The sequence below is a fragment of the Canis lupus genome, chromosome 23, assembly GCF_048164855.1.
Source record: "Canis lupus baileyi chromosome 23, mCanLup2.hap1, whole genome shotgun sequence".
Lineage (NCBI taxonomy): Eukaryota > Metazoa > Chordata > Mammalia > Carnivora > Canidae > Canis > Canis lupus.
Window position 1 is genome coordinate 35,717,704 of NC_132860.1, and position 254,686 is coordinate 35,972,389.

General features: G+C 39.3%; 3 protein-coding genes, 2 long non-coding RNA genes and 1 pseudogene across 14 annotated transcripts; 4 read left to right on the forward strand and 2 right to left on the reverse strand.

Moving 5' to 3' along the window:
• Positions 1-15,022: 15,022 nt before the first annotated feature.
• On the forward strand, positions 15,023-39,415 carry PCF11 (PCF11 cleavage and polyadenylation factor subunit). 2 transcript variants are annotated; one of them, XM_072794829.1, is made up of 16 exons: positions 15,023-15,522; positions 19,223-19,348; positions 21,248-21,436; positions 21,767-21,961; positions 23,276-24,393; positions 24,790-24,970; positions 25,082-25,565; positions 26,103-27,667; positions 29,328-29,427; positions 33,300-33,419; positions 34,028-34,133; positions 35,744-35,927; positions 36,434-36,589; positions 36,846-36,938; positions 37,461-37,496; positions 38,308-39,415. In XM_072794829.1, the coding sequence occupies exons 1-16, from the start codon at positions 15,331-15,333 to the stop codon at positions 38,521-38,523; spliced, it is 5,061 nt and encodes a 1,686-aa protein (XP_072650930.1). In that variant the 5' UTR covers positions 15,023-15,330; the 3' UTR covers positions 38,524-39,415. The 2 variants fall into 2 exon arrangements, with proteins under 2 accessions (XP_072650930.1, XP_072650931.1); XM_072794830.1 differs by having other exon boundaries at positions 25,082-25,172; positions 38,308-38,835.
• Positions 39,416-44,173: 4,758 nt separating this feature from the next.
• Positions 44,174-46,927, reverse strand: LOC140615088 (uncharacterized). Its single transcript, XR_012015763.1, has 3 exons — positions 46,752-46,927; positions 45,796-45,842; positions 44,174-45,341 (listed from the first exon to the last, which is right to left on the reverse strand). It is a non-coding gene; the product is annotated as an uncharacterized lncRNA (long non-coding RNA).
• A 60-nt stretch (positions 46,928-46,987) lies between these two features.
• On the forward strand, positions 46,988-124,674 carry ANKRD42 (ankyrin repeat domain 42). Of its 5 annotated transcripts, none has more exons than XR_012015762.1 (13): positions 46,989-48,023; positions 51,330-51,496; positions 60,198-60,305; positions 63,715-63,834; positions 65,723-65,858; positions 76,109-76,309; positions 80,664-80,789; positions 84,701-84,806; positions 88,242-88,414; positions 98,095-98,244; positions 101,515-101,656; positions 105,048-105,130; positions 105,911-106,445. XR_012015762.1 is itself a non-coding variant. In XM_072794831.1 (13 exons), exons 1-13 carry the CDS (start codon positions 47,966-47,968, stop codon positions 124,576-124,578), a joined length of 1,602 nt encoding a protein of 533 aa, XP_072650932.1. In that variant the 5' UTR covers positions 46,989-47,965; the 3' UTR covers positions 124,579-124,662. The 5 variants fall into 5 exon arrangements, 4 of the variants coding, with proteins under 4 accessions (XP_072650935.1, XP_072650932.1, XP_072650934.1 ...); XM_072794831.1 differs by lacking the exon at positions 105,911-106,445 and adding an exon at positions 124,524-124,662 and having other exon boundaries at positions 98,095-98,221; XM_072794833.1 differs by having other exon boundaries at positions 46,990-48,023; positions 98,095-98,221.
• On the reverse strand, positions 109,214-159,666 carry CCDC90B (coiled-coil domain containing 90B). Of its 5 annotated transcripts, XM_072794840.1 has the most exons (10): positions 159,143-159,247; positions 152,561-152,680; positions 151,460-151,563; positions 134,470-134,639; positions 131,179-131,280; positions 130,504-130,545; positions 130,344-130,415; positions 129,987-130,040; positions 128,072-128,186; positions 109,214-109,706 (listed from the first exon to the last, which is right to left on the reverse strand). In XM_072794840.1, exons 5-10 carry the CDS (start codon positions 131,257-131,259, stop codon positions 109,651-109,653), a joined length of 420 nt encoding a protein of 139 aa, XP_072650941.1. In that variant the 5' UTR covers positions 131,260-131,280; positions 134,470-134,639; positions 151,460-151,563; positions 152,561-152,680; positions 159,143-159,247; the 3' UTR covers positions 109,214-109,650. The 5 variants fall into 5 exon arrangements, with proteins under 5 accessions (XP_072650941.1, XP_072650937.1, XP_072650938.1 ...); XM_072794836.1 differs by lacking the exon at positions 134,470-134,639 and having other exon boundaries at positions 159,143-159,666; XM_072794837.1 differs by lacking the exon at positions 134,470-134,639 and having other exon boundaries at positions 131,227-131,280; positions 159,143-159,637.
• A 45-nt stretch (positions 159,667-159,711) lies between these two features.
• Positions 159,712-169,957, forward strand: LOC140615090 (uncharacterized). Its single transcript, XR_012015764.1, has 4 exons — positions 159,712-159,851; positions 160,836-160,887; positions 167,421-167,544; positions 169,821-169,957. It is a non-coding gene; the product is annotated as an uncharacterized lncRNA (long non-coding RNA).
• A 45,868-nt stretch (positions 169,958-215,825) lies between these two features.
• On the forward strand, positions 215,826-216,703 carry LOC140615582 (single-pass membrane and coiled-coil domain-containing protein 3-like; annotated as a pseudogene).
• The last annotated feature ends 37,983 nt before the right edge of the window (positions 216,704-254,686 follow it).

Below are 254,686 nucleotides of genomic sequence, written 5' to 3' on the forward strand. Positions count from 1 at the left end.
GGCTTAGTGGAGCGTGATTCAGTATGACTGGCAGTACAAGTCCATACTGAAGCAGTTGCTCTTGACAGATCAGTGAGGCAGCTGGAAGCAGGAGACACAGAAATGGCAGTTTCACACAAAGCAAAGTTGAAAAATGCCTCAAAATACTGATTTTGAGAATATCAGGAAGAGTGACACTCATTTAGCCAACTATTCTCTGAAAAAGAAGTAAGGCTTTTGATCAGCCAAAGGTTAGGTAGGGGACAGGTAGCACCACATTGCTACAGAATTTTCAATTTTTTTTTTTTAAGATTTTATTTATTTATTCATGAGAGACAGAGAGAGGCAGAGACACAGGCAGAGGGAGAAGCAGGCCCCATGCAGGGAGCCTGACATGGGGACTTTTGATCCCGGGACTCCAGGAACACTTTGGCCCTGGGCCAAAGGCAGGTGCCAAACTGTGAGCCACCCAGGGATCCCTCTAGTTTTCAAAACACTTTTATACATATTCCATCTATAACAGCTGTGTAGATTAGGTAATTCAATTCAATAGACATTTGAGCATTTTCTAGGTCCCATGTACGGTGCTTGGTACCATAGGACATAAGTATGAATAAATCATTAGTTTTTCTTTCCAGTAAGAATAATAATTACTCTTTATTGGGCTCTTCAGACACTGTATTATTTTTTAAACTATTTAGTCTTATTAATACTGTGAAACTGGTATTATTATTATTTTTAATTTTACTTGTTTCTGACATAAAGAAAATGATGCTTAGAGACGTGAATAACTTGTCAAGGTCACATCATTAACAAGTAAGATTAACAAGCTAATAACTAGATCCAGAACTTCAACCTGAGTTTACCTGACTCCAAAGCCCCTGTTCTCTCAAGCTACCAAAAGATCCTAGTAAATAATTTGGCAAACAGTGGCGCCCTGCTAGAAATATATCCCAAACTTTATGTGAAAGAAATAGGATATACATTTAAAAAATTTTAAATTTAAATGGCCCTTGTTATTTTTAAAAAATATTTTAATTAATTAATTTATTTATGCTAGACATAGAAACAGAGAGACGGGGGGCAGAGACACAGGCGGAAGGAGAAGCAGGCTCCATGCAGGGAGCCCAATGTGGAACTCGATCCTGGGACTCCAGGATCACGCCCTGGGCCAAAGACAGGCGCTAAACCGCTGAGCCACTCAGGCATCCCAAAATGGCCCTTGTTATATAAGAATTCTGTACACCAGCTTTTTTGGAGAGCCAAAAATAATGCAAATCTGTCATTTAGCATTACAGATTCAACTTTTAAAATGCTTACCCTGGGGGATCCCTGGGTGGCTCAGTGGTTGAGTGCCTGCCTTCAGGCCCAGGGTGTGATCCTGGAGTTCCGGGATCGAGTCCCACATGGGGCTCCCTGCATGGAACCTGCTTCTCCCTCTGCCTATGTCTCTGCCTCTCTCTCTCTGTGTCTCTCATGAATAAATAAATAAAATCTTAAAAAAATAAAATCCTTACCCCTTGAGCCAATTACATTAGTAATTACCAAGTGAATCTAAGTAAGCAAAGATATGATAATATTTTAGGTTGGGTTCTTCCCGTAATAGTTCCTGAACAAGGATTTCAGTGTAGGTGGTTTGTTTGGACAGTGACCCCAGAAACACTGTTGAGGGCACAGGGAAGTGAGAGAGGAAAGGGCTTGAAACTATACAGGATGTGAAATTAATTAACAGATTACTACTGTGGGCAACTGGGTCTCAATCCTACTCAGGAGGAGGAGGACCATACAGAATTTGCTCAGAGGTATGTTACCCAAGAAGTTGAGGTGGTTTTCCATGAATCCCCATCCATCATTGGATGGTGGGCTGCTGGGTTGTTAATGCCCTGCCCATGCTTGAACCAAACTCTCTCCTTCCACTGAGAAAGCCTAAAGTGGAGGAGTCACAGGTGCTTGAAGTAGAAAGTGATCCTCAAGTATAAGGAAACACGGAGCGCCAAAGGAATATCTGTGGGGTGCCAACAGCATCTGGGGTGATATATTAATAATATATAGAGGTGTTGATTGAGTCATTGTGCAAAATCGTTAAACACAATAAGCAACATAAGTATAATTTAGAGGGGATTGGTTAAAGTTGTCTGAACAGCCTTATGATGAAGAGATGGTTTCTGTTGAGCTTTTTCAAAGACTTACAACCAGGAGTCCTTACCTCAGACTTGAAGGATCAGAGAAAGCCTCTTTGGGAAAGGGATAGTAGCCATGCACATCATGGGGCTGGGGAATACTGAGGAAAGCAATCCAAGCAGAGGATGTCGTTGCTAAAGCCCTGAGAAAAGAAGAGCCTTAGAGCTTTGCTTAAGAGGCTGGAATATAGAGAATCAGGGCAGACTGGCTTCCTGAGGTTCAGGTGTAGACAAGCACTGGAGGATTGGGGGCCTGTTCCCTGGGGCAACGTGGGGCTTGGAAGGAGTCAAGTTTCTGCAGCAGATGTTTAGAATGATGGCTCTGGCTGCAGAAGAAAGTAGGAACCTACACCATACTGCTTGGCCTCTAAGATCTTAGGCAAAGTGAAAAAGACCAGGCTGTTAAGAATGTATTCCAAGATTACTAACAGGGTGATTATTGTGGTATTTAAACAAAAAAATGATGGATTCATTTCAAATAATCAGAGATACTTTTAATTTTTATTGCCTAACCTGGTTCAACAAAGGACTTTATTAATGTGAAGTTTTAACTGTCCAAGAGTTTCTTTGTACATAGAAAATACTTTTTATCAGTACTGAACTTTTTAAAAATTAATATTCAGTATATTAAGATGACAAAAAAACTTGGTATTCATTATGTATTTAAGTTAAAATAACAAATTCAATTATTTTATTTATACACCTAAAAAATGTTATAAATTGCATAGCCCTATTTTTAACATATTTAATTGCATTTCTTTAAACTTTTAAACTACATTTGTAAACCCAATATGTTCTGTTTTCTTTTCAGCACTTTAAATGCTTGATCTCATAAGCAAAACCTTTTCAAGTTCTTGAATTCTTTTAAATACTGTAACAATATCTAAGAAGTGTAAAATTGTTTTTTAAGTCTAAAATCAATTACTCAATTACATTTTTTTTTAAGTAGGCTACACACCCAGCATGGAGCTAAATGCAGGGCTTGAACTCACAACCCTGAGATTGAGACCTGAGCTGAGATCAAGAGTCAGATGCTTAACTGACTGAGCCACCCAGTGCCTCTCAATTACATATTTTTGTTTCAAAATTATAGTTATGTGTCAGATTCTCTAATACACAAAATTCTCTAAAGTTACAAACAGTACTTTTTAAAAAAGATTTATTCATTTATTTATTTATTTTAGAGAAACACACGGAGAGAAAGAGAGAGGCAGGAAGGGGCAGAGGGAGAGAAAGGTTCTCCAGCAGACTCTTAGCTCAGCCTGGAGCCCCACATGAGACTTGAACCCACTATCCTGGGACCATGAACTGAGCCAAGATCAAGAGTCAGACACTAAACTCACTGAGCTACCCAGGCTTCCCACAGATAGTACTTTAAAAAGTGACTTACTTAAATTGATGTAATATTCAATTTATTTAAATAATACTATTCATCTCAAAATAATGAGAGTTCTTTCAGCATACCATAAAAAGTATAAAGTATATTATCTGAGGCATAGTGTTATAATTCTGGTTCAGAGGCAGATGTTCTTAGAAAAGGCTTTGGTTGTTGAGGCCTTTGATTTGTTGCACGGAGAGTGAAAACATTTCAAGGATGGTAAATATCAAACCATATAAAATGTCTTACAATCAGAATTTTTCTTTGATTTAAAATGAAGTGAATAAAAAGAAACATATGAAACCCCTAGCTCCTCTGAGATCATAGGGCAGCTGATTTTTCTGGATTAATCTGTGAACACAAAAACAATTTTAAAAATAAACAGTTAGGGATCCCTGGGTGGCGCAGCGGTTTGGCGCCTGTCTTTGGCCCGGGGCGTGATCCTGGAGACCCGGGATCGAATCCCACGTCGGGCTCCCGGTGCATGGAGCCTGCTTCTCCCTCTGCCTGTGTCTCTGCGCCTCTCTCTCTCTCTGTGACTATCATAAATAAATAAAAATTAAAAAAAAAAATAAACAGTTATTTGTTTGTTTGTAATAGAACTCTCTCTGAAATGTTCAGATGATGAAGCTGTGCATAAGGTCATGAGTCCTAAACAGGGTGCATTCACAGACTTTTGGCAAAAAAGTAAAATATTCGTTAACATAAAGAAAATAAAACAAATCCTCTGAGGAAGTGATTTACTTTAGAGCCAGCATGTTAATATATTGCTGATGAGATCAAGGTGTTGATCAGCTATAGCAAACTGTCTCACATATTGTTGGCAAATCAAACTCCAATAAAAAAACAAAAACAAAAACAAAACAAAACAAAAAAGCAAACTGTCTCACATATTGAATCAAGGTGAATAGGAAATAATGGCCAGAAATTTACTAAGCTACACTTGTAACTTCATATTTTTTTCTTTTATTTCTGTAATTTCCAATTTTTGGAGATTAATTTCTCTGTTAAAATCTTTTTTCTTTCATTTTCTTCAAATTCCTCAAATTTCCTTTCTTTCATTTTTTCTTTCATTTCTCCTCAATTTTTTTTTACATATTTATAATAGCTATACAGGTATACCTCAGAGATATTGTAGGGTCAGGTTCAGACACTATAATAAAGCAAATATTGCAATAATGTGAGTAAAATGATTTTTTTGTTTCCAAGTGCATATAAAAGTTGTGTTTACACTGTACTATAGTTTATTATGTATGTGGTAGCATTATGTCTAAAAAAATGTACTTTACTTGAAAAATAACTTTAGTATTAAAAAATGCTAACCATCATCTAACCTTTCAGTGACTCCTAATTACTGGCCCAGATCACCATAACAAACATAATAATAATGAAAATGTTTGAAATATCATGAGAATTACCAAAAGATGACACAGAGACACAAAGTAAACGAATGCTGTTGGGAAAATGGCCCCAATAGACTTGCTCAACATAGAGTTGCCACGAACTTTAAATTTGTACAAAAGTTATTATCTGTAATGCACCCTAAAGTGAAGTGCAATAAAACAGGGTGTACCTGTATTAAAATCCTTTTCTTTTAATTCAATGTCTGGGTCATCTTTGGATCTGTTTCCATTGACTTTTTTCCTCATGTTTTTGGGTCTCATTGCCCTGCTTCTTTTCAAGTCTTTTAGTTTTTGTCTGTTTGTTTTTTTAAAGATTTTATTGATTTATTCATGAGAGACACACAGAGAAATGCAGAGACACAGGCAGAGAGAGAAGCAGGCTCCATGCAGGGAGCCCGACATGGGACTCGATCCTGGGACTCCAGGACCACACCCTGGGCCGAAGGCAGATGCTCAACCGCTGAGCCCCCCAGACGTCCCAGTCATAGGACTTTTCAATGTCTCTCATTAAAGAAGGCAGAAGACATCTCTCCTCACCCCAACTGATGACATGCCTGGCCTTGTAACTTGTTTTGGTCAAGGAGATGTGGGCCAAGGTGATGAGCGTGCCAGTTCCAGGACAAAAACCTCAAGAGGCATCTTATGTTTCTGCTTAGTCTCTTGGACTCCAGTTACCCCATGAGAAGAACATGTCCTAGGTAGCCTCTGGTCCTAGGAGAATGAGGAAATATGTGGAGCAGGCCTGCACCCAGCCAGCAGCCTGGAGTCAAGCCTAACTGATCCTACTCAAGCCTCATAGAGCTACACCCAGCCTACAGAGCTGTGAAGGAGGAAATACAAATTTGTCACTAAAAGCCCCTGAGAGGGGGCACCTTGGTGGCTTAGTCAGTAAAATGTGTATCTCTTGATTTCAGCTCAGGTCATGATCTCAGGGTTGTGAGATCAAGTCCCCGGTCAGGTTCTGCACTCAGCAGGGAGTCTGCTTGAGAGTCTCTTCTCTCTCCCTCTGCCCTTCTCCCCTGCACTCTCTCTAAAATGAATAAATCTTTAAAAATAAAATGAAATAAAATAAAATAAAAGCTCCTGAGAGCTTAAAGTTGATTGATAAGCAGCAAAACTGTTTCAAACAATGGTTAGTATTAGACACTTTTGTTGTTTATTTATTTTTAAAGATTTTATTTATTTATTTGAGAGAGAGAGAGAGAGAGAGGACACAAGCAAGGGGAGCAGCAGAGAGAGAGGGAGAAGCAGGCTCCCACAGAGCAGGAGCCTGATGTGGGGCTTGATCCCAGGACCCTGAGATCATGACCTGAGCTGAAGGCAGATGCCCAACCAGCTGAGCTACCCAGGTGCCTCAGTATTAGACATTTAAAAAAAAGTAATGCTGATTTGGCTCCATGAAATTTTCTAATTTGTCTAGGGTTTCTCTCTTGATCAGGTTGATCATCTATTTGCTGCATGATTAAATTGGACATTATTTTCAGACATCTGTGCTTATCTCTATGGTTGTTATGGTCAATCTAACAACAAATTTAAAGTAACCACAATTAAGGCATCTGGGTGGCTCAGTTGGTTAAGCATCAGACTCTTGGTTTTGGCTCACATCGTGATCTCAGAGTGGTGAAACTAAGCCCCACCTCAGGCTCTGTGCTCAGCATGGAGTCTGCTTAAGATTCCTTCCCCCTCTTTTTCCCTCCCCTGTTCCTCTTCCTGCTCATACATGCTCTGTCTCTCAAATAAATAAAATCTTTTTAAAAATCATAAAAATAAAATAACCACAATTATCAGGATATTTAGATTTTGTGTATTTAATTCTAAGTCAATTTAATAAGAGCACGTATATTCATAATACAAAATTTTCAATTGTTTTACATTTTCCCTATTGTTAAAAAGCTTTTAAAATAATTATTTTAAGGGCACCTGAGGGTCTCAAGGCTGAGCATCTGCCTCTGGCTCAGGTTGTGATCCCGGGTCCTGGCATTGAGTCCTACATCGGGCTCCCATAGGGGAGCCTGCTTCTCCCTCTGCCCATGTCTCTGCCTCTCTCTGTGTCTCTCATAAATAAATAAATAAAATCTTTAAAAAATAATAAGATAATTATTTTACCTCAGAATAAAAAGGCACTATGTATAATTTATTAAGCATCTGCCAGTCACTGTGAAAAGCATATATACATCTCCTCTAAAAACAAATTTAAGGGACACCTTGGTTGCTCAGTGGTTGGGCATCTGCCTTCAGCTCACGTGATCCTGGGGTCCCAGGATCGAGTCCCATATCAGGTTCCCTGCATGGAGCCTGTTTCTCCCTCTGCCTATGTCTCTGCCTCTCTCTCTGGGTCTCTCATGAATAAATAAAATCTTTAAAGAAAATTAATTTTTTGATTAGTTAATACTTTCATAAGGTAGGAAGTTCAAAAGGCAAAAGAGCAAATGAAATAAAAAGCTCCCTTCTCACCCTGTTTCCCAGGATACACACTGAGAGACAACTAGTTTACCAGTTTTTTGTATATTCTTTCAGTGATATTACCTGCACATACAAACATAATATGTATTTATATGGATATGTTCTGTTTCCCTGACTTTAAAATAAATGCACTATACTATTACAGGGTTCTGTACATTTATTTATTTTGCTTTATTTTTTAAATTTATTTTGCTTTTATTTCTTTTTCACTAAACAATGTATCTTAGAGATTGTTCCACAGCAACACATAAAGAGCTTCCTCATTATTTTAAAAAGCCATGTAATATTCCCATGCAGTGGTTAGTAAAATGATAGGAGAGGGTTGAGGCAGAAATTATTTTTATAATAACACTAAAATATTATTTTCCTTATTTACTCTCAGTAAAGTAGCATGGAGTTTTCCAGAGCCTACATGTCCTGTGTTATTGCAACAGAATGAACACAGAAGCAGACATAAAAATCCAGCTGTCTTCTATTAACCCGAGGATTAAAGAGATTTGCAAAAATATAAACCATACCACTTTTCTTATTGATTTTTTTGTGTTGGAAAACATAGTTATTTTAAAAAGTATGTAGTTTATAGTCCATGTAAAGGGTTTATAATTGCTATTTTTAAATGAATAAATATTTTCATAATTTCTAAAATGATAAAAATTGATAGATGTAATCTATATAAACTAAAGCTGACCTCAATCATTTTTAAGAGGGCAACATGGTCCTGAAGCTATAAAAAGTTTGAGAACTGCTGTTCTACTGCACAGATGAGATGTATCGTAATTTAACTTGTTCTCTGCTAATGGTCATTTCATTTTCTTTTTTATTTTCTTTCTTTCTTTTTTGGACATTTCATTTTCAATTAATTGCAATTTCAAACTGTGAAGAAATGAACTCTTCTAGACATTTTATTTCCTACATGTGTGAGTAAAGATGTCTTGTATTCTTAGAAACTGCTGGATCAAATATACCAGGCTAAAGTCATACAAAAGTATATAATCTCATTTCATCCTCGTAATAATCTTCTGAGGTGAGAGTTGTCATTAATTCCTTTCTACATATGAGAAAATGGGGCCTTAAAGGAGTTAAGTGACTGTCTTAGAGTCATCAGGCTAAGAAGCTGCTGCAGACAGGAATGAAACCATTTTATCAGACTTCATGCTTTGGACCACTATTCTGAGTTATGGTTTCTCAAAGCAATACATGTACATATTCAGTTATCTGATAACTGGCTCTATTCTTGCCTTGGCCTAAATTATTTCCTGGCACAGAACAGTCTTGGAATTAGATGAACTGGACCTCTTAAAGCAAAAGTCAGTGCCAGAAAACTCCTTAAATGATAAGAATAATAGAGCTTTTTATTTTGGCTCACAAGATTTTCAACTATGATACAGTCTGGGAGATGAATTTTAGAAAGTGATGCAGTTAATTAAAACTGATTCATGTAATTCTCAGTAAACTTTATTTTATTTATTTATTTATTTTTTAAATTTGTTTTTTTTTTAATTTTTATTTATTTATGATAGTCACAGATAGAGAGAGAGAGGCAGAGACACAGGCAGAGGGAGAAGCAGGCTCCATGCACCAGGAGCCCGACGTGGGATTCGATCCCGGGTCTCCAGGATCGTGCCCTGGGCCAAAGGCAGGCGCCAAACCGCTGCGCCACCCAGGGATCCCCTCAGTAAACTTTATAAACAAACCTATATGTCAAAATAACAAATTATGATGTATATCCACTTTACTCACAATGAAACTTATCCTGTACTGTTACCCTTCCTTAAGCTACATCATTTTCCACTTAAACACACAAAGAAGAGAACCTTAAGTATTTTTGAAGAAATGAAATTTAATCGTTACCAAACCTGGCACTGCCAGAATTATCTTTTTGATACAAAAATCTGGCCCCTCCTCCACAAAAATCCTTCATAGGACTCCCACTTCTTGTACTATAAAGCTCATAAGAGGTCACTAATGATTAGTTCTTATCTCAAAAACTCTCATACACACATTTTGGTCTCTTTTAAAATACAAATCTCAAAGATCTATTTCCTTTGAACAGGTTTTTTCAAATAGGTGGATATACAGTGAAACTAGCGAAACTTCCCTTACATGGGCCATAAAATTTTATATTTATCCTATTGTGTTCTTTTTCTCTCAGAATATCTTCCAAATTGTATATACCTTGAGCTCCACAAAACCCTGATCTACCTCTAGTTTTGATTTGTTTTTGTTTTTGTTTTGATTTTTCTTCTTTAATCTAGATACTCCAATTCACTCCTGTCTGATTTAGATGCTTCTTTCATGCTCCCAGTCTACGCTGCTATCTTTTCACACTGTATGGTATGACTCTTGTCATCTTTTCTATGGTAATCATTGGTTTAATTGTTTATCTCACCCAGCAGACCATGAGCTCCCTGATAGCAGGGGTCATGCTGAATGAACAAATGAGAAAACGAACAGCATTTGGTGACAAAATCTATCTATACTTTGTTATGAAATAATATTTGGGAGATTTTATGTTAGTATTCATTTGCTGCATGTTCTTTTGCTTTTTGATCCACAATTGGAAGGAAATGACAAAAGGTCAAGATAAATATATAGGGGCAAAACTTAAGATCGAGTAATTATTTCCATTCAGTCATATTTTTCTGAGACTATGTAAAAAGATTGCTAAGACTAGTGTTGCTGACAAAATAAACATTTTAAGCCCCTAAACTATGAACTGTCTTTCACATCATTTGAATTGTCACCTCCCTTCCTGATAATCCCTATTCTAAACTCTGTAATGTCAAGTCCAACCTCTATTGTAGGATCTCAGCTAATCCCATTTTGCCTATTTGAACCAGAGGAATACAACAAGGACAAGCAAGGTGAAATTGAAATCAGAAGTTCTGGATCAGTCAACAAATTTTCATTGAATGTCTACTATATGCCAGTTTTAGAGTCTCTTTTTTAGAACTAACACCAGAATGGCTCTATTCTCTTGATAGTTATGTTCCTAAACTACAAAATTGAAAAACAAACGTTTGGAATTATATAGTTTTAGGACTGCTCATGAAAGAATGTCCATGATACCTTGAGTTTAAAAAACAATAAACTATACATAGTGATCCTGTTTTAGTAAAGATCAAAAATAAAAAGTTATATGCATCCTGTTTGTGTGTGTGTTCATTGAAAAAGGCATGGAAGGCTGCACATTAGACTGAGAATAGTAGTTACTCTGTTGTCGAGGGCAGAGAGGGAGAACTGTCATTTTTTAACTTATGTACTTGTAGTTGAATTTTTTAGAATGAGTTACTTTTGTAATCCTAAAATGTGTAAACAATAAAGAATGTTTAAATAGGTGGGCACCTGGGTAGCTCAGTTGGTTAAGTGTCTGCCTTCTGTTCAGGTCCTGATCCTGTGGTCCTGGGATTGAGCCCCGCATGGGGCTCCCTGCTCAGTGTGGAGTAGGCTTCTTCCTCTCCCTCTGCCCCTCCCCCCCTGCTTATGCTCTATCACTCTCTCTCTCTCTCTTTTAAAAGATTTTGTTAATTTATTCATGAAAGAGAGAGAGAGAGAGAGACAGGCAGAGACACAGGCAGAGGGAGAAGCAGGCTCCATGAAGGAAACCTGAAGTGGGACTTGATTCCACGTCCCCAGGATCAGGCCCTGGGCTGAAGGCAATGCTAAACCGCTGAGCTACCCAGGCTGCCCCATCACTCTCTCTCTTAAGTAAATACATATTTTTTTTAATTAAAAATTTTTAGAGTGTTTAAATAGGCAAAAAGCTTGTTCATGTTTTTGTATGAATATATATATGTAATGTGTAAATATTATATATATATATACATATATATATGCACACACATATGTTCAGTTGGCCCTTGAACAACACAGGTTTAAATTGTGTGGATCCACCTACAGACAGATCTTTTTTTTACAGTACTGTAATTATTTTCTCTTATGATTTTCTTAACATTTTCCCTCCTCTAGCTTACTTTATTGTTTTTTTTTAAATTTTATTTATTCATAGAGACACAGAGAGAGAGAGGGGGGCAGAGGAACAGGCAGAGGGAGAAGCAGGCTCCATGCAGGGAGCCGGATGTGGGACTCCATCCAGGGTCCCCAGGATCACACCCCAGGCTGCAGGCGGCGCTAAACCGCTGCGCCACCAGGGCTGCCCTAGCTTACTTTATTTATTTATTTATTTTTCCTAGCTTACTTTATTGTAAGAATACTGTATAGAATACATCTAACATACAAAATTTGTGTTAATTGACTGTTTATGTTATGGGTAAGGCTTCTGGTCAACAGTAGGCTATTAGTAGTTAAGTATATGGAGAGTTAAAGTTATATGTAGATTTTCCTCCATGTAGATAGTGGGTGCCCCAACCCCCGTGCCATTCACAGGTCAATTGTGTGTGTGCGTATGTCCATATATATGTACAAATAAATGTAAATATTATTCATGCATATTATTTATACACACTGGATTCACATATTAAAAGGGGAAATTCCACCTGCTGGCAGTGTCAATTAATTATTTACATTAGAAGGGTACCTGATTGCCTAGAACAGAGGTTGTTTGGGGAGGAATTAACTCCTCTTGTAAACACTCTGTGAGCCAAGGGAGGAGTATAGTTATTTTCCTCAAAAAAATGGAAAGGCTTTCTGGTTTGTGGAAACACAATAATTAGTAGGCTTGATTTTTTTTTTTATAAATTTTTATTTATTTATGATAGTCACAGAGAGAGAGAGAGAGAGGGGCAGAGACACAGGCAGAGGTAGAAGCAGGCTCCATGCACTGGGAGCCCGACGTGGGATTCGATCCCAGGTCTCCAGGATCGTGCCCTGGGCCAAAGGCAGGCGCCAAACCGCTGCGCCACCCAGAGATCCAGTGGGCTTGATTTTTGAAATAGCTCTGGAATACCCACCATTTCCTGTCAGATGCAGTACTTTTTCATATTATTCCATAAGATTATAAACTTCATTAAGGTCAAGCCAAGGGCCTACCATGTTCACCATTGCACCTAGCCTAGAGAGGGCAGATAACTGGGCTTCAGGTTGGTGCAAAGAGTGCATTAATTGCATATTCTGATAAAAGAATTGGCACTGAAACTATCATGGGAGAAGTTTGTATTCATTCATTCGTATATTTAAAAATACTAATTATCTAATTTGTGGTCTGTCCTGAGGATAGGAAAAAAAAAAATCTTGGGGCATCTGACTGGCTCAGTTGGTGGAGCATGCAACTCTTGAACTCTGGTTGTGTCTTCAAGCCCCCACACTGGGCATAGAGCTTACTTAAAAATAAAATAAACAGAAAAGATTCTTCTTGCAGTTTAGCACATGATTTGAAAAAGATTGCTACAGCACTTGAGTTTTCCACATTTTTTGAGGGTATACAGATCTGATTTAAATGTCAAGCATATATTATTCTGTGCACTGTGTGAGGGATACAATAGAAGCCAAATTAGAACTTTGAAAACGTATTTTATCTTTTTAAGGATCTTTTAAAGTTGGGGTACTTGGGTGGCTCAGTTAGTTAAGCTTCCAACTCTTGGTTTCTGCTCAGGTCCTGATCTCATGGGTTATGAGCTCCAACCCCAAGCTGGGCTCAGAGCTCAGTGGTAGTCTGCTTGGATATTGTCCTTCTGCCCCTTCCCACAGTTGTGTGCATGAGAGAGGGAGAGTGCAGGCTCACACAACCAGAAGGAAGAGCAGAGGGAGAAGGAAAGAGCGAGAAGAAGCAGACTCCCTGCTGAGTGCAGAGCTAGAGGAAGGGCTAGATCTAGGGACCTTGAGATCAAGACCTGAGCTGAAGAGTTGGGGTGCTTGAGGGGCTGAGCCACCCAGGCACCCCTAAAAACCTTTTTTAAAGTGTACTTCGCTGCTAACAGATTATAAAAAGATAACGAAGGGCAGATAGATAGCTTTTATAACTCAAAGTTTAGTAACTAAATTCACCTTTAAAATTACAAGGAAAACGACTGGAGGATTATTTTACCCCCACATTTTCCTCCAGAAAACAGGAAGTTTGAAAGTTCCTTTATTTTAGCTGTGTTTGTTATATCTAAATACCGCCACGAATGCTCAGTTAGGGGGCTGACCCTTGACCTCAGCTCAGATCTTGATTATCAGGGTGTCAAGTTCAGGCCCCTAGGCTCCACGCTGGGCTAGAGCCTACTTAAATAAACACCACCCGGAGCAAATGTATGAAATTACTGAAATCAAGAAAATCTATTTAACAATATTTCTTAGCTTCTAATGAGAAGAGATAAGCTGTCTCCCCCAGGCTTTACTTCTCATTCATAGGAGATACCACGTCGGAACACGGCACCAGGTCAAACAGCCTTGTACATTTTAAGTGTGTGCAGTTTACAGTGTATCATACCATAAGCTGCTTTAAAAAGCCAAACAAAAATAAGACATGAAAATATTACTTTATATGGGACAAATAAGGGATTTGATTTATTTCTTAGGAGCAGTTTCTACTGGGGATCAAAGTATCTGTGCAGGGCCTAGCTGTCAAAGGAGGGCGGTTTTGAAGCAAATTTTATGTAATTAATACCTATTTTTTTTTAGACTCCTTTCAGGTTACCATCTATTCAATGAAAACAAAACAACCCAAAGTACCCTTTTAGTTTATCGTGCCGGGATGACAGTTCCGCTGCGCGGCAGAGCTATCTAGTGCTTTCGCCTCGAGAGCATCATTCTCAACCTCCACATAGGACTTCAGAAGTCTGGGAAAGGCTCTTGCAAGTAAAATGTGTATTTTTTTTTCTTGCGTGCCCCAAATCGCGTATGCTAAGGCTGTTTCGAAGTGAAGACTGAGAAAGAGGGGCTCAGGCTTGGGGCTGGGCGTGGCTGTCGAGAGACACCCTTCCTACAGATCCCAGTCGGCTCCCCACGATCTCCCAGTCCCCAGGGAAAAGCCTTTCGCACGCAACCTCCGGAAAAAAAGCGTTTTCCTGGGGATTCGACTCGAGGAAGCCGGCCGAGGTGTTTTTGTCTGTAGCTCGGGAGGCACCGCGCGGGCGGCCGCTCTCCAGACTCCTCCCGAGGTTCCGGGCTAATTCGGCGTCTCGCTCCGGGCCCCGGTGCAGGGACGGACCCGCCCGCGCTCCCGGGAGCGCCTGAGCCGCGAGGCGAGGCGAGGCGAGGCGCGACGCGGGGCGGGCCCGGCCCGGCCGAAAGCCTCGGCTCGGCCTCCACCCCCCGCCGCCTCGGCCGCCGGGGCGGGCGGGAGGGAGGGCGATTGACGGAACCGCCCGGGGGCCGGGGCTGCAGAGGGAGGGACCAAGCGGGGAACGGCTGAGCTTTCCGCTTAAACTGGCTGGGTTGGGCCTCGGGCACAGCCTCCCCCAAGCCTATTGGCCTCCCCGAATGGGTTGTTATGGTAACAAATGACCGCACAGTCCCTTACGAACCGGCCAATGAGAGGGGCCGTCTTTTTTGCCGCACCTCGGAGCAGGAGGTGTTGCGAAAGCCCGGGCCGGGCCCGTAGCAGAAGGCGGGGCCAGGACGTCCTGCGGAAGGGCCGAAGGCGGGGCTTGTGACGTTGCGGGCCGGGCCAATCACGCCCGGCTGAATCAACGGCCCCGCCCTTTTACCGCACATTTCCCCTCCCCTTGCTCATTTCGCACGACGCAGCGGTTGGGAACACAGACATTTTCGGAGCTGGAGCCGCCACTGCCGCCGCCATTTTGTGTCTGTGGAGAAAGAAGCTTCTGTGGCGGCTGGAAGTGGACGGAGATCACCCCTGAGACGGCGGCGTTTCACACCCGAGGTTCCCCCCGTGTCGTCCCCCAACCCCCCTCCGCGGTCAGCATGTGGTGAAGCCGGAGCCGCGAGAGACCCGGGGAGAGGAAGAGGAGTCGGAAGGGAGGCGGGGTGTCGAGAGCGGCTTCAGCTTCAGCTGCGGCGGACCTCGGAGGGGGGCCGCGGCGCAATGTCAGAGCAGACGCCGGCCGAGGCCGGTACTGCGGGGGCCCGGGAGGACGCCTGTCGGGATTATCAATCATCACTCGAAGACCTGACCTTCAATAGCAAACCGCACATCAATATGCTGACCATTCTAGCCGAGGAGAACCTGCCCTTCGCCAAGGAGATCGTCTCTCTCATCGAGGCCCAAACCGCCAAGGTTTTTATACACCCCGCAGCCTCCTATTCTTCTAATACTCCCTGATTTTAGTGTCAGCCTCATCCCAGGTCTCGCTTCCATCCAAAGGGGGACAGTGTTCCTCCTCTCCAACCCTCCACCTCCAACTCAGGCTCGGTCTTTGGCCCAGGCTTCGAGCGTGGGCCTCTCTTGGGGGGGAGGGAGTGGGGAGGGCGAAGGGTGGAGTCCTACTTCCGCTTACCAACTCCCTATTTAGGCCACCGCATTGTATATCCCGACACACACGCTTTGAATAGACCCCTTCGGGGAGGGGGAGACTTAAAGGCAGTTTGTGGTGTGGGGAAGTAAGAGTTAAAACCATTTTAACCCCCGGGAAGGTGGGGAGTGGTGGTTCTCCCATTCCCCGCCCTCCCCTCCCCCCCCCGCACCCTTTTGGGTAATTGTGCTCTGTGGGTTGGAAGGAGGTGAAGGGGGACCTGGGAGCGAGCTGTTGGTGGGTGGGAATAGGGAATTGGCCCCGAGTGGAGCAGCCGCCTGTTAGGAGCCCAACATGGCGCCTGAAAAGCACATGATGCGAAAGGGAAGAGAGGAGAATCCATTCCCTGCCAGCCAGGCAGCTGCTCACACCCGTCAGCCCCGTTTTGGGGTGGGGGCGGCTAGCTATAACTTTTATTCTCCTATCGGAGGGTCTAATTTGCCCCCAAATACGGGAAATTGGGGGTGAGGGTGGGGTTTGGGTGGGGGGGAGGAGATCTTATCCAACCTGTAGGTGGAGAACTGGCCCAGTGGGTAACACGTACTTGTAGTTTTTTTTTGAAAAGTTCAGTCCCTCCTCCTCTTCCTTTTCTCTTTTTTTCCTCCCTTCCCTGATAGTGAAGACGTGCTTTTCTTCACCCCTTGACAGAAGTGGTCCTCTGCCACCCTTTATTTCCCTGTAGTCCTCCTCTTCTGTGGATTCATGTGGGAGCGATATGTCATTTAAGTTACTGTTAAACTTAGTTATCATAATGAGTTCTAATAGCTTCCCAGTATTACGTTTTTAAGTTATTTTTCAAGCTTGTACTTACGGTTTAGTTTTTTCTAGTTGTTAGTGATTGAAATTAACAGGATGAGCCTCCTTTTAGCAGAGTGAACCCCTTTTAAAAGGCCACTTTAACAACAACCACCAATATATTGTTTAGAGGCGGTTTCTGTCTAGTGTACAACTGAGTGGTCTGACTCTAATAAATGGTTTTGAAATGTGTGACTGGTATTATAAAATTTGTGAATAAAACATATAAAATATGTATTTGTCTTTTTTATTTACCTTTGTAAGGTGTAGAATCTGTTTCCAAGACTTATTTTTATCTACGTGGTTGTGTGTTTTAAACAAAAGTCTTTAAGTGACTTGGGTTCATTCTTTAGGTTCCATCCACTCTTTTGGGTAAATGTGTTCACAAGATACACGGTTTCAGGTGGTCCTTTCATACCTTAATTTAAAGAGGACAAAAAGTAAAGGTTTTTTTTGTTTTGTTTTGTTTTGTTTTTAAGGGCCCAACAACTTTGTCATGCTCAGTCTGACAGCTAAAATGCAAGTCTTCATTCACCTTTTCCTGTGAATGTGAAACAGCTATTGTTTTTTTTTAAAGTATGAGACTTAAGGAAGCATTTCTTGTACTCAACATCCTCTTTATTGATACCACAAACATGTTGGACGTGAAAAATTAGTTTTTGCCTTATTGAAGGCTTAACTTGACATTGAATGCCTTTTTTAAAAAACAAAACTGCACTTGGCGTTTTTTTAAAAAAACAAACAAACATTGATTTAAAAAATCTAATTACCTAGTATTTTTGGAATTACTAATACTCCACAGAGCCTAATATTTAGCAGTTCAGGTTGTCACTCAACAGTTTCCTTGCTGGTTTTTAATGGATCCAGAAGACCTTCGAGAAGTGAAAACTGACTATAGTGACCACATTAAAATTTGTATTTGTGTATGGCTACACAGAGTGGTGAAAATAGATGGACTATTTGCTGATTAAAGCTGAATTTTTTTTTTTTTTGGAACACGTTTCCTGGTTATTTTTGGAAAGCCAGGTTTTGAGGAAAAGATGTAAAAGTCACTGGGGAAATAATCAGGGTTGGGGTTGAGGGTGAGGGGAGGGATTTTCTGTCATTTGGTAGCAAACTGGCTTGGTTTTGTGTTTTCTGGAGGTGAATGTTTTGTGTCCTTATTCTCTAGCGTCTCAGCATTACTAAACTTAAAGATTCACACTTGATTTGACTCCTCCCATGAGGCAGTAGTAGTGAAAAACTATTACATACGGGATTCACTTGTACAATAAAAAATTAGCCTACTGAACAGATTTTGGTTTTAAAGAGCCCGTCTTCATTAAGTACAACAAAGACTAAAAATGGTGTAAAACATGACATGGTAAGATAAAGACACAGCAATAAAGCATTTGACATGTTGGTACTTACTAGTTTACCCACATGCAGTGGCCTTGTGAACCCTTTTATTAGGACCTTAAAAGAAATTTTTCATACAAAGCTGTTCAAAGGTTTCCTTGGCCAACTTTGGTTGTAAAGGTGTTATCAGAAGCAAGAGCACTTCCACACACTTGTATGGGCAATTGGTTTTGTGAAATATGGCATTGTGTACTGCAGAACTGTGAGCCTACCCTAGCTACAGGTAGCTATGGGTAAGTGTCGTTCAGGGTTAAGATTCCGATACACATGGGATGGGTAAATGGGGATAATTTTTTTGTTTTTGTTTTAAAATCATGGGTGCTCCTGTGGAGTCGGAGTTAACAGTTTATATGGCGTGTCTTAATGCTCCTCAAGTCTGTGAACCTGCTGATGCTTTCTGGAAACTTGCTGTACATTCTAAAAGCCAGTGGTGGGTAGGCATTGCAGTTGAACTGGGGCAACATTTCTTTGCTTTGGAAAGGGCCACCTGTATCAGCATCACCACACTGGCTTTGCACAAATTAAGAAACTCTGGTTTGTGCATGTCAGAGGAGAAATATTTCGACGGAGAGTCCATGCTGTGAAGAAAATCGTCAGGACAAATCCTGGTTTCCAGAGTCAAGTTCGACCTGATTTACATGACTCAGCAGCTGCTCCATCCAGTTTTTCTTGTATCAGTAACAACTTGCACCTTCCTGCATGTTCTTGTGCAAGTTTAAGAGTCTTTTTTTTTTTTGCCATTAACTTCATATGTGAAGTGTACTTAATTTCTTTGTTCATTGGATTATAGAGAAGTAATCCTAATGATTTTACAGGTAACAAAAGTGTCATAGACTTTAACATATAAAATATGCCTGTGGAAATTAGGGTTTCTGCCAGAAGTCTGGAAACTCCTTGAATCTAGGCACACTATTATAAATTAATGTGAGTCACAAAGCTTACACTTGGGTTACAGAAAATAACTCCCCTGTGGTCACTTAAAACACTTTTTTTTTTTTTTTAACCATATGAACCTGAAATTCCATTGAGTGTAAAATGAATGTACTAAAGACTGGTTTTTCTTGTAGTTTTGAGCTTATTTATATGCTCAACTAAAGATCATTGTAAGAGGTGAGAGATTGCTTGAACATTTAACTTTCATAAAGGTTATTTCAAAAGTAGTGTCAACAAAGATAGAAGCCTGTATTGTAGGTTTGAAAACTCACTTTTGAAAGTAATTCTGTGGTGACAATTCATTATACTAAACTTCTCAGTTTCTTTTTATCACTTCAGGCTCCTTCCTCAGAGAAGCTTCCTGTTATGTACCTTATGGATTCTATCGTGAAAAACGTTGGAAGAGAGTATCTCACTGCCTTTACTAAAAATCTAGTTGCAACATTTATTTGTGTGTTTGAAAAGGTATATATGCATTTAGAAACATTTGAATTTTTAAAAAAATGTGTTCCTGATTAAATAAATACTTGTCTTTGTGTTGGGTTTTCTTGGGTGGTGAAATGTTTTATTCTCTTGGATGTTTGCCAAGTACCATGCTAAAGTTAGTGTTTAATATTAGACTTTTTTTTTTAGCAGATTCTAGGGGTTTTACATTATCCATTCAAGAATAGATGGGTTTGCTTTTAGAATTTTTTTTAATTGCTCATTTATTGAACATCTGTTCCGTCTCTAAGACATGGGCAAAAAGATCTGAAGCTGTCAAGAGTACTTCAAATTTCATTGTTAGGCTTCTGGTGTTAGGATGTTGACTGTTCCTATCTAAAAAAGAAAAGCGTGGTCTTCCAGTGTGTCTCAACCTGTGATTGGTGCCTGAAACTTTTGTGATTTTTTTTTTTTTTCCTCAAAATGTTTCCTCTTGTTACTTTGTTCACGTATATTTAATGTGAATGTTCTAGGTATGTGTGAATGGTGGACCAGTTAATTGCATTAGGTTATTTTGGAAATACTTTTTAAGGTCCCTTAGTGTTGAGAAGAAAGGTTTGTTAGTTTCTATACCTAGGGATTGCAAATTCCTTCCATAACATTGTATCTGGTAGTTTGGTTAATATAGTAGTATACTGAGGAAGACAAGGGATTTGATTTGCTGGAGTAATCAATTCTCTTCCTGTCAAGCTTTATATCTTTCACATTGAGCAAAAGGACATTCATAAGCAATTTAGTTTTAAATATTGTTTCCTAACACAAAATTGGTAGTTCTTATATTTTATTAGCCGCACCTGTTGTGTTTTGAGAACTTATATTTGTAGACTTGGAGAATTGGGATAATTCTGAAAGGACTATTATCAGATTTTACTTGTTTGTTAGAGCAGAAAATGTGTAGTTGCTACTTGAGTAATATTTTTTTATTCTAAGTTCTTCAGAAAAAATACTGCTAGTAAGTATATGCAGAAGAAATTTGGAAATCTGTATTTCAAATTGTATTAAAGAGCCTGTTAATTAACAGTGTATTGTAGACCTTGGCTAAATACTGCTTTCCTGAAGCTGTAGTCTAAGGAGAAGCCAACTTTGTGTTACAGAGGTTGAGGAGCTAAACCAGCCTCCCTGTTTGAATTTCATGATGTTCAAATTTAGTTGGGTGTTTGGTAGAATACCTTTTATTGAATCTGATACGGCCTTGACACTGCATTTGATGAAAATGACTTTATAGTTAAGTATAATTCTCTAAAGACTTGAATATGGTCAAGGCTTTATTATCCAAAAGTAAAATTTTAATTTAGTTTCCCAAGTAAGAGGTTTCTCTGATGGCTAGTTTTTGAATATCATTTATTATTCCCATCACAAGTGTGAGCAGATTAAGTTATATAAAACTGAAGCTCATCAGTGGGTAAGATTTTTGTGACTTTCAATTTTTAAGGTACCTTCCACATCACAAATAACTCATTCATAGTTGCCAACCAAATTGTATTGCAGAAGACTGCTTAGTGAGATAGTTTTAATAAAAATTAAGCCATCAGGTGAACTAGTTCAGAGTAAAAATAACAAGGAATGCTATATCAAGCCCTAGAATTTGGAAGCATTTTGTATTAATAAAAATATGAAGAATTGCTTAGTTGTTTGCTTTCATGAAGACTAGGAGACAGGGACTAATTTGTCTTTTTATTTTTTTTTGAGGGATAAATTTCTTTATTAGCTTTACATTTACAAACCAAATACACCTTTAATAACTTATTACTGCTGTATGTATTTGTGCATAAGTAATATGTTTGCTATATTGAGTAGAACAGATTTATGTACCTTTAATACTTAATATTTAAAACATTCTATAGTAACTTAACAAGCCATAGAATTGTTCTGTTGTTCTAGGTGGATGAAAATACTAGAAAAAGTTTATTTAAATTACGTTCCACATGGGATGAAATATTCCCTTTGAAGAAACTTTATGCCCTGGATGTCAGAGTCAATTCGTTAGATCCTGCTTGGCCTATTAAGCCTCTGCCCCCCAATGTGAATACATCTAGCATCCATGTGAATCCTAAGTTTTTAAATAAATCGGTAAGTTTTAATGTGAATTTTGATTTATCTAAAATTTCGTGCCAGAAAGAAATCTCAAGAATACCTGTGCTGAAATAGTTTAGCTAAGAAAATTCTTTTTTCCACTCAGGTTCATAGTGCATTTAAAAATATATTCTCCTTGTTTAGGTATTACAATAATCTATTTCAGTTTTTAAATTTTTGAAAAATTTTCTGTGTTCTTTTAAACATGACTGGCCATTTATGATTACGAATAGTATTTATTAAGAGAGAAGCTGATAATTTGTAGTTTCCCTTAGCTTCATTTTTAGCTGTGAAATTTTTTTTTTAACACATTATTTTTTCTTATAGCCTGAAGAGCCTACAACACCTGGCACAGTGGTCAGTTCCCCTAGCATCTCTACGCCTCCAATTGTTCCTGATATACAAAAGAATCTTACCCAAGAACAACTAATAAGGCAACAGTTACTGGCAAAACAAAAACAGTTATTAGAACTTCAGCAGAAGAAGCTGGAGCTTGAGCTAGAGCAAGCTAAGGCACAACTGGTAAGTAGAGGATGTTTGGCATTTTAAATATTTTAAGCCTGTCTTCTGATAAGTAATTATTAGTTTGTATTAGTATGTTATTAGTATGTATATTTTTTCTATTTGTTTTGCAAATTATAGTATATTTATTAGGCCAAATTTTTAATTATTTATTATAAAAGCCACTTGAATGGCTATACGCTATTTTTTTTCGAATATCTTTCTGTTAAATTGCTATCTCAAGACTTTATTAGCATGTGAATTTAATATCTGTCCCAGATAGAAGATGTGCTGTGAATGTTTTTGTTTTTGTTTTTGTTTTTTTAAGATTTTATTTATTTATTCATCATAGTCACAGAGAGAGAGAGAGAGAGGCAGAGACACAGGCAGAGGGAGAAGCAGGCTCCATGCAGGGAGCCTGACGTGGGACTCGATCCTGGGTCTCCAGGATCGCGCCCTGGGCCAAAGGCAGGCGCCAAACCGCTGCGCCACCCAGGGATCCCCTGTGAATGTTTTTGTATAGTCTTTAATGTTTTATGAGCTTAGGTCTCATGAGTAGAAATCTGGTTGTTAGAAACCTACAAAAGAAAAGCCATCACATGGGATCCCTGGGTGGCGCAGCGGTTTGGCGCCTGCCTTTGGCCCAGGGCGCGATCCTGGAGACCTGGGATCGAATCCCACGTCAGGCTCCCGGTGCATGGAGCCTGCTTCTCCCTCTGCCTGTCTCTGCCTCTCTCTCTCTCTCTGTGTGACTATCATAAATAAATAAAAATAAAAAAAAATAAAAAAGAAAAGCCATCACAAAACTGAGGAGGACAAGAAGGTTACATATTTCCATGCATAAATGACCTTTTACTAAGTTATTTTACTTAGCACTTGAATTTGAGAGTAAGGAAGGTACAGGAAGGCAAAATTTTGTAAGTCCATTATCAGTGATCTTAGGAGGGACTATTTTATGACATAAAATTTAGCTGGAATGACTCTTTGCTCTTTGACACTTGTGCACCTGTGGTGCAGTGATTTATTTAGCAGTTTCTTAGAAGTCTGGCTCAGAATCCTGAATAATTAGGAAGATGGAGGATATTTTTTCATTCTACTTAAAGATTATATTATAAAAACTCCAAAGCAGAGGACTAATAAATTATAAGCCCCATAGGTACATGAACTTTCTCTTCGTTTTAATCTCTACTTTTAAACACTAGAAGTATACAGTGTAAATGTTATATTGAATGGATTTATTGAATAAACATTACATTCTTTAGTTTTTGATTTTGGTTGTCTCCTGACAGTCTGGACATTTTATGTATTAACATGAACATTTATTTTCTATTTCAGGCAGTTTCTCTTAGTGTTCAGCAGGAGACATCTAACTTAGGTCCTGGATCTGCACCATCCAAATTACATGTTCCACAGATTCCCCCTATGGCAGTTAAACCTCCACACCAGGTTCCTGTGCAACCTGAGAAAAGCCGTCCAGGTCCATCGTTACAAATTCAGGATTTGAAAGGAACTAACCGGGATCCCCGTCTTAATAGGATGAGTCAACATTCTTCGCATGGAAAAGATCAGAGTCATAGGAAAGAATTCCTAATGAACACATTGAACCAATCTGATATTAAGACAAGTAAAACTGTACCCTCTGAAAAACTAAATTCATCCAAGCAAGAGAAAAGTAAATCAGGTGAAAAAATAACAAAAAAAGAACTTGACCAATTCGATTCTAAATCTAAATCTAAATCTAAATCACCATCACCTTTGAAAAACAAATTATCCCACACAAAAGACTTGAAAAATCAAGAATCTGAAAGTACAAGGGTGTCTGATATGAGCAAGAGAGATCCAAGGTTAAAAAAACATCTTCAGGATAAGACTGATAGCAAAGATGATGATGTAAAAGAGAAGAGAAAAGCCGCAGAAAAAAAGGATAAAGATGAACACATGAAGTCATCTGAACACAGACTGGTTGGAAGTAGAAATAAAATCATCAATGGCATTGTACAAAAGCAGGATACAATAACAGAAGAGTCAGAAAAACAAGGGACAAAACCAGGGAGATCAAGTACTAGAAAGCGATCAAGATCGAGATCACCCAAGTCTCGGTCACCAATTATACATTCTCCGAAGAGAAGAGACCGGCGGTCACCCAAACGAAGGCAAAGGAGTATGTCTCCAACTTCGACACCCAAAGCTGGAAAGATCCGGCAATCAGGAGTTAAGCAGTCACATATGGAAGAGTTTACACTACCTTCCAGGGAAGAGCGAAATGCTAAGAGAAGTAATAAACAAGATATTCGAGATCCAAGGCGAATAAAAAAGACGGAAGAGGAACGACCACAAGAAGCTGCAAACCAGCATTCTACAAAGTCCGGCACTGAACCAAAGGAGAATATAGAGAATTGGCAAAGTTCCAAGTCTACCAAAAGATGGAAATCTGGTTGGGAAGAAAATAAAAGGTAGGATGTTAACATTTTTAATCGAGTAAAATAAATTGTACTAATTTTAAAATACAATGTTAATTTAAAAATTGAGTACTTATTGGATGCTATAGCTAGTACTTTATTTTTCCATTTATTTCTTAATAACTCTGGATGAAATACCATCATTAGTCCTATTTTACAGATAAGGAAACTGAAGTTTAGAAAGGTCAACTAATCTACGTAAAGCTGCACATCTAGGACATGCAAGAATTAGAATTCATGTGTGATTTTCCTGACTTCAGATACTATGCTCTTAATCATTTAATTAACTTTTATAGTTACATATATTTGTTTTAACCAGATCCTTTGGAATTTGGTCCTGAGAAATTTAAACACTTTTTATGAAGTAACATACTGCTTTTATGGTTTCAGCTTACAACAGGGTGATGAACATAGTAAATCTCCTCATCTAAGGCATAGGGAGAGCTGGTCAAGCACTAAAGGAATCTTGTCACCTCGAGCCCCAAAGCAGCAGCATCGATTAAGTGTAGATGCCAATCTTCAGATTCCTAAAGAGTTAACTCTTGCAAGCAAAAGAGAATTACTTCAAAAGGTAGTTACTATGATCACTTGTAGTTATTATTCTCTTTTGTCTTAAGTTTTTTTTTTTTTAAATACTTTTTATATTTAAAATATTTGATTTCCTTTTATCACCCCTATGCAGACGAGTGAACGTTTAGCATCTGGTGAAATTACACAGGATGAGTTCCTTGTTGTTGTGCATCAAATTCGACAGCTATTTCAGTATCAAGAAGGTAAACATAGATGCAATGTACGGGATAGTCCTACAGAAGAAAATAAAGGTGGATTAAAAAAGAAACCTCTCTTATCTGATGCTGAATTAACCTACTATGAACATAAAGCAAAACTGAAAAGGACACAGGTTCAGCATTCATTTCCAAGACTTGATCTCTTAGATCCTGATATTTTTGACTACCCTTTGACTGATGCCTTGTTGTCTGGAATAGAATGTGAGCCATCCAAAAGTAAACATGCAAGTAGGAATAGTGGAGCACAGTTTGACAGAAAAGAACAATTTAGTGAAAGAGCAAGACGTCTTTCTCCTATATCTGGGAGTCGTACTTATGCTGAGAATCTTTCACCCCATGAGGGCCGGAGAAGACATGACGAGCAAGTCTCTGCTAAAGGTAGAAAAAGTTAAATCAGATTATGCCTATTGAATCACACAGCAGTGAAGGGAAAATGAACAAGCTAAGTGGGGATGGATTTTTGTGACTGTTCAGACTACCTTTTGTTTCATTTTTTTCCCTCAAAGGGAAGGGAAGGGAGCTAATATTTACAAGGCCACCCTCTGTTAGGTGCTTTTCTTAGGTTCTTCATTTATGTAATCTGATTTAATCCTCACAATAACCCAATTAAATCTGTATTCTCTCATTTTACAGATAGGAAGCAAGACCAGAGAGGTTTAAATAACTTGCTCTCAAAGTCTAATTAGTTGACAGAATGGGGATTTTTTTTTTTTTTTTTTTAAACCCAGGTGTGTCTGACTGTAGAGGGCATCTTCTTACCTGCTGCTTGATGATGCTATCTTTTCCTTCCCCCCTAATAAAATGAGATAGTTTTGGATATTTTTGGCTAAACATTTACATGAACAGAGAAGATTGAAGATATTTTGATATAAATTAAGATTCAGGGAAAATAACTTTTTTTTTTCTTTTTAAAAGGTGTACGAGAAGAACAGAGATCACCATTCAATGATCGTTTTCCACTTAAGCGACCTAGATATGAAGATTCAGATAAACCATTTGTAGATAGCCCAGCATCAAGATTTGCCGGCCTTGATACAAATCAGCGACTTACAGCTTTAGCTGAAGATAGACCATTATTTGATGGACCTAGTAGGCCATCAGTAACAAGAGATGGCCCAACCAAGATGATTTTTGAAGGACCTAATAAATTAAGCCCTAGAATTGATGGACCTCCTACACCAGGTTCTCTTCGGTTTGATGGGTCACCAGGACAAATGGGGGGTGGTGGCCCTTTGAGATTTGAAGGACCACAAGGTCAGCTAGGAGGTGGGTGTCCTTTGAGATTTGAAGGTCCTCCAGGACCTGTGGGGACACCTCTGCGGTTTGAGGGGCCGATTGGTCAAGCAGGAGGAGGTGGTTTTCGGTTCGAAGGTTCCCCTGGTCTGAGGTTTGAGGGATCTGCAGGTGGTTTGCGATTTGAAGGACCAGGGGGCCAGCCTGTGGGTGGTCTCAGGTTTGAGGGACATCGGGGTCAACCTGTGGGTGGTCTAAGGTTTGAGGGACCGCATGGTCAGCCGGTGGGTGGACTTAGATTTGATAATCCCCGAGGTCAGCCTGTAGGCGGACTTAGGTTTGAAGGAGGTCATGGTCCATCAGGGGCTGCAATTAGGTTTGATGGACCTCATGGTCAGCCAGCAGGTGGGATCAGATTTGAGGGGCCTTTGCTACAGCAGGGAGTTGGAATGAGGTTTGAGGGCCCCCATGGTCAGTCAGTAGCTGGTTTGAGGTTTGAAGGACAACATAATCAACTTGGTGGGAACCTTAGGTTTGAGGGTCCACATGGTCAACCCGGGGTTGGGATCAGGTTTGAAGGACCGTTAGTCCAACAAGGAGGTGGAATGAGGTTTGAGGGTCCTTCTGTGCCAGGAGGTGGCCTCAGAATTGAAGGGCCTCTGGGTCAAGGTGGTCCAAGATTTGAAGGCTGTCATGCTTTAAGGTTTGATGGGCAGCCAGGTCAGCCATCACTCTTGCCAAGATTTGATGGATTACATGGGCAGCCAGGTCCTAGATTTGAAAGAACTGGTCAGCCAGGACCACAGAGATTTGATGGACCACCTGGACAGCAAGTTCAACCAAGATTTGATGGTGTACCTCAGAGATTTGATGGTCCACAACACCAGCAAGCATCAAGATTTGATATTCCTCTTGGTCTTCAAAGCACACGATTTGACAATCATCCTTCACAGAGGCTTGAATCGGTGTCTTTCAATCAGACTGGTCCATATAATGATCCACCTGGTAATGCTTTTAATGCCCCATCCCAAGGACTGCAGTTCCAAAGACATGAACAAATGTTTGATTCACCTCAAGGACCAAATTTTAATGGACCACATGGCCCTGGAAACCAGAGTTTCTCCAATCCACTTAACAGAGCTTCTGGACACTATTTTGATGAAAAGAATCTTCAGAGTTCCCAGTTTGGAAACTTTGGCAATTTACCTGCTCCAATAACAGTAGGAAATATTCAGGCATCTCAACAGGTAAGTCCGCTGTAGTTACTCTAAAATGTTATACGCAGATAACTGTTTTTAACATTTCTAGGGTTTGAAGATTTTCAGGAAATAATTTATTCTGTAGATTGGGAAGTTTTTAAGGTACTTCAAAGTCCACATGTTGGGCAAGTGGGAGGAGAGTCTCTGGGGCTTAAACTTGCAATTTAAATCCAAAACTGATTTTAGCTTTTCCAAGGTCTGGAGAAATCTCGTCTCTATCACAGACACACATGCGCGTGTGTCCATTTTTTTTTTTTTTTTTAAGAGAGTGAAAGCCTGCAAGTAGGGGTGGAGGGTGGGTTTTTAGGGGATAGGGGCCGAAGGGGAGAGAGAATCCCAAATGGCCTCTAAGGGGCTGGATCTCACAACCCTGAGATCATGATAGTTCTGGTTCATAACAAAGTCGAGCTGTGAAGTACAGAGATTTCCCAATATATCCCTTGCCTTCACACATGCTTTGCTTCCTCATCATGTGTTTTCTTTTTTGATTTCAAAGCTAGTAAAGTATTATATAATTGTGAGTTTGTTTCATGGACTTGTACTACATTGTAGAATTGTTGAGCCCTTTAACATAACAGAGAGCTGATTTTTTGGACTAAAAACTTTCTTGGTCTAAATTAAAACCCAGCTGCCCATGTTTTTGCAGCATTTCTTTTTCTTTTTCTACTTCATCACACTTTCAGTCATTCCAGTTGAAACAGTTGTGTCATATTAATGTAAACACAGGAAGCTTGTGACTTGTCACCCAACTATATTCATTACATCACGGTATTGTTTTGTATTTTTGCATATATTTTAAACTGCGTATTGAAATGGTTTGAAGAAAAAAGGCCTGCCTAGTTAGATATACTCTATTGTATGTTCTTAAAAGAAATGCTCTTCTTGACAGATACTCTACAATGGGACTTGACTTAATCTTGTTCCTACATTATACAGAATTAGTGTTTTGGTTTTTTTTTTATTGTCTATACATACTATTAAGGGTTAGGAATGCTGAACAGGGCTTGTAAGTGGATATTTGTTTACATAGCAGCAACATATAGAAGTCCTACCTCACTCTGGACAACAAATACAGTATTTGTATGCCTGTATAGTAGTTGTTTGTCTTATACAATCTACTTTGCAACCAAGTATGATGTCCACGCAGGATGATCAACACAGAGTTTATAGATTGATAATTAAATCAGGCTTTTGATATCTGTAGGAAGGAATCAGGTCAGGAGTTCTGGCCTCAGCTTTGCTGTTAACTAGCCATTATGATTGTGTACAGGTCACATCTCTGGATATTAGTTCTATTTGTAAAATAAGGGAAAGCACCAGCAAGGTAAAGTGATTTGTGTAAGGTCACACAGCTTGTTGGCTACCTTACATTTGCATAGTATCTTAAACTTCTCTAAGAAGCTTCACATTTATTCTCAGTTCCTTATAATTCTGTGAAACAGGTAAGGGAAGGTATTTCTTTTTTTTTTTTTTTTTTTTTTTTGTATAAAGTCTAGAAATGAAATGACCCATTCAAGTTACACTTGTAAATTTTTATTATAGAGACCAAGCCTTAGGATATTGTCAGTATTTTTATATGATTAGAATGTTCTAAAGTTTTAGTTAAAATACAGAAAGGATATTCTTAAAACCAAGGTTTCTCTTCAAGGTTCTTAGTGGTGTTGCTCAGCCAGTAGCATTTGGCCAAGGACAACAGTTTTTGCCGGTTCATCCACAAAATCCTGGAGCATTTGTTCAGAATCCTTCGGGTATGTACTTTTTGAATTTTGTGTTTTTTCAAAAGATAGATACTGTTTTGTTGAGTACTTTGTCAGTTTTACAAAATGACCATTTTGAGGAGGTCTACGCAATTTAGAGAAATTTAATCTGGCTGGAATTTTTTGTTCTTTTGTTTACATTGTTGATGTGTATTCAGCATCATACTGTGCATAGTAACTGATCCTGTTTACAACTGGAGATGGTTAGCCAGGATTTTGTAGAGCATAAAAAAAGAGAGAAGGGAAGCTGGGAGGAGTGGGAGTAGAAAGGTGATATTTGATAAAGTGAAGTAAATGAACCTCAGAAATCTCAGTTATTTGATATTTTAGTTTTGGTTTTGTGTATATGTGATAATCCAGTAAACATTAAGTGAATACTGGGGACATTGCCTTATAAATTTGATTCATTCATATGTTTTTATGGGCTCTCAAATAAAAATTGTGCATGATATGTTAAAAAAGTAGAAATGGGGCACCTGGTTGGCTCAGTTGGTAGAGTATGTATGTGACTCGATTTGAGGTTGTGAGTTCAAGCTCCACATTAGGACTAGAGCTTACTTAAAAAAATCAAAACAAAAAAGAAAGAAGTAGAAAAAAACTGTGACTCCCTAGCCAAGTACCCTGATAAGCTCTTTTACTGTAAAATGAAGCATAGTAACAATATTGCTATGGATACAATAACAATTTTGGATGTGGGAGTTTTAAAAGTGAAATTTAGCTTTAATAGAAAAATGGAAAGTATATAAATTGTGATTTATAAAATAACTGCAGAGTTTTAGTGTACTGAGAACTAGCTCTACCACCAAATTGTAGTGGTACTTTTATTTCTGAATCATTAAAACAGACATTTTCAGAAACGTGGCTCTAGTGTGGCACAATTTGCTTACAAATTTAGGGGAGTTGTCCAGAACTTCTGAGGTAGGAAAGTCCTAGCCAAGCTCTAGTTTATGCTTTAGTTCTTAAACTGTGGCATCACAGGAATTCATTCAATTGATTTGAAAGCTTTTCTTAAAAAATATTTCTGGATTGACAATTAGTATTAAATAATAGTTTTCATGTTTTTTTTTTTTGTCACTATAATGAAAAGGGAAATAAAGAATTGGGATCTAAAGTCAGAAGACCAGAGTATTAGAAACTATACTACTATAAACAAATATTCTCTCTGATTCAGTTGCTTCCCCAAAGACAGGAGACAATAAAGTCAGTATTTGCCTGGGAATTTCTTTTAAGAGAATCAAATAAGGTAGTATATGCAAAAGTACTTTGTAACTTTTGCTGTATTAATGTATTTTCCTTTAGAACTAAATTTTTTTGTTGAGTAGAGGATTTGTTGTATTGGGGTTGGTGGCATGAAATAGTGTGCAAAAACTGCAAATTTTTTTCCTTTTTGTATGAGATTAAAAACTGCAAATTTTCTTTTTGCTTTTACAGCCTTGGGGTGCATGTGTATACATACAGGGCATAGCAGTGTGTCACAGAGATTACTATGTTTTTCCTCTAGGTAGGAGGTATTGAGAGAGATGTTACATATTGTCTGCCTTCTTCAAGTTCTGCTTACTATTAAAGAGTTGTGAAAAGTATTCAGTGTTCTGTATTCAGCTTCTCTTAAAGTTTCTTTTCTAAAATGAAAGTAAAAATACCCCTTTCTTAGTAGTAAATATATGTTCATTTATTCATCCATTTTTAAAAAGATTTATTTATTAGAGTGAGAGCAGGGGGAGGGGCAGAAGGAAAGAATCTCTAGTGGACTACTGGCTGAACTCAACCCTGAGATCACCACTCAAGCCAAAATCAGAGTTGGAAGCCCAAGCCACCAAGCCAGCCAGGCGCCCCATGTCCTTTTGTTCATTTAAACATATTGATCATTTGCTGTATGCTAGGCATTGTGTTAGGATGATTCTTATTTATTTATAGTGTGTAACAGGATTTATTGACTTTTTAAAAGATGTTATTTTAGAGAGTGGGAAGAGAGGCACAGGGACAAGCAGACTCCCCACTGAGCGTGAAGCCTGATGTGGGGCTTGATCCCAGGATCCTGAGATCATGACCTGAGCCAAAGTCAGATGCTTAACTAAGCCACCCAGGTGCCCTGCTAGTGACTTTTTTTTAAAACAACCCTACATCTTATTGCCTTCCAAATATTTATTTAATGCTAGTAATTAGCAAGAAGTTTTACTACCCTTTTTATACAGGTACCTGTAAAACTGAGGCACAGATAAGTAACTTGGTCATGTCATACAACTAGAAAGTGGAATTTCTAGTTAAAATCCCAGGAGAGGAGTCTGGTTCTATAGTTCATAGCCTTGATCACTAAAGTTGGCTGCCCACAAACTTGTGAAGAGCTAGTTAAAAATCTGAAACATAAATAGCTAATTCTAATGAAATACAAATGTTAAACTAGTATGTGAAATGCTACGTAACTATTGAGGTTAATGTTTTAATTCATAAGTTCAGATATTTCAACAGATTAATTAGCCTACCTCTGTACAAGGGTATGTAGTGGTTAAGGGCAGGGATTATGTGTATTGTGGATGCAAACTGAGTTTTCTGCCATTAAGAGCAATTTTTAGTAGTTTATTTATTTTTAAAAGATTTTATTTATTTATTCATGAGAGAGAGAATGAGAGAGAGGCAGAGACACGGGCAGAGGGAGAAGCAGGCTCCATGCAGGGAGCCCAATGTGGGACTCGATTCCGGGTCTCCAGGATCACGCCCTGGGCTGAAGGCAGCACTAAGCTGCTGAGCCACCCGGGCTGCCCTCAATTTTTAGTAGTTTAGAACTTTTTTCTACAGGTATAGTGAGATGTATAATAGTGACATACAAATACATTAAAATACTGTGTTTATAGTTTAAAGAATAATAATTATTAGATTACTTAGTGCTGGGCAGCCCTGGTGGCGCAGTGGTTTAGTGCCGCCTGCAGCCCGGAGTGTGATCCTGGAGACCCGGGATCGAGTCCCTTGTTGGGCTCCCTGCATGGAGCCTGCTTCTCCCTCTGCCTGTGTCTCTGCCTCTCTTGCGCTGAGTCTCTCATGAATAAATAAATAAAATCTTAAAAAAAAAAAAAAGATTACTTAGTGCTTAGCAAAATATGTAAGATTGATGCCTCACCAATGAGCTTAGAGACTGTTACCCTTGTCTCATTTAGTCAAATTATTGAAGCTTTAATAACCCTCACACCTGTTCAGCAGTAGCTTGAGGTACTTTGCAAGGGCAGTACTTCAGCAAAGGTCAGAGGGGCAGGTATCTTTGAGCCACATGGCTCATCTTCCTGCCTTAGTTCCCCTGGGTAGTCATGGAGGTGGGGGCAGGAATACTTTCACTTAGGCTTTGGGTATTCCCCGCCCCACCTGCCCCCGGAAATTTATGCTGACAGATAGCAATCTGTTCATCTATATAAAACTATCTTTCCCAGTATGGTTAGAAAATGAGAACTAGAAAATGAGAAAAGTGGGAAGTTGGATCTAGAGGTGGTGCTACATTAAATAGAAGGGAGCATGAGGCTTTCTGTTCTGTGTATTCTGCTTTTCTTTGGCATGAATTTAATTAAGCAAAAGTACATAATACTGTCATTTTTTGTTTTTAGATAATACATATAAAGTACTTATAAACATTTGCGAAGTATCAATGTTTTCAGTGTTAGCTTTTAGTATTATCCTAGAATGTATTTTTAAGAGATGATGACTTGCTAATGACCAAAATGAAAAATTCATTTTAGGAGCTTCTGAGATAATTACACTCATCTTTAACATGAGTTTGTCAAATATCCTGTTGATAGGCGTCTTGAAGAAAACTTAAAAAATGCTTAGTATAATATGCATCTTTAAGTTCAACTTTCATTTAAGTGTTATTTTTTTTAAAGGAGCTCTTCCTAAGGCATATCCTGATAATCATCTCAGTCAGGTGGATGTAAATGAATTATTTTCAAAACTATTAAAAACAGGAATTCTCAAATTGTCTCAGCCTGATTCAGCTACAACACGTAAGTATGGTTCTATACTTCATCTCTATGAAAGTTCATTAACTTATAAAGCTGTATTATGATATAATAAGTTATGATAAAAGTTCTTAAAATAATTTTTTTCCAAATATCAAATATAATTGGTTTATAATGAAATTATTTAAAAATTTTCTATTATGGCACTAATACCTTTACAGTGGACATTGTTTCAATTAACATTCCTGCAAATGTCATGTGCAGACTCATTATTATTATTCATTATTTTAGCTTTTTAAAATAGTTTGAATATTGAGGAAATAAAATTCATGTGAAAATTGACTTTTAAGAAATCAAACCTAGTATCATTTATCAAAATAATTGTATTAGTTTCCTTGGCCAGTAAATACAATGAATAGACAAGATGGGATTCTCTATTTTTTTTTTTATAAATTTATTTTTCATTGGTGTTCAATTTGCCAACATATAGAATAACACCCAGTGCTCATCCCATCAAGTGCCCCCCTCAGTGCCTGTCACCCAGTCACTCCCACCCCCCACCCGGATTCTCTATTTTTATAACACTATAATGTTCCTCTATAAAGAATGCTTAGAGGATGGTATTGAGAAGTTTATTTTTTTTCCAATTGAAGAAGTAAGTGAAGTTGCTGCTCAGCCTCCCCCAGAAGAGGAGGAAGATCAAAATGAAGATCAAGATGTTCCAGATCTTACCAATTTTACAATTGAAGAATTGAAACAGTATGTAATCTAATTTTCCAATTTTCCAAACATAAAAAGGACAGTGACTTTAATTAAACAGTGGATGTCATTGTTAGTGCTATTTGTTTTACCCTTCTTAATGTTTATGAAATTTAGGTAGCATTTTTTTTTTTTAAGTAGTAAAATATATGTAGCATAAGCTTCAGGAAGCTTTTAAATTTCCTTTTTAAAATATATCTGCTGCCTAAGTATTTAGGTCAAAAGGTCTTTTCCAAATTACTATTTTTTAATATCTGTGTTTGATACAGTAAATATAGGGAATTGAAATACTAGCTGTTGATAATCATGTCTTTTATATCTTCAGTTCTCTTAATCATTTTTTCTGTATTTGCTATTTTTCTTTTGTTTGAAGATATGAAAATGAGATTTTTATAGTTGAGTATTAAGAAATTTTTTAAAAATATTTTCATTTCATAAGTAATGCATGTTCACTGTAGAATATTAGAAAATTCTGGAGCACCTCTCTAGCTCAGTTTGTAGAGCATGTGACTCTTGATCTTCAGGTCATGAGTTCAAGCTTACTTTGGGCATAGAACCTACTTTAAAAAAAAAAAGGAAAATAAAATTAGAAAATTCAAATAAATAAAATCAATAAAATTAACCTACATCATTTCTCACATTTATAACCACTCTTAATATTTAGTGCATATTTTTTTTCTAATATTCTGTTGCCTTTATCGCACATATAAAACTTAAAGGTGCTTTATGGACTCATTATATCCTTATGGTACTTTATAAAAATATAGACACTTAAATGGGCTATTCCTATTAAAATCAATTTTTTTTTCCAAAGTAATTCACTTAATTCAAGTTTTATAATGAAAGGCTTACAACAAAGGCTTATAATAAAAGATGGCATCCCTTTCTTCTGGTACTGTTCCTTGAATTTACTTCTCTATTTCTTAAAAGATAGACATTTTTCTGATTTGTCATATTTCTTGATTTCTCACATTTGGGCAATCTCTTGACTTCTTGAAAATGAAGATTGAGCCAGCTCTTTTAACTGTCCTACCAACTCTTCCCCATAGTTATAAAACCAATTTTTATTAAATCATTATTCAGTATTAGCAGTTAATAACTGCCCTGTTTGTTCAGTTTGTTGGCTTTTCCAAATAGGGAGCCCAGAATTGTCAGAACTGAAGCTGACCTCAGTTTCCAGTTAGTATAATTTTTCTTGTAGTAATCTATACTACTATTATCGCTTCTGTACCACTTTCACCAGATGAGGGTGGGGCAGTTAGCAGATGATGATCATTCCAATTTTATCTAGAAAGGAAGTAACTGGGCCAAGTCTGTCAGAGGATGGACTCCATGTTCTAAAATTGACCAAAGTTAAAAAAATAATAATATTAAAATAAATAAATAACATTGACCAAGGTTAAAGAGGGTCAGTGATAAACTATTAGGATAATACTGATCTTTGGGTATTGTTTCAGCTCAAGTCTGGCTGAAACATTATTTGTTGTCACATAATAATGGCTTCACCATTATTAAAATATAGAAAACCGAGATATTTGTAACTGCCTTTTTAAAAGGCCATTTAGCCGTGTTATCAAAACTAAAGATGATTTCTGTATTTTTCAAAATAGACGTTATGATAGTGTTATAAATCGACTATACACTGGTATACAGTGTTACTCTTGTGGAATGAGGTTTACAACATCACAGACAGATGTATACGCAGATCACTTGGACTGGCATTATCGGCAAAATAGAACTGAAAAAGATGTTAGCAGAAAAGTCACTCATAGACGTTGGTACTACAGTTTAACAGTAAGTAGTCAATATACCTCCAAACCCTCTTTTAACCTTTAAATCCTATCATTCTATAAGCATATTAGTTTAAATAATTGCTAGGAGCTATCTTGTGAGTTTTCTGAATAAGATTTGACCCCTAGAATGTAAAAGTATTTTTAAATAAATTTAAAGAGTATGTATTTGCTTTTTGTTGAGGTAAGAGTAGGACATAAGTTTATTCTAACTCTAAAATTCCAGTTTTTCTGTGACCTTTTTTTTTTTTGTAAAAAAATTCTATGTGAACTTTATCTTGTTTAAAATCAGTAGTTGTAATTTTAGAGGTAATGGAAAATGAACATTAAGATCTCCAGTTGTTTAATAGTTGCTTTCTGTTTGTTATGGAGTTCATGAAGAAGGTATATTTAAAAAATCCATATAAAGTATATTGTAGACAAATGTAATCCTTCATTGGCTTTATGTTAAAGAGAAGCAGTAAAAGTTTAGAAACAAAATATTTTTTATAAATCAACTCATTTTTTAAGGACTGGATAGAATTTGAGGAAATAGCTGATTTGGAAGAACGTGCAAAGAGCCAGTTTTTTGAAAAGGTGCATGAAGAAGTTGTGCTCAAGACTCAGGAGGCTGCTAAAGAAAAGGAGTTCCAAAGTGTACCTGCTGGACCAGCTGGAGCAGTTGAGGTAAGAGAAGAATATTAAATATTCTACCTCCGGTCATGCCCCTGACTTCCTTATCAGTGACCAACAACAGTGAAATGTTAAGTATTTTTGCATGGAGGAATGCAAAATCCTTAGAAGTTATTTTGTATCTGTACTATATATTGAACTTCCAGATGACTCTTATTTCTTTCACTTAGTAAAATGTTTATATTTTTTTATGTCATGTGATTGAATGTGTTCTGTTTCATAAATTTCATTTTTTGTGATTCTATTTTAGAGTTGTGAAATCTGTCAAGAACAGTTTGAACAATACTGGGATGAAGAGGAGGAGGAATGGCATTTGAAAAATGCTATTAGAGTAGATGGAAAGGTAATTTTCAGTTCTTTATAAGTGTTAACTATTTTTTTTTTTTTTTGTAGGGGATGCTTGCCATTTTGAAGGAAAAATGTTTTTGTTTTTTGATTTTTATAACAAAGGTGTTTTGATCTTCAGTTATAGAGTGTTTGAGTTGGAAGGTATCTTAGCAATCAACTGGTTCTATACTTGTTTTATATAAGAGGTTGCATAACTAGTTAATGATAAACCCAGACTGGGTCTTCTGATTCTGGTTAGTCTTTCTGTCTAACCACACTTATTTTAATTCTGAATTTATATTTCATCATAAAGAACTGTTACTATCTTGAAAGTATACCTTGTTACCTACTTAAATGTGTAAAAAAGCAAGTTTAAGAAGACTTTGGGAAGAAACTCCCTTTATTCACATTTGTGATTTTTGTCACCTTTTCAAAGAGCTATTTTTTTGGTGTAAATTTCCAAAAAAAGAATCATTAGAATAGTCCATTAGAAATGAATATACATGTGAATACCTACTTTTTTTCTTTTTTGCTTCAGATTTATCATCCATCATGTTATGAAGATTATCAAAATGTAAGTTCTTTTTGGTTAATGTTCTCATTTACATTAATAAATTTTATTTTTGTATCAGCAATATTGTTATTTTAACCTCATTGATGTGTATTGAGCTGTTTTGTGTTTTGATGAATCATTTAGGTTTCATCCAAATATTGGTGCTAGGATTGATAGGATCTAAGTTTTGAAATTTCTGTATTTTTTGCATTCTATTCATTTGAATCTTGAGGTCTTTCACTAGAGCAGTAGGCCTAGAGAATGTGAGGGAAACTGAACATAAGGATCCATGATGGGAACAGATTTCTAGAGTTAAGAGTAGCATTTACTTTTTTTTTTTTCCTCCTACTTTGCTATATATCAGGAATAATTTTTAAATGATCACATGCAAAATTTGAAAGACCTATCTGTTGATCTTAGAAGTTCAAATTTCATATTTGAGAGTAACCATTTTTTTAATGCCAAACAATTTGGAAGATGTATTTAAGGATGTTCTAGGATGGTTTGTGAGGTCAGAGTATTTGAAATTTGGATAGTCACAAAAGATTCAGGGTACATGTAGGGGTTAAGTATAGAGGTATGTCTCATCAGCTTCTTTTGGCCTTAAATTGGTTACTGCTTTTCTTAGCTTAGATCATTGCTGAGTACATATTATTAAATGCTCAGTCTGCCTTTTATTTGGCTGCTTTTACAGTGTTTCATGGGGAAGCAGTTATTTCAGTTGCATTTGGTATGTTTCTTTGCCCATACAAGGGTCTTCTAAAACTAAATGTCATTAAATGTGATACTTTTGAGCTTTAATCAGAACTTAACAGGGCTTTTCATTTTGTAGACATCTTCATTTGATTGTACACCATCTCCCAGCAAGACACCAGTTGAAAACCCTTTGAACATTATGTTGAACATTGTCAAAAACGAATTGCAGGAACCCTGTGAAAGTCCCAAAGTTAAGGAAGAACGAATTGATACCCCACCAGCTTGTACAGAGGAAAGCATAGCAACACCCACTGAAATTAAAACAGAAAATGATACAGTCGAGTCAGTTTAAATAAAATGAGAAAGGTATGTTTTTCTTTTTAAAAAAAAGCTGCTGTTGGATCTAGAAGGTGAAGAATTTTTTATGTATATATAGACCTATATCTATATAAATTGTCTAGCTGAGGCAGGGCCTTCAGCTATCATTTGGTTAATAAATACATTTTAGTATTTGCATTTCCTACTGCCTGCACAGTTTCAGGTGCTTGTTGTGTGAAAGTTCTGTAGATGTGTGCAAATTTAACAAAATGAAATTGTATGTGTAAAAATGTACGATTTTCACTTGTGAAACTGTAAATTATAAATAAAAAATATTTTTGCTATCCATGGAGTGTAATATTTATGCACACCATCAAATAAAGACAGTGTTTCTGTACTTTTTATTGGGTGAAATGGAATTAAACAGCAACCTCAACGTAAGATTTTTTTTTCTACTAGCTTCCCACAGCTAAAGAAGCAAATTCTGGTTAGTTTTATCCTTGAAAAGAGGGGTGTGAGAGAGCACTGCAGGACTTTTCTCAAATAGAAAAGCCAGATTTGAGAAAATTTTAAAAACGAAATAGGACTTTGCATATATATATCTCTAGCTATAGAGAACCATCCAGATGTCCATTTTTGAAAAGTATCTAATGAAGCAACTTTTATTGAACTTGGACACTGATGCCATCAAACGATTAACAAATATATTTAAGTACTAAAGGTGATTTTTTTTTTAATGACATTTTTCAAATATGTCAAACGATTTAATGCAGATGAACATATTTCTATTTTAAGTTACAGGGGAATCTGTAAGAATGTTCATTTGAAACATGGTTAACCTTTTTCCTTTGTTGGTTTTGACTGAATTAGATGGATACCATGAGATGTTAATATTCATACATGTAATAAATAGAATGATGAAGAAACTTCCAGCTTGTATCTCTTTATTTCTTGAATGGCTTTAGAATGTGACTTTTTTATGTCTTTGTTCATTTACTGTCCTTTAAAATGTGAACATGGCACCTGCTATAAGCCAGGAACTCCGAGATGCAAGATTATTATTTTCTGCTATCTTTTGGAGGAGATGGGCATATAAAAAAATAAAAGTCAGTGAAGTATTTACTATGTTATAGGCATTGGCAAATTTTTAATATGTATTTTCTTTGGTATTTATTAGATAATCCTACATAGTAGATGGTATCCCCAGTGTAGACTGAACAACTCAAAGTTGCAGACCTGGCTTTGCTTTATTTTATTCTGTACTATTTCTGCAATTAAAAAAAAAAAAAAAAGAACCCTAAGTAGGTAAACCTAACTACCTGGAAGTGGGTTATAGAAGACTATAGAGGGGGTGGTATTTCGGTCTTGGAGGATAACTAGAAGTGGAGTCCACATTGGTGGGAAGGCTGGCTATGGAGAATGGACAACAAACATAAAGATCTGAAAACACATGTGTTTTCAAAAATGCAAAAAATTTTTATATAGCTAAAACCCAACAACCTTGCATAGAAGATTATAGTCTTCTTGGTCACACTTAAAAGTCCATATTGCACTGGTGAGCATGGGAGCCACCAGAGATTTGAAACAAATGCTATCTGTATCTTTTTTTATTGAAGAATCAAGTGAATAAAAATTATAAAAGATTGTCAAATGCTATTTGACAGTAAGAAAAACTGGTAGTTGCCCACTGGATTTGAGAGGTAAAAATAGAAGATGCCTGGGTGGCTCAGTGGTTAAGCCTCTGCCTTCGGCTCAGGGCATGATCCTGGGGTCCCGGGATCAAGTCCGACATCGGGCTCCCTGCATGGAGCCTGCTTCTCCCTCTGTGTCTCGAATGAATGAATGAATAATTAAATAAATAAATAACTCCTCCCTCCCCCGAAGGTAAAAACACAATTATGTGATAGCTGAACTTACGAATATACATGAACACTCATGAAGAAATGCTGGGATCTGAATCCAAAAATGTAAGCAAAATTTTCTGTTGTGTCTTTTGGGAGAACTTTTATCAAATGCTTAAAAGTATGTAACAAAAGAAAGGTGACATTCAAACCTAGCAGTGTACCAAGAGTGTCCATATCACGGAAGAGGGTCAAGGACAGGTCACTGAGGGGCAAACATTTAGACTCCTAGGTAGGAAGGTGAGAAAGAAGCACTATTGGTGGTAAAAAACAGTAATGGTTAAAAAAAAAAAAGAATGGGCAGTATAAACCAAGTAAAAAATATGGAACTATTGAGAAATATCCCCTAACAATCGACTGAAGAACAGGTGAATATGGGTGCTAACACCAATTGCAATGGGTTGTGTGGGTGAGGTGACAAAGCTGTAAGAGCTATTCTTCATGAAATTTAACTGGAGATTTAATTGTAGTTAGAATGAGACAAAGACGTTTAACATGTATATTAAAAAATGAGAAAGACAGATGATGGATAGGCCAGTTTCAGAGCTGGAAAGAGATAACAGCACAAAAGGAATTAGCTTTGGAGTGGCAGAGGGACAATACTTTCTCTGAGATGATCACAGGTACTTACGGCTGGAATTGAAAAATCCGATTCCTAGTTTTATTGAGTAGAAAGCTGGATATTGGGTAGTGATTCAGATGTGTGGCCCCCAAATTTTACTTCATTAGGATCCCTGAGTATGAAGAACAGACTTTATCTTTGGAGGGTCTCATTTAGTAGATTCTCATTCAGACGCCTCCACTATTTAAGAAGCTCCATAGTTCTACATCTAAATAATGTCAATTATATCGGAATTAAACCAGTTGATTTTAATAAATAGATCTGATAACTGATCTAGGAAGCAGCAACACTGAATTGTAATCCCAAAAGATGTTAAATTAATAGTCAATACATATTACTGGGAACTAGAACTTGTAAGTAATCTACAATGGAAAGTATAGCAAGGAAAGCCAAAGGAAGCCTCATGTAAGATGGAATATCGTCTTTTGAAGTAATAGATGAAGTTTGTGAGAATAAAAGCATTTTGTTTCTTAAAACCTACAAAATTCATTGTTCATAATCCTCCATGATGTTGATTCTAATATAACTTGCTTATTTCAAACCTAGTTTTAACTTTTCTGTTCTGGAAAATACTACAAAGTAATCTTATTTAGCTAAAAATAAAATAAGCTTTGGCCCAAAAACCTATTTATATAATATTAGAAGTTTTTCAATTAACAACCTAAAATAGGTAATTCTAGATTATAGTTTTGTTTTCCCTATCAACTTTCTTTACAACCTATTTAGCAACTATTAAATGCTCCAAGTGGTTTACAAATACAAGGCATCTAACCATACCTGCAAATGGAGAGTTTTAGCAGACTAAAGAGGTTACCTGGAGGTAGAAATTGAAAGTCAGGCTATAAGGCCTGAACTTCTGTAGAAGTAGGGTTTTCTCCCAATCCTATGTGGGGTCACTTTGCCATGCAGGTGGGAAAGAGCAAGAAAAAAGCCAAAAAGCACCTATGGGGTGAAAGTTTGGTGGTGCACACCAAAGAGAGAGCAAGAATGCTTGCAACAGAGTATTTAGGCAGAAGGAAAATGGTTACCAAAATGCATTTAACTTTTGGCCTTGGGTTGGCCCTGCTCCCTCCTTTGGAACTGAAGGCAAAAAGCTGATTTATGGAGGATTTAAGCAGAACCCTCTTTGGAAAAACGGAGAGGTGGAAACATATGCTTCCTACTTAAAAAGAATTCCACTTCTTCTGTAATGCTGAGATGCCCACTTCAGTGTGTTCTGGAATGCTTCACTTAAGACATTTCCTTCAATCAGTCCCTCACTTACCTCGAAATCCTGTGCATTCTGGGTTTTTACATCTTGACTCCTGAGTGTTACCAGTGACTCCTTGCCAAAACCAGCTTCTTAATCTTTCCTGACCCATACATCCCCTTAAAAGTACTTTCTTTTTCTTATATAACAGTATGTTTTCTTATGCTTTTGTATTTTTACCTATGAAGAATTTTTGTAAAACTTAAAAAATAAGTTTCCTTTCACATCTTTCTTGTTCTATAACCACTGAGTTAATCTTCTATAGATCCTTTGAAAAAATTTTCACAAATTTTAAAATACTAAATGAGATCGCATGTTTCGCCTTTTTCATTTACTCTTTTTTCCATGTTGATTAATGATGTTGATCTTCATTTTTACAACTGGGTAATATTTCATAGGAATGTAGCATAATTTAGCAATTCTTTCACTGATGGGTTGTCTATGTACAACCATAATGTGTTGCAAGGACTATCATACTCCAAGAGAACAAGTTATTTGTAAGATTTTACAGCTGGATAGTTCCCAACTCAAGGGTAATGTATATTTAGAATTTTGACAGATACTGCCAAATTGTCCTTTATGGATCACAGCAATTTAATCTCTCACCACCTGGAGCTTCAGACTTCTCCCAACACTCTTTATCCACTTTTAGTTTTTATCATAGTGATGTGCAGAGCATTTGTTTTCAATGTTTGAGTAAATTTTGTTAATTTCCTTTTTTTCTCTTCAACTTGTAGTTGACATGGAACATTCATTAGTTTCCGGTGTTCTTGCTTTTGGTATTTTTAATCACTCTTCTTGCTAATTAGCTTTTCTAGAGTTACTCTTTTTCCGACTTGATAATAAACATTGTCTACTGCTGGTCTCAATTTCATGGTACTATTATCTTGTAGCCTTTTATTTTTTTATTTTTATTTTTTAAAGATTTTATTTATTTATTCATAGAGACAGAGAGGCAGAGACACAGGCAGAGGGAGAAGCAGGCTCCATGCAGAGAGCCTGACGTGGGACTCGATCCAGGGTCTCCAGGATCACGCCCTGGGCTGCAGGAGGCGCTAAACCGCTGCGCCACCCGGGCTACCCCCTTGTAGCCTTTTAAATATTTGTTTCTCTCTAGTCTTTGGGGTTTGTATTGCTTAGGAAGGCCTTACTAAGATGTATAAAAACAAATTTCTGTATTTTCTTTTAGCACTTTAATTCTTCTGAAATTTTTGCATATGAAAATGAAGAGCCTATATTTCTCTATTTGAAATGCCATCTCTGTAATAAATGTATACATGGGGTTATTTCTGAACTTCAGTTTGCTCCACTATTTGTCCAGTTCTATTTCAGCACTACTTTGTAGTTCTGATGTGTATTTGGGTAAATTCTCATTCTTTTAAAAAAAACATTTTGGTTAATCTTGCACTTACATTTTTCCAGATAAAAAGAAAATCTTGATTTCCACTAAAAATTGTTAGAATTTGTACTTAAAAGGCAACACATTTATAATCTGAGTAGAATCTTTACAATGCTTAGCCTACTCATGTAGGGACACAGTGTATCTTTTCACTTAGTTCTGATCTTCTGTAACATCCATAAATGATGTTTTATGATTTTTTAATATAGGCTTTATTTCTTGATAGATTTCTAGAAGATTTCACCATTGTTGCTAATGTGAATGAGTTTACATTTAATAGTTGATTATATCTAGTTTATTTATTTTTGTTTATATCGTTTATAAAAAATCTTCTATATGTTGCTGAGCTTACCATCTTCCTGACAATATTGTCTTACTGATATTCCGGGTAGATAATATCATTTATCTTAATTTCTTCCTAATTTCATACCTTAGTTATTTTGATTATTATTACACTGGACTCAAAATTCTCAGAACAATGTTGAATTGTATGAATGAAGGAAATAGCCTGGATCATGACATTAAGTGTTTTATTTCTGGTTGATACCCTTCATCCAGTTAAACTTTTGTTCCTTGCTTAATATAAGTTGTATTTCTTTTTTAAAGATTTTATTTATTTATTCATGAGAAAGAGACAGAGAGGCAGAAACACAGGTGGAGGGAGAAGCAGGCTCCATGCAGGGAGCCTGACATGGGACTCGATCCCGGGTCTCCAGGATCAGGCCCTGGGCTGAAGGCAGCGTTAAACCGCCGAGCCACCCGGCCTGCCCTATGAATTGTATTTCTTAAATAAATCAGTAATAAATCCTAATTTTTCAAGTGCTTTTTCAGTAACAATTAAAATCATAGTTTTTCTCTACTAATGTAGAAAATTTTCACTAAGGTTGAGTATTCTTGTATTGGTGGGATTAACCCGATTTGGTTATGACATTATTTTCTAAATGCACTGCTGGCTTCATAATTTCCTTAGGTTTTTCACCGGAGTATTCATAAGTGAGACTGAGATTTTTTTTTTATTTTCATTATCCTTGTTTAGATTCTGTTATGGTTATGCTCCCTTCATAGTTGGGACATACTCAATTCTTCTCTATGCTTTGTTCCTGGTGACTTTGGTCAAGGATATACAGGATATTCTTTCATGATTATCAGTTTATTAAGGTTTTCTAACTACAGCCAATTTTTGAAAATCTGTATTTTCCTAGAAAATTATCCAAATAAATTTTCAAGATTATTAGTATAAAGCTACTTGAGACTCACTTCTAATTTTGGGAGTCCCTCATATCTGAAATATGTTCCTTTGTTTCCATTATTGTTTTCTTTCCTTCTTTAAATTTGCTAAGTGTCTATTTATTGTTCTTTTCAAACAGCAGTTATCAATTTTATATTTTATTTAATTAATATCTGCTTTTATTTTTAATCCCTCTCAAGTTTATTTTGGGAGATTTTATTTTTTCTGCTTCTCTGCTGTTTCAGTTTTCTTTTTTATCCTTCCTGCCATGTGTGTATCCTTTAAGGGTGTACTAACCCTCAGTGAGTTTATCCATATAACACAGCAACAAATGAAGCCTTTTACCATTATTATGTAACTGGCTACAAACTGTATTAATTTGGAGTCAGAGTGTGTTCCAATTCCCCACCTCCTACTTATGTGATCTTGGCCAAATGTGAGCAGTTTCTTCATCTGTAAAAACAGAAATAATAATACAGATTAAGTTTGAAACTCTTTGCAAATCATTTAGCATAGAAACTGGCCCCTATAATAACTCAATAGATGTCTGGCAAGACAAAACACCTTAGCTGCCCTATTTCTAAAAATAAGGGGATTGAGATGACTAATGATTTTATTAGTTCATCCACCAATCAACTGCTCATCAAGCCACCTGCTAACCCACAACCACAGTTACTAAGCCCTCCCCTTGAACTAAGTATTCAGAATGTCAGGAGCACCAAGATGAATAATGATACAATCCCTACCTTCCAGAAGCTCAGAGTTGGGGAGGTGGCATGACTGCTAAATAGCTAATTATAATATAATGTGATAAGTAGTCTAATAAGGGCTGTGTATATTCAAAGGCTTTGAGAAGTATGGCAAAATCAAAGATCTAGATTGGACACCTAATTCAGTTAATACTTACTAGCTGTGAATCTTCAGGCAATTAACTTTGGTACTTTGTTTCTCTATCTGCAAAAAGGAAGAGTCATACTGTTCTGGTAGGTTAAGGATTAAGTAAGAAAATTAATACAAAGTGCTTATTACAGTGTCAGACTCATGAACTCACCACATGACGATTATTAATACTAATATGACAAGAGGCTATGGAAGTTAAAGAAAGCCAATTTACTGTACTTCAGGGGAATTTCCCAAATGTGTTTAAAAACAAGACGTGCGGCAAGGTAATAAGGATGGGAAAAAAACAGGGTAAAAGGGGAATCGAGGTAGGTGATATCCCTGGAGGGCAGATAATTCTAATTTCTCTGCTAAATTAAATCCGAACCATGTAGTTTCTTTTTCTTTTATTTATTAAGTAGGCTCCATGCCCAACGTGGGGCTGGAACTCACCACCCTGAGATCACCGGTCGCATTCTCTACCAACTGAGTCAGCCAAGCGCCCCGCAATGTATTTTCAATGGAGTGACTGGAAGAATGAATACATATTAAGCAATACGGTTGCAGAAAAGGATTTGGGCCAAACTATTGAAAGTGAACACTTTACACTAAAAGGAACCTTGGAGCAGTCTTTGGACTACTGACCTGTGTTTATACTGGCTCCCACAACTTACCTGTTTGGTCTTAGCAAATTACGAACCCCTTGAATGGCCTCACCTACAAACCAGGGACAACACCTACCTTATAAAATTATTGTGAGAATTAAGTACCAAGCAATTACCCAAGAGCCTGGCACTAATAAGCATTCAATACTGAGAGCGGGTGCAGCTGCTAACTTCCTCTCTGGGTCTTTCTCCATACCTGTGCGTAACAGGGTCAGAACACACACTTCCTCCAATGTTCCAACAAACACTGAAAAATTGCACTAGGCCTGCCAAGGACGAAGAAAGGCCCCGCCCGGCCCGCGCCACACAGGTCACCTACGCAAACCGCAGTCCTGGAGCCTCCACCTGCGTCGCTGAGGCATGGAAGGCGCGACGGATGCCAGGCCATTAGAGAGACAGGGCCTCGGTACGCCGGGACTGAGACCGAGCCGAACTTCAGGAGCACCGGCCCGTACCACCATCCGATCTCTCCAGAGGCGAAGCCCTGGAAAAGGTGGAGGAGAAGCCGGAAGTGACGCAAGGCCGTGAGGAACTGGAAATGACCGCAGCACGCCGGAAGTTTACCCGTTTCCAAGGCCGCGGCTCCCTCGCCGCTGGCACCAGTCGGCTGGACTCGGGACGCTGGAAAGCGACTCGGAGGAGCGGGTACCAGCCGCCGGCGGCCGCCGCCTGAGCGACTCGCGGGGAGTAGCAATCGAGGACGGCGGCCGCCCCTCTAGCTGTCGCGTGTGGAGGATAAACGGCCGACACGGCCAGCGTGGCGGCCAGCTAAGGGAGGGAGTTAGCGAAGACCAGGACTTGAGTCCCGGCGAAGACACGGAAAGAACCTGTGACGACGGCGGCCACCGCTGTGGGGGCTCTACGGGAAGGTTAAGTGAAGACGCCGGCTTCTCCCGCACTGACTCGAGAAGGGTCAGTGAAGACCTGGGCCATGTCTCTCGGGAGAGAGTTAGGGGAGATGGTGGCCGCCGTCACGTCAGTGCCTGGGAGAGCGTAAGGGGAGACCGAGGCTTCAGCAGCAGCGACCCGAATTTAAGCGAAGTGGGCAGCCGTCAGGCTAGTGATTGTGAGGGACCGGTCCGAGGAGACCGCGGCCGCTGCTTCAGGGATCCTTGGGAGGGTGTCCGAGAAGTCCGGGGCTCGCAGCCCAGCGACCCCGGGGAGAGAGGCAGTGGCTACTGCAGCCGCCGCCTCAGTGGCTCTTGGGAGGAAGGGAGCGTCGATGGCGGCCACAGCCTCAGCACCTCCTGGGAGGGAGTAAGCGAAGACCGCGGCTACGCGGCCAGCGACTCCTCCGGGGTGAGCGGCAGCGTAGACGCCAGCCGCTGCCTCCGGGGCTTCTGGGATAGAGAAAGTGAAGACGAGGGTTTCCGCTGCGGGGGCTCTTGGGACAGAAGCCGGGAAGACCGCGGCCCGGGTCCTAGCGACGACGAAGGCAGCCGCTGCAGCGGTTCGTGGGTGACAGCGAGTGAAGACCGCCGAAGCAGCAGGGGCCTGGACTCGACTCCTCCGCGGAGCCCGAGGGATCGCACCATGCCAGGGGTGTCTGATTCAGGCCCCTCCACCTTCTCTAGGGAGACTGCAACCCCTTGTGAGTCCGACTCTACGTTCGCCCTGGCCTCTGACCCTCGGGCGTTCACCCACCCACATCACCCACATCAGCGTTGGCCCTTTATGGCAGTTTCCTTTCTCAGCTGTTACTCCTAATTTTCCTTAGTTGACCTTTTTTTTTTTTTTTTTTTTTTTTTTTTTTAGTTGACCAATTTTAAGTGGGTCCCAAAGCTGTTCATCTGTTTCTCATCCTCCCTCACTTCAGCTTACCCCTCTTTCTACCTGCACTATTCCTGAGAGTTCTTGCCCAGATTGACATAAATGTTTGTTAAATCTTAGGGACCCTTGGCTTCTCTGCAGCATTTGGCTCTGTAGAGATGACTTTAGACTTACCTAGTTTTCTTCCTTACTCTCTATTGACTCTCCCTTAGATGAGTTTTCTTCCATCCTCTTTTCTTACATTCTCCTTAAATGCTGTCTTTACCCGCCCCCCCCCCCCCCCCCCCCCCGCAATAATGCCATCCCTGATGCTTTTTTCTGGTATGAAAAACTATGTCTTAAATCCTACTGAAATCTACGGTGCTCAACCATCCAGTAAATATTTGAGTGCCTACTCTTTGCTATATCTTGAGGATATATCACTGAAGAAGACAGGCACATTCCTTACCTTCTCGGAGGAAAGAGAAATGCTGAGCAAATAATAACTAGTGGGATAATTACTATAAAGAGTAGAGTGCTGTTGGCTTCAGTATGGGTTGAGGATGGGTATCAGAAAAAACAGAGACACCGAACACTGAGATCTGCTGTGGACTCATATATACAGCTCCCTTCTGAAACTCTTCCTTTGGCACCTCAGTCATCACATGCAAAGTTTGTATCCATGTGTCCACTCTGTCCTTTGATGTCTGCTATCTTAATGGCACCACACCACTCAGGTAACTAAGCTGGACACCTTTTTACATCCCCTTCAGCAATAGGATGGTTGGTTTTTGTTGTTGTTGTTGTTGTTTGTTTTGTGGTTTCTTGACTACATCCTACTGTTCATGCTGTCGAGGATGCCTTTCCCTGTTCCCATTTTACCTGGCAAACTACTGCTAATCCTTGAGAATCCATTCTTTAACAAAATTACAGGACTTTTATATATACTTTTTTAATTCTTTTTTTTTAAAGATTTATTTATTCATAAGAGACAGAGAGAAAGACACACAGGCAGAGGGAGAAGCAGGGTCCATGCAGGAGCCCGATGTGGGACTTGATCCCGGGTCTCCAGCATCATGCCCTGGGCTGAAGGCAGATGCTCAACCGCTCAGCCACCCAAGGTTTTATTTATTGGAGAGAGCTAGAGCGTGCACAAACTCAGGGAGGGAAAAAGGAAGACGACTCCCCGCTGAGCAGGGAGGCTATGGTGAGGCTGGATCCTGGGGCTCCAGGATCACAACCTGAGCCCAAGGCAGATGTTTGACAGACTTTGCCACCCAGTCATCCCCTTGAAGATTAACTTTTAGATACTACCTTCCCCAGAAATCCTTTCTTCCTCCCTTTTCTTCCTGGCTATGTTAGAAGTCTTCTGTGCTTTCATAAATTTTTAAGAATATTTCTGTCATTGCTCCTACCACATTATTTTATAATTTGTTTGTATCTTTCTGTGAGTTTGGATAAAGACCATGTTATCTTCATCTTTTTATCTTTATGGTAGACACCAAATTAACGTTGAGTGGGTGAGTGAATGAATTGGGATGGGATGTGGTGAAAAAGAAAAGGCTATAAAATTAGATGGAGTCAAATTATGGGAGGGTATATCTTGTCATTTTGAGAGTTTGGACTTTGTTCTCTAGACCACCAGTGGATAATCAGAAACAGTTAGTGGAGTAGAGGTATGAAGGGATCAGGATAGTGTCCCTGTATAAAATGGATTAAAGTGGGTAGAACATCATTTGTAGATCTTATAGTACTAGGTTAAAGGAGAAGAATGAAGGTCTGGCCTAGGATATTAAAATCATTAAACTTATTAAGTGGCCTGGTTATTTTTGCTACCTTCCTTGCACCCTTCCCAATGTGTATATATCTTTATTGTTCTTAAAGGTCTTACTCAAATGTTTACTCCTCCACTATCTTAATTTTACCTATACTTAGAGCATTACTGTTGGTTTTATTACCTTATCGGCTTTATCCAAATAGATTTTAAAGTGCTGGTAGAAAGAAAATGTATTAAGTCCATGTCCATTTTCCATCATATTGTCATAGTGCCTGGCACATGATAGATGCTCAGAAAGGATTTTTGAGTAACATGTGTAGCATTTTATTAAGGGGTGGTATAAGCTATGATTCTACCCTCAAATTAACATTTGAGTTGTGGAAAAAGGATATATATATAGAGTAGTAGTACAAGATTGAGTAGATTATCTACCAGAAATGTTTGTGAGTTCTTTTGAAAACAATTTGAAGTGAGGAATTGTGCCTTTTTGTTTAGGAAACGTCTTGATTAAACTTTATGCTCCTTTCTCCTCTAATAACTGTTTCTTCATGCTTTACTTCTGGCTTACAGTGCACATTAAAATATTTCACAATCACAAGGTTGTGATTTTGAACGTTATAAAATATAAGACCACTGGAGTGTATGGAGTGTATGAAGTAAACATTGTGACCCTTTCTTAGTGTAGTAAATATGAGAAGGATAAGAAAATCATATTGATAGAACATATCAGCCTATGTGAGATAAGGCTTTGGTAAAACAACTGGAGAGTAGGCCTTTGTTATGGAGAATGCCCTGGGTTGTAGTTCAGAACTATAACTTACCCCTTTTCCTGCCAAAGACGTGAAATGATTCTTGACTTTTCACAGTGATAACCTGGTGGGTTTTACCTGGTGGGGTGAAATCTATGGAAATGTAGGGGCCTTCTAAGACTTTGGCCCTGAAGAGTTTCTCCCTCATAGGCTAATTCTTGCCCAGAATTCTTTGTCAAAATAATCATTTCAGTGCTTCAAAATTTATGGTTCCAGTGGCTTTTGCTCAGGTAAGCTGAACTTGTTTGTGTTTCTCTGTATTTATATGTCTCTCCAGACTCAAGGAGGCAGTTGGCCCTGAGACCTCAGTTCTTTGATAAGTCCAAGAAAAGTTGTTGATTTTCAGTTTGTTCAGCTTTTCTTGCGCCTATGGGAGTGATAACTTCTATGTTCTTTGTGTGTTAGAGCTAAATGGGATTAAGATGTTAATCACAAACATCCGTGTAGTAAATTGTTTGGAAAGCCAAAGTGATTTTGTGCTTTTTTTTGAATCATTGCTTTAGTCTTTTTTTTTTTTTTTTTTTTAAGATTTATAATATATATTAAGCAATTTGATTTTCAGTAGGTGCCCGGAAGAAGGTGCATTTTGGTAGCATTCATGATGCAGTACGAGCTGGAGATGTAAAGCAGCTTTCGGATATAATAGAACGAGGAGTCAGCATTAATGAAGTTGACATTCTCCATAAGTTTAGCCCTTTACATTGGGCAGCACATTCTGGAAGTTTGGAGGTAAGAAGCTGTATACATTATTAAGCTGAAGTAAGGGTAGTAGTTTTGAAGATTTAGCAACTAGGACTGAGATTTTATGCTAGGCACTGGGAATATTTTTCTTTTCAATTCTAATATTTGCTGTTCTGGTTACTATGCCTTTGTAACAAGTTATCCCAAAGGGTAGTGGCATGAAATAACCTTTTGTGCTCAGAGGTAAATTAGGAATTTGGATCTCAAGGAAAGCACATCTCCGTTTCATGATGTGTGGGGCTTCAGCTAGAAGGTTTAAATGCTGGAGCTGGAATCTTCAGAAGGCTCACTCATACAGATGTCTGATGGGTGATACTGGCTATACGTTGGCCACCTTAATTCCTCTTCGTGTGTGTGTGTGTGTGTTTTTAAGGTTATTTATTCATGAGAGACACAGAGACACAGGCAGAGGAGAAATGGCCGCCCCCGCAAGAAGTCCCATGTGGGACTCCGTCCCGATCCTGGAATTCTATGCCCTGAGCCAAAGGCCCACCCTCAACCGCTGAGCCACCCAGGCGTACTTCCATGTGGGTTTTTATGTGAGGTCCCTCCACCTGGGGCTTGTTTGTGATTCCTCACAATGTGGTGGCTAAGTTTCAAAGGCGAACATTGATGGTAACTTACAGAGGGTAATATATGAATATCTAGTTCTATTAATCCTAGCATTTTTCCTATAGTTATTTTAGATTTTTAGAAAATAAGTGGGATATTACAGTTGCATTTGAAGTCTCTTAGCACCCCTCTCAGGTGCCATTTCTCTCCTTCCAACTCCAGAGATAAACTATTACTCTGAATTTGGTGTTTAATGTTCCCATCTATATTTTGTTATTACATATGATTATATTATTGCTTTTAATGACATTTTATGTAAATGACATCATACGTATATATCATCTTGTAGCTTGCATTTTGTGTTCAACAATGTATTTTTGAGTCTTAACTATGTGGTTACATTTATGTACTCCATTTCTTTCTTTCTTTCTTTCTTTCTTTCTTTCTTTCTTTCTTTCTTTCTTTCTTTTCTTTTCTTTCTTTCTTTCTTTCTTTCTTTCTTTCTTTCTTTCTTTCTTTCTTTCTTTCTTTCTTTCTTTCTTTCTTTCTTTCTCTTTTCTTTCTTTTCTTTCTTCCCTCCCTCCCTCCCTCCCTCCCTTCCTTCCTTCCTTCCTGATTTTATTTATTCACGAGAGACCGAGAGAGAGAGAGAGAGAGAGAGAGAGAGAGAGGAAGAGGCAGAGACACGGGCAGAAGGAGAAGCAGGCTCCATGCAGGGAGCCTGACATGGGACCAGGTCTCCAGGATCAGCCCCTGGGCTGAAGGTGGTGCTAAACCCCTGAGCCACCTGGGCTGCCCACTCCATTTCTTTCAGACATGTTATGATAATGCGTTCTTAAGACTAATATTAGAATTTATCCACTTTTTGATTGATGGATATTTAGTTAGTCTCAATTTTTAGCTAGTACAAGCAGTGCTTATTGAGTATTTTTATGCAAAACTTAATTCTTGGGTTGTGTGCAAAGCCTATTGGACTTTTTCCTCCTGATTTGGGGTTGTGTGTGTAGCTTATTTTCATTACTACATTTCCCCAGCCTGTAGGCTGCCGTAGTTCTGTTCACTATAAAGTCCGTTTTTTTCCCCTGCCACACAAAGACTGCTTTCTGACACAGAGAAACTGTGTGATTTTTGTTTGTTTGGGCTTCTCTGCTTCTTGGAACCAAATCTGGCCCAGAGAATTATATTAAATAGCTTGAACTTATCCTGCAGGGGATACAGTCACTAACATTGACTTAAGAAAGGTTTCAAGTAACATCAGATGTTAGTTTTAGAGTGATAACTTTATACTGATAACTTTATACTCTCCACCAGTTTGTGTGCCTTGCTTGAATTGTTGTAAACATGGATTTTTGCTTTGGCCTTTTAGTGTCTTCCTTTCACCTAGGAGAAATGTGTCTTGATGAGTTTGTAATGCTGGGGAGTATTTTTTTCTGTTTATTTCTGAATCCCTGTTGGATCTACATTTTGGCAGCTTTCCCATCTGTTCTCTGGTTTCAGATGTCTCCCCCATCAAAGATGGGGTTTTCTTCCTGTTTATCTTGCTCTTTTATTATTATTATTTTTAAAGATTTTGAAGAGGGAGGAAGTAATGATCTTATTTTTCCATATTCAAATAGGATGGGGTTTCCTCTCCTTCCTGGTATCCTTTCAGCCTTTCTGATTACTCTCAGTCGTCTTTGGTTAACCTCCTCTGCTTCCTCTATAAATACAGGTACTTCTTATTCTTCTGCTAATGACCTTTTCTCTCCTATTTTATATCCTCTCTCTAGGTAGTCTTTTAGAGTTCCTTGGCTTTATCACTACTACATAGTAAGTCACGGATTTGCTTTCTCTTGAGCTCTGGCTTCTATATCAGATGTTTGATCAATAATAGCTCATGCATCGCTCATAGGATCTCAAATTGGTCTAAAACTAAACCAGTATTCTTTTCCTTCCCTTTCCTAGTTTTCCAGGCTAATGACTTTGCATCATTATTGCATTGTCTCCATTTTTTCCAGAAGCACACAATATCAACATTTGTAGGAAGGTGCACTTCATAATGCACATTGATGCAGTGAGAACTGATTACTACTAGATCGTTGATTTTGTTCCATCTTTGTCTCCTGAGTTAGTCTTCTCCATCTCCTAGCAGCTACTGCTTTAGAGCTAATTGATTTCTTTCTTTTCTGTCTCATCTATCTTTAGTTCATATTCAATATAAAGTTACTGCTCTAAAACTAATATCTGGTGTTACTTGAAACCTTTAAATCCATGTAGTATCTATGAATAAATAAATAAAATCTTAAAAAAAAATAAATCCATGTAGTGACTCTATCCACTATAGGATAAAGTTTAAGGTATTTAGGGATCCCTGGGTGGCGCAGCGGTTTGGCGCCTGCCTTTGGCCCAGGGCGCGATCCTGGAGACCCGGGATCGAATCCCACGTCGGGCTCCCGGTGCATGGAGCCTGCTTCTGCCTCTCTCTCTCTCTCTCTCTCTCTCTGTGACTATCATAAATAAATAAAAATTTATAAAAAAAAAAGTTTAAGGTATTTAATAGAAGGGACTTCTCTCTCCAACCTCATTTCCCATTGTTTTATTCTGTAGTATGGGTGACTACTGTCATTTCCCCCACTAGTCTGCTGTTTCATGTTCCCATAGACTTGACACATGCTGTTTTATCTGCTTGGTTTCATCTCTTCCTATTGGTTACTTGGTTGAAAACCAGGTCAGACAGCACCCACTTGGCATATGGCCTTCTGTTTTTCTCCCCTCAACATCCTCTTTACCCAGGAGCTACCCTTAAATCTTACATATATTTTTAAAATTATATTTGTTTCTATTTATTACTTTGAGCCTCTTTTACATTTTGAGCTCTTTGAAGGTATCATTTGGGTTTTATTTCTCTATTTTTCCATCTGGCATAGTGTCTGGCACATTGAATTCTTAATGTTTGCTGTATTGCTGAATTTGTTGAATTAAATTGTGTGTCTAGAACAGATATGCCAGAAATGTTTGTTGAATTTTAACAAAAATAAATCTAAACCAAAAGGTTTTGGTGCCTTTCTGCCTTCCCATTTAAAGATTATCTCCTAATTTTATATTTGAGTACTACATTAATGCTTTTACATTTTGTTATTCTTTTGAAATATCTTAAGACTGTGGTACTTATGTTGATAATATGAAATATCACTAAATAAACAACTGGTAAACACGGTGCTTTATTAGACTTCATTTTTTTTTTTTTTTTCTGTCAGATGAAATCAGTTCTTGAGCCCCTATGGTAAACTTTTTATTTCAAATATATTTTTCACTGCCAGAATTTCTTTTCCTTCCTTCTTTTTTAAAAATGATTTGTCTCTTTCTTTGTATTTTGTATATTTTCTTTTTTCATTTTCTCCAATTGTATTACATCTTTTACATTTTGAAGTTAACTTGAAATATAATAATATTTCATTTATGTGGGTGAGAATCAATATTTGAATATTCATGAACCTTAAATAGTTAAATTTATTCAAAATTGAAATGAATCTTATAAATAAAAATGCTATATTTATACTAATTAAACTATATCTTCAAAACATAGATATTTATAGTTTTAGTTAAATTTCATATACTTCATTTTTATCTGCAACTTTGAGATTGAATTGTTTCTCATATATATCATGAATTAGGCAAAACTTTAATTCAAACAATACATTTTTATGAGTGTGTGTGTATTAATTTTTATTGAAGATGTTATTTTTTAAAAGATTTTATTTATTTGAGAGAGAGAGAGAGAGAGAGCACAAGTGGGGAGGGGCAGAAGAAGAGGGAGAAGCAAACTTGCCAGGACCCTGGGATAATGACCTGAGCCAGAGGCAGACACTCAACCAACTGAGCCACCCAGGCATCCCAAATATAATTTTTTTTTTTTTTTTTTTAATTTTATTTATTTATGATAGTCACAGAGAGAGAGAGAGAGGCAGAGACACAGGCAGAGGGAGAAGCAGGCTCCATGCACCGGGAGCCCGACGTGGGACTCGATCCCGGGTCTCCAGGATCGCGCCCTGGGCCAAAGGCAGGCGCCAAACCGCTGCGCCACCCAGGGATCCCCCAAATATAATTTTTTAAAAAATAATTTCTTTTAGTTTTCTGAATCTGTTTATAATACTTGCTTTGAAGTCATGCTACATCCAACATCTGGGCCCTCCAGACATAGTGTCTATTGATTGTTTTTTTTTCCCCCCCTGTGTATGGGTCACATATTCTTTGAATAATTATAATCTCATAGTTTTTTAGTTTGCCTGGGCATTTTGAAAACTGTACAGTTTAGATTATGTATTGTAGCAGCTTTGAAGTCTGATCCTATTCACCCCATCCCTACCAGCTGTGCTTGTTGCTATGTATTTTCTTGTTGATTTGCTATGTGTTTTCTTGTTGGTTTGCTTGGACTAATTGTGTGAGGTCTGTTCCTGCACAATATGTAGTCACTACTCAGTTTTTTGTTTTAGTTTTTAAAAATTCCTGTTAGTATTTTTTTTTAAAGATTTTATTTATTCCTGACACACACACACACACACACACACACACACACACACACACAGAGGTAGAGACACAGGCAGAGGGGGAAGCAGGCTCCATGCAGGGAACCTGATATGGGACTCTATCTCAGGACTCCAGGATCGTGCCCTGGGCTGAAGGCAGGCGCCAAACTGCTGAGCCACCCAGGGATCCCCTTGTTAGTATTTTTAAGTCTGTTTTCCTAAGAGTCACTTTTGAGTCATTGATCAGAGGTTGTGCTTAAGTGCCTTGAGACAGTAAGGATTCCATCTTTTGTTGAGTCTATGTGGTTTGGGGAATGTTTTCCAAGTCCAAGTAATTTACTAGTCACCTTGACTTTTTTCTTTTTCTTTTTCTTTTTCTCTTTTCTTTTTCTTTTTCTTTTTCTCCTTCCTTCCTTCCTTCCTTCCTTCCTTCCTTCCTTCCTTCCTTCCTTCCTTCCTTCCTTCCTTCCTTCAGTGTTTGCAAGGTTTTATGTTTCCTTCCTTCCTTCCTTCCTTCCTTCCTTCCTTCCTTCCTTCCTTCCTTCCTTCCTTCCTTCCTTCCTTTTTTTAGTGTTTGCAAGGTTTTATGTTTCCTTCCTTCCTTCCTTCCTTCCTTCCTTCCTTCCTTTAGTGTTTGCAAGGTTTTATGTTTAGCCAGGGATGTCTAGCCTTTTTAATCTTTCCTGAATATAAGCAGCTTTGTGCATGTACATGGTCTTGTAGATTACAAAGGATAAGTGGAATCTTAGTAAGGCCTACTTGATGTCTCATTTCTTGGATTTTTCTTTTAATTCTCTGGGTGGTCTTTAGTTTTGCTGTTTGCCATCACCAGTATTGTGACTTCAGACAAGCTTTGATGTTGGCTTTACCAGGTTTTTGGCCCCTGAGATTTGGAATTGTTTTTAACTATGTCACTGGGCATGGAATTTTCAGTCCCTCCAGCAAGGCAGTGGAGCTGGTCAGCTGGGTAAAACTTCTGCACGTGTAGCTCAGGGTAGGAATAATTTATAGTCTCAGGGTTTTTGCTTAGACTTCTCCTGTTCTTACTGAGATTCAGAACATTTTCTTGAGTAAATGCTTTTTATTTTGTTATTTACCTCTGATGAATTCCCAGAGTCTTTAAATGGTTGTTTTTGACATCTTTGCCAAGTTTTTTTTTTTTTTTTTTTTGAAGATTTTATTTATTTGAGAGAGAGAGAGAATGAGTACATGTGAGTGGGGGAAGGAGCAGAGGGAGAGAAACCAGGAGAATCCTTGCTGGGGGGGCAGAGCCTGACTCAGGGCTAGATCCCAGGACCCTGAGATCATGTATGACCTGAGCTGAAGTCAGATGCTTAACTGACTGAGCTTAACTGACTGTGCCCCCTGCTTTGTCTGGTTTTATTACTGTTTCTTGGGGAAGATTTGCCAGGTTCTTCACTTAGCCATTTCTGAAGTCTTACTGATTGATCAGTTGATTTTTGACAAAGATGCCAATGAAATCCAATGGAGAACAGATAATGTTTTCATTAAATGATAATGGCACAGTGGAATAGTGTGAGAAAATGATATATTTGGCACCTTCTGTAAAAATATACTCAAAACAGATCATAAACAAGTTAAAATTTAACCTTCTGAAACTTCTAGGAGAAAACATAAGAGAAAAATCTTTGCAAATCATTTCTTCATATGGAACTCTCATAGTTGAGTAGTAAGAAAACAAAAACCCCAATTAAATGGGGACATGACTTTGACACTTCAGGAGGACATATGGATGGCAATTGAACACTTGATAAGATGTTCCACATCATTAGCCATTAAGGAAATGCAAATTAAAACACAATCAGGGATCCCTGGGTGGCGCAGCGGTTTGGCGCCTGCCTTTGGCCCAGGGCGCGATCCTGGAGACCCGGGATCGAATCCCACGTCGGGCTCCCGGTGCATGGAGCCTGCTTCTCCCTCTGCCTGTGTCTCTGCCTCTCTCTCTCTCTCTCTCTCTCTCTGTGACTATCATAAATAAATAAAGAAAAAAATTAAAAAAAAAAAAACACAATCAGATGCCACTACATACCTATTAGAATGGCAAAACAAAAACAAAATATGATACTACCAAGTATTGGCAAGAATATGGAGCAACTGCAACTCTTATATCGTGCTAGTGGAAGTGGAAAATGGTATAGCCACTTTGGAAAACAGAATGGCAGTTTCTTTAAAGTTGACCATACACTTATCTATGTTCCAGTAATCTTACATACACATATTTACTCAAGAGAAATAAAGAACTTGTTTTGTTTTTTTTTTTAAAGATTTTATCTATTCATGAGATACACACACACAGAGAGAGAGAGACAGAGAGAGAGAGAGAGACAGAGACACAGGCAGAGGGAGAAGCAGGCTCCATGCAGGGAGCCCGATGTGGGACTCGATCCCAGGTCTCCAGGATCATGCCCTGGGCTGAAGGCAGTGCTAAACCGCTGAGCTACCCGGGCTGCCCGAGAAATAAAGAACTTGTTATATGAATGTTTGCAGTGGTTTTATTCTCTTGTAACCGAACAGTGTTAGCATGTAGTAGTCTCTCCATAAATATTTGCTGATAAATGGATGACTTACTCTGATTAGTAGTGATGTTGGGCTTTTTTTATCTTTATATTTTATTTGCCATTTATCTCTGTGACAGGCCAATGATACTTAAATGGTAAGCCTTTCAACAAATGATATGGCTATGACTGATGTGATAGTATATCCTAAACATACAATCAATTCTTTAAGAAGAAAATTCTTGAAGATAAACTCTCCAAACCTGAACATATAAAGACCGTAACATCATATGTGGCACAGACCTCTAGTACTGTATTCTATTGAGACTATAAGTAAAAAAGATATTAAATGAAGATGCATTTGACTCTCTCCCCCCCATTTTTTTTTTAGCCACTTAAAATTTTTTTTTTTTTTTTAGAGAGTATCATCAGAATAACAATGTTTGCTTTGATACAGGAGAATCTGGGCCCATTTAAAGATCTGTGGCAGGGCAGCCCGGGTGGCTCAGTGGTTTAGCGCCGCGTCAGCCCAGGGTGTGATCCTGGAGACCCGGGATCGAGTCCCATTTCGGGCTCCCTGCATGGAGCCTGCTTCTCCCTCTGCCTGTGTCTCTGCCTCTCTCTGTCTCTCTCTCTCTGTCTCTCATGAATAAATAGATGAAATCTTAAAAAAAAAGAGGTTTGGGGAAAAATAAAAAAAAAAAAGATCTGTGGCAGAGGTTGCAAATTGGCAGCCATTGAGTGAATTTGACTCACAGATGTGTTTTTATTTGGCTTACAGAGTATTGGTGAAGTATAAGATTTGGATCAGCATTGCACTTACAGTAACAACTGGCTGCGATTAAGTAGCATTTACACCTTATGGACAAGGAATTTGATCTCCAATTTGCCAGAGCTCCCACTGTTTCCTATTGTTGACCCAAAAATAAGACCCAAGTGGGGGTTACCATTTCATTGTTCTTGTGCTTTTGTTTTTCTTAAACCTAGCCCCTTCATTTACTTGTGGGGCTTCCCAGGCTGTGGTATTTCATGATGATAGACTAAATTTCAAAGATCTAAAGATGATAAAAAACATCTGCCTTATCACTTGTTAACATGGTTATTTTCTTAATTTAGTGTCTTCACTGGCTTCTCTGGCATGGAGCTGATACCACACAAGTAACCATGAGAGGTTGGACAGCAGCTCACATAGCTGCAATCAGAGGTCAGGATGCCTGTATGCAGGTAATGATAACTTTGGTTACTTTAAAAAAAAAAATCAATAGGCTTAATTACTTTAGCTTAGTTTTGTTGGGCTATTGCTTTTATTCTAGTAATTTGATCCGTAAATAAGAACTTACTGAATTCCATGACTCAGATATTTGATATCAGATACAGCTTAAACAAATGGTGTAAGACTGGGGATCCTTTTATCTCTGAAATAGTTGGCTAATGAGTTGTTTTAAGGGATGTCATAGACATGCCCAGATTATCTCAATAGCTTGTCATGCCTAACATTTCTTATTTAATATATTTCCTGGCCAGAGTTAAATATTAATATGTGCAGGATCTAGCTTATTAGACTGGTATAATCAATGTAGTGAAATAGACTGGAATTTGGAGAAATACATAATTGTCTAAGTTCCTGCCTATAAGAAGCCTAAGATTCTATTTGGAATGACAGGTTCTTTACTCAGTGTATTATAAAACAATACAAAGTATCGTCTATGATTAAGATTCTAATGATAAGGAGATAGAGACATCATTAATGGAGGCAATAAAACTTCAACTAGCTGAAAAGAACAGGTTGATTTCAGAAAGGTAAGAAGTGATGAAAAATAATGATTTTCATTTTTAATGTGTGAATTACAGTTTCCCATACATCATTTAATACAACAATCATATGAGTTCCCCTTTTTATAAACAGATTCAGAGAGTTAAGTACCTTGCCTAAGTAAGTGACAAAACCAGGATTTGAACCTAAATTTTATTCAGATAACTTGTGTGCTATAATTCTACGTAAAGTGCTCAAATTGAAGATTACGTGTGTTTAGGGATAGACTATTATATGAGTTTGACTAAGTTGTAGACGTTTTGTTGTATACTGTTACGAATTTAGTTTGGATAGCCAGGTATGTAAAATGTCTTAGAAGTAGAAAAAAAGACTCATTTATGAAGAAAGAGAGTTTTTATATAGTCTTATACATAGAACACACATACATACTTATATATACACAAGCACATGAACATTAACAGAAGAATGAAGTAATGAAAACAGTATTTTAGGAAATTATTCTAACAAGGTCTGTATCTGGAATTACCTAGGATGAGGAGACAGTTTGGAGGCAAGAAGACTAGTTAGAAACTTTTGGTGTCATCACTACCCACAGAGGGCAAAATTAGGGAGTGGCAGTGGGAAAGAAAGAAAATGAAGACATCTTGCAAAGCAGGCATGGACAGAGTATTGGGAAAATTTTAAAGTTTTGAGGCAGAATGGCAGATAATGATGGCGCTACAGATCAGGAAATCCGTTTTTTTTGTGTGTGTGTGTGTGTGTTTTTCAGATAGAGAAATCTGAAAGGCAAGGAGATAGGGGGGCAAAAATGTTGAGTTCAATTTGGCACATGTTTAGGGCGCCTGTAGGTCATTCAGGTGCAGAAGGTCCAGGCAGTTGAAAAGGGTGCTAGAGACAAAGATTTTAGGAGTAATAAAGTATAGGGAAGAGAATAGAGTATTGAGGATTGGATGTTAAAGAATGTTACTAGTAGTGATCGTAGGAAGAGAAATGAGTAAAGAATTCAAAGGAGGAAGTCAGAGGTCCATTGGGCTGTACATATGAAGGAAGAAGTGTTAGGTTGAGTGTCAGAGTTACAGGATAAAACTGAGGAAATGCCACTGGACTTGGCAGCTCACTATAGGGCGAGGTTTGCTCTATTTCCATGCAGTGGTAGGGATGGCACCCCATTTGCAGGTGGATTTGAAGTTGAGGCATTGAGGTATTAATTTGAGAAGTGGGCAATGAAAAAGAAAATGCAATAGTAATTTCGGGGGACATCAGGGTCAAATGATGCTTTTCTTCCTCTAAGCATTAGATCAAACCATTCCCATCACTCTCATTGTCCTTGTCTCCCTGAAAGTTATCTTTTTATTCTCAGAGATTTTGTGGTTCTTTTTTGGTACTATACTGTGTAGTTGTTGCTTATCAAGGATTGCTTTGTATAACTGATTATCTTTGTCTCTACATGTGTCCTAATTCCCTAAATTGAAATGTCTTCATATTCTTTATAGTGACTTTTAATACACAGTAAACATTTAGTATAGTTTGTGATGATTGTTGAGTAGTTAATTATGGAAACTATTCTTAAAACTTTTGATAGGAATTATGATTGAGTCTTTTGCTAAGTTACTGGTAAATACAGGTTAGTTAAAAAAAAGCAAGTCTATGGGAGTAAAACTAACAAATATTAACTAATAATTCTTATAAACAGATTACTTGGTATATATTTTTTGATTACTTGGTATATTAGAGGGGTGTGCTGTGTATATGATATAATTCGTAGACAGAAACTAGGCCAATTATAATTTCAGATGGAATTTCCTCAGATGCAGTTAGAAATTTGATTTGGAGCTAGAACTAGTTACTCTAATAATGAAATCCTTTTACAAAGTATATTAAAAATCCAGTTAATAAAAGATTCCCCTTTTGAAATAGTGGAAGTTGGGGATCCCTGGGTGGCGCAGCGGTTTGGCGCCTGCCTTTGGCCCAGGGCGCGATCCTGAAGACCCGGGATCGAATCCCACGTCGGGCTCCCGGTGCATGGAGCCTGCTTCTCCCTCTGCCTGTGTCTCTGCCTCTCTCTCTCTAACTATCATAAATAAATAAAAATTAAAAAAAAAAAATAGTGGAAGTTGGGCAGCCCAGGTGGCTCAGCGGTTTAGCACCGCCTTCAGCCCAGGGTGTGATCGTGGAGACCCGGGACTGAGTCCCACGTCAGACTCCCTGCATGGAGCCTGCTTCCCCCTCTGTGTCTCTGCCTCTCTCTCTCTCTCTCTCTGTGTGTGTGTGTGTCTCTCATGAGTAAATTAATAAAGTCTTAAAAAGAAATAGTGAAAAAAAAAAAAAAGAGTGGAAGTTTACTTTTCAGCTTATTAGCTTAGCATTGAAGTATTTAACTTAGTGGTTATTAATCTTTCTGAAAAGTGTGCCTTATAAATTATATGCTCTAATTAGAATGTGAAATCAGGGATCCCTGAGTGGCGCAGCGGTTTGGCGCCTGCCTTTGGCCCAGGGCACGATCCTGGAGACCCGGGATCGAATCCCACGTCGGGCTCCCGGTGCATGGAGCCTGCTTCTCCCTCTGCCTGTGTCTCTGCCTCTCTTTCTCTCTGTAACTATCATAAATAAATAAAAATTAAAAAAAAAAATAAAAAAAAAATAGAATGTGAAATCAGGTATTATAAATACCTTCTAGGCATGGTTAAAAAGGATCTCAAACATTTTCTTAGGATTAACTAGGAATTTCTCATACTTTGTGGCACATCTGTAAGAACTTATATAATAATGTTACATTATTACTTATATAAAAATGCCTATTACATCACACTTATGATTTAACATATATATTTATGCAAACTTCTATTTTTCTATTTTTAGGCACTCATAATCAATGGGGCAAATTTGGCAGCTCAAGATGATCGTGGATGCACTCCTTTACACCTTGCTGCAACACATGGACATTCTTTCACTTTACAAATAATACTCCGAAGTGGAGTGGTAAGAGATTCCTGTTAACATGTGAGAATGTGTAATCCTATAAATGGAGTAGCATTTGGTAGCCTAGTTACTTCTTTCTGACTTTTTAAAGCCCTTATATGACTTTGGAGAAGTAATATGATCTCTCTCTTTTGCTCTTCTGTCTTTAAACATGGGAGCAATAATTTAGTTAAAGCTTCAAAAAGACCCAGTTTAGCAGCACAAAGTATTTCAGATAGGTTCTTCAGTTCAGAGTTTGGGAAGAATTTGAAGCTTCTAAACTCATCTTAACCAGTCATTGTAAATCTTTCTGAATTTCTGTGTGTTTACCTGTTTGTTCATAAACTAATTTAGAAAGTGATTTTTATCTCCAGAAATTTCATTTATTGTGATACTTATTTTCAGTATTACCCAGTCATTGTAAAAAAAATAACTTATAAGAAAATAACTACTTATATCGAAGACATTATGGTAAGAGCTGGTATTTCTATAGTTAGAGAAAAAGTGAAGGGCCTGTTAAGTTTTTTTTCATTTACTCTTTGTTTATACGTTCAAGGATGTAATTGCATCATTTGAATCCATCTCTTTCATTTTATTGATCAGGAACCTATGACCGGTACAATGGCCAGTTATGTTCTATTTTTTAAAAAGTTTTATTTATTTTAAAAGATTTATTTATTTTAGAGAGAACGTGAGTGAGAGGGGCAGAGGGAGAGGGAATATCAAGCAGATTCTATGCTGAGCATGGAGCCCAACATGGGGCTTTTTCCCCACAACCATGAGATCATGCCCTGAGCCAAAACCAAGCCTGACACTCAGTGGACTGCGTGACCCAGATGCCCTGTGATTTATATATTTATTTGAGAGAGAGAGAGAGAAAAACACAGTGGGGGGGGGGGGGCGGGCAGAAGGAGAGGGAGAGATCCCAGGTAGGCCCCGTGCTAAGCATGGAGTCTGACTCAGCTGGATCCCATGACCCCAACACCATGACCCCAGCTGAAACCAAGAGTTGGGCGCTTAACTAACTGTACCACCCAGGTACCTCTAGTTAAGTTCCTTTTTATTTTTTATTTATTTTTAGAAAGATTTTATTTATTTATTCATGAGAGACACAGAGAGAGAGGCAGGGACATAGGCGGAGGGAGAAGCTGGCTCTATACAGGGAGCCTGAAAGGGGACTTGATCCTGGGATTGAGGGAACTCTGGGATCACAGCCTGAGCCGAAGGCACATGCTCAACCACTGAGCCATCCAAGGCATCCCAAGTTCCTTTTTAAAAACTATTTTTAGTGATGCCTTGATGGTTTAGTGGATTAAGCATCTGCCTTTCGTTCAGGTTGTTATCCCAGGGTCTTGGGATGGAGCCCTATGTCAGGCTCTCCACTCAGCAGGGAGTCTGCTGCTCCTTCTGCCCCTGCCTCGGCTCATGCTTATGTTCTCTCTTTCTCTGAAAAAAATAAAATCTGTGAAGAAAAGCTATTTTTATGGATCTAGTAAAGTTCTTTTTAAAAAGACTATTTAGGGGATCCCTGGGTGGCTCAGCGGTTCAGTGCCTGCCTTTGGCTCAGGGCGCGGTCCTGGAGTCCCAGGATCGAGTCCTGCATCAGGCTCCCGGCATGGAGCCTGCTTCTCCCTCCTCCTGTGTCTCTGCCTCTCTCTCTCTATCTATCATAAATAAATAAATAAATCTTTAAAAAATAAATAAAAAGACAATTTAATAAAATTTCATTAGTATCTTATTAGTTCATATGTTTAAATCAGTGATTATAGTAATTTTTTCTATTACATTTATTTTTTGCTTTATATTTTTAAGAACACCTCCAATTTTCAACTGCAGAATTAAACTGCTAGACTTAGTATTTCTCCTACAAATGGAAAGAAAACTGAGTTCTTGTGAATGTTACCTCTAGGATCCCAGTGTGACTGATAAGAGAGAATGGAAACCTGTGCACTATGCAGCTTTTCACGGGCGGCTTGGCTGTTTGCAACTTCTAGTTAAATGGGGATGTGGCATAGAAGATGTGGACTACAATGGAAACCTTCCAGGTATTCACAAAAGTGAATGTTTTGGTTTTTCATTAATGTAAACTTAATGATTGCATTTAAGAAATTTAAACTGTCATCATTCTAACAATCCTTCAGAAAACTAAATTTGTTGACCTGAGCATTTTTTACTCTTATACCTATGTTATGTACTTCTCATGTGATTAATTTCTTTCTGAAACCATATCAGCAAAAGAGAAATTGGCAAAATTGAACTTGGATTTACTCTTCCACCAGCTATTTCCTTCATCTGCTGTCTAATGTTATTATTTTTTAACTTCATACAGCTCTACCTCCCAGACTGCTGTTTATAAATAATATTATAAACAGTAGACACTAGTGTATTTGGGTTAATTTGCCAACTGCAGTTGGCTAGGCTGTGATTAGCTGGCCAATTGAGACCTATACTCTAAACACCCTGTCTTCTTCCAAGAAGTGCTGTAGAAATTTGGAAGAGGGATAGATCATAGTGAGGATGGAGTGATGATTATTAAAAATAATTCTTGAATTATGTCTTAAAAGAATCTTAAGTAGCAAACAAATGAAGGGACCATCCAGACAGAATGATATGAACAGGTTTGATCAAATCATTTTGTCACCTAAAAACTCCCTACGTTGCTATGGAGCTCTGATTTCTTAGCTTGGCATGCTATATATTCCTAATTTGGCTCTTACCTACCTCCTTGGCCTCATCTTCCATCCCTTTACACTACTGTCTGGGATTGTTTTGCTTCTTTCTGGAATACACCCTTTACTGTTCATAAAGTAAAGATGTGTTGGTAAGAACTCTTAATTTTTGTATATTTGGAAATTAATGTTTTGCTTTTAAATTTGTTTTAGTCATTCTTTTGGGTGTAATACTTCATTGTGGTTTTATTTCTTTTTATTAAAAAAATTTTTTTAAAAGATTTTATTTTATTTACTCATGAGAGATACAGAGCGTGAGAGAGAGAGAGAGGCAGAGACACAGGCAGAGGGAGAGCAGACCCCATGCAGGGAGCCCGACATGGGACCTTATCCCAGGTCTCCAGGATCACGCTGCGGGCTAAACAGCTGCGCCACCGGGGCTGCCCTTCATTGTGGTTTTAATTAACATTTTCTTTGATTAATTATTTAGAACACCATTTTTTTTCTGGAAGTTTGTACCTGTCTCTCCCCACCCTTTTTTTAATTGAGGTATGATTGATATGTATTTTATTAGTTTCAGGTGTATAGCATATTGATTTGACAATTCCATATATTACCAGTATTTACCATGATAAGTATCATCTGTCACCATACATTATTATAATATTATTGACTATATTTCCTATGCTATAGTTTTAATTTCCATGACTTATTTTGTAACTGGAAGTTTGTATCTCTTAATCTCCTTTACCTCTTTCTCCCATCCCTTCAACCCTTCTCCCTAGCACCATATTATTCTCTGTAGTTATGAGTCTTTTTTTTCTTTCCTGTTTTGTCTTTCAGATTTCACACATAAGGGACATCATGTGTTATCTTTCTCTGACTGATATTACTTAGCAAAATACTCTAGTTCCAAAAAACAAAACAAAACAAAAAAACAAAATACTCTAGTTCCATCCATTTTGTTGAAGATGGCAAGATATCATTCTTTTTATGGCTGAATAATATCCCATTGTGCGTATATATCTATATATATTTATATACCACTTCTATATCCATTCATTTGTCTATGGACACTTAGATTATTTCCATATCTTGGCTATTGAAAATAAGGCTGCAATAAACCTAGCGGTGCATATATTTTTTAGAATTAGTGTTTTCATTTTCTTTGGATAAATACCTAGTAGTGGAATTACTGGATCATATGGCATTTTTATTTTTCATTTTTTTGGTTTCCAAAAAAAAAAAAAAAACCAAACCCCCAAACCTCTGTTTTCCATAGTAGTTGTGCCAATTTAGATTTGTACCAACAGTACATGAGAGGTCTCTTTTCTTCACATTCTCTCCAAAACTTATTTCTTTTTACTTTTGACACTAGCCATTTTGACTGGTATGAGGTGATATCTCATTGTGGTTTTGATTTGCATTTCCCTGATGATGAGTAATGTTGAGCATCTTTTCATGTGTCTGTTGGCCATCTGTACGTCTTCTTTGGAAAATGTCTATTCAGATCTGCCCATTTTTAATTGATTTATTTGTGTTTTTAGTGTTGAGTTGTATAAATTCTTTATATATTTTGGTTAATTAAACCCTTACTGGATATCATTTGTAGATATCTTCATCCATTCAGTAGGTTGCTTTTTGTTTTGTTGATGGTTTCCTTTGCTGCGCAAAAGCTTTTTATTTTGGTATAGTCCCACTATTTTATTTTATTTTATTTTATTTTATTTTATTTTATTTTATTTTATTTTATTTTATTTTATTATTTTATTTATTTTATTTTATTTATTTTATTATTTTATTTTATTTTATTTATTTTATTTTATTTTTTATTTTATTTTATTTTATTTTACTTTATTTTATTTTATTTTATTTTATTTTATTTTATTTTATTTTATTTTATTTTTTATATTTTATTTTTGCCCATGAGATATATCCATAAATATGTTGCTAAGACCCGAGTTGAAGAGATTACTGCCTGTGTTTTCTTTTAGGAGTTTTTTTTTTTTAATTTTAAAGATTTTTTTAAAAAAGATTTGTTTATTTATTTGTGAGAGACACACAGAGAGAGAGAATGAGACAGAGCGAGAGAGAGGGGCAGAGGTAGAGAGAGACACAGGCAGAGGGAAGAAGCAGGTTCCATGCAGGGAGTCCGACGTGGGACTCGATCCCAGGACTCCAGGACCACGCCCTGGGCTGAAGGCAGCACTAACTCGCTGAGCCACCCAGGCTGCCCTCTTTTAGGAATTTTATGATTTCAGGTCTCACATTTAGTTCTTTAATCCATTTTGAGTTTATTTTTGTATATGGTGTAAAAAAGTGATCTAGTTATATCTTTTTGCCTGTGGCTGTCCAATTTTCTTAGTGCAATTTTTGAAGAGATTGTCTTTTCCCCGTTGTGTATTCTTGCCTCCTTTGTCATAGATTAGTTGTGTAATTGTGGATTTCTTTCTGGGCTCTCTCTTCTGTTCCATTGATCTGTGTGTCTGTTTTGTGCTGTTACCATATTGTTTTTATTGCTGTAGCTTTGTAGTTGTTCTTGAACTTTGGGATTGTGATATCTCTAGCTTTGTTCTTCTTTTGCAAGATTACTTCAGCTACTTTTTTTTTTTGTGGTTCTATTCAAATTTTAGGATTATTTTTTCTGTTGGTTATTTTGATAGAGATTGCATTGAGTCTGTAGTTTGCTTTGGGTAGTATGAACATTTTACCAATATTAATTTTTCCAGTCCATGAGCCTATTTTTCCATTTGTTTGTGTCATCTTCAGTTTCTTTCACTGACATCTTACGGTTTCGGAGTAAAAGTCTTTCATTTCGTTGGTTAAATTTATTCCTAGGTATCCTTTTTGGTGCAATTGTAGATGAAATTGTTTTCTATTATTTCTGCTGCTTCATTATTGGTGTATAGAAATGCAACTGATTGCTGTATATTTTGTATCCTGCAGTTTTACTAACTTTATTCTAATAGTGTTTTGGTGGAGTCTTTAGGGTTTTCTTTATGTGTAGTATCATGTCATCTGCAAATAATGACAGTTTTACTTCCGTACTGAGTTAGATGCCTTTTATTTTTCTTGTCTGATTGCTGTAGTTAGGACTTCAAGTAGTATGTTGAATTAAAGTGGTGAAAGTGGACATTCTTGGTTTTCTTCCTGATCTAGAGGAAAAGCTCTTAGTTTTTCAGCATTGAGTATGATTTTCGATGTGGATATGTCATATATGGCTTTTATTAGGTTGAGATGTTTCTATTCCACCTATGTGATGAGAGTTTTTATCATGAATGGATGTTGTATTTTGTCAAATGCTTTTTCTATATCTAGTGAAATGATCTTATCATTTTTATCCTCCCTCCTATTAATGTTATGTTTCACATTGATGGATTTGCAAATTTTGAACCATCCTTCCTCCCTAGAATAAATCCCATTTTATTGTGGTGAATGAGCTTTTCAATGAATTATTGATTTCAATTTCCTAATATTTTGTTGAGAATTTTTTGTCTATGTTTATCAGAGATACAGGCCTGTAGTTCTTTTTATAGTGTCTTTGGTTTTGGTATCAGGATAATGCTGGCCTCGAAGAATGAATTTGGAAGTTTTTCTTCCTCTACTATATTTTGGAATATTATGAGGAGAATAGATGTTAACTCTTCCTTCTTGTAAATCCATCTAATCCTGGACATTTTTTTGTTGGGAGTTTTTTTTTTTTTTTAAGATTTTATTTATTGACTCATGAGAGAGAGAGAGAGAGAGAGAGAGAGGCAGAGACACAGGCAGAGGGAGAAGCAGGCTCCATGCAGGGAGCCCGATGTAGGACTCAATCCCGGGACTCCAGGACCACACCCCAGGCCAAAGGCAGGTGCTAAACCACTGAGCCACCCAGGGATCCCCATGTTGGGAGTTTTTTTTTTGATTACCAGTTCAATTTTTTACTAGTAAATAGTGTGTTCAAATTTTTTATTTCTTCCTGATTTAGTTCTGGAATGTTTTATATTTCTAGGAATTTATCCTTTTTTTCTAGGTTCTTCAATTATTTGACATATAATTTTTCATAGTCATTCATACAATTTTTATATCTGTGCTGTCAGTTGTTATTTCTCTCATTTCATTTCATCTTTAAAAATATATTTTTAAAATATATTTTTTAAGATTTTATTTATTTATTCATGAGAGACACGCAGAGAAAGAGAGAGAGAGAGAGAGAGAGAGGCAGAGACATAGGCAGAGGGAGAAGCAGGCCCCATGCAGGAGCCCAACATGGGACTCGATCTCAGGACTCCAGTATCACGCCCGGGGCCGAAGGCAGGTGCTAAACCGCTGAGCCACCCAGGGATCCCCTATTTTTTAAAGATTTTATTTATTTATTCATGAGAGACACAGAGAGGGAGACAGAGACATAGGTAGAGGGAGAAGCAGGCTCCCTACAGGGAGCCTGTTGTAGGACTTGATCCCAGGACCCTGAGCCAAAGGCAGACTCTCAACCACTGATCCATCCATTTTAAAAATGCCCCTCATTTTTAAAAAGCTTTTAAAATTTTTTAAGTAATCTCTACACTGAACATGGGGCTTGAACTCATAACCCTGAGATCAAGAGTCATGTGCTCTAATGACTAAGCCAGTCAGGTGCCCCTTTACCATGTGGTTTCTGATTTTGAGTTCTCTCTTTCTTGATGAGTGTGGTTAAAGGTTTATCAGTTTTATTCAGAGAACTAGCTGTTAGGTTTCATTAATCTTTTCTTATTATTACAATTGTTACTTTTTAGTCTCTCTTTCATTCATTTCTTCTTTCATCTTTATTATTTCCTTCTGCAGACTTTGGGCTTTGTTATTCTTTTTCTAGTTCCTTTAGGTGTAGCTTTAGATTGAGATTTTTCTTGTTTCTTGAGGAAGGCCTATATCCCTATAAACACTCCTCTTAGAACTGCTTTTGGAGCATCCCAAAGATTTTGCTTTCAATTTTCTGTTGTCTTCATGTGTATTTTAATTTCCTTTTTGATTTATTTGTTGATCCATTGGTTGTTTAGGAGCATACTGTTTAGCCTCCACATATTTGTGGTGTTTTCCATTTTTTTCTTGTGCTTGATTTCTAGTTTTATACTATTGTAGTTGGAAGAGATAATTAATATGATTTCTATCTTCTTAAATTTATATTGAGATTTGTGGCCAAACCTGATCTGTCCTGGGGAATGTTCATGTGCACTTGAAGTAAATGAGTATTCTGCTGTTTTGGGGTGGAATATTCTATATGTATCTGTTAAGTCCATCTCGTCTAATCTGTTGTTCAAAGCCACTATTCCATTATTGGTTGATCTATCCATTGATGTGAGGTTTTAAAGTCCCATTCTATTACTGTATTACTATCAATTTCTCCCTTTAAGTCTGTTCTATTTGCTTTATGTATTTAGGTGCTCCAGTGTTGGGTGCGTAGATATTTACAGTTGTTAAATTCTCTTATTGCATGAGTATTTATCATTATGTAGTGTCGTTTGTTTATTGTATAGTCTTTGTTTTTTTTTTAATTTTTATTTATTTTTTTAAATTGGAGTTCAATTTGCCAACATATAGCATAACACCCAGTGCTCATCCTGCCAAGTGCCCCCCTCAGTGCCCATCACCCAGTCACCCCAACCCCCTGCCCACCTCCCTTTCCACTACCCCTTGTTTGTTTCCCAGAGTTAGGTGTCTTTCATGTTTTGTCACTCTCACTGATATTTTCACTCCTTTCCCCTTTATTCCCTTTCACTATTTTTTATATTCCCCAAATGAATGAGACCATATAATGTTTGTCTTTCTCCAGTTGACTTATTTCACTCAGCATAATACCCTCCAGTTCCATCCACGTCGAAGCAAATGGTGGGTATTTATCGTTTCTAATGGCTGAGTAATATTAGTCTTTGTTTTAAAGTCTGTTTTGTCTGGTGAAAGTATTTCTACTCCAGCTCTTTTGTCCCCCTACCTCCAATAGTGTGTGAAGTATCTTTTTCCATCTTTTCCTTTCAGTCTGTATGTGTCTTTAGGTCTGAAATGAGTTTCTTATAGGCAGCATATAGGTGGTCTTGTTTTTTTATCCATTCACTCACCCTGTGTTTTTTGGAGTATTTAATAGTTTATCTACATTTAAAATAATTATTGATCAGTATTATAAAAAATTATTTCATATGCTTAATGGCCATCTTATTTCTTCTTTTTAAAAAATGTTTACTGTTTTTCTTATTTAACAATATATTTATTTTTTAAGTAACACTTATACCCAGTGTGAGGCTTGAACTCATAACCTGAATTCAAGAGTTGCATGATCTTTTGACAGCCAACCAGGTACTCCTGGCTATTTTCTTTTGTGCAAAACTAGTTCACATATTTTGCCTATTTTTTATTGTTTTCTTGCTTTTTAAAAAATTAATTGTAGGAGTCTTTAACCTAGATACAAGCTTTCTGTCACTTAGATGTTGCACATATCTCTTTTATTTAAATATCTTTTCCATTCTATGGCTTGCCTTTTTATTCTTTTCAGATATCTTTTGATGATAAAAGTTTTAACTGTAGTGTAGTCAAGTTTAATAAACTCTTCCTTTATGGTTAGTCCTTTCTGAATCCTGTTAAAAAAGTCTTTCCATACTCTTTGATCATGAAGACATTATTTTATAGTCAAGAAATTTTATTATTTTATCTTCTCATTTGGATTTCCAGTCCACTTGGAGTTGACTTTTCTGTAACACATGGTAGGGGGCAATTTCATTCTTATTTGATTCTTTATTAAATATGTCTAATCATTTTTAAGTCTTTCTGCCTGCTCATTAAAAAAAATCCAACTTTTATTTCTTAAAACATGTATAATTTTTGGGCAGCCCTGGTGGCTTAGCAGTTAGGGCCGCAGGGTGTGATCCTGGAGACCCAGGATTGAGTCCCACGTCGGGCTCCCTGTATGGAGTCTGCTTCTCCCTCTGCCTGTGTCTCTGCCTCTCTTTCTCTCTGTCTCTCATGAATGAATAAATAAATAAAATCTTAAAAAAAAGTATAATTTTTTATGACCATATAGAGTATAATTTTTATTTTTTATTATTTATTTTTAGTGTTTTTTTTTTTTTTTTTTTTTTTACTTATTCATGAGAGACACAAAGAGAGGCAGAGACCTAGGCAGAGGGAGAAGCAGGCTTGCCACGGGGAGCCCATTGCGGGACTCTATCCCTAGACCCGGGATCATGCCTTGAGCTGAAAGCAGATGTTCAACCGCTGAGCCACCCAGGTGTCCCTAATTTTTAATAGTATAATATAGAGGTGAAGAATGTGGCTTCAGTACTAGACTGCTTGTATTCAAATCTCTATCTTAAATTACTAATTCAGCATTTATTTACTGAGTATTTATTATGTGTCATTCCCTCTTCTTGGTGCTAGGGATGTCACACCAAATAAAACAGACAAAGTCCCTGCCTTCATACGGTGGTGGTGTTGGTGGGGACAGAGACAATAATCAGAAGAATATAAATTATGATTAAGTAGGGATATGTGTATGAATAAAATCAGAGAAGGGAGTAGAATGTTAAAGAGGAAGAAATTTAAAATAGGATGGTCAGGTAAGACTTCCCTGGGGAAGTGATAATTGGATAAAGACTGAAGCAGTTGAGGGAACAGGTCTTGTGACCATCACAGGGAAAGAGTATTTCAGGAAGAGATAACAGCAAGTTAAAGTTTGTGAGGCAGGAGTGTATTTGAGTAACAGTGAGTCAGTATGGTTAGAACAGAAGTGAGAGAGTAAGTAATAGATCATGAGGTCAGGGTAACATGAGCCATAGAAAGATTTTGAGCATAGCAGTGACATGATCTGACTACATTTAAGAACATTTTCTCTGTTTTGTTTGTAATAGATTGCAGTGTGGGTATAGGGATAGCAAGGGTAGAAATATAGCAGTTGGGAGCCTGATGCAATAATTTAATGCTGCTATTTGGTTGGAGCAGAGCAGAGGCAACAAAGATAGTGAGAAGTAATTGGGGTCAGTATATTCTTTAAAGATAGAGCCAATAAAATTTGCTGATTCATGAAGGTGTTGAGAGTGACAGAAAGGAGTCAAGGATGGCTCCAGGGTTTTGGGCATGAGCTACATGGAGAAGAGTGAGTTCCTATTAAGTAAGATGGGGGAAACTATGTAAGGAAAAGGTATGCAAGAGCGATGAGGAGTTGTTTTTATTATGTTAAGTTCACAATGTCTGTAAGACTTAAGTGGATATATGATGAATGAGCTGTTGGAAGAATCTCAAGTTTTATGGGGAGTTTTAATTTTTTTTTTTAGGTTCATCTGAGAAAGTGTAGAGTGGTGTGTGCCTGCAGCTTTTCTTTTAGGTATTATTACATCTTGTTTCTCCTGCATTATACTGGTCACTTAGGCACTGCCCTACTCCTCCAGAGGCAAGGTTTGTATGTTGATTGGGTTGTTGTTTCCCAAATAGTCACTTCTCCAGAGGTGTGAAGGCTCCTTTTTTCTTTGTAATCACTGCCTCTAAACTTGTGATACCCCAGAAGCATTCCATTTTTTTTGCAGATTTTGGGTTGTGGCTCTCCTTTAGTCTGATTCAGTTATGTTTTCTTTCAGGGCTTCCTTAAAATTTGTTGTGTGTTCTTGATGTTCTTGTTTGTTTTTCTAGTCTTTTTTGGCTTCAAAAATATCTTTTCTGGGATCCCTGGGTGGCACAGCGGTTTGGCGCCTGCCTTTGGCCCAAGGTGCGATCCTGGAGACCCGGGATCGAATCCCACGTCGGGCTCCCGGTGCATGGAGCCTGCTTCTTCCTCTGCCTGTGTCTCTGCCTCTCTCTCTCTCTCTGTGACTATCATAAATAAAAAATAAATAAATGAAATAAATATATCTTTTCTATTTTCAAGGATTGAGAATAGAAATGGTGAGGTAGTGTGTGTGCTTTGTCTGCAGTTTTGATCCAGTCTTCTGTTTTAAATAAAAAGAATCAATGTATATGGAAAAGTGACAAAATCCATAGTGATAAAAATAACACTCATATTTTCATGGTGACCTGGTTTGTTTTTTGCACTTTTTTCCAAAACGTTAAAAAAAAAATTACCTATCATTTATCTTACATAACAAGTATTTTCTCATGTAATTATAAGATGCATAGTTGAGATTTCACTTTTCAAGAAAATTTCTGGGGCCTTCTATTTGGTGTCTCTCCTCTGGTGTCTGTACATTCACAGTATGTGTAACTCTTTAATCATTTGGTATGTTGCTTTGGCATGACCTGAAGGTCGAGTAAAGACTTGTAGGCTCGGAAAAAAGGTATTACCTTTCTCAGATTATTTTCCTGTTTTTTTTTTTTTTTAATATTTTTTATTTATTTATGATAGTCACACACAGAGAGAGAGAGAGAGAAGCAGAGACATAGGCAGAGGGTGAAGCAGGCTCCATGCACCGGGAGCCCGACGTGGGATTCGATCCCGGGTCTCCAGGATCACGCCCCGGGCCAAAGGCAGGCGCCAAACCGCTGCGCCACCCAGGGATCCCGTATTTTCCTGTTATATAGGAAAGGGACAGTCATCTTCCTGTGAGAACGAGAGCCAGTGTTGTTATTTCTTTCTTCAAGTTACTTTATCATCAATTAAAAAATTTTTTTTTTTTCTCTCTCACCTATAGTTCACTTAGCAGCCATGGAAGGTCACCTTCACTGCTTTAAATTCCTACTCAGTAGAATGAACAGTATAACACAAGCTTTAAAAGCCTTCAATGATAATGGAGAAAATGTATTGGATCTGGCCCAGAGGTTCTTTAAGCAGAACATTTTGCAGTTTATCCAAGGGGCTGAGTATGAACAAAGTGATCCGAGAGATCAGGAAAGTAAGTAATAAGCCCTGAAATGTTTTAGCATTTAATGAGTAAGTGGAATAAAAAGAAATTATAGGGCAAATGTTACATTTAAATATGTTACTTATAATTGTCCATTTAATTAAATATAGTACTATAATTGTCCATTGTAGTTATATAAATATGTTGCTTATAATTCATTCAGTTTTTCTTTATTATAAAGTATTTTAGGCAGAAATATATAGAGATTAATGTAATGAACATTCTCTATGCCACTGATTTAAGGATAAAATATTATAGATTTAAAGCTTCTTGGTTCTATTATTATTATTTTTGGTTCTGTCTCTTTAATATCACTCATTTCTTTGTCTTCCTTCTCAGAGGTAACTATTGTTTTGGATTTATAATTCCATTCTACAGGTTTTATATTTAGTGTATATGTACCACAAAAATATACACTATTGTGTGTTTTTGAAGTAATAGACTAAAATGACCTAAAATTCAGTGGCTTAGTGATTTATATGACAGCCCAGGTTGAAGAGTGAATCTGTGCTGTGCAGTCATTCAGTAACTGGCTTTTTTTTCCCCACTAGCTTTCTTTGGTTGTAGAGAATATAACAGGAGGTGGGGGGAGGGAGCAAGACTATAAGATTTTCAAGGCCTAATAAGTACTCATCACTTTTGCTAACATTGCATTGGCAAAAGTTAAGTCACATGGGCATATTAGCTGTGAGGAAGCCTGGAGGATTCAGTACCTTGCTGAGAAGACTCACCTCAGCTACCACTCCCTTACTATTGAAGGAAGACCGTTTTTGTGGACAACTAGCAGTCTTTGAAACTTCTTTTAAAATCTTATGAAAATGGTGTAAAACAATATGCATTCTTTTATTCCTTACTTTTTCCACAAAATACTATGTTTTTGAGATTTAGGTTGATGGAAGTATCCTAGTTTATTCTTTTTAAATGTTGGTATAGTTTTGCATATTATGAAAATCATTATTCATTTTCCAATTTGATATTTAGATTGTTTTTCACTATTACAGTCAGTGTTGTCATGGATATTCTTGTATGTGTCTCCATACATACAAGAGATTCTACAGAGAAGTGCTTCAGTACCTTTTTAACACATAGCCCATGTAGACAATATTTGTATGGCACACTGGGATTGATGGATGTGGCTTCTTGAGGTACTGCCTATCTTCTCTGAAGACTGAGAGCTGAGAGCTCTGCTTGGGTAAATAGGTGTGCAGTTTGCTTGGTGGGATCTGCCCATCTTCAGTATAAATAGGGATTGCTATATTCTTCATCAGAGTAGTTGTAGGAGATTACACTCTTTATGTTTGGTGGGAATTTATTTATTTATTTTAGAGAGAGAGACAGAGAGCAAGTGAGCATGAGCAGGGGGAGGGGCTAAGGGAGAGGGAGACATTCCTGAAGCAGACTCCTTACTGAGCATGGAGCCAGACCTGGGGCTCAATCTCAGGACTGTGAGATCATGACCTGAGCCGCAGTCAAGAGTCTGACAGTGAAACAACTGAGCCTCTCAGACACCCCTAGAATCAATTTTATTAAAGTATGGTTTATATATAATAAACTGTATTCATTTAGTGTGCAGTTCGGTGAGTTTTGATGTATTTTGAAAATATCACAATCAAGATACAAAACATTTCCATCACCTCTGAAATATATATATATATATTTTTTGAAATATTTTTAATATCCCCTTGTAGTTACCCTTACTTTTAGCCTGGCTGCACACAACCACTTACTTGCTTTCTGTCACTGTAGATTAATTTGAATTTTCTAATAGAACCATTTTGAGATTCTATTAATATACATATGTATATTGTATATATTCATTTTTATTGCTAAATAAAATTCCATTATATGGATATACTTTGTTTTATTTTGTTTTAAACCAGCTCACCTGCTGATGAACATTGGATTATTACCAGTTTTGGGCTATTATTAATAAAGCTGCTCTGAACATTTACATATATGTTTGCAGTTCTCTTGGTAAATACAGAGGAGTGGAGTGTATGGTGGGTTTATGTTTAACTTTAAGAAGTTGTGTAACTGGAGCACTCAGGTGGCTCAGTCAGTTAAGTATCTGGCTCTTGATCTCAGCCTAGGTATTAATATCAGGTCATGAGTTCAAGCCCCAAACTGGGCTCCATGCTAGGCATGAAGCCTACTTAAAAAAAAAAAAAAAAAAAAAAAAAAAAAGTTGTGTAATTATTTTCTAAAGTAGTTGTATGGCTTTACATCACCACTTATGTGTATGAGAATTCCATTTGCTCCATGGAATTGCTAACACTTGATATAGTCTGTTTTATTAACTGTTCTATGGGTGAGTAGTGTTATCTTACTGTGTGGTTTTAATCTATATTTCCCTGAAAACGAACGATATTGAGCATCTTTTCAAAAGAGCATTTGTGTATCTTTTATGAGGTGTCTGTTTAATTCTTTTGCCCATTTTTTAATTGAGTTGTATGTCTACTCATTACTGACTTTTGACAGTTCTTTAGGTTTTGTTAGTTATATGTTACGGCATATATTTTCTCCCTTTCTGAAGCTTGCCTGGTTTCTTGGCAGTATCTTTCTTTTTATAGTTTATATATAAAATATATAAAATTTTGAATTTTATTTATTTTAGAGAGATTGAGCTCAGGAGTAGCAAGAGAGGGGCAGAGAAAGAAGGGAGAGAGAATCTTAAGCGGGTTCCGTGCTCAATGTGAAGCTGTCTGACACACAGGGCTTGATCACATGACCCTGAGATAATAACCTGAGCTGAAATTAGGAGTTGGTTGCTTAACTCCCTGAGCCATCCAGGTGCCCCTTGGCAGTATCTTTCAAAGAACAAAAGTCTTAAATTTTGATAAAGTACAATTTATCAATCTTTTCTACAGGTCATTTTTTTGTGTGTCCTATCTGTGAAATACTTGTCCAAGATGTTCTTCTGTAGTTTCCCAGAAGTTTTTCAGTTTTGGCTTTTTAATTCAGATCTTTGATCTATATCAAGTTAAATTTTATCTGGAATTTTGAGTGAAATAAAGTGTTTATTTAAAAACATTGTTTTTTTTTTTCCCCTACATATATCTACTTGTCTTAGCACCAGTTTTTTGGAAAAGCTTCCCTTTCTTCATTGATATATTTTGTCAACGTTGTAAAAAATCAATTGCCTGTATATGTATGGGTGTATTTCTGGCCTCTGTGTACTGTCTTACTGATATATATGTTTATTTGCCAATACTGCAACTGCCTTGATTACTGTAGCTTTATAGTAAGACTTAAAAACAAGTAGTGTAAGTCTCCAACTTTGTTCTTTTAAAAATACTCCTTGGAGGGTTGCCTCAGTGGCGCAGTTAAGTGCCCAACTCTTGGCTTCAGCTCAGTTCATGATCTTGGGGTCGTGAGATTGAGCTTTTGAGCTCTGCACACAGCACAGAGTCTGCCTCAGACTTTTCCTCTCCCTCTGCCTCTTCCCACTGTGCCGTCTCTCTAAAATAAATAAATCTTTAAAAATACTGTTTGGCTATTCTCTTTCCTTTCCACATTTAAAAATGAGAATAACTATATCTCAGAGTTGTTAAGAGGGTTATGATGAGGCATTCCTTATAAGTGCTTACTACCACGTCTGGATTCAGGAAGGGGTTAATATATGAAGTCATCTTTAAAAACATTTTATTAAGTATTTATAGTTAGGCACTTAGGTCAGGTACATTTACATAGGCATGTGTTTATGTATATGTATTTGTTTACATATACTTTATCTGCTTCCTGTTAATTTTGCTTTCTTCGTTTCCATGCAAACAGAGGAGAGTGGTCTGTGCAAATGTAGGAATTTAAACCAATTATGTCTTTATATAAGGGATTGAAAATGGGATCCCTGGGTGGTGCAGTGGTTTAGCGCCTGCCTTTGGCCCAGGGCACGATCCTGGAGACCTGGGATCGAATCCCACGTCGGGCTCCCGGTGCATGGAGCCTGCTTCTCCCTCTGCCTGTGTCTCTGCCTCTCTCTTTCTTTCTCTCTCTCTCTCTCTCTCTCTCTGTGACTATCATAAATAAATAAAAAAAAAAAAAAAAAAGAAAATGACCATCTTCTTGTGTTTTGTGGTGGTCTGAGGGAGAGTGGAATATTGCTAAGAATAGTTCTGGTACAGTACTACTCTTGGCATGTTTGAGGTCTTGCAGGGAGAAAGGGCCATGCAATTAATAATAATCTTATTTTATGATTCTCATTTTATTACTTGTCATTGCATCAATCGAACTAATTCCAATATCACATCATAATTGAGTTAATATTGAAATCTGAAATGTGACTGCTTAAGGTAGGGAAAACAAATGAACTCATGTGTTTACTGAAATGCTGAATTTTTATTCCTAGCCTTAGCGTTTCCAGGTCATGTAGCTGCCTTTAAGGGTGATTTGGAAATGCTTAAGAAATTAATAGAAGATGGAGTAATTAACATTAATGAACGTGATAATAATGGATCAACTCTTATGCATAAAGGTGAGTTATGATTCCTGTTTCATTTTCAGTTCTGACACAATTACTGTTATTTACCTTTAATAAAATTATCCCTCAGAAACATGTGAAAATGTGAAAGTTTTCCTAATACCCTAAGGGATATCAGTCTACCTTATATGGTACACAGAATACTTAATTTTCAGTTTAATGTGTTGCTCCTTTTATGATGCTAGAAATTCACTATCATATTTAGAGTAATTCGAATGGAAATTCTCTTATGGCATTGACATATTAAGATATCCAAATTCACTGCTGGAGAAGTTTCTTAGGACTACTATTTCTTCGGACTATAAATGATCTATTCTTGCTAAAGCATGAAAAAGGTATAGCAGTATTTGAAAAAAAGGTATAGCAGAATTTGAAAAAAAGGTATAGCAGAGTTTGGAAAAAAAGGTAAAGCAGAATTTTCTTTTTTCTTGTACCCTGCAAAAATGTTTTTACTTCCATAGAAATATCAATGAACATTAGATTTAAACACATTTTCAAGGGATACCTGGGTGGCTCATCTGCCTTTGGCTCAGGGCCTGATCCTGGAGTCCCAGGATTGAGTCCCGCGTTGGGCTCCTTGCATGGAGCCTCCTTCTCCCTCTGCCTGTGTCTCTGTCTCTCTCTGTGTGTGTCTCTCATGAATAAATAAATAAAATCTTAAAAAAAAAAAAAACCCACACACATTTTCAAGATGTCCACCACTATTCTCTGCATTCTCTCCTTCCTTCTGTGTGGAATTCTAAAATATTAATTACCTTTTTTACTTTTTTAATCAGACTTTGTCAAATTGTCACCTCCTTGTTGGGAGAAAAAACAAACAAAAAAACCCCCCAAAAAACCAAATACGGTTTAGAGTAAAAAGACAGTAGGGTAGTTAATGCATTATGTGTTTGATTTAGATTTTATTTTATCAATAACTTCTGATGGGCCCAATCACAGATTATGTTCCCGTTGGTTAGGTTCTTAGTTTAATGATTAAAGCTGGTTTAATTCATAAACTTCAGTATAGAATCTAAACATCATGTATACCAGTAGTTTTATAAGAGAGAGGTTATGTGGAATAAGAAGAAGGGGAATGCAGAGGGGATTCCTCTTATACTCAGAGAAATTCCCATTTTGGCAAACACTGTCCTAGACTTGGATAATCTTACTCCTCTATCTGAGCTGGCTGTCTGTGGGTTTGGCTCTTCACCATGGGATTTGTGAATGGGCAGGGAACTTAAAATGTACACTGTATATATATTTTTTAAAACGTGGTGTCCTGAAGCAAAGCCCCCATTTCATATCCTAGGTATGACCACTTTTTGTTACTAATGTGTATGTGGAGCATTATTAGACACTGTAGCAAAGATAAGTGTGACATGGTACTTATAATGCATCTTCACAGGAAGGATGAAGTTTTCATTGATGGCTAGTTTTCAGCCTTTCTCAGTCATTTCTTCACTACTGGACAAAAGATTGAAATGAGGAATCTGGAAGAATGTTCTAAAGGGCTTGATGCAGGTGTCCCAGCGTTTCACTGCATCTGTATCTTTGGGGTGAATCCCCAGCAGTGCAATTGCTGGGTCGTAGGGCAGATCTATTTTTAACTCTTTGAGGAACCTCTACACAGTTTTCCAGAGTGGCTGCACCCCGATGTTTATAGCAGCAATGTCCACAATAGCCAAACTGTGGAAGGAGCCTCGGTATCCATCGAAAGATGAATGGATAAAGATGTGGTCAATGTATACAATGGAATATTACTCAGCCATTAGAAATGACAAATACCATTTGCTTCGACGTGGATGGAACTAGAGGGTATTATGCTGAGTGAAATAAGTCAATTGGAGAAGGACAAACATTATGTGGTCTCATTCATTTGGGGAATATAAAAAATAGTGAAAGGGAATAAAGGGGAAAGGAGAAAAAATGAGTGGGAAATATCAGAAAGGGAGACAGAACATGAAAGACTCCTAACTCTGGTAAATGAACTAGGGGTGGTGGAAGGGGAGGTGGGCGGGGGGTGACTGGGTGACAGGCATTGAGGGGGGCACTTGATGGGATGAGCACTGGGTGCCATGCTATATGTTGGCAAATTGAACTCCAATAAAAAAAAAAAAAGGCTTGATGTGTAACAATAGGGTGTTGGGGATGCAGCCACTGTGAGATGGGAGGGTGAAACTGAGTAACCAGAAGTGTTTGTCCTTCACCCCTTGTCTTGTCAGTCGGTCTGTTGAGGACTCCTAGGGCCAGGGGTGAATCAGGGAGTGTGGTGGGGGTTGGGAGGCTGTGATAAGTGGCTACAAGTGGGGGGAGGAGCGTTTGGTGTACATTTGCCATTCCTGACAAACATCTTTATGTTTAGATTATATCCAAATTGGGTAAATAAAAGTTAATGTCTCCTTATAACTTAATTCACATTTCCCACATTGATTAATCTGTTTATTTTTCTTTAATTTTGAATTTGATTCCGTAAATAAGCTGTGGTGTCTATCATTGAGGCATTCTTATTAGTCATTTGAGGATTGTTAAATTTCTTAAAAATTTCTAGTCACTGCATGATTTTATCTGTTTTCTAAAAAACATAGATCAAATTAACATAGCCTAATGAATGTACAATAAGGATCTTGAGTAAAATTCCTTTTATTGTATTTCATTTTAGAGAAGTTACTTAGCTTCTGCTCCCCCCTTTGTAAAGATTACTTGTGTAATAAAATGGAAGTGTTTAGTTAAGCTCATTCTATCTTATAAAACAATTATCTGTGATTCATAAACACCATTTTGTAACTCTTAAAGATGGAATATGTTGCTGTTTCTGTCTAAAGCGAGGTTATTTCTAGGGGTCTGGGAAATCTTATAATCGTGTACTGTTTTTTGGTTAACTGGTTTTGGATTTGCTGTAGGAGAGAGCAAGAAAGCCCAGGATTTTCAGGGGCCAACTGAGTTTGACAGATGGCTCTGTGTGAACTAGAGAAGGGTAGAAGAACCCTTATAGTAACAGACATGAGGGGGTTATTTTGTCACTGTATCAGACTTTGTGTCTTCTTTTCTCTGTTGCCAGTTTTGGAGGTGGATTCACTTTTTGAGAAACTAGGGACATACCAAATATTTCTTGTCTTTGATTCATTTTACAGAGGCACTTATATTTAGCAGCAATCAGATGTCAGCACCATATAGACAGTGTGAGACAGTCCTCCAGGCTCACTATCTACTGCATCTAAAGTCAAATATTTTAAGTCTGTTAAGGTTCCCCCCCCCCCCCAGTTCCCCTGAATCTTCAAATGGATCTACAAGGATGGATAGAAGGTAGATGAACATGTAGTTGAGCCCTGGGAACTAGGCGAGAAGACACATAAACAAAGTTGTGGAGGTGAAAATTAATCCTGGGTACATGTGTTAAGGACAAGATCTAGAAAAAGGTGGTAAACAGTTCAGATGATAATAAGTGGGGGGCCTATAATTTTGAGATGTGAGAATCAGAAGGATAACCTGTTTACATAAGATGACACAAGATTTTCAAAGTCAATGTGGGCCCCGGGCTTGGATTGCACTCACATTCTGGTCAGCTGCAAGATTAGTCAACAGCTATAGGTAGCAGCAGATGAACACTGGATAAGGATTGAGAAAGCCTAGATTATATTTTCAAGCCATTATTTGCGTGCTGTGTGATATTAAATAACCTCTTCAAGCTTCAACTTTTATATCTGTGTGTAAGGTCCTCTGTGTAGGAGTTGAGCACAGTAGATTTTTGCTTAAATGTTTGTCTAATGAATACACAAATTAACAGCTGATAATATCTGCCCAAATTTGTTGGTTATTACAAGGATCACTATTTATGAAACTACTCTCTAATGGGACTGTGAGATTTTAGACAGTTGTTACTAATAATAACTTTTTGTATTTTCTGTTTTTTTTTTTTTTAACAGCTGCTGGACAAGGCCACATAGAGTGTTTGCAGTGGATGATTAAAATGGGAGCAGACAGTAATATTACCAACAAAGCAGGGGAGAAACCCAGTGATGTGGCTAAGAGGTATCCCTATCTGCTTTACTACTTTCTTTTGTTTTTAAAATTTTGTATATACTCTCTTACACTCAGAAAACTCTGAGGATTTAATGGAATTATACGATTCCATCAAATGCTGATGGGATGACACTTTTCAAGCTGAATTGACCTTTGATGACATATCAAATTTACTTCTCACTAAAGTAATGGTTTTCAACTGGGAAATATTAATTTCCCCTTGAGAGGCTGGGGAGGGAATTTGGAAATGTGTGGAGGAGTGTCACAATGAGTGGAGACCATCACTGATACATAGTAACTTCAGGTCCAGGAATGCTAAACATTCTACAGTGCTTAGAACAGGGGTGCAGGGGCACTTGGGTGGCTCAGTGGTTAAATTTCTGCCTTCAGCTCAGGGCATGATCCCTGGGTCTCAGGATTGAGTCCTGCATTGGGCTCCCCATAGGGAGCCTGTTTCTCCCTCTGCCTATGTCTCTGCCTCTCTCCCTGTGTCTCTCATGAATAAATAAATAAAACCTCTTTTTAAAAAAAAGAACAGGGATACAGAATGAAGAATTGTTTCACCTAAATGCTTGTACCTGTTGAGAAATACTATGTGATTAAAAGGAGTAATCAAAAGGAGTCATACAGGTTTTGAAACAAATTTTGGTATTTACGTTTAAATTACATATAACACTTATTTTTGAGCATATCCTGCTCAAGGAAAATTTAGTTCATCCATTTGTTCATTTGGTGGTTGTTGTTATTGTTTTAATAAAGATTTTATTTAACATGGGTTTGGGGTGAAGCTGAGCAGGGAGCCTGATGTAGGGCTCAATCCCAGGACCCTGAGATCATGACCTGAGCCGAAGGCAGATGCTTAACCTACTGAGCCACCCAGGTTCCTCTTATTTGGCTATTTTTCATTTAGCTTCCTATATACTTAGTGTATCCCTACTGGTATGCTTAATGTTAAGATTACAAAGATGAAAAAAACAGTTTTTGCCCCCAGGTTTACAATCTTGTAAAGAGACACTGTACATATATAATTATTATCATTGAACGTGTTACAAAAGATATAGTAAGAACATGGAGAAAAAGTGGTCTTCCTATTTGAAAGTTTTGGGGGAGAAATGTTAATACAGATGATAGTGAAAGATATGAGGAAAACTGAAGGGAGACAATTTATACAGAGGTCAGGAAAATTTTTTTTTTGGAGGGAGCAACATTTATGCTGATGATTGAAGGAGGAAGAGTTGTAAGATAATACTTTGTATGTTTGAAGAACTGTATGGGGTTCAGAACTGCTTGAATCTAAAGTAGGAATGTGGGCTAAAAGTTGCAAATGAGGCCTGACAGGATGCTAATCATTCAATGCTAATCATTCATTGAATTGCTCTGCAATTTTTATGAGTTCACATTCCTTAAAATTTTTGAGGGATTTCTTTGAAGCCTTGGAGCATGGTACTACATACCTAGGATCATTATCAACTCAGGCCCAGTGTCTTTTTATTTTGGAAAACAGCTTTATCAAGGTTTAATTGCTGTATGACAAAGTACACATATTTGTATAGTACAAATTGATGAATTCTGACCTATGTATATGCCTGTGAAACCATTACCACCATCAAGATGGTGAACATATCCATCATTCTCCAAAGTCTCCTTGAGCCTCCTTTGTAATCTCTTCCACTGCTTTCCACTTCCCTTTCCCAAGCAAATGCTGATCTGCTTTCTGTCACTGTACATTAGTTTGCATTTCTTAGAGTTTTATATAAATAGAATCATATAGTACATACTCATATATCTGGCTTCTTTCACTCAGCATAATGACACATGAGATTCTTCCATGTGTATTGGTAGCTCATTCCTTCTTATTACAGAGTACTATTCCATTGGATGTAGAATTCCATAGTATTCGATAGTTTGATAATTCAGTAACCTGTTGAAGGACATCTTGATTATATCTATTTTATGGTGATTCTGCACAAAGCTGTTATAAACATTCACATACAGTTTTTTGTGTGAACATGTTCTCAGTTCACTTGGATAAATACTTAGGAGTAGGATCACTGGGTCATATGCTAAGAATATGTGTAACTTTATAAGAAATTGCCAAAGTGTCTTTGAAAGTGACCATACCAATTTGCATTCTCACCAGCAGTGGATGAGAGTTTCTTTTGTTTCTTATCTTGCCAGCATTTGATTTTGTTTATTCACCACAGGAAAACGTACAGATGGCAAATGTGTATATGAAAAAATGCTCACAGTCATTTTCATTAGGAAAATGCAAATTAGAACCACAATGAGATTCTACTATATACCTATTAGAATTTTTGTAATTCATGCACCAAAATGCATGTAGTGATATAGAAACACTATGAATCTGGCATAAAGGAAGTAATCATAAATGACAGCTGTTAAATTATACTCTAGTAGTAGAGATAATTAATTCTATTAACCTTAAAACTACCTAAAATGTTTGTTACTGTGTCTTTAAAAAATTATAATACCTGGTGAAAAACAAGGATATATGTGTGCATGTAGTTATATAAGTATGTGAAAAAAATAGGATTTGAGATTTTGTGTTTAATGAGTATTTCTCTGTATCATAAGAAAAAACATTAAACATTTCACAGCCTGTGAGGAAACTGCAGATTACATGCAATCATAACATCAGCTCCAAAACCAAGCATATATTATTGGAAGCTTCATAGGGTTGTGGGAAAGATCAAAGAAAATAGAAAACGTGGATGGAAAAGTCACTACTTTTTCAATAAATTTCAAAGCCATGCCAAGTATTTTGAGTTAAGGAAAGATGAAAATTATGGTGCCTAGAGTTATAGCTAACCTTAAAACTGGAGCAAGAACTATTTCTGCTATCTAAAACAGGCCATCATAAAAGGTAGTAAATATAGGTAACAAGTAGGGTGGTTCTGGCTTTCTTTTCAGTTGAGCAGCTCTGTCTAGGGGCCCCTCACATAATCTTTTGACTTCAGGTCTCCTCTCACAGTTGGATTTTTGCCAATAAAAATTATGGAACAGATTTTATTTTTAGATTTTAGCATGACTATTTGCCCTTAGTGTCCAGTAACTCTTTGAGCTGGATGTAGCTCAAAGAATTACAGGTATAATTGACTTCAGGTACAATTTTGCTTCTTTATGGGTAGATGGGTTGGTGGCATACTTACAGAATGTAATTCACTAAATTAAGTGCAGAGTGCACTTTGAATTTTTTTTTAAAGGTTTAATTTATTCAGGAAAGGCACAGAGAGAGAGGCAGAGATATCGGCTGAGGGAGAAGCAGGCTCCCTCCGGGGAGCCCAATGTGGGACTCTATCCTGGGACCCCAGGATCATGCCCTGAGCTGAGGGCAGAAGCTCAATCACTGAGCCACCCAGGTACCCTGAAGTTTGAATTTGAAGAAGATTGTGGATCTTGTTAATTACTTGTTCTTTTCTACAGGTTTGCCCATTTAGCGGCCGTGAAGCTATTAGAGGGGCTACAGAAGTATGACATTGATGATAATGAAATTGATGAAAATGATATAAAGTTTTTTTTAAGACATGGTGTTGAGGGAAGCACTGATGCCAAGGATGATTTATGTCTCAGTGAGTCGGATAAGACAGATGCTAGAAGTAAGTGTGCCAACTCTGTTGTGATTTACTGTTTAAGAAATACCATAGCCAGTTTTTACCACAAATCTGGAAATTATTCTAAAGACATTTACCATCTGCAGACTAAAATATTTTGATATGTTTTCAGGGAACCAGACTAGTACAAATGTTTGTACTAGGGGTTTTTACACATAAGGAATATAAGACATGATCTCTGTCTTGCAAGGAGGAAAAAGTTACATAGAAGGAAAAATTACTTAAGTGCGTCATAGGGAACAGGGAATTAAACATCTCAAGGATTTCCATGGTTAGTTGGCAAATTATTTTTGCAGCGAATAATAGCAAATATCTATTGAGTGTCTACTGTGTGCCAGACATTGTTGTTCATATGATCTCAGGGTTGTGGGATTGAGCCCCATGGAATGTGCTTGAGATTCTGTCTCTTTCTCTCCCTCTGCCTCTCCTCACCCCATGTGTACCCACTTGAGTGTTCTTTCTCTCTCTCTCTCTCAAAAAAAAAAAAAAAATCTTAAGAAAAAAAAGAACGGAGGATTTGCTCATAGATTTGAATCTGAGGTGTTGGAAAATGAGAATAATCAAGATTGACTCTTAGATTCTTGGCCTGGGCTAATAGGTCAGAGTTTAAAAAAGACTGTTCACTCAGGGTTAGAGTTGCAGGGAAGGCTTTTCACAAGTGGAATTTGGACTATTTTTGAAGGATGGCCTGATTAATTAAGTAAGTAATTATTTAATGGGGTTAGGAGAGATAGAGGGAGAGGAAGAGACAGAACCTCAAGCACATTAAGTAATTAATTAATTTCTAAGATTTATTTATTTGAGAGAGAGCATGCGTAGAGGGGAGAGGCAGAGGGAGAGGACAGATGAACGAGGAAGTAAAAAAAATTCGTAAGAGTTCCCAGAACATTGTCAGGTAGATCATTACTCTCCAGGGAATGGTGAAAGCCTCTTTGCCAGCGAATGCAAGCAAGGAAAGACCCGAAGATGCTGATACCAGAGGCTTCCCACAAATAGCCCACTGAGATCACCCTATAGTGATGCTCAGAGTTAATGATCCCTTCCGAATTTCCAGATAGCTTTATTTTAAAGAGACTTATTTACTTAGTTTTAGAATGGGGGGAGGGGCAAAAGGAGAGGGAGTGAATCTTAAGCAGGCTCTGCGCCCACCAAAGGAATGAGCCACATTGCATCTTAATCCCACAACCCTGAGATTATGGCCTGAACCAAAATCAGAAGTTGGACACTTAACCAGTTGAGCCACTCAGACACCCTTAAGAGCTTTGCTGAGATACATAATTCACATGCCATTCAATTTACCCATTTAAGGTACATAGTTTGATGTTTTTTAGTATATTCACAGAATGTACAACCATTGCTATAATACTTTTAAAATATTGCCATCACTTAAAAGAAACCCCACATTCATTAGTAACCATTCCCTATTACCTACTTTCTTCTTTCCCCTCAAACCCTATTACTAAGCAACTGCTAATCCATTTTCTGTTTGTATAGATTATATACAGATTGTATAATTTGGCTATTGTAAATAATGTTGCTGTGAACATTCATATACATGTTTTTGTGTGAATGTATATTTTCATTTCTCTTGGGTATATACCTAGGCATTAGTTGGAATTGCTGAGTCATTTGGTAACTCTATGTTTAACCTTCTGAGGAACTTCTAAGTTGTTTTCCAAAGTGGTTGCATCATTTAACATTCCTACCAACGATGGGATGCTTGAGGGTTCCAGTTTTTCCACATCCTTGCCAATACTTGTTATTGTTTTTCTGATTGATTAAAGTTATTCTAGTGAGTATGAAGTGATATCTCATTGTGGATTCTGTTTTTACATTTTGCAATTGAAGTATAATTTAATATATAGTGTCTTTTTTTTAATTTCAGAGGTACAATATATTGACTCAACAATTCTATACATTACTCAGTGCTTACCGCAGTAACTATAGTCACCATATGCCACAAACATTCTTACAACATTATTGCTTCTATTCTCTACTCTGTAGTTTTCATCTCTGTGACTTATTTATTTAAAGCTGGAAGTTTGTACCTCTTGATCCCCTTTATTTATTTCACCCATCCACCCACCCACTCCCATCTGGCAACCACCAGTTCTCTGTATTTAAGAATCTGTTTTTGTTTGTATGTTCATTTGTTTTGGTTTTTAGATTTCAAAAATAAGTGAAATCACATGGCATTTGACTTTGTCTGACTTGTTTCACTTAGCCTAATACCCTCTAGATTCATCTGTGTTGTTACAAATGGCAAGACCTTATTCCTTTTTATGACTTAGTGATACCTCATTGTAAATATCTATATATACTATACCTTCTTTATCCATTCATCAGTGGACCCTTGGTTTGCCTCCATATCTTGGCTATGGTAAATAAGGCTGCAGTAAACATAGGGGTGCACATATCTTTTAATTAGTGTTTTTGTTTTCTTTGGGTAAATACCCAGTAGTGGAATTACTGGATTCTATTTTTAATTATTAAATTTATATTTTTAGTGTTTTTGAGAAACCTCCATGGTGGCTATACCAGTTTATATTTGCACCAAAAATGCACAAGTGTTCCCTTTTCTCCACATCCTTGTCAATACTTGCTATTTCTTGTCTGATACTAGCCCTTTGACTTGTATGAGGTGATATCTCATTGTGTTGTTGATTTGCATTTCTCTGATGATTATTTATTTATTTTTTTTTTTAAAGATTTTATTTATGAGACACACACACACACACACACACACACAGAGAGACAGAGAGAGATAGAGAGACACAGGCAGAGGGAGAAGCAGGCTCCATGCAGGGAGACCGACGTGGGACTCGATCCCGGGACTCCAGGATCACGCCCTGGGCTGAAGGCGGCACTAAACCGCTGAGCCACCCGGGCTGCCCTCTCTGATGATTATTGATGTTGAGCATCTTTTCATATACCTGTTGCCCAACTATTTGTCTTCTTTGGAAAAATGTCTATTCAGATCCTCTGCCCATTTTTAAATCAGAAATCAGATTTTAATCAGAATTTTATAAGTTCTTTATATATTTTAGATATTAACCCTTTATCAGATACTATTATTTACAGGTATCTTTTCCTTTTCACTAGGTTGTCTTTTTGTTTTGTTAATGGTTTATTTCATTGTGCAAAGGTTTTTATTTTGATATAGTCACAATAGTTTATTTTTACTTTTGTTTCCTTGTCTTAGGGAACCTGTCTATATTTTGCTAAGGTTGATGTCAAAGAATTATGCTATGTTTTTTTTTCTAGGCATTTTATGGTTTTATTTAGATCTTTAATATACTTTGAATTTACTTTTGTGTATGGTGTAAGAAAATGGTCCAATTTCATTCTTTTGTATGTGATTGTCCAGTTTTCCTGGCACCATTTATTGAAGAGACTTTCTTTTTCCTTATTGTATATTCTTGCCTCCTTTGTTGTAGATTGATTAATTTAGCTAAAAACATAGATTTATTTCTGGCCTTTCTATTCTGTTCTATTGTCTATTTTCATGCCAGTTTTGATTTCTACAGCTTAGTGGTAGATCTTGAAATCTGGGATTCTGATACCTCCAGTTTTGTTGTTTTTTCTCAAGATTGCTTTAGCTATTCAGGATCTTACATACTTACATAGAAGTTTTAGGGTTATTTGTTCTAGTTCTGTGAAAGACAATATTGGCATTTTGATAGGGATTGCATTGAATCTGTGGATTGCTTTGGGTAGTATGGGCATTATGACCTTATTAGTTCTTCCAGTTCATGAACATGGTTTGTCTTAACAATTGTTTGTGGGATCCCTGGGTGGCGCAGCGGTTTAGCGCCTGCCTTTGGCCCAGGGCGCGATCCTGGAGACCCGGAATCAAATCCCACATCGGGTTCCTGGTGCATGGAGCCTGCTTCTCCCTCTGCCTATGTCTCCGCCTCTCTCTCTCTCTCAATGTGTGACTATCATAAATAAATAAAAAATTAAAAAAACAAAAACAATTGTTTGTGTCATCTCAATTTCTTTCATCAGTGTTTTATAGTTTTCAGAGTATCAGTCTTTCACCTCCTTGGTTAAGTTTATTCCTAGATATTTTATTCTTTCTGTGCAATTGTAGATGAAATTGTTTCCTTAATTTCTCTTTCTGCTACTTTATTGTTAGTGTATAGAAATGCAACTGATTTCTGGGGATTAATTTTTTATTGTGCAACTTTACTGACTTCATTTGTTACTTTAGGTTTTTTTTTTTTTAAGATTTATTTATTTATTCATGAGAGACACACACAGAGAGAGAGAGAGAGAGAGAGAGAGAGATTGGCAGAGGGAAAAGCAGGCTCCCGCAGGGAACCTGATGGTGAGACTCAATCCTGTATTCTGGCTCCCAGGATCGTGCCCTGAGCAGAAGGCAGACACTCAACCGCTGACCAACCAAGGAATCCTGTCTTTAGGGTTTCTATGTATAGTATCATGTCATCTGTAAATAGTGACAATTTAATTTCTTCCTTCCCAGTTTGGATGTCTTTAAAGTTTTTTGTTATTGTTTGATTGCTGTGGCTAGGACTTCCATTAGTATGTTGAATTAAAGTGGTGAGAGTAGACATTCTCATCTGTTCCTGATCTTAGAGGGAAAGCTCTCAGGTTTTCACCATTGAATATTTTGTGAGCTACAGATTTGTCATATATGGCTTTTAATATATTCAGATATATTGTATTTTATTGAGTTTTAAAAAAATCATGAACAGATGTTGAATTTTGTCAAACGTTTTTCTGCATTTATTGAGATGATCATATAGTTTTTATCCTTTGTTTTGTTGATCTGGTGTATCATGTTGATTGATTTGCAAATATTTAACTACTCTTTCATCCCAGAATAAATCCCGCTTGATCATAATGAATGATCCTTTTAATATATTGTTCAGTAAGGCTTGCTAATATTCTCTTGAGAATTTTTGCATCTATGTTTATCAGAGATATGGGCATGTAGTTCTTGTTTTTGTTTTTTGTAGTGTCTCTGGTTTTAGTATCTGGGTAATGCTAGCTTTGTTGAATGTGTTTGGCAGTTTTCCTTCTATTTTGGGGAACATTTGGGGAAAATAGGTATTAACTTTTGTTTAATTGTTTAGTAGAATTCACCTGTGAATACATCTGGTTCTGGACTCTTGTTTGTTTGGGAGTTTTTTGATTATTGATTCGGTTTCATTACTAGTTATGGTCTGTTCAGATTTTCTATTTCTTCCTGATTCAGTTTTGGAAGTTTATATGTTTCTGCGAATTTCTTCTAGGCACTTTGTTGGTATATAATTTTTTGTAGTATTGTGTTATAATTCTTTGTGTTTCTCTGGTGTTGGTTGTTACTTCTGTTTCATTTTGGATTTTACTTGTGTCTCCTCCCCCTCTCTCACTCTCTCTTTTTAAATGAATCTGGCTAAAGGTTTATCAGTTTTACCTTTTCACAGAACTGGCTCTTGGTTTCACTGATATTTCCTATTGGCTTTTTTAGTCTCTATTTCTGCACTAATCTTTATTATGTCCTTTCTTCTAATAGCTTGGGCTTTGTTCTTTTTTTAGTTCCTTTAGGTAGATGGCTAGATTACTTGACTTTTTTTCTTGTTTCTTAAGGTAGGCTTTGCAGGTCTACTGGGAACAGGGACTGAGGCAAAAAGTGACTTAAGAAGGGCAGATCTGCTAATACACAGGTGGGTGGGGCTTGGTGTGAGCAAGTTAGGTACTACTGACTGCTGGCCCTGTGCTGACTGCTGCAGGCTCCCACAGGTGGCCTTGTGTTTATGCTGGGGGTGGGGGAGGGAGAGGTGCCTGCCAGCTCCTTTGTTCCTGATGAGGTTTTCCTGTGATCCCTACCCCTCCAGGACTTCTCTGAGATGAGTAAATAATTGTCCCTCTCATTTGTCCCTGGAGTTTTTCAAATTGCTGCTTCTGAGCTATATATCCACAGGCTGTTTGTCAGGCTGTCTCTTTAAGGCAAGGACTCAGCTTTCTATCACTCTCCAGGCTCTTCTAGAACTAAACCCACATATTTTAAAAATTACATCCTTTAAGTCTCTCTGGTTTTTAGAACACAAAAAATTTGGCCCCTCTGGCTTTCAGTGCCAAATGCTGCGGGAGTTTGTTTTTCCTGTGTAGGCTCCCCAGTGTGATAGTCATTCTTGCTTTTCTCTGGGCTGGTGTCTCCCTCCTTACTGTTGATGGTTGTGGTCCATTTTGCTCTCCACTGTGTCTCCTCCTCTCCTGCCCTCTTTGATGTGGCTTCCTCTTTACCTTTAGTTGTGGAGTTTGTTCTGCCATTCTTTGGGTCTTTTTCTGGGTTATTTATACTGATGTGAGTGTTACCTAGTTGTATCCATGGGATGAAGTGAGCTTAGAGTCCTCTTACTCTACCATCTTCCCATCTTTCTCTCTAATCTTTGACATTTTAATTATTATGTGTCATGGTATGGACCTCTTTGATTTCATCTATTTAAGAACTCTCTGGGCTTCCTAGCCTGGATGTTTGTTTCCATTGTTAGGCTATGGATGTTTTTAGCTACTACACCTTCAAATAAGTTTTCTGCCTCCCCCCCCCCCCCCTTCTCCTTCCAGGACCTCTATAATGCAAATATTTGTTCACTTGATGTTGTCCAAGAGATCCCTTAAGTTATCCTCATTTTTAAAAATATTTTCTTGTTGCTCTTCACCTTGGGTGTTCTCCATTACCCTGTCTCCCAGATTGTTGATCTGTTCTGTATTCTCTAATCACTGTTGATTCTAATTTTTTTAAATCTCATTTAGTACATTCTTCAACTCATTCTTTTTTATATTTTCTCTTTGTTGAAGGTGTCAGTGCATTAATCTACTTTTCAGTCTGATGAGCATCTTTATGTTAGTATTTTAAACAATTTATCAAGTGGATTATCTTCATTTCATTTAGGTTTTTCCCATGGTTTTATCTTGTTCTTTCATTTGAAGCATATTCCTCCCTCTCATGTTACTTGGCTTTCTGTGTTTGTTTCTATGAAATAGGCAGAACAGCTGTTTCTCTTATTAAACTCGAAGGTGTGGCCTTATGTAGGGATACCCCCTGTGTTGTCTGTGTGTACCTGTTGACTTTGGCAGGCTGACTGGAGCTTTGGTTAAATGGAAGTCCCAGAGCACTCCATGCTGGGGCTGTCCTGGTGGCATGGCCAGAGCATTAGTTTGTATAGACCAGGGTATTACTGGGGCTCTGGTTGCAGATGGCACCCTGACTGGAAAGTTGAAGCTGAAGTGAGTGAGGCTCAGGGCTCTTTGGACTGAGGGTACCTTGGCAGGACAGCTAGAGCTGAAGTGGGTGCAAGGCAGGATGTCTCACTGATCTCTGCAGAGTGTACCCTGGCAGGAGAGCTGAAACTGAAGTAGATGCAAGTCAGGGTGTCGCAAGGTACTCCCTTCAGGGAGTTCCCTGGTTGAACAGCTGGAGCTGAGGTGGATGCAGGCCTGGGGGTCCTTGCACTGTGCTTGGAATGCCCTGGCAAGTCATCTTGAATCATGGTATGGGTCTCAATGTCCCAGGGCCCTTTAAGCCTGTGTCATGCTGGCGAGGTGGCTGGAGTTGTAGTGAGTACGGGCCAGAGTGTCCTGGTGTGCACCAACATTGGGGCCTGCTGTGGTGGGACTGGTGGGGCTGGTGTGGGCTAGGGGCCCCAGGCTTACTATGGCATTCAGACCCTGCTTCTATCTCTGCTATCAAGGCAGAGTGGGAATGTGAACTGTGCAGCTTGTCAGCCCTTCTGATTCAGAGAGAATTCCAACAGGTGCCCTGCTGTTTGGGGATTCTCATGGTGGTTCCTTTATATTCTAGTTGCCCCTTTAAACTTTGGCTTTTTTTCTATGCCTAGGGCAGATGAATCTGCTCATGCTCCCTCAGTAGTTAGTTCCTTCCCACTGAGGTTCATAACATCAGGAATGGGGATTCCCTTTGTTACCATGTCTCTGTGCTCTTGCTGTTCTCTATGTGGTCTCTCCATCTTTTCTCGTGCAGAAGCTGTTCAGTCAGCCCTCAGTTCTTATTCAGGAACGACTGCTATATAAATAGGTGTAGATTTGGTAAGTCTGTGGAGGAGGTGAGTTTAGGGTCTTATGTTGTCATCTTGGGCTGAAGTCTTGGAAAATTTACAATTTCAATGAAGTTCGATTTACCTACTTTTTATTTTTTTGTTTGTGCTTAAATTTTTTGCTGATTCTTTTGAGAACTAGCAAGGATTTAGAGCCTCAGAAAATGAGTAGTTGATTTATAGACTTTAAGTTTACTTCTGAAATTATTTGAGTAAGAGATCATTGCCAGTGAACCTCAAAATTTTGAAAAGATGTTTTAGAAAAGACCAAGAATGTCACTAGAACAGTTTCCTACTCTGGTGTGTTTGATACAAATGAACTCTCAGCCCCTTGGCATACCATGAAGTTCACTGATACCTAACTCAGGTGCTTGCATGTGGTGACAGTATGAAATCATGTATTGTTTTCTTGTCCCTATTTAATTTTATTCCAGAGAAAAACCCAAAGGACAAGATGGCCTCTTCTTGGGCCACTAGACTTTGGCAGAGTACCTATAGAGGACTGATTGGATTTCTTGTCATCCCAGAATTCCTGGATATGAGCCTCAACTCAAAGCATTCTTTAGTAAAATATATTTAGGGCTATGACATCACAGAGCCCTATGCCCATTTGAAGTTTGACTCTTAACTCAACATTCCTGCCACATGTCATCCAGCATCTACTCAGTCACCTTCAGTGACAAGATACTCATTATCTTTCAGAGGTCCCATTTTCATCTGACAGTGTTCTTGTGAGGATTAAAATGTATAAGGAACTTAGTATAGTGTCTAAAAATACATGATGGTTCTTAATGTTTCTTTTCTTTCCTTTTTTCATTCATGAGAAACACAGAGAGAGAATCAGAGACATAGGCAGAGAGAGAAGCAGGCTTCATGCAGGGAGCCCAATGTGGGACTCGATTCCAGGACTCCAGGATTACGCCCTGGGCCGAAGGCAGGTGCTTAACCGCTGAGCCACCCAGGCGTCCTGGTTCTTACTGTTTGTTGAAAAGTTTCTCCTTTGTTGAGTTAAAAATCTCTCTTTCTGGAGCTAATCTCATTTAATCCTACCTCTTATGACCTCATAGAACAGTTCTTTCAAAACATAGCCTTCAAATATTAAAGAATTATTATATAAGCTAAATAGCCTTAGTTCTTTGGATCTTTCTTCTGTAACTTTTTTGTTTTTAAGTTCTTCTACTTGCTTGTTAGTGGCTGCAGTGGTTCCCAACCCTTTCTGCCCATCAAAATTGTCTGAGGGACTTTTACTAAGTACCAATACCTGATTTTGTAGGTCTAGTATGGGACACAAATATACATTTTTAAAGAGCACCCGAGTTGATTCCGACATATGCAGTTTGGAACCTGCAGCTCTCTAACCTATTGAGAGAGAAATCAGAGTGTTAAGTGTTAAGGAGAGGATGCTGTGACTGGCTAACCTGGTCCTGTTACTGTGACATTCTGTTACTGATATTTACCCTCCTATGTATATGCCACCTTCCTTCCAGTCCCTCCCAGAGCACTCTGGCACTGGCTCTAGAAGCAGCATATATTTCAGGCTCAGCATCCTGTGAGCACATGAGCTCTGTCTAAACTAAATTCCTATTCAACTTTGTCTTGCAGTGAGAGCTTATAAGAAAATTGTTGAATTGAGACACCTGCTGGATATTGCTGAGAGCAACTATAAACACTTGGGAGGGATAACAGAAGAAGATCTAAAGCAGAAGAAAGAACAGCTCGAGTCTGAAAAGTAATGTCTTCAAAACTCTAATGGTTTGTTTTAGTTACCTTTCTAAATGCCATGTGAAGGTTTGTTGATGAACAACTTGTTTTTCCATCCTTAACAAAGAATATAAGGTTCTATCCAGTTTTCCTCTTAAGCCCCTAGATGGAGAAGGTGTTAATATTAGTTTTAGTTGTGGTAAAATACACATTAACACAAAACGTATCATCATAACCATTTTTAAGTGTATAATTCAGTAGTGTTAAGTACTTGCATACTTTTGTACAACCAATCTCCTGAACTTTTTTAAAAAAATATTTTATTAATTTATTTGAGAGAGAGAGAGAGAGCGAGAGCAAGAATGAGAGAGCACAAGCAGGGGGAGCAGCAGAGGGAGAGGGAAAGCAGACTCCCCACTGAGCAGGGAGCCTGACGAGGGACTCGATCCCAGAACCCTGAGATCATGACCTGAGCTGCAGGCAGATGCTATAACTAACTGAGCACCCAAGCACCCCTCCTGAACTCTTTTCATCTTGTAAAATTGAAGCTCTATAGAGTTAAGACTTTCAAAAAGAAATTATTTTTAATAGCGAGCAAGAGGGATCCCTGGGTGGCGCAGCGGTTTGGCGCCTGCCTTTGGCCCAGGGCGCTATCCTGGAGACCCGGGATCGAATCCCACGTCGGGCTCCCGGTGCATGGAGCCTGCTTCTCCCTCTGCTTGTGTCTCTGCCTCTCTCTCTCTCTCTGTGTGACTATCATAAATAAATAAAAATTAAAAAAAAAAATAGCGAGCAAGAGATAGCATGAGCAGAGGCAGAGGGAGAGGGAGGATATCAAGCAGACTTACTGCTAAGCATGGAGCCCGACATGGGGCTCCATTCCAGAACCCCAGGGTCATGATCTGAGCCAAAATCAAGAGTTGGATGCTCAACTGATTGAAGCACCCAGGTGCCCCAAGCCTTTTTTTTTTTTTTTTTTAAATCACTTTGAGCTTTTCAACCAATAGTCTATAACCATTCCTATCAAATTGAGCTTACTCACAAATCTGAGACCCAGTCCTGTGCTCCTTGATCGTCATGCCCAGAGAATGCTGTCGTGTCTAAATGCAGTGAGTAGTTGCACAGCTGCCCTCACCTGTCACTTTCTGCACCCCGAATTGCCTCCCTGCATATTTGGTACTATTCCAATTAATGGCTATTGGAATAGAGGGTGCCTCATGTTTATTTCCTCCTACCACCTCTCTGCTTTCCAGAGTGGACAGGGAACAAAGGGAGACAGGACAGGAGACTTCTGGTTTAATCAGAACATGGATCTGTAAAGAGCAACACACATGGACTTTCTGCTTTGCTTGAGTCTCTTTCCCTCATACCCTCAGAAGCTCCTCCACCCTTTTCTGAATGTAGCTTTAGAGGTCTGGTAAATATATTCACCTTAGTAATGTTTAAATCTTTGATAAGGATTAATGTGTTACTCTTCCCTATGGTACCCTTCCCTATGGTACTTTAAATTTTGGTTTCCTTTGCTTCTCTTCTCAGGTAGATTAGTACTTCTATGGCTCTTGTATTACTTCTGAGCACTAATTGTGTACTAGGCATTAGATAAGCTGCAAAGGATAATATGTTATCTTTTGCAGTCTTCACAGTGCCATGAACTATGTTAACTAAATGAATGGGAAACCAAGACTTACTACAGAGGTGAAGTGAGTTGCATGAAGTCACAAGGGGAGGAGGAAGGGTAGGAGGTGAAGCCAGAATTTGAGCTTGAGTTTGATTTCAAACCTGTTATCTAAGATGATTATGATATTTGCATTTCACTGTGAAATGGTTATACTATAGATGTGATTTTGAACCAAATCAATTTTGATTTAATTTTTTTTCCAAGATTGCTTTAGTCTTTGTGCCAGGTTGTCCTTTCATGTCAGCTGAGATTACAGTGTGTCTTCTGAGTGAGTTTAATGCATCTCTAGCATTGATTCTCCACGTTGTGTTGAGTACATCTTAAGACATTTATTCTTAAGGTATAAACTCCTGCTTTTAGGTCTAATTGTCAAGAAAAACTGAATAAATATTTCATATAGTGTTGACTGAAAGAAGCCATGAACACAAAAGTACATAATACTCAATTTCATTTGTAAGCATAGGTAAAACTAATCTAACATGATATATATTCAGAATGTGGTTCCTATGGGAAATGAAAGTTACCTAGGAGGGGCATGGGAGAACTTTCTGAGGCAATGGAAATATTCTCTATCTTGGTAGTGGTGGTGATTACAGGGTTTACACGTTAGTCAAAACTCATTGAATTGATAGTTGATGTTTGTGTATTTTACTCCTGGTAACTGGTAGATTATTAAATAAATACAAAAACAGGGGATCCTGGGGTGGCTCAGCAGTTTAGCGCCTGCTTTCAGCCTGGGGCGTGATCCTGGGGACCTGGGATCAAGTCCCATGTCAGGCTCCCGGCATGGAGCCTGCTTTTCCCTCTGCCTGTGTCTCTGCCTGCCTCTCTCTCTCTCTCTCTGTCTTAAATGAATGAACAAACAAAAGATCAGTTGTCGCAGGGGTGTTGGGGAGAGAGATAAGTAGGCAGGACACAGGAAAAAAAAAAAAAACAAAAGCAAAAGAAAACACATCTAAGTCAGATCATACCATTTCTCTGCTCAGACTCTCCAATGGCTTCCCACTTCACTCAGAGTGAAAGCCTAGATCCTTGCCATCACTTATTAAGGCCCTGCTTGTTCTGGCTCCCTTTTGCCCCTCTGACCTCCTACTCTTCCTTTTATTCTTTATTCAGTCACATTGGCTTCTGGTTTTCTTTCAGTTCGTCAAGCATACTTCTGCCTTAGGGTTTTTACAGTTGCTCCTTCCTCTGTCTGGAATGCTCTTCCCCCAGATGTCTGCTTGTTTAACTCTCTTATTTCCTTTAGGTCTTTGTTCAGAAGACCCCTTCTCAGAAAGGCCTTCCCTGGCCACTGTGTACGAAGTGTTAATCCTCTCCTTGACAACATTTTATGATACTCCTTCTTGCTGTATGCTTTCCTCCCTTAGCATTTTTCCACCTCCCCCATGCCATATATTTGTTTCTTTGTTGTCTTTCTCCCTCCACTGCTCTTTTGGAGGACACATTTGGCCTGTTTTGTTCACTGCTGTATCCCTGGTGTCTAGATCAGTGCTGGCCCATGGCAGACTCTCCATTCATATTTGTCAAGGAAATTATTTGTTTTATTTGCCTTCAGTGCAGTGCATGGATGCTTCTCACTGTTGCCACAGATAATTGTTAGTTGATACTGGAGATTGATTGAGAATAATTTTTTTTGACAGGACTATCAAGGAGCTGCAGGGCCAGCTGGAGTACGAACGGCTCCGGAGAGAAAAATTAGAAGGTCAGGTGGATGAATATCGTGCAGAGGTGGATCAACTCAGGGAGACACTGGAAAAGATTCAGGTTCCCAACTTTGCTGTGGTTGGTGTCCTTCTTAACACATTTATCTCTCTCAAGTAGTATATATGAGTAGCTAAGAGTATATATAAGCTTGGACTGGGACTATTTGGGTTTGGTTCTTGGCCACAACCGTTTGTAGTTTGGACAAGTGATTTAGCCTGACTTATTTTTAAACTGGAGATAATAATTTATACTTTGTAAAGTACATTTTTTAAAAAAGATTTTATTCATGAGAGACACAGAGCGGCAGAGACATAGGCAGAATGAGAAGCGGGCACTCTGCAGGGAACCCTGAGTGGGATTCAATCCCAGGATCCCAGGATTACGACCTGAGCCAAAGGCAGATAGATGCTCAACCGCTGAGCCACCCAGTTGTCTCTGTAAAGTACTTAAAAGATTAAAGGAATATATCTCTCTACATAGCTATATCTTTATATCTATAACTATATAAACTTTATATGTACACACACATACATACATATGTACTGGTTAGAACAGCATCCTCATTCATAAGTGTACAGTAGGTGTTATTAAGACATAAAAAGAAAAAATATTTTTTTTACAAGCAGAGTGATAAGAATTCTCAGAGTGTATATTTTAACGTTCTGAATAGCCAAAATAAAGTGGAATGGAGTCCATATAAGAAAGCTTTGGCTCATCAAAAGAAGTTTGTAGTATATGTGCTGCCAAAGTGAGCATATCCTCAAAAGAACTTTGGTGAGTAGAAAGGAGCCAGAGCGGAGGTGTCACAGCATCCCTTTGTTCAGATTACAGAGTAATGGAAGCTGACACTTGTAACACTCCACCTTTGCAAAGTTTCTTCTGCCCTAATTTAACATGTGAGGAACCTGAGGCTCAGAGAGGTTAAGTGACTTGTCTAAATTCACGCAGCTAGTAATGGTGGGACCAGTATTTAATCTCTAGCTTTTGACCCTATACCCCTAGCTCTTTTCATAATTTCTAGCTAGAATTATGAATTTGGAATTCAGAACACGGCTCTGACATACAGAAAAATGCTTTTGAGTGACAAAAAGGATAACTGTAGAAGGAAGCTGAAAAGAAATGAATATGAGAAACAGATACAAAGAATAAATACAGAAAAGCAGGTAGAGTATAGGGAATAGAGTGAAAGTGACAGCAAGAAATCCCCAGTGGTGCTTGTATTCAGGCCACCTAGTCTCAGAGTAGATGGGCAGAAAGTACCCCAGGGGACACTGTATGACTTTCACTCTCTTCTGTGAGTGAAGATAGCCATGGTGTGGCCCTTGTGGAATCTCGTGTGACACAGTATAGGGATTCAGGTACGCTTCATATTTTCCTTCCATATGGAAATGTTTTCTTCAGTCATCATGGGTGAATTAATTCGTTTCAGACTTGTATCACCTCAAATCTGATTAATTAAAAAAAAACAACTCCTGGCTCCTTTTATTTTGTATAAACTTATCCCTAGTCTCTTTAATAACCACTTTTAAAATATTAAAATAGTCTATGTGCTTGTTGTAAAATGTTAAAAACAGCAGTTGTTGCTTCCCACATCAAGTCCCACTCTCCAGAGGAAGCTATTGTTTGGTCGGCTTAGTGTTTGACAAACATTCTATCCATTTACAAACATTTATGTGTATTTCTCTGCATATACAAATTCAAACACTTTCTCTGTTTTGGTATCTCACCAGTCCTTAATTTTCCAAGAGTTGCAGTTAGTTATAATAATTAACGTAGTCTCTTCATTTTTTGCAGTGCTCACCTTGTACCACCCTCAGCCCTAGGGAAACTTTGGTATAGAGAGGCCAGCCCACACAGTCACAGGGTGTTGGCTAGAGGACTGGTGGACACATACCTTTCATCAGCTGCCATTTACAGTCCGAACCAGTTGTTCCCTCTCACCCTGGGGCAGGAACTCTGCTGACCCCACCTCTGTGACAGGAACATGTGTTTTGTCCAGCTCCTAGATCTTTCAGAGATTACCCAAGCCTCACCTTCTTTTGAGTCATTCCAAATTGATTTGTCTACCTAAAAAACTTTTATTTTTTAGTAGCTGTTTAAAATATTTTCTTACTCCAAAGTGTCTCTTTTCAGGGTTGGATGTGATTCCATACTCTCCAGCACATCCTCCTCAAACCTTTGCTCTTTACCAACAGTGTGTAGGTTTTCAGGAGAGCTGACAGAGGTCCCTGTCCTCTGTGCCCATCATTTTTTGCAGCACTGCTTTTAGGTTAATTGAATTTTTGTAAATGAGCAATGTTCTCAACCTCTAATGGCAGCTGTAGTCTTGGTACAAAAGCTTCTGAGTCTCAATTTCATCTTTAAAATGGGGATAACACCTCTCTCTCGAGACTGAACTGATGTGAAACGAAATACTATGTGGAAATACTGAGGTATTTTCTATCTACCAGTATTCATAGTAGTATATTCCCCCTTCTGCATATCCTTTTCTCCTTTTTCCTTCCTTTCATTTTCTATATTCAAGTTGAATAAACAATGTCAGTAGATAAATGTGTAGAGACCAGTGCTTCTGAGAGTAGGAGGAGTTTATTTGGGAGTCTAAATATATAAAGTATAAATAAAAAGAACTTAAGAGTCAGCGCTCATTTATATATTCTTCAAAAAATTCTGCCTAAATCTCCTGCCACCATCTGGTCAGGACCTATACTTGCATTCAGCTGTACCTTTAAGACTTCTTCCCCTGTAAAACAATCTGTTATAATTTTTATTCAGGAAAAAAATTTCCCAGGGTAGTTTCTTAGGATAGTTTGACATATATAATGCACTTAACTAGTTTTTGATAATAACTATTACTGTTTTGATAACAGCAACTATGTTTATAGCGTAAAGGTTTGGGCTGCAACAGCTCAGGGAAAACCAGTTCTAGCCTTGGGCTCTTCCCACGTCAGTTAGCAGTAAATTGAGAAGTGTTAGGCTAAGATAAAAGCAGAAATAACGGGGCAGCCCAGGGGGCTCAATGGTTTAGCGCCGCCTTCAGTCCAGGGAGTGATCCCGGAGACCCAGGATCGAGTCCCATGTTGGGCTCTCTGCATGGAGCCTGCTTCTCCCTCTGCCTGTCTCTGCCTCTCTCTCTCTCTCTCTCTCTCTCTCTCTGTGTCTCTATGAATAAATAAATAAAATCTTAAAAAAAAAAAACAAAACAAATAACGAGGTGTTCTTTTTTGGGGATGTATTCAGTAGAGACAGGTCTGGTTGATTTCTCTAGGTGTCTAGGTCCTAGTCTGTGAGTCAGCACATAATATGATGTACTGGTCTTGAGATTTAAGAATTTATTTACGTAAAAATCCTAAGAGAAATTTAATCTGGAATTGAATGTATTGAATTTTTTCTTTTGGAACAGATAATGTAGAAAGATGAAATTGTGTCTAGTGTATGTATCTTACTTGGCCTTCTTTTCCTTTGTTTGTAGGAAGATGACTCTTCTTGTGAGTCAAGCAAAGAGAAGAGGCAAATAAAGAAAAAGGTGTCTTCTGGGGGAGTTTTTGTGAGAAGGTACTAATCAGTGAAATAACTTTAAATAAACTTGCTTGATTTTTCTTTTATTTTTAAATTGATATGTTAATCTATACAAATTCTCCTCAGTTACTCTTATCTGTCCCAATTCTGGAGGCAGAAATACATCATATTATCAAAGGGATTGGTAAAATTATATACACTCAGCTGTACTCCCCCTCCCAGTATACTTTTTATATAGTTATGTAGGCAAGACTTTACATTTATGAGTAATTAATTTTGCAAATATTCACACAAACTTTAAAATATAAGGTAGTACAGTCTAGTAATCAAGAGAAATGTAGGCATTAAAAATTCTACTTTCTAGAGCATACCATTTTTTAACTTTTCAAATGACTTTTTTTTTTTTCAAATGACTTTTACAAAGTATCTGGACTTGGGAAAAAATGCAATATGAGTAAATTTTAGAAAAGGGTATCTTTATAGTAACTACCAAATATCTCAGGAAAGTTTTATATAAAATAACAATTCACTCTTGTAGAAGAAAAATGCCCCCAAAATATGTGTTTGCTAAGAATACCTATATAATCTGGTTTAGAATTCAACCATTAGGGGCACCTGGGTGGCTCAGTTGATTAAGTGTCTGCCTTTAGCTCAGGTCCTACTCTGGGGGTCCTGGGATTGAGCCCCGTATTGGGCTCCCTGCTCAGTGGAGGGCCTGCTTCCCCCTCTGCCTCTGCTGCTACCTCACTCCTCTTGCTCTGTCTCTCAAATTAAAAAACAAAAACAAAACAACCATTGTTCTGTTCTGTCTTGCAGCTTTATAAGAAAGCAGTATAAAAACGAGGCTGACTGGACAGGATAAAAAACACATGGCTTTCTTATTCTTTCTTCTCTTTTCCCCACCTGATGTTGCTGACCAAAAAACCACCACCGCATTTCATTTCATTTCTGATTTCATACCTTCCGTTCTTACCCACTTCCTCCTCGATGTTGTCAACATGCAACTGTCTGGGGCAGCTGTCTAGATCCTGCCTCTCCCTGAAGATCTGATTGTTGGCTTTGGGCTTCACTGGCAGCAGCCTTCTCATTACGCACCAGACTGCCCACCCTCTGGGCCCTGGCATGTACTTCCTGTGGACGTTTAAAGGCCGTTCTGACAGTGTCATCAGGACCAGTCTGCCCTGACATGAATCAATTTGAGTGCTAGACCAGTTCAGGCTGGTCAGCGGTCTGTGAGCAAGTTTTTAAAAAATGCCTTATTTATTATCTTTTTGATAATCTTTATATGATTATTAGTTTCTCTGTCATTTTCCATTAAGCCTTCGATCTGTAATAAAACGTTTATTTGGTACATACTATGTGTGAGATCTGTGCCAAGTCCCTTCTATGTATTCTCTCTTAATTCTCACCACAGCAGGAGGAGATAGGCAGGTAATACTGTATACAGTTGGAAATTAAGTAATTTGCCCAGAATCACACAGCACGTGGAGCCAGGATTCTAACCTTGGCAGGGAAAGTTCTGCTTTCTTAACCACTACAGGAACTCCCGAATCCAGTTTCTCACCTTCTGGGACTACACACAGCCTACCTTCTTCCTTCCAGCCTGGTGACCCTAAAATTAATCCCAACTCTGTAGTTTGTTATACTTGCTCCAGTTTTCTCATGGCTAGACCTCCAGTCTCTCTACCAGTGAGGTAGGAAATCACTAGAAGAGTGTTGTCAGAGAAGCATGCACCCTTGAGGAAGAGGTTCCCTGGTCACCCCCAGTACGTGCTCTCCGTTTTTCCAGTGTTAGGATTTACTTGGGTTTGGCACTGTTCCGGATAAGGGCTAACTCCTAATCTCTTTGCAGCTAAGACACCAAGTTGTGGCCAGCAGAGTCTGAGCAGAAGTGATGTGTATGTAACTCTAGGGTCATGACCTTAAAGAGAAAGGCTTACCCACTTCTTGTTCCTTTCTGCTTCTGGAGTGTGGGTGTGGTGGTGAGTCACTGGACCTCGTGAATGAAGGCAACACCCGGGATGGCAGAACAGTAAGATAAGAGGGGTCCTGTGCCCTGATACCATGTTGCTAACGTATTAGCCTGAGCATGCTTACACCTGGACTGTAGGGAAGAGAGAATTTAAACCTCTTTATTGAAACCAGAATATTTTTTTGGGTCTTAATATAGCAGCTGAATCAAAATTGTAATACAATCCTGAAATTACCTGTACTTAATCATAACTCACATATATGTTATTGTCAGGTTATATAAATCTAATTCTTGGATTTTCTGGACATCATCAGTGTTCAACAATTCACTTCTGACACTACCCAGAATTAGTGTCAGACTTCAGAGGTTAAGAGCTCAGTCCCACAAGAATGTCCCCTCTTCAGACACTCTCTTACAAGTTCCAGGTTGTCATTAGTACTTCTAAGAAGTGGTACATTTGGGGGTTTCCATAACCCCCTCCTCATCATGTTCAATAATTGGCTGGAATGACTAATAGAACTCGGAGCACTTCACTGTTACCAGTTTATTAAAAAGGATACATCTCAGGAACAGCCAAATGGAGATGCATAGGGCAAGGTGTGGAGTGAGAGGTGCATGGAGCTTCCGTGACCTCTTGGTGTGCTACCCTCCTAGCACCTTGATATGTTCATTGGTTTGGCCAGTGGTAACTGAACTCAACCTCCAGCTCCTCTCCTGTTCTCTCCCTTTCCCTGAGATTGAGTTGGGAGGTCAGGGAGGCTGAAAATTTCCAATGTGGAATCATTCCTTGGTCTATTTGGCAACCAGTCCACAATCAGAAGTTCTATATGGGCTCCCAGCCTCCTGTCATCTTAGCATACAAACAAAACATACTCTTATCATTGAGATTGAAGGATTTTAGGAGCTGTGTGCCAAGAAAACAGAAGTTGGTAATTACCCCTATCAAGAAAGTATACGGGTTTTAGGAGATCTGTGCCAGGAACTGGGGACAAAGACCAAATACATATATATAAAATACATATATGTATATATATACATACATACATAATACAAATCTAAGGCATGGGGGAAAAAAAGATTTCTACTTGTATCTCTTTAACATCTTTTTCACTTCTATTTTTGTTTCCTTAACATAATGTGGCATATATCATTCGAGGTAGAGGCCTCAACTTGTAGATGACTAGAATAATGAGTAAGAAAGAGCACGGCATTTAAAGACTGTGTGGCTTGGGGTGCCTGGCTGGCTCAGTTGGTTAGATGTCTGCCTCTGGCTCAGGTCATGATCCCGGAGTTTTGGGATTGGGCTTTGTCTCGGGTTCCCCTTTTGGCAGGGAGCCTGCTTCTCCCTCTCCTGCCTGCTACACCCTCTGCTTGTGCTTGCTCTGTCAAATAAATAAAAGAAAAAAAAAAAATAAAAGAGTGTGGCTTATCTGCTGTATAGCCCTGACAACTTCAGTTGTGTGAAGTTACAACTGTGTGACCTTAACTTCTTGTAGCTTGTTTTTTCAGCTGTCAAATAGGGGATAATACCAACCACTTAAGGGGACTGCTGTGGAAAAACAAACAGAAAAACAGTGCGTTTATATTTATATTTAGCATATTCCCTCTTGTATAGTCACTGGCTATTATTATTCAACAAAATGACAATCACTAAGTTCAGTGTTGGTGACCACTGCTTTTTCCATTGCCTCATTTTTTTCTTTTAATTAAAAAAAAACTGCATACTTTTAAATATACATACATCTAAATTCTTACAGATTGACAAAATGGGAATTATAAAATTTGATTTGTTTTTCAAACACGGTGAAGTTCATACCGACTCCTGACTAGTTCTTATATAACTAGTCTAGTTTGTCACCAAATACAAGTTTACTGAATTTAAGTGAATCATAAAAAAATAAAACATAACATCTCTTCACTTTATGTAATATAAGATGGGTTTCTAAAAAGCAGGGATAAACTGGCTTTTGTCAATCAAAAAAATAAGAAGTATACGTAATATTCAAAGCTCAAGACATAGCAACTTGAAGATTTCATACTGAGTGTCATACAGTTGCACTAGGGCACACATTAAAGTTTATTGTTTTAAGTCACTACCAAAAAACCCAATCTCTATATATGGTAAGTTGCCTTTAAAATCCAAACAATTTTGTTTTAACAAGATTTTATTTCTATGAAAAGGTAATTGTGCAGTAGTTACCAGGAAAGCTGAATACAATAACATGTAGGCTTGGGAACAGTTTTTAAATTTGCAGCAGACATCAAAGAAATTCTATATGACATACATTTGTTCAAGCAAACACAAGAAAACTGGATCAGTTTCTATGAACTATTAAAAGGATAAAGATAAAAGGCTTTTTTTTTTCCTCAAATCAGGTTTTGAAAGACAGCTTTTCAACATAATAAAGACCCACAAATACAAACCTAAAACACCTCTTCCCATTCTAAAATACTTATTTTTAGTCCATATGTACTTTGAATAATCTTGTATTAAGTATCTGCTGCAACATTCACAGTCAGAGTGTATCCTGGAGTAGTGTTCTAAGAAGCCCACAGCAGCAGTAACAGGAGCATTGCAGTTTCTCTACTTCCATATTCTGTAAAATCCCAGTGCGATTGCCAGGCAAGTAAACACGGAGGCTGTGAAAAGAAACCATATTATGGGCAACACATTTGAGATTATTTTGCGGAGACAAACACAATATTGTCATCTTCAAATTGAACAAAGAGCAAAAAACAAAGGAAATCCAACCAATTCTCTACCTTAGGTGTTTAATCCCCAGGAAATTATGCTAAGGATGAAGTATATCCTTTAGAGCAGGATTAATACCAATTCTTAAAAGCTTCCTGTATCTTTTTTTTTTTTTTTAAATTTTTATTTATTTATGATAGTCACACACACACACACACACACACACACACACACACACAGAGAGAGAGAGAGGCGGAGACATAGGCAGAGGGAGAAGCAGGCTCCATGCACCAGGAGCCCGATATGGGATTCGATCCCGGGTCTCCAGGATCACGCCCTGGGCCAAAGGCAGGCGCTAAACCGCTGCGCCACCCAGGGATCCCAAGCTTCCTGTATCTTAAACCAGAATAAGGATGACCATTTACAAGTTAAGTTAGAATCCATAAACAATGCTTAAAGTCATTAACATTAGCAATGACTAAATAATTATGAAATCCAATTTTAGATCTGATAAGTGGAAAAACCTTATTTGTATTAAAAAAATGTAGTCAAGCTAGTAAAATAGACATGCATATCATCCATGAGAAGAAAGCTTTAATTGCCTTTTCAGCACATTTAAAATTTTCATGATTATAAAAAATTTATAAATGAAATTTTAATCAAAATCCTCTAAAAAATAATAGGTAGAAGAAAAGGCAGAACAAGTACCAGGCTTTTAATGTAGTTAATATGCCACCTACTCTGTTAGATTCTGGATAAAAAACCTTTTTGTTCTCTTTTTAAGAAGCTGAATCTGGGTGAGGCTTTTAGGGACTCTTTAGTTTCTAGTTTAAATAGCCTCAACTTTTAAACTAGAGACTCAGAGATGAATGGCAAACCTTTATGACGAAAGATGCAAGAAACAGCCTACTCTAATTCAAAGACATAAATCTAGTTACACATTATCCCATTTGATCCTAATAACTAATTGAAATCTGGTTAATGACAAGGTCATTTCCTTAATTTTTTTTCACTTACTTAATTTTAACAAGTGAGATTAGGTCTAAGACACAGACAGGGAGGTTGGACATTTGAGGAAAAATAACACAAGTGTTTTGTCAATCATACATTCATCCATTTGATCCTGATAGTATTAACCATGTTCCAGGGCAGTGTCCTGAGCAACTATACATTACCTTATTTAACCACAATTAAAACCACGTAAGATTGGTGATATTATCCCACTGTATAGATAAGGCAACAAGCCCAAAGTTATAAATTGCTGGCAAGTGGTGGAAGAAGGACTCGACATATGTACTTGAGTCCAGTTATTGTTTAAAAACCATCTTGTTAATCTTATTTAATCCTCACCATCTGAAGGCTTCAATCTGATTTGTCATTTCTTGAGCCACAGAGGGCTGTGTAGGTGATTCTTGTTAACCCAAACAGCTGATGAAGTGAGTCTTAGATCACTAAATGAACACTTATTTCTTGTGAGGAAGGATGCATTTCATTCCTTTATAGAATTTACAACACAATGATTATTTAAGTGTCTCATTTCTGCACTTGATCTTAGCCAAAAGGCAGAGAAGCGGTAAGTTTCTCATTTCTGTTGTTCACTGTTACTATGTCTTGGTGTTGTTTTGCTATTCAAACTGCTTTCACATTTGCTGTTTATCGTCTATGACCTGTTGAGGACAATCCCTACAATAAGATGCTCAGGTGAGCAGGTACCTGGTACCCCTTAAGTACTCTGTAATGTTAGCTTATTACTTGTCTGTTTAGAACAGAATGTGCCACACTGACTATAGAGATCAAGCGGACCTGCCATTATCTTACAGCTCTTATCTCCTTGGCAACAATGATCTGGGTCAAAGGGTGGTTGGTGTCTGACTCAAAATGGGCCTTCCCTGGGATGTTCTGAATTGGAAAAAAGGTAAGCGGTAATTTTTCTTGGTGAAATTGGAATGACAGGAGTCTGGAAGCTACTAGTAGCCATGTTTCCAATGTAGGGAGAAAGCTGGCGTAAGAGAGTGACAATATACAGAGTAAATTGGGATTCCAAGTATACCTGAGGTCAAGCTATACCTCTACCCTTCCTTAATTCAATATGTAAACTAATTTTTTTATACCTTAGCTGCTTCAAGTTGGATGTATGATCATTGAAAGTAAGAGTCCTGATTGATACATGCTAGAAAACCAAATAACCAAACTGCTTACAATTTCTAAATTGTAAATCTAAACCCTTTTATAAGGGTCTCTTCTCTAAGGGAAAAATCTTGAATGCTACGGGTTTATTAGTATCTTTTTTTCATTTTCTCTACTTCTGCTCGATTGAATTCAGTTATGTGAAAAAGTGGAGTATTACTGTTTTATTGACATCACAGGTATCCTACACCCAGTGGATCCACTTATGATGTTACCTTTCCACTGAGATTATGGGATTTTAATTTCCTAAAAGGCTTAACAGTAAAAGTGGCAATAACATGTATTTGAAGGATAAAGTAGAAGAAAGAAAATGCTTTAGAATGGCTGGTTCCAAATCCTGAGTGAAAAAAGTAAAGGAAGGTACTCAGAAAAAGTATTTTTGTAAACAATGACTTGTTAATTTCTTTTGTCACAGCCACTAAGTCTTTTCAAGTCTGCCTAGTTCACCAACTACTGAAAGAAGGCTTTCTGGAGACCACTGCCACCTTCAAACTGAGGGCAAAAGGGACTTTATTTTTTGTTTTTAAAGATTATTTATTTATTTATTTGAGAGAGAGAGAGAGAGAGAGAGAGAGAGGCAGAGACACAGGCAGAGACAGAAGCAGGCTCCATGCAGGGAGCCTGACGTGGGAATCGATCCGGGGACTCCAGGATCAGGCCCTGGGCTGAGGGCGGCGCTAAACCGCTGAGCCAGCCACCTGGGCTGCCCCAAGGGACTTTAACTGAGATACTGATCTACATAAACATTCTAGAGGAAGCTGAGTGGAATCTGAAGCTCCTCCTAACCTCAGTTGCTCTGAGATATATTTTGAGAGTGAGAATGAACACTGCAAACTGGGCTATTTTGTAATTTCCCCTGAGTGTCAGCAGTGAACTGAAGATTTCTGGTTCCATAGACTTTGCTAGAATAGTGGTTTTCAAAACTTACTTTAGCCTTAGAATTCTTTTTCAAATGAATCTTCAACAGAAGTTCAGTATTTTAAAAAGAAAATTTTTAGGGATGCCTGGGTGGCTCAGTGGTTAAGCATCTGTCTTCTGCTCAGGGCTTGATCCCTCAAGTCCCACGTTGAGTTCCCCACAGGGAGCCTGCTTCTCCCTCTGCCTGAGTCTCTGCCTCTCTCTCTCTCATGAATAAATAAATAAAATCTTTAATCAAAAATATTTTAGAAGATTCAAGTTGAAGAGAGGAAGGGAGGTACGTACCAGCTGAGGCTGGGGGCTCCCTTCATTCTTCCTGTCGTCGCCTCAACAGAATTAGAGGCTGCCCAGAGAACTAGTTATGGTGTATAGATCAGCAGTTTTATTTTGGATGACAATTCAGTAATATAAACAATTTTAAATGTGTGTATCTCTTGGATTCCCGAATTCAGATGATCATAAACAATGATATAGTACTACTTAGCATTAGGGCACAAAGATCTTTGTGTTTTGGGTACAACACTATTTATTTATTTATTTTTAAAAGATTTTATTTATTTATTCATGAGAGAGAGAGAGAAAAGCAGGCTCCATGCAGGGAGCCTAATGCGGGGCTTGATTCCAGGAATCCAGGATAACGCGCTGGGCCAAAGGCAGGCGCTAAACCACTAAGCCACCCAGGCATCCCTACAACACTCTTTCTTTTTTTTTTTTTAATATTTTTTAAAATTTATTTATGATAGTCATATAGAGGGAGAGAGAGAGGCAGAGACATAGGCAGAGGGAGAAGCAGGCTCCATGCACCTGGAGCCCAACGTGGGGATTCGATCCCAGGTCTCCAGGATCACGCCCTGGGCCAAAGGCAGGCGCCAAACTGCTGCGCCACCCAGGGATCCCTACAACACTGTTTCTAATGAGAAACTGGGCAGCACAATGTTTGTTAATAGAGATCTGGAAAAATAAATTATGGCGTTTTCATACAGTGGGATACTTACTCTACTTTCTAGCAAAAAAATACTTATGAATTGATATGCAAAGATAAAACATTAGGTTAAATCTGGAAAAAGTTGTAGCCTGTACAATACAATCTAGTTATTATTTTTAATAATCTGCAATATTTATATACAGAAGAAAAAGCCTAGAAAGACATATACTCTAATAGTAAAACACATTATTTTTTATACAAAGGAAGAGAAAAGTTACTATGAAAGTAGGGCATTCTTCTCACTCCTTTGGGCCCTGTAACTGGGTCACATTACATGGCACTTGAGCTCAGTATGTGACAATCTAATTTTTGGGTGTCTAATATTTGTGCTCAGCTGGATTCAAGGTAGAAGGTGGTTTTCCCCCTATGCTTGCTATCACTTTTGCCTTTATTTAAAGTCTACTCAAATCCTTATGGAAGAACATAGGAATAAAAGTAAAATTTTCATTTTTTTTTTCCATTGTGGAACAACCAATTTATCTTTGCATCATTCTGTACTTTTTTTTTTTTTTAAGATTTTATTTGAGAGAGAGAAGGAGCAGAAGGAGAGGGAGAAACAGACTCCCTGCTGAGCAGCGAGCCTGATGTGATGCGGACTGGACCCTAAGATCACAACTGTAGCCCAAGGCAGATGCTCAACCACTGAGCCACCCAGACGCCCCTGTACTTGTTTTTCTATATTTGATATCCATACGCTTTTTCCTACGAGTAGGTTGCAGTTTCCTGTTAAACTTCTATCCTACACTGCCTATAAAACTCCATTCTTCTAGCGCTGTGATAATGGAAACATGTCCTAGCTCTTTTTTTTTTCTTTTGTGCTCCATGGTTACCCTGGGAGATAGGAGCCAACAGATCTGAATATAAACGACAGCAATTACTTTCTCTGACAAACACTGTGTTGAAAAGGAAAACCACAGGCCCCAAAGGTGTCATTTAGGCCGAGTCCCCAAACTGGGGCCTAATACCTAATCTGATTGTAGTTTAAACCTTAGTGTGGTCATACCTAGACATGGAGTCGGCCACATGGGTCCTCTCTATCCCCCAAAAGAAGATGAAGTAATCTGCATAAGACTCCCTGCTCTTCCACTAAGGGAAAGTGACTTTGCCTGGAACAGTCCTTTTCTTTTGCTAATAACTTACTTGCCCCATCCTCCTTTTCACCTTCCATTTTGGTTTACTCAGTTTTGTTTTTTAAAAAGAAAGATTTGGTGGCGGCAATGAGATCTGAAGTCTCTTGGCATCTGGGGACAATGAGCAACAGAGGTATGGCACCCTGTAAACGCTGAGAGTTCAAGGTCTGTCTTCCCATTTGAGGGCCTTTGGTAAGTCTCCCTCAGTTTCAGCTCTGCTTTTTGTGTTCAAGCTATCCATCTAACTGGCTTTCCAGCCCAGGGTTAATGAGTCAGTCTAACAAAGGAGGCTCTAATGGAGCCCCAGTCCTTAGCCTTTGGTTCCGTCTACAGTTCGACATTGGAATCGTTCCCCCAGTTCCTGTTTACATGCCCCAGTTACTGGGGCTTACTGGTTTAGTTCTTTCCTCATTTCTAGTCCATAGTCCCTGAGTGAAGTCTGCTTGAGTCCAGTTTGGGAACTGCTGGTAGTATGCATGGCTTTCTGTTGGATAGTCTACAGTGATATATTTTGGTTATTGCTGGTGTGTTGAGGTGTTTGTCTTGTTTTGTGTAAATAAAGGCTACTACTTAGTGGGGATCTTGGAGACTGAAAAGGTGCCAAAATTGGTGGCTGAGGTTGACAGGAGCTATCAGCGTGCTTGACACCTAACCCAAAGATTGCTGTGTTTGGATGAGATGGAATGGGGTAGGTTGATAGGTCATTGCCAACTTCAAGAAAACTTCTATTTAACGAGGCACACTGTAAAACACGTACAACCCCCAACGCAGAGGCAAGTCCCTCTTAGGTATTAGTTTGGCTCTGAGAAATCCAAAGGCCTAGCTAATGCAGTGAGATTCTTTATGTTCACAGAGTTGAGCATGCCACCTTCTGGCACACTTGCTTATTTTATGTCTAAAAACTATAGTCCTAGAAGTTGCCAATAACTCACAAGATAGAAAAATTTTGCTGAAATCAATGTGGGATTACAATGGCGATTATGGGGAACATTCCAATTAGACAACATTCATTTAAGAAGTGTACCTGAAAGCAAGGGTTCCCGAATTAGACAGAACCGGATACATGTTTTAATTGGCAAGCAGAAGCCTCCAAAAGGTTCCCAAATTCGTTAAGTTTCATTAAGATTTACTACAAAAAGCTAATGAAAAAGAGAAAAGAATCTAAAACAAGACTAATTAAAAAATATGCCTTAACTCCTGCTGTTCCTCTCTATCCTTTGAGTATTTATCCCAGTGATCCTCTGTCTAAATTGCCTTTCCACTCTAAAGACAGTGTTAGGGGAGTTACCTTTAAAAGTAAGACCACCCGAGGTTACAGAGGATCCCCTTCAGGTATCTTTCCCCCTCCTTGATATAAGGGCCACAGGAGAGAACTTCTTAAACTGAGGGAAGATCTTAAGAGTTTTTGTAAATTACCTCCTTTTTTTGATATATTCCAAAGGATTTGTTAAACCAATTTTGATATATTCCAAAGGATTTGTTAAACCAATCAGGCTTATCTGACATGCAAATTACATGGAAAGCTTTGTCAAATAATACTAAGCTGCCTTTACATTTGTGAGATGAAGCAAATGTGGAGGAAGGCTATTCTGCTTCTGCAAAAATGGCCCCTCACTGCCAGACTTCTGTCATCATTTTGAGAGAGGGAAATACAATTTCACATTGCCACTTCCTTTCTCAATCTAGACTCATTGATTACTGATCCTTTCTCTTCTGGGAAAAGCTGTTTCCTTCTTGCTTTGTATTTTTACATTCTAAATATGGCTTGGCTTCCTGCCCTGGGACTTGCAGGTTGTTGGTTCTTCCTTTTACCATATGTGGGAGTGACTCTCCACCTTGTGAAGATATCGTTTTACACCCTCCTTGAGGATGCCTCCCTCCTCTTGGGCCCATGAAGTGCTTTAATACTGCCAGAAATATTTACTGTTTGTCCGAGCTGAAAGCTAACAGGATTTAATGACTCAATAATCAACAACTTAACTAAACTGAAAGCTGATATTGATAGCTTGATAGGAATATTTTTAGGCCTTCTCCCCTTGGCTATATGTCCAGAGAGAAAGAAAACATTCTCACAGATGGATGGAGGAGTTTGTCAGTTCTTTGCTATCATTGTGGTGGCAGCCCAATTCTTCGAGGAATTAAAAATAGCTGTCCTGTTTTGCCCATCTAGTCTTTATAGGACCAGAACTGTGGTTCCAATATCGATTCAAAGATCATCAATCTTTTTTACCATCTCCTCCCCCCAACCATCCCTTTTAATTTCTGCATCTGTATTTAATTATGTCTACATGTGTATTGTAATGATGTTATTTCTTACATCTGGATAGTATTACTAAAAGTAACTTATAAAAGATCTCTATTTAGTTGGTTTCAGGGCAAGCACTTATAAAAAATGTGGATTCTGAAATTCTCAGAAAGATAAAAACTGGGGCACCTAGGTGGCTCAGTAAAGTGTCTGCCTTCGGCTCAGGTCATGACCTCAGGGTCTTGGGACTGAGCCCCACATTGGGCTCCTGGCTCAGCAGGGAGTCTCCTTCTCCCTCTCCCTCTGCCCCCTGCTCCTGCTCTTTCTCTTGCTCTGTCTCAAATAAATAAAACTTAAAGAAAAAAAAAAAACTAACCCAAATATTTTTCAAGTTCATGTGATTTGGAAAAATATTTGATATGAAAGCTAGTTTAAGACTGATGGTTTACAAGACATGTTTATGTCTTTAGAGTTATCAGCATTATATATAAAACTTTTATTCTTCCTGAGTTTACTAGCCAAATAAGTTTACATTTCTTCTATGATCTATGAATAAAAATAATAGTTTAGGATAATGGCTGACTTTGCCTAAACTTTTAATGAAGTTTTCATAAATAACTTAAATATAATTTTAAAGAACAAGTAGAGTAAAATTTTAAAAAGTTTCTCCAAATCTTTCTTTTTTTTAAGTTTCTCCAAATCTTTTTGGTAATTTGAAACCTTAAAATTTAGGTTTAATAAGTTAAATCCATTAAATTTCTAGATTATTTTTAAATAAGACAAAATACTAAAACATTAATTACTAAAACATAGGTTTACTATGGTTTACATAGGACTACTTTTGGTTTACTACTACAGGGAAACTAAAAAAAACATTTGGATATTATTAAAGCTAAATTAGAAAATTTTAAAAGGTATATAATTCAAAAAATTTTGAAATGTATTCATGAATTTTCAAATTTAAAACTGGTATATTTACAATTGCTTACTTAGTTTTCACTGGAAATTAAGGTTTCTAAGGGTTAAGAATTCTAATTAATATATGTAATTAATGTTACTAAAAATAATAAGGGAAACATTTCCCTATGCCAGGTAAGTAGGATGTGTTTTCGTAAAAACAAAAACATGAAGAATGGAGATTATCTTTTGTTGAGGGGAAAGAGTAATTTTGTCCTAAAGTGAGGCTGGTTTTCTAAAGAGGAAAAAACAGACAAAATCAGAATGTAGGCAAAACAAACTGTAAAAAGTTTGCGGATAAGGAACCTTAAATTTAATTAAAGTTTTAGTATCAAAAGTCACCTAGTACAAAATTAGAAATTGGTATTCCCTCTAAAAAGGACAAAGTTTTCTTAGACTGTTAATTTGCTTTTGATAAGACACTAAATTTCTTTACCTTTCATATTTGAATTTCATAATTTGTGATCCTGTCCAGCAAGTGCTTTAAAAACCTTTTTCTGGTATTTTGACATTTCTCCAAATCAAATTCTAAATGAAGGCTTTTTGATATATTCCAAAGGATTTGTTAAACCAATCAGGCTTATTTGACATGCAAATTACATGGAAAGCTTTGTCAAATAATACTAAGCTGCCTTTACATTTGTGAGATGAAGCAAATGTGGAGGAAGGCTATTCTGCTTCTGCCCCTCACTGCCAGACTTTTGTCATCTGAAGGTCCTTTTAACATGGCAACAGTGTGCTCCCGAATCAGAAAAATTAAGATGCGATCTGTAAGCAGTGGCTGTAAATAAGAGTCACACTATCGGAAAACCTAAGACAGCAGCTTGGTTCTTACTGGCTCTCTGACAAACCCCATTTTCTGTTTTTCTTTTTTTTTTTTTTTAATACCTTCACCCACCATTGTACATTTAAGGTGATTCAAATTATGAATAGACTTCAGTGTGAAGACTTGTGTAAAACTACAAAAACAGACTACCAGCAAGGCCTGACCTGTTTGGTCCATAATCCTGGAAAAATTGTTCTCAGAGGCTTCAGACCTCCTTCTGGACCCTCTCAATACCTGCTGCCAGACTTCAGCTATCATTTTTGTACGGGTTATCAGTGTTCTCTGCATTTTCTGGAGCCTTTTCCAGCTGCGAGGCTTATGCCTCACAGTGAAAAAAAAAATGTAGAAAATATTTCTCATTGGAGTATACCTTCCATGGTCTCTTCTGTAGTGATCAATGCTCTAGGTTAAACCCACTTCATTGTGCATATCTTAAGAGCTTATGAAAATCTTGCAAATTCTTAGAATTCTATTAGTATACAACCTTCCATTGATTCACTGTTGTCTCATGCTGGTATGACAAGCTATAGGAAGTTTCTAATGTCTTAAGGTCAAGCCTGTTGTCAACAGGTTCAAGAAGACCTCCTAGATCCTAATTCAAAGGAAACTGTCAGTCACAATCTGTAGTCTGGTGACTAGGTATTCTACAGACATCACCAGGGGAAGACAGCCTTGCGCCCTGGTGGAAGAGACCTTCCTTATTACCAAGTACTCCTGGCCACGGACACTGCTGCAAAACTAGAAGATGCTGGAGACCCCAAAATCAAATTGACGGTAAAGAGAAGTAGCTGACATCCAGGTAGAAGGCTTCTGCCCAGGATGACATATCAAGACTTCACATTCCAAGTAAACATAAAGCTTTTTCCTCTTTTCCTTTACTCTGTATTGGCCTGGGAAGAAATACACACTCACCTGTATCTCTCAGGCCACTGCTAATGTGGGGTAACCTCTGGAATTGAGACAACCTTTTACTTCAGGGCAGGAGAAAATCTAACTGTGCCTTTAACTTTTCATAAGCAAAATAAGGTATTTCATTGTTTCGACTCCGCTAAATTTAAAGGATTTATGCCAGGATGCTTTTCTGATTCAGGATTCACTCCTTTGGGCAGATCTCTATTTCCTGGTTTACGGATAAATGTAAATGAGGCTATGATCAATGACTTCTCCTTAATTCTTACAAAATCTACTGCTAAAGAAATAGCAGCCCAACAAAGATCTTTAGATTCTGTAACCAAACTTGTCCTTGATAATAGAATAGCTTTTGATTATCTTTTAGCTGAGCAAAGCTGTGTCTGTGATGTGGTGAACATTTGCTGTGCCTAGAGTAACACTTCTGGGTAAATTGAAACTCAGTTACAGAAGATCAAAGAACAGGTTGCTTGGCTTAAAAAGGTGATTCCTTCTAGAGTCTCTGACTTAACATGATTTTGACTAGTGCTTAGTGATTCTTGGTAAATTTGGTAGAGTACTCCTTGGTTACCAATCTATTTCATCCTTTGTTTTCCTATGTCTCTTATGTCATTTGTCATACATGAAGTAAAAACTGTTGCTAAGGAACACATCTTGGAAGCCAAACCCACAAAATTGGTGGGCATGAGTTTGGCACTTGAAAGCTGTTAAGCACTTGCCACACCTAGCTCAAAGACTGCCATGTTAAGATAAGTTGGTCACGAATAGGCTAGATTCACACAGGTCACTTGTCAACTTCAAGAAAATTTCTGGGCAGTAAGTACACTGTAAAACACACAATCCTCACAATCCACACCATAACCTCCCAGGTATTACGGTAGCTCCAAGAGACCCAAGGCTTAGCTACAAGAAAAAAACTGGATGATTGTTTTCCTTTTGTCTTATTTTATGTCCTAAGAACTTGGCTTTATGACCACTGAGAATATTCTTTTTATTCTAATACCCAGAGGGTGCACTTACCAGGGTACACTTTGATGACCAGTAGAATAGATGGGTTCTGAGTCTCTCTGTCCAGCCAAGCTCTCAGCAGACTTTTTTATGAGAGGTCCCAGGCCATAGGGACCTTTATTGCTTGTTAGTGCTGGAAAGTCCCATTCCTAAGTGGCACTTGGCTCGTGTCACAGATTAGTGGGTTTGTGACAGGAGGAGTCTCACATTTGTCTCACATTTTTGTGGGAGATTAGAGACACTGTTTTCATTGCATTATCCTTACAACCTGTGCAAGGAAGACTTTGCTTCCTTAGATTAATTTTGGGAGTAAACTTTTGGATCACGAGGGCTACATTATCTACACTCTTCTCTGGATGCCTCTTGTAGCTTTGGTTAAACCATTTAAAAGGCTTTGATTTGAGTTACTACTGATAGATCTTATTTGTCAATGCCTAGACAATGGATCCTTTAAATTGATTATATTTTAAAAATATCTATTTTATAGAGAGCTCTCAATTGTATTACTATAATAGCTATCACCTTAGGGACTCTCCTGATAAGATGAAGAGAAATCAGACTTCAGACAAAAAATCAATATCCACGTCCAACATTAAATGCCCCTTCTTAACTGCTTGTTTTAACTTCCATTTCCCTACAGGATTCACAGAGAACTCTGGCCTAATGTCTAGGTTAAAAGTTGCTAATAAATGCTGAAACCAGACAATGAATGTTAACAAAAGGACCCAAGACTGGCAGTCAGGCTCTCTTTGCTTCTATCTTCCAGGGCTCTGTAATCAGGGTCTGTTAGCTTCAGGCATTCCTATGTAATGTCCTTTACAAGCAGATCTTAAACCATCTGCCGCAACAGGAATCATGTTCCCTGGACAGCAGAAAATATTTTATAAAGCCCTTTTACCCCTACTTTTAGAAGACTACCAAATTTAGAGAAGAATTAAAAAGATTAGTGACTATTCACAGCCCCTGCTTCAGAGAAGAACAATGACCAAACCTTCTCCTGGACCTTCCTACAAATGGTTTGCAAAAGGCCAATAGTCAGGGACTAACAGAAAAACCAAGGTTGAACTGTACACCCCCCAAAAAAGGCTTTTGTTAAAGTTCTTTCTTCCTTTCTTTCCTTTCTTTCTTTCAAGATTTTATTTATGCATGAGAATACACAGAGAGAGGAGCGAGAGAGGCAGAGACACAGGCAGAGGGAGAAGCAGGCTCCATGTAGGGAGCCTGACGTGGGACTCAATCCCGATCCCGGGTCTCCAGGATCATGCCCTGGGCTGAAGGTGGCACTAAACCGCTGAGCCACCCGGGCTGCCCGGTTATAGTGCTTTAGAAAGATTTTACAAAGGCATAAAACTTTTGATCCCAGTTTTAATTAAAAATCTGATATAGGGGATCCCTGGGTGGCTCAGCGGTTTAGCACCTGCCTTCAGCCCAGGGCATGATCCTGGAGTCCCAGGATTGAGTCCCACATCGGGCTCTCTTCATGAAACCTGCTTCTCCTCCCCGTGCCTGTGTCTCTGCCTCTCTCTTATTGTCTCTCATGAATAAATAAAATCTTTAAAAATAAATAAATAAATAAATCGATATAAAGCAAATTTAGTTAGCAAAAAAAGGCCAAGCCCTTGATATTCAGGCCATAATCCAATTCTGTGGGAATTAGTAACAACTGTCTTTATCTTACAAATCTCTCTAAAACTAGAAATCCAACTCTAGAAAAAAATCAAAGCCCACCTATGCCTCTCACAATGTCTGTAGATATTATAAAAGATCAGAATATTGGGACAAAATTGTCCTGCACTTAAGAAAATTTGTTTTGCATTCTTTCACTGTCCCTTGAAATTATCATGTCTTCAAAATGTAAATACAGCCCACAATTGCCTGTGACTGAAAATTAAAAATGCATATTTCTAAAATGGCTATGTGCCCAGATTCTGGCACCTTCTATAACAAGCAGATAGGTCTATCTCCACCTTAGAGAAAACTTGGATAATCTCTCCATATCTTTGGGATGTAAATTTTCTACCCCCATCATCTCTAGGACATAAGAGCTATTCTTTGACATATAAATATTAGGGAGAAGTATCTGAACAAGTATGAGTAAAAACAAAAGTTATAAGAGTTTTATTTGCATCTTGTCTGTATATTTGTCTATATACTAGACGGTAATACTAAAATTTTAAAAGCTCTATTTTACTTGGTTTGAAGGCAAGTGCTTGTAAGGAGTGGGTATTCTAAAACTCAGAAAGCTAGAAACTAACCCAAATATTTTTCAAGTTCATTTGATTATTTAGTATTAAAGCTAATTTAAAGATGTTGGTTAAAGACATGTCTGTTATGCAAGAGTTAAATAAGCTCATGTTATCTCCTTTGCAAAACTTATCAGAAAATAAATTTAGCACAGTGGTTGACTTTACTGCCTCATGAAGTTTTGTGGGTAGTCTAAACATGATTGTTAAAAAGTAAATAACAGGGCAGCCCGGGTGGCTCAGCGGTTTAGCGCCGCCTTCAGCCCAGGGCGTGATCCTGGAGACCCTGGATCGAGTCCCACGTTGGGCTCCCTGCATGGAGCCTGCTTCTCTCTGTCTCTCATGAATAAAAAAAAAAAAAAAAAAAAAAAAAAAAAAGTAAATAACATAAAAAAAGGTTTGTATATAAAGTTTTTTTTTTCTTTAAAGATTTTATTTATTCATGAGAGAGAGAGAGAGAGAGAGAGAGGGGAAGAGACACAGGCAGAGGGAGAAGCAGGCTCCACGCAGAGAGCCTGATGTGGGACCCAATCCCGGGACTCCAGGATCACGCCCTGCGCCGAAGGCAGGTGCTAAACTGCTGAGCCACCGAGGGATCCCCATAGTATGTAAAGTTTTAATTGCTTCCAAAATCCTTGGTAACCTGAGACTTCAGAAACTTCACTGTTTTGCTAAATTAAATAATGAATTAAGTGTATCTAGATTACTTAATGAATTTATTTTATGTCTAGTGCCTAATTTGGAAATTCTCTACTGTTATTACAGAGAAACCGTTTTGTGCTTTACTATGAAGCATGTTTCTAGAAATTATGAAATATATTCACAAAACACTTCACAATTGCTTACTACTTAGTTTTCACTAGAAATTAAAGTTTCTAAGACTTAAGGAATCTAATAAATGTAATTAAGACAAATGGAAATAAGGGAAACAACTCTGTATGTAGGGAAGAGTAAGACAGGTATTATGGGTTAAGAGATCGTACACTAAAACTGCAGCCAATGTTGGCCATCTCTGACCTGAGGTCTCAAGTGACCTCAGGGAGAAATCAAACAGGTAGAAGCAGAAGACTAAGGAGAAATCAAACAGGTAGAAGCAGAAGACTAGTTAAGCAATATTTCCAAATCAGATATGATAGAAACATATTAAGATGACCTAAGGGTCTTTATGTCTTTATGGAAATCAATAAACCTTAATTTTAAGGACCGTAACAGGTTATACAGAACTGCTTACAAGCACATAGACACCCTCCCTTTTGTTTCTACAATGTGGAAGGACTCTCCCAGGCTATAGCCCTCAGTAAGACCAAAAAAAAAAAAAAAAAAAGCATTTACTAACCTACTTTGTTTTTTTTTTCAGATTGACAAAATACAGGTGTGCTGAGGGAAAAGAAAATAATTTTGTCCTAAAGTGAGGGTGATTATTTAAAAGAGGGAAAATTTAGGACAAAATCTGAATGTAAAGAAGTTGTAGGTTTATGGAACAATAATTTTCGACAAGAATTTTATGTGTGGTCAGTACTGGCGAAGATGTGGATGAATGTAAGTAAGTAAATAAGTTTGTTTTCTCTTTGTCAAAAGGACAGAATTTTCTTAAACTATTGGTCTGCTCTAATAAGAAATTATAAACAAAGCCTTTCTTTACATTTAAAGCACAGATGACAGATTCTTTGTTTGGCTGAGTCATAATATAAAAAGGTACATTTTGCTCACAATGATGGAACCATTTTTATTTGCCTTTGAAATATTTTATTGTCATTTTGGTTAAATAATTAAATGCTATTTCATACTAATTTGTGATCCTATTTAATCAAATGTTCAAACTTTTAAAATATATTTTGATATACTTCAAAAAATCAAATTCTGAAGTTTTTGGACCATAATCTAAAATTTAAAAGATTTTGTGAGAATTTGGTCTAAGTCTTATCATGTTACTATTTCACTCTGATGCTAATGCAAATGTCTTCAGTAAGACTCAAGATCATAAAACTGAACCAGGTAAGAATTTCTGAACTAGTTAAAAAAGCAGATTCAAGCAGAACAAGAATTAAAAAATCGTACTGAATGAAGAATTATTTTTATAATTTTGAAACACTGTTTTAAAATGTTTTTTTTTTTTTTCGGGATCCCTGGGTGGTGCAGCGGTTTAGTGCCTGCCTTTGGCCCAGGGCACGATCCTGGAGACCCGGGATCGAATCCCACATCGGGCTCCCGGTGCATGGAGCCTGCTTCTCCCTCTGCCTATGTCTCTGCCTCTCTCTCTCTCTATCATAAATAAATTAAAAAAAAATAAAGTAAATAAAAATTTAAAAAAAAAATGTTTTTTTTTTTTCCCAGATTCTTAAGCTGATTCACAGCAATCAAACATTTTTCTTTTTCTCTTTATCCTATCCCTCCAGCATTCAGAAACCCAGTAAGTGTTCTATTTTCAAGGAAGTATGTTTGCATAATTTAAATAACAGTATATTCTCCTTGTAACAGGACACAATGGGAAAATTGGTAGTAGTATTAAGGTTTTTTAGACAGATTTACATAGACTCAGATGGGACCAGACAGTGGTAAGGACTTCATTGAAGCCTATAAAGCCCCCTTGGAAATATTAGCCTAACATTGCCTACAGAGTTCCCAGCAGCTTTACCAGGTAAGTAATGAAGATCATTTCTTGAGAAGAATTCACCCAAATCTATAGGTACTTCAGGTGAAGTCTGATGGCAAGTAGTTGGCTTGGCCTCTAGCTTTGTTAACCTGGAAATTCCTTATGAATAGCTCCAGCACAGCACGTTTAAAGAGCCTATATGGTCAACTGCTATTCCTGCTGCACTTATGTAACTTAATCAAACCAAGTTCTTTTAAAACTAAACTTATTTTGCAAACCAAGTAGTGTCAATTTGGCTATCTTTGGTAGAAACGGAGATCATAGAAAGAAAAACACACTTGTGTTGGGCTGGCTGAGAGGGGCACCCAAAATGGCGGACATCTCAAATTGGGTCAAAATGGCTGATCTTCCCACCAAAGCAGCCATGACCACCACATCATCTCCAGTAAATCGAAGCCTAGACCAGAAACCGAAACTTTCCATCCAGGACTTTCCATCCAGGGACCACCCCCATCATCTGTACTATCCCCACCCCCAGCCAATCACCTAGGGACACGGTGTTCCCTTGCCTAATTTGGCAAGGGACCCACCCGGATCCGACCCGGAACCAATAAGGAAGGCTTAAACACCCCTACACTCCCCAACCCTGATGCGACTTCTGTAACTCGGGCCACCTCTCCGAGTCACGGAACCTTGCCCGGGAGCGCTCCCCATTAAAGCACTCTCGAACCTACTGCCTGGCTCTGCCGTTTTTTTTTGTTTTTTTTTTTTTTATTTCTCTGCCATTCATTTTGGAAAAAACCTAACAACTTGTGTATTAGATTTTAATACTGTTCATCAAAAACTGGACTAGATCTGAATTATCTCTAGTTTCCTCCAGTGCCTGGCTACAACTCTCTAATCTAGCATTTTTTATTTTTTCTCCTACCTTTCTCCCTTGGAATCATTTGAGACCTAAAACTGCCCCTTTCCTTGAAGGCTTGCCAACCAAATAAAAACTTGATGTAACCTTCAGAAGAATCACACTACCTCACATCTAGACAACCTTCATGTCTGTTTTAGGGGCCTCTCAAAAGATCAGACACATTTGAATTATAAACCAGTAAAATCTGTGAGACTGTCACTGCTTGCTCCCACTCTAGCTGAAGATGATTTCAGCTTGACACCGACAAGTGACAACTGGCTACCCTCAGAACTCAAAAAATATCGATCCAGTCATTAACCATTGTTTTGTTTCTATCAGAACGAAACATCTGATTACTCATTTAATTAAATCATAGGCTAACTTTGAGAATATACCCGCATGCATCATGACCTCCTAAAGAGTTTAACTGAGCTGATCTATTGCCAGTACTAACAGACTGGTTCAACAAGATGGAAAAATCTATCAACACTCAACTTTAAATGTGTGAAACTTCAGGGAAGTGCCAAGGGCAGGCTGCCCTAAGATGGGCCACTTAGCCCATGAACATTTCTTTGAGTTAAAAGCAATTAAAACCCAGCAGATTGAGGAAAAGCTCATTACATCCCCCATTAACTGCCTAAGTTTACATTTACAGAAAGGAAAGCCTATATCATGACAGAGCTATTAATTGAGATTCCTCTTTACCTAAGACTTACTTGCGTAACCGCAACTTTTATTTTCCAAATGGCTGTCCTTCCTTTTGTATCCACAGACCCCCTACCCTCCTTTCCTTAGCTAAGGATGTCATATAAGCCTCATGTTGCCTGAATATCTTTGAAATTTCATATTTGTTTTCTCTTGTTAATCTTTCTCATGTCAATTTCCTAGTCCAGCCAGAAAGGCAGAGGACATTCTTTCTCCCCGATAATACCAGAGAAAAGAACAAAATAGTTAACTGAGAGTAGCACTAAAGCCTTAAATTTTGATCACATTTTTCAGGTAAGCTGAGATTGATCGGGGAGGTGTGGGAGAGGGAATGTTAAACCAAAGGCCCAAAATAGTGTCACTCAGGCTTAAACTTTCCCAGAAATGTAGTCTTAACTGATTAGTCGGGCACTGTCCCAATAGGGATAATGGATCTGCCACATGGCCCTCTCCCTTCCCCCAGAGGGTAATCTGTACAAGACTCCCTGTTTTTATTCCTTATAGGAAAGTGACCTTGTTTAGAACAATCCTTTTCTTCTGCTAGTAACTTTCTTGCCCACCCTCCTTCCTATAAAAACCTTCCTGCATCAAGCTTCCATTCCCTCTACTTGCTAGATAAAAGGCTGCCCAAATCATTTTAAAAAGCCAATTAGATCTTCAGATTAACTTAACCGAATTTTAACAAGATACCGAATTACCTTACCTGCAAGGTAACGAATTGTCTCAAGCTTGTTAGACTCCATCAGTGTTTTCAAAGAAGCAATTTCAGTGTCAATTTTATTACTGGTCTCAGAAATAATACTTCTGGTTTGGGTATCCTGCAGTAAATAAGAATGAGACCAATTTGGTTCCTGTGTATTATGGACACAAACATTTACATTAGAAACCTTTATTTATGGGCTAACTTTGTAATGCCGAAGTCTTAACTGGGGAAAGAGTAATGCACAGTGATAGAAAAAGCATATGAACATTACACACTGACAAAATATTCCTTCTACTTTTGATATGTGGAGATCCTTTCTTAGTATTCGTTTCTTTGGATTATCATATTTTGGGTACAGTCTACTAAAAGCCTCATAGTAAGAAATTTGAGACCTAAAATATAATAGACTAACTAGGAAAGGAACTAGAACTATGAACACTTTTTTTTTATTTTTTTTAAGATTTTATTTATTCATGACAGAGAGAGAGAAAGGCAGAGACACAGGCAGAGGGAGAAGCAGGCTCCATGCAAGGAGCCTGACGCAGGACTCGATCCCAGGACTCCAGGATCACTCCCTGGGCCAAAGGCAGGCGCCAAACTGCTGAGTCACCCAGGGATCCCCTATGAACATTTTTGTGTATAAAATCCTTAGGACATCACAGTTAAAACTTCTGCACAATTAAAAAAAAAAAACATTTATAATGTCAACTGCCACCAATATGAAAGGGAATGGCAGAAATGCTTTTGTTGGGTAACACCAAATGCTATGTGTATAGGGAATAAGGGGTAGGAAGAGAGCTAAGATGGTACATGGAGCTCAGAAATTAGCTCTGAGAGAATTTGATTTTTATCTGGCCAAGAGGAGAAGAGAACAGAATACTTGGAAAGACAAATGAGATATTCCCTTCTATTTAATTATAATTAACAAAGAATGATGTCTCACGGCACCTGGGTGGTACAGTCAATTAAGCTACTGACCCTTGGTTTTGGCTCAGGTCCTGATCTAAGGGTCGTGAAATTGAGCCCTGCCTCTGGCTCTCAGCTCAGCATACAGTCTGCTTAAGACTCCCTTCCTGGGATGCCTGGGTGGCTCAGTGGTTGAGCGCCTGCCTTTGGCCCAGGGCATGATCCTGGAGACCCGGGATCGGTCCCGTGTCAGGCTCCCTACATGGAGCCTGCTTCTCCCTCTGCCTGTGTCTCTGCCTCTCTTTCTCTGTGTCTCTCATGAATAAATAAATAAAATCTTAAAAAAAAAAAAAAAAAAGAGCCTCCCTCCCTTTCCTTCTATCCCTCCCTGGCTTGTGTTCTCTCACTCTAAAATAAATAAATCTTAAAAAAAAAAAAAAAAAAGGTGATGTCTCTTCTGTTAGAACATACACCAAATCACTTTTAAGGAAAGTAGGCGGAGTCAAAAGCTGGGTTTTACTCAAGGCACAGAGATTAAACAATTATTACAATTCAGGATTAGGAGGAGATAAAACAGTTGTGGAGTACGAAGTTTAGAATCCAGGTTCACATTCCAGCTTCACCACTTAGTAGTTCTGTGACTCCAACCTCCCTGGGCTTTATTTCCAAATTGGTAAATGGGAATAAAGAGGGCCTACTTTAGAGGCTAATAAGTAGAATTAATAGAAGTAAAGCAAATAAAACAGTATATATAATAAGCACTTAATAATTATTTACTGTTAGTTTAAAAAACTTTAACGTATGTAACTGAACCTCTGCCCTCATTTAAACACTAATGGTGAATCCTTTTCTTTCAAAAAATAGTTATTTTGTATATAAAAATAATTAAGTTATAAAATATAACTGGAAAGCTTGTTTATGACAGAGATGACAATTCAGGTACCACACATAAGAGCAGTTACACAGGGCATGAGAGTGGTATAAAAGAAATTTTTACATACTAGTTTACCTTTCTGGTAAATTCTGTGGTTGCTTCCATAAGTTTCTTTTCTTGATCTGTAAACTAAAGGATATAATGAAGCAGGTTAAAAAAAAATTTTAAAAAGGCGGGGCACCTGGGTGGCTAGGTCAGTTAAGTCTCTGACTCTTGGTTTTATCTCAAGGTCATGATCTTGGACCTGTGGGATCAAGCCCCATGTTGGGCTCCGGGTTCCGTACTTCATGGAGTTGGCTTAGGATTCTCCCTCTCCCTCTGATCCTCCCCCTGCTCACACTTTTTCTCCCCCAAAATAAATAAATCTTAAAAAAAAAGAAAATAAAAAAGACTAGAAGGAATGAAAAAGAAGTTACCAAGAAAGCACATTACCATATCAGTTACTCTGCTCCTTTCTAGGTTGATGTCCAGTTTATTGTCTGCTCTAATTTGACTGGTTTCATTCTTTAAAGAAAATAAAAATATTAAAAAAGCAATCTCATGTTTAGAAATTAATAAACTATTTGAAAGTGAGAAAAATACTTAAACTTACTATCAGTTGCTGCTTAACTTGTTCCAATTCAGTTTTCATTTTCTAGGTATAAGAAAAATCACATTCAATTGCCATTTATACTAAATACCTACAGCATGATTTATTCAATAAATCTGAAACCTTGCAGTAGTAAAAGCCAGACAACCTCTACAGATTTCTAATCAAACATTAACTAAAACTAGACAAAAAAGGAAATAATATTTCATCATATTCAGAAAATACTTCATCATATTCAGAAATTATGGACAGTAAAAAAAGTATTTGTTCTAGTTTTATTTTATCTATTTATTTTACTTTTAAACCATGACTGATATTCTAAATTTAAAAATATTTAAGCTAGCGAACAAAATTCCAACGAAATACAGAAAGTTTTCTTTTAACTGACAAAAAATTAGTACAGAATCATTTAAAATGGAAAATGTCACATTGCTTTAAATTCTGAGAACATATAAAATGTACAAGAAATTTTATATAACATTTAGACAGCTCAAAGATTTTCCCTTCCACATGATTTTTACATGTGTAAGGCACAACTCTTAACTCTGGTCAAGAAACTATGATTTATACATAGAAACATTAGTATGGTTAAGCATGTGTATACTTTGACCTAAAAACTTGATAACTGACCACATAAAATCATTTATTTTATTAGTAATAAATTAAAACTTGTATCACCTGATTCTCTGCTCTTAGATTTGCAAATTCACTTTTCTCTAGGATTACCATGTCTTTCCTGATGGAGTCCAAATGAGACATTAGTTGTTGTACTGTTATTTCCTGGAAAACAAAATAACCTAGTGATCTGGAATGGCATTACCTCACACAGAATTGTTTTCATGTAATGTAAAAGAATCTGTTGTTATGCTACAAAATATAATCTTGCTTAGCTAACTAAACAAAACCAAACCATATGAAACCTGTATATCAAAATAAAGAGGTTCCAATCCAAGGTTGCCACATACGAGGACCCTGAACTCACCTCTTTCATGGACACACCAAATCTACACCTATTTTTTTTTTTAAAGATTTTATTTATTTATTCATGATAGTCACAGAGAGAGAGAGAGAGAGAGAGAGAGAGAGAGAGGCAGAGACACAGGCAGAGGGAGAAGCAGGCTCCACGCAGGGAGCCCGAAAATTATAAAATGAAAAACTTTCATGAATAAAAGCAAACATTAAGGTAGTTCAGCAAACACTTATAAAGTAAGTTTGAAGACTTAAAAGACAGAAGTAGTAGTCAATTATATCTAAAAATCAGCTAAAGGGACTCACAGATTAAAAAGATATAAAATAGGCAGCCCCGGTGGCTCAGCGGTTTAGCGCCGCCTTCAGCCTGGGGCGAGGTCCTGGAGACCCGGGATCAAGTCCCATGTCAGGCTCCCTACATGGAGCCTGCTTTTCCCTCTGCCTCTCTTTCTCTCTCGAATAAATAAAATCTTTTAAAAAAAGATATAAAATATAACAACATACACAGAAAATGTGCAGGGGGGAAATAAAAATGAATTTCTTTAAGCATGTGTTGGAACTTAAGTGACAATATATGACTGCTAAGTTCTTAGGATGTCATATGGGAACCATATGGCAACCACAAACCTAAAATCTGTAATAGATACACACAAAAAACAAAGCTAAGCAGAATACTAAAGTGATGGATCACAAGGAATGAGAGCAAGAGACCAAGAGAGACATGGAGAAGAACTATAAGAGTGACAAAATGGCAAAAAGAACATATATGTCAATAATTACTTTAAATGAAATGGTCTAAGTGTTCTAATCAAAAGATATAGGATGACAGACTAGATTTAAAAAAAAAAGACCCGGGATCCCTGGGTGGCGCAGCGGTTTGGCGCCTGCCTTTGGCCCAGGACGCGATCCTGGAGACCCGGGATCGAATCCCACATCAGGCTCCCGGTGCATGGAGCCTGCTTCTCCCTCTGCCTGTGTCTCTGCCTCTCTCTCTCTCTCTCTGTGACTATCATAAATAAATAAAAAAAAAAATTTAAAAAAAAAAAAAGACCCATCACAGGGCACCTGGGTGGCTCAGTGGTTGAACATCTGCCTTCGGCTCAGGTGGCAATCCTGGGGCCTGGGATTGAGTTCCAGCATCAGGCTCCATACAGGAAGCCTCCTTCTCCCTCTGCCTATGTTTCTGCCTCTGTGTAGCTCTCATGAATAAAGTCTTTAAAAAAAAAAAAAAAAAAAAAAAAGGACTCATCTATGTGCAGTTTACCAGAGTCTTATCTCAGTACTAAAGAAACATACAGACTGAAAGTGAAGGGATGGAAAAGGATACACTATGCAAACTGACATGGTGGGGGTAAGAAAAAGCAAGCCTGGGTAGCAATAATTAAGTCAATAAAAACTGACTTTAAAACAAAGACTGTAACAAGAGACAAAAAGGGGCATTAAATGATAATAAAGGGATCAATCCAACATGAGGATATAACAATTATAAATATCTGTGCACCTGACACTGCAACACTAATAATAAAGCAAATGTTAATAGATAAAGGAAGAGACTGACAGTAATACAATCCTGGGAGACTTTAATACCCCTCTTACAGCAATGGGTAGATTATACAGTATAAAAATAAGAGAACAGTGGTCTTTCAAACAACATATTAAACCAAATAGACTTAAAAGATATGTATAGAACATTCCACCTCCAAAAAATAGATTATACATTGTTTTCAAGGGAGCACATAACATTCTCTAGAACAGATCACATGTTAGGCCACAAAACAACTCTTACTAAATTTAGTAAGACTGAAATCATACCAAGTAATCTTTTCCAACCACAACAGTATAAAACTAGAAATAAAATGCAAGAATAAAAGTGGAAGAAACAAACACATGGAGGTTAACAACATGCTATGAAACAACCAATGGGTCAATGAAATCAAAGAGGAAATAAAAAAATTCATGGAGACAAATGAAAATGAAACACAATGGTTCAAAATCTTTGGGACACAGTGAAGGCAGTTATAAGGAGGAGTTGCATAGTGAAACAAGCCTACCTCAAGAAACAAGAAAAATTTCAAATAACCTAACTCTATATCTCAAGGAACGAAAAAAAGGGCAGAATAAACCCAAAGGGGTAGAAGGAAGAAACTAATAAAGATGAAAGTACAAATAAATGACACTAAAAAACCAAAAGAAAAAGAATAATAAAACCAAGCCCTGGTTCTTTGAAAAGATAACAAAAGTGATATATTTTTAGCCAGACTCATTAAGAAAAAAAAGAGGAAGGACACAAAATCAAAAACAAAAGTGGGGAAATAACAATCGACATCACAGAAATACAAAAGATTAGAACAGAATACTATAAAATTATATGCCAGCAAAGGGGACAACCTAGAATAAAGATATATATTCCTAGAAATATACAAACTTTCAAAACTGAGTAAGAAATAGAAAATCTGAACAGACTTAATTACTAGGAATGAAATCGAACTGATAATCAAAAAACTCCCAGCAAAGTCCAGGGCCAGTTAGATTCACAGGTGAATTCTAAGAGTCAATACTTGTTCTCCTCAAAATATTCCAAAAAGTAAGAGGACAGAAAACTTCCAAATCCATTCTATGTGGCCAGCATTACCCTGTTATCAAAACCAAAGACATTACAAAGAAAAGAAAACAACAATTTTCTTGTTGTTTTCTTGTTGTTTTTCTCAACAATTTCTTGTATTTCTGATAAGCGCAGATGCAGAATTCTTAAAAAATACTGACAAGCTGAATTCAACAATCCATTAAGAGTATCATTTACCATGATCATGTCTGATTTACTCCTGGGATGCAGGGATGGTTCAGTATTCACAAACCAATCAATGTGGTATATCACATTAACAAGAGGAAAGATAAAAACCATATGATCATCTTAACAGATGTAAAGAAAAGCATTTGACAAAAAAACAGCATCTGTTCATGATAAAAACTCTCAACAAAGTGGGTGCAGGGGGAACATACCTCAACATAAAAAAGCCATGTACGACAACCCCACAGCTAATGTCAGACTTAATGGTGAATAATAGAAAGCTTTTCCTCTAAGATCAGGAACAAGATGAAAAGGTCCGCTCTCACCAGTTTCATTCAATACAGTACTGGAAGTCCTAGTCCACAGTACTGGAAGTCCTAGCCTATCAGACAACAAAAAGAAATACAAGTCAGAAATTGGTGAGGAAGAAGTATAAATGTCACTATCTGCAGATTACTTGAAACTATACATACAAAATCCTAAAACTATACATAGAAAACCCTAAGCTCTAAAACTCCACCAAAAAAAAAAAAAAAAAACCCATTCTACAGCAAATAAGGGCAAGAATATAAAATGGAAGAAAAGATAATCTTTTCAATAAATGGTGCTAGGAAAACTAGACAACTGAGTGCAAAAGAATGAAACTGGACCACTTTCTTATCATACACAAAAATAAATTTAAAATGGATTAAAGACCTAAATAAAACCATAAAACTAGATGAAAACATGGGCAGTTATTTCTTTGTCATCAGCCTTAGCAACATACTTATGGATATGTCTCCTAAGGCAAAGGAAACAAACAATATTGGAACTACTGCAAAATAATCTTCTGCACACAAAGGAAACCATCAACAAAACAAAAAGGCAACACAGTATGAGAAAACACATGCCACAAATGATATATATATAATAAGGATTTAATATCCTAAATACACAAAGAACAAAATTCAACACCAAAAAAATCCAATCAAAAATGGGCAGAAGATCAGAATAGGTATTTTTCCAAAGATATACAGATCGCCAAGAAACCCATGAAAAGATGTTCAACATCACTAATCACCAGGGAAATGCAAATCAAAACCACAATGAGATCACCTGACACCAATCAGAATGGCTAGTATCTAAAAGACAAGAAAGAACAAGTGTTGGCAAGGATATGGAGAAAAGGGAACCCTCATGCACTGCTGGTGCCAATTTAAAGTGGTGCAGCCACTGTGCAATATAGTATAGAGGTTCCTCAAAAAAATGAAAAATAGAAATACCATATGATCCAGTAATTCCACTACTGGGTATTTATCTGAAGAAACAATAAACAATAAAAACTATAAATCAGTAAGACTGTTAAAATCAAAGGCCCCAAATGGTGTCAGTTAAATTTTTCTGGGGCTTAATATCTAATCTCACAGCAGTTTCAACCTGCTCCAGAAATACAGTCTTAACTGGTCAGTAGGGAATTTTTGGATCAGTGCCAAAGAGTCTGCCACATGGGCCCACTCTATCAAAGAAAAAATGAGATTATCTGCATAAGATCCTTTGCTTTTACCCTAAGGGACAATCTTTTTTTTTTTTTTTTTTTGCTAATAACTTTCTTGCCCCACCCTCTTATAAAAACCTATTTTGTACAACTCCTCAGAGCCACACTGTATTTGCCAAATGAGATATCCAATTTATGAATCATTTAATAAGACCAAGTAGATCTTTAAAATTTACTTCGTTAAGGGATGCCCGGCTGGCTCAGGTAGTAGAACATGCGACTCCAGATCTCGGGGTCATGAGTTCAAGCCTCACACCAGGCACAGAGACTACTTAAAAAAAAAAAAAAAAAAAAAATTAGTGGGTTGAATTTTTGTTATTTAGCCATTTGGCGGCAGTGTGGGAAACTGAAGCAAACTTTTGGCAGCATTTAAAGAGAAGAAGAAACACAGACGTGGTACCCACAAACCCTCTGAGTTCAGTCTTTCTTGCTGTTTCTGAGGGCTGTGGGTAATTTCCTCATTTCTGAGCTCTACTCTCTCTTTGGTTTTTGTTGTTTTTCAGTTGAGCTCCTGACCTAATTGGCTTTCCTTTACATGGCAGGTGAGCTTGAAATGGCAGATGGTTATGCCTGGAGCCCAGTTAAGCCGGCAGAAGGGTCTTCTAGGAGCCAAGGCTTTCAGACCACAATTCTCCATGCAGAAAACTCCAGCAAGGTTCTAAGGAATTGCTGATGATGCACACAGGGCCTTGTGGTCAGCTCACAGTACTTGCAATATGTTCAGGTGCACATTTGTCTTGTTTTACATAGATAAAGGCTACAGCTAATAGGTATCTTGGAGGCCAATAAGCCACAAAAATTGGTGGACAGTCGAGTGTTTAAAGGCTGTGTTTGCCACCTCTAAGAAAATGTCACACCAAAAAACAATACCTTGGATAATGGCTGACTTTTTCTAACATTTAACAAAGTTTCTGTAAGTAATTTAAATATAATTGTTAAGAACAAGTAAATAAAAGGTTTAAATACATAGATAATTTCCAAATAAGAGGCGGGGCAAGATGGCAGAAGAGTAGGCTCCCCAAGTCACCTGTCCCCACCAACTTACCTAGATAACTTTCAAATCATCCTGAAAACCTACGAACTCCGCCTGAGATTTAAAGAGAAAAAGCTGGAAAGCTACAGTGAGAAGAGTTAGCGCTTCTATCAAGGTAGGAAGACAGAAAAAAATAAATAATCCAAGGGGGAGGGGCCCCCGCAAGGAGCCAGGCTAAGGCCAGGCGGTGAGAGCCTCCAGGACAGGAAAGCCCAGTCCTGGAGAAGCAGGGACTTTACCAATCTTCCCGAATGGAAAGGCGCTGACAGGGAACTCGGGCAGGATCCCAGGAGGGGCAATGATGCCCTCAGGCTCCCAGGGTCACTAACAGAGGAAGTGCGCCCCGGGGGAGAGCGTGCCACACACCGTGGGCCGAGCTCCCTAAAGGGGTGGAGCACATGCCTGGCGGGGCCCCAGGAGCAGATGGGGGGCGGCATAGGTGGCAGCTCCACCCAGAGGGGGCTGCGCAGTCCCGGCAGCAGCTCAGGGGCGGCTCAGGTGGCGGCTCTGCACGGAGGCGACTGCGTGCCCCAAGAGCGCAATTCCAGCAGTGAAGGCCCCCGGAGCCCAAGGCGCCGGGGGACACAGCCCAAGATCTGGTGCTCCACTTGGGACAGGCGCCGGGGGACACAGCCCAAGATCTGGTGCTCCCACTGGTTCAGGCGGAGGCCGGGAGGACACAGGGCAGCAAGGACACTCCTGTCGCTAGGCAGCCCTGAGCTGTGCAGGTCCGCGCCTCCTGCCCCAGGAGCATCCAGGCCCCTGCAAACTGGGAGCTGCCGTAGTTACTGCTGGAGCTGACTCCAGGGCTGGAGACCTGGCCGCTACCACTGTTGTTGTTCCTCCTGATATCACCTTGTGTCTGGGACTGAGCAAGGCCACCAGGGAGCAGGGGCCTCACAGGATAAACAGCTCCCACTGAGCCGTGCACCTGGCAGGGGGCGGGGCAACTCCCCAAGTGCACACACCTAAGAATCAGCCCAGCAGGCCCCTCCCCCAGAAGACCAGCTGGAAGGACGAGGGAAGAGCAAGTTCTTGACCAAGCAGCGTTGGAAAGTTCCAGGGGAAGTCTAGGGACTTACAGTATATAGAATCAGAGGATACCCCTCCTTGTTTTTTATTTGTTCCCCCCCTTTTTCCTCTTTTTCTACTTTTTCCGTTACAACTTGTTTTTAGCCACTCTGCACTGAGCAAAATGACGAGAAGGAAAACTTACCACAAAAGAATGAATCAGAAACAGTACTCTCTTCCAGAGTTACAGAATTTGGATTACAATTCACTGTCAGAAAGCCAATTCAGAAGCACAGTTATAAAGCTACTGGTGGCTCCAGAAAAAAGCATAAAGGAGTCAAGAGACTTCATGACTGTAGAATTTAGATCTAATCAGGCCGAAATTAAAAATCAATTAAATGAGATGCAATCCAAACTGGAGGTCCTAACGACGAGGGTTAATGAGGTATAAAAATGGGTGACACAGACACAAGTTGGTGGCAAGGAAGGAAGCTGAGGAAAAAAGAGACAATGAGGAAAGGTTAAGGGAAATAAATGACAGCCTCAGAAGGAAAAATCTACGTTTAATTGGGGCTCCAGAGGGCACCGAAAGGGACAGAGGACCAGAAAGTGTATTTGAACAAATCATAGCTGAGAACTTCCCTAACATGGGAAGGGAAACAGGCATTCAGATCCAGGAGATAGAGAGATTCCCCCCCTAAAATCAATAAAAATCGTTCAACACCCCGACATTTAATAGTGAAACTTGCAAATTCCAAAGATAAAGAGAAGATCCTAAAGCAGCAAGAGACAAGAGATCCCTAACCTTTATGGGGAGAAGTATTAGGTTAACAGCAGACCTCTCCACAGAGACCTGGCAGGCCAGAAAGGGCTGGCAGGATATAGTCAGGGTCCTAAAGGAGAAGAACCTGCAGCCAAGAATACTTTATCCAGCAAGGCTCTCATTCAGAATAGAAGGAGAGATAAAGAGCTTCCAAGATAGGCAGGAACTGAAAGAATATGTGACCATCAAACCAGCTCTGCAAGAACTATTAAAGGGGACTCTGTAAAAGAAAGAAGTCGTCCAAGGAAGCAATCCACTAAAACAGGGACTGCATAGGTACTATGATGACACTAAATTCATATCTTTCAATAGTAACTCTGAATGTGAATGGGCTTAATGATCCCATCAAAAGACGCAGGATTTCAGACTGCGTAAAAAAGCAAGACTGGTCTATTTGCTGTCTCTAAGAGACTCATTTTATTTTTTTTTTATTTTGTTTTTATTTATTTATTTATTTATTTATTTATTTATTTATTTATTTATTTATGATAGACATAGAGTGAGAGAGAGAGGCAGAGACACAGGAGGAGGGAGAAGCAGGCTCCATGCTGACGTGAGACTCGATCCCGGGACTCCAGGATCGCGCCCTGGGCCAAAGATAGGTGCTAAACCGCTGAGCCACCCAGGGATCCCCTATAAAAGACTCATATTAGATGTAAGGACACCTACTGCCTGAAAATGAAAGGCTGGAGAACCATTTACCATTCAAATGGTCCTCAAAAGAAAGCAGGGGTAGCCATCCTCATATCAGATAAATTAAAGTTAATCCCAAAGACTGCAGTGAGAGATGAAGAGGGACACTATATCATACTTAAAGGATCTATCCAACAAGAGGACCTAACAATTATGAATATTTATGCCCTGAATGCGGGAGCTGCCAAGTATAGCAATCAATTAATAACCAAAGTTAAGACATACTTAGATAATAATATACTTATACTTGGAGACCTGAACACGACACTTTCTACAATTGATAGATTTTCTAAGCACAGCATCTCCAAAGAAACAAGAGCTTTAAATGATACACTGGACCAGATGGATTTCACAGATATTTACAGAACTTTCCATCCAAACGCAACTGAATACACATTCTTCTCAAGTGCACATGGAACTTTCTCCAGAAGAGACCACATACTGGGTCACAAATCAGGTCTTAACCGGTATCAAAAGATTCGAATCGTCCCCTGCTTATTTTCAGACCATAATGCTTTGAAACTAGAACTAAACCACAAGAAGTTTGGAAGGATTTCAAACACGTGGAGGTTAAAGACCATCCTGCTAAATGATGAAAGGGTCAACCAGAAAATTAGAGAAGAATTAAAAAGATTCATGGAGGGATCCCTGGGTGGCGCAGCGGTTTGGCGCCTGCCTTTGGCCCAGGGCGCGATCCTGGAGACCCGGGATCGAATCCCACATCGGGCTCCCGGTGCATGGAGCCTGCTTCTCCCTCTGCCTGTGTCTCTGCCTCTCTCTCTCTCTCTCTGTGACTATCATGAATAAATAAATAAAATCTTTAAAAAAAAAAAAAGATTCATGGAAACTAATGAAAATGAAGATACAACAGTTCAAAATCTTTGGGATACAGCAAAAGTAGTCCTGAGGGGGAAATACATCCCAATACAAGCATCCATCCAAAAACTGGAAACTCAAATACAAAAGCTATCCTTGCACCTAAAGGAGCTGGAGAAGGAACAGCAAATAAAACCTTCACCCAGCAGAAGAAGAGAGTTAATAAAGATTCAAGCATAACTCAATGAAATAGAGACCAGAAGAACTGTGGAACAGATCAACAAAACCAGGAGCTGGTTCTTTGAAAGAATTAGTAAGATAGATGAACCATTAGCCAGCCTTATTAAAAAGAAGAGAGAAAAGACTCAAATTAATAAAATCACAAATGAGAAAGGAGAGATCACCACCAATACTAAGGAAATACAAACGATTTAAAAACATATTACGAGCAGCTATATGCCAATAAATTAGGCAATCTAGAAGAAACGGACCCATTTCTAGAAAACCACAAACTACCAAAACTGGAACAGGAAGAAAATAGAAAACCTGGACAGGCTGATAACCAGGGAGGAAATTGAAGCAGTCATCAAAAACCTCCCAAGACACAAAAGTCCAGGGCCAGATGGCTTCTCAGGGGAATTTTATCAAACGTTTAAAGAAGAAATCATACCTATTCTACTAAAGCTGTTCTGAAAGATAGAAAGGGATGGAGTACTTCCAAACTCGTTCTATGAGGCCAGCATCACCTTAATTCCAAAACCAGACAAAGACTCCACCAAAAAGGAGAATTATAGACCAATATCTCTGATGAACACAGATGCAAAAATTCTCAACAAGATACTAGCCAAGAGGATCCAACAGTACATTAAGAAGATTATTCACCATGACCAAGTGGGATTTATTCCCGGGATGCAAGGCTGGTTCAACACTCGTAAACAATCAATGTGATTGATCATATCAACAAGAGAAAAAACAAGAGCCATAGGATCCTCTCAATAGATGCAGAGAAAGCATTTGACAAAATACAGCATCCATTCCTGATCAAAACTCTGAAGAGTGTAGGGATAGAGGGAACATTCCTCAGCATCTTAAAAGCCATCTACGAAAAGCCCACAGCAAATATCATTCTCAATGGGGAAACACTGGGAGCCTTTCCCCTAAGATCAGGAACACAAAAGGGATGTCCACTCTCACCACTGCTATTCAACATAGTATTAGAAGTCCTAGCCTCGGCATTCAGGCAACCTAAAGAAATCAAAGGCATTCAAATTAGCAAAGAAGTAGTCAAACTCTCCTTCTTCACAGATGACATGATACTGTACATAGAAAACCCAAAAGCCTCCACCCCAAGATTGCTAGAACTCATACAGCAATTCGGCAGTGTGGCAGGATACAAAATCAATGCCCAGAAATCAGTGGCATTTCTATACACTAACAATGAGACTGAAGAAAGAGAAACTGAGGAGTCAATCCCATTTACAATTGCACCCAAAAGCATAAGATACCTAGGAATAAACCTAACCAAAGAGGTAAAGGATCTATACCCTAAAAACTACAGAATACTTCTGAAAGAAATTAAGGACGACTCAAAGAAATGGAAAACTATTCCATGCTCATGGATTGGAAGAATTAATATTGTGAAAATGTCAATGTTACCCAAGGCAATTTACACATTTAATGCAACCCCTATCAAAATACCATGGATTTTCTTCAGAGAGTTGGAACAAATCATCTTAAGATTTGTGTGGAATCAGAAAAGACCCCGAATAGCCAGGGGAATATTAAAAAAGACCCATAGCTGGGGGCATCACAATGCCAGATTTCAGGTTGTACTACAAAGCTGTGGTCATCAAGACAGTGTGGTACTGGCACAAAAACAGACACATAGATCAATGGAACAAAATAGAGAATCCAGAAGCGGACTGTCAACTTTATGGTCAACTAATATTCGACAAAGCAGGAAAGACTATCCACTGGAAAAAAGAGTCTCTTCAATAAATGGTGCTGGGAAAGTTGGACAGCCACATGCAGAAGAATGAAACTAGATCATTCTCTTACATCATACACAAAGATAAACTCAAAATGGATGAAAGATCTAAATGTGAGACAAGAATCCATCAAAATCCTAGGGGAGAACACAGGCAACACCCTTTTTGAACTTGGCCACAGTAACTTCTTGCAAGATACATCCATGAAGGCAAGAGAAACAAAAGCAAAAAATGAATTATTGGGACTTAATTAAGATAAAAAGCTTCTGCACAGCAAAAGAAACAGTCAACAAAACTAAAAGACAACCTACAGAATGGGAGAAGATATTTGCAAATGACATATCAAATAAAGGGCTAGTATCCAAGATCTATAAAGAACTTATTAAACTCAATAGCAAAGAAACAAACCAATCATGAAATGGGCAAAAGACATGAACAGAAATTTCACCAAAGAAGACACAGACATGGGAAACAAGCACATGAGAAAAAGCTCCGCATCACTGGCCATCAGGGAAAAATACAAATCAAAACCACAGTGAGATACCACCTCACACCAGTGAGAATGGGGAAAATTAACAAGACAGGAAACAACAAATGTTGGAGAGGATGTGGAGAAAGGAGAACCCTCTTACACTGTTGGTGGGAATGTGAACTGGTGCAGCCACTCTGGAAAACTGTGTGGAGGTTCCTCAAAGAGTTAAAAATAGATCTGCCCTACGACCCAGCAATTGCACTGCTGGGGATTTACCCCAAAGATACAGAGGCAGTGAAACGCCGGAACACCTGTACCCCAATGTTTATAGCAACAATGTCCACAAAGGACAAACTGTGGAAGGAGCCTCGGTGTCCATCGACAGATGAATGGATAAAGAAGCTGTGGTCTATGTATACAATGGAATATTACTCAGCCATTAGAAACAACAAATACCCCCCATTTGCTTCAACGTGGATAGAACTGGAGGGTATTATGCTGAGTGAAATAAGTCAATCAGAGAAGGACAAACATCATATGGTCTCATTCATTTGGGGAATATAAAAATTAATGAAAGGGAATAAAGGGAAAGGAGAGAAAATGAGTGAAAATATCAGTGAGGGTGACAAAACATGAGAGACACCTAACTCTGGGAAACGAACAAGGGGTAGTGGAAAGGGAGGTGGGCCAGAGGTTGGGGTGACTGGGTGATGGGCACTGAGGGGGGCACTTGGCGGGATGAGCACTGGGTGTTATGCTAGATGTTGGCAAATTGAACTCCAATAAAACGAAAAAAAAAAAAAAGGAATTTACATGGTATGTTGCCAATGATAAAATCCAAAGTTTCAAATAAAAATTAACCTTTTGGAAAAAAAAATTCCAAATAAGACAATACTAAATCGTTTATTACTAAATATACGACAGAATTGGAATGCAGAAAAAATAATTATAGAAGGTTTGTGAAGAAGACATTTTTTTTTTTTTTGTGAAAAGGGAATTTTAATCTGTGGTCAAACTGTTTAAGATTAAAATAAGTATATTTAAAAAATTAGTCTTACTATGAAAAGTAAGCCAGTGCAAAATTAGAATTTAGTTTTCCATTAAAAGGACAAAGTTTTCTTGGACTTTTGGTCTGCTTTTGATAAGACTGTAAAAGTTCCTTTCCCTTTTAAATATTAAGCTTCATAATAATATGTTATTTTATTTAGGCAAGGGCTTTAAAATCTTATTTGATATTTTTGGGGTGCCTAACTGGCTTAGTCAGTTAAGCATTCCACTCCTGATTTTGGCTCAGGCCACGATCTTAGGGTTATGGAATTGAGCACCAAGTCCAGCTCTGTGCTCAGCAGAGTCTGCTTGAAGATTCTCTCCCTCTCCCTCAGCCCTTCCCTCCATGCTTGCACTGCATATTCCCTAAAATAAATAATGTTTAAAAATCGTTCTTGGTATTTTCGAAACTTTTCCAAATCAGACTTTAAATGAAGTCTTTTTGGGGATCCCTGGGTGGCTCAGCGGTTTGGCGCCTGCCTTTGGTCCAGGGCGCGATCCTGGAGTCCCGGGATCGAGTCCTGCGTCGGGCTCCCAGCATGGAGCCTGCTTCTCCCTCTGCCTGTGTCTCTGCCTCTCTCTCTATTATGAATAAATAAAATCTTTAAAAATAAAATATAAAATGAATGAATAAATGAAGTCTTTTTGACCTGGCACATTCCAAAAGATTTGTTAAACCAATTAGGTTTGATATGCAAATTACATGGAAAGCATTGTCAAATACTTAATACTAAGCTTTCATTATATTTGTAAAATTGTGGCACACGTGGACAAAGTCCATTCTGCTTCTGCAAAAATAGCACCTAACTGCCAGACTTTTGCCATCCTAACATCCTTATAACATGGTAACGGTGTATTCCTGAATTAAGAAAAATTAAGATGGGCAAATAATGGTTGTAAACTGATTAAACAGATGGGTGTATGGGAAGCCCAAGACAGCAGCTTGGTTCCTCCTGGCTCCCTGACAAAACCCCATTTTCCGTTTTTTTGTGTACTTTCACTCACCACAGTACGTTTAAGATGACTCAAATTATCAGTAAGCATTGGTGTGAAGACTTATGTAAAACTATATAAACAGACTACCAGCAAGGTCTGACCTGTTTTGTCCATAAGCCTGGAAAAATTGCTTTTGTTTGCTCTCAGAGGCTTCAGACTGCCTTCTGCACCCTCTGAATACCAGCAGCCAGATTTCATTCACCTACCACTTAGTATGGGTTATCAGTGTCCTTGTTATTGTGTGTTTTCTGGATGGGTAAAAGCCTTTCCCTGCTGCAAGGCTGATGCCCTCACAGTAAAAAACAAAACAAAACTCTTAAAAAAAAAATGTGTCTCTCACTTGGGGTGTACTTTCCACTACCTCCAATGATCAAAGCACTCATATTGTTGGGACAGATCATAGGAGCTATAGCACAAAACTTACAAGCTTCTTGGAATTTTATTAGTATACAACCTTCTGCAGATTCCTATTGTCTCATGCTGGTATGACCAGCTATAGTAAATCTCCCTCTAATGTTTTATGGTCAAGCCTGTTATCAACAGATTAGAGAAGTCTTCTGGATCCTAATTCAAAGGAATATGTCAGTTACGGTCTAGAGCCTACTGACAGGTTATCCTAGAATATCATCAGAAGACAGCCTTTGAGGCCTGTGGAAAGGAACTTTACCAAGTACTCCCAACCACTACAATGCTGCAAAATTAAAAGATGCTAGAGACCTCAAAATGTAATTTCTAAGGAGGAGAAGTAGCTGACATTTTTTCCTTTTCTTTGGTATTGGCCAGCAAAAATAATGTACCTCCTAATACAGTTGCTAAGGGGTGGTAACCTCTTTTGTTTTGGGCTAAGAAAAACATGCGTGCCCCTAACTTTTCACAAGCAAAATGACATTTCATTGGTCAACTCCTTTGAATTTACGTTATTGAGTTAAAAAGGATCTACCACTGGGGAACCTGGGTGGCTGGTTTAGTTGAGCATCTGACTTGATTTCAGCTTGGGTCATGATCTTGGGGTTGTGGGATTGGGCCTTGTGTCAGGCTCCATGCTCATTGCAGGGTGTGCTTGTTTCTTTCCCTCTGCTTGTCTCCTCCCTCATTCTCTAATAAATAAAATCTTAAAAAAAAAAAAAAAAGGATGCCTTGTGATTCAGGATTTACCCCTTTAGGCAGATCCCTAGTCCCGGTTTATGGATAAATGTAAATGAGCCTATGATCAAGAACAACTCCTTAATTCAGAAATTATTATACAATCTGCTAAAGCAATAGAGCCCAACAAAGATCCTTAACTCTGTAGCCAAACTTGTCCTTGATAATAGAATAGCTATTGATTATCTTCTAGCTGAGTAAGGAGGTGTCTATGCTGTGGCCAACACCATCTTCAGTGCCTGGATATAACACTTCTGGGGAAGTTAAAACTCAATTACATAAGAACAAGCTACTTAGCTTAAAAAGGTGACTCATTAAAAAAAAAAAAAAAAAAAAAAAGGCGACTCATTCCACTGGTTCTTTCTTTGACCTACTTGATTTTTATTGGTTTGGGTCTAGGGACCATGGCTCTAAAGTACACTCCAAATATTGGAAATTATCCTTTTATAGTATACATAATAATTTCCCTGGGGTATTATATTCTCTCAAAAACTTTAAAATGTATGTTTGCAGTTGCTAACCACTTGGCAAATGATCTGAGACTGGAAAATGTATGATACAAGCAAACAAAAAATAACCACCTTAAAGAATGTGAACTAGAAGACATGACCTGTGAATATCACAGAGGTTAGATAAAAATGTCATGAACTATGGATTCACAAAGAAGAGCAACAAAAACTGTGGGAACTTGAGAGCAGTGGCTGAGAGTGGTGCCAATGCCCTAAAATCTGATCACTTCTCTAAATTGAGTTCAGAGTCTGATCAACATGGAGGAATTGTTAAAGAAGCAAACAACAACAAAGAACACCCCAGGCCCCAAATGGTGTCAATTGGACTGAGTTCCCAAAATGGGACTTAATACCTAATTCAAATGCAGTTTCTACCTCTCCCAGAAATAGTGGTGAGGAATTTTTGGATCAGTGCCAATGAATGAGTCAGGCCTGTGGGCTCACTTCAATCCCTAAGAAAAGATGAGGTAATCCGTATAAGACACCTTGCTTTTCCTTTAAAGGAAAGCAGCCTCGGCCTGAAATAATCCTTTTCTTTTGCTAGTAATTTTCTTGCCCTACTCTCCTTCTATATAAAAACCTTTCATTTTATACAGCTCTTTGGAGCTCTCCCTCTACTTGTTTGATTGGATGCTGCTCAATTCATAAACTTTAATAAAGTCAATTAGATCTTTAAAATTTACTTACTTGAATTTTTATTATTTAACTAGATCTATGCCCCTATGTTTACTGCACTATTTTACAAAAGCCAAGACGTGAAAGCAAATCAAATGTCCATTGACATTTGGGATATGTGAATGGGATAAAGATGTAGTGTGTATATATACATATATACATACATATATATATATATGTATCTGTGTGTGTATACATATATATATATGAAATATGTAAGTGGTAAGAAAAACGGTATCTTACCATTTGTGACAACATGGATGGACATAGAGGATATTGTGCTTAGTGGAATAAGTCAGAGAAACAAAACACCATATGGGGAATCTAGAAAATTTAGAAAGGAACAAAGTAAACAGAAATAGACTCATAAATATATAGATGACTGGTTGTTACCAGAGGGCAGGGGATGGGAGGTGATGAGGAATAGAAGAAGAAAAATGTTCATCTTTGGCCCTGAAGGCTGATCTATAACCTGCAGTTTTGATAAAGATCAACTATGTGCTGGTTGATACATCCTTAAAGGTCTCATGACTGCCTGTATAACTCACTGATAGTTAATATTAAACCAAATGAATGATAAACACTAGAGAAGTCTTACAAAGGTAGTTTTAAGAGTAGAAATTCAAAGACATTTATGATCTAATACTCCCTCTCTGTCCCTTCTCCCTTAAGTACTAAGCATATAACCACCAGCTTTGTACAGTAAAAAGTGCAGCCCTTTGTGCCCACAGGTCCTGCTCCTTTGTTACTTAAATAAGTTTACTAAGTTGCACCATACAACATCTCAGGAATTTTCTCTTGGTCCTTGTGCTCAACAACCCTGGAAGGGGGAGGGGATGGGATGGGCAAAATGGATGAAGGGGAATGTGTATTAATTAGCATTGTGTGGTGACAGATGGTAGGTACTAGCTACACTTGTGGGGAGCATAGCATAGAGAAGTTGAATCACTATCATGTACACCTAATATAACATTATATTTCAACTATACTCAAATAAAAAAATCCCATAATAATATAAAAAAGTATTTTTACTGGTACAAGAGACATCCCTGACTCTACTGCCTTCCCTAACAACCCACATCTATGTTCTGGGGAGGTGGTTCATTTTCTTTTACGCAGTTTTGCTTGGAATACTCATGAGAACTAGTTCAGAAATCATACAGAAGTAGTTTCTAGGGGATATCAGTACAACTCCTCCAAAATGTCATTATAAAGGAGCTCTAAGACATTAACTATAACGTTATTCAAATCTTTAATAAAAATGTTATTTTATTACCAAGACTACATAGAAAGAAGTTGAATATGTAATTATAGATTTCTCATGAAATCTGAACTTGAGAATAAGGAATTGTACTGTGGCCCCAACTGCCTCTTTTTATTTCCCTTTCTTCCTTTAAATATAGTCTGTAACTCAAAAAGCTTAGCAGCCCAGGTGGCTCAGCAGTTTAGTGCCTACCTTCAGCCCAAGGCATGATCCTGGAGACCTGGGACTGAGTCCCACATCGGGCTTCCTGCATGGAGCCTGCTTCTCCCTCTGCCTGTGTCTCTGCTTCTCTCTGTGTGTGTGTGTCTCTCATGAATAAATACAATCTTTAAAAAAAAAGGCCTACAGAACAGCACAGGTGTCCATCTTCAAGTACTATTTGAAAAATATAATCCACTATCAACTAGTCAAATCTATTGTGTTATCTTTTTAACTATTGTGAAGAAAATGAATATAATTCAGTTTTTACATGAAATGAGAACATAACTGAGTTCTTGGATTGAGCAGACTTGACATAAAATAGTGTTTCTGAAGTGATCAAGTACAAATTTTGTATGTCTAATGGCCCTAAGCCTCAAAGCCATCTTTCATGACATCTTTGTGCCTTAGTCTATGCTAGAGGTGGGGTCAGCAATTGGATTAGGCTCCATGATCTTAATTTCATATACTAGTAATAAAAACACCAAAATTTAACATTTTGAGTGTAGGATTAAATAGTCCTGCCAGTATAACAATTCCACAAACCAGTTTTAATTCACTGATTTTAAGTAAACTTAAAAATCTGATTTAAGAATAGATAACTTTAGGGACGCCTGGGGCTCAGAGGTTGAGCGTCTGACTTCAGCTCAGGGCGTGATCCCAGTCTAGGATCGAGTCCCACATCGGGCTCCCTGCAAGGAGCTTGCTTCTCCCTCTGCCTATATCTCTGCCTCTCTCTGTGTGTCTCTCATGAATAAATAAACAAAATATTAAACAAAAATAGATTACTTTATTAAAAATGTCAGTAGCTAAGACTTTCAGGGAATATGTCAGAGTAGGAGGACCCTAAATTCTCCTTGTCCCACGAATATAAAACACTCACATCAGTGCAAATAACCCAGAAAATGACCCAAAGATTGGCAGAACAAACTCCACAAGTAAATGTAGAGAAGAGGCCCCATAGAAGAGGGGAGAAAAGGCAGAGGTTGTAGGGAACTGAATCCCATGGGTCCCCTGCCATAGGAAGGGAGCTGCGGGCGGAGAGAGAGAGGTAAAAAAAAAAACAGACTAGAAGGTCCACAACAAAACACACAGTAATTAAAATGACAAAAAGTAGTGATAAAGAAGGAATTTTAAAAACAGCAAGAGAAGACAGTTACAAGGGAAACTCCATAAGGCTATCTGTGGGTTTTACAGGAGAAACTGAAGCCAGAAGAGAGTGGCATGACTGATATTCAAAGTGCTGAAAGAAAAAAAATATGCATCTACGAATACTCTATCTAGCAAGGGTATCATTCAGAATAGGAGAGATACAGAGTTTCTTGGACAAACAAAAACTAAAGGAGTTCATGACCACTTAACTAGCCCTACAAGAATTAATAAAGGAAACTATATGGGAAAAAAAAAAAGGGAACTATATGAGTGGACCGAAAAGACTATACGTGAGAGTATGAAAAAACCAAGAAACACAAAAGCAGTAAAAATAAGTAAAAGTCAGTCAAAGGAATCACAAAATAAAAGGATGTAAAATATAACATCATGTACCTAATATGTGTGGGGGTAGGTAGTAAAAATTGGGTCCAAACTTAAGTAACCACAAACTTCATATAGACTGGTGTATGGACAAGGTGTTATATACCAACCTAATGGTAAACTCAAATCAAAAACCAGTAATAGATGTGCAGAGAATAAAGAAGAGAAAGGAATCCAAATTTATCACTAAAGAAAGCCAGCGAACTGTGAAATAGAAGGGTGAGAGAAAAACTACAAAAACAACCATGAAACAAGTAACAAAATGGCAATAAAAATATCTATCAATAATCACTTAAAAGTAAATGTAGTAGGGGGCATCTGGGTGGTAAGATCGGTTGAGTGCCTGAGTACTGGTTTTGGCTCAGGTTGTGATCTCAGGGTTGTAAGATTGAGCCCTGCATCAGGCTCCATGCTCAGTGTGAAGTATGCTTGAGTAATTTTCTCCCTCCACCCCTCCTGCTCCTGCTCTAAAATAAATAAATCTTAAAATAAATACAAAAGGGCAACCCGGGTGGCTCAGGGGTTTAGCACCGCCTTCAGCCCAGGGCGTGATCCTGGAGACCCCGGATGGAGTCCCACATCAGGCTCCCCGTATGGAGCCTGCTTCTCCCTCTGCCTGTGTCTCTGCCTCTCTCTCTGTGTCTCTCTCATGAATAAATAAATAAAATCTTAAAAATAAATAAATAAATACATAAATACATAAAATAAATAAAATAAATTTTAATAAACTGATCGCCCCAATCAAAAGACACAAGGTGACAGAGTGGATAAAAAAAACTTATTTTTTTAACTTATTTATATGCTGCCCATAAGAGACTCCTTTCAGACCTAAAAACACCTAGACTCAAAGTGAGGGGACAGAGAAACATTTACCATGCAAATGGATGTCAAAAGAAAGCTGCAGTAGTAACATTTATGTTAGACCAAATAGACTTTCAAAGATGGTAAGAGACAAAGAAGGACACTGTATCATAATAAAGGGGACAATCCAAGAAGAAGATAAAATAATCATAAATACTTACTCACCCAAATAGATAAAACAGTTAAAACAAACATGTAGGACCTAATCAATAGTAATTAAACAAAGTAGGGGACTTTAACACCCCACTCTTTAGATACTGACTTTACTAAAGGGTTTTGCTTTTTTTCTTTGGACCCTCTGTAGAGAATAAGACAAAGCTGTGTTTAGGAGGTTGAGTGGGTAGTTGGAGATGCAGTATAAAAAAGATCATCAGGGCAGCCCAGGTGGCGCAGCGGTTTAGCGCCGCCTACAGCCCAGGGTGTGATCCTGGAGACCCAGGATCGAGTCCCATGTCGGGCTCCCTGCATTGAGCCCGCTTCTCCCTCTGCCTGTGTCTCTGCCTGTCTCTCTCTCTCTCTCTCTCTCTGAATGAATAAATAAATAAATCTTTAAAAAAAAAAATCATCTGATGAAACTGCCAGAACTGGTAATAATGAAAATATTACCTGTTGAGCTCGAGTGACCATCTCCTTGTAGATACTATCCAGGCTGACATTTGATAACGTGGTTAATGCTGATACAATTGTTTCTGCTTGTGCTTTGTCAAATCCTGTATATAGAAGATATGTATTTATGCTTTTTTAAAAATGCATATCCACAGCAATATAAACAGCTAGAATAACTTTCCTCATCAAAATGGCAATGCATCTTTATATTTAAAATTTCACTTTTTCAGTCAAGAAACTTTATTATTGCCTAAAATTTGCCCATTTTCCTATAAGATTACTGAATTTTTTAATTCTATGAACTCTTCGTATATTAAAGCAATAGATTGTCATGTATGTTCCCAATATTTTTAACTTTATGAATGATACCCTTTGATATACAAATTGAAGTATTTCATTAGTCACTTCTGTCAGTCTCCTCTGCTTTTGAGTTTTATGTTTTGCTTCCTCATTCTAAAAGTCTTAAAATAGTCTGTAGTCTAGTGTTTTTAGTAGCTTTTCGTTTTTTTTTTTTTTTTTTACATTTGACTTTTAATCAATCTGGAACTTATTTTTCAGTACGGGTATCTTATCTATTTTTTCAAATGGCTAGTCATGTATCCTAGCAATTTGTTAAACAGCCCTTCCTTTCCCTAACCTATAGTGCCTTCTTTATTGTTTGCTAAAACTATCTGTATCTATCTATCTGAATGCCATTCTATTCATCAACTTTTCTATTCCTGTACTATCACATAATTTAAATTACTGTTTTGATATCTGGTAATCTTTTGTGTTCTTTTTCTTTTTTGCTATTCTTAAACAGTCCTTGAACTTCCATGTGAACTTTAGTATCAGCCTAGAAACTAGTTTTTCTTTTCTACATGATTGAAATCATACATGTAATTTTATATAAAGTTTTTTTTTTCACTTAATCTTGAGTATTTCTACATTAGTTAAGTATTCTTCAAGCAACACCAAATTTATGACTGTAGAATATTCCCCTGTATGGATGGCGCTTGTATTTAAAGGGACTCTTAATTGTTCATAATAATATTATCTTCACTAGGTAATTTACTATGACTGTTGTTAATATTCCTCTTTCAAGAGGTATTTGTTTCTCACCATGAGTTTCCAAATCCTGAACCAGTGCATGGGTATCAAAAGTTAATTTCCTTTGTTCTAAAGGAGTTATGTCCACTCGCCTCATATCATATCCTTCCTTGGTTGTGGTGGTGACGAAGTCTAAAAAAGGAAAACAGATTTTTTCCTTTTAGTAACCAACACAAGTATTACCCTTTACCTTCTAAAGCATTTCTTCTATTTACCATACAGTTCCAGCTCTTAGCAATTCTGTAATTTCAAGGAAGAAAACAGATTCCTCTGAGCAGCCCACCATTTTATCTGAAAAGTTCTAACATTATTCTGTACATGGCAAACATTCAGTAAATGTTCTCTTTTAGTATTCAGATATGCTAAGAGTCAGTAAAAGTTGTAATATACATCAAAAGTTTTGGGTATCACTGCCAGATCTCTCATTACTAGAAAAGTAGAAACCACTCAACTCTCCTAGGGGCTCAGAAGTCTTTCATAGAGCTACGGTAATTATTTATACCTACATCCCTATATAAAGTAGCTTTTTTTTTTTTTAAGATTTTGTTTATTTGAAAGAGAAAACAAGAGACAGCATGAGCAGGGGGAGGGGGAGGGTCAGAGGGAGAGGGAGAGGGAGAAACAGATTCTCCACTGAGCAGGGAGCCCAACATGGGGCTCTGACATGGGGCTTGATCCCAGGACCCTAGGATCATGACCTGAGCCAAAGGCATACACTTAACCAACTAAGCCACCCAGGTGCCCCTGAAGTAGCGTTTTGAATGCCCACTCTCTTACATATCCATTTTATTTCCATCATAGTTCTCAGCTCTAATCTGACATTGGTTTGTCTCTCTGAACCAGAATGTAAGCTCCATTTTTCATCACTGTGCCTTCAGTACCTAGAATGGTGCTTGGCAAATAACTGGGCTACGATATTTTATTGTTGAAACAATCAATGAACGTGATTTTAAATCCTGGAATAAAGGGGCACCTGGGTGGCTCAGTGGTTGAGCATCTGCCTTTGGCTCGAGTCATGATCCTAGGGTCCTGGGATCGAGTCCCACGTTGGGCTCCCCAGAGGGAAACTGTTTCTCCCTCTGCATATATCTCTGCCTCTCTGTATCTCTTACGAATAAATAAATACAACCTTTAAAAAAAATCCTGGAGTATTTACTACTATCAACTTAAAAGACCTAGCAAATTGGCTCATTTTTGCAACGAATGTCCCATTTCAATAAATTTCCAATTTTTAACATAAACAACAGTATGGTTCTTTTCCATATATTGTGATGAATTTCATTAAAACATATTCGCTTTCAGAAAGAACTTTGTCTACATATAACTTCATTACTATTATGTATTAAATAAAATAACAGCTAATTAGTATAACTATTAAACACTAGGTACTATACTATTTTTTTTTTTAAGATTTTATTTGAGAAAGAGAGAGAGCACACAAACAGTTGGAGGAGCAGAGGAAGAAGCAGACTCCCTAATGAGCAGGGAACCTGACCCGGGCTTGATCCCAGGACCCCGGAATCATGACCTGAACTGAAGGCAAATGTTTAACAGACTGAGGCACCTAGGGTGCCCCATATACTAGATATTTTATATACTATGAAGGCAAGGTGGTATCATCCACCTTTTTAAGAAAAAACAAAACTCTAATCTAGAAAAGGTAAAGCATTTTACCTAAAGTCACAGAGTCATTGGCAGAAGCAGAATTCAGATTCAGATTTTCTGACTCCAGTGTTCATGCTCTTTCTTATCTTAAACCACTTACGATATCTAGACACTTAAAAGACACAGCTGCAACCTCAGATATTACTTTTCTGCTACGTAGTGGAGGGAAACTGATTCTTTCCTGTGTATTTTTTTCAGCCAACAAATACTTGAGTGCCAGGCACAGGGGATGACGAGCAAAACCAGATATAACTGATACCTTCACTGACTTTGTGGACTAGTAGGCAGGAAAGAGATGTTTAAAAACAGTATCTAAATATAAACTCTAAAATGATGAAAAAGTAATGACCAGTCCTTTACATCAATTCAAATACTCAGATAAATTCTATTTAGAGATAATAGGAATAAGATGTAAAGGTGGATCAATTTTGCGCGCGCGAGCACACACACACATTAGCACAGTGGTCAGCAATCTTTTTGGCTTTGAGTGCCATCTAGAAGAGTTAAGTGATTAAGTGATGTGCCTTTGTGTGTCAATATTAGACCTGAGGAAGAGAAAAAAAAATCAGAGGGAAAAAAAGGGGCAGCTTTCAGTACTATTTCCAATAACAATTGCATTCAGAATGATTTGTATCCATAGTTACTCATCCTTGAATAGAAGTTTAGTATTTTATTTGGGGTTTACTGCAGGGGAGGGGAGTAATATTTATATAACATGGTACCGCATTCACACCTATTATTTATTTATTTATTTATTTATTTATTTATTTATTTATTTTTAATTTTTATTTATTTATGATAGTCACAGAGAGAGAGAGAGAGGCAGAGACACAGGCAGAGGGAGAAGCAGGCTCCACGCACTGGGAGCCCGATGTGGGATTCAATCCCGGGTCTCCAGGATCGCGCCCTGGGCCAAAGGCAGGCGCCAAACTGCTGCGCCACCCAGGGATCCCACACACCTATTATTTATTCTTAAAATTCTCATGTTATAGATGAGGAAAACAGGTTCAGAAATGCTAAATAACTGCCTGAAATCTCATGGTCTCTGAGCTATGCAGATGAGTGCTCAATTCCTCTTCCTTCCACAAAGGGAAGCTTCCTGCTGATAATGGGAGATCATATAAATACCCAACACTGGCTGCAAATCTCTGCAGGGTGCCCCTGTGGTCTCATGTCTCATGTCCCACCGTGCTCATTTTTGGCCCTCCACTCTCAAGGACTCTTAATTCTTTAATTCCTTTAATAACTTGAGAAAGCTCTCTTTTTTCTTGCTTGCTCATATTTATCCTTCAAAGTTCAGTTTCAATGTTTCCTCCACCAGAAAGCCTGCCTAAAAGTGTGTGTGCTCTTTTAGGACAGGCGTTTCTTGTTAGGGTTTCTCACAGTATCCTAGAACATTATTTTGCCACACCTCACAACTTACACATTTATAGGATAGTTAACTCTTCACCTTTCCTACTAGGTCAGGGATCAGATCAGCAAACCACAGTGTGGTTTGCAACACAGCCATGTTCATTTACTTATGAATGAAAACCATGAGAATTTTAAAAACAGTATCTACATATAAAGTCAAGTTCAAATTATGAAAAAGTAATGGCCAGTCCTTTATACTTATGGTGCTTTCAAGCTACCATGACGAGAGTAGTTGCAAGTGACCATATGGCCCACAATGCCTAAAATACAACCTGGATTGTTACAGGAAAACTTTGCCAACCAGTATATTAGATTATAAAGTCCCTGCGAGCAGGAACTACACCTGTTCTTGCTCATCATGGAATCCCCAATGCCTAATACAATTCCAGGTGCTCAGTAGGTACTTGCTGATTGGTAAGAACTGTGTTAGGTGTTGTGGGTACAATGAAAAGCAAAGCTGTTGTTTTACATCATGTGCCATCAAGGTATATCAATAAGGGAATACAGAGGAGAGACATTTGGCCCTCAATGAGAATAAAGGGGTAAAAATAGCTATTTGGATGAAATCTTACCATTTGCAACGACGCGGATGGAACTAGAGGTTATTGCGCCAAGCAAAATAAGTCAATCAGAGAAAGACATGTGACTTCACTCATATGTGGAATTTAAGAAACAAAAGAGAGGGTCATAGGAGAAAGGAGGGAAAAAGTAAAATAAGATGAAATCAGAGAGGGAAACAAACCATAAGAGACTCTTAACTCTAGGAAACAAACTGAGGGTTGCCGGAGGGGAGGTGGGTGGGGGGATGGGGAACTGGGTGATGGGCATTAAGGAAGGCACCTGATGTAATGAGTACTGGGTGTTATATGCAACTGATGAATTCCTGAACTCTACCTGTGAACTAATAATACACTACATATTATTTGAATTTAAATAAAATATTTTTTAAAATGGCTATTGGAAAAGATACCAATTATAGTAAATTTTAAAGAGGAGTTAATAAGGCACGAGGAACAGGATGAGCAAAATTCACAAAGGCATGAGCTGCCTTTGCTACTTCTACTTTGGGCTCTATTTACTCTGGGGATGAGAAGGGTGTGGAGAATACAGAACGATCTGTGAACATTCATTCCTTAGGTGTATTCGTATAGTTACGTAATCCTTGGCTAAATCCTCACAATCCTAAGAGGTAGGTGTCAACACCCTCCCCTACAGTAGGACTTTCAGAGTACTCTTCTTTGGAGGGAATAAGGAAATGGAATTTGATATCCACAGTAGGGCTTCATAAATAACTCATAAGCACTTTTAAGAATAAGTCTTTGCAAGCATATTAATAGGTAGAGGAAAGTAAGTAACCAGAATCATTGTTTTTAGCTCAGGGTGGGATAACAGGTCCTTAAAAGTTCCCAGAACTTCCACAACTGTACAAAACCCCAAACCCTCCTTTTCATACATACCTATGTTGTGGTTTTCTTAAAGTGAGAAACAAACTCATGGTTGAAAGGCTTAACCAGCATCACAAAGCTGTTAAATTGTATATCCTGAATTAGCACTCTAGTCTACCTTGCACCAAGCTGCCTCTTTGCCAGAAAAGGCCAGATTTTACTTTTGATTAACACATGTAAAATGCTGTCTCATTAAATCTAAGCCACAAGTTGTTTTTTTTTTTTAAGCCACAAGTTTTATATTAATTTAGTGTTAACTTTAGAATTGTAACACTTCAGTGACATAGCTGGTTATTAATATAAATTTCTATATGCTGTTCTGTTGACATATGCTTTGCTAGGTACATCACAATTACCAAACTTAATAAATAACACAGAAATCCCTGGGCTCCACCCTTGAATGCTGACTCAGTAGTTCTGGAGTAGGGCTTAAAACTATGTATTTTTAAAAAGTACCCCCAGGGTTTCTATTTTGCTAAGTTTGGGAAACAGTAATGAAATAGGAAACCAACACTATTAAAACTTAGACAAACTGCCTCACCTTCCCATGCCCTCTCTTATTGATCTTTAAAAAAGAAATTGGACTAAATAACAGATCCTTCTGTGGGTACAGTTCAGGGTTTTCAAATTCCTTGATCACTGACATTATTAGGCAAGTTTAAAATACACAGCAAGCATTCAATTAACATTTGTTCAGTGATGATGGACACAAATCATATTAGGTGTAAAGAGGCACTTAAGATTTTTTCCAGGGTGCCCGGGTGGCTCAGCGGTTGAGCGTCTGTCTGCCTTCAGCTCGGGGTGGAATGCTGGAGTCCCAGGATCGAGTCCCCCATTGGGCTCCCTGCATGGAGCCTGCTTCTCCCTCTGCCTTTCTCTCTCTCATAAATAAATAAATAAAATCTTAAAAAAAAAAAATTTCTCCAAGAAAGTGAGATTCAAGCAGGGTAACTCAGCAAATATGTAAGACATCACTGTTTACTTATGAAGTGCTTTCTAGTACTTCAAAGTTCATTCTCCAAAACTGTTTAATATACTTTGCTTACATACTCAAATGAAAACACATTATCTCTCAACATTTACAAAGATAAGTTTGAGAATGGGGTGATTTCCCAGGGTTCAAAAAAAAATGCTATCTCCTTTTTGTAAAGTCCATCATAAGGTGTATGTGGAGTAAACACCTAAAATCTGTAACGAAGTCTCTTGTGACAGACACTGGAAGCTCAACAGCACGGTCTAATAGGCGGCAGATCAGGGGCAACCTTCCTGAGTAAAATGAAGCAGCTAGAATGGCACCACGTACAGTGGGCACTGGGTGGCTCACCTCACACAGCAATGAAGATTTAAGAAAGTGAACAGAGAACGCCAGGGTTAGTACGAAGTGCCTATTCTGTGGACAGCCTTAGTTTTTATAAAGGGGTGTGTGTGTGTGTGTGTGTGTGTGTGTCGGGGGGGGATCTTGGAATTGTCCCTCAGCATAAAGTCAGACGTCCTTCAGGACACAATGCCAAGAGTTGCCAACAAGTTCGACGCTTGCAGATTCCAGCAATTCACGTTTTGTTTTGAATGGCTGCTACAGGATCGCAGACTACTAGAAATTACAACGAAAATAAAGCCAGCCTGACCTGAGATGTATGCTGTTGTCTACGAAAAACGTGGACTCGAGACAGCGCCCACATACCACGACCCAAGTTCGAACAGGCCACGAGAGACACCGCAACTCAGCACACGGATCGCCCCCGAGAGAGCTCCGAGGGCGCGGGGCCTCGTTAGACAGGCGGGAGCAAACGAGAGCTGAGAAAGCAGCGTGGGGGGCTCGAACTGTGGAGGCCTGGTCGGTACCCCAGGCTCTCGGAGCCCCGGTATCGGAAGGGGAAGGCGGTCCTCTACTCGGTCCTCCCCCTTCCCGCCCCAAAGCCACCGGGCCAGACCCAGTGGCGGGGTCGCCAGTCACGGCGGGGCCGGGAGGGGCGTGACCCTCTCGCCGAACCGCGCGGCCGAGCAAGCAGAAACCATTGGCGGTCTCCTCAGAGAGCACTCGGGCATTGGTGACAAGTTGCCCTCGTCTCACCTCTTCGCAAGGCCAGCGAGAAAGGCCCGCCGGGGCTCCAAACCCGGCGGTCCCCACGACCCTCAGAGCGCACGAGCCACCAAACACAGCGACTCCACATCTCCTGCTTTCGGGCCGGCGGGAGGAGGCGAAAGGCTGGCTGAATCACGCTCAGGATTTCGGGCAAGGTAGTTCTGGCACCGCGAGGATGCTGGGAAGTGTAGTTTTCCGCCTGCCGCACAGGGGACCGCCGGCGCGGACTCCAACCGCCGTCCTGCAAAGATGGGCCTCTGCACAGACGGACCCACAATCCAGGAGCATGGTTCACAGCGGCTCCGCTCCTCCCACCGCCCCTTCCCGACCGCCGCACGACGTTACCGCCCTAAGAAAGCGGGACCGCGTCTGAGAACCTTCTAGCAACCGTTTCCTAGCAACGAGGAACAGCTCAACAGCAAGAGTTCCCTGAGAAAGCCGGCGGCCATCAGGCGCGCCTGGCCGAGAGACGGAGTCACATCCTACCGCGGGGAAACCTGGGACCTAAATCCTCGTCCGCGGAGCATTCCGGGAGATCGCGCAGAAACCTGGGAAATGTAGTCCAGAGAGGGCCTCATTCATGCTGGTTCACGACCTACTGCTTCGCCCTCTGGTGTACAGGAGGACGAACGTCAGTCCTTGTCTCGGCGGAAACCGTTTGTTGCCACAGTGGACCTGATTTTCACCACTTATCCCTGTGAGGCCTTTTACTACAGACTTTGTTCCACACAGTAAAAACGCTGAAAACAGCAACACACAGTAGTTGTGGGGTCCAGATATGCTAATATGTTCTTCGTAAATTCTAAAGTGGTCACAATCGTTAGGTTTTAGTGGCTTAATTATTCTCACAAGGATGTAAACAGTTAGCCCTGGATTTTTTTTTTTTTTTTTTTTTTTTGCCTAAATACAGATTTATTGCAAACCAACACTGGACAGGGGACAGCCCTGGATTTTTCTACCTGTTTGTTTTCAAAGCTTTGTGGGCAAGCTGCATAAAGTACCCTTCTAAGCACTGAGGCACATTAAAGGAACAACACTTGGTTCCTGCCAGCAAGGGCTTTAACAGGCAATTTATGGAAAGGAAATATAAATGGCTATTAAAGATTGAAGGAAAAAAAAAAGAACAACTTAATCTCACCAGATAAATGAAAGCAAACATAAAGAGCTACCAGCTTTACTTATTAAACTTAAAAAAAAAAAAAAAGAATTACTGATCCCAGCAAATATGTAATTAGATAGGGTCATTCACACTGCTGGCAGGAGTATAAGCGCAATACGTTTGAAAATTAATTTAATAATATATATGAAATTTAAAAAGGTGAATAGCCAGAGGTTCCCTTCTAAAGATTTTATCCTAAGGAAAAAAAAATCATATCTGTAGCTAAGATTTTTAAAAACTACAACCCATGATATGCTATTTGTAACAGTAAAACATTAGAAATAATCTAAATATTCAATGTGATTTAACAACTTGCACTAATGTCCCAAATTGGAATACTATACAATCATGTAGTTGCAATTATTATACAAATGAGAACATTATACAATCATGGAATACTATATAATCATTAATATGACATAATCATTTAAAAAATTATTTATATAGACACACGTATATTAAAGTAATGATATATACATATGTGTATGTATACCCAATATGATTGTAATTCTGTCAATTAAGGGATGATCACTGTTCTGGAGGAGTTCACAGACTACTTGGAAGATAGAGACCAGTAAGTGGGACCACGATATTTTTAATTACCTTAAGTAATGATTATGGAAAAAGTATATCTTTGAATATATAAACTATTCACACTTCCTGGTTATTATTTACATTACTGTAAACCTCCAGGACAGAAATAGTTGATTAGTCACGTGACCAGAGAAGGGCCAATCCTATTTTCTTTCATGGATCACCTGCAGCAAGCAGCCCATGTCCCTGCTGGTGCACTTGTTCTTCTTTGTATCCTCCGTGATGGCAGACTCATATCTGTCACCGTTTTCTCCAACATCTGGCATAACTCCTGGCCCAGAATGAGCCTTCGGTAAATATGTGTTGAATGAATCAGTAAATGTTCGAAGTATAGTCACAGTTTGGTGAGGAGCCCTAATAGACCGGCACATTGAAGTCATTTGGAAGATGGAGCAATGTTGGGGGAGACAACACCGAAAACAAGAATAAAAAAGACTAAGGAATTGGGTTTATACAATAGACTCTCAGGAGATTTTGAATGTTTTTAAGCCCAGACTGGTAATAGCTAGATTGAGTACCTTTCCAGGAAATACTACTTGCCAGTCACTAGTACAGGCTTATGAATCAGTGCTCCTCCCAATGCCTGATGACGTGGCCTGGCCATGAGAAGTGTTCTCTCCCTGAAAGCAGCCTGATTTATTCACACCTCACAGGCCAATAGCTTAGCGGGGAAGTGGGTCCTAGCTTTTTCATTGTGAAGGGCCACTTTTATTCCTATGAGCCCCACGTTTAAACATATCTTACACTCTTTATCAATCACATATATGAATCATTGCTTATTTTCCTATTTTTGATTATTTTAAGACATGGATAATTACCATTTGGTGAGTAGAAGATAGACAATACTGATCCACCACCACACTGATAACATTCAGCTGAAGGTAAAAGTACTTGCCAGTTTCTCTGGTGGTTTTCAGTTTCATCTCCAGTGATGGTACAATTTCTTCAGGCATGTGAAATTCCAGGTCCCTCATGAGGACTTCAATACTTTTTCTTCTGAAGTGCAGAGGTCTGGGAACCTAGGTTGGACATAATTGCAAGAGATGGTCAGTGGCCTTCTATCTCTGAGTTTGTAGCTCTGGTGACTTCAAGGAGAGAAGATACAGCCCGGACCGCTCCTCACATTGGTCCTTTTTGGTCGGAATAGGTAATATGAAGAAATCCTAATGTATTTTTCAAATCAGGTGAATGAGGCCTTGAGAGACAGATGGGACCCAATGGGCTCCTTTTCCTTCCTTTTTAAAAAAATCTTATATTTATTTATTCATGAGAGACAGAGAGAGAGAGAGAGGCAGAGACACAGGCAGAGGGAGAAGCAGGCCCCACGAAGGGAGCCCGACATGGGACTCGATCCAGGGTCCCCAAGATCACACCCCGGGCTGCAGGCGATGCTAAACCGCTGAGCCACCGAGGCTGCCCTCCTTTTCCTTCCTTAGTTTACTTTGAGTTTTTGACACTAGGGGGAGTATGTGGACAGAACAGAAGACAATCATTTGTCCTTAATTCTGCAACTAATTTTATAGTTTTTGTATAATCCTTGAATCAGAGGAGCCCATTGTCACAAAAGTTTTGGCTTGTTTTTTTTTTTTTTTTTTTTGATATTTATTTATTTGAGAGAGAGAGTGAGCACAGGGAGGGGTAGAAGGAGAGAGAAACTTCAGCAGACTCCTTGCTGAGCTTGGAGCTTGATGTGGGTTTGATCATTAGGCTTAACCAATTGTGCCACCCAGGGGCCCTTGTACTATTTTATGTTAATATCACATTTTTCGTATCTTGAAAGGGACCACAAACCCCTCATCCCTCACAGGTCTGGGGCCTTTTTGTCCTGATTGTACTAGGAAGCTGGCAATGACAACCAATTATAAGTTTGCTGATTATAGTGAATCAGGAAAAAGATTAAAAGGAAAGAAAAAGAAAACAAAAGAATTGTTAAAACATCATTATATTTTGCAATGTTACATCACACCTGATAGTGTCTCTCACTGATGATTCATTTAATTTATTCCTTCAATTCATCCTTATTGAGTACTATTTATGATATTAGGCACTTTGCTAAGCCGTGAGGATCCAGACATAAGACATAATCTGTTGCCCTCAGATTGCTATCAATACTATAATACTATTACTAGTTGTAAACAATACTATGGTGAAGGAGAAGGGTGCCGAGAGAATGTGTAAGAGAGGCTTGTACTACCCAAAGCAGGGAGCTTTGGGAAGTCTTTTATTTGCAAGGATGAGTAATTTGGTTAAGTGGATTTGGTGGATGGTGGTATGGGCGTGCAAAAATCAACACTGCTTGCAAAAGCCGGGAATTTTGTGTGAGAGAGTTTGGTTCGTTTGAGAGAATGGCTGGAGCAATGGGTTGAGGATAGAGAGATTCTGAAGGGGAGGGTAGGAAAGGTGGGGCTGGCCTTCAAATTCTCTTTGACTCCATCTGTGCATAAAGAGGAATTGCTGAAGGGTGTTAGGCTGGGGACTGGATTAAAGAGAAAGGGTCTCTGCCTGTTATTTGCTTAGTCCTCTTGTCTAGAGTTGATGAGTCAGGGCCATATACTTCACGGAGGTCTCCTGTCCCAGATACTGACCTGGAGGATCTTCGAGAACCTCTCTTTCCTGGCAAGAAATAATCCCTTACCTGGAAGAACCTGATCAGAGAAACCTTCCTCATGGGACAGTAGGCTGCCTTGGATCTCAAAGACACCTGCTGGGAAATAGGATTTCAGGGCCTCCTCATCTTCAGGGCCCAGTTTCTACACTGGGGTAGAGGAGAGCTGGCAAATTTCACCAAAGCCTCCTGTGGTCCAAGTGCTCCCCTCCCTAACCATAGAGTGAGACATTCTTTTCAAAGAACTCCTGATACATGGGAGTTGCTTTATCTATTCATGTGAGCTCATTCCTATACATAAGTACATTCGAGCTCCTTAGCAACTCCATAAGTTGGGTATTATTGCTCCTATTTTACAGATGGGGAAACTGAGGTTCAGAAGGGTGAGGTGACCTATGTCCCAGGCCACAGAGCAAGTAAGAGGTGGCGATCAGAACTGAACATACAGTGCTTGGGACAGAGAAGTCACACTGTCACCCCTCCACCGTTTGTGTCCATTGAGCATGGGGCATGGGTTGTGAGATCATGGCTACTATGAGGGACACATGACCTCTCATCCTCCAAGAAGCTATTCCACATCTTTTTTTCATTTGTTCAAGAAAACAGAGTTTCTCAGAGGAGTGGTAAATAGGTTTCATCTTCATGACAAGTCTCTCTGACCGATTGCTTGGAACAAAGCATTGAGTTGTATGAGGCCACATGGGAAAGAATACCCATTGTTGACTGGCAATGTCTGCTATGGATGCAGAAGAGGGAAGGGGCAGCACATACGCCATTTCTCATGCATCAAGATCCTGCACCAGTCATGACGTTTCCAATGACACCCACCTCCACCCCCAACACCCATTTTGCTCACTTTCTCTTACTCCTTCCCTACCCTGCAGGGAACTGTTCTGAATGCCCATTTAATGGGCATTGATGAGCTTTGATGTCCTGAGCAGGTAATGGGTGCAAGAGCTGAGGGAGGCGGAGACCCAGAGGTGGAGAGGAGCCAGTGCGGGGTGGCAGAGCTCCGGCTCCAGACTCACGATTCAGGCCTTCACCTGCTGCCCTGCCCGGCTCTTCACAGGAGCCCTGGACTTTGTGCAGAGCTGACCTGCACCACCATGGGGAGTTTTGGCGGGCTCTTCGTTATTTTTATACTGTCGTTCTTACCCTGTTTTCAGCTCCCACTGTCAAGATGGTCTTTCTTTTACTGGTAGCTCTTTCTTCTGTAACTTAGCCTCTTTCCTTAAAAAAAAATTTTTTTTGAGGTGAGATTCATATAACACAAAACTAAACATTTTGAAGTGAACAATTCAATAACATTGAATACATTCACGATGTTTTACAACCACCACCTCTATCTAGTCCCAAAATGTTTCCATCGCTAAAATGGAAAACCCTTTACCCAGTAAACAGGCTCTCCCCACTCCCTGCTCCCCGCAGCCCTTAGCTCCCTCCAACCTGCAGTCTGTCTCCGTGGGTTTATCTATTTTGGGTATTTTATATAAAAGCAATTGGATGTACAACCTTTTGTGTTTGCTTCTTTCATTTAGCATAATGTTTCAGAGGTTTGTCCACACTGTAAAAGATCAGTACTTCATTTGTTCTATGGCTGGATAATATTTTTTTGGATATATATAACATAATTATCTATTGATCCACTGATAGACATTTGGGTTGTTTCTACCTACATTTGACTGTTATGAACAGTGCTGCTATGAACATGTGTGTACATGTACTTGAGTATCTATTTTCAATCTTTCGATATATATCTAGGAGTGGAATTGCAGGGTCATATGGTAATTCTGTTCAATTTTTTTGAGGGAAGACCTGTTTCTTTTTGAAGTGGATGGGGAATTCCTTGTGAAAGGGGTAGACATTTGCTTTTGGAAGACCCAGAGATGAAAAGGAGTATCCTCTACAGATGAACAGAACAGGTGTGGCTAGATATAAGAGAATTTGAAGTGGAGAAACTTTAATACTCCAAAGTGCTATTGGCAGGAGTGAAATGTGGCCTGGGGTAGAAAGCCTCTGGGTGGTAAGAGTCTCCTGAAGATGGCACTTGACCTGGAGGTGGTGCTCCTTCCTCTAATGCCCAAGGGACACTTGTGACACTGCTTAGCTCCAAGAAGCTGCAGAAAGCTCAGCAGGATTGTGAACCTCATTAAATTTGAGCTTTTTGTGAGTATTTGTCATATTAGGAATTATGGCCATAAATGAACCATAGAAATACTGTTATAGTGATTCTATCAGCACTTAAGGGATGAGCTTGGAAATACTACAGAAAAAGAGACTGAGAATTCTTAAAACCTCAACACTAACAGGTGGCCATTAAAGGCAGGTATGTGTGGAACATGGGCTGTGTGGGCCTAGGAAAGGACCATAATGCAGAATCAGGATGACAAATGAAGACCTTCTAGACAGGAAGAGGGCAGAAATATTTCTTTAGATATGCCTGGCTAAGGATCAAATGGTTTCACCATTCTTGAAGATCCCATCCCAGTATGGTGGTTATAATTGGTTTTATGTATACTTATGCTTTAAAAATTTACATAATAATTTTCATATGTTTTATTTGTTGGGTCAGGTTTGTTTATTCTCAGCTTTTTTGTGGCCATGATTAAGGTTCTAAACCTTGAATCATGCAGATAAAATTCTGATGTCCAGAATGGGCAGACCAGTTATGCAGCTTATAGATACAATATGTGCTCTGAATACAGGTTTTTTTTTTCTACATTTAAAGCCTTGATCAAACCACTATGTTGCCACCTTGGTCAAGTGGATACCAAGATGTCAGTATAATTTCTGACAAGATGGCCAGCTCTTAAGTTGATGGGCACATGCAAAGGCCTAGCTCTTTTGGTTTAAATTACCCGGACAATTGCCTTGCCTCACTCCTCAATACAGCAGCACAGTACAAAAGATAAATATCAGAAGTTATGTCCTTTTAGAGAGGCAGGCACCTTCACATTTGGATCTGAAATCTGAAGCCTGTGGCCCTGGAACATAAGCAGTTTCTTTACAGAAAGTTCCAACAAGGAGGAAAAAAATCTTGGAACCAATCTCGCCTTTGCCTACAAAATGATCAAACTGTAATTATCACATTTAAGGGGTAATTGTTCCAATTGTACCAGAATGGGATGCTCCAGCCCTCTTTTTTCAGCTGACACAAATAGAATTGCTATGAAGATGGAATGGTACTTCCAGAACAGCCTGCTTTGAGCTTGTTCTTTTTATAGTGACTCTAGGGTCAGGGAAAGGTGCTGTGTGGGCTGGCCCAATCAAGTCTGCTGGGGTGTCAGCCTCTGAAGCTCTGAAGCTCTTCCCTCTTCACAGCTATGTTCTCTGATACCCACCTGCAGCCACACAGACCCAGACCCCAGACTAGCACCCACATTGACCTAAAACGTTAGGATTTGAACCATTCTTGTCAGATACTAGCACTTGTACAGGAGGCCTGATAGTTCTCAGATATACCACAGGGAAGATGAAGTAGGGGTGTTGTGAGTTGCCTTCATAAGGGCAGGATGAGGACAATAGCATTTCAATAATAGGAACCCCAGGAGATGAAGAGAGGGAAAAAGGAAAGATAGTATCACATGCTGAGCAACTACTATGTTTTAGGCACTATCCAGGGCACTTTCTCATATGTCATTTTAATTAGCAAATCTCTGGTAGTTGAAGCACAGAAATGTTGGCGGTACAGTGTTTGGAAGTCAGCCAGGTGAGCAGTCCTTTTTTGGGAGTGCTAACGCCTTGAACTTCTGCCTTTGGCATTCAGTCTCTGGAGAAGATAGTAGCAGGACCGAAGCAGACACCAATCATTGCACACTACTTGTGAGCAATTGGGGTGAGCTTAGATAAAATGGTGGTGGGGTTGGAAGAGCACACAAGAGCACAGAAATTCATTTTTCTCTTTCTAGTTGTAGATCACATGGGAAAGGGGCAGGGAAATGGTGAGAAATGAAGCAGGAGCAAGACCCTGAAGGACCCTGTATGCTACGTAGAGAAGTTTTGACTTTCTCCTGGGGCACTGGAAGGATACTGGTAGGTTTTAATAATATGATTTCATTTGGACTTGGAATCGCATGTGGGTTGTCCAGTCGAGTATCTTACTGAGTTTTCTAGGAAGATTTAGAGCAAGATGGTGGTGGACACCATGCTACATGTTGGGGAGACACTATGTTTGTCAGGAATTTTCTGGTTGCTAGTGGCAGAAACTCACCCTGAGAGCCAACCATGAGTTGGTTGCACATGTCCTCCTCTACCCACACAGGGAAGAATGGTTCCGTATGCAGCCTGGAACAGCTGGAATAGGGTCTTGAAAATGACCAGGTCTCTTGTCATCTCTTATTTTTATTCCCTGATGCCTTCTAGCTCTACAAGGTAGAGTCATGGTTATGATGATGGGCTCTGGAGCCAGTTGACCTTAGGCTTTGTTACTTGCTAGCTATGTGATATTGAGCAAGTTACTTAATTTTGCTTTGCCTCAGTTTCCTCATTCACAAAGATAATCATATTATTTACCTCTGGGGGTGTTATGAATTAATGCACATAAAGGGCTTGGCATGGTGCCCAGTACATAGAAGTTGTTTTAAAAGTGTTAGTATTTATTACTATTCTTCAACTACAGTCTGGCTTCTCCCATATGGCAGAAAAACAGCCTCTGACAGCTCTGAAGTTTACATCTGACTTTGGCTGCCAGAGAGAGAGAGTGACTGAGTTTTCTGTGGTCTCATGTCCAAACATCCAGAGGGAAAAGTTTCATAGGCCAGCTTTAATTTGAGTTTGCTCCTGGACCAATCAATGTGGTCAACTGGACAAGTGCCATGACTGCCCCACTTTGATCTGTGGTTCCATAGAGAGCAGGAAAGACCATCAAAACAAAGTCACTGGCCTGTCTATTGGAGAAGGTAGGATCCCCAGCTCCCCCAAGTAATGGGCACCATGATGGAGGCACTCACCAAGTCCAGCAGACCTTCACATTTCATAGGGTACTTACCAAGGTCTTTGAGACGTCTGTACTTGAGGAATCCTCCTCTATAGCTTCACACTATCCCACAGAATTCAGAAAACATATAACAGAAATATTGTTATCCTATCAGGCTCTATTCAAAGATGTGACAAAGGACTATGGAAATACAATTGATGTTAGGCTCTTGGGTTCCTGGTCAGCTCTCTGGCCCTAAGGATTTGAACTTCTCCCTGACAACTGTGCCTGACTCCTGATTTCCAATCAGCAATGCTTTGGTCCTGCTCCCATGGTCCTTTGGTCCTTGGCCATCTGCCCCACACAGCCTTCCTTTTTTCCCTTCTTTGAGAGACTAACTTGCATCTCCTGATGCCCCTAGACCCTTTTACTGGGATGCAGGGACTAGATTCCAGTCTCTTGTCAATTCTCTTACAAATTCTTTTCTAACAGAGTAGTATAACGGTGATGGTGGAGATAGGAAGAGCCACCATTCTCTATCCTCTTTTGTTCTCCAGGGTCTTGTCTATACAAAATCATCTCACCATCCTTTTGGCTCAGTAACACTTTCCTGAATACCAGCCCCAAAGCAACGGTGATTTAAACTCTCTCCTTAACAAAATTCCAAATTAGCCCAGGTCTTCAACCTTTAGGGTGATTTGAAAATGCTCAAAATGGGGCAGCCTGTTCAGTGGTTTAGCACTGCCTTCAGCCCAGGGTACGATCCTGGAGACGTAGGATCAAGTTCCACGTTGGACTCGCTGCGTGGAGCCTGCTTCTCCCTCTGCCTGTCTCTGCCTCTCTCTGTGTCTCTCATAAATAAATAAATAAAATCTTTAATTAAAAAAGAAAATGCTCAAAATGGAGAATGTTAACATCTGCATATGTCAAGGATCTCCGTACTCAGTTGAGCCAGGTATAATTTTGACAAGGCAAGAGAGCCCTATGAAGGGTTAAAGAGGGGGAAAGGCACAGGAAATAGGGCAGGTCATGTTTCCAGGATGGTGAAAGCTGGATGTTCCCAAGCCTCAAGGTAATTAATAGGAAAGATTACATAGGAAAGATTCATAGGAAATAGGATTGAAATGGTACAATGTGGCCACCAGAATCTCCAAGACAAGGAGCATTCTTTTTTCAAGCAGCCACATGTGGGTAAGATCTTGATCTCTTACTGTTGTAAGCAATGAACGGAAGCTTATATTATGAAGAAACAGGGTAGAGTTGGTGGGGCATGTGTGTGTTTTGTTGTCCTTCTGGAAGTCAGCCTCATTATAGTGAGCAAATGTTTTCTCATAGTAGATTTAAAAATTCCTCACCTCATAAAACATTTACTCATCTTTATTTCACTTTCCAGAAGATGCTCAGAGTAGTTGCAGTGAACACTTGTGGATTGGTGAAAGGCTGCCTTCTAAGTGAGCTTTCCGGAACATAAGTATCTCTCATATAAAACCTTCTGGGGGATCCCTGGGTGGCACAGCGGTTTGGCGCCTGCCTTTGGCCCAGGGTGCTATCCTGGAGACCCGGGATCGAATCCCATGTCGGGCTCCTGGTGCATGGAGCCTGCTTCTCCCTCTGCCTGTGTCTCTGCCTCTCTCTCTCTGTGTGACTATCATAAATAAATAAAAATTTTTAAAAAATTGTGTTTTTAAAAAATAAAAAAATAAAACCTTCTGGGAGTCCCTCTTTTTGATGGATACATATGTGGTTACATAATTAGTTGCCTCACTAGACTATAAACCCCTGGAGGACAGTGACTAGGTCCAATCCATGCCCATGACTCCAGCATCTAGCCCAGGATCCTGAGCAGAGCAAGTTCTTAGTATGTCTTGGGTAAACTGATCCATGATGAAGAGTGTGAGTCTGAGTCTGAGGAATAATTTTGGAAGGTGAAAGGCCAGGAGCAGTCTGAAAGGGTATGAGGGATCATAGTTAGAAATAGCAAAATCTGTTCACCTGTTTGGCACAAAGGGGCTTGGAGAAAAGCACTTATGGCTCTCAGAATTGCTGGGAGGACCAAAGAAACAATATCATTCAAGCTTCCAGGAATGACTCCCTCAAATCACGCTGTAGAGTTGCCGCCTTTGCCCAAATCAGGAAGCTGCTGCCACAGTTGTTGCCTCTGAATCCAAGGCAGGTCTGACTCTGTTCTACCCTAAGAACTCATGCTGTGTGTCTCTCCCCATGCAACTCTGTTCTGAATTTAAGTTTCAGACCAGGGCATCTGATGAGAGAAACTAAATCACATTTGGAACTTCAGGGAAAAGGAGTTTGGGCAGTTCTGTTTTTAGTTTTGCAGCCTCTGTCCAGAGCATTCTACAGAGCCCCACATAAACCAGTTCACCACCATGTCTGCCACAGTGGGGCTGCTGGGAAGGCTGCTGGGATGGGGATGAGACAGAGGGAACTACACTGCCTCATTCATTCAGCAAACAATAAATGAGAACAAGCTCTGAGATCTTGCTGTGTTTAGGGCCTGAGCTGGGAGAGGTGCAGAGGCATGGGTCCTGCTCCTGGGGTCACTGCAGGTCCTAAAGAATAGCGCAGAGATGCTGAGGTTGAAACTCTCAGGCCTGCCTCTGGACGGAACTAGCTCTAGGTGCCAAGTGAGCACGGTGTTGCAGGCAGGAGTAAAGTAGCAGCCCCAGCACCCAACCACTGGAAGACAAGAGAGTATAGATCCTGGCAATGAATCAGGCTAGGCCTACCAGCACGAGATTATCCTTCCAGGCAAAAGCCACTCTCACAAAAATTCTCAGAGCTGAGGGCCTTGGAAGTTAGCTGGTCTGATGGTGGTGATTGCACAGGCTTCCTCTTCTCTCACCTCCCTGAAGAGTGATTAAAATCATTCTTAGCTTTATCTAGACTCTTGGTTTTATCTTTTAGTTTTTATGTTCTCATTTTGTAGGTCAATATGTGGCAGGTTGCCTCCTAGATGTAATATGTGAGCTGGTGTAAGAACAGAAAATTAAGTAACAGCAAGTGTAAAACTGTTAATAAAATCAGGACAGGAAGGAATAATAAGAACTTGGTTTTCACTGTACCTTAGTTACTGTGGCAGATACTTGAGGCTGGAAATGCATATGTGAGGCTGCACTGTAGGTCCTTTCTAAAGGGTAGAGGATGGGAAAATCATCATCACAGAAAGAGCTGGAGAGGATACTACTTAAATCAGAAGGACATATATGTGAATGAGCTTCCAGGGCCTAAATTGCTCAGATTCCATTTATTTTGTCTCCTCAATAACAGTGTGGGGTCTGCTGGCCCAAATCTGAGTCTATGTCTGAGCAGTGATTTGTCCTACCCCCATCTGAAGGACCAAGCACTAAGTAAATAGTAACCATAGCAAAGTGTCATGCCAGCTCCATGGGCTGTCAGGAGTGTGTGAAGGCCTGCTCTCCAGCCTCTTGGGCATTGAAGTTGGTGTGAGAACAAGAAAATGGAACATTTCCTTTTTTTTAAAAATAGATTTATTTACTTTAGAAAGAGAGAGAGAGGGAGCACATGAGAGGGAGGGGCAGAGGGAAAGGAAGAGAATCTCAAGCCGACTCCAAACTGAGCACACAGCCCAATGCAGGGCTCAATCCCACAACCCTGAGATCATGACCTGAGCCAAGACTGAGAGTCTGTCACTTAACTGAATGTGCCACCCAGGTGCCCCAAGAATGGGGCATTTATTGAAGAGATATGTAGTAGTAAGGAAAATGGATGTGTGAATCCACCCTTGGAGAGATGAAAGACAGGCCTTACCTTGGGGGAAGGGAGATATCCTGAACACAGGCATAAAGGAGCCCAAGAGGTGCAGGGGATGCATTATGAGCAGGAGGTGCGTTAAGGATCCAGAGCCTCAGAAGCAGGGTTGTGCATATATATTGAGCATATATACTCCTGTAGTCTAAGTATTCATCCTTTCCTCTTGTCTTCCTCACAGTTTCTCACATAGTGTTGGATGCATGATACTTTTAGGGTCATTTCCATCCAAAAAAAAAAAAATCAATGGTATAATTTATGCACTGCTAGGCCTGGCAGTTCAAAGACAACTACAGCACAGTCCCCATCCTTGAGGAGCTCAGGGTGCCGAGGGAGGCAGATCATAGACAAGTACAGTGTGCTGAGTGTCATGATAGAGCTGAGCCGTGGGAACCGTGCTGAGCCTAGGGATTCAGAGAAGTCGGGTTAGGGTAGGCAATGTTGGGTTGGATCTTGAGGGATGAGTAGGAGCTGGCTGGTATACGAGGTCAGGCGGGTCATTGTAGGCAAAGGGAAAACATGAACATAGGTTTGGAATAATAGTGCTGATGGTACTGCTGATGGTAATAAAAGCTAAATATCTGGAGTGTTTCTCATATACCATGCTCTAAGAAAAACACGTGCATTATGCCATTTAATCCTTCCAAAATCCCTGTGAGATAGGGACTCTATTATTCTTGGTTTACAAATTAGAAAGCATAAACATAGAGTAATTAATGAACCCAGTGAAGGTCATAGAGCTAGCGAGTGGCAGAGCATGACAGGATGGCCTTGAATTCCATGCCAGGAAACTTTTTTTTGTGTGTGTATATTTTTTTTATTGAAGTTCAATTTGCCAACATATAGTATAACACCCAGTGCTCATCCCATCAAGTGCCCCCCTCAGTGCCCATCACCCAATCGCCCCAACCCCCACCCACCTCCCCTTCCACTACCCCTTGTTCGTTTCCCAGAGTTAGGAGGCTCTCACATCCTGTCATCCTCACTGATATTTCCCACTCGTTTTCTCTCCTTTCCCCTTTATTCCCTTTTACTATTTTTTATATTCCCCAAATGAATGAGACCATATAATGTTTGTCCTCCAACTGACTTACTTCACTCAGCATAATACCCTCCAGTTCTATCCACGTTAAGCAAATGGTGGGTATTTGTTATTTCTAATGGCTGAGTAATATTCCATTGTATATAGAGACCACAGCTTCTTTATCCATTTATCTTTCGATGGACACCGAGGCTCCTTCCACAGTTTCATGCCAGGAAACTTGAACTTTATTCTGTACTCAGTAAGAACCAAAGCGCTTTCAGTAGAGCTGTGGTGTGATTAGATGAACAATTTGGAGATCTCTGTGGCTGCAGTGTAGACAGTGAATATGAGGGGAACAAGACTCGTGGGAGAGATTAGCTATAGGCCTGTTATCCTTTCTAGAGCTGGTTCCAGAGTGAGAGCTGGGGGGAACTTGCTTCAGATTCCCTCATTACTCCCAATTAGCTGAAACCCAGTCCCCTGCCCTGAATAGATAAGCTCAACTCTCCCCTTCATATCAATAATGCCAAGAGCCCAGAAGGGGAAGGGAAGCAGAATTCATGTGACTGACTCTATATCAGTTCTTCGTGTTACTTGGGTTGTGTGTGGGGGTGGTATTCTCGTCAGACCCTGCTGCTGCCTTATCCTGTCTTTATGCAGGAAGAGCATCGCTACACATCGCAAAACATGTTTGCACGTGTTTTGTGGGATGAGGGAGGGGAGCATCCACTGGGCTGAACCATTTAAAAATTTTATTTTTAAAGGGTGGCTGGTGGCTCATTCGGTTAGGTTTCTGCCTTCAGCTCAGGTCATGATCTCAGGGTCTTGGGATTGAGCCCTGAATTGGGCTCCCTGCTCGCTGGAGGGCCTGCTTCTCTCTCTTCCTCTGCCCCTCTTCCCTATACTGTTCTATCTCAAATAAATAAATAAAATCTTTTCAAAAAAAAGATTTTATTTTTAAGTAATCTCTACACCCAACATGGGGCTCAAACTTAACAACCCTGAGATCAAGAGTTGCATGCTCTGGACTGAGCCAGCCAGGCAGGCACCCCTGTGTTGAACCATGTAAAGATCTTACATAGAGCTGCTTTCCTAGGATCTTCTTCTCCAGTGTTTCCTGCTAAGGGAACACAGCAGCCCCCTGCCTCTTGCTCTCTCGTGTTCCTGGAACACCGTGTTCCGTGCTGGATAAAGGTGAGACAGGCCAGCAGCTGTTTTTCCTACCATAGCCTGTGAAGCCCAGAGCCCTACTACCTAGGCAGGCCTGCAAGATGCCCTCTTGCTCTGGCTCCTGTGTGCTCAGGCTCTTTTGTTGTCCAGGGCCCTTTCTGCACTGGTCCTAGCTCTCCATGTGAAATATAAGAGCTGGGATTCTCCAGTGGGCCAACAGGGAAGGAGCAAGGGAGGCACTCAGTCAGCTCTGAACTGGCCATCCAGGCTGTGTAGACAAAGGAGCCCTCCATGTAGCTTAATCTGCATTGGCTCTCATGGCCTCCTAGTAGTAAGGGGTGTTCTTTTGCTGGACTTTGTTTCTCACTTACATATCCCTCAAGAACCCTGTGGGTTGTTAGGAGGATGGGATACTGTACTGGGTCCAACCATCTGCTTTGCAAGGTTCTTGTAATCACACCTTTTCTCACTTACTCCTTCCAATACAACACCTCTGTAACTCAGTATTTTCATTCCCACTTCACAGATGAAAGAACTAAGGCTTAGAGAAGTTAAATTAACTTCCTTAAGGTCTTATTTACTGTCAGAATTGGGTCAGAGTCCCAAGTGAGATTGGAGGGTCTCTCAGACCCTTTCCACCATAGGGAGCACGTGGAGTAAGAAAAGCAAAGAAGCTGTTTGGGAAGTTATTCCTAACGAGATATCACCCTGGCTGTCCTTTTAATATTTTTATCTTCTTCTGGTAAAAATGGCACAGATTTATAATTTCAACTGCAAGATCTGTTCCCAAATGAAAATAGCCATGACATTTTTTTTATACAAGTATATATGCATTCCTCACGAACTGGTATGTTTTTACCAGCCTCCAGAAACTGGAGTAAAGTGGTTTTAGGAAAATTGTTTTTGGCAACACTTGCTTTTGCAATAAATGCATTATTGTGATTTAAAAAATGCTTTTGATAAAATTTCTTAGTCAAAGCAGAGATTCACTTAACTGAATTTTCCTGCAGAGGTGTTAGGTATTTCTGCAACTGTAGCCTCCCAGAGTACAGCAGAGCACCGTCACCATGTACTCTTCTAGATAGAGTGAAAAAAAAAAAAAAAAGAGTAAAAGTAATTCCACTATCTCAACAAAACATTATTTACATTTTGGTGTATTTATTTAGTTCTTTTTATTATGAGTTCTTTCCTTTAAAACATAGTACAAAAAATTAACAGTATACATACAACTTTATAGCTTACTTTTTTTTTTAAAGATTTTTAAAATATTTATTTATTTATGATAGTCACACAGAGAGAGAGAGGCAGAGACACAGGGAGAGGGAGAAGCAGGCTCCATGCACTGGGAGCCTGATGTGGGATTCGATCCCGGGTCTCCAGGATCGCGCCCTGGGCCAAAGGCAGGTGCTAAACCGCTGTGACACCCAGGGATCCCTATAGCTTACTTTTTAAAAAAACTTAATAGTAACTTTATTGCCTGTTTAATAGGAGTTGTACATTATTGCTATTTTCTCATGTGCATACAGAGGCTTTTAAACCATTATATTAGACCATTTAGATTGAATTTTTAAAACCAATCTCTTATTGTTGGAGATTTGAGTCTTTAAATTTTAAAAAATATTTTTTTTATTTATTTGAAAGAGAGAGCAAGTGAATGGAGGGGGGAGGGGGGCAACAGGTAAGGGAAAGAGGGAATCTCAAGCAGACTTTGCTGAGTGAAGAGCCCGATGGGGCTCAATCTCAAAACTCTGAGATCGTGATTATAGCTGAAACCAAGAGTTGGATGCTTAACCAACTGAGCCACCCACATGCCCCTTTAGGCTTCTTTTATAAACAATATAAAATATTTTCCATTTTTAAGACTGACTTCAATTTTTAAAACTGACTTTGTTGGATAAAAACATAAATATTATAGCTTATTTTATATATTGTCAAGTTGTTTTATAAATAAGTTGCATAAATTTATCCTGGTATTTGAATTCTCTGTGCCCTTACCAGCACTGAATGTTATTGTGACAAAAACCTCCTTTTCTTTACTAATTTCATATAGAGGATGGCACCTCATAATCACTTTTAGTCTTTATTGTTTTGATTATTAATGAGGTTATTTCTCTAGATGTTTCCTTACTAGTTGTAAATCCTCTTGTATGAATTTTGGCCTCATATCTTCTGTCCAGTTATGAATTGGGATCATACATTTTAAAAAAATTATATATTGTAGTGTATGGTATATAATTTTGTTGCATTTATATACTGGAGAAATAGTAATCCTTCCTCTAGTTTCTGCTGTGAATGTTTTTTTCATAATCTTTTTTTTCTATGTTGACTCTTTGGTAATACATATCATTTTAAAAGAAACATACCCAAGTAAGTAAGAAAGAAAGAAACCAAGAAACAGACTCTTAACTGTAGAGACCAAACTGATAGTTACCAGAGTGGGGGGATGGGTGAAATAGATGATGGGGATTAAGGACCGCACTTGTGGTGAGCACTGGGTGGTGTATGGAAGTGTTGAATCACTATATTATACACTTGAAATAATATTACTCTGTTAACTAACTGGAATTAAAATAAAAACTAAAAAAATAAAATAAAAATAAAAAAGAAAAGAACCAGTTACAAATGGCATTTTTGACAGAATAGCTCAGCCCATGACATTGCAAAAAATCATGTCAGAAAAAATAGGATTGAAGGGACAGTGTAGTTTAATTTGGATGAGACTTGGGGAATAGGATTGCATTCACATATGTACAGGGCTGGTGCATAGAGAAATCAAACTTACTTTAAAAAAAAAAAAGGAATTCTGCTTCTCCTTTCAAGTATTCCCATTCAGTCTTCCCCCAAACATGAGAGGTTTGCCATAAAAGGGAAACTCTATTTAGTACCTGAAATAGTCTGAGGGAGGGGTCCTGTCGTTAGGTCGTATGAAATATTAGAATTGTCTTTGAACACAGAGAATCTGGTCCCTGAGACGGTATGGCCTTTTTGGAGTTGAATAAATTGGATGCTTCTACTAGGAAGAGTGTGGTGTAGTTTTTATGCACATGCTTAATTAAAAATGAATGAACAAGTAAGAACCAGCTCTAACTGTGGGAAGGGGATGGAAGGGGAAACACAATTCACCAAGTTGTTTCCAAGCCAGAGCATGGAGGAAACCAGCAGAGAAGTTGCTTAAATCTGAACAAGCTTTTTAAAATTTTTTTATGGATATTGTCGGATCATAGCATCCTTCACTGATTCTAAAAAAATTTTTCCTTTTCAATTTAATCAGTTTTGATATTGGGATGTTCAGATTCAATGGTGGAGATTTTTCTGGTATGTAAAGAAATGGTACTTTTCATGACTGAAGGTATCTCATACAGGAATGGACAGAATGAATGAGTTAATATCTACCATATGCATTCATACAGAGGGTGAGGTATGTAACAAGTGTCAAACATACCATTCTTTATCAGTATAATGAATTTTGTTTCTTTTTTAACGAAATAGTTCAACAAGAGAAAGCTAATTACTTATAGAAATAAAGAGAAAATAAGGAAGTGGTGCTTCTTAGCTAGAAAACACAAGTTTTATAAAGAAAATGATAAGTAAAGGTGATATTTGGATTGAAATGATTTAAAACTTAAAAATATTTTTCAGTGTATTCCCCATTCTTTTCAAATTCTCTTAAAAAATCCAACTGATGGGTAGCCCCGGCAGGCTCAGCGGTTTACTGTCGCTTTTAGCCTAGGTAGGGCCTGATCCTGGAGACCTAGGATCGAGTCCCACGTCAGGCTCCCTGCATGGAGCCTGCCTCTCCCTCTGCCTGTGTCTCTGCCTCTCTCTCTCTCTGTGTCTCTCATTAATAAATAAATAAAATCTTAAAAAAAAAATCCAACTGAAATTATTCTTGGAAATGAGTTCTATTTATAGATCAGTTTAAGGAGAATCAATATTTTCATAATATCAAGCCTTTTAATTCAGAATATGGTGTATCAAAGCCTACTGTGTCAGTAGGTTTTATTGTTTTTTTCATATTATTAAGCTTATTTTGGGGTATTTTATAGCTCTCTGTTGCTGTTGCCTTTGATTTATTCTCTAAAGATTTAATTGAACTCTCTAGCAAAACTGTCTAGACTTGCAGTCTTTTAAAAGGGGATATTTTGAGATTCTTCTAAAAAAAATCTTCCCTGTTTATTGATAGTTAATTCAGAAATTCTCCTTTTTTCTTGAGTATTGTTGGCAACGTGTATTTTCTAATAGAGTGGTATTTTTCATCTAGACTTTAAATTTATTAGAAAAAGCATTATTTTCATATTTTTTCTCATAATTTTAATAATCTTCTCTGCATCTATAATATCTCCTTACATTTAGCTTAACACTCGTTTTGAGGGTCTGCTTTTTTCTTTGACTAAACTTGTTAGACATGTACCCTTTTCCACCATTTAAAGCAGAAACAAAGGACACATCCAAAGAGGAAGATTAGATAAGGCGGTTTACCAATTCATAGAATTCACTCAGTGGTTTTCTCCTTTTCCTTTCCAAGGAGATATGTCCCTGTCTGCCTTCTGCAGGCAGTGACTTGGTAGGCCAGCTTCTGTGTCTACAGAATTCTCTGTCGTGGTTGACCCTGCCCAGGACCTGAATAGGGGGATGAGGGGGATGCCACTCTAAGTGAGGGTGGAGGATTGTTTCTGCAGTTAATAGATGTCCCTGCAGTTCATTTCTTTTCTTATTCCAGTCTGGATGATGCAGACTTGAGGGGACAAAGAAGCAGAGGCAGCTTTTGATGTCAGAATTCTCCACCTACCTGCCTCTTGCTCAACTCCATCTGCCCCCTCTTCTTCCTCCTTACCTTCCCCCACAGCTACCAAGTTTAAGCAGAAGGGACTTGATTGGTAACCGGGAAGGATCATCAGTTAGAGCTGTGCCTCCTTCATGGAGCACCTGTAGTAAAACAGGTTCTAGCTTTTCTAGCCTGTGATAGTCCCAGGCTTTATCTTTCAAACCACCTAGTCAGAAAGCTGGAGAGGTGGTGGGGAGGCTTCTGCTAAAAATTTTTTTTTAATTTAAAAAAGGTGTATTTTATTATAAATGTATTGCTTGCTTGGAAATAAAAAAGTATGGAAATCTAAAAAGTTCAGAATAAAATTGTTCTCTAATACCATTTCCTAAAGATAACCACTATTAACAGTTTGGGGTATTTCTTTTCCAGCATGCCACAACTTGCTTTTCTCACTGTCATGTCTCAGACATCTCTGAATCGGTACCTACAGGTCTATTTTATTCTTATTAATTGCATAGTATTACATGGTATAGGTTACACATTATCCTTTTAGCTGATGTTCCTATTAATGGAACTTAAATTGTACCCACTTTTTTTTCTGTTATGAGTAAAGCTGCACTGAATATTCTTGTAGGTATTGCTTAGTGAGCGAATGTGAGAATATCTATAGGAAGAATTTCTAGAATGGCCAAGTCAGAGTTTGCACATTTAAAATGTTGAAATATTTTCCTATATTGTATTCTAAAAGGCTTCACTAGTTTGTATACTCTTAGGACAGTCCTTAACTGTCAGTAGTTCTTACCAGCATGAAACATGTGCATTGCCTCAATCAATAGCTCCCGAGTCCTCCAGAGATTTGGGCAATCCTCAGTAACTCTCTCAGTGCAGGTCAACACACGATTGTGCGCCTGGTATGGATCCTAAGGTAGGCATGGGGAATTCAAGGATGTCTAGAGGTTGATTGACACTCCATCTTAGAGGGATTGACAAGCGGGGAAATAGACAGGTAAATGAAAATTAAAAGGTAATGTGCCAGATATCAGGATATAAATAGAATACTGAGAGCACATGGAGGAGACAGTAACCATCTTGTTCTGGGAGCTTTTGGGGAAGGCTTCCCAGAAGAATTGAGCCTTGAAAGATGAGTAGGAATTCTTCTGCTAAAGAAGCAGAGAAGGGCCTTCCAGGCAGAGGGACTAGAATGAGCAAAGCCCAGAGGTGGAGATGTTCATGTGCTATCTGGGGAATGGCTCCATTGATCTGTAGGTGATCAAGCAAGGAAGGATGGGTGAGAAATCAATCGGGGGGGGTGTGTGTGGGTGTACATTGTGAAGGACATTGAATGCCACAGATGGGGGAAATGTTGAGACCAGGTGCAGAAAGGGCAGAGGGCAGAGAGCGGAGACTGGGACAGTGATTAAGAGACTGTGCAGAAGTTCAGGTGGAGGTGATAAAGGATGGGATCAGAGTGACTATGCTCAGGACAGAGAGGAGAGGGCTGGAGGTATGGACAATATTTAGACACATTCCTTTGGGATCTCAGACTCAGCCTAGACTCAGCCTAGAGGCTGTCATCTGGGTCAAATTTATTACACTGGATGGCTAATAAAACTGTATTGATTTCATTTTGTTTTGCAACAAGAAATCTCTCTGCTGGGAGAAGTGTCAAATCTGATGTGTCTGAGAGGAATGAACAATAGAACTGCTGGCTGGTTCAGCTGAAAACTGCTGTCTCAGGACCAGGGCTGCTTGCACTATTTGATAAGCTAAAAGTGATAAGTAAAAGTGATAGCTTGCACTATTTGACATTGACCTGGGCTAGAGGTTGAGGACAATAGAGGGGAAAAAACAAAAGGTGAAAGCAATGACCTTATGAAGAAAACCAGTAATTAGTATGGACACATATTAATCAATCAATTAACTCATGAAACCTGTATAAGAATTTACTCTGTGCCCAGCAGAGTGCTGGCCAGTGGAGACACAAAAGTTCCTGTTCCCCAGGGACCTGGTCTAGGACCAGAGCCCAAAATACTTGCAAATGGGTTGGTTTGGCATGGTCTGATCTTTTCTTAATAAAATGATGGAGTTTGAGATATTTGTCCTGGTAACTCCTCTCTACTCCTCCTTTCTACATCTAGTCCCACCCCAGGCTTCCTTGTCATGGTAGGCTCATGTTCTATTCCTGTTCTCAGCTGATTGCCAGTTTATCTCCATTAAAGCAGCAAGTGATGATCAGAGCATTTCTAATAGTAGCTTAAGGCATGATCTATCCTGAGCTTTCTTTTCCATTGTGTGAGAGAGATAGCCTGGTTCCAGCTGGTCCCAACCTGACTGCTCACTAGCTTTGTGACTTTGGAAAAACCATTTAGCTTTTCTTTCTTTTCTTCTTCTTCTTCTTTTTTTTTTTTGTATATTTTTTTTTATTGGAGTCAATTCACCAACATATAGCATAACACCCAGTGCACATCCTGTCAAGTGTCCCCCTCAGTGCCTGTCACCCAGTCACCCCATCCCCCGCCCACCTCCCTTTCCACCACCCCTTGTTCGTTTCCCAGAGTTAGGTGTCTCTCATGTTCTGTCACCCTCACTGATATTTCACTCATTTTCTCTCCTTTCCCCTTTATTCCCTTTCACTATTCTTTTATATTTGCCAAATGAATGAGACCATATGATGACTGTCCTTCTCCGACTGACTTACTTCACTCAGCATAATACCCTCCAGTTCCATCCACGTTGAAATAAATGGTGGGTATTTGTTGTTTCTAATGGCTGAGTAATATTCCATTGTATACATAGACCACATCTTCTTTATCCATTCATCTTTCGATGGACACCGAGGCTCCTTCCACAGTTTGGCTATTGTGGACATTGCTGCCATAAACATTGGGGTGCAGGTGTCTCGATTTTTCACTGCACCTGTATCTTTGGGGTAAATCCCCAGCAGTGCAATTGCTGGGTCATAGGGCAGGTCTATTTTTGACTCTTTGAGGAACCTCCACAGTTTTCCAGAGTGGCTGCACCAGTTCACATTCCTACCAACAGTACAAGAGGGTTCCCCTTTCTCCACATCCTCTCCAACATTTGTTGTTTCCTGCCTTGTTAATTTTCCCCATTTTCACTGGTGTGAGGTGGTATCTCATCGTGGTTTTGTTTGTGTTTTAAATATTTTATTTTTATTTATTCATGAGAGACACAGAGAGAGAGAGAGAGAGATGCAGAGACAGGCAGAGAAGCAGGCTCCATGCAGGGAGCCTGATGTGGGACTCAATCCTGGGACTCCAGGATCATGCCCTGGGCAGAAGGCAGGTACTAAACCGCTGAGCCACCCAGGGATCCCTCATTGTGGTTTTGATTTGTGTTTCCCTGATGGCAAGTGATGCGGAGCATTTTCTCATGTGTTTGTTGGCCATGTCTGTGTCTTCTTTGGTGAAATTTCTGTTCATGTCTTTTGCCCATTTCATGATTGGATTGTTTGTTTCCTTGCTGCTGAGCTAAATAAGTTCTTTATAGATCTTGGATACTAGCCCTTTATCTGATAGGTCATTTGCAAATATCTTCTCCCATTCTGTAGGTTGTCTTTTAGTTTTGTTGACTGTTTCTTTTGCTGTGCAGAAGCTTTTTATCTTGATTAAGTCCCAATAATATATTTTTGCTTTTGTTTCCCTTGCCTTCATAGATGTATCTTGCAAGAAGCTGCTGTGGCCAAGTTCAAAAAGGGTATCGCCTGTGTTTTTTTCTAGGATTTTGATGGATTCTTGTCTCACATTTAGATCTTTCACCCATTCTGAGTTTATCTCTGTGTATGATGTAAAAGAATGGTCCAGTTTGATTCTTCTGCGCGTGGCTGTCCAATTTTCCCAGCACCATTTATTGAAGAGAGTGTCCTTTTCCAGTGGATAGTCTTTCCTGCTTTGTCACCATTTAGCTTTTCTGAGCCTCATTTTACTCACTTGAAAGGATGAGGCATGATAATTCCTGCTTTGCCCTCTTCATGGGATGGTTGGGAGGCTCAAAAGATGTGAATGTGCTTTGAAAATTGTTGGGTGTAATACAAAAGCTAGAGTCTGTAATTACTCCCTTTTGCTCAGAGATGGAAAAACCTAGATTGTTATTGTAGGGTATTCACAATTTATAGGCCCCCCTTTCTGTACCCTAACCCTCAAGGGAATGAACAGATCACACTTTGGTCCACCTCCTCCCATTTAAAGATGGCAGGTTCTAAGCTTAGTAGGGTTGGACTAATTTTTCCCAAAAAGATATCTGTGAGAAGGGGAAGGTGAGTGAGACTTAAAAAGGAATTACTGAAGATTTGTGTGCAGGTGCCAGGATAAGAGTGATTAGGCTTGGACTACAGCAGAAGAGTTAGTTCAAACACTGGGAAGAATAACATCATTTTATGGGTGGGGAGACACTGGACTCTGTGACTTTGGAACTTTCTAAGACCTGAATGTTGCCCTTTCTGACCAATTATGCAACTTTGGGCCAGTTACCAAGGTCACTGAGTTACCATTTACTAAGCTATCGAAATCTCTGGGACTCAGTCACTTCCTAAAGGTGGTATTGAGGTAATATAGTATGTGTGCCCAAATGTGAGCTGATTAAATCTCCTTTTCTGGAACTTGTTCTGATATGAAAGATGGAGGTGGCTCTTTCTATATAATTTGTGGGGCAGGAGAATAAATTAAGTAACTAGAATCCTAGTATTCTGCAAAGCCCCTGTGGAGAATTCACATTGCAGATAGTATAAAAACTTTGTGAAAATTTAGTTAGTAATTCTGAACTGAATGTAGCTGTTTAGCAGCTGAAATGCTACAATTAGTGCTCCATTGGAGGAGATAAAAAACATATTTAGCAGCCTGCATGTAACCATCTTGAGCTTTCCTCTATAAGACATTTTGCAAAAAAATTTATTTTATTTTATTTTATTTTTATTTTTATTTTTTATTTAATTTTATTTTTTTACTTAATTAGCCAGGACAAAGAGAACTAGTAAGGAGTTAAAGAAGTTTAAATATGAGAAATCTGAGTTTACTTGCCACTGATAAGTATATCTTTATGGAAGGAAAATGAAGGTTTCAATTGACTATTCATGTTAAGGAGAGGCTCCTGTCCTGTCTCTCAACAGGAGTGTCTGTGCTGAGATCTTCTCAGGTCACAGTCATTGGGTAACATAATTGAGGACATGATTGTGAATGATGGTGACAAAGATAATGATGGTGGTGTTGGCAGCTGATGTTCTTTGGAAATGTGCCATGGGCCTGGCCCTGTGCCAAGTGCTTCACATGGATTATTTTACAGAATTCTCATCACTACCTGATGCATCATTATCCTCACTTTATAGATGCAGAAACTGAAGTTAGTGAGGGTGAATTCCTTGCTCCACATTGCCTCTCTAGGGAATGAGCAAAGCCAGGCAGTCTCTCCCAAGAGCCAACAACTAAATATATTATTTCTTAATTTGAATTATTTCTAGCTCCTGCTGTAATCATTACCATAAGTTATAAGATATTTGAATTAAATTGAAACCATATATGGAGATTTCCTTTATTTTAATGCTGCCAGATGGCTGAGTTTTAAACCTTTTTGAAGAAAATCTCTGAACTTTTAAGACAAGGCATCTTATTGTTTCCAAGATACCTTACTGATAATTTTTGGAACAATCTCACAAGGTAGGTACTATTATCTCATTTAACAGATGAAGAAATTGAGGCTCAGATAATTTAAGTCAATAGTCTTCAAACTTTAATGTATATATAAATTATCTGAAGATCTCATTAAAATTGGATTCTGGTTCAGTAGGTCTGGTGTGACGCTTGAGATTCTGCATTTCCAACAACCTCACAGGTCTTGCTGCGGCTGCTGGTCTGAGGGCACACTTTGAGGAGCAAGTAAGTCACTTACTCAGGATCTCAAAGCATGAAAGAAAAAGATCCTTAAAGTCTAGTGTCTTAACACTATCAGTGCTTCTAAGGGGTGGTATTGGTGGCATTGAAAATGCATGATTGCCCTTTTTCTGGTGGGACAGGTGGTGGCTGGATAGGAATCTAGAATTGATCTGGCTCTAAGAGCTCTACTTCTGGTCATGGCCTACCCTTTCTCTGAGCCTCAGTTTCTCTCAGTATACAAAATTGGAGGTGAATTACTTGGCTTCTAAGATCTCTGAATACCAGGATAAATCATAAGGAGGCCTCTATATTAAGGTCCTTCTGTTGAAATGCTTAGAGTGTTTTCTCTTTTTCTGACCAGACCCAGACAGATACACAGATGGATGGATCTGTAGACATGATCTGATTTTCTTGTTGGCTGAGAAATGTTTTAGATCCTTTTGTACAAAACTTATCACCCTTCCTGTTATATATCCTCTTGATATATAATACATGATTCAGTAAATCTTAGACTGTACAGTTTTTCAGAAAGGCCAGATGGTATGTGATCTGAGAAAAGACAGCAGTAAGTAGGGACTTTTACTCTTTTCCCTTAATGTTCACCTTTGGAATCTGGCCACTGAAATATGAGGAGATGCACTTTTTCTATATAGCTGTATACTCTGTTGCCTATGATGAAAATCCAATGCAAATTAGAGTAAGGAAAAGAGAGATAATATATTGTCCATGTACTGGAAAATCTAAGAGCCTAGCTAGCTTTAGGTACTGCTGGATTCTGAAGTTCAGACATATTAAGACATAGTCCTGTATATCTGTTAGATTTTGTCTGTTGGCTTAGTTCTCAGCCAGGGATTTCCTATGTGTTGGTAAGAATGGTTATAGACTTTGTTCTTTGAATATTATGTCATTATGATTCCAAAGAAAAGTGAGACTCAATCTCCCATCATCCGTTTTCAAATCTCATAAACATTGAGCTCATTATGCCTGGGCCACATGCCCATTTGTCAACTAATTACTGTGGCTAGAAGGAAAGCATGGGACAACTGGCTGGGTCTGGTTATACGCCCATCTACCCCTAGGTTGGAGGACCAGGAGATACAGATGGAGAAAGAGGGGAATGATGATAATAATAGCCACTCTTATTTATCTCATTTAATACACAAAATTACCCTGCGATGGTCTGAATGTTTGTGTTCCCCTAAAATTCATAGTGTTGAAACCTAACAAAAGGCCAATGGAATATTTAGAGGTGGGGCCTTTGGGAGGTGCTGAAATTATATAGAGGTGGAGCCCTCATGAATGGGATTAATGTCCTTATAAAAGAGACCCCAGAAAGCTCCCTAGCTCTTCTATCATGTGAAGACACAGTAAGAAAATGCCATCTATGAGCCAGGAAATGGATTTTCACCAGACACTGAATCTGCCAGTACCTTGATCTTAGATTCCCCAGTTTTCAGAACTGCAGAAAGAAATGTTAGTTGTGGGCAGCCCTGGTGGCTCAGCGGTTTAGCGCCGCCTTGGGCCTGCGCGTGATCCTGGAATCCCAGAATCGAGTCCCACATCGGGCTCCCTGCATGGAGCCTGCTTCTCCTTCTGCCTGTGTCTCTGCCCCCTCTCTGTGTTTCTCATGAATAAATAAATAAAATATTTTTTAAAAAAGAAATGTTCGTTGTTTATAAGGCACTCGGTTTATGGCATTTTGTTATAAGAGCTTTAATGGACTAAAACACTGTCTGTGGAGTAGTTATTATTAAATTTGTTTTAACCCAAAGTCCCTGCTCTTCTCATTCTGATAAACTGCTTATTCTATAAAACCACATTCAAGAGGGTCACATTGGAGAAGTCATATTTGTTTTTAGGTCCTGCAGGTTTGACCTTGAACCTAGAAACAGGAGACAAACTCAAAAAGAATAGAGAAGAAGTGAGGAGTCAAAGTGGGAATGAGATGTGGGAGTCCAGAGCTTTAGCTATGCGTGTGGCTAGGATGCCCAGAAGTCTGAACAAAGACTCTTGATGTAAAAGGCACTTTCCAGATGATGTGTGCCCAAGAGGTACCAGCGAGTTGCTTAGTTTGGAGTGAGCTATTGCTTTTTGGTTCTAGACGAAGTCACAACTTCATGAAGCTCTGGCTTTATTTTCACCCCAAGATACCTACATGGAACTCTCTTCTTCCACAGAGGCTTTCCTCCCTCTGACTCTCTCTGCCCTCATCATTCATCTGAGCATCAGGATGAAATGTAATCCTCTTGGAGAGTATGCATGTGTGGTTTCCTGAGATGTGTACAGGTTAAACACAAGAGATATGAACTCCATCTCTCCTGGACAGAGTGGACTTTGTTGGATAGACTCACTCAGCCTGATTTTCGACAGTTCACTATAATAGGTTCAGGGTTAAGTTTTGATGCAAGGAAGCTCTGCTTCAGAGAAAAGAATACACAAGAATAGGTGTAAAACCTAATCATCATTTAATCAGAAAGTATCAGTTGAGTCCCTAGCATGTATCCAATATTCTACTAGCCCTAGGATGGCTGAGGGTAAAGAGGAGAAAGAACAACAAAAAAGTAGAAGGCCAAAATGAGCCTTTCTACCTAGCTGACGACTTCAGTACAAGAAAAATTGAGAGAATGCATGAGATTGAGATGATTAAATTTAATGGCAAAGGTGCCCATTCACTGGACCAATCTTTATTAGCGGTCTCCTACACACCAGGCACTATGCCAAGCATCAGGTAAACCAAATACACAATTATTTTTCTCATTTTTAAAAGAGCTTAAGTCTAGAAGGAGATGTTTACAAACCAGTAAAAAGGTCATTACAAACATTTGTTGGGTGTTTGCTTAGTGATGGGCACTATAATGGGCTTTGTCTTTTGAACTGAGAATACAAAAATAAATAAAGACAAAAATATAATCTTTTAATAATATTGCATATTAATGGTGATGACAAGCATATAAATAGACACGTTATGTATGTATGAAATGTGATTGATAGAAGTATTAACCCAGTACCATGGGAACTTAGCAAAAGGAGAATGTAACTATGTACGGTACATGGTGTGGGTGGCAAAATGGGCATCATCAGGGAAGAAGGGAAATCTGGGATGTGATAGTGGGGGAGCAGACATTTGCCAGAGGAACAAGACATTACCAGCATAGGGAGCAGCATGTGAACTGTCACCACAATGTGAAAAATTCATGGAGTGTTTGGCACCTGCAAGTAGCTATCCAGGTTTGGAGTGTGTAAGATTAAGAGGAAGGAGATGAAGGAGAAGTAGATAGGGGCCAGATCTTGAGGGGCCTGTAGGTCATGATTCAGGGAGTTTGGATTTTATCTAGAAAACAATGAAGGATCACTGAAGTATTTTAAGATGGGAAAAGAGTTCCAAAATGTAAGAGGAGGAGGCAAGAAGACCTGTTAGGTGGCCATTTTAATATATCAGGTAGGAGACATTTGTTTGGTGGTAGGCATGGGGATGAGGAGGAAGGAACTAAGTCTAGAAATATTTAGAAGTTAGTGTTGGGTATGTGGGATGAGGGAAGAGAAGGGATCTAGAATATTTCATATTTTTTACTTGGGCAGTTGTGTGCATGCCATTTACTGAGATTTGGGATATGGGAGATGTGATAGTTAATTTTATGTATTGACTTGGCTAGTCAGTGGTACACAGTTACTTGGTCAAACACCAGTCTGGATGTTGCTGTGAGGGTATTTTTTAGATATGATTAACAGTTAAGTCAGTAGACTGAAGATTACCCTCTAAAATGTGGATGAGCCTCATTCAATCCGTTTGAAGCCGTCAGAGAAGAGACAGGTCCTGTGAGAAAGGAGAAATTCTGCCTCCAGATGGCCTTCAGACTCAAGACTGCAACATTAACTCTTCCCTCAGTCTCCAGCCTGCCAGCTTGTCCTGCAGATTTGGGAGTGCCAGCCCCCACAATCGTGTGAGCCAATTCCTTAAAATAAATTTCTCTTTCTCTATATATACAGCTTATTGATTCTGTTTCTCTAGAGAACCTTGACTGTTACAGGAGAATGTCTTTTTACTCAAGCTTCTGATTCAGAAATGTTTTGAGGAAGCAATGGTTCAGAATTTTTAAAAGAGAAAGTGAAGGCTTATTTTTGTTGTTTACGCCAGGGGATATTGTGGTCCAATAACAATGTTGTTTATTTATTCCCTTGAGCTATTGGACAATGTCCTTTCTAGGCTCTGTTGTTATACAATGGAGAAAGTGGGATATATTTGTGTAACTCTCACCAGTAATAAAATCCACTACACACAATAACTTCTAGTTATTTTATTGAAGCCAGAGTTATTGTCTGGTGGTTTCTTTGGAAGTTATACAGATGATTTGTACCTATAAAGACATGTTGGAAATGCTTCTCAAAATGTGCTTCACTTGAGATAAGGTTCTAAAAGGAAACAATTTAAAAACTATTATTTTACTCTGATTACATTTACGGGAGGAGAGGTGGGTCCTTCAGTGGGTCATGGGAGGCAATAGAGTGGATTAGATTCTCCTACACAACTATAAATAGAGAGATCCTGAATAGGGAGAATTTTGTATGACTTCTTAGAGCTTTATTATTTCTTTTTTTTTTTTAAGGTTTTATTTATTCATTCATAAGACACACAAAGAGAAAGGCAAAGACACAGGCAGAGGGAGAAGCAAGCCCCATGTAGGGAGCCCGATGTGGGACTCAATCCCAGGATTCCAGGATCATGCCCTGGGCCGTAGGCAGACCCTCAACCACCGAGCCACCCAGGCATCCCGAGCTATACTATTTCTTAATTCATTTCATTTCCACTGAAGCAAAGCTTTGAAATCAAACAAAACTAGTCCTTCATTTACTATCTCTGTGATTTAGGACAGATAAATTATTGCTTTGAGCCTCAGGCACAACATCTATAAAGCACACCACTTACATTTTTTGCAAGGACTCACTGAGAGGTTATTTATAAAGTGTCCTATTTAGGGGCTGGTGCAGAGTGGGCACTCAAGCAATAGAAGTTATATTTATTATTCTTCACATTTATTTGTTCCCACATAGGCTCTCAAATTCCAGATTACCCAGGATAGTTACATAGAGTGGGTCTGTTGGACCCTGTGAATTTTCTCTTGTCCAAATGGAAATTACAGACTCTTAATACCTAAAAAATTCTCAAGAATGAAGGGAACTGCCAGGGAATAGAAACAATATCTTCATTGTCAAAAAAATTCAAGCAGAATAACAAACCTTATTTCATATGGAACAAAATTGTTCCTTCATGCTTCTCTCCTCCTTTCCTTCTTTCATGTGATAAGTTGCTACTCATTGTTCAAAACTCAGGTCAATACCACCTTCTAGTGGAGCCTTTCTGTCCTTGCCCAGCACTTCCTTGTATTTTAGCAGCACTCTTGGTCCTCTTAATGCACATCTCCAAGGAACACAGTCAATTTTATTCTATCAATAAATAGCAGTCTATTTATTCTATAGAATTGTCCAGTGGGTGGCCCTTGTGTTTATAACAGCACTAATTATATTGCTTATAATCATCTATTCTTTTGTTTATATTAAATTCTAATAGGGAGCACTTTTAAGGGCATGGACCATATTCAACCTTCCAACCTACAGTGTCTGGCACAGTGCCTAAGGCATTGTCTAAGGAAAGAATGAGTGGATAAATGGATGAATGAAAATCTGCAGTGAGTTACAATGAGGATAATGTGATAGATAATATTTTCCATTACCACTGTTCCCAATCACAACTTTGTTTTCCCCAAGTACTACTGAGGGCACTGCCATCTGACTGTAAAGTTTATGACATTTAAGAATTCTGCAATTCCATCCTCAGGCTCTGCTCATCACAGTCAGATCCAATGAGGCAGCTTCTGTGTGCAAAAGTAGAATGAGGTAGAGGGACTGTGAGTAGAGAGTGTGATGAGTTTTTAATGAGGCTAACTGTTCTGAATATCAAATTGGTTTGCATTCTCATTAGCAATTCTCATAAATTGAAATGCTCATAACATCTGGAATGCAAACTTAGAGATGAATCAATTATACCTTGGCTTCCTGTTGAGTGGAGATTATTAATTGCATCCTTTCTCATCAGAGCTCCCCATACCACTGCAGCCTTTATTTTTAGACCATCCCCTGTTGCCAGCTCCTATCTGAAGCAACTCCACTGTAGTCTAATCAGGGCATGTGAGGCTAAAACTAGGGTAAAGAGAAAGAAAAACCTAGAAAACGGAGTTACCAGTCCTGTTATACATGGGTTCAATACAACAATTTTGCAAAGAAGTCATTGTAGGGGGGCTACAGCAGCCTCCCAATTAGCAGAGCCTATAACTCCATCTCTCTTCCCAACTGGCTCATTTCCTATGCTCTCTCACAAGTCCCAAGTGGGGATCCTGCCTGCAGTGACTTCAGTAAGCTTTTGTGCCAGAATTCTGCTAGTGCACCAACTACTCTATCACTTTCATACTGTGGGTCCCTCCTCCTCACAGAGGAGCCACCCTTCAGAATCTGTGTGTATGACTCCTTTGCTTTTAGTTACAATTTTAGTTACTGGTAAAAAATGTGTATTAGTAAGCAATATAGTGTTAAGTTTGTTAGGATTTGAACTTTAGGAAACGTATCAAAATGAATGTTTTGTTCTGTGACTCATTTCCTTTCATTCAGCATGCTTTTGGGATTCAACCATGTTGATATGCAGCTCTTTCATTTTCATTGCTAGTAGAATCCCACTATATGAATATGCAGGTCCTCAGACTTTAGTAAAAATCCCTGGGGCCAGATATGTTTCCAAATACAGCCTGCCTGCCTCCCATTCTCTCTCTTTCATTCCCTTCCTATCTTTCTTAAGCTCTGTGTTCAATGTGGGGCTTGAACTCAAACCCCAAGATCAAGTGTCTCATGCTCTACGGACTGAGCCAGCCAGGTGTCCCCCAAATAAAGTCTTTTTTGCTTGTTTTTTAAAAGGTAGTAAGACATATATTTAATCAATTACATAACATTCCCAGTAAGGTCTTGATTGACATTTGGTAATCAAACACGTGAATATTTCTAGTTAAAATGTAGAAAATGTTCACTCTAAGTGGAATAATACAGATACTAAGCAGCTTCATGTTAGTTCATGTCAGGCTCTGCTGCCAAATAAGTTATGAAGTCACTTTTAGTTTCCGAAGTTTAGGGGTTATGGGCCTACTTCTCAATTATTTTTCCATTTTATCTTTAATGGAGACATTTGGTTGGTTTCCAGTTTTTTGTTAACACAATGCTACCAAACCATCTGTATATGGCTGCCTCCACCTCCCCCTACCCCCCACCCCCGGGATCTTTGAAGACAGAAGCTAGTTCTTACTCATCTTCATGGCTTAACCCAGGGCATCAATAAATGTGTGGTTTTTTTTAAAAAAAGATTTTATTTATTTATTCATGACAGAGAGAGAGAGAAAGAGAGGCCGAGGGAGAAGCAGGCTCCATGCAGGGAGCCTGACATGGGACTCGACCCCGGGTCTCCAGGATCACATCCCAGGCTGAAGGTGGCGCTAAACCGCTGGGCCACCAGGGCTGCCCAATAAATGTGTTTTGAATGAATGAGTAAGTGTTCACTTTGCTCTTCTTGAAAACTTTACAGCTACATTAAAACCACAAATATGAATCCCAAAGTAAGAGCTCAGTTCACTAATGCCATTTAACAAGGTGCTGGAATAAATAAATAAAATCTTCAAGCAACTTTAGGAATATCTTCTTCTATTGCTGGTTAGATAGAATGCTCACACTTGGTCTCTGTATTATGATATCATTATGGGCCTTTTAAAAACATTCTATTACTTTTAAGTATAATCTTAGTACAATTTACGATGGCGCCTCGAATCCACTTCTCCCCCTGAGTCCAGGGGACATACATAGGGTTTAAAGAGTCAAACACAGACCAAAGGATGAGGAAATGGGAAAGTGGCCTCTCTGCATTTATCAGACAGAACCTCGCACTCCATCAATGACTATCTCTACCTCTGGTTCATGTGGCTTAAGTGTGACAGGAATGGGAAAGGAGGTGCAGGCTGTGCCCCGGGATTAGTTTGAAAGTCCTTGCTGGATATATTTCCATTTCCACTCAAAGGTCTTGAGGAAGGGCCATAAGAGGATATATCACATGTCTCAGCTTTAGGGATGGCCATGACACACCCTTTCTCATTCCTGGACAGAGACTTATTTTTCTCTTAACAGGATTCATTCCTAACATTTTTGCCTACAGGTCCAGATTTTCCATCAATTCCTAAATAGAATACTACTACTTTATAAAGAGTATTTGAGGGTGCCTGAGTGGCTCAGTCAGTTAAGTGTCTGTCTTTGGCTCAGGTCATTGATCTCAGGGTCCTGGGACTGAGCCCCCAGGTTGGGATCCCTAGTCAGCAAGAAGTGTGTTTCTCCCTCTGCCCCTCCCGCTGCTCATGCTGATGCTGTCTCTCTCAAATAAATAAATAAAATCTTTAAAATAGGGTTATTTTGTAATCTACAAATAAGTCAAAAAGAAATGTGTGGGTCATACTACACTGGATGTTTCAAGTCTCTGAGACAACAGAAATCCTGTCTATTAATTCTTTGCTTGCATGCTGAGGACATCAAAGACAAATGTGAGGCAAAGTCCCTGTGATAGTTAATTTTATGTGTCAACCTGTTTGGGCCATGCGGATCAGATATTTGATTAAACATTATCCTGGATATTTCAGTGATAATGCTTTTGGATGAGATTTACATTTAAAGCAATGGACTTCAAAAAAAATAAAATAAAGCAATGGACTTTGAGTAAAACAGATTGCCATCCCTGATATGGGTGGGCCTCATCCAATCAGTTGAAGGCCTGAATAGAACGAAAGGCTGACCTCCTCCCCTGATCAAAGGGAATTCTCCAGCAAACTGCCATCAGACTTCATATGCAGCATCGCCTTTTTCTGGTCTATGGCAGCCTACCTTTGGACTTGAACAGCAACTCTTTCCTGAGTCTCTAGCCTGTCATCTCCCACCCCACACCCCATCAGATTTTCAGCTTGCTAAGTGTTGACAATAACATAAGCCAATTTCTTCAAATAAATTACTTTCTTTCTCCATATACACACATCCTGTTGGTTCTGCTTCTCTGGAGACCCTGATTAATGCAGTTCCTATTCACCAGCACCTCATCCTCTCTGGAAACAGACATGCAAAGAAGCAATTCTATTCCAGTATGAAGATTACCCTAAAAGTTGGTTGCATGTATGAAATATGATGAAAGCACAAAGAAGCATCTGTACGCTTGTGAGAAGACTTAAGGACGACTTTCCAGGGGTTGTTTTCTAGGAGGGCTGTGTCTTAGGCAGAGAGATCAAAGTGTAAATGTCCAAAGATGTGGGAAAACAATGTATTCTGAGGACCACTGTGTAGGGGGAAGTGGTGCAAAATTGAATTTGAGATGTAGCAATTGAATAATATGCTCAAAAGTTAAGAAAAAGCAATAATATGCCCGTGCACCCCTCTGGATGGACAGATGGTCCTTGGGGGCAGAGACCAGAAAGGATCTCATTTTGTGCTACAGTCCAGTGCAGAAAACAAGGCAGACAAATGCTAAGACAGCACTCATGTCAAACCCAGTGAAGCTGGCCTGCCTTATAGAATCTGAGAGCTGGAGGGAGCTCTGAGTTCATGTAGTGGCCTGCCCGTAAACACCTATGACTAGAATGGCCTTCTCTGGCCTTGGCACCCAAGGGCAGACTCTCACAACGAATATTTGCTAAAAAGCCCTGACATTTAATATACTTTGCTCCTGTCTCAAATGCATTGGTGCAGGGTTTAGAGAAGAAAGGGCTTGTTCTTGCAGCTATGATTACATGATATAAGTAAATAGGCTTAAAAACAAGAAAAAAGCAAGAGAAACAGGAGTCCATTAAGACACAGAGTCAGCTGAGAATTCCGCCCCATTTTCTGAAAGAAGTTGAAGAGAAAGAGCTAAAAATAGGAAATGAGAAGGAAAGGAGAAAAGTGAATCACACAATCCGTACCTCTGTGCTAGAAATTGATGAGGATCGGGAGTAGATACGCTTAACCTAATTGTGATGAGGTGTCTGTAATTAGGCTAAGGGAAACTTAGAATGTAAACATTTCAAGCATACCCAGACCTTCATTAATTTCCCAAGTGGAGATGTTGAACAGAGAGGGAATACTGCTTTCAGAGTCTTAGTCATCATAACGCTAGGAGGGAGCCTGGAGCGGAGGCTGGGAGGGGCATTCTGACTTAGTCTGGTCCCTTCTGAGCTCCTACCCACCATCCCTGGGTCTGTTAGCTTCCCTACAGCCTTACATTCATCCCCTGTCCACAGACTGTCCCCAAGCTGAGCCCTCTGCCTTGCCTGGTCTCCATCCATGGCCTAAAGCAATGACAGGTTGTTGAGCCACAACCCAACAGACTTTTCTCATTTCCAAGACCTGTACTCTGACAGAAGCAATTTTTAATGGCATTTCAAAGTAAATTGAATGGGGCTTGTAACAGCAACACTACATGATTGTACCTTGTGTAGTCATGTTTCCAGAGCCTGTGGCATATGGAAGAGGGATTTGCTTGGTAAACTACATCTGTAGAAATGTCGAGGAGAAAATTCAGTATGCCTTCAGCTGTGAGCACCAACAGTATCTGTCATGCCTACAACACACAATGAAAGTTCAAGCTGCATAAAGAATCCATGCTCATCTTAGACTAACTCTGTGTGTGCATGTGTGTGTGTGTTGGTGAGGCTGAAAATGACTCTGGGTATATGGGTACCAACTTCTCATCAAGACATCATAGGGGAAGATGGAAGTGCTGGCCATTAAATATAACTTCATTTTGTCTGTATGAAGATTGAGACTTGGTGACAAAAAGTTTGGCAACTAACTGGCTATTTGGTCTTAAGCCACTGAATGTCTTGGAGCCTCTGTGTCTTCATTTGTAAAATGGGGATACAGGAATTGCCTACATAATAGGGTTCCTCTGAGAACAGAAAAGGCAACATTTGACAGAAGGTTCAGACAGAACCTAGTCTGGCTTTCAAAGTTCATCATGAGCTGGCCATTAGGACCATCTCTTGTCTTGCGTTGTTCCCCTAAACAACCCTTTGCTCCTTCCAAACTGGTGTGCACAGGAAACCTTAGACACACCATGCCGTTGCTCACTTGGTTTTCTCCTCCTGTGGTGCCAGCTTCAGGTTTTTCTATTTGTCCAAGGAATATAAATTTTTTAAAACTCAGCCTGAATCTCACTGGTTTCAGGAAGCCTTCCTGGATTACCTTAACTTTGACGACTGGTCCTTTCTTGAACTCCTTTGAACGTTAAGCACCTTATCAAGCGTGCTTAACCCGCTGTGGCAGCTTACTGCTTTGTCTATGTAACAGATGTAATATTTTCAAAATAAATCCTGCTGTATTTTCACCTCTTTTCAATTGTTTATTTTCCCATAATTTTTTTCTCTCATAAGACTAGACCAAAAGGCTGGAATGAGGAGTCTATGACATAAGGCATGTCCCTTCCTGGAGGGAAGAGGAAATCAGAAGACCCTTCAGAAGGTTCTGGGTATAGGAGGGGAGTCAGGAAGGGAGACAAAGTGCAGATAAAAATGACCTTCTTCTCTTTCTCTGGGATCAGATATTGAGGATGGTGGTAGACCAGTGGACAGGATGATAGAAGCATAAAGATAGAAAACATATGATTTGGTGCCCTGCTTTCCTCACACTGGACCCAAAGACATTATAAACCCCAAAGAGAAGTCCAGAATTTGGCATAGCATCCCTGGCTACAAAGCACTCAGATGGTAGAATAGGAATTGTCAAAAGGAGTGGCCAAGAGTTTGGCTTTAGGTTTCTGTGGTCCTAGGGATCCACCCACACTGGTGACCTCAAAGCACTTGCAGATGCCTTGGAGGACCAGTGGTTCCAGTGAAATCCAGGGTAGAGTCAAGCTAGTGAGCAAGACCTCAGTCTTTAACTTTGGTGAGAAAAAGGAAGGCCCATAGGATGCTAGTCATGGAACAATGAACAGCAGAGGCAGCGGGAACTAGAAGGAAACAGAGAGAAGCAGCACATCTTCCCCTAGGTTTTAAGTTTTCCAACTTCCCCTCACATCCTCCCCCATCACATGAGTGGGATGAGTGCTTGAGAGCAAGGTGAAAGAAATTATAGGAAATGAGAGCTACAGGATCCTTTTCTCTCTCTCTCCTTCCTTCCTCCTCATTTTCCTTTGCACATCTGATAAGTAGCGAGCAAATTCTGGCCTACTTCTGCGTATCTTATCTCCTCAAATAGATTAGAAGTTGCTGAAGGGAGAGACAAAGTTCTAGAACTGTGCTTGACATTGTGTTCTGAATACAGTGGGTGCTTAGTCAATGTCTGTTTTGCAGTTTGAACAAGTACCTTACATCTTTATCTGCAGAAGTGGTGGTGGTGGTAATTATAATTGCTCTTCTGTGTTGTAAGGGAGACATATAGGATGGTAGATAAAAAGAAGGCTCTGGATCCAGACTGTCTGGGTTTGAATCCTGGGCCTGCAATGGCCTAGCTATGGGACCCTGGGGGGGAAATCACTCAACTTCTTTGTACTTAGTTTCTTTAGCTGTAAAATAATGACAGTTCCTAGGATTGATTTTCCTGAGGATCAAACACATTCATACATATAAATTTAGATGGTGCTTGGATCACATGAAACCATCGGAAACATTTTAATCTCATGTGCCAGGTAATTTCAGTGCTGCTTGGTCTCTGTTTTGGAGATGAGGTGCAGAAATATTAAGGGAGGGGCACCTGGGTGGCTCAGTCGGTTAAGCATCTGCCTTCGGCAGGACCCTGGGATCATGACCCACATCGGGCTCCCTGCTCAGTGGGGAGCCTGCTTCTTCCTCTCCTCCCCACTTGTGCTCTCTTGTTATCTTTGTCTTGCTCTCAAATAAATAAGTAAAATATTAAAAAAAAAGAAATATTAAGTGACTTGCACAAGAACATGCAGCTAGGAAGAGCCCAGATTCCAAGGCAGGCAGTCTGAGTTCACAGGCTGCACACATGCATTACCCTCTCTGGTAGAGAAAAGGTAGGATGGAAACCACTCACTTTCCTAGTAGTCCTCAAGGGCTCCACTTTGTGCACACTTACTCCCCTACCAGGGACATTCTGTTAGTGATTCCTTCTCTTCCATGCCACTTAGATAGTGACAACCTACAGCCTTTAAGAACTATCCATTGTACTCGGTGTATTATGGTGGAGAAAAAGAGAAATATGAGGTTTCTTTTACTGCGCTTATTCTCCTTTATTTAAAGATTTTTAAAATTAAAAATTTAAGTTCCTATTATTCTCCCAAGACATTCATAGTTTTATTAGAGTGAAAATTTTATTTGGGGCCATTTAGGAAATTTAGATATAATAGGTTAAGCTGAGAATATCAAAAGGTTAGATTTATTAAGCATATACTGGTGACATTTATTAAGCATTTATTAAGCCATTTATTAAGCATATACTGGTGACAAACAATATATTGTGTCTAGTCTTCACAATGACCCTGAAAGTTTAGGATTACTATTTAAAGGTGAGGAAGCCAAGAGTCTTTAACATAGGGGGACACCTGGGTAGTTCATTCAGTTAAGCATCTCACTCTTCATTTTGGCTCAGGTCATGATGCCAAGGTGGTGAGATCTGGCCCTGTGTCCGGCTCTGCACTCAGTGTGGAATCTCCCTCTCCCTCTGCTTCTGCCTCTTGCCCTGCTCATGCTCATTCTGTCTCTGTCCCTATAAATAAATAAATAAATAAAATCTTAAAAAAATGTTCATGATTGTGAATATATGATGACACACTACTAATTTCATCTTCTGGAGGCCAGCCACATCAATATGCTACCTAATTCAACTTTGAAATCGGCATGGAGTTAACCTGGTTATTTCCTGGAAGGACCCTTGCAGAACATGCTGTAAGGCAAGACAATAAAATTAGGAAGAAAAATTAAATTACAGACCTTGAGCTTAGAAGGTCAGGGTTCACAAACACACTGAAGAAAAGGGTAGATATCTTAGGTAAGGGTTTGCTGGGGAAGCTCTATTTTATTTTTTTTCCCTAAAGTTTCAGATGTGGGTTTCAGTGTCAGACTTAAGCATCATTTTCACACTATTCTGCTAGAAATAGAAGCAGTTGACTTCAAGGATGCTGGGTCTTACTCAGCTGGGCTAGAAAAGGGGCATAGTCTTGGGAAGACAATGATTTAAGACGGTATTTCTCAAACTCTGCCTTGTATCAGAAAAACCTGGAGGGCTTGTAAAAACAGACTGCCAGGCCTACACCCAGGGTTTCTGATATACGTCCATTGTGGGGCCTAAGAATTTCCATTTCTAGTAAGTTCCCAGGTAATGCTGATGCTAATAATCCAGAGACCAATCTTTGAGATACAATGATTTTGGAGAAGCTTGATGCATTTATCCATTTTTGGTAAATTTCCTTTCTTCTTCTTACTCTCTGCCTCTTACTCTTTTCAAGGTCTCCTCCTTATCAGGAATGGAACAGCGTTCGCTGCCCTCTCTGAAATTACCTGGGCTCTGGTTTTAGAGACATCATCAAAGTATACTGGAGAGATTACAGATGGTGGAGAAGGGGAGGCCTGCATATGAGTCTAAGACCTGTCATTTACTACCTGCATGACCCAGGACAAGTCACTGAACTTCTTTAAACTTTAATTTCCTGGGATCCCTGGGTGGCGCAGCGGTTTGGCGCCTGCCTTTGGCTCAGGGCGCGGTCCTGGAGACCGGGGATCGGGTCCCACGTCGGGCTCCCGGTGCATGGAGCCTGCTTCTCTCTCTGCCTGTTTCTCTGCCTCTCTCTCTCACTGTGTGCCTATCATAAATAAAAATTAAAAAAAAATAATAAACTTTAATTTCCTTATTCATGGAATAGGGAAAATGATGAGTGCTCCTTCTCTATCTAATGAGATTGTTGTGAGAGTGAATCAAGGCACAGTTATGACAACACTTTGTAATTTTTTAAAAATTTTTATTTATTTATTTGAGAGAGGGAGAGAGAGGGAGGGAGGGGCAGAAAATAAGGGAGAGGCAGATTCCCTGCTGAGCAGGGAGCCCACACAGGGCTTGATTCCAGGATCCCAAGATCATGACCTGAGCCAAAGTCAGGCACTTAAATGACTGGGCCATGCAGGTGCCCTGAAAACACTTTGTAAATCATAAGGCTGTTTGGAGTGGTATGGCCTTGAACAGACCTGTGTTTGAATATTGACTTAGTTCATTGCAATGTCTTGGACTAATTTATCCTCTCTGTGTATAAAATAGTGGGATAAAATATGTATCTCATAAATTTATTGTGAGGATTAAATAATATTAATAAAGCACCTACCATATATATTTTAATAGGGCTCAGTTAGGGCTAATTGCTGCCCCCAACTCAATGAAACTGACCACTCTCTATCCAACTGCTGAAACTTCAAATGTAGGAATCAATCTTAATTACTCTCTTTCCCTCATACTCTACTTGTTTTATTTACTGCTATATCTCTAGCAAACAGAATGTGGACATATAATAGGCACTCATTAATCTTTATTAGACAAAGGAATAAAATTCTGTTAGTTTTGAACTCCAAAATATATCCTGAATGAGTTAATTTCTCAACAATGCCCTTGGGTCCAGTCCTATCCAACCATCTCTTAACCTGGACTACGTCACTGTCTCTTAGCTGCTCCTACTCTTCACTCCCGCCAATCAATTCTCATTTTCTTGTAGGCTTGAATACTTTTACTTGATCTTTAATCTTCACAAATTTTACTGAGCTATAGTAGTATGTTTTTAAAAAATCTTGCTTGGTCCTTGAACTTTTGAAGTATGAGAACAAACTGGATTTGACAAAAATTCAATCATAATTTTTTTGAAGATTTTTCTCTCTCCATTTATTTTAATTTCTCCTTTTGAACATTCTATTAGATCTGTGTTGGACTTTCTTTTGGTATGTATTCTCCATGTTTTTTTAATGTTTCTTTTATATTACTCATCCCTTTTCTTCTCAGTGCCACATTTTGGTTAATTTAAAAAGTTCTGTCTTCTAATTCACAAAGTCTTTCATCTGTGCCTAGACTACTATTTTTTGGCTTTGCTTTCTGTTTTTGGTCTAATTTTTTTTTTAATTTAAAAAATTTCCATTGTATTTTTTTCAAAGACTTTTTGTTCCCAAGATATATGAGATTTGCCATTCTTTTCTCCTTTTGAAGGATACACTGCATCTTTGTTACTAGGTTGTCTAAATATACTGTTATTACATTTCTATTTCCTTAGGAATGGGTTAATTATTCACCTGGATAAATCTATTGATTTTCTTTATAGTCTGCTTTAACATTTTTGTTCCAAAGTTCAACTTCTTGGGATTTTTTTCTCCTCATGCCCGTCTGTCAGATAGTTGTGTGGCACTCCAAGATGCATAGCTTTCAACCAAGGTTACATCTGGGGTCAGAAGTTATCGTTATGCACAATTTACGACAAGTTCTTATTTTCTCCAGAACAGTATAGTGGAGGAAAAGGTCATGGTCACTGGAACCAAACCAATCTGGGTTTGAATCTTGGCTCTGCCCCTTCCTGATTGTGTGGGCTTGGCCTCAAAGTTCCTCATCTGAAAAAAGGGAAAAATAATAGTACTTGCTTTCTATCATTCCTTTTGGAATCAAGTGGGAGGAAACATTGAATGTACTTAGGTATGCAGTAATAGACAAATATTCTTGGTGGAGTTGGTAACAGTGGTCAACATAAAACAAATCTCCAATGGTTAGAATTTCACCTACCATATTTGCCCTATCCTCCAAGTTCTGTATTTCTGATAGGCTCTCAGTTTATTCTGATGGTGGATTGAATTCAGCTATGTGAAGATGAAATGTTAGGTTTATGTCTTCAAGGGCTATGCATTTAAGCTTCCTGCATTGCATTTCCACCAAGCAAAATAGTTCCCTGCTTTGCATTTACTCTTTCTTTATGTCCTTGCTGGGCTCCCTTCTGATCCTTCTTGCTTCCCTCCTGATACAATGCAATTGTCTTAAGCAGCCCAGCATTAGAGCTTTTGGTCACCGGACAACAACCCTAGGGCTTGTCAATCTCACACCCTTACTGAGGACTGTTTCATGGCTGGAGTTTCTTAATTAACAGATTATCAGACTGGTCCAAGGACTTAAATTTATGGGCCTACTTTGTGTTTTACTAATATAGATGCAGTTGTCTGATCTAGGAATGAATTCTGGCCATTTTTGACATTTTCCCAAGGCCAAAGTAAAAATTCTAATTTAGAATGACCAGCTTCAAGACACTGTAGACACAAACAGTGGCTCATGGCATTATTTACATTTCAATACAACCATTGATGTAGCATGTTCAGCACAATTAGGCCTCTGGGGACACATCTAGCCAGTGCATCCTTTAATTCAAGTAAATTGAATCAATATACAGTGAGTTCCTGTATTAACATGCAGCTTAGGAGGCATTTATGCTCAGCTAAAAAATCTAATTAGTGGTTTCCTGTTTGGGGTATAGTGACTGTTTATTTCATTTCCAGTTCACCTGGGCCTGTAATACGTTCTCATGCTTGATTTCCATTCAGATGGTGACACTTCGCCTTTCATTCCCAGCCTTTTCACAAAAGACCCAGGAACCCGATGTACCAGAAACAAAAGGCAGAGAGGATTAAAAACAAGGACTTTTGATTGAACTGGTTAGGTCCCCACATCATTAATACAAAGGAACTAATAAAATTCATTGTATCAGTCAGAAGAGGACAATTGCAATGGACTTTTCTAGGATTTTTTCTCTTGAAATGCCTGATTTTATTTCTCGTCAAGGCCTGGCTACTTTCTTTCTATGGCTCTAAGCATCCTCTAAGACTATGAGTAATAAACTGCTATTGTTAAATTATGCTTGGGTTCACAGAAAATGCCATAATTCTGCCATTGGCTCAACTAAGTCCTGCTAATGTCTGTGGGTGTTAAAATTTCTTTCTCAATATATTTATCTCTATGAGATTATTTAAAGCTGGGTTTATATGCCTAGGGGCAGGATTGATGGGTATAGGAAGTTGCTGTACAAATGGCTGTAAACACCATGTGGTCACCCAGTGGGTAGGCATGGGTTGTTACCTGTGAAGCATATTAAAAAAAAAAAAAAAAAAAAAACACACATTGAGATTTCTGATGCACCCAAATAACCGGGCTTCCAGAATACAAGATATTATATTTGAATTGTATAGCTACATACTATAGGAAAATTATCAATCTCAGGGACTTGCCTTTTAAAAAACAATGTTGATAACTCAGTACAAAGCAAGCTTAATGGCCTATCCACATGGTAAGTGCTTAAAATCATATTCTCCTATTTAAGACCTAAAACTTCATGGTCCTTGTTTGTGATGAAAGTTTCAATGGTGACAACGGGGTTATGTATTTCTATCTAAAAGCATGTTTGACCATGCATACTTCTCTGTGACATTAGCAGTCACTGATGATCATTGACAACTATTACATCAACTGAGATTACAAAATAGTGATTTCTCATAGTATTATTGCTTCTTCTTCTATTAGTTGGAATTCTTCTATAAAGAAACACTTCTTATCAACTCTTCAGTTACTTTTACACAGTGTGTACACTTCCAAAGGTGCCTAATAAAATTTTTAATGTGTCATAACTCGACTTTAAATATATATGACACATCCCAATCAATTATAGATATTATTATTTTAAAATATTTTATTTATGTATTTGACAGAGAGAGAGAGAGCACACACATGTGCACAAGCAGGCGGAGCAGCCAAGGGAGAGGGAGAAGCAGGCTTTCTGCTAAGCAGGCAGCCTGCTGTGGGGCATGACCTGAGTTGAAGGCAGACACTTGACTGACTGAGCCACCCAGGCACCCCTAGATATTATTTTTATTTATGCTAAAGTGGTTCCATATGTGTCCAGTGGGAGCTGCTTCAAGTTGGCTCCTGATGCCTTTTGCCACAATCTCATTTCAGAGGAACACTCCCTCACCCTGAGCCCTACAGGATTCTAATAGCAAAACCTGACTGGAGATGAGCTTAAGATCACAAACTTTAAAATCCATAATAAAGCAATGAACAAAAATCCCAAAATGAACAAAAATGAGAGCATTCCAAGAATTTTATAACATAGAATGGTATGAGAGACTGTAAGTATTTTTAAAAGATAGCTGAAGAAGTACAAAAATGAAATTGAAATTCCAAGAAAAGAAAGGCACTGTGCAAAAAAGAGCAGGTGGATTTAAAAAAAAAAAGATTTGTGCCTCTAATAAAAGAGAGCTGTGATAATTTTTTAAAAGTCAGTAAATGGGTAAAACAGATTCTTTAAACTGCTTTTATTTAATTTTTTAAAAGATTGTATTTATTTATTTGAGACAAAGATAACAACAGAGATAGTGAGGGAGCCTAAGCAGGGAGGAGAGGGAGAAGCAGGTTCCCCACTGAGCAAGGAACCTGATGTGGGGCTCAATCCGAGGCCCCTGGGATTATGACTTGAGCCGAAGGCAAATGCTTACCTGACTGAGCCACCCAGGCGCCCCTTTAAACTGTTAGAACCACTGAATCTAATTTATGAGCAAAGAGAAAATGAGCACTTAGAGATAAATATATTGAAAATATAGTGAAATATTAATAAATGGGGAGGATAGAAGTTTAATAGGAGTTCAAGGGACACCTGGGTGGCTCACTTGATTAGGTACCTGACCCTTGAGCTCAGCTCAGGTCTTAATCTCAGGGTGTTGATCTCAGGGTCATGAGTTTAAGCCCTACATTGGGCTCCCATTGGGCATGGAGCCTACTTAAAAAAATAGGAGCTTAAATATAAAAAAGAGAAGAGATAGGGGTACCTGGGGGTCTCAGTCAGTTAAGTATCTGGCTCTTGGTTCTGGCTCAGGCTGTGTTCTCAGGGTTGTGGGATTGAGCCTCATCAGAGTCCTACATGAAATCCTGTGTGGAGCCCTATTGGGCTCCTCACTTAGTGGGGAGTTTGCTTCTCTCCCTCTCCCTCAATCCCTCTCCCTTCCTCTAAAATAAATCAATAGATCTTAAAAAAGAGAGAGAGAGAGAGAGAGAGAGAGAGAATAGGTAACATTAAAAAATAATGGCTGAGGATTTTTTGGAAGTTATGCAAGACATCTTCAGATTTAAGAACCCCAAGAATCCCAAGCAATATTAAAAATAATAACAATAATTTAAAATATATACTATAGCTACTTTATAGTAAAAATGCAAAATACCAAAGATAAAATTTTTAAATAAGAAATCTTAAATATGGTCAGAAGGAAAAACAGAGAATCCACAGACTTCTCCATGTCAACAATAAAGGCCAGGAGATGGTGGAATAAGTATCTTCTCAATCCTGAGAGAAAAAGTAACTGCCTACTTCAAATTCTATACATAGTTAACCTTTCATTGGACAGGGAGGGAGAAATGAAAACAATTTCACATAAAGGATGAGAAAATGTATCACTCATAGACCCTTTCTGAAGGAACCTCTAAAGGGAGTACTGAAATTGAAATTAGGGGGAAGGAGTGGGGTGCAAGGAGTCATAACTAAAAAAGAAACTGGTAAGGAATTGTAAAAAACACATTATTAAATAATTTATGGATTAAGTGAGAAACCATAATGGAGATGAATATTTATAACAAAATGACTATAACATTTTTTTTGAGGTTCAGGTAAATCAGTAATTAGAGAGACATTTATAGTATTAAGTTTTATAATAAAGGAGAACTTAATGAACTAAATGGCCGATTTTAGACTAAAAAAAAAGGCACATACACAAAAAGGAAATAATTGATGTGAAAGTAGTTTGTAAAGGGCATGAAAGAGCACATACTAGTAACTGCCAGAACTTAAAATACTGTCAAGAAAGTGATGTTCTGGGGTGCCTGGGTGGCTCAGTGGTTAAGTATCTGCCTTTGGCTCAGGTCATGATCCCAGGGTCCTGAGATCAAGTTCCACACTGGATCCCTGCAGGGAGCCTACTTCTTTTTCTGCCTATGTCTCTGCCTCTCTCTCTGTGTGTCACTCATGAATTTTATTTACTTTTTCATGAGTGACACACAGAGAGGGGCAGAAACACAGGCAGAGGGAGAAGCAGGATCCTCTCTGGGAGCCTGACATGGGACTCAATCCCAGGACCCTGGGATCATGTCCTGAGCCGAAGGCTGACACTCAATTATTGAGCTGCCCAGGTGTCTCTAAATTATAAAATCTTAAAAAAGAAAAAAAAAAAAGAAAGAAAAAGAAAGTGATGTTCTGTCTCTGTGAGTAGGAGATAATGGAAATTCAGGGATATGGAATAAATGATGTTTCAAGACTCCTACAATCCTTACAGAGAGGCTGAGTCTTGTTTTCTTGACCAGTGTCCTTGTCAATATACATGTTTGAGAGCAGAGAACTGGGCAATCTGAAGATTTCTCCAAACTTATCAGGACTTGAGGGAGCAGAGCATTGATATAGAAGACCTACTGCAGCTACTTTTGTTGCGCGAAGTCACAGCTCGTGGGCCTTGAAGAAAACTTCCACTCAAAAGCCATTCTGTGAATAGGAAAAGGACTCCCAGAAAGCCAAGGAGCTGAGAAATGACAAAGTGGTTCTTATATATTTAGCTTCTGCTACACTCATCCAAGAAGTGTGAGTGAAGCAAATGTGTGGCCTAGGTGTTAGCAGAGGTGACATGCAAAAGAGCTACTCTAGCCATCAGGAGTCACCTGGAGGTCCAGCTTTCAGAATTCTGTTCACAGGTCATTGCTGGAGCTAAATAACTTGTGGCACTAGCTGGTAGCTGTTAAACTGTCTTTGTCATTCCTGTCTCCTGAAGTAACCTACAGAATCTTGCATCTGGCGGATGATGAGGAGATGGGAAAACAAGAAGAGTTGGGTTGATGGTGGGAGGGATGTAAGGATATACCACATTCTGTTTATCCTTTCATTAGTTGATGGGCTGTTTCCACTTGTAAGCTAATTATGAATAATGTTATCGTGAACATTCATGTATAATTTTTTACATGAACATGTGTTTTCGTTTCTCTTGAGTGTATAACTAGGAACAAAGGTATATACTGGGTTGTATGGTAATGCTATATTCAAGTTTTTGAGGAAATGCCAGACTGTTTTCCAAAACAGTCACACCATTTTATATTCTTGCCAGCAGTGTATGAAAATTCCAGTTTCTCCACACTCTCCCTAGCACTTGTCACTTATTTATTTTTGTAGTAAAGCCATCGTAGTATATGTGAAGTGGTACCTCCTGATTTTGGTTTGCATTTCCCTAATGACTAATGATGTTGAGTATCTTTTCATGTGCTTATTGGCCATTTGTATATCTTTTTCTGGAGAAGAGTTTATTCATGTCCTTTGCCCACTTTTTTTCTCTAAAGTTTTTATTCTTTGCAAACACTTTATAGCAACAAACATATGGGAGAAAGTCACCCACAGCCTACCCCAATGTAGCAAATGTTTTTGTGTTTCCAAGTTTCTTGTCTATACACATACTTTCCTTAACCACATTTTAAAAATTGTGACCAAAATATACATAACATAAAACATACTATTTTAACCATTTTTAAGTGTACAGGTCAGTGTCATTAAGTACATTCACTTATCGAACAACCATCACCACCATCCATCTATAGTTCTTCCCAAACTGAAACTTTATATCTATTAAAGATGAACTCTCCTTTGTTTATTTGTCTCTAGCAACAAAGTCAGAAGGTTGAGAAGTTAGGCCCTAAGGGCCAAATCTAACCTGCAGCCTGTTTTTGTAATGTTTAATTTGAACACAGTCATGTTCTTTCATTTCATTTCAATGGCCACTTTTATGCTACAAAGTTGAATAGTTGCGAGGTACCCATATGTAATCCACCAAGCTTAAAATATTTACTATTTATTGGAACCCTACAGAAAAAATGTGCCACTTCTGCATTAGATAAAGCTTTTAATCATCCAGTTACCTCTTCCAGGAAGTTCATAATGGTTGCACATTTTGGCTCTTCTTTAAATTAGAGATGGGGTACAGAGAGGTGAGGAGAGGTGAAGAGAAACAAATAATCATAGGCCATTGCAAACTGAGAATCAGAGAATTTTTTGAGGTTTAATAGCAAATTATTTGTATAGAGGATTTTATGATTGCAAGCACAAATATGGTAATGTTATCTCTTTGTCTTTGAGCCATAGAATTGGAAGGATCCTTAGACACTGTGGATCAGACTCTTTCCTTGAAGCTGGACTCTCAGTTCCTATCTCAACCTACCTTTTTCTCTGGAATGCAGTGTGGGAAAGAATACAATCTAAGCTCTAGAAGACACCATGAGATAGTTGGAGAGAACTCACAGGCTTCCTTCAAAGCTAAACAGATTCAAGTTTGCATTCTGGCTCTACTGCTGACCAGCTGTGAGACCTTAAGCAAGTTAATTTTAAATTAATTTAATTTCTCCACATTTTAGCTTTCACGTCCATAACATGGAGGAATGATAATATTGTTGTGATGGGGCTATTATAAGACTTAGAGATGAGAAATGCAGAACACCTGGCATGTAATGGGAACCATCATTATGATTACAGCGTCCTGCAAAATAGTCATCTGGCTCTGTTGGACCTTCAGAGATGAGAAACCACTTAAAAATGCCTCCTATAGCTCCCAGCATCAGGAAGTTATATGTGTTCGGCTAAAAGATGCCTGGGTAATTATTTAGATAAGTTGCCACCTGGGTAATTATTTAAATTGTCTCATCTGGAGGTGGGGAAGCTGGAGTATTTTTCTGGGCTCTCGTCTCTCATTGGTGGAAGACTGTCCTTGGATGATACTTCTGGGCTACCTTGTAGGCTGAACAAATTTTACGTCCTAGAGAAAGCCCACAGATGGATGCAGGGTCAAAGCTGTAGTGTCTTGGAAACTCTGTATTGTTGATGGACTTAGATTTGGACAAAGGGTGTGTGGGTGGGGTCTCAATGGTGCTGATCCTAGGGCATGACCTGTATCAGAGCTGCTTTGCTGGGCTGTCTTGCTTTCACCTCTTTTAAACTTTGCAAGTTACTCCTGGCTACAGCACTAATCATGGGCATGGTTTTCCTGTTATTGGGACAAATATTTGCTAATGTGATATGTGGGAGAAGGTAGGAGGATAAACTGAATTCTCATTTTTAAGTGAAGGAAAAGCTGCTGAGACTCCAGAGAAGAAAACTCAACAGAAGAATCCGGTTTCTTTGGATTCAGTTTGTTTCTCAGCTGCCAGGACCAAAACAGTGTCTGGCACAGCTGGGCTGGTGACTGCCCCACTCTTGGCATGGTTGACAGCAACATAGGCACCATGCTGTCTGTTCTGGCCTTTTATCATCGTTTTCCTGCCTGTCACTCTGTCAGTACCAGCATCCAGATCAACTGGACCAATACTCAGGCAGAGGGAGGCTCTGTGTGCTGAAAATGACAGTGCGTTGGGCTAGGAGTTGGGGGATCTGGGTTCAAGCCTCCATTCTGCCACTAGCTCTCAAGGCGTTACTGTCCTTGTCCACAAAGCCAGAGAGTCACACCAGAGATCTCTGTCTCCTCTTCCCCATCAGGAGGGTATACTTTCTCATTTGATTCTTCCCAGGGAAGGAGATCTGAGATTGAATTTCTGCTCTGAGAAAAGGCTTTGTCACTGACTCCAGATCCTACTTGGGCCTCACCGAGGTTGCTTGCTGATCTATAAAATGGGGTCTCTAAAGCCTGCTTTTCCTTTTTTTTTTCCTCAAGATTTTATTATTTGAAAGAGAGTGAGAAAGAGCAAGCATGAGCAGGCAGAGGGGCAAAGGAAGAGGGAGAAGCAGATTCACTGCTGAGCAAGGAGCCTGATGTGGGGCTCGGTCCCAGGACCCTGGGATCACGACCTGAGCCAAAGGCAGATGCTGAATCAAATAAGCGCCCCAAGCCTGTTTTCCTAACTCACAGAGTTTTAGATAGAAGATCAAGTGTGATAGTGATTATAAAAATGTTCTAGGGATGTGCGGGTGGCCCAGTCAGTTAAGCATCCAACTCTTGATTTTGGCTCAGGTCATGATCTCAGGGTCCTGAGATCGAGCCCTGCATCAGGATCTGTACTTAGCAGGGAGTCTGCTTGAGATTCCCTTTCTCTCTCCCTCTGCCCCTCTCACTCATGCTCTCTTGCTCTCTAAAATAAATAAATAAATCTTTAAAAAATGTTCTATAAACTGTCATTCATTTTTTTCATTCATTTGTCAAATGATTATGAGCATTTATGTCTGTTAGTTCCTGAAAATCTAAGGATAAGATACATGGTTCCTGCCTCCTCTGGGATTTTCATTTTGATGCAGATATCAACAAATAAGCACACAATTAAGTTATTGTGACTCATCCTAACATTAACAATTATAGGTTACCATGCTTTGCAAACAGGGAAGGCTTGGTGGCTCCCAAGGGCAGGATGACACACATCTAACAAAGGAGGGATATATTATCTAGTCACCACACATTTATAGAATTCCAGCTCACTCCATGTGTATCTCTCTTCTGGTTGAGGCCTGAGCCTCCTTGATTTTTATGTTATTGTTTGTTCTCTCTGTCCCTAGTCACTTGACATGTCTGCTTTTGGCATGCCTTTCTTACCAGGCCACAGGGGCAGACCAGGTCTGTTGTCTTCTTGGGCAAGCATCCCATAGACGGAGTGGGGCCAGCTTCCCAGAAGTACAGGCTGTTCTTGCATGCACATGGCTTCAGGGACCAGGGGTCTGCCAAGCCTAACATGCTTCTTTGTGTATATATTATTTCTGAAGGCATGGCATGCCATGAACAATGAGCACAGGGATCCCAAGTCTCCCCCTTCCACCATAAAATGCAAAACTCCCTTCTATCTGCCAGGTATATACAGAGCTGTGACCTGGCAAAACTCCATGGCCACCACCACCTCCTACCAGATGGCAGGAAGCGAGCCTGCAGGAGATCAGAGGAACTGTCTCTTTAAGAACTGCTGAGTTTATGGGAAAGGCCAGATTGGTGGTGACAGGCAGGTGGACTGCCCACTGCCCACTAGTCCAAGGAGTGCCCAGAAGAGAGGAGCTCCTCAAGAAGCATTTCTGTATCTAGCCTTGGTCACCTGTGGCAGTGCTGCTGTATCTAGTCTACATCTTTCTTCCCAAAGACCCCAAATGCATCCCTGGACCCTCTTACCTAATCTTCAAATTACCACCTTCCCAAGTCAGTGGGGGCTCTGGATTTCCTCTGCAAATGTTCTCAGTGACACCTGTGGAAAGTGGGGGTTCTTGCAGTTCAGAGGTTACTGTGCGTGTGGACGTTTACTCCCACTAATTGAGTTACTAGTTATCGGTTACTATTTAATGAGAGTTAGTTCTACATGATCCTCACCTGTTCATTCCCACTGTGGTGGTGGTTACTATATAATTCGATAATATGGGATATAAATTGATGAAATATGAAACAGACTTATTTGCAGAAAAGTTGAGTTGCATTTTTTTGAAAGCTTCAGTGGAAGTGAGAAGTTTATAAAAAGTGCTGTCAAAGGTGTAGGAGAGATGAGTGGACAATCGTGTGAGGGAAGGTGCACAGGCTACCGCTGCTCACATCTCCCTGCATCTGCCCACCCTTTGCCGTCTGCCTAGAATGCTTTCCCCGTCTCGTCCCCCTACAACCTTCTACTTATCCCTCCAGGCTCAGCTCAAATGAGCCTTGCTCTGGGTATGCTCTCCCAACTCTGCCCCAGGGCTAACCTACCTTTCTTGCCTTGTGGGACCCAGGAAATCTAACAAAAATCCCCTACCCCTGGACAAGCAGAGCAGGACTAACTCCATTTTGTGCTACACCCTCCATCTCACATAAAACCCCCCACATGACCTGCCTATTGTTTAAGGCACTCCCTCACCCTAGTTTAACTATTAAGCACAACCTTATCAGAAACCAGCACACATAGGAATGTGGGACCTCTGACCTTTAACCACCAAGGAATGAAAACCCCTCTTTTGCCCGCCAAACCTGCATGCCAATTCTAACCAGAATAATAGGCTAGTTCAAATGGTCACTATAGGGTGAATCGTAATTCAATTGGCCACCTGCGTGTGGACCAACGTGACTGTGCAACTTTCTGCGTATGTTACAATCTCATTGGCCACGGACCCCTATAACACTACTATGCTTCTTAGTCTCGGGGTCCAAGTCCCTGCTCTGCTGTATGGAGTATACTTGGACCGAAGCTCGAGCTTGTAAATAAACCCTCATGTACTTGCATCAGTGTCGGCTCCTTGGTGGTTTCTCGGATTCGCAATCTTGGGCACAACAGCCTTTGGGTTTCCAAGCACTTTATAGATTCCTCTAGAACACCACTTATTGCTATGATTGTTACAAAACCATAATTCAAAACATTCACCACATCTACGGACACATTCCTGGGACAGTGGTTGCTGGGCTTTGGATTATGACTTTGCAACTGTGGTCATCATAACTGAGAACTGTTCATGAGGGAGGCCAAACACTTCTGGGGGACTTAGGAAAAGGGAGCCATGAGGGAAAGGTCCTTTCTGTTGAGGAATTTGAATGCAGGGTGTGGTTGTTGAAGAGACTCAAGGACAGGCACAAAGTCAGTGACAGAAGGCAGGTGGCTGAGGGAGGAGAAAGTGGGGAGTAAGAAGTTGCCAGAAGGAATAGAGATGGATTCAGAGGTGTGGGGTGCTGTTGGATCATAGGATAGTTGTGCAGTGAGTGTGCCTCAGATGGTTCCCTCTGCTTCCTTAGCTCCCACATGGCAGTTTAGATAATGTATGAGCTCACTGCAATTTATTTAACAGACACTGTTCTAAGCATGTTATAGCCCTTATGATAAAGGCACTGCCATTATCTCCACCCTACAGGACAGGAGGAGAGAAGATAAAATGACTCTGTCAAGTACACACCAGTAAATGGCAGAGCCGGCACTTAATGCAGCCTGGATCAGCGTCAAAGGACTAAACCCTTAATGCCATCATGCTTCTTAGAGGCAATAAGCAGTTTTTGAGCTTGTACCATATGTCACCCCCCCCACCAGGTACTCTAGTATTAATTTCAGCTAATCCTATACACATTCTCTCATATAATTCTTGCGAACAACTCTATGAAGTACATATCAAGATACCTATTTTACAGATAAGAAAAAAGAAGGCTCAAAAGTGTTATAGGCATTGTCCAAGGTCAAACACTGGCTGGAGGTAGAGCCAACCATGCCTACCTGGAATGGCAAAGAAATAGCTTTCAGCAATTGCCCTCTGAATGATGGAGTCAGTTAAGCCCCCAGCCTTTGGATCTGCCATTCACAGTGACAACCTGTACACTATCTGTCATTTCAGGAACTGTGAAATGTGAGATGGAGCCTCAATATGTTAAGAACTCACAGGCATTTCTAGAGGCTGCAGCTAAAGTGGGGTTTGGGGGAAGGGAAGAGACCACGCAAAGAATACAGCTTGCTTTAAGTTTAAAATGAGCTATTTTTTCCTCTCTCTTCTTTTGTGCTTTCTGCTTAATTGCTTTATGGAGATAAATAAAGCTGGGGAAAATTACTTTTGGCAGCCTTCAATAGGGCTTGAATCCATGGCTCTTTTCTTTTGCTAATGGTAGATTTAACTGAGTTCTATACTTGTATTCTTTTTTTGGATTTTTTTTTTTAAGAAAATGATATGCAAGTGATACCATAGGCCTAGGCAAACAAACAGATGCATAAAAACATTTGCATAAAAATATGCAAATAGAAAATAAACCCCTGGGCGAACTTAGCCTGCTTGTTGGAAACCATTTACTTAACCTGTCTGGGTTTTTGTTGTATCATTCATAAATTGAGAGATAAGAAATCTAGCCAAAAACAATGCAGTTGCTGGAAAGATCCAGTAAGATAATAATACTTCTTTGATTTTCTTTAGGCTGTTGTGTTTTCAGGTTTGTATTTTAAGTTCTCTCACTGGGTCCGGGAGGTTGGACAGTTTTATCCCCATTTTACACATAAAGAAATAAGGTTTGAGATATTAGGTAGCTGAGCTGTCCCCACCAGCTAGTACATGGCAACATCAGGACTACAAGCAAGTCCCTGTCCAGGAACGAGAGGTTGTTAAATTTTTTTCCAAAAACAATACTACACTTAGAGGAGGTCACATTATTTATCTTTTTCTCTCAGCTGGTTTTTCTGGTATAAAATTTATATGAATTCATTGTTTTGTATTCAAACATGATAGAAACACATATCTAAGAAAGTATCTTTTAATCTCATGTTTTACATATAAATACTGCTAACAGTTTGCTGTATATTTTTCCAGATTTTTTCCATAGACCACCACTATTAATAGTAATATAGTAAGTCATATTCTGATGGCACAGTATAGTTGCAAAATGCTTTTACATAAATGATCTCAAGGCACGCATCTCTATCATAATTTCCTTTTCCAGTGATTAGCAGGGATGTTGAGCCAGTGCCTTTGAGGACACTAAAAAGCCAGTGAGTGAGATTTGTATCTGCCTGAGGTCATAAGAGTAAGCATTTTAACTAAACTGACTGTTCCCTTCAGACTGGGGAATTGGCTGCCCTCTCTTCAATCAGCACTGATGAGCTGTTTGACAGAGCTCAATGGTTATTTTGACATCTCATAGACATAGCCTCAGCTGCTCTAGTCAGAAAGAAATCAGCCATCTACCAAATTCTCAACAGCTGGGATCCACAGGTTTATAATAAATTAATTTGCAAATATTTGACTTTAACTGAACCAAGATACTGAATATTCTAAGAAAGTATGCAAAGTGAAGTCATAGACTGTTGACACTAGCAGGGACCTCAGAAATTACCAGGTCTAGTCTATATCTTTTATTTTATAGTGAAGTAAACTGAAGTCTAATACTGAGAAGAGCTTTAACTTGTATGTATATAGTTTCATCTGGTTGGAAAAATGCTTTCTGAGTGACAATTATGTGTTAGATTCGCCAAGGTGCTTGGGTTAGGTCTGTTTTCAGCCTTCAAAAAACTTCAAAGAATCATGACAATCCATGATTCACTGTCCAAATTACATAAAAACACGAAGAGAAGTATTCTAAACATTTCCATGAAAAGATGTGAATCCAATCTCTTCCTGTAGTTTTGAAGTATAACCAGAATGAATGAACCAATTCAATAACTGCCTTCCAGATACTATCTTCTGTAACCTCCACCCCTTGAAAGTCCTCTCTCACTGGTGATCTCCCCAAGCCTTTCACTGAGACCTTGTCTGTAACTTATGAATTCATAAGTACCTTCACATCGTAGTACCTTCTCTCATCAGACTGTGGCTAATTCCAGAGCAAAGGCTGTGTCATGCTGATATTTTTATTCCTAGTGCCTATCCTGCCTGTTGAATAAATGCTTGCTAATTAATAAATAAATTTCTGCCCCTTTAAGATTGTACTTTTCATGGTGTTACACCTGTCTTCCTATATATAATTATAGGAAGAATATATGTATCTGGAGTGTTAGGTTGGATAAGTATAGAAACTTGAGAATAGATATTTCACACTTTCTCAGGCTAAGAAAGACTCCTCTCACCTAAATATCGAATTGGAATGTAGTTGATGGTCTTCCAAACTCAAAGTCAGAAACTGGAGTTTTCACTTCATGATAATATCTGAGAACTAGGATCAAAAAAAGAGAAAAAGTTGAATGGAAAATTTCTAGGAGAAAAAAAAGAAATCAAAGTTCAGATCTGTGTAGTTTACAACCCAAATATATTATATCTGAAATATGGCTCAGAGTGACTTCCTCTATCCAGAGAACCCATGGAGAAGCCAAGAAGTAAACTGTCTTCATCAGCAGCTTTTTTTTTTTTTTAAAGATTTTATTTATTTATTCATGATAGACATAGAAAGAGACAGAGGCAGAGACACAGGCAGAGGGAGAAGCAGGCTCCATACTGCGAGCCCGACACGGGACTCGATCCAAGGACTCCAGGATAGCACCCTGGGCCAAAGGCAGGCGCTAAACTGCTGAGCCACCTAGGGATCCCCACCAGCAGCTTCTTGATTGCCTATCTGATAGCTTCCATGCCACCAATAAGCTGATTGGGGTTTTAAACATGCACTTGGGGGTACAAACTGGCCTCTGTTGAGATGAAAAGAGATGGGACCATCAAAGAAAACTCTGACATCATCATCCAAGCCATGATGAAAATCCAAAAGGAATTGCAAAAGGTTGATGAAGCCCTAAAAGATAAACTAGAGCCAACACTTTACAGAAAACTTCAAGATATTAAAGGAAGGGAAACAGAGAAAATTGCAATAATACAAAAGGTCATTTCAGTCATCCTGGGAGAAGCTACTTCTGCAGCCAGTGCAGTCGCTGTTAAACTTGTAGGCTCAACTGTCACAACTGGCATAATTAACAAGTTGATCACTGTGTTAGCTCAAATTGGTGCTTCTCTCCTTGGTAGTATAGGAGTTGCTGTTCTTCGTCTTGGCATAGATATGATATTCTGTGCCATCCTGGGAGCAGTGGAGAAAACACAGCTTCAAGCAGCCATTAAAAGTTATGAGATACATCTGGTGGAATTCAAGTCAGCTTCAGAAAAATATCATCATGCCATTACTGAGGTCACCAACACAGTGAAACAGCAAATGAAATGAACAACCACTGTGCCTCTGGAATATTTTTCTACATCTCAATATAGTGTTTTGCTCCTTTGATTAGGTTCATATTCGGTACGTTTCCAACATGGATAGAAATACAGTTAACAATTTGGAAAGATGGTTTAAGAGATGCTAAAATTAGATAACTCCAGAGTTTTGTATCAACAACAAATGCCTACATCGGTTGGTGCTAGAGGTAAAAGATTATATCCCAGGATCCCTTCTTACTCTGCCCTACCAGATCAACTTTAGGTTAAATGCTATGGGTGTGGGGGTTACCTTTTCCTTTTCTAACTCCCCAAATCATTAAAATTTATTTGAATGAGGAGACTTTTATTTCTGCCACTAGCTTCAGACATCATTTAGTTCTAAGGGGATGTACTTAGTAACTTCCGTCTAGACACTAACTGTGGACTTTGAGTGAAATAGAAATACTACCATAATTTTGACCCTCAGTTTTTAAGGCTAATTTTCTTTTTTTTTTTAAGATTTTATTTATTTATTTATGAGAGACAGAGAGAGAGAGAGAGGCAGAGACACAGGCAGAGGGAGAAGAAGGCTCCATGCAAGGAGCCTGACGTGGGACTTGATCCCGGGTCTCCAGGATCATGCCCTGGGCCGAAGGCAGCACTAAACCACTGAGCCACCCGGGCTGCCCACTAATTTTCAATAAACTGGAAGACCTGAAAAAAAAAAAGAAAAGAAACTTGGGAATATAAATATATAAATACAATATACAGGCATACTGACCCCACATCACATTCTGCCTTCAGAGTGCAGCCCATACATTCATGCTCTGATTTTTGGCAATGTGCTTAGTGTCACCTACCAAGAGCACATCTGGCACTCTTCTTTACTTTTTAGAGTGACTATAAAAGCAATGTGTGGTCTATGGTCTGTTGACCACTGCTAAAGTGTGTAGGTTAAGTCCCTGTAGTGCATATTTATAACATTCATGCTGCCTCACATCTAAACACCTTGAAGGAAGTCCATGTGAAGAGATAGGGAAAAACAACCACCTATAAGCCAAGAAGAGAGACTTCAGGAGAAACCAACTCTGCCAACATCTTGATCTCAGACTTCTTCCATTCTTGTGCGATTCTGAGACAATACACTTCTGTTGCTTAAGTCACCTGGTCTGTGGTACCTTGCTATGGCAGCCCCAGCAAATGAATGTAGGGATAACAAGATTCATCTCGTGGGGATCTTGTGAATATTCAGAGATAATGACATAAAGCATTTGTCAAATAATAGGTGCTCCCTAAGATGTTAGCTATCTTCCTTTTCTTTTCCTTGATTTTTCATATTTTTTCTTGTTAACTTCTGTTTCATCCAACCCTATCATATATTTTAAGTGGGAGAGATTTCAAATTAAACAAATCTAAGAAATGTTTTTGCTTTCAGAAATCTGGGTCTTTTTCCTGAGGAAAAGATAAGGAATATACGATGAAAACCTGATCCATTTAAAAACATTAAAAAAAAAATGATATCTTAGAGGAATATCACTAATCTTCTGAATTTTTTGCTTTGTATCTAATGGCCTACTAGTGACTTTCCTCTGTGTTTGTTGTCTATTTCTGAATGTGGAATGTCTTCCCCTGATACTGAGTTTCACTGCAATGAGTATCACCCACTGAAACTGACTATTTGATATCTCACACTTACTCTAAGAGGGAGTTTACTCACAGTAAAATGGGTTAAAATCATGCTCTTAACATTTTTTTGTTGTTGTTGTTAAAAGTATCACTGTGCCATGGACTATGTGTTGACTCAGACAAGAAAATCACAGGATCATCAGAAAAATCTAAAGGTAAAATCCCTTGAAATATGTATTGACTAATAGTCCTCAGAAAAAAAACATTGAAAATAAAAGCATCTGGTCAGAAGCCAACCAAAGCTCTTAGAGTTATTTCTAGAAACATTTTTTTGTGATTTTCATTCATGGGATGGGCAAAAATTTAAGTTTGTTAACACCCAGTGTTGGTGAGGGTGGATAAAACACACACACACACACACACACACACGCACACACACACACAAAACCCCCTAGGCACTTTCATATACTGATAATGGAATTGTAAATTGTCGCATTAATTTAAAGAGGAATTTATTAATATTCATAAAAACTTCAAATATACATACTTTAAACCACAATTTCACTGCTAAGAATCTTTCTATAGACTTAACTGTCTTGTGTAAGTCATTAAAGCACTATGTTTAATAGTTTTAAAAAAGAAGGAAAACAATTTAAAGGTCCAAAAGCAAGGAACTAGTTAAATTATGATACAATCACACCACTGACTACAAAATAACCATGAAGGTAGGTATACATGGACTAATAAAGGAAGATCTCCAGGGTGAATTAGGGGGAAAAAATTAACAGTATGAGACTGAAGTGCTTCCTACTGTGCTAACAAGGCATCTAATAGTATGAATAATTTATTTCCATTTGTATACATGGAAAAGGACCTATGTGGTATATGTGTAAGAAACTGACTCCCTAGAAAGATTAAAAATGTGTTAGGGGTGCCTGGCTGGCTCAGTTGGGTGAGTGGCCCGCTTGATTTTGGCCCAGGTTATGTTCTTGGGGTCCTGGATTTGAGCCTTATGTTGGGCTCCATGTTCAGTGGGGAGTCTGCTTGAATATTCTCTCTCCCTCTACCCTTCTCCCTGCTTGCAGCTCTCATTCTCTTTCTCTCTCTAAAATGAATAAATAAATATTTATAAAAATTTATTAATAGTCATTATTTCTGAGGCACCTGGGTGACTCAGTAGTTGAATGTCTGAATCTTGGTTTCAGCTCAGGTCATAATCCCCTGGATCGTGAGATTGAGCCCCCAGTTAGGCTCTGTCCTCAGTAGGGAGTCTGCTTGAGATTCTTTCCTTCTGTCCCTCCTTATGCTCTCTCCTTCTCCCTCAAATAAATAAATAAATAAATCTTTAAAAAATAGTCATAGTTTCTAGAAAGTGATACTGGGATTAGGAAAATTATCTTTTGTCTTTAATTCTGTATACTCTCTCTATTTTTTTAAAGATTTTATTTATTCATGAGAGACACAGAGAGAGACAGAGAGAGGCAGAGACACAGGCAGAGGGAGAGGCAGACTCCATGCAGGGAGCCGGATGTGGCACTTGATCCCTTATCTCCAGGATCAATGATCCCTTATCTCCAGGATCACGCCCTGGGCCAAGGTGGCACTAAACCACTGAGCCACCCAGGCTGCCCTACTCTCTATATTTTTAAACACAAGTGTTACTTTTATTTAAAAAAATATATGCCCTATTTATATGAAAGCTTCTTAAACTCAAGAGCTCTTTCACATGAGAATCCATCAACATCTCTTTGAGTCATACAGATCTCTATTTGGAGGATGAAAAAAGGTAAAAAAGTTGAAATCAACATTTCAGATATCTGTTCTAAAAAATTCAAAATTAGGATGAAACATTTGTTTGGCTTTTTTATGTCCAAAATGTGAATAAAATATGATTAAGGAAGAGAGGTTTATTGATTATCTGTGGCTGTATAACAAATCGCCCCAAAACAAATCGCCTCAAAACAACACTTATTTATTACTTCACAACTTCTGTGGGTCCCTGACTCCAGTGGGTGGAGTATTCCTAACCACTTTCATTTTGGTGCTGCCAAATAGAACTGATTTTTGCTCAAATAAACTATTAAAAATTTCAATATGTGATTTGGTTTAGGATAGGCAGCCCCCAAATATGCCACTTTGGCATACTGATTATTTTGAGTTAAAGCTACTTAAGAAATAGCCAGTGCAAGAAAATTTTCTGTCCTCTGAGAGCAGGAAATAAATTTCCTATGTGAAAGGTAACCTCCCTACACCTGAGTGTAGAGGTAACCTATTGCCGGAGAGAGAACTCAGGGATGAGAAGACTGTATAAATAAATCTTCTTACTTCTTCATTAACTTGCTGCAGCAAGCCCAAACTTCTTTGTCTTGTTTGTTAACTCTTCACAAATTTATTGTTTCTTTGTCTAAAAGGGTTAAAAGCTGCGTGCTTTGGTGACTTTAGTCTCATTTTTATGAGATCACTTACACATGAAATTAAGTTTGTTTTCCTCCTATTTATCTGTCTTGTGTCATTTTACTTGTTAGGGTCAGCCAAAGAACCTAGAAGGGCAAAAGGGAAAAGTTTTCCTCCCAACATATGCCTCAGCTTATCTTTGAACGGTGTTAATGGGGAGATGGGAAGTATACTAATGCTTACTGAGAGACTTTGTGCACAAAGTACTACCTTCATTACTGAGTCTCCTAATAACCTTGTGAGGCAAAATGGATGAAGACACACAGGCTCACGTGGGGTAATTAAAATAACTCCTCAAAACTCAAGGCTGCTAAGTGGTGGAGGCTGGATTTCCCTCCACATCAGCTCCAAAGTTCTTTCTTATGGAGGCCTATATCATCCAAATTTGGCCTCCCAGCACCCCACAATCCTTTTCCTGCTTTATTTTTCTCAACAGCACTTATCACCATCTTATATATTTGCTTTTTTTTTGTTTTCTGTTCATCTCCCCCTCTAGCGTGTGAGCTCCGCAAGAGTGAAAGTTTTGTCTATTCTGTTCATTGTCATATTCTCAATACATACAATGGTGTCAGGTGCCCGCAGGGCACTCAATAAACATGTGTTAAATGAAAACCTTTTTTTTTAAGCCTTTAAAACATTTTGCAGTTGTTAAGCAAACAGAGACACATTTCCAAACTGTGCTTACCTATTGTGGTAACTCAGTAAGTCTACTTACATTTTCTCTAGAGGAGATGTAGCTGCATTGGTTGCAAAAGGTCTTTAAATAAACCTAGGATAATTTGCCTTTTCATTGAAGTTTCTCAGGCTCAGGTTTTCAGGCCACTGTGTTTTAGCAGAGCTGAACCTCAAGTCAGAGAGACCTGGGATGAAGCACCAATTCTGCCTCTTGCAAAATCTGTATCTTCTGAGTAAGTCATAAACCTTCACTGAGCAAAGTTCCTCATCTGCAAAATGCTGATTGTAATACATACCAGAGTTCCTGCAAGGACTAAAAACTATAGTGCCTTAAAAACTGCAAAGTGACTTGTAGACTAAGGTGGTTTTAAACTGTAAGGTATACAAAGCCCTGTGGAGGCTTTGCAAAGCGCCCAGACTGTTAATTCTGCATCTGAATGATATGCCTTTTTCTCCTTTTTATGTTATCCACTGAGAATAGAAATCACCTAATAAAGGCTGCCTGAGTGACTGACATTGAGAAATCACAGGAGTTGATAAAGGAACAATTGAGTATTCTCTGAGAAGATGGCGTCTCATTTGAAATTCTAAGTGAGGCTGAGCTGGGAACACATAATCCTTCAAGGGTTTATGAAGTTTAATTGGTTTGTCTGAGGTGACTAGAGCTATAAAGAGAAAAATCAAAGGAAAACTGAGAAAGGTTAGGTGTCGTCATATGATTCAAACGATTCAGATGAAACGTATAATTGAATGATTTAACAGTTTCCTGCCTATTTTCCCTCTTCTCCAATTCCCACCCGACATTTTAAGAATTTGACCTTCAGGGACAGATAAGAGAGTTACAGAGAAGACTCTAGCACATCTCCCTTTAAAGGGTAAACGTGTTCCTGGATTGCCACAAATAGATTGAATTTTTATAGATTGAACACCCTAAATTAAGTCATATTTAAATGAACTTGGAGCACTGACTCTAGAATAATATAGATATCATTTATCAAGTTAACTTTTGAACATGAGCCCTTTATATACATTATCTTAGTCTCACAATAACCCCTCAAGATAGGAAAATCGTCATTATACAGATGATGGAATTGAGGCAGGCAGTTTAAGAAATCTGTCCATTACTACACAGATAATAAGTGAGAAAGACAACATTTAAACTCATTTCAAGTCCTGCCTGCTAAAACAGCTGCCTGGAAATAAAGAAATTTTTGAGAAGTGATTAATTTCCCTCTAATTTTTAAAGAAAAATAACCAAGAAATTAAATTTGCCCATTCAGGTGACTAGGAAATTTCCGTGAGTTTGCATCTGATTAGCCTTCATTTTCTTTCCCTCCCACGGAGGTCCAGAATCTAGCAGGATCTCTCCAAGAGCAAGTGGATGGATTACTTCCTCACTTCCTCACTTCCTCACACTGGATTCTCACTGCCTATAGCATTCTGTCCTTTCTGATTTCATTCAAAGCCTTTAGGATCTCCTCCTCCTGACCACCTATCTCTCTGGTCCTGCCCCTTCTACTCCTCCATAAATCCCTAACTATCTGTGGTTTCTTATGTGCTCTAGGCTCCATCTCACCTCTGCCTGGAGAGATTTCTTCCCCTCATCAATCTGGTCAACTCTTCATAAGCCTTACCTTGAAGATTAAGCTCTATCACCTTCCCTGGGAAGCATATGTGACCTTCCCACACAGAAGCACCTTCTCTTCAGTGACACCTCTGTTTGAGTCCTCGTATCTCTCCCGGGTCACTTCTGTGTTCCCTCCAGACCATCTGAAACTTCAAGAGGATAAGAGGGCTAGTCCAATTGACTAGTACCCAGGGTAGTGCTAGAGTGAACCAGTGACTCAGAAACCCTCCCAGAGCCTATCACCAGCTCTGTGAACTCCATCACTTCCATGAGGTACAGAGAAAAGAAATCCTTGCCTTTAGGGCTTCATCCTAACTCCCAAATTTCATTTTTTTTCTTCCCCTCTAGAGGCCTGGCAAGTCTTTTTGTTAATAGTAAATACTCGATATTCCTTGGATACAAGGATGAATGATTGGGCTGCCTAGATGTTCCAGAATTCCTGAGCTGGCCAGTGTAGACTGACATTTTCCTCAGTCCCTCTCCACTTACTATATGTATACATTCCTTATCTTTCAAACAAATGAGAAAAATCAAAGTACATTTTTTCCAAATGTCTCAAATGTGATCAGTCTTCACCTCCCTCTTGTTTGAGGTTGCCCTGGGTAGCTCTTAACCTTATAAGAGTCTCCTATTCTCTAGCCTTCTTCTGCCTCCCAAGATAAAGGAGAAAACCAGCTATTAGGCTGCTAGGTGCTTCATACAAAAAAAAACTCATTTTAATGTTACCATCTTTTCCTTTTTGTAGATAAGGAAACTGGAAGGTTCAGAAAAGTTAAGAAACTTTCCTAGGGGGGATCCCTGGGTGGCTCAGCACTTTAGCGCCTGCCTTCGACCCAGGGCATGATCGTGGAGTCCTGGGACCGAGTCCCACATCGGGCTCCCTGCATAGAGCCTGCTTCTCCCTCTGCCTCTCTCTCTCTCTCTCTCAATCTGTCTCTCATGAATTAATAATAAAATAAAATATTAAAAAAAAACTTTCCTAAGATCTCTGGACTTCTAAAGGGTTGAACTAGAATTTGTCCTCAGGCTCCTTGATTTTAAAATTCATGCCTTTCCCCACTGCATCAATAATATTGTTCTGATCTCAGGGGCTAATGGTGAAAACCAGGGGGATAATGAGAGTGGAATTGCTGTGGAGAGTGTAAAATGCTACAGAGATGTAAAAAATATTCATCCACATATCGACAACATGCAATACTCTATACAGAGTGTTAAATCCTAAGTAAAATCACCCCCTTAAAGATGAAAAAACGTCAATGAAAAATGATGTCTTATAAAAAACAAATTCAGCAGACAAAACAAACCAGCAAGTGACCTATGACATTTAATGTGCCTTACTTAATCCTCTGTAAGCATCCAAAATGAATTCCAGGTTTATAAAATATAGTTTCAGCTGGAAGAGACTCAAATGGTCAGAGAGCCCAAATCCCTTATTTTATTGAAATGCAAAGAGAGAAGGTGGCTTGCACAGAAAGACACCTATCATACAGCAAGGTCTGAAACTAAAGCCCAGGAATTTTGACAGGGAATCTGTGCCTATTCACGTGAAGGACTCCACTTAGAGGACTGTGAAGTGAATCTGGTCACCTCCCCAGCCAAGCATGGCTCAGCATGAACTGTAGGAGTGCCCTCCACTTTGGTTTTCAAAGCTGACTGAGCCCATGTCTTAGGTTTCAGAAATGTGAATATGAGTGTACTGCATCTTCCCTTCCCAAGGGCAATTGTCTCCAAATTGAGTTATTGCTTATGAAAGTATCTTGATTCATAGTGAGAAAGATACTCAGATGGTTTTGTACCTGGAGCAAATGAAGTATGGCAGCTTGGAATGCTAAATTTCATCTCCAAGAGAGAGTGGCTTGATGTTTTACTTAGTTGCATCTGCTTTTCCCCATTATTCCTCCGCTAGTCAAAAAGCCTGCCTTGAGCTAATTTCTTTCTAAATAAAATCTTTCTAATCAGATTTTCCACCCTATATGGATTTAATATGAAAATGACCTGTATCCTGAAAATTAAAAATATTTTCCCCTGTATTGCAATATGCTATGGAGCTAACAGCCTAGAAGGCCTTCAAGCAAAAGACAGAATGACAGCTGATTTATTTGAATTTGTCACAGCAAACAATACCAGAAAGTTCTGTTGTGTATTAGACATGCTGGGGGGCAGGGGGAGGGGGGAGGCAGGAAACAAGGGTCTTGAACTAAGAGCTCAGGATTTGAGATCAGGTTTGAGGCCATGTTTCAGAAGTACTACCACCAGCACTGTTACCTTAGGCAAGTTCTTTAACTTCTCTGAGTCTCAGTTTCCTCTTTTTAAAAGATTGAGGATGCTCAATCTCATAGGGCCATTGTGAGGAATGCAGGGAATAAAAGTGGCTAACATTTAATAAGCACTTACTATGTACCTGGCATAGTATTAAGTCCTTTACATGCATTGTCTTTTAAGCCATCACAATTTTCTTAGGTAGGTCCAATTATGTTCTTAGTTTTACAGATTAGGAAATTGAGGCTTAATTAATGTGCAAGTTTGTACTGAAACTATGAGTAAAGATAGAATTTGAACTTGGATCTATTTTTTTCCAAAAAACAGTGTGCCACCCATTTGCAAGTTTGTACTTATATCTTTATTTACATTTACTAGATCTATTCGTATCCTTACCTATGTCCATTTTCATGACCCAGATATATCTGTCTCACTATCATCCCTCTACCTTTCATATCTGGAATAGCAAGTGCATAAGTAATGTAGAAGCTAATATGGTGCTTGCTAAAAACCACATTGGTAAGCGTGATAAGTGTTCAGAGAAGGGTGAGATCGCATTGGGCTTTGGTAGTCAGAAGGGCTTCAAGAAGGAGATGAAAATAATGATGAGTTTTGCAGGCTGGTGTGACCAGCACTGTTAGTCCATGTTTCCCTTTCTCTTCAGGAACAGAGTGCCCTGCGGAATGACAGAGTTGCCAGCCTCCCTGGCAGCTAGTCGTGGCACCTTGGCATGACTAAGTTTGGTCAGGGATGTATAAAAGGGTATGTAATCTAGTAATTCTAGAAAGTTTCTTTTTTTTTTTTTTTTAAAGATTTTATTTATTTATGCATGAGAGATACAGAGAGAGGCCGAGACACATGCATGGAGCCTGACGTGGAACTCGATCCCAGACCTCCAGGACCACGCCCTGGGCGGAAGGCAGGTGCCAAACCGCTGAGCCACCCAGGCTTCCCCTAGAAAGTTTCTTAATGAAGGGGAATACACTGTTCTCCATCGTTTTGTTTAGAACTCGGGCACAGTGGCTGGAATTCCAAGAACTGCTTCAGCTCTGCGGATAAGGGACACACCATAAGAATGGCAGAGGAGAGAGTTGGTTGGGGCATGGGTCCCTGATCACTCTGAAATTGCCATGCTAGCCCTGGGCTGCTGCATCTCTGGGACCTTTCTCTCTCTCTCTCTCTTTTTTAAAAAAATATTTTGTTTATTTGAGAGACAGAGAGAGCAAGGGCAGGTGGCAGGGTGGAGGGGAGAGGCAGAAAGAGAGGGAGAGGGAGAAGCAGGCTCCCCTCTGAGCAGAGAGCCCAATAGGGGCTCAATTCCCTGAGATCAGGACCTGAGCCAAAGGCAGACGCTTAACCAACTCTGCTATGCAGGCACGCCTCTGGGATTTTCTTAGGTGGAAAAAAACTAAGGTCCAGTCATTAAGCTATTAATATTTTAGGTCACATGCAAACAAAATGCTAATATAGATGGGAGGGTTTGCTAAACTGAGGAATCAGTGTGAACAAGGTGGAGACAAAGTACATTTTGGTCAGTTCTTTACAGACCTGGGTTTCGTGTAGAGGAGATTATAACTGGATATACCTGAGTTGAAATTCAGCTGCTACTTGTTACTTTCTATGTGATCTCAGATAAGTCCTTTCATAAAAGATTCTGAGCACCCATTTGTGTTTCTCACACCAACAAGCAATTCTCCAACACGCTAAATTTTCTATAATTCCACTCAATTCTGATCCTATTTTCCTAGAGATAGCATCAGATTCCACAGGCTAGGGGCTCAGTCCCATAAACCATCCTCCAGATGCCAGTCACAAATCCAGGTTTTTACCTGTACTTCTGACCAACTGGCTATAAATCACAAGTTTCACAACCCCCTCTTTGGGTTAGATTAATTTGCTAGAGTAGCTCATGGAACTCAGGGAATCTGTTTACTCACTGGTGATTTTATTACAAAAGATATTAAAGGATACAAATCAACAGCTAAATGGAAGAGATGCATAGGGCAATGTATGGAGGAAGGATGCAGAACTTCGATGCCCTCTTCAGGTGCATCACGCTCCTGCAAATCACCACATGTTCACTAACTTGGAAGCTCTCTGGACTCTGTCATTTTGGGGTTTTTTTTGGAGTTTTTATTATATAAGCATGATTGGTTAAACCAGTTGCCATTGGTGACCGAACTCAATCTCAAACCCCTCTTCCCTCCCCAGAGGTCCCAGCGGTAAAAGTTCAAAAGTTCGGACTCCCTAATCACGTGGTTAGTCCTGGCAACCAGCCCCTTCCTTAAGTCCAAACCCACCTCATTAACATAACAAAAGGCATCTTTATTGTTTTCATCATTCAGGAAATTCCAAGCGTTTTAGGAGCTTTGTGCCAGAAACAAAGACTGAATGTATATTTCTTATTATAAATCACAATATTACACTTCATCTGTCCTCAGTTTCCCAATCTGTAAAGTAGGACAGTCATATCCACTCTATGGGATTTTTGTGAGAATGGGAGAGAATGTTTAACTTTAGGAGAGCCTTTACCTTTCCAGCTTCTTGGACACAAAGTTCCAATAAATGGTGGCTGTTGTCATTATCCTCTATGCTGACCATATCTTCTGTGACTAGGGATGTATAGAAGTGCTGACAATGCTGACTGCATCTCTGGCCCTTGAACTTATTTGTCTGAGCAATGTCCTCCTTCAGGGCCACATGTTCTGAGACCCTTGGGTGTTAACGTATGCCCCAACCAGAATGCAGGAAGGCTTATTCTGAACTTCCCTCTGGCATACAGAAGGCACCTGTTTAGAGGACTACTCTTTGACTTCACTGCAATGCCCCTTGCCCTAAAGAAGCTGTAGATTAAGGTGTGGACTTTGTGGAGAAGAGCCCCATAGCACCTGGGTCAGATTGTCACCCGCCCCAGCCCCCACTGTCAGTAAGTAACCCTGAATAAAACTGTGTGTGTGGAATGGAGTCGCTTCATTTTTCAGTCTCAAACTGCCTTCTCAGTTTGGAGGATACTTTACTGCCCCTCCTCCACCTTGTAACAGAATGAGTAAAATTTTAGTACTTGGGACATCGAAATTGTAATCAGAAGATCTAGAATAATCTCTCTCAACTATTTCCTTGCTACTTAGCTTCAGACAAGTCACCTCTTTGAGTTCAGTGTCTATCTGCAAAATGGGCACAGTAACCTGCCTCTCATAGGTCTTTGTGAGAATTAAATGAAGTAAAGGTGAGAAGTCGGAAGGGCTTTGAGAGGCAGTGGTTGTCCTTACAATCCTGGCACCTTGCATTCTGCTAGGGCCTGGCATATCCTGAGGTTCTGCTGTATGCAATCAGTTGGATGTCGACACCAGCTCCAGACAGCCCTAAATTCTCTTTTAGAGTTGAGAGCTTGGACTGCCCATGAGGCCCTGATACCTGGCTGGTTCCAGGAATCCCATTTTCTGTAGGCATATAGTGCTAAGTAAGATCTCACTGGTACTAATTTGACTTTGGACTTAACCACTAGTGGTTAAGAGCACAGACTTTCAAATCAGACATGGCTTTAAATCAGTCTTGTCTTTCTAACTTCATGACCTCAGGAAATCCTAATTCTCTGAGTTGAGATTCGGTTTCCTCATCTGTGAAATAGGGATGACAGCAATCGCTTTCCCTGGTTGACGTGAGAATCAGCTGAGCTGGTCTAAGTGGAAAGCGCCCTACAAATGAATATTATTTATGAATGAATAATTTAAATATGAATAATTTCATTATTTATGAATTTATTTATTATGAATATTATTTCCTGGTGTCCCCCTTTGAGTCAGCTTTTATTAGGACTCTCTCTCAAATTTACCAGGAGTTGACCTGCCTATTCCAGAGCCGTGGGCACAGAGAGGGAAAAGCCTTCTAGCCCCCTGCTGTTTCTATGGTAACTATCTGTTAAATCTCCAGAGACCTCAGAAACAGACCCAGGATGGAAGAGTCTGCTAATAGGGGAAGACAGATCATATCATCTGCCTCTGGGAGAAGGGAGGGCCTTGGGAATCTCCTAAAGCCTCATGCATTCAGGGTGAAATTCTGCAGATTTGGACTAACAGAATCTGTGGTTGCCATAGGAACTGCTTGGCATTTGGTGTCTGTAGAAGCCACTCCTTTCTACACTGTGGAATAATGGTGTTTGAAGTCTGGAAGGAACATTAAAGATCATGGAGCACAAATGGGGAAGCTAAGGTCAAAAGAGGGGATATATTGCCAATGACATTCAGTTGCTCAAGTTCTATGACGCCTAGTCTACTGCTTCTTCATCAATTTATTCTTAGAGCACTATGTGGAAAGCCCCATCTGGATATGGAAGATGCAGAGATCAATGACATACAGTCCTTATTATCTAACTGGGGTCTAATGGAGAAAGACATAGGCCATGTGAAGGGAAAAAACTCCCCTACACCTTTTACTCACCAATTAATGGAAAACTCCTTTTTTTTCCTTCAAAAGTTTTCTTTCAAAAACTTTGACATCAAAGTTTCTTTCAAAACTTTTGACATCAGATGTTTGGATTTTCCAGATCAATCTATTTTCCCATTCTCAGTGTACACTGATTGAGTATCCTACAATTTAACTCAATTCTGGTGCGATCCATCTGCAGTTAGAGTCATATCCCAAAGGTTAAGGGCTCAGTCTCACAAGGCTACCCCACTCCCCTTCAATACCAGTTACAAATTCCAATTTGTCACCTGTACTTCTGACTGACTGGTTATATTATTGGAGGTTCCCACAGCCCCTCCTTAGGTTTGATAATTTGCTAGAACAGCTCAGAGAACTCGTGAAACAGTTTATTTATTAGATTGCCAGTTTTTTTTTTTTAAATAAAAGTATACAATTTAGGAATAGCCAGATGAAAAAAATGCATAAGGTAAGGCAAGTGGGCAGGCCTGAGAAACTTCCCAGCCTCCTCCAAGCACAGCACCCTTCTAGTATCTCCACCCATTTACCAATCCCAGATACATTCTGAACACTCTCAGTTGGGGTTTTGTATGGAGTCTTCATTATGTAAACATGATTAAATCACTGACCATTAGTGACTGATTCAACCTCTAGCCTCTTTCCCCACCACAGAGGTCAGGGATGGAACCAAATCTCCGACCCTCTAAACACCTGGTTTCCTCACCTGGCAACAAGGTCCTATTCAGAAGCTTTCTGGGAGCCCCCAGCCATCTCATTAGCAGACAGATAATTAACCCTTTGGAGACTCCAAGGATTTTAGGAGCTGCATGCCAGGAAAAGGAGGGGTAGGGGGGTGGGTGCAGAGACTAAATTTTTTTATTATGGCACACTGTGTTTTAAGAGCTCTGATAGAAGTACCAGGGGAACCATGGTGGAAGCTCCAAGGCAGCCTGAAGGTGTCAGCAATACCTGAAAGAAGCAGAAGATATTTAAGTTCAGAAGCAAAGTACGCACAAGCGAAATGAAAGTGGATGGAGATAAAATGTACCAAGTAAAGTGAACAGCGTGTACAAAGACCCAGAGGAAGGAGAGAGAAACCTGAATGTTGGTTCTAGAATTTAAAGCAGTTCAGCATGGCTAGAGAACAGTATATAAGTGGAGGGGCAGCAATAGATAAGTCCAAAAAGGAAAGTTAGTAAGATTCAGATCACAAAAGACCTTGAAAACCTCTATCAGGGATCCGGTTTTCACTACAGGTAGGCAATAGAATGACTTTTTTTTTTTTTTTAAAGACTTTTATTTGAGAGATTTAAGATTTTCTTTTATTTGAGAGAGAGAGCGTGCGAGAGCATGATGGGGTGGGTAGAGAGGGAGAGAGTCCTCGCTGTGATCAGAGCCGAGACGGCTCTATCCAATAACCCCAATATCAGGCCCCGAGACCACAACCTGAGCCGAAATCAAGAGTCCAACTGACGGAGGTGCCCAAGTGCCTCCAGAATGATTTTTTAATAGCTTTGCTTTAGCTGTTTTTTCTCTAAAGACTGTCTTTTTATTTAATATGATAGCTATCTTAAAACATCTAGAATCTTTATAGATATAAAGCAAATATGGCTAGAAATCAACAACCCAACATTTTTCTACTTAGCTTGTATATATAAAAAATGTTCATTATATTACTATTTGTGTAACTTTTCTTTATGTATGAATTTTTTATAATAAAAAAGTTTAGGGAAAAATGGTTGCTCCACTATGCCATTGACTGACTTGGGCCAGTTAGCTAGTCAATGCACAAGTAATTTGTGCCTAATATCTTCTGCAAACAATGTGACCAGTTATTTTTAACTTGAGTTGTGTCTGACCTTGGAACCCATGACTTTTAAATCCAGTAATTTCTCTGTTCCATGCAATAATTATTTCTTAAGCACCATCTGTATTCTAGGCATAAAAACTAAAACAAAAAAATAAAGTATTGCTGCTGCTGGTCTCCTGCTATTTCAGTCTAGGAGGAGAGGTAATCAAATAAACAGATCATTAGAATTCAGTGGAGTAAAACATAGAAAAATGTTCTAGCTGCTGCCAGAACATATGGAAAGAGGACCAGGTGTGGAAAATTGACATGACTGGAGCCACTTGAAAATGGAGTCTGAGTGGCCATAGTAGAGAAAGCACCCTACTCACCTTTGTTTGAAGTGGCCCTAAACTTTTGGACTGTGTAAAATAGTGACTATTTTAAGCAGAGGTTTGAGAAGTCAGCAGAGGGACATCCTGATCCTGCCCACAAGACTGATAGTGTGGGGAGCCTGGGTGGCTCAGTGGTTTAGCACCACCTTCAGCCCAGGGCCTGATCCTGGAGACCCAGGATCGAGTCCCGCATGGGGCTCCCTGCATGGAGTCTGCTTCTCCCTCTGCCTGTGTCTCTGCCTCTCTCTCTGTCTCTCTCTCTGTGTCTGTCATGAATAAATAAATAAAATATTAAAAAAAACAAGACTGATAATGACTTTCTGAAGATAATATCAGCAGTTTGCTACCGAGGGTAGCTTAGCTCATTTATACCCACTGAAATCGTACTAATACCCATAGAAAAACTTTTTCTTCCCTTCAACTCAGGTATTTGCCCCCTTTCTTTTCCTCACAAAAACTCATTTTCACCCAGTAAGTAGGAACACTATTTGAGCATTTACCTGAATCTGTGCTCCCTGAATAGCAATTCTTTGATCCCAAACTTTCTTTTGTATCTCATGGTGGCTCATTATTTGCAGGTTGACATTCCCAAGACTACACTGATTAAAATTTTTTTAAAAAGTAAAAAAATAAAAAACCCTTTACTCCTTCCATGATCTTTGATGCAGAGACTCTGGGTGATCGAATGGGGAGGGACATACGTCGAGTGCTGTCAGTGACTAAAATCGAAGTGGGTAAATAGCTCTGAAATTTGTGAAATTTGTGAGCATGGAGGTCATGAAATGAGATGGTCTGCATTGAATTGATAACCCACTCCTCCCACCCAGAAAAAAAATCCCCCCAAATAGTAAACTAGCTACTTCCGCTGTCATTCATCTAATGATTTCTAATCTTATGGGATGTAAGTTGTTATGGTGATGTAAGCTGGGTCTGAATTGAGAAGGGATTGTAGAAGATACTTACACATAGACAGGGATTTGATTATAAGATATATATGATGTTTTAAATCTCTGTATCTGGCCTACAATGACACCCTGACTACTCCAATGTCCCTAAATGCTTATTTAGGACAAAACCGTTTCCTAACTTGCCACTAGTTAACAGAGATGGGAACAGAGGTGTAGAAGTGGGTAGAAGAGATGACACATTAAAACACTTCTTAATCCCTACCTGTGACTGCCTCTGGTGGCAATGTTAAGTTTTTTAGAAAGTTTTCATTGTTATTTAAAGGGAAGGATAAAAATATATTTTTCTTATAGTTTAAGAAATTTCCTTAATTGATAAGAAAAAAGTGGGATGCCTGTGTGGCTCAGCGGTTGAGCATCAGCCTTTGGCTCAGGGCATGATCCAGGAGTCCGGGGATCGAGTCCCATATCATGATTCCTGCATGGAACCTGCTTCTCCCTCTGCCTGTGTCTCTGACTCTCTGTCTCATGAATAAGTAAATAAAATCTTTCAAAAAAAAAAAAAAAAAAGAAAAAAAGGAAAACTTTAAAAAAATCCTTAAAAGACCATGCAGAGGTAGTTAATTCTGTAGAAATCCTTTTTTTTTCTGCTATGAATTTTATTTATTTATTTACTTACTTACTTATTGATTTATTTTGTATTTTTTTATTGGAGTTCGATTTGCCAACATATAGTATAACACCCTGGGCTCATCCTGTCAAGTGCCCCCCTCAGTGCCCATCACCCAGTCACCCCAACCCCCCACCCACTTCCCTTTCCAACACCCCTTGTTCTTTTCCCAGAGTTAGGAGGCTCTCATGTTCTGTCTCCCTCACTCATATTTCCCACTCATTTTCTCTCCTTTACCCTTTATTCCCTTTCACTATTTTTTTATATTCCCCATGAATGAGACCATACAATGTTTGTCCTTCTCTGATTGACTTACTTCATCAGCATAATATCCTCCAGTTCCATCCACGTCAAAGCAAAAGGGGGGTATTTGTTGCTTCTAATGGCTGAGTAATATTCCATGTATACATAGACCACATCTTATTTATCCATTCATCTTTCAATGGACACCGAGGCTCCTTCCACAGTTTGGCTATTGTGGACATTGCTGCTAGAAACATCGGGGTGCAGATGTCCCGGTGTTTCACTGCATCTGTATCTTTAGGGTAAATCCCCAGCAGAGCAATTGCTGGGTCCTAGGGCAGATCTATTTTTAACTCTTTGAGGAACCTCCACACAGTTTTCCAGAGTGGCTGCACCAGTTCACATTCCCACCAACAGTGCAGGAGGGTTCCCCTTTCTCTGCAACCTCTCCAACATTTGTTGTTACCTGTCTTGTTAATTTTCACCATTCTCGCTGGTGTGAGGTGGTATCTCATTGGGGTTTTGATTTGTATTTCCCTGATGGCCAGTGATGCGGAGCATTTTCTCATGTGCTTGTTGGCCATGTCTATGTCTTCCTCTGTGAGATTTCTTTTCATGTCTTTTGCCCATTTCATGATTGGATTGTTTGTTTCTTGGGTGTTGAGTTTAATCAGTTCTTTTTTTTTTTTTTTTAATCAGTTCTTTATAGATCTTGGATACTAGCCCTTTATCTGATAAGTCATTTGTAAATATCTTCTCCCATTCTGTAGGTTGTCTTTTAGTTTTGTTGACTGTTTCTTTTGCTGTGCAGAAGATTTTTATCTTGATGAAGTCCCAATAATTTATTTTTGCTTTTGTTTCCCTTGCCTTCATAGATGTATCTTGTAAGGAGCTGCTGTGGCCAAGTTCAAAAAGGGTGTTGCCTGTGTTGTCTTCTAGGATTTTGATGGATTCTTGTCTCACATTTAGATTTTTCATCCATTTTGAGTTTATCTTTGTGTATGGTGTAAGAGAATGGTCTAGTTTCATTCTTCTGCATGTGGCTGTCCAATTTTCCCAGCACCATTTATTGAAGATTTTGTCCTTTTTCCAGTGGATAGTCTTTCCTGCTTTGTCGAATATTAGTTGACCATAGAGTTGAGGGCCCATTTCTGGGTTCTCTATTCTGTTCCATTGTTCTATGTGTCTGTTTTTGTGCCAGTACCACACTGCCTTGATGATCACAGCTTTGTAGTACAACTTGAAATCTGGCATCGTGATGCCCCGGCTCTGGTGTTCTTATTCAATATTCCCTTGGCTATTCGGGGTCTTTTCTGATTCCACACAAATCTTAAGATTATTTGTTCCAAATCTCTGAGGAAAATCCATGGTATTTTGGGAGGGATTGCATTAAATGTGTAAATTGCCCTGGGTAACATAGACGTTTTCACAATATTAATTCTTCCAATCCATGAGCATGGAATATTTTTCCATCTCTTTGTGTCTTCCTCAATTTCTTTCAGAGTGTTCTGTAGTTTTGAGGGTATAGATCCTCTATCTCTTTGGTTAAGTTTATTCCTAGGTATCTTATGCTTTTGAGTGCATTTGTAAATGGGATTGACTCCTAAATTTCTCTTTCTTCAGTCTCATTGTTAGTGTATAGAAATGCCACTGACTTCTGGGCATTGATTTCATATCCTGCCACACTGCCGAATTGCTGTATGAGTTCTAGCAATCTTGGGGTGGAGGCTTTTGGGTTTTCTATGTACAGTATCATGTTATCTGAGAAGAGGGAGAGTTTGACTTCTTCTTTGCAATTTGAATGCCTTTAATTTCTTTTTGTTGCCTGATTGCTGAGACTAGGACTTGTAATACTATGTTGAACAGCAGTGGTAAGAGTGGACATCCCTGTTGTGTTCCTGATCTTAGTGGAAAGGATCCCAGTGTTTCCCCATTGAGAATGATATTTGCTGTGGGCTTTTCATACATGGCTTTTAAGATGCTGAGGAATGTTCCCTCTATCCCTACACTCTTCAGAGTTTTGATCAGGAATGGATGCTGTATTTTGTCAAATGCTTTCTCTGCATCTATTGAGAGGATCCTATGGCTCTTGTTTTTTCTCTTGTTGATATGATCAATCACATTGATTGCTTACGAGTGTTGAACCAGCCTTGCATCCCGGGAATAAATCCCACTTGGTCATGGTGAATAATCTTCTTAATGTACTGTTGGATCCTATTGGGTAGTATCGTGTTGAGAATTTTTGCATTTGTGTTCATCAGGGATATTGGTCTATAATTCTCCTTTTTGGTGGAGTCTTTGTCTGGTTTTGGAATTAAGGTGATGCTGGCCTCATAGAACGAGTTTGGAAGTATTCCATCCCTTTCTATCTTTCAGAACAGCTATAGTAGAATAGGTATGGTTTCTTTAAATGTTTGATAGAATTCCCCTGGGAAGCCATCTGGCCCTGGACTTTTGTGTCTTGGGAGGTTTTTGATGACTGCTTCAATTTCCTCCCTGGTTATCAGCCTGTTCAGGTTTTCTATTTATTCCTGTTCCAGTTTTGGTAGTTTGTGGTTTTCCAGAAAAGGGTCCATTTCTTCTAGAGTGCCTAATTTATTGGTGTATAGCTGCTCATAATACGTTTTTAAAATCGTTTGTAATTCCTTGGTATTGACTGTGATCTTTCCTTTTCGTTCATGATTTTATTAATTAGTGTTTTTTTTTTTTTTTAATAAGGCTGGCTAATGGTTTATCTTATTAATTCTTTCAAAGACAAACTCCTGGTTTTGTTGATCTGTTCTACAATTCTTCTGGTCTCTATTTCATTGAGTTCTGCTCAAATCTTTATTAACTCTCTTCTGCTTGGTGTAGGTTTTATTTACTGCTCTCTCTCCAGTTTCTTTAGGTGTGAGGTTAACTTGTGTATTTGAGTTTTTTCCAAATTTTTGAGGGATGCTTATATTGCAATGTATTTCCCTCTTAGGACTGCTTTTGCTGTATCCCAAGGATTTGGAACAGTTGTATCTTCATTTTTATTAGTTTCCATGAATCTTTGTAATTCTTCACTAATTTCCTGGTTGACCCTTTTATCTTTTAGCAGGATGGTCTTTAACCTCCATGTGTTTGAGTTTCTTCCAAATTTCTTCTTGTGATTGAGTTCAAGTTTCAAAGCATTATGGTCTGAAAATATGCAGGGGACAATTAAATCTTTTGGTATTGGTTAAGACCTAATTTGTGACCCAATACGTGGTCTATTCTGGAGAAAGTTCCATGTGTACTTGAGAAGAATGTGTATTCAGTTGCATTTGGATGTAAAATTCCATAAATATCTGTGAAATCCATCTGGTCCAGTGTATCATTTAAAGCTCTTGTTTCTTTGGAGATGTTGTGCTTAGAATATCTGTCATTTGCAGAAAGTACCATGTTGAAGTCTCCCAGTATTAGTGTATTATTATCTAAGCATGTCTTAACTTTGGTTATTAATTGATTGATATACTTGGCACCTCCCACATTAGGGGCATAGATATTCATGACTGTTAGGTCCTCTTGTTGGATAGATCCTTTAAGTATTATATAGTGTATAGTCTTTGGATAAACTTTAATTTATCTAAGGATGGCTACCCCTGCTTTCTTTTGAGGACCATTTTAATGGTAAATGGTTCTCCAATCTTTCATCTTCAGGCTGTAGGTGTTCTTAGGTCTAAAATGAATCTCTTGTAGACAGCAAATAGGTGGGTCTTGCTTATTTTTCCAGTCTGAAACCCTGCATCTTTTGATGGGATCATTAAGCCCATCCATGTTCAGAGTATCTATTGAAAATATGAATTTAGTGTCATCATAATACCTATTCAGTCCCTGTTTTGTGGATTATTTCTTTGGGTGTCCTCTTTCTTTTACAGAGTCCCCCTTAATAGTTCTTGCAGAGCTTGTTTGATGGTTACATATTCTTTTAGTTTCTGCCTATCTTTGAAGCTCTTTATCTCTCCTTCTATTCTGAATGAGAGCCTTGCTAAAGTATTCTTAGCTGCAGGTTCTTCTCATTTATTACCTTGAATATATCCTGCCAGCCCCTTCTGGCCTGCCATGTGTCTGTGGAGAGTCTGCTATTAATCTAATATTTCTCCTCCATATAAGTTAGGGATCTCTTGTCTCTTGCTGCTTTAAGGATCTTCTCTTTATCTTTGGAATTTGCAAGTTTCACTATTAAATGTCGAGGTGTTGAATGGTTTTGATTGATTTTAGGGGGGAACCTCTCTATCTCCTGGATCTGAATGCCTGTTTCCCTTCCCAGATTAGGGAAGTTCTCAGCTATGATTTGTTCAAATATGCTTTCTGGTCCTCTTGGCACCCCCTGATGCCCCAATTATATGAAGATTTTTCCTTCCGAGGCTGTCATTTATTTCCCTTAACCCTTCCTCATGGTCTTTTAACTGTTTTTCTCTTTTTTCCTCAGCTTCCTTCCTTGCCATCAACTTGTCTTCTATGTCACTCACTCTTTCTTCTACCTCATTAACTCTCATTGTTAGGACCTCCAGTTTGGATTGCATCTCATTTAATTGATTTTTAATTTTGGCCTGATTAGATCTAAATTCTGCAGTCATGAAGTCTCTTGATACCTTTATGCTTTTTTCCAGAGCCACCAGTAGCTTTATAATTGTGTTTCTGAATTGGCTTTCTGACATCGAATTATAATCCAAATTCTGTATCTGTGGCATAGAGTACTATTTCTGATTCTTTCTTTTGTGGTGAGTTTTTCTTTCTAGTCATTTTTCTCAGTGTAGAGTGGCTGTATGAGTGGGCTGCATCAAGAATATCAACCACAAGCTAAGTATATTTCACCCTAGGTGATTCTGCCAAGGTCAGAGACCAGAAATTGAAAACAAAGATCAGAACAAAAAAAAACAAAACAACAACAAAAAATCAGAACAAAATAAAACAAAAGGAACACTAAAGTGAAAAACAAATTTTAAAACAAAGCAGTAAAAAATAAAGGCCAGGAATCCTAAATAAGAAGAGGAAAAAAAAAAAAAAAGAAAAAGAAAAAAAAGGAGGAAAAAAAAGGGGGGTTATTGGGAGATGGTGGTGGTGAAGAAGTTGTAGTGGAGGGAGAGTGTAGTCTAAATGAGGGGTTCTAGAGGGTGATCCTCTTGGTTTTGAGTATATTAAGTTCTGTATGTTAGAAGATGCTCAGTCCCAAATTTATATAAACCAGAAATACTTGTAGAGGGTTCCAACATTGACAACCAAAACATAAAGGAGATAAAAGAGGGGGGCAGAATGGGAATGAGGAATCTTACAGAATGAACCAGTACGGTATACCACTTGGTTCTGGGTGCATACTGGAAGCATACTACATGCTTCCGCCATTGTAGAACAAAATGAGGCAGAGGAAACAAAAAACACAAAACAAAAAAACCATATCTTGTACATCTCCCAAAATTAAGTTGAGTATGTTGAAGGGAATCTAGAAGTGGAAAATCTATTTAGGACCTGTAATTGAAGAAATATGAAAGTCAAAAAGGAAGAATCTTAAAAATCAAGAGGTGGTAAAATATTGTCATTAAGGTGGTAAAAGAGAAAAAAAATTGGAAATTTACAGTCTAATATAAAAACAAGTTGTACTGGAAAAAGGAAGAAAAAAAAAGGAGGGGTGCCCTCTGGTTCTTTTTTTTTTTTTTTTTAAGATTTATTTATTTATTAATGAGAGATACAGAGAGAAAGAGAGGGAGGCAGAGACACAGGCAGAGGGAGAAGCAGGCTCCATGGAGGGAGCCCGACGTGGGACTCGATCCGGTTCTCCAGGATCAGGCCCTGGGCTGAAGGCGGTGCTAAACTGCTGAGCCACCCGGGCTGCCCGCCCTCTGGGTCTATATACTGTAAATCGCTCGACTTCCCCTGGAACTTTCCAGCCCTGCTTGGTCAAGAACTTGCTCTTCTCCTGTCCTTCCAGGTGCTCTTCCCGGGAAGGGCCTGCTGTGCTGATTCTTAGGTGTGTGCACCTGGGGGAGCTGCCCCACCCCCGCTGGGTGCTGGGCTCAGTGGGAGCTGTTGACCCCGTGAGGCCGCTGTCCCCCGATGGCCCCGCTCCATCTCAGGCACAAGGTGACACCGGGAGGAACAACCCCACTGGCGGCGGGCAGCTCCCCAGCCCTGGAGTCAGCTCCCCCAGTAACTCCCGCAGCTCCTAGTCCCGCAGGGGCCTGGATGCTCCGGGGGCGCGGCCCGGATCTGCACAGCTCCCCCCCGCCCCCCCCCGCCCCAGTGGCAGGAGCATGCTCGCTGCCCTGTGCCCTCCCTGCCTCCGCCTGTCCCGGGGGAGGCAGGATCCCGGGTTGTGTCCCCCGGCGCCCTGGGATCCCGGGCCTGCGCTGCTGGAATCGCGCTCCCAGGCCGGGCTCCCGAAGGCAGCAGGTGCAGCCGCTCCCCCGGATCCCCCGCCTGACCCAGCGGCTTCTCCCGAGGCCCCGCGGGTGAGCGCTCCAGCCCTTTACCGAGATCAGCCTCGGGGCGTGGGGCGCTCTCCCCCGGGCGCCCCTCCTCTGTGAGTGACCCCGGGAGACTGGGGGCTCCTCTGCCCTCCTGGGATCCCGCCCGAGTTCCCTGCTGAGCGCCTTCCATCCGGGAAGAATCCAGTGCGGAATTTTAAAGTTTCTGCTTCTTCTTCCGGGCTGGGCTTTTTTTTTTTTTTTTAATTTATTTTTATTTTTTATTCATTTGTTAATGAGAGAGAGAGAGAGAGAGAGAGAGAGGGGCAGAGACACAGGCAGAGGGAGAAGCAGGCTCCATGGAGGGAGCCTGATTTGGGACTCGATCCCGGGTCTCCAGGATCTGGCTCCGAGCCAAAGGGACCAAACCGCTGAGCCACCCTGGCTGCCCCGGGGCTGGGCTCTCCTGTGCCCGAGGCTCTCGCGCCCGGCCTTAGCCCGGCTCCTCGCGGGGCCCTCCCCTACTTGATTCTTTTTTATTTTTATTTTTTCCGCCTTCCTACCTTGTTAGAAGCGAAAGCCCTTCTCTTCGTAGCATTCCAACTGTTCTCTCGTTAAATCTCAGGTCAAATTCATAGGTTTTCAGGATGATTTGAAAGTGATCTAGGTGAGTTGGTGGGGACAGGTGAGTTGGCGACCCTACTCCTCCTCCACCTTGCCTCGCCACCGGCGCCCCCCCCCCCCCAATTCTGTAGAAATCCTTTGTTGGAAGAGGCCCAGAAGTCGCAGAGGAGGAAGAGAGGTAGTAGGCTCTGTGTGCCGCGCTAGAGGGTGAAGAAAGTGAGTTATGCAGGGATAATACAGTAAATAATCAGGACAGACCCTTGCAAGAGAGCCGTCTAAATCAACAGCAATTATTTCTGTGTTAAAGTTTTGAAAAGAAGGCACAAAAACTGGGAAGATGGGTTTCACAAAGTGAGAAAGGGTATCTAATGGAGAATGTCACACATAAGGCTTTGACTTAGCTTCTTAATGTGTTTATTGCTGCCGAATCCTCTAGTTGGGTCAGAAACCTTTGCTTGAAAGATTTGTGTTGAAAGGACAGATCCTCTTCTGAGGAGAGAAAACTGCCTTCATAGCTATCCCTGTGGATCTCTCTCTCTCTTTTTTTTTTTTCTTTTTCTAATTTGTTTTTATTGAAGCTCAATTTGCCAACATATAACACGCAGTGCTCATCCCATCAAGTGCCCTGTGGATCTTTCATCATTCCTCATCAACTAGCCCAAGGTCAATAAATATATGGTTCATTGGGGCTAATTGTTCAGTGAGTGTACCAGGCCGTCTGATGGTTGTTTCTCTATCCTCCAGGAGGCTGCCTCTAACTCAGCCAGATCCCACTCAGAAGTTTTGGCTGTTCTGACAAGAGTCCTAGAATGTGGAATGGTTCCAGATAGACCATGAGTGTCCACTGAAGGGTGTCCACATGGAATGGGGGTATCAGGCCTCAGACTGGCCATCAGTTTCCAGCTGGATGGCTATAGGAATGGTCTTCTTTTAACACCTCCTTTCTGTTGGTTCTGTCCACCCTATCCCTAGCTAGAGAAGAATGACATCATCTCTGTAAGAAGGTAGAACACATGACACGATGTCATGCTTGAGGCCTGAACAATCCCAGCCTGGGCTCCATACATTAGAAACATTACCAAATGGAAGCAGGAATGGTCTAGAATTGATTCTTTGGTTCAAGCTGGTATCTATCCAGGTGGTTTTGGGTGAGCCATGGGGACCTAAATACCCACCAAGTAGTTCCATCTGATGGGTGGGGAGGACCACGCCTAGGGATTAGATCAGTTATGCGAAGTATTTGAACCACATACCTTCTTGCTCAAAATCCATGCTTATCACATATTCTCATTATGATTCAGGTCACATCTGGGAGCCTGGGGGGTGAGCTAGTCTGATGATCTTGTCCTTGAAGCAGCTATCATTTTTTAAAAAGATTTTATTTATTAATTTATTTGAGAGAGACAGAGAGTGAGAGAGAGAGTGAGAGAGAGCACAAGCAGGGAAGAGGGGCAGAGGGAGAAGGAGAGCAGACTCCCCTCTGAGCAGAGTCTGACATGGGGCTTAACCTCAGGACCCTGGGATCATGACCTGAGCTGAAGACAGATGCTTAACCAGCTGAGCCACCCAGGTGCCCAATGCAGCCTTCATTTTCATCACCACTATTCAATTCCACGTTTCTACCAACCCACACTGCAAGCCTCCACCTGTTACAAGTCACTTCCAGATTCTCCCTCCTCGCAGCCCCTGACACCACAGATCTACTTTCTATCTCTATGAATCTGGCCATTCTGGACATTTCACATAAATGGAATCATACAATATGTGACCTTTTATGTCTGGCTTCTTTCACTTAGCATAAATTTTTTGAGGTTCATCCATGTTGTAGTATAGATCAGCACTTCATTCCTTTTTATCATCTAATAATATTCCATTGTATGGACAGATCACATTTATTAATCCATTCATCAGTTGATTTTTTTTCCCCTTTGACTATCATGAATAATGCTGCTATAAACATTCATATACATGTTTTAGTGAGAACACATGTTTTCAATTCTCTTGGGTGTATGCCTAGAAGTGGAATTGATGGGTCATATGGTCATAACTCTGTATTTAATATTATTTTAATTTTAAATTAATGAACTGGCTCTCTCATCACCTGTCAGTCTCTTATGAGCTTATTTGTTTGAATACATATGAGAGAGAGGGCTTTCTGGTAAGCTGACAAAATCAGGCCCTAAACCTCCAAGCTAGAGTCCCTAAGTTCTCCTGGCTGCCAGCCATGTTTTCTGGAAACTTTTATAGGCATATTGAAGATTATCACGTTGCCCACAAATTGCCCTTCATTAGAAAGAGACTTTAAGACTCTATTTGTTTCCATGGAGATGCAGCAGCCAGATTTAGCTTTGCGCAGAGATGCCCTTGAGTGGATGTCTGAGGAGGCTTCTCCAGATGCTGTGCTCTACCTTCTTACAGAGGCAGATGTGACCTAGAACATCTTGCTGTCATTTGTTACCTAAAATGAGTACAGTCACTTGCTTTTCTTTCATACCCTTGCCTTGCCCTCTGCATAGCTGCTACTTATTGCAACCACCCCCAATGTCTCTATCTTCCCTGGAAGTACAGGGTGTTGGCAGAGTTAGGCTGGTGGGAACAAGTGCTGGTCAGAACAGAGGATAGGGATGGGTTGAGCTGGTGAAGCTCCATGGTGAAGCTTCAGGAACCTGGGGAGCAGTTGAGGGCATCCGTGAGTCTGAATGGTGAGGTCCTTGAGCATCTGGGAGCCATCAGAGACCTGCTCATTATCTGGGTCATGTGGCACTTATTTTTCTTAATTTTTAAACCTTTTACTTAAAATAATACGTAAAGAAATGCAAAGAGAAACAAATAAAAATAAATCATCTAGCTCCAGAGATAAACAGGTCTCATTTTTCTTCCAGGTGCATGCTTTTTCTCTCAACAAGCAGGAGTATGTTGTGACATTCTACACAATTTGTATCCTGCTTATTTTGTTGTGAACATTTCCCCACATTGCTCAGTGCTGCTCAAAAACACCATTTTTAGTGGCTGCATTTGAAGGGCCACTATTCAAAAGATTTATTCTCCCTTCCCTGAGACCTGGTAGTCCTCCCCCATTCTGGTTTCAGACATAAAATTCCAATCTCTTTGTCCTCAGTGGGGGCAAAGGAGACTTACTGAGTTTAACACAACAGACACACACAGTAGAGGGTAAATTACCACCAAAGTAGTAATCCTGCTTGGCTCTGCTGGTAGCCTGGCCTGACTTCAGCCTCCCTGATCCAGCACCAACCTCCCATCTCCTAGCCCTGGGTCCCCCTCCCAGATTGCAGCCAGAGGAGGAAAGTAGAGACTGAGTCTCTCTTCATGTGCAACATGAATCCCCTAGTCTTTCAACTAGACAACTCCAAGAGAAACATAAGCATTCCTATTTAATGACATCTGCTAAGGACTGCTGTTCAAAATACTTGCCTTCACCTTTTGGCCAAATTGGCTAAGAGCTCTGGACTCCACGGTACTTACTGTGATGAGATGCATCTATGAAAGCAAGAGAGCTCTCAACTGGTCACCTCCCCCTTGAGCAGGTTCCACTTGCCTATTTATTATTTTTATTTTTTAAAATAATAAATTTATTTTTTATTGGTGTTCAATTTACCAACATACAGAATAACACCCAGTGCTCATCCCGTCAAGTGCCCCCCTCAGTGCCCGTTACCCATTCACCCCCACTCCCTGCCCTTCTCCCCTTCCATCACCCCTAGTTCGTTTCCCAGAGTTAGGAGTCTTTATGTTCTGTCTCTCTTTCTGATATTTCCCACACATTTCTTCTCCCTTCCCTTATATTCCCTTTCACTATTATTTATATTCCCCAAATGAATGAGAACATATACCACTTGCCTTTTTAAATGGAGAATCTGGAGGAAAAGGGAAGAGAGATTCCTAAGAAGTACATGGCAAGGAGGCAGATTGGAATTAGAGGGATTTAATCTATAAATCTTTAGGATATCATAAGATATAGAAAGATTAGCTGCTAGATGGGAGGCAGTGGCTAGGCCAGAATGAAAAGGGATTTAAAAAAGGCTCTGACTTTGTGTTCCTTTCATGGTGTTTGAGATTTACAAGTAAAAAACTTGAATTATTTTGAAATTACTTATAGCAGCATGGACTGTGTTTCTTCACAACATTTTGCTAAAAGTGAACCATGGAATTTTATAAATACCACAGAAGCAAATAAGGAGTGGTAAAGAAGTCCATTACCAGTCAGATAAGAAGAATCCAAAAGCAGGTGAGGTTTGGGGCTGACTACTTTGATATTGTCAGGGTCCCAGAAGAAAGATAATAAAATCATCAGTATAACATAAATATGCAAGTTTGACCGATTTGTATACTTAAAAAGTTGGGGCCAAATTCCTATCTCCTCTCATTTTATTATCTTGATAATTGTTTTGTTCCATTGTTTAAACATCCATGAGTGAAAATTTCCCCTTGATAATTGTTATACCATGTATCAGCATGCGTTAAAAACTGTTTATAATTTCTTTCTTCTACTCTCTTGTAGATTTTGCAGTGAAAGGAACGATGGCTTAAGAGTCAGAAGACCCAGGTTCTATTTGGCTCATTTCTGGTATAATCGTAGAAAGATTTAATTTCTCTTTCTGACTCTAAGTGCATAGTGGCTATGGGCTACGGAGTCAGATAACCAGGGTTCAAATCTTGGTTCTGCCACTTAACAGCTGTATGAATTTGAGAATACTTTAACTGTTCTCAATCTCATTTTCCACGTTTGCATAGTAGAGATCTCCTGTATTTCACCGGAGGGGGGGATGCTGGTGGTGGTGGTATAAGGATTAAAGGTGATAATACATGAAATGTTTAGCACTATGCAAGTTATACAATAAGCACTCATATAAACCTGTTATTGTTATTTAACATGAGAAAGTAAGGTTAGATAATCTGAAATAATCATCACTTTCAGCTCTAACATTCCAGGATCCAGAGGCAAAGTAATTAATGTAGAAGCAAAGACCCATGACTTCAGGTTTTGAGTTTTGGCCCTACCAAAACTTTGGTTTGAGGTTTTGAGTTTTGGCCCTACCAAAACTTTGGCCCTACCTACTTTTGGTTTCTGATTTGGGCTCTTATTTGAGCTTTCATTTGCTCATTTATAAAATGGGGAAAGTTATATCTTTTATAATCCTTGAATCAAGCAAACATGACATGTGGCATATAATCAGATATAACTTAATTTTGTTTTCCATAGTTCCTTTAACATTTATTCAGTAGATGATATCCTTAGCTTTTCTGTTGGATGAAATCTGGTCAGGTTTTGTAAATGTTATGCTCACTTTTAGACAATAGAAAGTCCAAAGGTCACTTTAAGCCAAAAAAACATGATTTCTATTTGGTAATTAAAAATGACCAGTCCTAGATAGTAATCCAGTCCATAAATTTAAGTTAAATCTTCTCCCCTACTTGCAACTCAGTCTGAAGCTGAGGTAGCTGTTTGGCCTCTTTCTTTCCTTCTTTCTTTCTTTCTTTTTTTAAGATTTTATTTATTTGAGAGAAAGCATGAGCATATGAGCAGGAAGCGGGGAGGGGCAGAGGGGGAAACAGGCTCCCCCTCCCCGAGCAGGGAGCCCGATATGATGCTGGGGCTTGATCCCAGGACCTTGAGATCATGACCTGAGCTGAAGGCAGATGCTTAACTGTGCCACCTGGGCACCCCAATGGTCTTTCAGTTTCTGCTCACCATTTCCCTTTTCCTGTGGCATCTATTTCAGTCCCCTCCTGGGTCAGATGCAGCAGGAGAGGGAATAGAAGGAAAAGGGAACATGGCCAGTACAGCTGTTTCTTTGGCATCTCTGAATTGCCAGGGTGCGATTACTGATTCTCTCTCTCTCTCTCTCTCTCTCTCTCTCTTTTTTTCCCCCCGATTCTTTCTCTTGTGGGCCATTTCTGTGGGTATCTGTGGAGGCTCTCCTGTTGACCTCTTTCATATGCAACCTTATTTCTCAGACTTTGCACTCCAGCAGACTAGTTGGTGGACACTTCATACTCTCTAGGATGTTCTCTGTGAGAACCTCCACATGTGAATGCCTCCCAATGGCATCTTCTGCATGGTACATAGGAACTCCCCACTCATCAAAAATCTCAGGGAATTTGATCTGACCTCAGAAGCTCTAGTTTTACCATCTCTGCTAACAAAGGAGTGCATCAGCCCCTCTCTCTTGGCTGCTCGATTCCCTGGGTGGGACTCAAATGCTAAGTCCCTGTGGCCTCCAAACTCCAGAGGACAAAGCTCAGGACCTGTATATTGTTATACTTAAGCACTTCTTATTAATCTTGAGTTGAGAGAGCAAGAACATTCCCTCTCTGTCTCCATGGAGGGGGCTCTCAGCGCTCCATTACTTCAAAATCTTCCTCACAAAATCAGTATTCAAAATCTTGTCTCTCCTTCAACAACCTGGTATTTGATGTATGCAAGTTGTCTAACAATTACTTGGCCGCCAATTTTGAAAATTTCTCCTTGTGGTGGGTCTAGCACTATTTTCTATCTGATATTTATCATCTTGGCTCCTTAGTCAAAACTTTGATTTTAACATACTGCTTTACATTCTTTTATTTTGCTGATGAAATAATCTATGGAAAGTACAGAGAGGCACTGAGAAATTATTAGCTCCCTTCCTACCTTCTTCCTTTTAAAAATTCTATAATAAACAGTACTGGGCACTTAAGAGAAATGAGGATACATCCCTTTAACAGATATTTATTGGTTGTTGATCACAGTTCTGCTCTGTGGGGTTTGTCATCTAGTGGAAGAGACAGACTGTCTTCCTCCATTAATGATAGTACATTGCACACTAATGTGCAATTTATTTACATGGCTCTTCACTGAACGCTGGACTCCTTGTGAGAAGGATATTCAGCAGAACACTTAAAGTTTTGTCAAGTTGAATTAACAATAATTGAGAATATTAACTGAGCCCCTGTTATGTACCAGATACAGCATTGTTTTACCAGATAGGATATTTCCCATTTGTTGTTCTATTTGATCTAGTGTCTCCTCTATCCTACTCTCTGTTCCAGGAGACTAATCTGTCTGGGCTCCTTTGCCGTCTGAGATCTGAGTGGCCCTCATTGGAAGGAGGTGGGAGACTGGAGCAGTAGAAGGGAGGAAGAGAGTGAGGTCAGGGATTGACACCACTGGCTCTCCTCTTCCAACATCACTTTGGGTTGGTGGTAGTCCCTGACTAAAGAAAGAGGTTGTAGTACCTTTGAAATGTACTTCATAACTTTCTCTTTCCAGAATCTGGATAACTGCTTTTTCTCATTGTCTTTTTGGGCCTAGAGTGGTGATAACAGCCATTGGCTACTGTAAGATTCCTCTTGAGTTGCCTATACATGCTCCTGCTGGAAATTATTTTAACAACCAGGTTTCTGGGGCAGAGGAAGTAGGGGGAGAGCCCTGATTTATAGCATTTGCCAATTTCCATGGTGTAAATATTCCCACCATGGCTGATTTCAGAGTACTAATGGGATGTCATTGTGCATGAAGCTGGGAAAAGATTCACTGTAGCTAACATTATATATGTTTAATATATATTATATATATTGGGATCCCTGGTGCTCAGCAGTTTAGCGCCTGCCTTAGGCCCAGGGCATGATCCTGGAGTCCTGGGATCGAGTCCCACCTCGGGCTCCCTGTGTGGAGCCTGCTTCTCCCTCTGCCTGTGTCTCTGCCTCTCCTCTCTGTGTTTCTCATGAATAAATAAAATCTTTAAAAATATATATATATATTATATAATTACATTATATAATATAAGGAATATTATATAATATTCCTACCACAAAGATATAATAGATGTTAAATATCTGCAAGAGCATTTATGATAGAATGTAATAAGATAATTAGGAAGTATAGATTTTCAGTATTTATTAGCTTTGTTCTAAATATAATTTATTTAAATTTATGTGATTTTGTTAATGGCCATGTAACAACTGGCTTGCAAAAAGTTCCTGAAAATGTAACTTTTACAGCTTATGAGCTGGCAGCAACATACTACTTCCTGCTCTGCCCTCCTTTCCCAGAATTATTAAATTTTTTTTAGGTTTATTTATTTATTTTAGAGAGAAAGAGAGGGAAGGAGAGAGGGAGAGAGCAAGAGCAGGGGGGAGGGACATAGGAGGAGGGGGAAGAGTCCCAAGCAGACTGCAGGCTGAACAAAGAGCCTAACTCTGGTCATGAGAACATGACCCTGAGCTGAGACCTAGAGTCAGATCCTCAACCTACTGTGCTATTCAGGCGCCCCTCCCAGAATTATCTTAATATGCTTGTATGGTGTGGTTGCTGTTGGGACCCTAATTCACTTCTGATCACTTTCTTGTTTATACAACATGGTTGTGAGGAAGTTGAGATTTATTTATTTATTTTTAAAGATTTTATTTATTTATGAGAGACACAGAGAGAGGCAGAGACACAGGCAGAGGAAGAAGCAGGCTCCCTCTGGGGAGCCTGATGCGGGACTTGATCCTAGACCCCGGGACCATGCCCTGAGCTGAAGACAGCGTTCAACCATTGAGCCACTCAAGTGCCCCAAGGAAGCTGAGTTTTAGAGAGATAAAGTAACTTGCCTATGTTACACATGTAAAAAATTCTGGAACTGAGGGCACCTGGGTGGCTTAGTTGGTTGAGCATATGACTCTTGGTCTTGATCTCACTGATCTGAGTTTGAGTCCCATGTCAGGCTCCATGCTGGGCATGGAATCTACTTAAAAAACAATTCTGGGCCTGAAATAGAAACCCAGGCTAATTCCAAAGTTGGTGGTTTTCACCAGGATAGCAATACAAAGCAGAATGCTTTAAAGTGGTTTAAGAGTATTCAGAGTTGATGTGGGGAAAAAACAAAAAAAAGGATATGTGGTACTTGTACAAACAGAGATTGAGGAGGGGTAGAAAAGAACCCAAATGCTGGAGGGTGCAGTAGGGGCAAAAGCAAGGAGGTGGGGGATCCCTGGGTGGTGCAGCGGTTTGGCGCCTGCCTTTGGCCCGGGGCACGATCCTGGAGACCCGGGATCGAATCCCACGTCGGGCTCCCGGTGCATGGAGCCTGCTTCTCCCTCTGCCTGTGTCTCTGCCTCTCTCTCTCTCTCTGTGACTATCATAAATAAATAAAAATTAAAAAAAAAATTAAAAAAAAAAAAAAAGCAAGGAGGTGGGAGTTTTCATAGAAATTGAAGCATAGTGGTTGAAACTATTTATGGAGCTTAGAGTGATAGTAATAGATAGTTAATAATCAAGCTTATGGAAGTTAGCAGGTTATTTTGAAACTGCAGAAAAAAAGACTATCAAGTTTAGTCAGAAAAACATCTCTCAAACAAGGAAGGCAGAAGATCCTGAAAACAAATTCCAAACCAGAAATGTTAGAGAGTACGGCACTCTGGCATTTGAGTCCCAGAGGAAGAAAAATAAAAATCTTATTACTTCCTGAAAAAATGTAGGTATTGGGATATTGATGGGGCAATTTTCATTATAAAGGTTATTTTAAAAGATTGTGGCTGTTAATGGATTTTCTCGAACCTGTTCTCTGATTGGACACTTCACAATCAAGAGATTTTTACTTCCCCCCATACCCTTGAGATACTGTCCTCCAAACTCCCTTTACTTGGAAAGTACTTCCTTATCCTTAAAGATCACTTCTGGTACAAAGAGCATTGGATCCAAATGGCAGACTGGTTACATGCATTTATTCCTGGAAACTGAGCCACTGACCTGCAGGCTGCCCTTTCATGGTCCACGAACACTGGGGTTACCTCACTGGGGAGAGTCCTGTGCAGCCCACAGAGGGATGAGAGCCTCTGGGAAGCTGTGGCCCTTTGGGAGGGAATTTTGGGGAGAAGGAGCAGGTCTGTAAAATTTTAGAACATCAAAGCTGGAAAGGGTATTCTCAGGGTCAAAGACTCCTTAGGGGTTAGATAATGATAGACTAAGTCCTTTCTAGTATCTCCCTAAACTCAGCAAGCATTAACAGTTTGCCTGCTGATGTCCATTCAGGAGAACTAAGACATCAATCTTCCTGTCTTTTAGCAAAAATGGTTTTAGTGCACAATGGTAACACTGGTTACCTTATAATGATCAGAAGTCCTGATTGGTAGTTTGGTTAACAAATAATGAAAAAAATCACTAGTGGCAAAATAATAGTAGATGAACAAGATAAAAAGTACTAATAATTAAATAATAGGGAGGCATTTCTATATTCTTATTTTACCAATGAAGAAGCTGAGGCTCAGTGACCTGAATGAAGTTTTATAAGCCAGTAAGTTGTCTAAACCAAAAAGTGGGGTAGAAACTTGAATTCTGAGTGATTAATATAGAAGGTGAGTTCTTTACTATTATTTAAATGTTATCATGAGGAGGAGGTGGCTTCTACATAAAGCATAAGGGGAGACTTCTTAGTGGGAAAAGTTAGAAAATAATAAAATAAATAAATAAATAAAACTGCAATTATGAGTCCAGATGATCTAGATTCAAGTGTCTAAGCTAATGACTTAAAATCCCAATCTGTGAGATCAACAATAAGTTCTTCAACAGGCAGATCAATAGTAGCATGTGTGGACAGAGGACTGCACAGCAATCAGGAGAGTTGGATCTGGCTTAAGTAGGTAGGTCATGCTGGGAAAGTCATTTCCCAAATGGACCCCTAGCAGAACTTCTCTCTTCAGTCATGCAGTTGGACTTCTTTCAGGGTAACCAGTTTCCATGGAGCAGAATCTGTCAGGCTTCTTACCGGCTAGCCCCAGAATTGAAACAGCGTCACTCTGGTCACATTCCATGCAACAAAATAAATCACAAGGTTAGCTTACATTCAGGGGGATGGGAGATAGACTATCTGTTGGGGGTGGGTGGGGAGAGGGGGGCAGCATGTGCATACAGGAATGGAAGAACTGTTGGCAGACAACTTTGGAGACCAGCTACCACACACACTATGAGCAAAGAGTGCCATGGTCAAGTAAGTTTGGAAAATCTGGATTAAACAAAATTTAGGAAGGTTTCTTCCTGGTAAGACTTCTTAGAGTTAACATGTAAATTGAAGTGGCGAGGAGGATATAAAATTGGTAGCAAGTGTGAGAGGAAGTAAAGGAAGGCATGTATTGTTTTCTAGCCTTACCTTGCCCTTCTTGAACTTCTTATACAGATCAATATGAAAGAAGTGGACAAAAATGTTAACTGTGTAACAGGAGATATTTATGGTTAAACTGGCTACCACAGATCGCTATCTTGGAGCAATGTAGAATGCCTCTAGGAAGTTGTTGAAAGACCCTGACCAGCTTCAGTATTTTCTCTCTCCTTCATTGGAAACAGCCACTTTTCTTGCTAATTAGAACCTCCTTCAGCACAAATTGAGATTCTAGACTTGTTGGTGAGGAAAAGTCTGTCTCATTGCTAATTAAAATGATTTCTTCCTGCCTTCAGAATCAGGTTTTTTAATGAGTTCCAATTAGCTGTGGGGAGATAATGAATTCTGGGATGACTTTTCAATTCTTTGCCTCATATTAAGCAAAAGTTGTTTTCTTGACTGTCTGGTCAACTATAAAGCACAAAAATGACCCACTGGAGTAACTGATGCCTTGGAGAGGTGTGGAAGCTGAAAACAGACTGTGGAAACTGCCCGATATGGCTGTGAATTCTTGCTTCTCTACTTACACAGTTGCCTAAATTCTCTGATCCTGAGTTCGTTCGTCTCTAAAATGAAGATAAAAATACCTAAATTACAAGGTTTTGGGAGAAATTAAATGGGATGTTGTATATTTACCTTTTTGTTCCAACCATTAACTCCACAAACATTTAGTTTCTGTGTACCTAACAGGTGGCAGGCAGTGGACTATGTACATAAATGCTCTTTTTTAAAAAAAATTATGTATTTATTTATTTGTGATAGAGAGAGAGAGGCAGAGACACAGGCAGAGGAAGAAGCAGGCTCCATGCACCAGGAGCCTGACATGGGATTCGATCCTGGGTCCCCAGGATCGCACCCCGGGCCAAAGGCAGGCGCTAAACCACTGCGCCACCCAGGGATCCCCATAAATGCTCTTATAAAAGGACTGACCCTCTCTCCCCTGTCTTCTCTTAGATGACAGACAAGATGAAGGGAAATACAGTGGCCATATCAAAACCATGATAAAAACCTGAGGACAGAAGACCCTGTTAAAGAAGTGGAATAGAAAGACTGGACAGTAGACTATGGCATCATGAACATTTTTAGAATTGTTGAATCACTATATTATACAATTCTATAGTTATTGAATGGAATTACTATATTGTACATTAGAAACTAGTATAGCGCTGTATGTTGACTAAACTGGAGTAAAAATAAAAATTTTAATTGTAAAAAAAGAATATTTTCAGAGATGAGGGATACCAGTGTGTCTGCATATTGGTGTGAGCCAGCAAGAGGAGGACAGACTGGTGAGGAAGAGCCAGGGTGTAGTGACAGTACTACAGCCCATGAAAATGTAGATGAGCTGCCCTTTGACAGACTTGCAAAGGGTGTAGGACACTTGCCAACGGCCTTTTCTGAGGAAAGGTCCTCCAACAGCTCTGACATTCCATCGCCCTTTTTGCCTTTGTCTTTTTCTCCAAGGACTAGTGGCTTCCATCTCTTCCTTCCCAAACTCATCCCCCACACTGCCGCCAGAGTGAATATCCAAAAATACAAATCTGATCTTAAATAGACAAATTAGCTCCCCCATCACCCTCAGCATGAAAGCTACACTCACCTTGCCCATCAGACGTTCTCTTTCTGGCCTTTTTTCCAACTTCTTCAACATTTCATGAAGCATTCTGTGTAGCAGCAAAGCCTGGCTCCTGGCATTTCCCTAAAAGTGCACTCTTTCCCACCTCTAATGCTTCTCTTTATGCTTACACCTCTTCTGGTATCCTCCCTACCGTTCCCATCCACTAGTATACTTCCAGGGCACAGCTTTCTTGATGTCTCCAATGAGAATTCATTGTTCCTCATTCCCACAGCAGCTGCTGTTCTGCTCCCAGGATGAAGCTCCGCCCTCCAGGCAGGTGCCTCAGCTTTGCCCACTGGACCTTCCCCCTGAATTGTAAGCTTTTGAGGTCTGGGATCATGACCGATTCAATTTTGCAGTCCTATTCCTCTCCACTCAGCTCAGTAAATATTTGTTGAATGAATGAATGAATGAATGAATGAATGACTGGTTTCTGGACTAGGCCTCCCATTTCCTTTGAGGAAAGCTGTGAACACCTGCTGTGTTGCCTTTAGCTTTCCTTCCTTCTGGGTCTAGGAGCAGTATTCCCTCATTCATTCCTTGAGGGTCTGCCCCTCTTCAATTCCCACCAGCAGGAGTTGGCTCCCCACTCCTGTCCTGGGCTCCTGCTGCTTCACTTCTGTGAGCTGCCCAGCTGACTTCAGAACACTTCTTAAGTTGGTTGGAGTTTATGGGTCAGAGGTGAATGGGAGAGGATCGTGGCTGTGTCCTCTTAGCTGGAGGAAGGAAAGGGTTCTTTGTGTTTATGTGATATCTTCTGACCTCTCTGGTTTCCATGATAGTGTCTATTGTTTCTATGACAATGTTCCTCATCTACTACAGGGATGCCTGCCCCACTGGAACTTGTGTCTGAAGTCAAAGCTGGTGTTACTTGCAATCTGGTCTCTCTAGGCTTGGCAGAGGCTGCAGTACTTCTTGGCTGCCAATCTTACCTCTAAAACCTCCACTGAGCCTTTGCATATCCTCTGTTGGCTTCTGGGTGGGGTGGGATGGAGTGTGGGGTAGGCCTATCCTTCTTTTGCCAAGTCACCCCTCACCGTAGACCTTAGGATTGGAAAGCTGGCTCTCAGACTCAGTTACCTCTGCTTCCCCTTCTCAGGACCCACTGGGAGCTCCTGGCTTCTAATAGATCCCATTGAAAGAGGACAGCCTAGGATTATTGAGT

Coding starts and splice junctions, on each gene's coding strand:
- CCDC90B (XM_072794836.1), bottom strand. CDS start 159,242: ATGTGGAGTCGCTGTGTTTGGTGGCTCGTGCGCTCTGAGGGTCGTGGG. Junction 130,041..130,343: donor GGAGCAGAGTAACTGATATG/GTAATGTGCTTT, acceptor TATATCCTTTAG/TTTACAGATCAAGAAAAGAA. Junction 128,187..129,986: donor CCACAGAATTTACCAGAAAG/GTAAACTAGTAT, acceptor TATTTACTGCAG/GATACCCAAACCAGAAGTAT.
- ANKRD42 (XM_072794831.1), top strand. CDS start 47,966: ATGCCAGGGGTGTCTGATTCAGGCCCCTCCACCTTCTCTAGGGAGACT. Junction 80,790..84,700: donor ATCAACTCTTATGCATAAAG/GTGAGTTATGAT, acceptor TTTTTTTAACAG/CTGCTGGACAAGGCCACATA. Junction 84,807..88,241: donor CCCAGTGATGTGGCTAAGAG/GTATCCCTATCT, acceptor TCTTTTCTACAG/GTTTGCCCATTTAGCGGCCG.
- PCF11 (XM_072794829.1), top strand. CDS start 15,331: ATGTCAGAGCAGACGCCGGCCGAGGCCGGTACTGCGGGGGCCCGGGAG. Junction 25,566..26,102: donor CGAGCAAGTCTCTGCTAAAG/GTAGAAAAAGTT, acceptor TCTTTTTAAAAG/GTGTACGAGAAGAACAGAGA. Junction 36,939..37,460: donor CTATTAGAGTAGATGGAAAG/GTAATTTTCAGT, acceptor TTTTTGCTTCAG/ATTTATCATCCATCATGTTA.